We start from the raw sequence: 288,358 nt of genomic DNA, 5'->3' as shown, positions 1-288,358 counted from the left end.
GAAGTCAAAGTAAATGTCAGGATCACTGCTTTTTTCCATATCATCCCAACTTTTTCTGTTTGGGGTTTTATGAGCCAATGTTATTTTTTTGGATTGTTTTATATTTAGAAAGTGAAATGTTGCCTGTATATAATATATGGCGATGTGATCTGAACATTTCATCTCAACATCATCTTATTTTTGTCTTTGTCTCTGTCTGTCTGTGATACCACACTGAGACACACTGAGGAACGCTTCTCCTACACAGACCACCTCGTCAGCTCCATCTTGCTGCAGGGTGAACGGGTTTGTTGAGGACAACCTGGTGTTCCATGAGGATGCACTGAGCAGCATCTGGAAAGTGAAGCCGAAGCTCAGAGTTTAGTTTCATTCACAGCAAGGAAGACTTCAGATCTTGTGGTGGTGCTGTGGATCTGTTTCAGCTGTTCATGGACAAGAGACTGACACTCCTAAAGGTCTTCATCTCCACACTCATGAGGCCATGTGTGTGGTGATGAAGACCTTTAGGAGTGCCACAGTCTCTTGTCCAGACTCTGCAGAATCTCAGAGGAGCTTCTCAACATTAAAAGGATCCAAACATTTTGGAGAAACACTGTGACCCAGGAGAGGCTGAATGGACTAAAAGCTGCTGCTGACTTCAGTCAGAAAGTCAGTGAAAAGTTTTCCCAGACAAAAAGAAAGGAGAGCAAAGGTCCTGGATTTGTAGTGCAACCTTCCAGCAGCCAGTGAACAAATGTCCCAGTTGTGCTTATTTAAGATTTGTGTTGCCAGATGTTTCAGCAATATTAAAGTGTTCACATTGACTTTACATTTCTGTATGTGTGTGTGTGTGTGTGTGTGTGGCTTTTGTCCTTTGAAGTTCTTCAGATAGTTTGATTTGGTGCTCAAGCTGGAAAAAAGTGTCTGTACTATTTTGTGCTCTTGGCTGAAAGTGACGAATGTCTGTATTGTAATATGGATTATTGATGACAGAAGCATCATGGATCATCTCTTTTGAATGTGTATTTTAATGCGTTTTGTATCTCAGGTATCTTTATATCAAAGATTTTCTTCTTATTTGACTCAAAAGATGAGTTGGTGTGGCTCAGTGGGAGGGGCTTAGGTCCTCCGAAGGTTCCTGTCAAAGCTGAGTCGAGGTTCCTGCTGTGAAGGCTTCATGCTGTGAGACTGAGAGGCTGAAAATGTAAAGTCACACTGTTTTTCTGTTTGTTTTTTTACACTAATGGATCTGAACTGGCTGGTCATCTTTGCACAGTTTTAATCCACACACAGTCCAGTGTTTTTTCAGCTTTTTTACTCTGACTCAAGGACACAGTGTGACACTGACCCTCACATGACCAGACAATAACTCCACATGTTCCATCACAGTCAGTCTTGTTCCTTGATGATCTTGACTGCTTGGATCATTTCAGCTGTTTATCTTGTCTGTTCAAGAGTTTTAAGTTGACAGGAGGCAGACGATCTGGATCAGGGAGATAAGGCCATGAACCAGTCTCAAAAGCCCAGTGCCGCTTTGATCTGTGACAGAAGATCTCAATCCTTGAGACTGGGTGACCAGAAGATCGAAGCCTAACGTGGAAACTTTGATCCAGAGCCAGAGGTGTGCTTAATGGGTCCTACTCTAATATTGGCCTCACTAACCTGTGTCTGGATCTGTTATGCTAAACCTAAACACATGCTATTTATTTATTTGTTTTCTTAAGCTTTATGCAAGTTTAATGAACAGTCCGATCCAGCAGGTGGCAGTATACATTTTAAATCCTTCATGAATCCAAAGATACAGTGGCCTCTCTGGAAAATAAGTAAACTACACAATGACTGAGCAAACCGCTGATCCACAATGAACAAAACCATGCTGAGTGATTGTTTTCAGGTTTGTGTAAAAAAAGGAAAAAGTCATATTTTATTTAACTAATTCATTCTCTCACAACAGAGAACTTCATCTTTGAATTAAAAATCAAATTTTTCACTTGTGTCTTTGTTAATTATGATGTGAATTAACAAAAGCATCCAAGTCACTGGTTTCCACAATGAAACACCCAGTCTGTGTAAACATTGAACAGATGTACGCAGTGCCAAGAAATTCTTATTTCAATGTCTTCTTCACAGACAAGATGATTGACAAGCAGCACAGCATCACAATAAGGTCAATGAAATTCTGTCTGCTGGCATCAAAGTGACCACAAAGGAGAAAATGTGGAGTGCCACACTCTCATGCGCACCACTAGCTTAGCTTATGGAAAGCTAAAAGTGGGCGCTCTCGTTTTGGCCGATTGTCGAGCCAGTTTCTAGGTATTCTGTGTTAGTATGCGCCCACGGCTAATGTGCTTGATGAATTCCTGTGCAAAATGTAGTTCCCAGATAATTGTGATAATTCCTGTGAGATAATGAGTATATTTCATCTAAATTAATTCTAAACTTTACCAGTAATAAAATTACAAAGATAACTGAAGAGTAGCCATAATAAATATTTAAGAAACTTAAAGTTTATGAGCAACTTCGCCTGTTATCGCTCAAGCACACTGTAAACATTGACATGATGGAGTTTGATGCGGAAGAATTCAGAAAGATATGGTTGGAATGTTTTGATTACCATTTGTTGTCAATGAAAGAGTTGGGTGTTAAAGTCAGAACAAGAAGCTGCACTGAAAGAGATCTATCTGCAAAGAGACATTCTGTGTGTTGTTGCTCCATCGAGAGCGGCATGCTGAACAGTGTGGCAAAAGTAGCCCAGTGAGCTCAGTCTGTGGGTGAGCAGCTACCTCACAATGCCAAAATCGCAGCGATGTTGGTTCAATGAGAGCGGCACTCTGAGCAGGGTGGTGGAGTGCAGAGGGATTGTGCAGACTGCAGCAAGTTTGTTGTGTGTTGGTGGGGGTCGGGGGGGATTAAAAAAGCAATCAATCAATCAATCAATCAACTTTTTTCTTGTATAGCGCCAAATCACAACAAACAGTTGCCCCAAGGCGCTCCACATTGCAAGGCAAGGCCATACAATAATTATGAAACACAGTCTACGTCTAAAGCAACATAACCAAAGGATGGTCCAGGGTCACCCGATCCAGCCCTAACTATAAGCCTTAGCAAAAAGGAAAGTTTTAAGCCTAATCTTAAAAGTAGAGAGGGTATCTGTCTCCCTGATCTGAATTGGGAGCTGGTTCCACAGGAGAGGAGCCTGAAAGCTGAAGGCTCTGCCTCCCATTCTACTCTTACAAACCCTAGGAACTACAAGTAAGCCCGCAGTCTGAGAGCGAAGCGCTCTAATGGGGTAATATGGTACTACGAGGTCCCTAAGATAAGATGGGACCTGATTATTCAAAACCTTATAACTAAGAAGAAGAATTTTAAATTCTATTCTAGCATTAACAGGAAGCCAATGAAGGGAGGCCAACACGGGTGAGATATGCTCTCTCCTGCTAGTCCCCGTCAGTACTCTAGCTGCAGCATTCTGAACCAACTGAAGGCTTTTTAGGGAACTTTTAGGACAACCTGATAATAATGAATTACAATAGTCCAGCCTAGAGGAAACAAATGCATGAATTAGTTTTTCAGCATCACTCTGAGACAAGACCTTTCTGATTTTAGAGATATTGCGTAAATGCAAAAAGGCAGTCCTACATATTTGTTTAATATGCGCTTTGAATGACATATCCTGATCAAAAATAACTCCAAGATTTCTCACAGTATTACTAGAGATCAGGGAAATGCCATCCAGAGTAACGATCTGGTTAGACACCATGCTTCTAAGATTTGTGGGGCCAAGTACAATAACTTCAGTTTTATCTGAGTTTAAAAGCAGGAAATTAGAGGTCATCCATGTATTTATGTCTGTAAGACAATCCTGCAGTTTAGCTAATTGGTGCGTATCCTCTGGCTTCATGGATAGATAAAGCTGGGTATCATCTGCGTAACAATGAAAATTTAAGCAATACCGTCTAATAATACTGCCCAAGGGAAGCATGTATAAAGTGAATAAAATTGGTCCTAGCACAGAACCTTGTGGAACTCCATAATTAACTTTAGTCTGTGAAGAAGATTCCCCATTTACATGAACAAACTGTAATCTATTAGACAAATATGATTCAAACCACCGCAGCGCAATGCCTTTAATACCTATGACATGCTCTAATCTCTGTAATAAAATTTTATGGTCAACAGTATCAAAAGCAGCACTGAGGTCTAACAGAACAAGCACAGAGATAAGTCCACTGTCCGAAGCCATAAGAAGATCATTTGTAACCTTCACTAATGCTGTTTCTGTACTATGATGAATTCTAAAACCTGACTGAACTCTTCAAATAGACCATTCCTCTGCAGGTGATCAGTTAGCTGTTTTACAACTACCCTCTCAAGAATCTTTGAGAGAAAAGGAAGGTTGGAGATTGGCCTATAATTAGCTAAGATAGCTGGGTCAAGTGATGGCTTTTTAAGTAATGGTTTAATTACTGCCACCTTAAAGGCCTGTGGTACATAACCAACTAACAAAGATAGATTGATCATATTTAAGATTGAAGCATTAAATAATGGTAGGACTTCCTTGAGCAGCCTGGCAGGAATGGGGTCTAATAAGCATGTTGATGGTTTGGATGAAGTAACTAATGAAAATAACTCAGACAGAACAATCGGAGAGAAAGAGTCTAACCAAATACCGGCATCACTGAAAGCAGCCAAAGATAACGATACATCTTTGGGATGGTTATGAGTAATTTTTTCTCTAATAGTCAAAATTTTGTTAGCAAAGAAAGTCATGAAGTCATTACTAGTTAAAGTTAATGGAATACTCAGCTCAATAGAGCTCTGACTCTTTGTCAGCCTGGCTACAGTGCTGAAAAGAAACCTGGGGTTGTTCTTATTTTCTTCAATTAGTGATGAGTAGAAAGATGTCCTAGCTTCACGAAGGACTTTCTTATAGAGCAACAAACTCTTTTTCCAGGCTAAGTGAAGATCTTCTAAATTAGTGAGACGCCATTTCCTCTCCAACTTACGGGTTATCTGCTTTAAGCTACGAGTTTGTGAGTTATACCACGGAGTCAGACACTTCTGATTTAAAGCTCTCTTTTTCAGAGGAGCTACAGCATCCAAAGTTGTCTTCAATGAGGATGTAAAACTATTGACAAGATACTCTAACTCCCTTACAGAGTTTAGGTAGCTACTCTGCTCTGTGTTGGTATATGACATTAGAGAACATAAAGAAGGAATCATATCCTTAAACCTAGTTACAGCGCTTTCTGAAAGACTTCTAGTGTAATGAAACTTATTCCCCACTGCAGGGTAGTCCATCAGGGTAAATGTAAATGTTATTAAAAAATGATCAGACAAAAGGGAGTTTTCAGGGAATACTGTTAAGTCTTCTATTTCCATACCATAAGTCAGAACAAGATCTAAAATATGATTAAAGTGGTGGGTGGACTCATTTACTTTTTGAGCAAAGCCGATAGAGTCTAATAATAGATTAAATGCAGTGTTGAGGCTGTCATTCTCAGCATCTGTGTGGATGTTAAAATCACCCACTATAATTATCTTATCTGAGCTAAGCACTAAGTCAGACAAAAGGTCTGAAAATTCACAGAGAAACTCACAGTAACGACCAGGTGGACGATAGATAATAACAAATAAAACTGGTTTTTGGGACTTCCAATTTGGATGGACAAGACTAAGAGACAAGCTTTCAAATGAATTAAAGCTCTGTCTAGGTTTTGATTAATTAATAAGCTGGAATGGAAGATTGCTGCTAATCCTCCGCCCCGGCCCGTGCTACGCGCATTCTGACAGTTAGTGTGACTCGGGGGTGTTGACTCATTTAAACTAACATATTCATCCTGCTGTAACCAAGTTTCTGTTAGGCAGAATAAATCAATACGTTGATCAATTATTATATCATTTACCAACAGGGACTTAGAAGAAAGAGACCTAATGTTTAATAGACCACATTTAACTGTTTTAGTCTGTGGTGCAATTGAAGGTGCTATATTATTTTTTCTTTTTGAATTTTTATGCTTAAATAGATTTTTGCTAGTTATTGGTGGTCTGGGAGCAGGCACCGTCTCTACGGGGATGGGGTAATAGGGGGATGGCAGGGGGAGAGAAGCTGCAGAGAGGTGTATAAGACCACAGCTCTGCCTCCTGGTCCCAACGCTAGACAGTCACAGTTTGGAGGATCCCAAAAAATTGGCCAGATTTCTAGAAATGAGAGCTGCTCCCTCTAAAGTGGGATGGATGCCGTCTCTCCTAACAAGACCAGGTTTTCCCCAGAAGCTTTGCCAATTATCAATGAAGCCCACCTCATTTTTTGGACACCACTCAGACAGCCAGCAATTCAAGGAGAACATGCGGCTAAACATGTCACTCCCAATATTTCATGTAATTGTGTGAAATACATTGTACATTGCACTGGCTTTACTTCATTATCAAATATTTAATTTCTCAAAGCGATTCACAGACATGAACATTCTGCAGCTATTTTGTCATGAAAAAATCAGTGAAAGTTATTTCAGCACTTTTGATAATGTAAATGAAAATTTTGAGCAGTAATTTAATGTCCTATCAGAAAATATGGAAGGGATTATTTTGAGGAGCTGATGAATGATGTTGTTATTGTTATGGATGCAATCCCCAAGGTGTGTTGATGCTGTTTAAGGCTGCGTCAGTCACAGTCAGTCAGAGCTGCGTGTCGTCAGAGCGAGCTGCAAAAAGTTTGTACCTGAGTTTTCAGAGGTGGTGTTTGTAGTTGCCATCTGCCACGCCGGTGTTTGCCAACCCGGACAGTGGGAATACCACCTCAACCGGCAACTTAGCCCCGCGACTGGACAGCAACAACGTCCGAGGCCCGCCCAACGTGGTGAATTCACTGAGGCCGCGCGCTGCGTCATTAGAGCCGCTTCCCCGAGGCCTCGTGCAGCCTGTTCTCAAATGTTCTCAAAAACTAATCAAAAAACTGTGTTCATTTGTGGTGACTTAAATATTGATCTGCTCAATCCAAATAAGCATAAAATAACAGATGAATTTATCAGTATAATGTACAGTATGAGTTTATATCCAAAAATCACCAGGCCAAGCAGAATTACATCCCATAGTGCTACCTTAATTGATAATATATTCAGCAATGATATTGAGAATAACACTGTGAGTGGATTATTAATCAATGACATTAGTGATCATCTACCAGTTTTCATCGTTTATAATAGAAACCATCGGCGGAATCAGCCAGAGGAGAAAATAAAATACAGGCGAGTGCGGACAGAGGAAAACATGAACACACTAAAGAAGGATTTACAGGAGCAAAACTGGGAAAAGGTATACAGTGAAAGTGATGTTGATAGTGCATATGAAACTTTTTTACAAATATTTACATCATTATATGATAAAAATTGTCCAATTAAACAAGACTACAGAAAACAAAAAATCCAAGCTCGACCATGGATGACGAAAGGGTTACGAAATGCATGTAATAAGAAAAATACACTGTATAGAGAATTCATAAAACTAAAGACTAAAGAGGCAGAAAATAGATATAAGAAATACAAAAATAGATTAACTAATATTATACGGGTATGTAGGAAGGAATATTATAGTAACATATTATATAATAACAAAAACAATATTAAAGGAATATGGGATATATTAAATAGCATTATCAAAAATGGTAATAAAAAACAGAGTTACCCTCAGTATTTCATTGATAATAATGTCAAGAAGGAAAATAAGGATGAGGTAGTCAACGGTTTTAATAATTTTTTTGTAAATATTGGACCAAGCTTGGCAGAAAAAATTCCCGATTCCCAACCTGAGGATTGGGATAATAATCTCATAGAAAGAAATCCCTGTTCAATGTTCCTCACAGCAGTGGATGGAAATGAAATAATAGACATTGTGAATAAATGTAAATATAAAACATCTACCAATTTAAATGAAATTGATATGGTGGTGGTAAAACAGGTCATTGAATGGATTGTAGAACCATTAACATACATCTGTAACTTATCATTTCAAACCGGTAAATTTCCCAATCAAATGAAAATAGCTAAGGTTGTGCCGCTGTATAAGACTGGGGATAGACACCACTTCACAAATTATAGACCTGTTTCTTTGCTTCCACAATTTTCCAAATTATTAGAAAGTTATTCAATAATAGATTAGACAAATTCATAAATAAACATAAATTACTTACTGATAGTCAATATGGATTCAGAGCACATAGTTCAACATCACTTGCATTAATAGAATCAGTTGAGGAGATTACAAACGCCATAGACCACAAATTACATTCAGTTGGAATATTTATAGACCTTAAAAAGGCTTTTGATACAATTAATCATGACATATTAATCAATAAACTTGAACAGTATGGGATTAGGGGGTTGGTGTTGCACTGGGTGAGAAGCTACTTAAGTAACAGAAAACAGTTTGTGAAGTTGGGGGAATATACATCATCATGCTTGGACAATGCTTGTGGCGTCCCACAGGGGTCAGTATTGGGTCCAAAACTGTTTCTAATTTATATAAATGATATTGTCAATGTTTCCAAAATATTAAAATTAGTATTATTTGCAGATGACACAAGCATTTTTTGTTCAGGGGGGGATTTGCAGGAGTTACTGAGAAGGATCAGTATAGAAATGGGAAAATTGAAAATATGGTTTGACAGAAACAAATTATCATTAAACTTAAGTAAAACAAAATACATGTTATTTGGCTATTGTAATACAGACATACAGGTTCAGTTACAAGTCGAGGGGGTAGATATTGAAAGGGTACATGAAAATAAGTTTCTGGGGGTGATAATAGATGATAAGATAAACTGGAAGACTCATATAAAACATATACAAAGTAAACTGTCAAGAAGCATTTCAGTTCTAAACAAAGCAAAACATATTCTGGACCACAACTCACTCCGCATTCTTTACTGCTCACTGGTTTTACCATATTTACAGTACTGTGCAGAGGTATGGGGTAATACTTATAAAGGTACAACACAATCACTATCAGTAATGCAGAAAAGAGCTATAAGAATTATTCATAATACTGGCTATAGAGATCATACAAATCCACTATTTTTACAATCCAAATTCTTAAAATTCACAGACTTGGTTCATTTTCAAACAGTACAAATTGTGTATAAAGCAATAAACAATTTACTTCCAGCAAATATTAAAAATATGTTTTTTAACAGATCAGGGGATTACAGTCTGAGGGGGAAATTTAATTTAAAGCATCAGTGGGCACGAACAACATTAAAAGGTTTCTGTATTTCTGTCTGTGGGGTGAGGATGTGGAACAGATTGGGAGTGGGGCTCAAGCAATGTCCAAGCATGAACCAGTTCAAACAGCAGTACAAAAATATGGTTTTTGCTGGGTATAGGGAGGAGGAAGGGTAATGAGGGTTAGGGTGTTTTTGTTTTTTGCTTCGGCTTGTAAATATATAGTATTTTGTATGTAAGTAGGTATGTGTAGGTGTATATTTATGTTTGTGTATATATATGTGTATATATGTATATGTGTATATATGTGTATGTATATGTGTATGTATGTTGATGTGTGTATGTATATATATATGTATATGTATATATGTATATATATATATTGATATCGGTTTAGGTGTGTAGGAATCTATGTGTATGTGGCAAAGGGTATTACTGGTTGTGGGGAAGAAGGGGTAGGGATAAATAAGCTGATGCTTCACCCTACCCCTTTTTGGACATGTTGGGTACACAGTAGGAACTTTTTTGTTGTTGTCTTTACTGATCTATCTTGTAATTGTTGTTGTATCAAATGTTCGAAATAAACAGTTTTCATTCATTCATTCATTCATTCATTCATTCATTCATTCAAATGGAGTTCAGATTATAATGGATATATCTGAGATCTGTTTGACTTTATTTTGCAAAGTGTGTTTATAAAGCCTTCAATCTTTACTAAAGAACTCAGTTACATTTGTAAATATGAATGAATTTGACTTTAGGTTCGTTTCATATATATATATATATATATATATATATATATATATATATATATATATATATATATATATATATATATATATATATATATATATATACATATATATATATATATGTATATATATATATATATATATATATATATATGTATATTTGTGTGTGTTTCAACTGAACAGTATGGCGTCACAGCATGACCCACTTACCTTACCAATATGGCTGCCAATCTCGTGCTGGCTCGCTTGCGGTTCCTCGGGTCCCTTTCTTAAAAAAAAAAAAAAAAAAAGGTTTAGTGCTCTTACGTCATCACGTCGTATCATAGCAACAGCGCCACATCGTGTTTGGATCAAGGAGCTGCAGGAGACGTTAGTTGAAGGAAAGCTGGTCTTAAATTCAGTCTGAAATTGTTTTTCTCTGAGAAACAGAAAGCTTTATTTCCGGTAAGAACCATTTTTGTATGTTTTTATTTATTCATTTTTAGCTAACTGCTTTTTAAGCTAACACCACTTGTCAGTTAATCTTTAAAGTTCAGAAAACACAAAATATCTTGACTTCACTTTGTCCAGATCATGGTTTTGTTGAAGTAATAAATGTTTTTAAAGCAGTTTATTGTAGATCTACATGCTAAAGTCTGTGACAAACTGTTTTTTTTTTAACATGTGGACAATGTTGCCAGGCAGCTGCTTCTGAAAATACATTCATTCTGTGATTCGAGAGATTCCCAGAAATCAATCTGTTTATTTTATGATGCAAACCAAATCTCTGTCTGATTCTGTAAAATCAAGTCATCTAGCAAAGATTTTATTCACACTGTGACAGATGTCAGACAAATTCTACCACTGGAGAAATTCACAAAGGCCCAGGATTACAGCTATATTTGAAAGACAAAAAACTCTTAAGCAGCATGAAAATGCCTTCATCACAGACACACCACCACTTTAATTAAAGTGATAAAATGATCATTTCTGTAATTGCTTTTAATAATAAATAAAGAAACATTTTTGTTCACTGTTTTTTTAATTTCTGATATATGCAATTAATTTAGATTAATTAATTGCAATGCTTGTAATTGATTACAATAATTTTAAAATTATATAAATACCTGTGTAACTAATGATGCTGCTGTTAAGTCAGTGTTTGTGGAAATCATTTCACAGAATTAACTTTTATGCTGATGATAGCTGGGGGAGCTTATTATGTTATGTTCATGTTTTACATCGAACTGACCCACTGACAAATATCAACCCTAAATATGTTGAAACACTGTCTTTGTCTTTTTCAGCCTCCACAAACGACTGATCATCACAAGTTCCATGATGAGTTTCAGAAACTCTGCCAAAGACCATGCCTCCTCAGGCAGGAAGCGCCGAAACATGTAACTAATATTATTCATTTATTTGCTGTTGTTTCCTTTTTATTTATTTAACTTTGTCGGATCTTGATCAAAGTAAGCAGCCTGTATTTAAGCCAACTGGGTTTGTTGGCCATTGTATTGACTGGATGATGCGTTTAACTGTTAGCTGACTCAGTAACTAAATAAAACAACAAATATGTGAAGAGAATAAAGTTGTATGACATCAGCTTTAGCAAGAACTGACTGCAGTGCCCCAACCGAAGAGCTAAAGTCAACCGATGTGCTCGTTTCTTGTGCAGTCTCATCATATTCCTGGAACATATTTATGGTCAGAATGCCCTCAATCACTGGCAGGTCTTTTTTCTTCAAAGTTCAACTGCAGACACAGTGATAACCATGTCCACACAAAAGGAGGTGGGGAGAACTTGTGACTGGAGACTGAAGCAAATTCATGTCAGTTCTTATAAATTTGTTAAGAATCTCCCCATCAGATTCTAAATATGAGGATATTGATCAGTTTGTTGAACTCTGAGCAGAGACTTTAGTGTTTCTCAGTGACCATTCTGTGAGTGTTTTAATATTTGGATTTTCTGTGTTTGTTTCTTTTATTGATGTTCAGTGTCGACTCTTTAAAATGTGGAAAGTTTTCTTGATTTTTGTGTTTCAGTGATAAATAACCATGAAGCCTCCCGGTCATAAATTATTTCTTTGTTTTTGTCTGTTTCAGTGCAAACAGTGAAGCTGAGAAAATCCTGGAACCGCTCGGACCCTTTGAACCAGTACGGAACCAAACCCAGTCCCACCGCACCTTTTATCCTGCACCACTGCTTATTTGTTAGAATTAGAAGTTGAATATTTGTTTGTTATGAAGTGAACATTCATGTGTTCTCTTTCAGAAACTGACTGACGACATGACAGAGGAGGAAAAACTCGAAGCTGTTGTGTCTTATTCCTGCTACGGTTCCGCACAGTGAGTTACTTCTGTCAAGATTTCATGTCTCGTCCTTCATCCACAGCTGTGTGTCAGAACTCTGTCCCTGCTTTTTCACTTTCACACATCCTGTATATTCATCCTTTCATCTCAGCACCACCCTGGTGGACTAAACTTTAATTTAGTCTGAGTCTCGTGTCATATGTTCTTAGTTTTAGTCATATTTAATGATTCACATATGTTTTTATTCTGTTAGAAAACTGAATGTAATTTAGTCTCATTTCAATTGAGTCATTTTAGCGTTTTTGATCAAAAACACATGAGATTATTTCTGATTTCCATTTCAGTCAACACAGTGTTTCACACATCTGAAATACTGAATGTTATCATGACCTGACAAAACACACTTGTTGAATTATTGAAGGTTTGTGGTGTTCTTCCCTCATTTTAAATCCACAAGGCTTCCTGTCAAATACAATTAGAGCAGCGATCATCCTTGACCCAAAATCCATCAGTATACCAAACGGCAAATGTCAGCTCTCCGCGGTTTTGCCGTGATCAAAGCTGTACACACGCACACACACAGAGGCCACTTGGCTCTTATAATATAGATATGATGCACAGTTCATATTTCATCATTATTATTTTATATTTAATGTAATTTGTTATATATCAACATATATATTGTTATATGTCATTTGGGAGGTGATGATCTAAAGCCAGCCAGACCGGAAAATCATTAAGGACCCTTGGGTAAGGTTCTTAATCGCTTGTTGCTCCCGGTGTGTCGTGACCGCCTTGCATGACAACACCCTGACACCGGTGTTTGAGTGCGTTTGTGTGAATGGGTGAATGTGAGGCATCATTGTAAAAGCACTTTGAGCTTCTGATGTAGATGGAAAAGCGCTATATAAATGCAGTCCATTTTCCATATTAGTCATAATGTTAAAAACAAATTCATATTGGATGGATGTAGCATTTGCTGCTGTGTTCAAACATCTACCCACAGTAACTTTAATGTGAGCCTCAGAGAGCTGATCGGTTACTTTAACACTGTAACAGTGTAATTGTAAACTAACACACAGTAATTTTAATGTGAGCCTTCATAGAGCTGATCGGTTACTTTAACACTGTAACTGTAAACTAACACACAGCAACTTTAATCTGAGCCTCAGACAGCTGATCAGACATTTTAACATTATGAGTGTTAACGTAAACCCTTATTTCTTTGTTTGTCATTGGTGTTGGATTGATTTACTCTGCAGCATGTTTATTATTCATTTATTTATTTATTTATTTATTATTGACAAGTCGTGTCGTTTTCATTTCAGTTCTTATTTAATTTAAAAGTCTTGTCTTTTATCGTCAACAATAACGCTTGTTAACTTCATCTTTGTCATGAAAAAAAAAATGGTCGTTGACAAAGATATTTCGTCTCGTCTGACAAAATTAACACAATTTTGCTCTTTTCTTCACCTCCATAGTTTCCAGTTGGTCGATCATCATCTTCCAGACACCTACGTGTGTTTTCGTTGTGGGCACGGCGGTCACCACATCAGGGACTGTCCCACCCATCAGGTAAGAACAGAGTCAGTGTCTCTCACACAAATTCATCCTCAACTCCACCAAATGTGCAAGTTGTTTATCAGAGAAAAATCAGAAATTTCCAACAATATTCCACAGTAATTGTCATGCTGTTGTCATTCTGATAAGTGGCTCCAAAGTGCTGCTGTGGAGCGGCTCATCCAATAAACACACCGTAGATCGATGTTTCACACGTTCATGCTGAGCATTGAAGCCACGCCCTCTTTGTGTTCTCTTGGAGCAGGATGAAAGTTTTCAGCCACTGAAGAGGATGAAGAGGAGCTCAGGCATCCCTCGTTCCTTCATGATGGAGGTGGATGATCCCAGCGTGGAAGGAGCCATGGTGACCATCACGGGGGAACTCGTGGTTTCCGCCATACATGCGTGAGTGACAACAAAAGAGTCACGATGTGTGTTTGTGTGTGCAAATCACTGTTTCTTCTGTTTGATGGAAAACTTCTTGGAGCTGAAAGAATTTGTCAAACAACATCAAAACAATCACTGTCTGTTTTGTTAATTGATGAATTATTTATTCAGAAATAATTCAAAACGGTTAAATGTTCCTTCATGTGAACGTTTGTTCATTTGTGTTTGATTTGAACTGGTTGGAGCAGATTGAATCAGTTCACACTGAGGACAGACAGATTTAAACTTTAAAGCCCCTTTCACACTGGTGTAGTCGTAGAGCGAGTTGAGCAGCTCTGCGCCTACTTTTAGCAGCTCTATGTCGAGCTTTTGTTCCCTACGCAGCAGTATGTTGAGGGCTACACATGTAGGACGGAAGAAAAACGTGTAATTTTCTTCGGTGTAGAGCACTGGACACATAAAATACGCAGTTTTAAGCAGGTCTGTGCAGCACAGCATTACTGCATGCAAGTCTGTGCAATGCCGCGCTCCTGTACACATCCAAAAACTGAGTGCATGCATCCAGACTGAATCAGCTGGAGAACAGGATCACACAGCCCACAGTGCCTCTGTGTGCTCAGAACAGGGAATTGAACCTGAACTCATAAATCCAGAAACAGCAGTCTCTCTCTCTACCTGAATAAATGCTGAGTCTTTAAAACAAAAGCGCTGTTGCTGTGATCATCAGATGTCCTGATCGATAAGGTCTGATCAAATCAGCGGACCTGATCGGAGCAACTGGAGCTTTAAAAGTTTAACGAGTCACAGCGCTTCATTCACGGCAGCCTTTACCACAGCCAGACTAAGCAACATCTGTACACAATGAAAATTATCCACCAAGTCAAAAAAAAAAAGTTAACTGACTCCGTTTCTGAGCTGTACCACACCGTGTAGTAGAGAACAAACAAAGCGAACTTTCACAGAGGCAAAAAATAGCAGCTTTGGCTACATACATGGCAGTAATTCAGCTGCAAAAACCTTATGATACAGTCACTGTTTTCCAAGACCAGTGATGTGTTCTGCACAGCCGGCAGGAGTGAACTGGGTTTAAATAGCGGCAAGGTACATGCGACTGTGTGCACACATTAAAAAGCGAACACACGCAGCTGCAAGCATATCCAGGACACAGAAAAAGGCTGAGTACGCGCGCATTTCAGGCGTACTTAAATGAAACACAACGCCGCAATACGCAGCTCTACAAATACGCCAGTGTGAAAGGGGCATAAAGCAGCAACAGAATGTCTTCAAGGGGCTTTAATGTGCTCCTTTATCTGCTTTTTGGAGACAATCTTTGGCCCAAATGTTTTTCAGCAGTCAGTAGTTCTGCTCTGATTCTGATTAATGTGCCGGTATGCAGGCTGCCGAAACCAATTGCCCCTGGTGGGATGAATAAAGTTGTCTAAGTCTAAGTCTAAGTCTAAGTCACAAACACACAGACAGAAATCGTTGAGGTCGTCACATCAAATGTCACATGTTCGTTCATCATCACCTTCAGTAAAACCATCATTTGATGCTGTGAAAGTGGCTCTGATGACGAGTGTGTGTGTGTGTGTGTGTGTGTGTCTGCAGTGAGGCGTACCGCTGTAAGAAGAAGGAGAGGCCCCCGTTCCTTCCACAGGATCCGCCCACCCCCAAAAAGAAGGACGAGCCGATACCTGAGGTCGTCTGTTGTCCCATCTGTCATGAGCTGCTCCGAGAGGCTGTGATCACTCCGTGCTGTGGAAACAGCTTCTGTGACCAATGTAAGTGTGTGCAGCACAACACACACACACACACACACACACACACACCAACAAGGCTTCAATCCAAACACCAAAACAATCACTGTGTGGATCCACAAGGTCATTAGTTTGTTTCAAAACATTTGATTTGATTTTGTCTGCGCTTATCAGTGTTGTCTCCAACAATGTCATGGGGTCATGACCTTTTGGCTTTGGCCCTTTGACCTTGACATTTCAAAAGGTATGTTATTCTCAAGAAAATTCAAGTCACTTTAAAGTCATTTCATGGTCATAAACAATAAAATGCATTAAGTTTATGACATTTTGAACAAACAGTCCACCACTTGTGTTTTGGTAAATATCGTCACTTGTTCACTTTTGATTCAAGTGTGGACGTCATGTTGCCTGTTGCATGTTGGTCACATGATTCCTGCTGGAATAAATTTTATTCTGATCAGTCTCCAACTCTGCATGTAGTTTGCAGGATTTGCGACTTCACCTTGATTACAAGCAAATTTCTGCACAGTTGCCAAGATTGAAGTTTGAATTCAGCATATGTATCATCTGAAGTTAATCACCAGGAGACTCACTGATCAACCGTTTGTATGCATAGATTTGTGTGTAAACCATGCATGCTAACATTTCTATGCAAAGTGTGGATTTTACCAACCTGTATTAGTGTTGTGAGTAAATATACACACAGCTCTGACAGTGTACACGCACAGCATCTCGTGGTAGAACGGGGAAACTGCAACTAAAAGCACCGCCATCATCACAGTATGAAACCTCGTCCACGTATGTCCTTTATTTCCTCAATTGGGACAGAATTAGTAATGATGTCGTTAGAAACAGACCACTCAGCAACAAGCATCTCGATCTCCGCCTGTCACGACAAGACCCAAATCAAATAGTTTCCATCCAGCAAAAAATGGGCCCAAGTTATTTTTGCTGCTCCGATTTCATTAGGAGAGATTTTTTTGGAATTAAGACAGCAGCATGGTGACATCACAGGAGTACAGAGGATTCTGGGAGAATTGTAACAATAAATCATTGTCGACTCATTCTGTTAACTGGACAGTTTCACGCTGGTTCTTGTGGTGAATCTGTTCAGGCTAAAGCTTGTTCAGCTTACTGTATGTCCATAAGTGCACTGATATCTATGTTATGCTGCGTTTACACATAACCACGGCACGTCACGAATGCCATGAAGTATACATTCTTGGCCGCTGATCACGAATGTGATGATTCGGGGCAGAGGCGTCAGGTGTCCTCAAGAACTGCTGCAACCTGTTACCACATATTACGATTAATGGCACGTGTTGCTTGAGAATTATCAGGAACATTACCCATGGTCAAGAATAATGTTCCGCGTTGTTGCGTGCTGTCACGCTTAACAGCGCATCGTTAAGTTCTGTGACGTTGTGAATGAGGCGAATTGTCTCCACACACACACACACACACACACACACCCATATTCATCCATCAGCTGCTGAACAATTCAGATCACTCCAGTTTTTCCTCAACAGCCACAGCAGAAGAACTTTGTGATTGCATGCTTTGTTGGGCTCTGTGCCATGGAGTGGCACAGAGAGGAGGAGGAGACGGAGAGAGCCACGTGTGGCTTCACGTGGCTCTCGTCTCGCTCGTTTTCCCACACATCAGGCACACGCAGCAGGTGGAACACCTGCAGGGGCACGCTGAGGAGCATTTGAACAAGACTTTTAACTGACTCGGCATCACTGTCCTCCTTCAGCATACTGCAGCAATGAAATTGAATGCAGTGCAGCAGGGTTTAATTGTGCGCACGTCAGAGAAGAATACTGTCATGGTCTATTAAGGATCACCACTAAAGACGGGTCAGCACGCTCAGCTGCGACCTCCATGACATGAGGCGAAATAATGGTGGTGCGTGACATTCGTGGAAGATTTTTTGACAGCTAAACATGCTTCATGAAAATCACGAATATCACACACCAACACGTGGTATTAAGAAACATATTCAGATGCGTTAAGTCACATTAAGAATGTCAGGAATGTGCCAAGAATAACACAAATATGACATTCGTAACGCATCTTGCCTATGTGTAAACGCACCTTTAAGAAACAACATGTCACCATGAATGGATGGTTGGGTTAAAATCTGCTGGGGGACTCACTGTCACCACCTAGTGCTGCTACATCTCACTGCTGTGACCACAAACAAGCACCTCGATCTCTGTCTCATGAAAGTTGATTTCCTTCACTTTCTTTGCTGTTATTCCAGTGAACAACACAAAGTTTTCTTTGTGGAAATTACTTTCATAATGTACCATGTTAATGTTGTCTGTTTTTTGCATGAACCTCTGTCTCTGTGTGATCTGTTTGTTTTTTTTAACCCCTTTATTTGTGTTTTGGTCGTGAGGTTTTGTGTCTTGATTCCAGCACTGGAGCTCAAACACACACACACAACATATGATGTCATCATCATTTTCTGCTGAGTCATTGTTAATGTCACCAAACAAAAAACAGTTTGCATGAAAATAATGGAGCAGTAAAAGCTGCTGACGTCATGTGTGATGTGAAAATCAGCACATTGATGTGTGTTTCTGCAGACACTTTGATGGAACTTTCTTTTTTCTCCTTTGCAGGTATCAGTGACGTTCTTTTGGATTCGGAGCAGCAGGAGTGTCCAGTCTGTCACACGTCGGTCTCTCCCGTTGCTGTGGTGCCCAACGTGTGCGTGCGAAAGGTGAGTGTTAAATGTATCCACAGGCGCTTTCTGGCTGCGTTTACATGATGCTTTTAATGTGATTCTGACTCTGAAATCAGACTTTGGATTTCCCACAGTCACATCTGTTCTCTGTGTGCACGCGTATTAGTGTGATTTGATCTCATTTGGGATGTTTTTATTTCACATGATGTGAAAACAAAAAGAAGTTTACATTCTCAAGAATTAAAAGTGCTGTTTAGTAAAAATGTCCTTTGAATTTGTGTGAATTTTGTCTGAAAATACGTCCATGTGTTTGAGTCAAACATCAACATCTGATGTTTAACATTAATGATCTTAATTTATCTTGAATAAATGATAATGAGATGCAGGACTTTGCTGAATTGAGCTGCTCAGTCACACTGACAGAGATTCCAGTTTGTCAGCGTGCACACTGAGTCCCTTCATGCAACCTGAGCAGATCAGATGTAGTGTGGTGGAACCAGCGGCTGTCAGCGCTTTTTACCGCACCTGATTGTTCATGTGAAGCTTCATGTGTCTGATCAGTGTTTCAGCTTCGTTATAGAAATGCACTGACACGTTTCTCTTTGTGTCCTTCTGTCTCCTCACAGCTCGTGGACAGTTACATCAACAGCACGGGATATTTCAAATGCCACACCTCCACGAACCATCTCTGAACCATCAAAAAGAAAAAAAAAAATCTATATTTTTACAATTGTTTTTATATAAATAATATATGAATAAAATGTACATAAAAAGTACTTTTATAACTTTATTATGATGTGTTTCACTGTTGTTTTCAAATACATTTTAAGAAATAAATTAAAATGTGTTTGTTTTTCATCTGATTCAAATACATTCAGCTGCTCAGTGATTTTTTTCTCTTTTTTAAACATAATGCCACAGTGACCTTTGACCAGGGTTTAGATATTAGAATGACATCAGTAAAAAAATAAACAATTCTTAAAGAATGACCTTTAAACTCAGTGAAGACTCATCTGTACAACATGATGTAAATTAAATAAAAATATCAAAGCTAAAATGATGGATTGTATAAGTAATCACATGCTTTATTGTAAAAAAGAAAATCTTCACTTTGGCAGCCAGTTTTCTTCAGACAAGTGGGGATGGATACAAGAACCTTTCCAAGTCACTGAATGTGTCCTGAACTTCATTTCCATCAGTCATTCAGAAATACAAAGCGTTTTACTGGTAATTCTGTGTTAAGTAGGTAGTTCACAAAAACTGTCTGGAGATGAGTGAGGAAAGACACCCAGACAACCCTGAAGAAGTTCTGGGCTTCTGTTGCTGCGACTGGAAAAATTGTGCACAGTGCAAGGTTGCATTTTGCATCAGCTCCAGAGAAGGATTTTCATCCAACAGATCAAATTTGGGCTCACAGTTCCCATGTGCCTTCTGCCAAAGTATAGCTGAACTTTCAAGTCTTCTTTTGTTTCAAGAAAATCCTCAAAACTGCTTCATCATGACATATAACTAGTGGTGCAAAATGCAAGTTTATTTCTCTCAGCTGTGTTGTGATGCAGAAAACCATCATCATCCAGAGTAAGTCTCCCTCAGTCACATAACAGTCTGGTTTGCACACGAAATGATGGTAGCATCTGGTAGCGTCAGGGTTTGTCACCAGACACCAAAAATTCAGTCACAACACACTGATCCTCTCTTTGGACCAGACAGATCTCTTCAGGAGGGACGGGCTGATGTTCTGATTTAGTCACTGCATACTGGGTCAACAGAACCGTGGACCAGGTGATGTTGGCGTCCTGCACCTCCACAGACTGTACTGTAGCTCGCACTGATCCAGATGATAAAGTTCTTCTCTTCACTGCTTCATTATTGTCTCAATATCAGCAGGCAATTGCGAAAAGACTTCCAGTGTCCATGGTCTCTCTGCCTGGACGCTCCTTACAAAAGTGATGTGAAAATCTACCAGTTTGTTTTAACAGTACACAAGTGAGATGATTATTGTCCATGTTCATGCTGCAAGAAGAGCCAATCAGATAATCGACATTTTTCACACATCGGTTGCTTAAGAGTGAAGAATTCTTATTTCCCAGAATGAAAGTTGGAGTTTTACCAAGAAGATACAATGGTTATGTTTACATGCTGTTAATATTTGGGATAAGGTCAATATTCCGGTTTCTGAATCATTAGGAATAACCCGTTTACATGCTTAAGTAGACAGAGAGACATGGTCATTGGTATCATTTGGAATATCCCCATTTAAACAGTGACGCACATCTTCCACCGGTGCTTGATTTGGTCTGGCATTCGTGCAAATCCTGCTTCGCATAACTTTTTGGCCACCTTCTTGTAAATGTCGCTATCTTGGTACTTTCTACCATCAATAAAAGACATTATATTCATGTCTTTCACGATACTAATGAAGATTCCTCCTCGCTCCAAAAGTGTGGTGCAGTGCTGCCGTGTCTGGATTTCCCCGTGCTTGTTGACCTCTGCTTCTGTGGTGTTCGGTGGGTTGTGCACGCCGCATACAAGTAGTTGCCGTACTCAAAAGACCAAAATTCCTTGCGGATAGGACATGCGCAGAACACAAAATAATGTTCCATTCTATGGGGATATCCCGATGCGCATTTATATGACCTGATATTCAGGTTAGAAAAGGAGTAACCCAGGGGTCACATTCGGATTTTTAAAAACTGGAATATGAGCGTATTCGGGTTTTTGCAGGTGTTTACATGGCCGTGCGCAACCGGGTTATTGCTGATATTCCGGTTATGAAAGTGTTATTGGCTGCATGTAAACGTAATCACTGCCACTTTATTTTTTGAGTGAACTGCTGAAAAAAGTTATGATCTATGCTATAGCAGTGAACTGTAAAGTTCTGTTAAAAAAAAAGTGAACGTTGCTTCAAATGTACTAGAAGGCGGCTTGTTGGGTCAATATTTTAGTACAAATTTTCAGTTTCATTTGTTAAAGTACCTTGTGGGTCCAGGACCATACTGTGTTTGCTGACATTCTTCAACTTTTCTGACAAACTTAGAAATTGGTCAGAAACACAACAGAGTGAAGCGGGTCACAATCTTTAATGAAAATTCATTACAATCTAATGCTGAATCCTGGTTTCAGCATCCAGATGTACTTACACGGCTGGACACGGTTTTCTAATAGTGATGTTGCCAAGGAGATTGACCATGTCCTTGTGGAAAGATGGTGGACAATTCTGAAGAACTGTCGGGTCAACAGAAGTGCCTAGTTTGTGAATTCTTTACTGTTTCAAAAATGCAACCCAGACAAAGAGTAACAATTTTTTTTTAGAATGGCAGAGATGAATTTGGAAATGTACAACCCTGTGATAGTTGCCACTGAAGGAGGAAGAATTCAGCCAGAGCAGAGGAAATGTAACCATCCCCAAACCAGAAGATAGAAATTGACAAGATCCCTGAAACCAGAGCAGGACCAGGAGCCGATAGGAATACTAAAAACACAAGAAAAACAGTTAGTTCACCCAGAAAAAAAATGTAAAGAATGAACACAAGGAATACTGAGGCCATGTACAAGGAAAATAAAACCGAGTTTCTGGTGTCTGAGTGTAGGAAGAGGGCGGGAATATAAGCAGGTGATGATGATTGCAGACAGGTGGACCTAATCAGCTCTGTGGCACACCTGGAAGAAACAGGAAGGGAGGGGGAGCAGAGACAGCAAGGAAACACAACAGACATGGGAGGTGGACTCTCTAACCAGAAGTCTAAAACCCCCGGGCTCTGGTATTGTGGCCAGAGAATCCTTTTAGCTGTTGGGGAGTGAGGTTTACAAACTACAGGTCAACCCTGTTAACTTGTGTTCATGTAAGTCATGTTTCAGCTTTGTGGTTCCTGAAACTTCCGATAACTGTATAATAGTCCATTTTGATTTGACCTTTTTTGGGAGAGATCAGCAGTGCCGATGATTCTGGATGATGATTTCTTCATCTGGAGTGGGTTCAGGATCTTTTTCTTCCTCGTCAGGCTGCTGCACATCAGGGATGAGGGTTTCATCAATGCGGACAAGTCTTCTGTGAACTCTGACCTTGAGTTCTTTCTATAAACTTTCTACTGCATTCAAATCAGATGACTGGCTGGACCATTCTAGCAGCTTTATTTTCATTCTGTGAAACCAGTTGAGCATTTCCTTGGTTGTATGTTTGGAATCATTGTCTTGCTGAAATGTCCAACCTCACTTAATTTTCAATCAATCAATCAATTTTTTCATATAGCACCAAATCACAACAAACAGTTGCCCCAAGGCGCTTTATATTGTAAGGCAAGGCCATACAATAATTATGTAAAACCCCAACGGTCAAAACGACCCCCTGTGAGCAAGCACTTGGCTACAGTGGGAAGGAAAAACTCCCTTTTAACAGGAAGAAACCTCCAGCAGAACCAGGCTCAGGGAGGGGCAGTCTTCTGCTGGGACTGGTTGGGGCTGAGGGAGAGAACCAGGAAAAAGACATGCTGTGGAGGGGAGCAGAGATCGATCACTAATGATTAAATGCAGAGTGATGCATACAGAGCAAAAAGAGAAAGAAACAGTGCATCATGGGAACCCCCCAGCAGTCTACGTCTATAGCAGCATAACTAAGGGATGGTTCAGGGTCACCTGATCCAGCCCTAACTATAAGCTTTAGCAAAAAGGAAAGTTTTAAGCCTAATCTTAAAAGTAGAGAGGGTGTCTGTCTCCCTGATCTGAATTGGGAGCTGGTTCCACAGGAGAGGAGCCTGAAAGCTGAAGGCTCTGCCTCCCATTCTACTCTTACAAACCCTAGGAACTACAAGTAAGCCTGCAGTCTGAGAGCGAAGCGCTCTATTGGGGTGATATGGTACTACGAGGTCCCTAAGATAAGATGGGACCTGATTATTCAAAACCTTATAAGTAAGAAGAAGAATTTTAAATTCTATTCTAGAATTAACAGGAAGCCAATGAAGAGAGGCCAATATGGGTGAGATATGCTCTCTCCTTCTAGTCCCCGTCAGTACTCTAGCTGCAGCATTTTGAATTAACTGAAGGCTTTTTAGGGAACTTTTAGGACAACCTGATAATAATGAATTACAATAGTCCAGCCTAGAGGAAATAAATGCATGAATTAGTTTTTCAGCATCACTCTGAGACAAGACCTTTCTGATTTTAGAGATATTGCGTAAATGCAAAAAAGCAGTCCTACATATTTGTTTAATATGCACTTTGAATGACATATCCTGATCAAAAATGACTCCAAGATTTCTCACAGTATTACTAGAGGTCAGGGTAATGCCATCCAGAGTAAGGATCTGGTTAGACACCATGTTTCTAAGATTTCCATGTCTTTATGTCTGTAAGAAAATCCTGCAGTTTAGCTAATTGGTGTGTGTCCTCTGGCTTCATGGATAGATAAAGCTGGGTATCATCTGCGTAACAATGAAAATTTAAGCAATACGTCTAATAATACTGCCTAAGGGAAGCATGTATAAAGTGAATAAAATTGGTCCTAGCACAGAACCTTGTGGAACTCCATAATTAACTTTAGTCTGTGAAGAAGATTCCCCATTTACATGAACAAATTGTAATCTATTAGACAAATATGATTCAAACCACCGCAGCGCAGTGCCTTTAATACCTATGGCATGCTCTAATCTCTGTAATAAAATTTTATGGTCAACAGTATCAAAAGCAGCACTGAGGTCTAACAGAACAAGCACAGAGATGAGTCCACTGTCCGAGGCCATAAGAAGATCATTTGTAACCTTCACTAATGCTGTTTCTGTACTATGATGAATTCTAAAACCTGACTGAAACTAATAGACCATTCCTCTGCAGATGATCAGTTAGCTGTTTTACAACTACCCTTTCAAGAATTTTTGAGAGAAAAGGAAGGTTGGAGATTGGCCTATAATTAGCTAAGATAGCTGGGTCAAGTGATGGCTTTTTAAGTAATGGTTTAATTACTGCCACCTTAAAAGCCTGTGGTACATAGCCAACTAACAAAGATAGATTGATCATATTTAAGATCGAAGCATTAAATAATGGTAGGGCTTCCTTGAGCAGCCTGGTAGGAATGGGGTCTAATAAACATGTTGATGGTTTGGATGAAGTAACTAATGAAAATAACTCAGACAGAACAATCGGAGAGAAAGAGTCTAACCAAATACCGGCATCACTGAAAGCAGCCAAAGATAACGCAAAGAAAGTCATGTAGTCATTACTAGTTAAAATTAATGGAATACTCAGCTCAATAGAGCTCTGACTCTTTGTCAGCCTGGCTACAGTGCTGAAAAGAAACCTGGGGTTGTTCTTATTTTCTTCAATTAGTGATGAGTAGAAAGATGTCCTAGCTTTACGGAGGGCTTTTTTATAGAGCAACAGACTCTTTTTCCAGGCTAAGTGAAGATCTTCTAAATTAGTGAGACGCCATTTCCTCTCCAACTTACGGGTTATCTGCTTTAAGCTACGAGTTTGTGAGTTATACCACGGAGTCAGGCACTTCTGATTTAAAGCTCTCTTTTTTTAGAGGAGCTACAGCATCCAAAGTTGTCTTCAATGAGGATGTAAAACTATTGACGAGATACTCTATCTCACTTACAGAGTTTAGGTAGCTACTCTGCACTGTGTTGGTATATGGCATTAGAGAACATAAAGAAGGAATCATATCCTTAAACCTAGTTACAGCGCTTTCTGAAAGACTTCTAGTGTAATGAAACTTATTCCCCACTGCTGGGTAGTCCATCAGAGTAAATGTAAATGTTATTAAGAAATGATCAGACAGAAGGGAGTTTTCAGGGAATACTGTTAAGTCTTCAATTTCCATACCATAAGTCAGAACAAGATCTAAGATATGATTAAAGTGGTGGGTGGACTCATTTACTTTTTGAGCAAAGCCAATAGAGTCTAATAATAGATTAAATGCAGTGTTGAGGCTGTCATTCTCAGCATCTGTGTGGATGTTAAAATCGCCCACTATAATTATCTTATCTGAGCTAAGCACTAAGTCAGACAAAAGGTCTGAAAATTCACAGAGAAACTCACAGTAACGACCAGGTGGACGATAGATAATAACAAATAAAACTGGTTTTTGGGACTTCCAATTTGGATGGACAAGACTAAGAGTCAAGCTTTCAAATGAATTAAAGCTCTGTCTGGGTGTTGGGAAAGTGTAGTGACACGGACCCACAACAGGGGGCGTAAATGAACGGACAATGGAAGAAGTCAAATTATAACACTTTACTGGTGTGAATGTCACAACCAAACACAGCAGAATCAGAATGTGCAACAGTCAATTAATAAAGGTGTCGTGTGGGCAGGCTCGACGATAGGAGACGCCCGTCAGGAAACGAACCGGAACCACACGATTTCCACCGCCACCTGAACCCGAGGAATACTGGAGCCGCCAAGTCCCGGAGTCCCCAGGTGGCCACCTCTCCGGCGTGTCGGATCTGGTACTGCTGGCAGAAAGCAAAAGACAGTCAAAGGGTGGGTGTGTGAACACCCAGCAACAATGGTGGGAATGCCACCTCCACCTCTCACTCAACACGTTGCAGTGGTCTCAGAGGAAAAGGAGCGCCGTCATGCACAGCCTCCACCAAAACGACCGGTTCTCCTGCAAACACTCACAATCACAGATTTATAAATCTCAAAAAAAGGCTGAGAGTAGTACCTCCAAATGAAGATGATATCTCGGCAGTTTGGTGGAGGTGTCTTCCTGCTTTTATACCAGATGTATGGATTAGTGACAGCTGTCACAGATGATGGGTGACAGCTGTCACCACGGCTTGTTCCTGAGGCGGCAGCGCCCTCTCGTGCCTGAAGCCCGCACTTCAGGCAGGGCGCCTTCTGGTGGTGGGCCAGCAGTACCTCCTCTTCTGGCGGCCCACACAACACTGGGTTTTTGATTAATTAATAAGCTGGAATGGAAGATTGCTGCTAATCCTCCGCCCCGGCCCGTGCTACGAGCATTCTGACAGTTAGTGTGACTCGGGGGTGTTGACTCATTTAAACTAACATATTCATCCTGCTGTAACCAGGTTTCTGTAAGGCAGAATAAATCAATATGTTGATCAATTATTATATCATTTACCAACAGGGACTTAGAAGAGAGAGACCTAATGTTTAATAGACCACATTTAACTGTTTTAGTCTGTGGTGCAGTTGAAGGTGCTATATTATTTTTTCTTTTTGAATTTTTATGCTTAAATAGATTTTTGCTGGTTATTGGTAGTCTGGGAGCAGGCACCGTCTCTACGGGGATGGGGTAATGAGGGGATGGCAGGGGGAGAGAAGCTGCAGAGAGGTGTGTAAGACTACAACTCTGCTTCCTGGTCCCAACCCTGGATAGTCACGGTTTGGAGGATTTAAGAAAATTGGCCAGATTTCTAGAAATGAGAGCTGCTCCATCCAAAGTGGGATGGATGCCGTCTCTCCTAACAAGACCAGGTTTTCCCCAGAAGCTTTGCCAATTATCTATGAAGCCCACCTCATTTTTTGGACACCACTCAGACAGCCAGCAATTCAAGGAGAACATGCGGCTAAACATGTCACTCCCGGTCTGATTGGGGAGGGCCCAGAGAAAACTACAGAGTCCGACATTGTTTTTGCAAAGTTACACACCGATTTAATGTTAATTTTAGTGACCTCCGATTGGCGTAACCGGGTGTCATTACTGCCGACGTGAATTACAATCTTACCAAATTTACGCTTAGCCTTAGCCAGCAGTTTCAAATTTCCTTCAATGTCGCCTGCTCTGGCCCCTGGAAGACAATTGACTATGGTTGCTGGTGTCGCTAACTTCACATTTCGCAAAACAGAGTCGCCAATAACCAGAGTTTGATCCTCGGCGGGTGTGTCGCCGAGTGGGGAAAAACGGTTAGAGATGTGAACGGGTTGGCGGTGTACACGGGGCTTCTGTTTAGGGCTACGCTTCCTCCTCACAGTCACCCAGTCAGCCTGCTTTCCCGGCTGCTCGGGATCTGCCAGGGGGTAACTAACGGCGGCTAAGCTACCTTGGTCTGCACCGACTACAGGGGCCTGGCTAGCTGTAGAATTTTCCACGGTGCGGAGCCGAGTCTCCAATTCGCCCAGCCTGGCCTCCAAAGCTACGAATAAGCTACACTTATTACAAGTACCGATACTGCTAAAGGAGGCCGAGGAATAACTAAACATTTCACACCCAGAGCAGAAAAGTGCGTGAGAGACAGGAGAAGCCGCCATGCTAAATCGGCTAAGAGCTAGTAGCTACGCTAAGCTAGCGGATTCCTAAAAACACGCAAAGTGAATAATGTGTAAATAATTTAGAGGTGATTCAGCAGAAGGAGTGCTTTAGTTAAGGCACGTAAAGATTACACTGGGAAACAAATCGTAATCTAGATAACTAGATCAATCTAACTGTGCAGATTAAACAGCTAACAGATACAGAAAAACACCACTGTGCTCCGGAACAGGAAGTGATACAATACCGCAGTGAGAGCCAACCACCAGTAGAGGCAAGCAAGAGACCTTTTCCTGGTAGATTTTGATCAAGAATGTCTCAGTACATTTTTTTTCCATTCATCCCTCCTTCAGTTACATGAGCTTGCTTGCCAGTGTCATATCCTGAAAATCAGCCCCACACCTTGATGTTCCCACCTCCAAACTTCACTGTTGGTGTGGTGTTTTTGGTGTGATGTGCAGTGCCATTTATGCTGTGTGTAATGGCATCCAAAGAGTTCAGTTTTGCTCTCATCTGGCCAGACTATATTATCCACTATATTATTTGCAAATTTGTTAAAAAAAAAAAAGAACTCACATGTACATAAGTATTCACAGCCTTTGCCATGAAGCTCAAAATTGAGCACAGGTGAATCTTATTTCCATTGATTATCCTTGAGAAGTTTCTACAGCTTAATTGGAGTCCACCTGGCGTAAATTCAGTTGACTGGACATGATTTGGAAAGACACACACCTGTCTACATAAAAGGTCCCACAGCTGACATTACATATGAGAGCACAAAGCAAGCATGAAGTCAAAGGGATTGTCTGTCAACCTCCAAGACTGGACTGTCTTGAGGCACAAATCTGGGGAAGGGTACAGAATCATTTCTGGTTCTTTGAAGGTCCCAAAGAGCACAGTGGCCTCCATCATCTGTAACTGGAAAAAGTTTAGATCCAAGTGATCAGGGGAGCAGGGCCTTAGTCAAGGGCCTTGTTCAAATGTTTTTTATTAGAGTACTGGCAGGATTCAGTAAACAAAAAGGCAGTCAAAAAAAAATCATCAACCGTAACAGAAACATCAGACAGAAGTGTGGCCCAAAAAACAGACAAGCAGTTCAAAATACATGACAAGGCAAACAAGACAAAAACTCTGAAGAAGGGCTGGACGCGAAAGCAAAAGCACAATCATTTGGCAGATGAAGAGTGAGACAAGAGCAACTTAAATAATGAGTGAAATGAGGAGGTGATGAGAAACAGGTGTGAAGGAAAGAAAGCAGGAAAGCAGAAGGGAAACACCCACCACCAAGCACCCAAGTGACAGACAAGAGAAAGCAGTGAAAGGAAAACCAAGCAGAAAAATAATAGAAAAACAAAAAACACAGACAACAAAAGTCCCAATTCTGATATATATACATATACACACACACTATACAGCTACCCTGAAAAAAATTAGTCAAAATCTCATACATTTGAGACATGTTTGTCTCTCAGAATGCAAACAATAGAGAACTGTGCCCTACTTTTCTCGGTCAGGCTCAAAACTTCTCAACTGTCCCTTGTATATATACAGGGTGAGCACAAAAACACTCCTTGATTTCAAGTAGCTATAATATCAAAACTTATTGGAATATATTTGGAAATATGGTGACCGCAGATACATTAACTAGAAAACTTTGTGTTCTCTTCCACATAATGTCTGTGCACCCCTCAATCACACTGGATATGTGCTGCAGAGTCTGGACAGAACTACATTATCACATCAGTGTTTGCCGAGTATCTTTTACTATGAATTATAATCCTCATTCCATAGATTTCTTAGATCTCACTATTTATAAGGATGCTAACAATCTTTTTCAATCAACTATTTACCATAAACCTCTTAGCAGAAATACTTTATTGAGAGCAGATAGTAATCATCCGCCCCATTTAGTTCGTAACATACCAGTGGGTCAGTTTTTGCGAGTCAGAAGAAACTGTAGTTCTATTACTGATTTTATGTCAAAAGCAGCTCATTTAGCAACTCTGTTTGAACAACGTGGATATAGTAAAATTGATATTGATAAAGCATGGGACAGAGCTCCAAATACTGATTGTGCCTCTTTACTTAAGAAAAAATCTAAATCTTCTTCAATATCTAATTTTTTTTTTTTTTCTACCTGCTATACGCCATTGGCGGGAAGAAAAAAAAACATAATTTATGAATATTGGCACATTCTTAAGAGTGATCCCACACTCAAAGACATCTGTGCTGAACCACCTAAATTTATATTTCGGCGTACCCGAAATATTCGTGATAGACTTGTTCATTCAGATATGATTATTCCCGTCTCAACTGTCTGGCCTTCCAACCCACCAAAAGGTTTCTTTAGATGTGGCAATTGTGCACATTGTTCTAATTCCACTAATGTTTCGTTTTTTTTCTCTCATCCTTGTATTGGTAAGCAATATTCTATTTCTTCATTTAACAATTGTAATACTACACATGTAGTATATCTCTTAAAATGCCCTTGTGGATTGGCATATATAGGCCAAACAAAATGTCAACTTAAATTATGAATAGCTGAACATAAAACAGCAATCCGTACTCAGAACCTAACTTATGCCATGGCAAGGCATTATAAACAGGCCAGTCATGGCACCCCAGCGTCTTTAAAATTTTGGAGGATTGAGAGAATTACAGTTCCACCCAGAGGAGGTGATATCATTAAAAAACGTTTATGTAGAGAAGCATTTTGGATTTATACTTTAGGCACCTTGAAACCTTTTGGTTTGAATGAAGAACTAAAATTTACTTGTTTTCTCTAATATTAGTAATTGTTTTTTATTCTGGTTTCAGTTTTTTTGTTTTGGGACAGTGTGTCTCTAATCATGAACTGATTACTAATTGAATGAGTGCTGTGTTTGACGGATGGTCATGCCCCTTTGAAAGCATTAGGACACCTGGTTCTTATCAGTATTTAAGCTGTACCATCCTTGTCTTTGCAGGACTCTGATGAAGATGTGACTTTCACATTATTTTCACATTATTTTTGTATGTTTTCAGCACCTTATTAAATTTTCCAGCACCTATTTCTGTGTTGCACCAGTTATGTTTCTCTTTTACAAGATATTTAATGTTCAAACTGATAAACTTTATTGTTTTTGTGCAAATATTTACTCATTTTGAAATGGATACCTGCAACACGTTTCAAAAAAGCTGGGACAGTGGTATGTTTACCACTGTGTTACATCACCTTTTCTTCTAACAACACTCAATAAGTGTTTGGGAACTGAAGACACTAATTGTCAGTGTCATGATTGGGTATAAAAGGAGCATCCTCAAAAGTCTCAGCTGTTCACAAGCAAAGATGGGGCGAGGATCACCACTTTGAGAACAACTGCATGAAAAAAATAGTCCAACAGTATAGAACAATGTTTCTCAATGATCAATTGCAAGAAATTTAGGGATTCCATCATCTACAGTCGATAATATAATCAGAAGATTCAGAGAATCTGGAGAACTTTCTACACGTAAGCGACAATGCTGAAAACCATTGTCAGTTAACACAGCTTGTCACTACATCTACGTACAAGTGCAAGTTAAAACTCTACCATGCAAAGCGAAAGCTATACTGTACATCAACATCCAGAGACAATGCCAAGCCACATTCTGCACGTGTTACAACAGCGTGGCTTCATAGTAAAAGTATGCATGTACTAGACTGGCCTGCCTGCAGTCCAGACCTGTCAGCTATTGAAAATGTTTGGCGCGTTATGAAGCGCAAAATGTGACAACGGAGACCCCGGACAGTTGAACAACTGAAGTCATACATCAAGCAAGAATGGGAAAGAATTCCACCTATAAAGCTTCAACAATTAGTGTCCTCAGTTCCCAAACACTTATTGAGTGTTGTTAGAAGGAAAGGTGATGTTACACAGTGGTAAACATACCACTATCCCAGCTTTTTTGAAACGTGTTGGAGGCATCCATTTCAAAATGAGCAAATATGTGCACAAAAACAATAGTTTATCAGTTTGAACATTAAATATCTTGTCTTTGTGGTGCATTCAACTGAATACAGGTTGAAGAGGATTTGCAAATCATTTATTTCCATTTTACACAACATCCCAACCTCACTGGAATTGAGGTTGTATATTTATGATTCAATTTATTATTTATGTAGCGCCAAATCACAAAATAAGTCACCACGAGGTACGTAAACAAGGGAGTATGTACACACACACACACACACACACACACACACACACACACACACACACACACACACACACACACACACACACACACACACACACACACACACACACACACACACACATACATATATATAGTACATACAGTGAGGAAAATAAGTATTTGAACACCCTGCGATTTTGCAAGTTCTCCCACTTAGAAATCATGGAAGGGTCTGAAATTTTCATCTTAGGTGCATGTCCACTGTGAGAGACATAAACTAAAAAAAAAAAAAAAAAAATCCGGAAATCACAATTATGATTTTTTAATAATTTATTTGCATGTTACTGCTGCAAATAAGTATTTCAACACCTGCCAATCAGCAGAAATTCTGGCCCTCAAAGACCTGTTAGTCCGCCTCTAAAAAGTCCACCTCCACTCCACTTATTATTTCAAATTAGAAGCACCTATTTGGGGTCATTAGCTGCATAAAGACACCTGTCCACCCCACACAATCAGTAAGACTCCAACTACTAACATGGCTAAGACCAAAGAGCTGTCCAAAGACACCAGAGACAAAATTGTAGACCTCCACAAGGCTGGAAAGGGCTACGGGGCAATTGCCAAGCAGCTTGGTGAAAAAAGATCAACTGTTGGAGCAATTAGTAGAAAATGGAAGAAGCTAAACATGACTGTCAGTCTCCCTCGGACTGGGGCTCCATGCAAGAGCCTACCTCGTGGCGTATCCATGATCCTAAGAAAGGTGAGGAATCAGCCCAGAACTGCACAGGAGGAGCTGGTCCATGACCTGAAGAGAGCTGGCACCACTGTTTCCAAGGTTACTGTGGGTAATACACTAAGACGTCATGGGTTAAAATCATGCATGGCACGGAAGGTTCCCCTGCTTAAATCAGCACACGTCCAGGCCCGTGTTAAGTTTGCCCATGACCATTTGGATGATCCAGAGGAGTCATGGGAGAAAGTTATGTGGTCAGATGAGACCAAAATAGAACTTTTTGGACTTAATTCCACTCGCCGTGTTTGGAGGAAGAAGAATGCTGAGTACCATCCCAAAAACACAGTCCCTATTGTGAAGCATGGGGGTGGAAGCATCATGCTTTGGGGGCGTTTTTCTGCACATGGGACAGGACGACTGCACTGTATTAAGGAGAGGATGATAGGGGCCATGTATTGCAAGATTTTGGGGAACAACCTCCTTCCCTCAGTTAGAGCATTGAAGATGGGTTGTGGATGGGTCTTCCAACATGACAATGACCTGAAGCACACAGCCAGGATAACCAAGGAGTGGCTCTGTAAGAAGCATATCAAGGTTCTGGAGTGGCCTAGCCAGTCTCCAGACCTAAACTCAATAGAAAATCTTTGGAGGGAGCTCAAACTCCGTGTTTCTCAGTGACAGCCCAGTAACCTGACTGATCTAGAGAAGATCTGTGTGGAGGAATGGGCCAAAATCCCTGCTGCAGTGTGTGAAAACCTGGTGAAAAACTACAGGAAACATTTGACCTCTGTAATTGCAAACAAAGGCTACTGTACCAAATATTAACACTGATTTTCACAGGTGTTAAAATACTTATTTGCAGCAGTAACATACAAAAAAATTGTTAAAAAATCATACATTGTGAGTTCTGGATTTTTTTTGGGGGGGATTATGTCTCTCACAGTGGACATGTACCTAAGATGAATTTCAGACCCCTCCATGATTTCTAAGTGGGAGAACTTGCAAAATCGCAGGGTGTTCAAATACTTATTTTCCTCACTATATATATATAAACAAAATCTCCTTTTCATTGCCTCCCTTCAGGGGTATGTGCCTGAAGGGTTGCAGGTCAGCACCTTTCTGCCAGTAGATGTCACTGTGGTACAAGTATTAGAAAACATTTTGTCTGGCTGACCCTTTACAGTTGCAATAAACAGGCCTTATTTTTCATTAAGATTGGATTTATCACATGGCACTCCTGTTTTTTTTTTTTTCTGTTCCTTTCTTCAAAATGAACACATCAAAGGAAGCAGCCTGTCATTGTCTTTCAGTTTTTACTCTGCTAAGAGTTGTTTCACCATTGTGCTGATCCTTACATGTTGATCTCTCTGAGCTATCCGTGTGATAGGAGTTGGATGAGCAATATGAAGACTTGAGTTTCTTTCCAGATCACGCAGCTTGTCTTTGTCCTTGGGCAAGCAGCTTCATCTACATTGTCCCAGTTGAAACAGCTGGAAATGGTACCTAGTAAACTGTGATGGACAGGCATCCCATCTGAGTGGAGTTGTAAACTCTTAATCACTCCATGGTTCAGCATCTGGGGATGAGTCCTGGAAACAGTGAGCCTATGTAGGATGTACTCTCTGCCTGTTAGGTCTCAGGTGCAGCAGTAGCACTCTTGGGTTACATATGGAGTTCAGAGCTTGCCTGTGCCCCTTTATCCTGTACTGTACATCTGGAGTGGCTTTAGGATGGGTACCTGCTTTACAACATGTGTCCTATCAGCTAGCTTGCAGAGACATAATAATATATAAATAATAATTTATTAATTTATATCGCACCAAATCATGACTAATCGCCTCAAGGCACTTCACAAACATCATTTAAAAGCAGAATAAAATGAAATAAGATTAAAACACAATAAAAAAAATAACCATAAAAATGTAAAAGAAGTACAATAAAGAAAAGGAATAAAAAGACACACAATCATATAAAATACTAATGATAAAACAGGGAGAACAAATGTGTCTTCAGCCTGGCTTTAAAAGTCTGCACAGAGTCCGACTGTTGTATCTGCGCAGGCAGATCATTCCAGAGAGCTGGGGCGCGGTGATAGAAAGCTCTGTAACCCGCTGACTTCTTCACGCTCGGGACACACAATAGTCCTGCACCCTGTGAACGCAGAACCCGAACCGGCACATAGGACTCAACCAGGCTGACCAGATAGGGGGTGCCAGTCCGTGAACAATTTTATAGGCCAATAGTAATACTTTAAAATCCGATCTCAAAGAGACCAGAAGCCAGTGAAGGGATGCCAGAACCGGCGTAATATGATCAAACCTTCTGCTTCGTGTCAGAAGTCTGGCAACAGCATTTTGAACCAGTTGAAGACCCGTGATGCTGGACTGTGGTAAACCAGAAAACAAAGCATTACAGTAGTCCAATCTAGAAGAGACAAACACATGAATCAGAGTCTCAGCATCAGCCATAGACAGGATGGGACGAATCTTTGCTATGTTTCTTAGATGGAAGAAAGCAGTCCTCATACTGTCTCTAATGTGGAGGTCAAAGGACAGCGTAGGATCAAAAATTACCCCAAGGTTCTGCACTTTGTCAGTATGATGTATAACACATGGAATTAGGCTAAGCGCTAGCTGATCAACTTGATGCCAATGTCTTGCTGGACCAAGAACCATCATTTCAGTCTTATCAGAGTTCAAAAGTAGAAAGTTGCTAGACATCAAACTTCTCACTGCTGCGAGACAGTCCTGTAAAGATTTTATGTGGACAGGATTTCCAGCAGCTATCGGTATATACATAACAGTGTACCAGTCCAAGATATACGCCCGAATACCATTGGGCCTCATTCATGAACCATTATTAAGAAAAAATTGTTCTTAATTCCTGCTTACGAAGTTTTTACAAGGATTGTGGCAATCATGAACAATATTGTTCAAATCTGTTCAAAGATTATCAGAGTGAAACAAAGAGATTTAAACTCTTTCTGTAATCAACAGATCCTCTGGAAGGCTGAAAGCATCTTGTCTTTGTCAGGTCATGTTCTTTTAGAGAAGTTTTCTCTGTTGCCTTCATGATGCTGTTATGCTTCACCAGTTTGTAGAACCGACCATTTTTTAAAGTCATTTATCCCTTTGGCGATTCAACTTTTAAATGCTCCGTAGATCTGCTGTGTTTTTATTTATTTATTTATTCTTCTATCCATTTTAACTCCTTCCTAAAGTCTGTTTTATCTGTTCCTATTTGTTTTTATTAGTTTCATTGTTCTCATATGCTGTTATATGTTATTGTGGTTTTTATGAGCTGCTCCAATTTAATTGCCCCTTGTGGGATTAATAAAGTTGTTTGAACTGAATTGATCATGAATGTTCTCTTGTCCATTTGTTCTTACCTAAGAACAAACCCTACGAACACTCAGGAGTACTGTTATGCACATTTCAGTGACTACATGTTGTCACGTTGGTTGAATTGTATGCTTATGTTAAGGTCATTAAAGGAATGGAAAAGTTAACATAATTCATGATTGGGTTGGTAGATTATGATATTGAGAGCCCATATGAAAAAGTTGTAGGCATGTGTGATCACTTATGTTAAAGGTAAGAGCGTTTTTGTATGGCCGTCTGCTTTTCCAGCGTGGTGTGACTTCACATGGGCACAGAGGTTCAAAACTCTGCCAGTGTCACCCTCCAGTATAGAAGGGGCAATGATGTTAGACAGAAAGATTTTTTAACTTTTAATTAAATACGTACCATATGCTGTTTGTCTGATGCACACGTCATCCAGCGCATGCACTTGCAGCGTCTCCGCTCCACACGCTCCACACACTCCACACGCAGAACGTGTGCGTTCATTTTAAGTTTTTTTTTCCTTTGTGAATCATGAGATAATGTCATCGTGCAGCCAGGATCACCTGGTGTCTGTGGTAAATGAGATGTTAAGACCCTGTGACTTTGTCAACTTGTAGCACAAAGACAGACACACAGTGGGGATGGGGGAGGGGGAGCTGCTGGCTGATCTAATGGGAGGCATAACTGTAGCGCAAAGTGTCAGAGGGACTTTTCTTCATCCACGACAAGGATTTAACTGTTTTCAGATGTCGTTTTCTGCAGGACGTGTTGATGAATCCACTAAAACAAAGATGCTCAAGTTCGGTCCTCAAGAGCTACCTTCCTGATATTCTTAGTTGTCTCCCTGCATCCAATACACCTGAATCCAATGAAAGACTCGTTAGCAGGCTTTTAATGAGTCTTTCATTGGATTCAGGTGTGTTGGAGCAGGGAGACAACTAAGAATACCAGGAAGGTAGCTCTCGAGGACCGAACCTGAGCACCCCTGCACTAAAACTAACAGGTAAGACTTTATATTTATTGTGTGTGTGAATTTACACTGAGGACCGCAGGTTTCAACTGCGTAATGGACAGCATCAATTGCTGTATTTCGACTTAAGAGGAAGCCTGTAAAAATCCATAAATTAGCTGCATCATTATTTAAGCTGCAGTGTTCAAAGCATGTGAAAAAAGTAGCAGCTTATAGTCTGGAAATTTACATCAGCACGTGTTTGTCATGTGCATTTCTTCCCATCACAGCATTTCTGCAAGCAATCCGGGAGATATTTTCTGATTGGTTAAATTGTGTCAATGGCGCTATTTATGATATATGAATTCTGCTTAAATGCCGACTGTTGGAGGCCGATATTTCAGTTGTAACAGCTTCTTATTTTCATTGATACGCATCAATCGTTAGTTTGTAGCACAGTCTATCTTCCTAGCTGTATTTTACCAGTGAGTTTTCTCTGCCTTATAATAAACAGTAGTGTTCAGCATAATACTAGTGCTATGTGACTAAAAAGATTAATCCAGGTTTTGAGTATATTTCTTATTGTTACATGGGAAACAAGGTACCAGTAGATTCAGTAGATTCTCACAAATCCAGCAAGACCAAGCATTCATGATATGCACACTCTTAAGGCTATGAAATTGGGCTATTAGTAAAAAAAAGTACAAAAGGGGGTGTTCACAATAACTGTAGTGTTGCATTCAGTCAGTGAGTTTGTCAATTTTGTGGAACAAACAGGTGTGAATCAGGTGTCCCCTATTTAAGGAGGAAGCCAGCACCTGTTGAACATGCTTTTCTCTGAAAGCCTGAGGAAAATGGGACGTTCAAGACATTGTTCAGAAGAACAGCGTAGTTTGATTAAAAAGTTGATTGGAGAGCGGAAAACCTATAAGCAGGTGCAAAAAATTATAGGCTGTTCATCTACAATGATCTCCAATGCTTTAAAATGGACAAAAAAAAAAACAGAGACGCATGGAAGAAAACGGAAAACAACCATCAAAATGGATAGAAGAATAACCAGAATGGCAAAGGCTCACCCATTGATCAGCTCCAGGATGATCAAAGACAGTCTGGAGTTACCTGTTAAGTGCTGTGACAGTTCGAAGACACCTGTGTGAAGCTAATTTATTTACAAGAATCCCCCGCAAAGTCCCTCTGTTAAATAAAAGACGTGCAGAAGAGGTTACAATTTGCCAAAGAACACATCAACTGGCCTAAAGAGAAATGGAGGAATATTTTGTGGACTGATGAGAGTAAAACTGTTCTTTTTGGGTCCAAGGGCCGCAGACAGTTTGTGAGACGACCCCCAAACTCTGAATTCAAGCCACAGTTCACAGTGAAGACAGTGAAGCATGGTGGTGCAAGTATCATGATATGGGCATGTTTCTCCTACTATGGTGTTGGGCCTATATATCACATACCAGGTATCATGGATCAGTTTGGATATGTCCAAATACTTGAAGAGGTCATGTTGCCTTATGCTGAAGAGGACATGCCCTTGAAAAGGGTGTTTCAACAAGACAATGACCCCAAGCACAATAGTAAATGAGCAAAATCTTGGTTCCAAACCAACAAAATGAATGCCTCGCAGATGTGAAGAAATCATGAAAAACTGTGGTTATACAACTAAATACTAGTTTAGTGATTTACAGGATTGCTAAAAAAGCAGTTTCAACATAATAGTTTTGAGTTTGTAGCGTCAACAGCAGATGCTACTATTATTGTGAACACCCCCTTTTCTACTTTTTTTTTTTACTAATAGCCCAATTTTATAGCCTTAAGAGTGTGCATATCATGAATGCTTGGTCTTGTTGGATTTGTGAGAATCTACTGAATCTACTGGTACCTTGTTTCCCATGTAACAATAAGAAATATACTCAAAACCTGGATTAATCTTTTTAGTCACATAGCACTACTATTATTCTGAACACTACTGTAACATTGCAGTGAAATGTCCGTGATATCTCTCTTCATTATTATATGTTACGTTTTGGTAATTTACAGAGTACATATTTCTTAGATTAAAATAAATTAAATGTACACTGTAAAAGTGATAGCCCCATTAAGTTAAGTGAACTTACGTATGTCTTCTGACTTACTCCACTTGTAATTCGGTACTTTAACATTTCTCATAATCCCCCTAACACCTGAGCTTCCCAGAATGCAACGCAGAGTTCCGGCGTCTCACAGTACATGTAAACAATGGCCAGCGAGGATGTGGGTGGCGCTGATCGAGCGAGTTCACGGACGATTATGATGATGACACATTCTCCCAAGTTAAGAGGGTTATCTAGAGGAGGTGTAACACCTGTGGTGGACTTCTGCCGTGCCCCGATGTGGTCTTGTTGTCCATACTTCACGAGGTGTATTTACATTGTGCCCTGAACTGGAACTCTGCTGAAACTGACCTCTTGCGTGAGTCACAGACTGCAAGACAGCGTGAGATTCATAACTGCGAAACAGCGAATGGCAAGTTTAGGAAATTGGACTCAAGTTTACGTTTTCAATATCTGAACTTAAATGTATCCACTGTCTTTGCTAATTCTGAGTTGAAATGACGCTTATCTTTAAGGTGAATGAACCGATATTTAGATGAGTTAACTCACATTTTCAAGGCAGCTGATGAACTTCAGTGCTGTTTTTACCCCATTTACCCCTACCTGGGTATAGCTGCCAAACTGGGATGGCTGTCTTACATTTTTGTGTAGGCCATGGTACACTGAGGCTGGATAAGTGTTGTTTTGTCACCTTAAGTAGTAAGCTCATGGACTATGGGAACATATACTCAACAAAAATATAAACGCAACACTTTTGGTTTTGCTCCCATTTTGTATGAGATGAACTCAAAGATCTAAAACCTTTTCCACATACACAATATCACCATTTCCCTCAAATATTGTTCACAAACCAGTCGAAATCTGTGATAGTGAGCACTTCTCCTTTGCTGAGATAATCCATCCCACCTCACAGGTGTGCCATACCAAGATGCTGATTAGACACCATGATTAGTGCACAGGTGTGCCTTAGACTGCCCACAATAAAAGGCCACTCTGAAAGGTGCAGTTTTGTTTTATTGGGGGGGGATACCAGTCAGTATCTGGTGTGACCACCATTTGCCTCATGCAGTGCAACACATCTCCTTCGCATCATCCGTGAAGAGAACACCTCACCAACGTGCCAAACGGCAGCGAATGTGAGCATTTGCCCACTCAAATCGGTTACGACGACGAACTGGAGTCAGGTCGAGACCCCGATGAGGACGGCGAGCATGCAGATGAGCTTCCCTGAGACGGTTTCTGACAGTTTGTGCAGAAATTCTTTGGTTATTCAAACCGATTGTTTCAGCAGCTGTCCGAGTGGCTGGTCTCAGACGATCTTGGAGGTGAACATGCTGGATGTGGAGGTCCTGGGCTGGTGTGGTTACACGTGGTCTGCGGTTGTGAGGCTGGTTGGATGTAGTGCCAAATTCTCTGAAACGCCTTTGGAGACGGCTTATGGTAGAGAAATGAACATTCAATACACGAGCAACAGCTCTGGTTGACATTCCTGCTGTCAGCATGCCAATTGCACGCTCCTTCAAATCTTGCGACATCTGTGGCATTGTGCTGTGTGATAAAACTGCATCTTTCAGAGTGGCCTTTTATTGTGGACAGTCTAAGGCACACCTGTGCACTAATCATGGTGTCTAATCAGCATCTTGATATGGCACACCTGTGAGGTGGGATGGATTATCTCAGCAAAGGAGAAGTGCTCACTATCACAGATTTCGACTGGTTTGGGAACAATATTTGAGGGAAATGGTGATATTGTGTATGTGGAAAAAGTTTTAGATCTTTGAGTTCATCTCATACAAAATGGGAGCAAAACCAAAAGTGTTGCGTTTATATTTTTGTTGAGTATATAAAGCTGTGTATTAATCCGATGCTTGTTTCACAAATACATTAATACTAAAGTTGGCCGTACACTACACAATAATGCAATACAAGTGTGCATTATGCGAAGATCGTAGCGACACGTCTGCCAAAAAATCCGTCAAACATCCATAAATTATTTGTGTGAGGTGGAGATGCATGTTTCTGTTCTTGAAATCCCAAAAGAAACAACAAAGGTAAGCAACTTTCATGAACCGTATATGCATAGTGTAGGTGAGAGTGAAGTGCATTGTGTAGGTGTACACTCACAAAGCCCGAGTGGCCAGAGCAGGTGTGGCTGGTCACTAGAGGGTGCCAGAGAGCTGCTCACTCAAAATATTGAGAAAAGCTAATATTCTGCAAAATAATTAATAAATAAGTATGGTTTACTCAAAGTCAGTGTATGCGAGTGCCTGTCAGTGTCAGTGTGCATTTAAATGTGTTGGGTCACTTTCTGGTTGGGTTGCTGGTCATATGAAAATCTATGGAAGGTCAGAAACCTTAACCAACCATGACCTGAGATTGAGTTCTGATGTGTGCATCAAACTTTCCCTCATGGGTACAGCTCTGTGCATCCCTGACCAAATGGCACCATTTTTCACATATTTTTTCAATCTAATTTGACTGGACATTGAACACATCACTCTCACTCTGGCATCGTCTTATTTTGTCTGTGCGGTTTTTCATTCCTGACATAAAACACAATTTGAAGCAAAAATCAGTGCGAAGCACTCTTTGGAATCTTAAAGCGAGCTTTGAAGCTCTGGCTGAATTCAAAACTGAGCTATAATACCTTGTTATCATTTGATCATGTAAGCAACCAAAGCACTCTGGAGTATTCAAAGCTTTGAACTGGAGCGTTGAGTTGAAGCTTGTCTCACAGACAAAATCCAAAACAAGAACAGTTTCATTAACTTCAAGAGTTTCATCAAGCAGTGAGTTTCAAAGCATTTCAATGATTCAGATACATTAGACATGCTCCCATACAAACAAACAGAGTAATAACAATGTTCTGTGAAGGGCCGCCTGAACAGTTTAGAGAGATTCTGCGCTGATATTTAAATGTCTATATTGATTATCGCCATCCGATGGTGTGTGATACTCTGTATTGTGTAGGTTGTGTGTTTGAGAGAGAGAGAGAGAGAGAGAGAGAGAGAGAGAGAGAGAGAGCGAGAGAGAGAGAGAGAGATGGCAAGATTCCTATACACCCACACACTATAGGATTGCCTGACTTCAGTGAAAAACTGGATATCTAGCATCTTGTTACTTTTAAATTCTGACAAAACTGATGTAGCGGGATGACGGTCCCGGGTACTGATTGAAAAGATGTTCCTGCTAGCTCAGCTAATGGGGAAATTCCCCTTTGGCTGACCTGGTAGAGGAATGGTCTTTAGTGTGAGCCGTCTGGGGTTCGATCCCACCGCCGCCCCGGCCACAAAGGTTCTACGGTCACAATTGGCATTGTCAGAAGGATGTGGGTAGTCACAGAACATGCTTAAATGCACCTGTGACTTCGGGATGAAGTCCAAAATGGTGGGGAGATATGTAGCGGGATGCAGGTCCCGGGTCCTGATTGAAAAGATGTTCCCACTAGCTTGGCTAACGGGGGAATCCCCCTTTGGCTGACATGGTAGAGGAATGGTCTTTAGTGCAAGGCGTCTGGGGTTCGATCCCACCGCCGTCCCAGCCACAAAGGTCCTACTGTCACACTGAGATCGTGGTCATTGGTCCTGTGAGACAAAGGCATCAGTTTGACCTGGGCCCGGTTTCATAAAGCAACTAAGTGAATAAACACACTTAGTTCACTTATTTTTGATGTTAGTCATTGCACAAAGCGCTTAGTCAGCTAAAGTTTTGCGTTACCCGACTAAAGTTTTTAGCCTGGTAGAGTGGAGGCTAATCTTATTTTAGCTGACAAAACTTCAGTGTCTTACCATAAATAATGGCGGTTATCATGTACCAACCCCTATGTTGCGCGTATTCCTTCAGAAGGAATATGAGCCATGGTTGCAGCAGACGATGACTGTCATGATGTGTTTGTGACAGTTCTTACATTAGTCACCCGGCGTAGCTGTTACGCTGAGCACCGTTATGTGCACAAAAAGGCTTGACAAAAGTGTAGAGGAACTGCTAGGCTAAGTGCTAAACACGTCATTCTGCAGTTCGTGTCCGTAAATAAAGCCAGTTAATGAAACAAAGGCTGGATAGTTCATGACAACAACCAACCTGGAAGTAAACAAAACTCTCGCACATTGGAGCCGTCTCTTGGCAACGGCACGCGCCAGGCCGTTATGCCAGTGAAAACTGTCGACTAATGTAAGGTGGCCGATCTACAAGTTTAGCCATCGATGTGAAATGGTGATTAGATGGATAATGTTGGACGACTAACCATAATCAACAAAGTAAGTTTAATAGACTGAAAGATTAGATTGCTTTATGAAACCGGCCCAGGCAGTGGTAACCTTGTGTGTTATTCATCACACATCACATCATCTGTCCTTTGACCTACACATTCAAGAAATAACAAAGCCTGTCTTCTATCACCTCTGTGATATTACAAGGATTCAGCCTGTTCTGTCTAGGGTTGACACAGACACACTGATTCATGCCTTTCTCTCTTCTCAATTGGACAGCTGCAATGTCCTGCTTTCTTACCTCAGTCCAGCATTAGGGTGGCACAGTGGCTTAGTGGTTAGTACTGTCGCCTCACAGCACAAAGGTTGTAGGATTGTTTCTGACCTGGTCCTTTTTGTGTGGCATAGGTATGTTCTCCCTGCGTTTGCATGGGTCCCCTCCAGGTGCTCGGGCTTCCTCCCACTTCCAAAGACATGCAGGTTAGGTGAGATGGTGACTCTAAATTGACAATAGGTATGCATGTGAGTGTGAATGAGTCTGTTTGCCTATTAGTGGCCCTGCAGTAGACTGGTATCCTGTCCAGGGTGTACCCTGCCTTGCTATGACTGCTGGGATAGGCCCTGCACCCCTCCCCCAACCCTTGCCTGAAGTAAACGTATACAGAAAATGAATGAATGGGTCCACCATCAGAGGTCTCCAATTGGTTCAAAATGCTGCTGCTACAGTTCTGATTAGAAGAAGAAGGATTAACCATATTACCCTATTTTTGGCCTCCCTTTACTGTCTTCCTGTCTGTGTGAGGTCAGATTTTATGGTTTTGTTGCTAACATTCAAAACCCTCCACGGGCTAGCACCTCCCAATATGGCTGATCTAATTAAACCTTATGTGCCGGACAGTGTTCTATGTTTTCAGGATGCAGAATTACTGTGTGTTCCAAAAGTTAAAACGAAGTCAGCAGGTCACAGAGCTTTTTCTTATCATGCACCTGTTGTATGGAACAATCTGCTTGCTGAAATAAAACAGTTTGATTCTTTGGAGACATTGAAATCCAGATTCAAGACTCGTCTGTTCTCTCTTTCATGTGAGTAAGATATTAGTATTGTACTGAACTATATTTCCCCTCCATCTTAATAATGGAGCAGGTCTCATCATATCAAAATTCTGGGATTCTATTAAATTTGCTGCTGAGGAATAGTGCTCTGAGAGTTGTTAGTTGTGACTGAACCTTTCCTTTTCTGTTTGAGGTGAATTTATTGGATTTTTCTGCAGATTATCACAGAGGATTGGGCATCTTTTTTGGCTTTCCCCTGTCTGAAGATGCAGCCTGTCTGAGAAATATTTTGGATGACAACTGCTTAAGGACATGACTTTTTGTTTATCTTTTCTGTTCTTGTTTGCAAGTTTGAACATTCTTTGTTGTGTTTTGTTTATTTGATCTTTGTTATTTTTTGCATGGCCTCAGCAGTCGGTCACCCCATGAGTCTGGTCTGCTTGAGGTTTCTTCCTGAAAAATGCCTGTGGGAGTTTTTCTTTACCACTGTTGTCTATGTGCTTGCTCAGGGGCCTTGGTAGATTATACATTACCCTTGTGATGCACATTGGGGTGACGGATGTTGTGATTTGACACAATATCAATAAAATGAACTGAAATTGACTGGATTTGGCTACAAATATATACTCAGTTGCCAGTTTATTAGATAGACCTAGTGAAAAGTCATGTAGCCCTATAGCAAATTCCCCTTCATGAATAAGTGAAGATGCACCCTCCAGCCAGCCCTGGCCAGAGAGAGGACAATATATATATATATATATATATATATATATATATATATATATATATATATATATATATATATATATATATATATATATATATATATATATATATATATATATATATATATATATATATACATAAAATTGGTTTGTGAAAGAAATCCTATTCATAACAAATGTCGGGGGATGCATTCCGGCGCCACCGGGCCACTCCCCTGTTTGTTCGTCGTGCTGCCCGGTGGCTCTGGTGGCTGCCCTTCCTGGCCCCTGTGCCCTTCCACTGCCCTTTTTCTCCTGGTTTCTCCTGGGGCCCTGTCTCCTGGACCCACTTCCGTCATTGCTTGTGGTCAGCCGTATGGCCTCTGACGTGCTGGAGTGGTGCATGTCATATGGTAAGGTTCTGTAATTTTGTCTTGGCCCAACACACCATCCACAGTAGTGATTGGATATTTAGCTGTGATCTGGGTCTCTGTGTGTGGATGGTTGAGTGTTTGTGGCCGTCACCACAATTCAGTTTTGGGTGCTCACAAGGGGATCAAGACTCTGGTGTCCTAGATTAGGGTATGGATGCTCACTGATTAGACAACAGACTGTTGCTGTCACTGTTTGTTCATGTGTGGTTGTTTGTCCTGGTATGTCGTATGGTTGGGGCCCCGTCTCCTCAGTGTCTCACTTCAAATCAAATCAAAATCAATTTTATTTATATAGCGCCAAATCACAACAAACAGTTGCCCCAAGGCGCTTTATATTGTAAGGCAAGGCCATACAATAATTACGGAAAAACCCCAACGGTCAAAACGACCCCCTGTGAGCAAGCACTTGGCGACAGTGGGAAGGAAAAACTCCCTTTTAACAGGAAGAAACCTCCAGCAGAACCAGGCTCAGGGAGGGGCAGTCTTCTGCTGGGACTGGTTGGGGCTGAGGGAGACAACCAGGAAAAAGACATGCTGTGGAGGGGAGCAGAGATCAATCACTAATGATTAAATGCAGAGTGGTGCATACAGAGCAAAAAGAGAAAGAAACACTCAGTGCATCATGGGAACCCCCCAGCAGTCTAAGTCTATAGGAGCATAACTAAGGGATGGTTCAGCCCTAACTATAAGCTTTAGCAAAAAGGAAAGTTTTAAGCCTAATCTTAAAAGTAGAGAGGGTGTCTGTCTCCCTGATCTGAATTGGGAGCCGGTTCCACAGGAGAGGAGCCTGAAAGCTGAAGGCTCTGCCTCCCATTCTACTCTTACAAACCCTAGGAACTACAAGTAAGCCTGCAGTCTGAGAGCGAAGCACTCTACTGGGGTGATATGGTACTATGAGGTCCCTAAGATAAGATGGGACCTGATTATTCAAAACCTTATAAGTAAGAAGAAGAATTTTAAATTCTATTCTAGAATTAACAGGAAGCCAATGAAGAGAGGCCAATATGGGTGAGATATGCTCTCTCCTTCTAGTTCCTGTCAGTACTCTAGCTGCAGCATTTTGAATTAACTGAAGGCTTTTCAGGGAACTTTTAGGACAACCTGATAATAATGAATTACAATAGTCCAGCCTAGAGGAAATAAATGCATGAATTAGTTTTTCAACATCACTCTGAGACAAGACCTTTCTAATTTTAGAGATATTGCGCAAATGCAAAAAAGCAGTCCTACATATTTGTTTAATATGCGCATTGAATGATATATCCTGATCAAAAATGACTCCAAGATTTCTCACAGTATTACTAGAGGTCAGGGTAATGCCATCCAGAGTAAGGATCTGGTTAGACACCATGTTTCTAAGATTTGTGGGGCCAAGTACAATAACTTCAGTTTTATCTGAGTTTAAAAGCAGGAAATTAGAGGTCATCCATGTCTTTATGTCTGTAAGACAATCCTGCAGTTTAGCTAATTGGTGTGTGTCCTCTGGCTTCATGGATAGATAAAGCTGGGTATCATCTGCATAACAATGAAAATTTAAGCAATGCTGTCTAATAATACTGCTTAAGGGAAACATGTATAAAGTGAATAAAATTGGTCCTAGCACAGAACCTTGTGGAACTCCATAATTAACCTTAGTCTGTGAAGAAGATTCCCCATTTACATGAACAAATTGTAATCTATTAGATAAATATGATTCAAACCAACGCAGTGCAGTGCCTGTAATACCTATGGCATGCTCTAATCTCTGTAATAAAATTTTATGGTCAACAGTATCAAAAGCAGCACTGAGGTCTAACAGAACAAGCACAGAGATGAGTCCACTGTCTGAGGCCATAAGAAGATCATTTGTAACCTTCACTAATGCTGTTTCTGTACTATGATGAATTCTAAAACCTGACTGAAACTCTTCAAATAGACCATTCCTCTGCAGATGATCAGTTAGCTGTTTTACAACTACCCTTTCAAGAATTTTTGAGAGAAAAGGAAGGTTGGAGATTGGCCTATAATTAGCTAAGATAGCTGGGTCAAGTGATGGCTTTTTAAGTAATGGTTTAATTACTGCCACCTTAAAAGCCTGTGGTACATAGCCAACTAATAAAGATAGATTGATCATATTTAAGATCGAAGCATTAATTAATGGTAGGGCTTCCTTGAGCAGCCTGGTAGGAATGGGGTCTAATAGACATGTTGATGGTTTGGAGGAAGTAACTAATGAAAATAACTCAGACAGAACAATTGGAGAGAAAGAGTCTAACCAAATACCAGCATTACTGAAAGCAGCCAAAGATAACGATATGTCTTTGGGATGGTTATGAGTAATTTTTTCTCTAATAGTTAAAATTTTATTAACAAAGAAAGTCATGAAGTCATTACTAGTTAAAGTTAAAGGAATACTCAGCTTCAATTAGTGATGAGTAGAAAGATGTCCTAGCTTTACGGAGGGCTTTTTTTTATAGAGCAACAGACTCCTTTTCCAGGCTAAGTGAAGATCTTCTAAATTAGTGAGACGCCATTTCCTCTCCAACTTACGGGTTATCTGCTTTAAGCTGTGAGTTTGTGAGTTATACCACGGAGTCAGGCACTTCTGATTTAAGGCTCTCTTTTTCAGAGGAGCTACAGCATCCAAAGTTGTCTTCAATGAGGATGTAAAACTATTGACGAGATACTCTATCTCACTCACAGAGTTTAGGTAGCTACTCTGCACTGTGTTGGTATATGGCATTCGAGAACATAAAGAAGGAATCATATCCTTAAACCTAGTTACAGCGCTTTCTGAAAGACTTCTACTGTAATGAAACTTATTCCCCACTGCTGGGTAGTCCATCAGAGTAAATGTAAATGTTATTAAGAAATGATCAGACAGAAGGGAGTTTTCAGGGAATACTGTTAAGTCTTCAATTTCCATATCATAAGTCAGAACAAGATCTAAGATATGATTAAAGTGGTGGGTGGACTCATTTACATTTTGAGCAAAGCCAACTGAGTCTAATAATAGATTAAATGCAGTGTTGAGGCTGTCATTCTCAGCATCTATGTGGATGTTAAAATCGCCCACTATAATTATCTTATCTGAGCTAAGCACTAAGTCAGACAAAAGGTCTGAAAATTCACAGAGAAACTCACAGTAACGAGCAGGTGGACGATAGATAATAACAAATAAAACTGTTTTTTGGGACTTCCAATTTGGATGGACAAGACTAAGAGTCAAGCTTTCAAATGAATTAAAGCTCTGTCTGGGTTTTGGATTAATTAATAAGCTGGAATGGAAGATTGCTGCTAATCCTCCGCCTCGGCCCGTGCTATGAGCGTTCTGGCAGTTAGTGTGACTCGGGGGTGTTGACTCATTTAAACTAACATATTCATCCTGCTGTAACCAGGTTTCTGTAAGGCAGAATAAATCAATATTTTGATCAATTATTATATTATTTACTAACAGGGACTTAGAAGAGAGAGACCTAATGTTTAATAGACCACATTTAACTGTTTTAGTCTGTGGTGCAGTTGAAGGTGCTATATTATTTTTTTCTTTTTGAATTTTTATGCTTAAATAGATTTTTACTGGTTATTGGTGGTCTGGGAGCAGGCACTGTCTCTACGGGGATGGGGTAATGAGGAGATGGCAGGGGGAGAGAAGCTGCAGAGAGGTGTGTAAGACTACAACTCTGCTTCCTGGTCCCAACCCTGGATAATCACGGTTTGGAGGATTTAAGAAAATTGGCCAGATTTCTAGAAATGAGAGCTGCTCCATCCAAAGTGGGATGGATGCCGTCTCTCCTAACAAGACCAGACTTTCCCCAGAAGCTTTGCCAATTATCTATGAAGCCCACCTCATTTTTTGGACACCACTCAGACAGCCAGCAATTCAGGGAGAACATGCGGCTAAACATGTCACTCCTGGTCCGATTGGGGAGGGGCCCAGAGAAAACTACAGAGTCCGACATTGTTTTTGCAAAGTTACACACCGAATCAATGTTAATTTTAGTGACCTCCAATTGGCGTAACCGGGTGTCATTACTGCCGACGTGAATTACAATCTTACCAAATTTACGCTTAGCCTTAGCCAGCAGTTTCAAATTTCCTTCAATGTCGCCTGCTCTGGCCCCCGGAAGACAATTGACTATGGTTGCTGGTGTTGCTAACTTCACATTTCTCAAAACAGAGTCGCCAATAACCAGGGTTTGATCCTCGGCGGGTGTGTCGCCGAGTGGGGAAAAACGGTTAGAAATGTGAACAGGTTGGCGGTGTACACGGGGCTTCTGTTTAGGGCTACGCTTCCTCCTCACAGTCACCCAGTCGGCCTGCTTTCCCGGCTGCTCGGGATCTGCTGGAAGGGAACTAATGGCGGCTAAGCTACCTTGGTCCGCACCGACTACAGGGGCCTGGCTAGCTGTAGAATTTTCCACGGTGTGGAGCCGAGTCTCCAATTCGCCCAGCCTGGCCTCCAAAGCTACGAATAAGCTACTCTTATTACAAGTACCATTACTGCTAAAGGAGGCCAAGGAATAACTAAACATTTCACACCCAGAGCAGAAAAGTGCGGGAGAGACAGGAGAAGCTGCCATGCTAAACCAGCTAAGAGCTAGTAGCTGCGCTAAGCTAGCGGATTCCTAAAAACACACAAAGTGAATAATGTGTAAATAATTTAGAGGTGATTCAGCAGAGGGAGTGCTTTAGTTAAGGCACGTGAAGATTACACTGTGAAACAAATCGTTATCTAGTTATCTAGATCAATCTAACTGCGCAGATTAAACAGCTAACAGATACAGCAAAACACAGCGGTGCTCCGGAACAGGAAGTGATACAATACTGCAGTGAGAGCCAACCACCAGTAGAGGCAAGCCAAATTCCAACTTCACAGTTATTGTCTTCACCACTTGTCTCTCGTTGTTGTCTGTCTTTGAGTTGTTTTGGTGGTCGGCCCTTCCTGATAGAAGTTGTCAGTTGGCTTTGAGTAGGATGTTGTAGGCTGATCGGGAAGGGTGGAAAAAAGAGATATTTTTCTCTCATTAATGCAGACATTCCTTGTGAATGCTTGTGAATACTTATTGCAAAAAGAATTACTTTGTGAGGTTTTTCATTCCACTCTCATTCTGTGTAAGATTTCTCAAAGATTTTCTGTTATCTGCTCAGGTGAATGATCGGTCTGGGCTATGCAAGTCTTCTTTTGAGTCACCGTTGTCCGTTTCGGTGTCACCTATGAGGCTTGACCCTCACAGTACAGTGGCTTCCATTTGTTACAGATTAGCTCTCACTTACAATTTGACCACGAACTACGTGTGAAAGAAAGCAGAGGAGGAGTAAGTGTTATGGACCCTGAGGTCTGTCATAAAGGCCAAACTAAAGTTATAAAATCTGTCAGCGTGAATGATCTTGGCGCTTCAAGACCGTCCTTATACTCCAAAGAGTTACCACTCATTACTCTTGGAATACCGGGGTGTGGAGAACAACAGGCAACAAAGAAAGACTGGAAGGTGAAGGAGAGTTCTGTCCAGGAATTTATGACCAGGAAGAGCGATTTATGCATAATTTACATTGCATATTCTGTCAGTCACCCTGGACTCCCCAGAGGTAATGAAAAACGGCTGTTTTGTTGTTGGGCCTAGGCATGGCAGATGCCTCTCTTCTGGCTATGACACACCATTAGTTTTTATTTCTGTCTCTGCTTTTACAACCCCTGTCCAGACGCCAGTATTTGGACCGCAGTTGAGACCCTGACACCATCTATGTCCTTGATCTTGTAGCCCAAAAAAGAGCACACCATGATTGTTGATGGCTCTCAACGGGTGACAGATAACAAGCATTATATGCTCAACAGCATTTTTATTTGTCAAGCATTGAAAATGTTACAGTTGAGTTGATGTGAGCGCAAAAGACATGGATACACCAGCATTGCCCTTCTCTCTGACTCATGTTGATGTGTAATAAACTAATAATTACTGTTACAGTGACAAATTGGAGCACGGCTGATATATCTATTAGCCAGTATTATTGACCGATATGAGCCTCATATCGGTGTAAACATAATTTCTGCCAATATTAAAATTTTTAATTGACCAAATAAGCTTTTTGTCTGTTGGAAATGGTATCATTACATAGATTGTCCAGCAGAAGGCACTAACAGCATTGTTTACAAAGCTGTCAAGCATGACTGGGACCCCCATTTATGCAATAGCAGCAAGAGACAGAGGCAAAGCTATCAGCTATCATCTGTTTTCAATCAGAGTGGATGTGTTCCAGCAAAAAGAGATAAATGGTCACTATGACACCAGTTAGGTGGGGACAAAATAAATGAGAAGCCTATTTTTGCAAATGCTGAGCAATGCGATATGGAGGCTGCCAATCAGAGTGAAGGCAGTGTGGCTGGTTGGTGGTTTTATTTATCGTTTTTTACAATAAAGTTCATGTTTAAACTGCAAAATATCATGTGCCAATGATTTTTATTTGTCATAAGGGTTTGACAACAAAATGTTAGCAATCATTACCATTTTTATGCATATATCGGCAGATATATATCAAAAAAATTTTAATCCTCAATATTGATATCATATTCAACCCCCATAAAATACATTGGTTGGGGTCTAGTGACAACAGAGTGATATCTGCTTTATTATGTCAAGATGACAGTGAAATATTTGCAATTAGGGTAGGTGATGGTCTAGTGGTTAAGCACTGGGTTTGAGACCAGAGGATCCTCGGTTCAAATTGTAGCGGGATGAAGGTCCCGGGTCCTGATTCAAAAGACGTTTCCGCTAACTTGGCTAAGGGGGAATTCCCCTTTGGCTGACCTGGTAGAGGAATGGTCTTTAGTGCGAGCCATCCAGGTTCGAACCCACCGCCGTCCCGGCAACAACGGTCCTGCGGTCACAATCTGGCATCTTGAACAGGATGTGGGTAGTCACAGAACATGCTTAAATGCACCTGTGACTTTGGGACAAAGTCAAAAATGGTAGGGAGATATGTAGCGGGATGAAGGTCCCGGGTAATGATTGAAAAGACGTCCCACCACCGTCCCGGCCACAAAGGTCCTGCGGTCACAAAATCATAGTATGACTAGAAAATCACTAAAGCCTAGTTTACACATAGACGGTTTTGTCAGCGGGCAGTACGTAGACCGAAGTTCGCAGTAGTTCCGGCTGTTTTCGTGGTGGAAAGGGGCGTAGCATTTCGCCAGCGTTTTAGCCGCCGTACTATCCGCAAATACGCGGATAAAACGCCGCTAAATCCGTCAAATAAAGCGGCGTTTTGACGCTGTAGCATCCGGCACACGTCAGGTAATGGGGGTTAATACCCATTTCTATCCTTTACAATCGCAGGTTAAGACGCGCATGAGAACGGCGGTGTTCTGCTGCCGCCGATAATGCCCTGTATACCGCTGGATTTATCCAGGCAAATCCTGCGTTACTCCAGGAACTTTTGCATATAGGCACCGCCCCCAGAGTATAATAGGCTGAAGCAGCAGGAATACATGCCTCTGTCACTGCAGGGGGAGGGAGATCATACTTAGCCTTTTCTTCTCCTTTCCTTTTCCCCTCCTCAATGTGTTTCTCCGTCTCCACCACAGGGCTACCCTCTGCTTCTGAACCAGACCTCTTGGTAAGTCCTTGCCGCTGCCAATTTTCTTTTAGGAGGCATACTGGAGCTTCTCTGCAAAAATATCTGGAGCTGGCCACGAGTGAGAGGCCTGCATGCAGCATGCTAGCGTTTTTATATTGACCGCCGCCTATCGGACGTTTGGAACGCCGTTAACCAGGAGGTGGCGTTTAGAACGGCGTACTGTCCGCTAGCGCCGCCGTTTTGTCTGCCTCTGTCGCCGGTTAAAACGCCCTTGAGGACGCCGATGTGGGCTCTATCGCCGTTTTACACGCCGTTGATTAGGGATACAACGCCGGCTGCCAATTCCGGCGGTGTAAACTGCGGCACTACAGGAAGGGGCAGGATGAAACGGTGATTAAAAAGTATCAAACGCTGTTGTTCGCATTGTCTCCGTCGTCACGCGAATTCTCCGGGAGCGCTCCCGGAATTATTCAACATGTTGAATAATTTTTTCGATGATTCCCGGTAAAGCCGGAACTAAGCCATGCCCCCTAGTGCCGGCGTTAACAACGACATGTGATCCTTAAGACGGCCAAAAACTCTTCCGGGACGCTTCCGGGAGCTCTTACCGTCTATGTGTAAACGGGGCTTAAGGGCCCTTGGGCAAGGTCCTTAATCCTCTAGTTGCTCTCCTTAATCCTCTAGTTGGTGTGTAGTGAGTACCTTGTATGGCAGCACTCTCACATCAGGGTGAATGTGAGGCATTAGTGTGTAAAGCGCTTTGAATGGCTGATGCAGATGGAAAAGCGCTATATAAATGCAGTCCATTTACATTGTCATATTAAAAAAACAAACTCATTATTCAGTAGTAATTTCAGTGTCAGTTTTGAAGTTATGGTGTTGGAGTACGCTGTTAATGGCGGGCAATGCCACATTTGCACCTAATGCCTGAAACTCTTCAATCAGTTCTTTAATATGGCTCTGGGGTTCTTCACAGTTTATCATCCCCAGATGTAAATTTGGACCTCCTTCATGAAAGCCATAGCAACTGTATTGTTCCACAATTATTATATTTTCTTACATGCAGTATTTTCCTCTGGATACCTTCACTTTTGATTTTCCTATACTCATGAAAAAAATGGCAATGAATGTACATGTGGGCCTGTAAATACAGGCGCCCTGATTAAGCCAATCAGAAGCACTGGAAAGTAATTATATCTATTTCCACCACAATGAAGGCAAGTTAAAATTGATCATTGTAATGCAACAAGATAATGCACAGATAGTTATAGTCTATGGTGAATTAGATTTTGTGCTGGTCCCCATCATGGCAGAGAGTTGATCACAAATCCTGTCAATGGAATGGTAGGGGCAGAGCCTGCCCCCAGGCAGAAGACAAGGAACAACTGGTGGCGGTGGAGGAGGGAATGTCTTGACAGTGATCTGTAAACAAGAGGTGAGTGAAAGCAGTGATGTTTTAAGGAATGTGCATGGGTCCTGTTGGTTCAGAGCTGATGAATGATTGAAACAACTGCTTCATTTAGATATTAAAGATGATGGTAACTAACCCATTCTGAATGACTAATTAAAAATCTGCATCAAATCTGGTAGAACTTACACTGCATTGCATTTCTACCAGGAGGGCTCAGAAGGCAAGTTAAAGTTGATCATTTTACTGTAACACGATCAGGCACAGAAAGTTAAGTCTATGGTGAATTTGATTTAGCACTGGTCCCCATCATGGCAGAGAGCAGACTTGAGATGATCACAAATCCTGCTGATGGAATGACAAAAATTAAATAAATATACCCACCGTGACAGCTGTATAGGAACCAGACAGCTAAGGGTGACAGAAAATGTTGATAACTCTGAAAATGCTTTAACATGCCATATTTATCCCATAATGAAGCACACGGTAGCCAGATAGTAACCTAGGACCTATGAGGGACAAAAATGTTTATGAAACACAGACAACGCTTTCTTGTGCTATACTTAGTGTGCATCTAGAAAGTATTCATGCCGCTTCACTTTTCCATATTTTGTTCTGTTACAGCATTATTCTAAAATGGATGAAATTATGTTTTTCCCTCAAACTTCTACATGCAACACCCCATAATGACAAAGTGAAAAAGGTTTTTTTTGGAAATTTATTAAAAATAAAAAAAATCACATATATATACAGCCCAGTCTCGCGTTTTTTTTTCATGCTCCCGTGAGAAAATGAGTCAAATTTTTGTGACAGTTTTTTTTTTAACTCACTATTCCTAACCCTACTACTACCCCCAACCCTAACACCTTAACCATAACCTAATCTTACTCTTTCCCCCCACCCTAACCATAACCACCCCCCCCCCCCCTTCACTTTTAATTTCATGCAGCCATCATGGAATGAATTAGAAATAATCTGTGCTGCCGTGACAAAAATGAGGCGCTTTTTGTCACAATATCAGGAATCAATAGATTAATGTATATTTCATGCTGCTGAATCCTGACTTGCTGTGAGACCAGGTTGGTATCTAACTATTCACAGCCTTTGCCGTGAAGCTCAAAATTGAGCCCAGGTACATCCTGTTTCCACTGATCATCCTTGAGATGTTTCTACAGCTTAATTGGAGTCCATCTGCGGTAAATTTAGTTGATTGGACATGATTTGGAAAGGCACAAGCCTGTCTACATGTAAGCTCCCACAGTTGACAGTGCATGTTGGAGCACAAGCCAAGCATGAAGTCAAAGGTCTGTAGACCTTCGAGACAGGAATGTGTTGAGGCACAAATCTGGAGAAGGGTAGAGAAATATTTCTGCTGCTTTGAAGGTCCCAATGAGCACAGTGGCCTCCATCATCCCTAAATGGAAGAAGTTTGGATCCACCAGGACAAGAGATGGCTGCACATCTAAACTGAGTGATTGGGGGAGAAGGGCCTTAGTCAGGGAGGTGACCAAGAACCCTCAGAGTTCCAGCATTCCTCTGTGGGGAGAGGAGAACCTTTCAGAAGGACACCCACCTCTGCAGCAATCCACTAATCAGGTATGTATGGTATAGTAGCTAGATGGAAGCCACTCCTTAGCAAAAGGTATGTGGCAGCCTTGGGGAAAGATAGGTGTGCCAAGCTTGTGGCATCATACTCGAGAAGAGATGAGGCTGTAATTGCTGCCAAAGAGGCATCAACAATGTATTGAGCAAAGGGTGTGAATACCGACAGTAGTGTTCAGAATAATAGTAGTGCTATGTGACTAAAAAGATTAATCCAGGTTCTGAGTATATTTCTTATTGTTACATGGGAAACAAGGTACCAGTAGATTCAGTAGATTCTCACAAATCCAACAAGACCAAGCATTTACGATATGCACACTCTTAAGGCTATGAAACTGGACTATTAGTAAAGAAAAGTAGAAAAGGGGGTGTTCACAGTAATAGTAGCATCTGCTGTTGACACTACAAACTCAAAACTATTATGTTCAAACTGCTTTTTTTTTTAGCAATCCTGTGAATCACTAAACTAGTATTTAGTTGTATAACCACAGTTTTTCATGATTTCTTCACATCTGCGAGGCATTAATTTTGTTGGTTTGGAACCAAGATTTTGCTCATTTACTTGTGTGTTTGGGGTCATTGTCTTGTTGAAACACCCATTTCAAGGACATGTCCTCTTCAGCATAAGGCAACCTGACCTCTTCAAGTATTCTGACATATCCAAACTGATCCATGATACCTGGTATGTGATATAAGGCCCAACACCATAGTAGGAGAAACATGCCCATATCATGATGCTTGCCCCATCATGCTTCACTGTCTTCACTGTAAACTGTGGCTTGAATTCAGAGTTTGGGGGTCGTCTCACAAACTGTCTGTGGCCCTTGGACCCAAAAAGAACAATTTTACTCTCATCAGTCCACAAAATATTCCTCCATTTCTCTTTAGGCCAGTTGATGTGTTCTTTGGCAAATTGTAACCTCTTCTGCACGTCTTTTATTTAACAGAGGGACTTTGCAGGGGATTCTTGCAAATAAATTAGCTTCACACAGGCGTCTTCTAACTGTCACCATACTTACAGGTAACTCCAGACTGTCTTTGATCATCCTGGAGCTGATCAATGGGTGAGCCTTTGCCATTCTAGGAGCTCCAAAATCCAAAATCTTGTTAAAGAAAAGGACAAGATTATTATGAAACTTGAGCAACGGGTGGATGAACTTGAACAATATACTAGAAAAGATGATGTTATAATAACTGGTTTGGAAACAAAACATCGGTCGTACGCAAGGGTGGTGGATTCTGGTGGAGCCAGTGGGGAGGATGCACCACCTGAAGAATTACAAACATTAGAACAGCAAGTTACAAATTTTTTAAATCAAAACATCAACATCAAGACACTATTTCAGACTGTCACACAATTCCATCCAAAGACAGTAAAAATAAACTACCAAATATAAATACGATTTATAAGCAGAAAATACAAAAATGAATTATTAAGACAGGCAAAGAATCTGAAAGGAACAAATGTATATATAAATGAGCATCTAACGAAAAAAAAATGCAGATATTGCCAGGGAAGCAAGACTATTAAAAAAACAGAAACATATTGTTGCTACATGGGTCTGGAACTGTAGGGTTTGGATCAGAGTGAGAGAAGGGACAAAGGGTATACAAATCAGAGACATGGAGGACCGTACAAAGTACAGACCTGAGTAGACAAATGAATATGACGTCAGTTGGTAGTATGACCAACAAAAAATCAGATTAAACATGGAAACAGATGATAAAATATATGACATAGACACCAATATTGATGAAAGTATATTTGACTTGACTACAATTGGTTGTGAGTATTATACGGAAAAACAGTTAAATAGTGAAAAAATTACTGAAGATACCCTGTCACTCATACATATAAACATTCGAAGCTTGTACTATAAAATGTCAAAAATAAAAGATTATTTAAACCAGTTTAAAAATAGATTCAGCATTGTTGCAATCACAGAATCTTGGCTTAAAAATGACCTCATGGCTGATGTTCAAATGGAGGGATCTGAGTTATATTTTGTAAATAGAAGAGAAAAAAAGGTGGCGGTATTGCTTTGTACATAAAAACAGATCTGACGTAAAATTGTAGAAGAAATGACAGTTATAGATGATGTCATAGAAAATGTGACAGTGGAAATTGTACATGAAACATCTAAAAATATTCTAATCACTTGTGTATACAGAGAACCAGACTCTTGTGTTGTGAAATTTACAGATAAAATAATAGAATTATTCCATCAAATCAAAAACAAAACGCTCTTTATGTGTGGAGACTTTAATGTTAATGTGGAAAACTCCAGTTGCCATAGAGTAAGTGATTTTGTGAATTCAATGAATTGCTTGGGTTTATTCCCCTTGATAACAAAACCAACCAGAATTACATCGGAAAGTGCAACTGTAATTGACAATATATTCACAAATAGAACAGATGAAATTATTAAGAATGGGATATTGATGACAGATCTCAGTGATCATTTACCAGATTTTTAATATTTAAATATAAAAATAGGTACAAAAAAAACTGTTATAAACTTTAAAAGAGATAAGTCATTAAAAGCCTTAGAGGCATTAAATTATGATCTTAAAAATCAAAATTGGGAAGAGGTTTATGTCGGTGACGTTAATGTAGCATATAGTTCATTCATGAAAATACTAATGAAATCATATAATAAAAATTGTAAATTAATAAAAACTAGTAAGAAAAGAGTAAATAAACCATGGCTGACCAAGGGAATAAAAAACGCTTGTGTAAAGAAAAACTATTTATATAAGTGCTTTTAAAAAATGCAAACAAAGGAAACAGAACACAGATACAAAAAATATAAAAATAAACTATTGACAATAATTAGGAAACAACAACAAAAAAAATTATTATAGTGAACAATTGAATAAGAGTAAAGACAATATGAGGGCAACATGGGGAATTATAAAAAGTGTGATGGAAAGTGACGGAGTGAAATCAACTTTTCCGAATTACCTTGTAAAGGAAAATAAAGAGATAAATGATATAAAAGAAGTTCTAAATGAGTTTAATGATTATTTTTCAAACGTGGGATCAAATCTGGTGGGAAATAAACCAATAGTAGAAGATAAATTAAATACAATTGTAAATACGGTCAATAGTATTTTCCTTGACAATGTGGAAAAAGATGAAATAAGGAATATTGTAAAAAACTGTGTAAGCAAAAGATCAACTGACTATGAAGATTTAGACATGATGACTGTAAAAAGTATAATAGAAACTGTTATTGAACCATTCACTTACATTTGTAATCTGTCTCTGTGAACAGGAATTTTCCCAGACGAAATGAAAATTGCCAAGGTAGTCCCGTTATATAAAAATGGAGACAAACATAATGTTTCAAATTACAGGCCAGTGTCATTGCTTCCACAGTTTTCTAAAATTATGGGAAAGGTTTTTGTGACAAGGTTGGATAAATTCATTGAGAAACATCATATTTTAAATAATGCTCAGTATGGATTCAGAACAAAACATTCGGCAGCTATGGCAATTATGGAATTAACAGAGAAAATATCAACAGCAATAGATAATAAGGATTATATGGTAAGTGTTTTTATTGACTTGAAAAAAGCTTTTGATGTTATCGATCATTCAAGATTGCTTCACAAGTTACAACAATATGGAATAAGAGGGATTGCACATCAGTGGGTAAAAAGCTACTTAGAAAATAAAAAACAGTTTGTTCAGATAAATAATACTAAATCAGAATTGTGTAATATTATGTGTGGAGTACCACAAGGGTCGGTACTTGAACCCAAACTGTTTATTTTGTATATCAATGATTTTGTGAATATATCTAATGTACTTTGTAGCATTTTATTTGCTGATGACACAACATTATTTTACTCTGGATCAGATATACAGGAAGTAGCACAAGTGATAAGTACAGAGTTGGAAAAAGTGACATATTGGTTTGATATAAACAGATTGTCACTTAATCTTAATAAAACAAATTTCATATTGTTTAATGACAGAGTTAAAAAAATGATGTGTCATTAAAAATAGATGGAATGGACATTCAAAGGGTAAAATAAATGAAATTTTTAGGAGTTATGATTGATGAAGATTTTACATGGAAGTCACATAAATTACATAAAAGGAAAGATAGCGAAAGCCATTGCTGTTTTGCATAAAGTTAAATATTCATTAAACAGTTATGGATTATTAACATTGTACAATTCATTGATTGTTCCATATTTGACTGACTGTGTAGAAATCTGGGGATCAACATGTACAACTTATACACAACCTTTATTTATTTTGCAGAAAAGAGCTTTAAAAGTGATTGGCAACAGTCGATTTAGAGATCCATCTAATCCATTGTTTATTAAGTATAGGGTACTTAAATTTCATGATTTAGTTGATTTGAAATTACTACAAATAATGTACCAAGCGAATAACAATACCTTACCAATAAACATTCAAAATATGTTTGAAAAAAGAGTAAGTAGTTGTAATTTGAAGGGCATAGAAGTCTTTAAAAACCAAGATTCAGAACCAAGATAAAGGAATGGAGTATTGCAGTGAATGGTGTAAAATTATGGAACAACCTCAACAAAGAAATCAAAGAATCAAGGTCGCTTAAATGATTTAAAAATCGTATTAAACTTGATGTATTTCGTAAGTATGAAACTATGAAATAAGTCAGTGGGCTGTGACAAAGCCAAAAATGTAATCTGTTAATAATGTTTAGAATGTTTGAAGTTTAAAATGTAATCTATGTTGTGTGTTGGGGGGGCGTGGCTGGATGTTTTGGTGTTCTTTTCTTTTCTTTGCTCTCCAGGTGGCATGAGGGCTGATTTGTCTGTGAAGAAGGTGCTGGCTGAAGAGTCTTCACCCTCATTAACATCATGGAAAGCACCTGTGAGTGGTGCTCACTTGCAACCTGGGTGACTTGCAGCTGAAGCAGATAATTGGATGGCGTTCTGCATTTAAGTCATGTGTGATTCAAGCAGAACTGCCGGGAACTCGACCTTGTGACGTTCGTTTGTGAGACGCTGAGGACCGCGCCTGGGTTTTGACACATCGAGCCCGTGAAGCGGGGAGGGGTGAGGACACATGCTGTCAGCACACACGAAAGGTAATTGAGTGTTTGAGTAGTTGTTGATAGTGGCTTGGTGTTTTGTTGCACAGTATACTGGAATTGTGAAGAGAATTGTGCAGTTTGCTTCTCACTGCTGTGGCGTGAAGGATAAGTGATCCTCCACTTGTTGTGAGAAGCTGCTCATTTGCATAAAGTAAAAAAAAAGGACACTGACCTGAGTGTGTTGCTGATAGCGTGTGTTTATTGGAAGATATAGTTGTATCTGTTGACTTACCTCACCTTCTCTTTGCTTCACAGAGAATCAGTTTGTCGTGTCCACCTGGGGGGTGTTTGGCGGTGGTAGGAAGTCCAGGAGCGCCGGCTTTAATCCTTGCGGGCGCTGGAGAGCGAGCCACGAATCACTCCACCAGAGGGACGTTGTTTTTATGTTTTTACACTTTTAAGCACAGGTGAATAATAAATAGTTTGTTTGGAACCGCTCTCTGGTTATTTTTAGCGCTGGGTCCTGTCTGACGCAGGTCCGCTCCTCAACCCGCATCGACACATAACAATCTATTAGGGATGTAGTCTTTTAAATAATGGTTAAAATTAGGAAAGAAGTCGGTGGCATGTGACAAAGTCATAGAAATGCAATGATGTCGATTGATGTTATTTTGCAAGATTGTATTGTAAAAAAGGGACAGAATATATAAGACTTGTTCTTCCAAACTGCTCCTTTTCATTCAATGGTTTGTAATGTTTTGTTAATTTTGCTTTTGCTTTTCTGTTTTTTCTTTTAAATGAATGAAATAAATCCTCAATAATAATAATTCTGGTTATTCTTCTATTCATTTTGATGGTTGTTTTCCATTTTCTTCCACGTGTCTGTTTTTTTTTTTTTTTTTGTCCATTTTAAAGCATTGGAGATCATTGTAGATGAACAGCCTATAATTTTTTGCACCTGCATATAAGTTTTCCCCTCTCAATCAACTTTTTAATCAAACTACGCTGTTCTTCTGAACAATGTCTTGAACGTCCCATTTTCCTCAAGCTTTCAAAGAGAAAAGCATGTTCAACAGGTGCTGGCTTCATCCTTAAATAGGGGACACCTGATTCACACCTGTTTGTTCCACAAAATTGACGAACTCACTGACTGACTGCCACACTACTATTACTGTGAACACCCCCTTTTCTACTTTTTTTACTAATTGCCCAGTTTCATAGCCTTAAGAGTGTGCATATCATGAATGCTTGGTCTTGTTGGATTTGTGAGAATCTACTGAATCTACTGGTACCTTGTTTCCCATGTAACAATAAGAAATATACTCAAAACCTGGATTAATCTTTTTAGTCACATAGCACTACTATTATTCTGAACACTACTGTATGTACATGTGATTTCTTTTAAAAAATAATAATTTGCTAAAATAAAATAAAAAACTTTTTTCATGTTGTCATTATGGGGTGTTGCGAGTATAATTTTCAGGGAAATAAATTTATCCCATTTTGGAATAAGGCTGTAACATAAAGTATAAAAAGCGACGTGCTGTGAATACTTTTTGCACCGTATATTATGGAGCAAACAAGTTAATTGAATAGTCGGGGTGATTGTGGAATTATTGTCTTATGACAAAAGATAGTTTGAGACTGTTAAGAAAATTTAGAATTGCATTAATAGTACTTAGCAAGTGATGTACTTAGCAAGCTTGATTGTCTGACCCTGTGAAGGGTTCCATGATCGGCCCTTGTTTGCCAGGTGACAGTTGCGGGCTCGCAGAATGAAAAAAGAGAAGGACAAGGCAGAGAAATCAAGTTTGAAACAAAAGTCTGAGTTACTCTATACTTTTACAGCTTTAAAATGAGTCAGGAAACAGAAGAGGTGAAATTCGGCTGAGATATTGAAATTGTATGAAAGAGAACATGATGCACATGTTTGACGTACTGGTCTCAACCAATGGCTGGTGTGTAGGACTGTCTGGATGTTGTGAGTGTGATGGGAATCACCCATACAGTCCGTTGCAAGCTGGGACGTGGAAATGAAAGAGAGTGGGATGTGTTTGTAAACGTTTTCAGTCACCAGACTGGTGTCGACGAACCCGAGCACATGGTACTTGAAGAGACAAAGGGAGGACTAGTAGAATTTAAAACAATTTAACATGTCACCGTGTTGCTCTCTTACAACCCCTGGCAAAAATTATGGAATCACCGGCCTCGGAGGATGTTCATTCAGTTGTTTAATTTTGTAGAAAAAAGCAGATCACAGACATGAGACAAAACTAAAGCCATTTCAAATGACAACTTTCTGGCTTTAAGAAACACTATACGAAATCAAGAAAAAAAGATTGTGGCAGTCAGTAACGGTTATTTTTTTAGACCAAGCAGAGGAAAAAAATATGGAATCACTCAATTCTGAGGAAAAAATTATGGAATCACCCTGTAAATTTTCATCCCCCAAATTAACACCTGCATCAAATCAGATCTGCTCGTTGACATTGACCCTATGCCATGACATTGACCCTATGTGTCTTTTTGCAAGGAATGTTTTTGCAGTTTTTGCTCTATGGCAAGATGCATTATCATCTTGAAAAATAATTTCATCATCCCCAAACATCCTTTCAATTGTCCAAAATATCAACATAAACTTGTGCATTTATTGATGATGTAATGACAGCCATCTCCCCAGTGCCTTTACCTGACATGCAGCCCCATATCATCTATGACTGTGGAAATTTACATGTTCTCTTCAGGCAGTCATCTTTATACATCTCATTGGAAAGGCACCAAACAAAAGTTCCAGCATCAACATCTTGCCCAATGCAGATTCGAGATTCATCACTGAATATGACTTTCATCCAGTCATCCACAGTCCACAATTGCTTTTCCTTAGCCCATTGTAACCTTGTTTTTTTCTGTTTAGGTGTTAATGATGCCTTTCGTTTAGCTTTTCTGTATGTAAATCCCATTTCCTTTAGGCGGTTTCTTACAGTTCGGTCACAGACGTTGACTCCAGTTTCCTCCCATTCATTCTTCATTTGTTTTGTTGTACATTTTTTGATTTTTGAGACATATTGCTTTAAGTTTTCTTTCTTGACGCTTTGATGTCTTCCTTGGTCTACCAGTATGTTTGCTGTTAACAACCTTCCCATGTTGTTTGTATTTGGTCCAGAGTTTAGACACAGCTGACTGTGAACAACCAACATCTTTTGCAACATTGCAGTGATGATTTACTCTCTTTTAAGAGTTTGATAATCCTCTCCTTTGTTTCAATTGACATCTCTCGTGTTGGAGCCATGATTCATGTCAGTCCACTTGGTGCAACAGCTCTCCAAGGTGTGTTCACTCCTTTTTAGATGCAGACTAACGAGCAGATCTGATTTGATGCAGGTGTTAGTTTTGGGGATGAAAATTTACTGGGTGATTCCATAATTTTTTCCTCAGAATTGAGTGATTCCATATTTTTTTCCTCTGCTTGGTCTAAAAAAGTAACCGTTACTGACTGCCACAATCTTTTTTTCTTGATTTCTTATAGTGTTTCTTAAAGCCAGAAAGTTGCCATTTGAAATGACTTTAGTTTTGTGTCATGTCTGTGATCTGCTTTTTTTCTACAAAATTAAACAACTGAATGAACATCCTCCGAGGCCAGTGATTCCATAATTATTGCCAGGGGTTGTAGTCAGGAAGCTGACATCCATAGATGTCTGTACCTTAATGAGTTGGGGCAGCGGCCGAAGACACACACGCAGAGAAAGACAGCAGAGAGGAAAGTAAAAAGGTGAAAGAGAACTTAATGGGTCACGGCAATGCTCTCTTAGTTATGAAGCCGATGTCCAGAGATCAACCACCAGCCACTATCTAATATTCAGGAATGTGACGCACATCTGTGTGGACATGTTGAACACTGTACATCGTGTGACAACAGCAATGCCAGTGAGCGGCAGAGCAACAAACAGAGGCATGTGAGGGGACGTCATGAGCAGAATCATCACCCGGAGGTATAGCTGATTTTGCAGGCTTTTTCAGATGCTACTTGGCAACTTAAGCTTCGGTCCCACCGAAAAATAAGCCATGAATAATGAGCCATGCATGGGTGCATCAACGATTGAAGAATGATCCACGTTTTAAGCTATCCTGTATCTACTAGTAAGGCGCCTCTATGTGCCTCTCTGTACCTCACATGTGCCACGTATCAGCCTTGAGAGAGTCATTTCAGCCCTGTCCAGCCTTGAATGGCTCGTGGCACTGCATATGATCCACATCAAGCCACATATGATCCATGTAGCACCATGTAATGTGACGTTGGTGCACGTTTAGGCTTGGGTTTGGTCCAAATTGATCACTTCCCAGAAAAATAAACACAACACAAAACACATCCATAACCAGACTAGCTAGAACAGAACCACGGGTTCGTGGACAGTTGCCTCTGCGCCTCTTCTCGCTGGCTTTATTTCTTCCATGGCTTACAGTCATTTTGACACCGTGTTCCAGCTTTTAACTTTGTGTTTGTCCATTAATATCTGCAAAATTGCTCTTTTGCGAGCTGGTGTTCTGCGTAAATGCTCATCTTGACTGTGAGTCATTGTGTAAGCACGCACAGAGTGCATCTCATCTGATCCATTAAAACAAGATGTTAAATCTATCATAAACATACCTTTTCAGCTGCTTATAAAGAATGAACGAACATGCAACTGTTTTACCAAGCTATGACAATATAAACATTACAAATAATAACCTTTTAGTCTGTTCCAAATATGTTCTCCACCTCACCCCACGAGGGAGAGAGGGGAAAAAGCTCCAAATGAAACGTCTTCTGTCATTCCAGAAGCGATTAGAGGTGTTTTCAACATCTAAGCTCTGACAGAAAATGATTAATCCACTGCAAATTAATTATTTTATATACAGTGTCCAGCGCACAAAGCAGTTGGGATTGTAGTGCGTGAAAGGGTGGAGCCAAAATAGCCTGTCCTGTCCTCGTAACCACCAGGTCCTCTTTTAACAGCCTTGTCCTCACCACAAACTTGCCTCTAAAATCCTCGTTTGTCCTTGTAATGAGTGTGTGGTGAGGACCTTTGTTGCCTCGCCAACTTTAAACTGTTCAAAATTCAGGCGAGACACAATGCCTGCGACTCAAGCAAGGGGATAGCAAAACTTGCACAAAATATCACGAAATCCCTCACAAATGCCATTCCCAAGCTCTCTGAATCCAGTGAGATAGTAAAATTTATGTTACCTCTACAAACAGCCATCCACAAGCAAGAAAGCAGAGAGATGTTATTTCCTGGATTGATGTCAGACTGGGAGGAGAAACAGGAGTGGCAGTGAAGCTGCGACACACCCACTATGACAGCGTGGAGGCAACCTGAGGTAGATGAAGACACCTGGGCGGAAGGAGGAGCTGAAGCGTGTCCAGGGGAGGAGGTCAAGAGGAAGAGCAGCATCCCATCAGGGGGAGCAAGAACAGGAAAGTGGTGAAGCCGGGACTGGATCAGAATCAGAAAGAAAGGGGAGAGGGAGCAGCAGAGGGCGGAGGCCAGCAACATTTGAATGAGTCACTTGTCAAAGAGTGCAGTTAAGGAGACCGGTCAGAGGTGCCAGAGACAGTTGGGACAGATTAGGAACTATCACAGGGATGTTAGCTGCAGGGATGGAACATACTGTCAGTAACAACTGAGGTCAGTCGGTAAAAGAACCATGCATGTCAAAGGTGCAATGTAACGTGGACTTCCTATACAGATGGGAAGGAGTGAATACGTTGACTGGGACTCATGGAAATGAGCCAGATTGACACATTGGATGCTGCAGTTGAAGAACACATGTCTCAACAGTGATCTGTAAACAGTAAGTGAGAACACTGATGTTTTAAGGAATGTGCATGGTGGACTAATGGAAACACCTGCTTCCTTTAGAGATTAAGGCTGATCTTAATGAACTGATTCTGAGTCGCTACTTAAAAAATCGGAGTCCTCAATAGGTTAAATTAGCGACAGTGTCTGTAAAGGTTTCAGCAATGGAAGAATCCAACAAGCAGATGCTCAATAAACATGACTCAAATATCCACCTTATTCCTGAGGGTGCTTCTGTAGAAGCGATTATGGGTGCAACTTCCTGTTAGACACCAGAAGTAGCAGTGAGCCACTGTTTACTAGCCGTTTTCATTTCCTGGACCGGTTTATTTTAAAGTTTATTGTTTTATTTGATCAGCTCCCATAGCATTTAAAAATGTCTTTGCGCAACTCTGGAATATGTTGAGCTGTTCGCTTTTGTACAACCCCAATTCCAATGAAGTTGGGACGTTGTGTAAAATGTAAATAAAAACAGAATACAATGATTTGCAATCAAACCACAGCACACTTTTTCACTTTGAGTTTGACCATTTCACATGGGTTTGGGCCCAGAGAAGGTGGCAGCATTTCTGGATGTTTTTGATGTATGGCTTTCCCTTTCATGGTAAAGTTTTAACTTGCACTTGTAGATGTAGCAACAAACTGTGGTAACTGACAATGGTTTTCTGAAGTGTTCCTGAGCCCACGCAGTAAGATCCTTTACACAATGATGTTGGTTTTTAATGCAGTGCCGCCTGAGGGAATGAAGGTCACGGGCATTCAATGTTGGTTTTTGGCCTTGCCGCTTACGTGTAGAAAATTCTCCAGATTCTCTGGATCTTTTGATTATATTATGGACTGTAGATGATGGAATCACTAAATTCCTTGCAGTTGAATGTTGAGAAACATTGTTCTTAAACTGTTGGACCATTTTTTAACACACGTGTTCACAAAGTGGTGATCCTCACCCCATCTTTGCTTGTGAATGGCTGAGCCTTTTGGAGATGCTCCTTTTATACCCAATCATGACACTCACCTGTTTCCAATTAGGTATTCTTTGAGCATTCATCAACTTTCCCAGTCTTTTGTTGCCCCGTCCCAACTTTTTTGAAACGCGTTGCAGGCATCCATTTCAAAATGAGCAAATATTTGCACAAAAACAATAACGTTTATCAGGTTAACATTAAATATCTTGTCTTTGTGGTGTATTCAATTGAATATAGGTTGAAGAGGATTTTCAAATCATTGTATTCTGTTTTTATTTACATTTTACACAACGTCCCGACTTCACTGGAAATGGGGTTGTACTAACAACCAGACAAACTTAAATCTGCAGCTACAACATCAATGTTTTTAACATGTAGCCGGACTGAAAGCATTTCCACCGCCAATCGAGAGATGAGGAACCCAGAAGGATGTGGCTGAAAAAAACTCAACTTTAAAAGACCACCTAAAACGTGATACATGTGCCCTTTTCACTTTAACAAAAAGCCCAGAGAGGAACATCTTAGTTTGTGGCTGGGATATAACATACCACCAAAGAAGATAAAGATGATTGACAGCAGTGTCATGAGAATAACAGGTATGATTTCATGTTTGTGGAGAACAAATCACTGTAATATTAATCATGAGCAACAACATGTATTACCCTTTAATGAACAGTTAAAATGTGAAATGTGTTTGGGCTGCTGGTCAGTATGAACCTAAAAATGCCATAATTTGTGCTATAAAATGCAGTATTTTAATTTTAATCTGAATTTAATATTGTAGCTGTTATTATGTACCAGGTTTTCTCTTGGTTTCTGGTGCACAGATGTGATGGTCTTACCAGTGGGAAGTAGTGGGGTTGATGGAAGGTTAGTGGTGTAATTAAAGTGTTGTAATGAAAACCCTAATGCCTCACTTCTTGATAATCACATCCTGTATCACTGCCCTCAGATGAACAAGATGAGAATGATCAAGGTGAAAAAGTCATCATGTGATGCCCAGGGATGGAGGATTACACCTGTTCAAAGGGGCCCACCATCACGTATGAAACGCATCCACCACCATCAGGACCGCAACACCCTGTAGCTGACTGCATCTTAGAGAGTGATGCAGACTCATGTCTGTATGCAGGCATTCCACTCTGAGAATTTCAAACACTTCACCATCAATGCCGGTTGTGGCCCAAATTCTAATGACTTTGATGAAACTAAGACAAAACTTTGTCATGGCTGATTTGGCACACCGATTTAAAATATCACAAGATCAGGTCAGCAGGACAGTGGGACTGTGGGTAGACATTATGTGTGAACACATGAAGAATCTCACTGTGTGGTTGCATTGTGAAACAATCAAAGCAACATTGGCAAAAGCTTTAAAAGAGCGCATTGTTAACAACCTGTGTAACTGACTGCACACAGGCAGTTTTACAAAAAGCAAAAAACCTGGATTCAAGAAGTGAGTCATACAGTCACTATTATGCAAATAACAGTTCAGTATTTAGTGGCTGTTTCCCCCTCTGGAATAATCATGTTTATTTCTTATGCTTATGGTGGAAAATGTAGTAACATGAACTGAGCACAGATTTTTTATTTCTTTTGGAACATATATTGGAAATGTATTGAAAACACTGTTTTCCTTGTAACAAAAAATAAAAAAATGAAAGTCTCTTATTTCCATCCTTCTTTATTTTCCTTCACACAGTGCTCTTTTGTTTTCTGTAACACACATTACACCTGTTAAGTGATGACTGTATTTTTAAGAGATTCAGACATTCGGGGCAGATCAAAACCTTCTTTGCAACAAATTCATCCACTAATGTTGGAAGCATATGTGAAAAGTACAAATTCTGGTAGTGTTTCATGTTCAATTCAATTCAATTCAATTTTATTTATATAGCGCCAAATCACAACAAACAGTTGCCCCAAGGCGCTTTATATTGTAAGGCAAGGCCATACAATAATTACGTAAAAACCCCAAAGGTCAAAACGACCCCCTGTGAGCAAGCACTTGGCGACAGTGGGAAGGAAAAACTCCCTTTTAACAGGAAGAAACCTCCAGCAGAACCAGGCTCAGGGAGGGGCAGTCTTCTGCTGGGACTGGTTGGGGCTGAGGGAGAGAACCAGGAAAAAGACATGCTGTGGAGGGGAGCAGAGATCAATCACTAATGATTAAATGCAGAGTGGTGCATACAGAGCAAAAAGAGAAAGAAACACTCAGTGCATTATGGGAACCCCCCGTTGTGTGTGGGCCGCCAGAAGAGGAGGTACTGCTGGCCCACCACCAGTGGGCGCCCTGCCTGAAGTGCGGGCTTCAGGCACGAGAGGGCGCTGCCGCAACGGACACAGCCGGGGGTGACAGCTGTCACTCATTATCTCTTGACAGCTGTCACCCATCTACTCAACATCATCTCACTCCATAAAGACCAGACGTCATCTCCACCTCGTTGCCGAGATATCTTACTTCATTGGAGGTAATATCCTCAGCCATTTGTGTTACTTATAAGCTGTATATTGTGAGTGTTTGCAGGAGTACCGGTCCCTCTTCCTGTGGAGGCTGAGTGAGTGCAGGACGGCACTCTTTTCCTCTGAGGGATCACTGTAAATTCATCAGCGTATTGAGTGAGAGGTGGAGGTGGCATTCCCACTGTTGTTGTTACTGGGTGTGCACACACCTACACTTGACTGTCTTTGTTCTCGCCAGCAGTACCAGATCCGACAGTCGGGGACGGTGATCACCTGGGAATTCGGGACTTGGCGGCTCCAGTATTTACCAGGTTCGGTGGCGGCGGAAATCATGTGGTTCCGGCTCTTCTCAGGACAGACGTCTTCTATCCTCGAGCCTGCCCACACGTCACCTTTGTGATTTGACTGTAATTACAAGGTCTGTCCATAAAGTATAGGTCCTTTTTATTTTTTTCAAAAACTATATGGATTTCATTCATATGTTTTTACGTCAGTCATGCTTGAACCCTCGTGCGCATGCGTGAGTTTTTCCATGCCTGTCGGTGACGTCATTTGCCTGTGAGCACTCCTTGTGGGAGGAGTCGTCCAGCCCCTCGTCGGAATTCCTTTGAGAAGTTGCTGAGAGACTGGCGCTTTGTTTGATCAAATATTTTTCTAAACCTGTGAGACACATCGAAGTGGACATGGTTCGAAAAATTAAGCTGGTTTTCAGTGAAAATTTTAACGGCTGATGAGAGATTTTGAGGTGATACTGTCGCTTTAAGGACTTCCCACGGTGCGAGACGTCGCGCTGCGCTCTCAGGCGGCGTCATCAGCCTGTTTCAAGCTGAAAACCTCCACATTTCAGGCTCTATTGATCCAGAACGTCGTGGGAGAACAGAGAAGTTTCAGAAGAAGTCGGTTTCAGCATTTTATCCGGATATTCCACTGTTAAAGGAGATTTTTTAATGAAAGACGTGCGGACGGGTCCGCGCGTCGGCTCGCAGCCGCCGCGATGCTCCGCCACAGGAAAAACACCTCTGTTGGAAGCCTTAAGGACAAGTTGGACCATGTCCAGCTGTTAAACAATTTCTCATATACTCACTCCACTGAAAGCCATCAAAAGCCGCCTGGATTTTACAAATGGTTATCAACACGGAGGTGCTTTTCCTGTGCCGCCGCACCGCGCCGGCTGCGTCCCGACGCGTGGACCCGTCCGCACGTCTTTCATTAAAAAAATCTCCTTTAACAGTGGAATATCCGGATAAAATGCTGAAACCGACTTCTTCTGAAACTTCTCTGTTCTCCCACGATGTTCTGGATCAATAGAGCCTGAAATGTGGAGGTTTTCAGCTTGAAACAGGCTGATGACGCCGCCTGAGAGCGCAGCGCGACGTCTCGCACCGTGGGAAGTCCTTAAAGCGACAGTATCACCTCAAAATCTCTCATCAGCCGTTAAAATTTTCACTGAAAACCAGCTTAATTTTTCGAACCATGTCCACTTCGATGTGTCTCACAGGTTTAGAAAAATATTTGATCAAACAAAGCGCCAGTCTCTCAGCAACTTCTCAGACAAAGGAATTCCGACGAGGGGCTGGACGACTCCTCCCACAAGGAGTGCTCACAGGCGAATGACGTCACCGACAGGCATGGAAAAACTCACGCATGCGCACGAGGGTTCAAGCATAACTGACGTAAAAACATATGAATGAAATCCATATAGTTTTTGAAAAAAATAAAAAGGACCTATACTTTATGGACAGCCCTCATATATTCTGAGGTTGTCTGTATTTCGTTGTGCACATTTCACAACATTAAATTGTTACTTTTTGGCTCATCTATTGACCGTTCATTTGCGCCCCCTGTTGTGGGTCCGTGTCACTACACTTTCACAACACCCCCCAGCAGTCTAAGTCTATAGCAGCATAACTAAGGGATGGTTCAGGGTCACCTGATCCAGCCCTAACTATAAGCTTTAGCAAAAAGGAAAGTTTTAAGCCTAATCTTAAAAGTAGAGAGGGTGTCTGTCTCCCTGATCCGAATTGGGAGCTGGTTCCACAGGAGAGGAGCCTGAAAGCTGAAGGCTCTGCCTCCCATTCTACTCTTACAAACCCTAGGAACTACAAGTAAGCCTGCAGTCTGAGAGCGAAGCGCTCTATTGGGGTGATATGGTACTATGAGGTCCCTAAGATAAGAAGGGACCTGATTATTCAAAACCTTATAAGTAAGAAGAAGAATTTTAAATTCTATTCTAGAATTAACAGGAAGCCAATGAAGAGAGGCCAATATGGGTGAAATATGCTCTCTCCTTCTAGTCCCCATCAGTACTCATGTGTCTGTAAAGACTTTGTCAAATGAAATGTCCAACTCCAGGTGCTCAGTTGCTGTCCAGATAACCAGCTGCAGGCACATCACTGTCAAATGGACCTGGAAGGATGTAAAAATAAAGTGCAAAGAATGGGCCTAGAGTTTATTTTAATGAAGGCTCACATGTATTCTGTCACTTTAGTTCATACGAGGTCTGTCCGTAAAGTATAGGTCCTTTTTTCATAAACTATATGGATTTCATTCATATGTTTTTACGTCAGACATGCTTGAACCCTCGTGCGCATGCGTGAGTTTTTCCATGCCTGTCGGTGACGTCATTCGCCTGTGAGCACTCCTTGTGGGAGGAGTCGTCCAGCCCCTCGTCGGAATTCCTTTGTCTGAGAAGTTGCTGAGAGACTGGCGCTTTGTTGGATCAAAATTTTTTCTAAACCTGAGAGACACATCGAAGTGGACACGGTTCGAAAAATTAAGCTGGTTTTCAGTGAAAATTTTAACAGCTGATGAGAGATTTTGAGGTGATTCTGTCGCTTTAAGGACTTTTCACGGTGCGAGACGTCGCTCAGCGCTCTCAGGCAGCGTCATCAGCCTGTTTCAAGCTTAAAACCTCCACATTTCAGGCTCTATTGATCCAGGACGTCGTGAGAGAACAGAGACGTTTCAGAAGAAGTCGGTTTCAGCATTTTATCCGGATATTCCACTGTCAAAGGAGATTTTTTTAATGAAAGACGTGCGGACGGGTCCACGCAGCCGACGCGGTGCGGCGGCACAGGAAAAACACCTCCGTGTTGATAACCATTTGTTAAAATCCAGTTGGCTTTTGATGGCTTTCAGTGGAGTGAGTATATGAGAAATTGTTTATCAGCTGGAGATGTTCCAACTTGTCCTCAAGGCTTCCAACAGAGGTGTTTTTCCTGTGATGGAGCGTTGCGGCGGCTGCGAGCCGACGCTGCAATCCGCCCGCACGTCTTTCATTAAAAAAATCTCCTTTAACAGTGGAATATCCGGATAAAATGCTGAAACCGACTTCTTCTGAAACTTCTCTGTTCTCTCACGACGTCCTGGATCAATAGAGCCTGAAATGTGGAGGTTTTAAGCTTGAAACAGGCTGATGACGCCGTCTGAGAGCGCTGAGCGACGTCTCGCACTGTGAAAAGTCCTTAAAGCGACAGAATCACCTCAAAATCTCTCATCAGCTGTTAAAATTTTCACTGAAGACCAGCTTAATTTTTCGAACCATGTCCACTTCGATGTGTCTCACAGGTTTAGAAAAAATTTTGATCAAACAAAGCGCCAGTCTCTCAGCAACTTCTCAGACAAAGGAATTCCGACGAGGGGCTGGACGACTCCTCCCACAAGGAGTGCTCACAGGCGAATGACGTCACCGACAGGCGTGGAAAAACTCACGCATGCGCACGAGGGTTCAAGCATGTCTGACGTAAAAACATATGAATGAAATCCATATAGTTTTTGAAAAAAATAAAAAGGACCTATACTTTACGGACAGACCTCGTACATTATAATAAACCAAAGTTACCCACCTGGAGATCTGTCTTGACCTGCGATGCCTGAACACCCGCTGTTTGTATTTCACCTGATGCTGAAACTCAAACCCAGGCTCGGTGATCAGGGACTTTAAGGCATCTGCTGGCCTCTATGTCTGCCTTAAGGTAAGTAAGTTGTGTCCAAAGCCTCTTTTAGCAGAACAGGGCCGACCTTATCACTGTGCAGGTCCAAATACGCCTCAGAGTTTTTCAGATTGTTTATGTCCTCCCTGTGTGAAGCAAGAGCTAAGAAAGGAGCTAAAAATGCTATCATATGTTATTTTAAGCAACTTCTTCATTTCAACCTCCCACCTCTCTATATTGGTAGACAACGGGATTGTAATGTTGCCTCGTTTGAGCTGTGACAGCTGCTGTTTCTATCTCTAGGCCTCATAAAAAGTGGATTATCGCAAACAGTTAACATGTAAACAAACACCCGATCCAGTTCTTACCGGACGTCTCAGCCATAATTCACGCAAAGCCTCATAGGGGCTGGGAATAAGGTGGATACCATGCAGAAACTCCGATAAATGCCAGGATGAGCTGTGAAGAAATGGGTGGGCAATGGGAGTTGGTACCTCTAGATCAAAACACTGGAAATAGAACACGAGAAAGTTACTTACACAAATGACACCATCTGGCACTGGTGTGAGGGAATTGTGATGGTTAAACAGTGTATAATCCAAATAAGCATGAATGTGAACCCATAAACGTGAGTGCCCAGGAAACAAAGCCAAAGATGGGCAATGAGCAGGACTGTCAAAATAAAAGCACAAGGATATTAAAAACAAAGAGGCAATAGCAATAGCTAACAACACAGAGAAGATTACACTGGGCATAGAACCCACAGACAAACACAAGCAATGTACTGGGAAGGACATAACACAAGGAAGGACACCAAGGTAAAGATCACTAACACTAAAATGTGAACCATGACACCTGTGCTTTTCAAAGGCATCAAACTGAGCTTTCTTTGTAACAACCAACTCCACCAGGTGATTTCATTGATGATCTCATCCCATCTGCTCAAAGTGATGTTAATCAGTGAAATCACCTGATAGAGTTGGTGGTTACAAAGAATACCTGCACCCTCTTGGCTCTTTCTGGAATCAGTTTGACACCTATGCTTTAAGCCCATTTCACACCGGTGAACACATAATAACTCTGAAAATCATTGTCATTTAAAGATTAAAAAAAGACATCTTAAAGAAATTACATCAATTGGTGACACTCAAGTGACTATTAACTTGATTTAAATATTGACTCTACCTAAGTGAGCATTTTTTTTTGGGGGGGGGGGGGGGGGGGGGTTCCACGTTGGTCAAACCGTTCTTTTTAAAGTAAATGTCAAACACAGTAATTCCAAAATTAGTCTATGACTGCTGTTCCATCAGGTTCATCTGCACTTTATTTAGGCTTTTACAGAATGAGCTATACATGATGATAGTAATGCTTGATGCTAAACACGTTCACATATTCAGTATCACAATCTACAACATGAATGGATTATTTCTCTGCAAACTGCCATGTTTTATAAAGCAAATGGAGCCGGGATAATCTATGACTGTTTTGGATCTGGACTGAAGTATACATGTGTAAAATGCAGAAAGATGAGCAGCACAAAGCATCATTGTGCAAAATTTTCAGACCCTGTTGCAAACATACATGCTTATCAAGCAGCTGTTGATGGCTTACATAATTATAATAATTAGAATAATCAGTGGCTTGTAGTTACTGCATATGTAATATATTGCTGTGCATTTACGTTAATGTCTTTTGTTTTCCAGACCATCTGCCATCAATCTGAGACCAATGTTAACACATGCTGTATGTGCAAACATAAACACGAGTACAAATTACTGAAATCTGTCATCAAGGAATTTTGATCTGTGCAGAAATGCATAGAGTACAGAGGTACCCACAGACAATCACACTCATGCACACATACAGAAGTGCAGAATATTACATATGTACACCCATCATGGATATTAATGTCAAATTAGCATTAGGCTTGCAATGACACCCCCCCTCCCCCATGCCCCTACCCCACCTGGGCCAGAAGGATTGTACAACATGCATTTTTACTAGTAATACTAACAGTAATAATAATTATAATAATTTGATGGATACAATTAATGTTGGGTTTTCTGAAACCAACACATGGTCAAAGTTATACACAAAAGGTCCAGTTTATACACTTGGCTGAATCTCTCAAACAACATTTTGCTTTGATCAGACATCTTTGTTGTAGCCATCAACAAGCCACTCTTCTTGGCAGAATTAGTCGACTTCAATGAAATTTTCGGTTTCCTGGCAAAAATCCCACTTTTAAGCAGCCTAGACAGTTGAAATTGGGCTGAAGTCAGGACGTTGGGAAGGGTGTTCCTAAGGCTTAATAGTAGCCTGCTTGATCCATTACATAAGCAGCTTTGAAGTGTGTTTGTGGTCATTGCCCTGTTGGAAAATTCAGTTGTGTCCAAATTTCAACATCTAGCCCATGATTTGAGGTTGTGCTGCAATCTGTAGTAGCCATCCTCCTTCATTATTCTATCCACTTTGTTCAGTGCACTAGTTGTGCTGGATAGAAAACAGCCACAGACCATGATGCTACGACCACCGTGCTAAACAGTTGGTCATTGTTCTTTTGGTTGGGGTTTCCCCATCTCCAATCATTAAAACCATTCCTCTGTTCACTGGGGTCCAAAAAACACAATCTTTACCATATCTGACATAAGGCTTTCCTCCAGAGGTGTCGTCTCTGTCCATTTGTTCAGCTGCAATCTTGACATGCGCTTGAAGGAGTCAATTCTGAAGCAAGGGCTCATTTCATGGGGAGCAGTGCAAAATTTAGGCCTCGACCACACGGAAACAGAACTTTTCCTTTGTAGTTTTCAAAGAAGTGTTTTGTAAACACAGCACCATTTCAAATGTGGTGTTGTAACACTCCCACAAAAAAGGAAAAAAAAAAACACAAAACAACAAAGTCTTTTTCCATAAGTGACGACACTTCTGAACTAACTTGTATGTACTACCAGTTGTCTGAAGTGATTATCTTGAAATCTATACAGTTATTTAGAAATGGCTCCAAGAGACATTTGGAACGTGTGTAAATGTAAGATCCTCTTCCTGAGATCTGCACTGAGACCTTGAGGTTTCCCTATTGTACTCTGTGTTGAGTCCAGTGGATGCTGTCAAACAGAGACCTTCTGAACTGGACGTTGAGAGTCCCTGGCCTCAGCCACTTCAAAAGACATTATGGAAATTGTAGTGCCACTGAATTCATTATTTAATTGGGTGTATGTACATTTTTTAATCATGTGTTCAGTAAACCCAGTGGAAGTTAAAACTTGTGCAAAATTACAGTTATATGTTGTACAATCCTGCTACCCCTTTAAAAGAGGAGCTCAAAGATATACATAATCCCAATATGGCCTAGGCATTCTTGTCTATGATGCATGTATGTAAACTTCTGACCACATATATGTGTGCATAAAAAAATGCAGGCACATGCATTTTGTCTCCATACAAGCAGTCGTGTGGGTTTTACTCCTCGCTTTCTTTCTGAAACAGCAACTTTTAAAAGTCTTGTTGAGGATTTGAGATACTGTATGTCAACAGCAATCCTTCCGTTAGAGATTTGCTGTTTTTTTTATTTTTAAAATACAATAAAACAACATCTCTCCTCATCAACCACAAATAATTTCCAGTGCCTTTTCACTTTGTTTCATCTCACAATAGGTCCAAAGACTCAAGGTACAATGACTTAATACTCCTCATTTTCTTAACATGACATGACATGCTGTGACAAAATCCATCTTTCTCAATAACCAGTGAAAAACACATTAAATAACAGAATGATGATATCCTCATGTTGTGTCCACTTTGAATTCTGCAACTGAAAAACAACCAGGAGTGATGCAAACCAACTCTTCATTGTGTCATTCCTGTCCAACAGTGATCTGTCACAATGGAATGAAAATCAAAAAGAGTCTCAGAGTACCACCAAGCCAACAGGCTCTTGTACCCATTGTTGTCTCATAGAAAATAATAATAATAAAAAAAATACTGATAGGCTTGTTGTGGAGCAGCAATCCTCCAGTTCTCTTTGCACATCTTCTGAAATGCGTAGCAGCATTAATCCATTCTGTCACCACTTTATCGTGATTTTTCTGGTCCAGTCCTGCTGGATGAAGCGCTGTCTCCATTTGTCTCTCAGCCCCAACCAGCAGGTGTTGGGATTTTATGTCCCCAAACTAGTAGTCACAATGGGAGTAGCGGTGGTCATTTTCTGGCCTTTTTTGCCCTTGCTCCCACCTCTCCGATTGCGCTCGTCTTGTCGTTCCCTTTTATTCTTCCGGTCTGAAATGAAATTTCACAAGAAACAGGCAACAGGTTACACGGACATCTTTTCAACTGCTTCAGCTATCAACCAGATTTCGTAAGAAGAAGCGGCTCAACAACATGTGATGCAGTTGAAAGCATGGCTTCATGAGAACTAGTGGAGTGCCACTAGGAAGTTTGTATTCCTATAGAAAATTGGGAGTTTAAGTAGATTTTTCATGGATGGTCGTATGAGGCTGGGTTTGAAGGTGGGATGTACAAAGAGGTGTACTTACTCTTACATCGTTTTAAGAAAGTGTACATTTGTTAAGGCGTAGTTGATATTGAGATACAAAGAGACATGCAAATACAGTTATTTAAAAAAAAAGATTGCTATTCATCCAACATGGTCAGACATACACACACACACACACACACACACACACACACACACACACACACACACACACACACCACACACACACACACACACACACACACACACACACACACACACACACACACACACAGAGATATAGGAAGGAATAAATACAGTTGGTGTACATGTGGCATATGTACACTAACTGTACATGATATCTCAAGCATATCATCTTGAGATGTGTAAGAATATATGGTAAAATATTAATAAGATAGTCAACTGTCCACATTGGCATCTGGGGTGACGGAAACTGACATATTTTCACGCTTTTCAAAATTATCTTTTTTTTCCAACAACTATAAATTTTATTAAAACAACCTGGTGTATCATTTGAATGTGTAGCTATGTTCCATTATATCACAAACCATCATACAAAAGTTTCTATAGCCATAGCTGGTATATTTCTCACAGTATTACTAGAGGTCAGGGTAATGCCATCCAGAGTAGGGATCTGGTTAGACACCATGTTTCTAAGATTTGTGGGGCCAAGTACAATAACTTCAGTTTTATCTGAGTTTAAAAGCAGGAAATTAGAGGTCATCCATGTCTTTATGTCTGTAAGACAATCCTGCAGTTTAGCTAATTAGTGTGTGTCCTCTGGCTTCATGGATAGATAAAGCTGGGAATCATCTGCGTAACAGTGAAAATTTAAGCAATGCTGTCTAATAATACTGCCTAAGGGAAGCATGTATAAAGTGAATAAAATTGGTCCTAGCACAGAACCTTGTGGAACTCCATAATTAACCTTAGTCTCATTTGTAACCTTCACTAATGCTGTTTCTGTACTATGATGAATTCTAAACCCTGACTGAAACTCTTCAAATAGACCATTCCTCTGCAGATGATCAGTTAGCTGTTTTACAACTACCCTTTCAAGAATTTTTGAGAGAAAAGGAAGGTTGGAGATTGGCCTATAATTACACTCAACAAAAATATAAATGCAACACTTTTGGTTTTGCACCCATTTTGTATGAGATGAACTCAAAGAACACCATGATTAGTGCACAGGTGTGCTTTAGACTGCCCACAATAAAACGCCACTCTGAAAGGTGCAGTTTTATCACACGGCACAATGCCACAGATGTCGCAAGATTTGAGGGAGCGTGCAATTGGCATGCTGACAGCAGGAATGTCAACCAGAGCAGTTGCTCTTGTATTGAATGTTCATTTCTCTACCATAAGCCGTCTCCAAAGGAGTTTCAGAGAATTTGGCAGTACATCCAACCAGCCTCACAACCGCAGACCACGTGTAACCACATCAGCCCAGGACCTCCACATCTAGCATGTTCACCTCCAAGATCGTCTGAGACCAGCCACTCAGACAGCTGCTGAAACAATCGGTTTGCATAACCAAAGAATTTCTGCACAAACTGTCAGAAACCATCTCAGGGAAGCTCATCTGCATGCTCGTCATCCTCATCGGGATCTCGACCTGACTCCAGTTCGTCGTCATAACCGACTTGAGTCGGCAAATGCTCACATTCACTGGTGTTTGGCACATTGGAGAGGTGTTCTCTTCATGGATGAATCCCGGTTCACACTGTCCAGGGCAGATGGCAGACAGCTTGTGTGGCATCGTGTGGGTGAGCAGTTTTCTGATGTCAATGTTGTGGATCGAGTGGCCCATGGTGGCGGTAGGGTTATGGTATGGGCAGGCGTCTGTTATGGACGAAGAACACAGGTGCATTTTATTGATGGCATTTTGAATGCACAGAGATACTGTGATGAGATCCTGAGGCCCATTGTTGTGCCATACATCCAAGAACATCACCTCATGTTGCAGCAGGATAATGCACGGCCCCATGTTGCAAGGATCTGTACAGAATTCTTGGAAGCTGAAAATGTCCCAGTTCTTGCATGGCCGGAATACTCACCAGACATATCATCCATTGAGCATGTTTGGGATGCTCTGGACCGGCGTATACGACAGCGTGTACCAGTTCCTGCCAATATCCAGCAACTTCGCACAGCCATTGAAGAGGAGTGGACCAACATTCCACAGGCCACAACTGACAACCTGATCAACTCTATGCGAAGATGTGTTGCACTGCATGAGGCAAATGCTGGTCACACCAGATACTGACTGGTATCCCCCCCCCAATAAAACAAAACTGCACCTTTCAGAGTGGCCTTTTATTGTGGACAGTCTAAGGCACACCTGTGCACTAATCATGGTGTCTAATCAGCATCTTGATATGGCACACCTGTGAGGTGGGATGGATTATCTCAGCAAAGGAGAAGTGCTCACTATCACACATTTAGACTGGGTTGTGAACAATATTTGAGGGAAATGGTGATATTGTGTATGTGGAAAAAGTTTTAGATCTTTGAGTTCATCTCATACAAAATGGGAGCAAAACCAAAAGTGTTGCGTTTATATTTTTGCTGAGTGTAGCTAAGATAGCTGGGTCAAGTGATGGCTTTTTAAGTAATGGTTTAATTAATGCCACCTTAAAAGCCTGTGGTACATAGCCAACTAATAAAGATAGATTGATCATATTTAAGACCAAAGCATTAATTAATGGTAGGGCTTCCTTGAGCAGCCTGGTAGGAATGGGGTCTAATAGACATGTTGATGGTTTGGAGGAAGTAACTAATGAAAATAACTCAGACAGAACAATCGGAGAGAAAGAGTCTAACCAAATACCGGCATCACTGAAAGCAGTCAAAGAGAACGATATGTCTTTGGGATGGTTATGAGTAATTTTTTCTCTAATAGTTAAAATTTTATTAGCAAAGAAAGTCATGAAGTCATTACAAGTTAAAGTTAAAGGAATACTCGGCTCAATAGAGCTCTGACTCTTTGTCAGCCTGGCTACAGTGCTGAAAAGAAACCTGCGGTTGTTCTTATTTTCTTCAATTAGTGATGAGTATTAAGATGTTCTAGCTTTACGGAGGGCTTTTTTTTATAGCGCAACAGACTCTTTTTCCAGGCTAAGTGAAGATCTTCTAAATTAGTGAGACGCCATTTCCTCTCCAACTTACGGGTTATCTGCTTTAAGCTGCAGGTTTGTGAGTTATACCACGGAGTCAGGCACTTCTGATTTAAGGTTCTCTTTTTCAGAGGAGCTACAACATCCGAAGTTGTCCTCAAAGAGGATATAAAACTATTGATGAGATAATCTATCTTAGTCACAGAGTTTAGGTAGCTACTCTGCCCTGTGTTGGTATATGGCATTGGAGAACATAAAGAAGGAATCATATCCTTAAACCTAGTTACAGTGCTTTCTGAAAGACTTCTACTGTAATGAAACTTATTCCCCACTGCTGGGTAGTCCATCAGAGTAAATGTAAATGTTATTAAGAAATGATGAGACAGAAGGGAGTTTTCAGGGAATACTGTTAAGTCTTCAATTTCCATACCATAAGTCAGAACAAGATCTAAGATATGATTAAAGTGGTGGGTGGACTCATTTACATTTTGAGCAAAGCCAATTGAGTCTAATAACAGATTAAATGCAGTGTTGAGGGTGTCATTCTCAGCATCTGTGTGGATGTTAAAATCGCCCACTATAATTATCTTATCTGAGCTAAGCACTAAGTCAGACAAAAGGTCCGAAAATTCACAGAGAAACTCACAGTAACGACCAGGTGGATGATAGATAATAACAAATAAAACTGGCTTTTCGGACTTCCAATTTGGATGGACGAGACTAAGAGTCAAGCTTTCAAATGAATTAAAGCTCTGTCTGGGTTTTGGATTAATTAATAAGCTGGAATGGAAGATTGCTGCTAATCCTCCGCCTCGGCCCATGCTACGAGCGTTCTGGCAGTTAGTGTGACTCGGGGGTGTTGACTCATTTAAACTAACATATTCATCCTGCTGTAACCAGGTTTCTGTAAGGCAGAATAAATCAATATGTTGATCAATTATTATATCATTTACTAACAGGGACTTAGAAGAGAGAGATCTATTGTTTAATAGACCACATTTAACTGTTTTAGTCTGTGGTGGAGTTGAAGGTGCTATATTATTTTTTCTTTTTGAATTTTTATGCTTAAATAGATTTTTGCTGGTTATTGGTGGTCTGGGAGCAGGCACCATCTCTACGGGGATGGGGTAATGAGGGGATGGCAGGGGGAGAGAAGCTGCAGAGAGGTGTGTAAGACTACAACTCTGCTTCCTGGTCCCAAACCTGGATAGTCACAGTTTGGAGGATTTAAGAAAATTTGCCAGATTTCTAGAAATGAGAGCTGCTCCATCCAAAGTGGGATGGATTCCGTCTCTCCTAACAAGACCAGGTTTTCCCCAGAAGCTTTGCCAATTATCTATGAAGCCCACCTCATTTTTTGGACACCACTCAGACAGCCAGCAATTCAGGGAGAACATGCGGCTAAACATGTCACTCCCGGTCCGATTGGGGAGGGGCCCAGAGAAAACTACAGAGTCCGACATTGTTTTTGCAAAGTTACACACCGATTCAATGTTAATTTTAGTGACCTCCGATTGGCGTAACCGGGTGTCATTACTGCCGACGTGAATTACAATCTTACCAAATTTACGATTAGCCTTAGCCAGCAGTTTCAAATTTCCTTCAATGTCGCCTGCTCTGGCCCCCGGAAGACAATTGACTATGATTGCTGGTGTCACTAACTTCATATTTCTCAAAACAGAGTCGCCAATAACCAGAGTTTGTTCCTCGGCGGGTGTGTCGCAGAGTGGAGAAAAACGGTTAGAAATGTGAACGGGTTGGCGGTGTACACTGGGCTTCTGTTTAGAACTACGCTTCCTCCTCACAGTCACCCAGTCGGCCTGCTTTCCCGGCTGCTCGGGATCTGCCAGAGGGGAACTAACGGCGGCTAAGCTACCTTGGTCCGCGCCGACTACAGGGGCCTGGCTAGCTGTAGGATTTTCCAAGGTGCGGAGCCGAGTCTCCAATTCGCCCAGCCTGGCCTCCAAAGCTACGAATAAGCTACACTTATTACAAGTACCATTACTGCTAAAGGAGGCCGAGGAATAACTAAACATTTCACACCCAGAGCAGAAAAGTGTGGGAGAGACAGGAGGAGCCGCCATGCTAAACCGGCTAAGAGCCAGTAGCTGCGCTAAGGTAGTGGATTCCTAAAAACACACAAAGTAAATAATGTGTAAATAATTTAGAGGTAATTCAGCAGAGGGAGTGATTTAGTTAAGGCACGTGAAGATTACACTGTGAAACAAATCGTTATCTAGTTAACTAGATCAATCTAACTGCACAGATTAAACAGCTAACAGATACAACAAAACACCGCTGTGCTCTGGAACAGGAAGTGATACAATACCGCAGTGAGAGCCAACCACCAGTAGAGGCAAAGCAATAAAGAGCAGCAGAATGAGTCTCCCATCACCTTGCTGGGAGAAGCTTTTTTTCAGTGACTTCTCGGAGTGACGCTGAGCCAAGGAAGGACTGATCAGATGGTGGGATCGATCAGACCATGAGAGAGGGCAGAGCCACACAGAGTAGATGGGGTTCAGTCCACATTTCTGGGCAGAGTGAGACACCGCAGCCGAGGTGATGGAGCAGACCCACTCAATCCGAAATTCCTCACTTTTGGAAATATACAAACACTCAGTTTGACCAATGGAGCTTTGTTCTGCAAATGTGTGTCAGGTGAGAATAATTTAAAAAGAAAACGTGATGTTACTGACTGCTGAAGGTTTAATGCTTGACTAAAGTTCGCTTAGCTTTTTAGCCTTTAGCAGTAGAATCAGTCAATCAAGCTGAGTGAGCGTTTTAATTTGTAAATGATTCAATCTGTTTTTATTTTTACCAAATAAAGGTACAGTTTTTTAAATTGTTGCTTCTATCACTACACAAAACCTCAACTTTAAATAACTTAGATTTCGCTTCTAAATGAAACAAAGGCTCTTTAAACAGCAACTATTTTATTATTTTAAAAAGCTGGTTCATTTTATATTTTAACATTAAATGAATGAATCATTAAACATGTCCATGAAGTCAAAGTTCAATCAAAAAGACATTTGCACAGGTAGAAGAAGCCCCACCCCTATTGTGAAGAATTTTAAAACATTCACAATCACTAGTCCAATTCATATTTTAGAACTCTGCCCTAATCCCAACATTAAAAGCAATCACATATGCAAAGAAGAAGCAATTAAAAGTTGAAATGACGAAATAAAAAAGTTATTTCATCATGAGTTTTATGTCACATTGAGAAATCCTAATTAACCAGCACACTGCAGTCACTGTTAAATAATCTCCCATTGCATTTTGGTAGTCTGAGATGCAAACAAAACAGATCCCATTGCATTTATAATAATCGTTTGTATTCATTTATGGTGTCCACAGGGGTGGTGGCCAAGTGGTTAATGCTCCAAGGTTCCTTATAATGTTAATCAAGAAATCATCTCATCTGGAACAAGAGGTAAGTTATGGTTTTAATTTACAGATGAAGAAAGATTTGTAAAGAATCTTTACTTTTATTTTCTATGTTTTTTACTATTTTAAATAGTAAAAAGTTAATTACAAAGGTAGTTACATTAGTGTTCTAATGTAGTAACATTGCTTTTTTACAGTAATCAGATATTAATTTTGAGGTAAAAAAAAAAATGGCAAGGATTTTTTCAGAAAACTGCTGTCACACATTTCTGCACTATAGTGTTCCATGTTTTGGCCTGATGCATTTCTATTGGATAGCGTAAAGCTACGTCACAGCGCACAGCAGTAAAACTTAGATTGGGTTGAACTTTGACTGTGGCAGCACAACAACAAGCAGCAATGTGTGCTCCAAGCAGCGATTCACTGATTATCGCCTTGTTTCTGCTTAAAACTGCACTCCAGTCATCATCTATCTCAGAGAGATCTCTGAAGCTTTTGTACAACAATCATTTCCACATAAATTCAGCATTCTTTCATAATAAGAGACAGGGGACAGATCAGAGCATGACACTAGCAGGTCTGAGACTGATACCCGCGTTCAGGCTTGGGGAGTAACGGAATACATGTAACGGCGTTACGTAATTAGGATACAAAAAAAAATAACTGTATTCCGCTACAGTTACAGAAAAAAGACATATTCAGATTAAAGGTATATTTAGTAAAAGTGGGGATTAGTTCGCAGGATTACAGTTTTAATGCATTTTACGATATTATCTGTATATATTTTGTTTTCTTTGAAACGAAAACGTCCCTTCATGGACAGCGACATGACGTCTCCTGACCAGGCAAAATATTGATGAAGTACCCGAATGTTAATGCATTTTCAATGGAGATTCGCGACTGAACACACTCAGAAAAATGCTCGCAAAATACGTGTTAAAATGCCATTTTGACAGGAAAGTATTAAACTTACTCTGACACTCACACATTCCCAAATATTAGTGTTGAAAGTTATACAGATCTGCACTGTTCAAGCTGCTGAGCTGAGGCGTCCTGCAGCAGCTGCTGTGTTCAACGCAGCGCAGCTCCTAAAACCATTACTATATATATATATATATATATATATATATATATATATATATATATATATATATATATATATATATATATTTTTTTTTTTTTTTTTTACACAATTATCCTTTATTGACCGAGTTTCATTCATGAAGTCAGTGGTGTGTGTGCACATCTCTATGTGTGGGTGTGACTGTGCGCGGCACAGCGCGGGTCATTATAATCTCATTATGTTAAGGTGCAAATTTAAAAAAAAAATTCCCAGTCTTTTCGAACAATTTTAATCAGTAACGACAAGTATTTTAACTAGACATTGGTCTAGCAGTGGAAAATATCAACTAGACATAAATGAAGAGTTAATGGTCCGTGTCATCGGGCGACACAGGTACGGCAGGAAACATACAGCTGTTTATCATCCAAATATCACGGACAAAGAGACAAGAAGAACCAAAACCACTTACTTATGGAAGGAAATATTGTCTCCCTTGTTCCTCCGTTTGTGGCTTTGCCAACATGCGCAGCTTTCCGGCATATTCCACTTGTTTCTTCAACTTCTATGCACACAAATCACTAACTTGTCTGGAATTTAAATGCCGACCACGCCTCCTTACTGACAGAATTTACTTAATGGTTTTCATTATGCTGTTGTTCTTATTTTGAAAGTTCAATAAGTGTACTGATGTGTTAAACATGGTGCGAATGCCATGTGAAAGACTAAAGTAAGATCATTTTATGTTTACTGAACAAGTAGTAGACTTTTTTTGGTTTTGTATATTGTTCTGCAAGCCACTTTTAATTACAAATTCATCCGGACACCACCTGAGTTTTCATTATCCTTCATTTGTTTGGCATTTTTTGTTGAAAATTTAGCAGGTGAACGCTGGGTGTGTTTAAAACAATATTGTGGTTGCTCTTAATTCATAATGTGAAGTAAAACAGAGCATGCCATGTAAAAGAAACAGTTTTATTTTTGCTTAATAAACTGTACCATGTGGTCAAGACTATTTCTATTTAGTTTCTTTTGTCTGTATTAGCATATTTGATATTGGAGTAATCCAAAAGTAATTCAAAGTAATCAAATTACTTTACATTAATATTATGGTACTTGGATTACGTTACTGACTACATTTTTCAACAGGTAACTAGTAACTGTATCGGAATACATTTTTAAAGTAACTCTCCCAACCCTGCCTGTGTTACACATAGCCGGAATCATGCAGAGTGGCGTCAAATTTATGAATCAGTGCACATCCAAAAAGTGTCGGATTTCAGTTCCAAAACGTTCTGACAGCCATCTGTGAAGGTTCACACAGTTAGTGAAAATCGGCCGGTGGCCCCGAGTGTGATGCACATGTTCAAAACTCTCCAGGCGTGGTCCAGATGGGACACCTATCCGACGGCGGCCCATGTGTTATCTGAGGACCATCTGACCGCAATTTACATATTCCGATAGTGGCAAAATAGGATCCGAAACTATTTGAGCGCATATGAGGGAACCTCGAGATAGATCTGGCACCGCAAAGCCTGCCGGTATGACCTGTGCCACGTATAATAATGTCCACCAACCCCCCCTGACCCCCCCCCCGGCGTGCAAAGGAACTGTTGAAATGTATGTGGCACGCTTCATCATGATAATAATTATGAATTATTATCATGTACAGTGAATGTGAACAGCAGCGATCAAACCAAATGCTCTGTGCGCTACTGCACGCATGCCGCCGCAAATCTGAACAGGCTGTTATATCCACAATACACCTTACAGTACAGATATTTATCCATTCCTTCCCATGGGTGACTTAAATAATGTGAATTATTGTCTCCATTTTAACACGGGCAGCTGCCTCTCCGTGGTGCGCAGTAACATGTCATTGCACGCGTCAGGCATGGAGCTGAACGGATCTCACGTTGTAATAAATGATCACCTTCTAACTTTGTAGGAGATATAACATGGAACTTGTGCCAGGCCGTTACACCATTAATAAATATGAATCTCACCTCCAACAGCGGTCCAGGAGTGTTTCACAGCGCAAACGTGGACATGAAGCCTGGACAGGTGCCTTTGGTTAAAATCCTCTCATCCAAAAGAAAAAAAATAAGTTCATGTGATAATCCAACCATTGCGGTGTCCAGAGTTGCGTTGTGCTCCTGAAGTGGGCAAACAAGAAAAAAGAAAGTTCCCTGGAAAGGCGTCCCGTCTGAGGGACTGCATGGCCCAATTCCAGCAAACATTGAGTGAAACTGTCCAGTGGCAGGCACGTGCACATGCTTAGTGGCCCATGCAGCATTATGCACACACACACACACACGGGTGAGTGATAATTGCAGCCTCACACGTGCATGTGAGGAACACAGCGCAGTCTGTGTTTTCCATTCAGACATTTGGAGATCGGCAGTCTGCAGCACCTTTTATGGGCATCTGACAGCAGTGGACGAGGCAGTCTGTCTGCGCTCCGACAGTGATGGCCACACCTCTTTTCCTCCCAACTGTGTCGGATTATGGCAATATTTGCCGTGTCGTGCTTCCAGCAAATTCTTGCTAAGTGTGACGGGGGCATGACTCTCTGAGTTTGACTCTCTACACCCAAACCGATCCAAGGGAATAATGTGATTATTCAGCATCAGATGACAAACACCTCTTAAATGATTTTAAAGTAAGTTTTAAGCAGAAACGAAGGGATAATCTGTGATTCGCTGCTGGTGCTCCGAAATGACGCATGCGCAGTGAAGGCAGGGGGACCGTTCGGTCTGCGATCACGATTTCACTTTATATAGGCTTTGAAGGATTATGTCAAAAGTACTTCATGGATTCTCACTACATTTTCACACAAAAAAAAATCATCTTTGGAGTTCTTTAGAATACATAATTTAACAGATATCACCCTCGTTATCCTGCACTATTCTTTGAATACTTTTCACAGCTGTCATACCTAAAGTAAAGTACATAAAGTACATAAATCCTCTGTTAGAAACAGCGATCAAGGCGCTAACTTGTTTGGGATATGGAAGGCTTTAGTTTACATGATGATGTTTAGAAAACGCTTGAAGACTCTTAAAGGGTGCAAGAAAATCCAACTGATGTAAATGTGTGTCCTATAAATCATCTTAAAACTACTGCTGGCACATTTACCAAGACATTGTCAAGGGCCAAATAATGGCCTATAAGATGTGAAGAGTTGTCACAAAGTGAACATTGTGTCTGGTGTCAAATGGCCATTGTTAAGCCAGCACTCAAAACTGTCCCGTTTGGTGCACGAGGAGGGAGCTGTAACGTTTGTGTGTTGAGACTGTGCACATCTTGGAAACAGAGTGAACACGTGCCAAGGACTGGACAGTGTTCACTGCTCATTTGACAACAGCAGGGCTTACGGCGCCACCATGGTTTTCTACTGTTGTGCAGCAACAACTGTGAGTCTGTGTTTATTTCCTGGCCAGCATTTTTAGACCTACTGCACAAACAGTTGTCATTCCTCGGCTGAAGGCAATTCGAAAAGGTGTTGATTACACAACCAGTCAGAGTCATCACACAGTGTTTACAAGCTCGGTGTATTCAGATATAGACAAACACATCAGTGAAATGGCTGCAACCAAAAACCACACCGTTTATACGCTGTAGGGCCCACGCCAAGACAACTACTTTCTTCTTGATGGAACCCGAGAAGGCACAGTCGTTTATAGTAAGGCACAGTAACGTTGTTTAGAAAGTTGACTCATATATAAGATGGTTCTTATGACCAAAATAATCAACATTCTTGTGTGGAGTGAAAAATAGAATGACAATGTGAGCCTGCGAGCATAAGTGAGTCCAGGCAGCCAACTGGAGTCACGCTGCTACATTCATAATACTAGTGCAGTGCCCGTAGGACGTTTAGATTCCAATAGAAAATTGGGAGCTGAAGTAGATTTTAATTGGATGGTTGTATGAGCTTGTGTTTGAAGGTGGGATGTACAAAGAGGTGTACATATGTCATATTATATCATAATTTGAATATAGCGTTCCATATTATTTTAAAAAATCCGTTTTATTATCAATTATAAGAAAACAAAAGGATTCCTATTAAACAGGTTACTGGAAGAGAGTCAGACAAAATTAAACAGCAGTTAGAATACAGTAGTGTTCAGAATAATAGTAGTGCTATGTGACTAAAAAGATTAATCCAGGTTTTGAGTATATTTCTTCTTGTTACATGGGAAACAAGGTACCAGTAGATTCAGCAGATTCTCACAAATCCAACAAGACTAAGCATTCATGATATGCACACTCTTAAGGCTATGAAACTGGGCTATTAGTAAAAAAAAGTAGAAAAGGGGGTGTTCACAATAATAGTAGCATCTGCTGTTGACGCTACAAAGTCAAAACTATTATGTTCAAACTGCTTTTTTAGCAATCCTGTGAATCACAACTAGTATTTAGTTGTATAACCACAGTTTTTCATGATTTCTTCACATCTGCGAGGCATTAATTTTGTTGGTTTGGAACCAGGATTTGGCTTGTTTACTAGTGTGCTTGGGATCATTGTCTTGTTGAAACACCCATTTAAAGGGCATGTCCTCTTCAGCATAAGGCAACATGACCTCTTCAATTATTTGGACATATCCAAACTGATCCATGATACCTGGTATGCGATATATAGGCCCAACACCATAGTAGGAGAAACATGCCCATATCATGATGCTTGCACCACCATGCTTCACTGTCTTCACTGTGAACTGTGACTTGAATTCAGAGTTTGGGGGTCGTCTCACAAACTGTCTGTGGCCCTTGGACCCAAAAAGAACAATTTTACTCTCATCAGTCCACAAAATATTCCTCCATTTCTCTTTAGGCCAGTTGACATGTTCTTTGGCAAATTGTAACCTCTTCTACACGTATTTTATTTAACAGAGGACTTTGCGGGGGATTCTTGCAAATAAATTAGCTTCACACAGGCATCTTCTAACTGTCACAGCACTTACAGGTAACTCCAGACTATCTTTGATCATCCTGGAGTTGATCAATGGGTGAGCCTTTGCCATTCTGGTTATTCTTCTATCCATTTTGATGGTTGTTTTCCATTTTCTTCCACGCGTCTGTTTTTTTTTTTTTTTTTTTTTTGTCCATTTTAAAGCATTGGAGATCATTGTAGATGAACAGCCTATAATTTTTTGCACCTGCATATAGGTTTTCCCCTCTCCAATCAACTTTTTAATCAAACTACGCTGTTCTTCTGAACAATGTCTTGAACGTCCCATTTTCCTCAGGCTTTCAAAGAGAAAAGCATGTTCAACAGGTGCTGGCTTCATCATTAAATAGGGGACACCTGATTCACACCTGTTTGTTCCACAAAATTGACAAACTCACTGACTGAATGCCACACTACTATTATTGTGAACATCCCCTTTTCTACTGTTTTTTTACTAATAGCCCAATTTCATAGCCTTAAGAGTGTGCATATCATGAATGCTTGGTCTTGCTGGATTTGTGAGAATCTACTGAATCTACTGGTACCTTGTTTCCCATGTAACAATAAGAAATATACTCAAAACCTGGATTAATCTTTTTAGTCACATAGCACTACTATTATTCTGAACACTACTGTATGTAAAACAGCAAATCAGTAGCCCACCTCTTGAACACAGTTTACTTAAACTTGAACTCACAGCAAATATAAGATTTTATTCAGATTATATACTTAATGAAATGTTGTACAAAATGTGGGAAATTATAAGATTTTATTCAGCTTATGTACTTTCTGAAACATTGTACAAATAGTGGGAAATTTGTTGCTGTTAGCAAGAAATGGATTTTAGCTAATGTCTCCTCAGTGTTGTCAAGTTAAACTCAGTTGTAAGGAACATTGACAGCATGCCTTTCAAAGTAAAAGTATGTGCTGAGATGCTGGCATAAAATGTTTTATTGTGAAATGGTGCAAGCAAAACAAACTATCTGATGTTGTTTAACTTTGCTACCAGTAACATCAGTGAGCCACCGCATCTTGGAAGTAGGAATGTTGCAATGTTAAGCAAAATAAAGGTTTTGAAAATGAATCCCCAAAATTTTCACAATAAAGGATGCACATCATTGTACCATGTGCAAGCCATATCCGAAAGCTGAGGCCAATCTGACAAACAGAGAGATATGCGAGCCACATACTCACACTCACACGGATGTTTCTTGCTTACTCCACTCAGCAGGGCAGCAATGATGGATTGATGAAGTATGTTAATATACGAGGTCTGTTAGAAAAGTATCCGACCTTATTATTTTTTCAAAAACCATATGGATTTGAATCACGTGTGATTACATCAGACATGCTTGAACCCTCTTGGGCATGCAAGAGTTTTTTCACGCCTGTCGGTTACGTCATTCGCCTGTGGGCAGTCTGAGTGAGGAGTGGCCCACCCTCTCGTCGTTTTTTCATTGTTTAGGAATGGCTCAGAGACTGCTGCTTTGTTTGATAAAAATTTTTTCAAAAACTGTAAGGCACAACTGAGTGGACACCATTCGATAAATTCAGCTGGTTTTCGGTAAAAATTTTAACAGCTGATGAGAGATTTTGGTCTGGTAGTGTCGCTTTAAGCACGGCCCACGGCACCTGACGGCGATCTGCACTTCGAGGCGGCAGCGTCTCGCCGTTTCAAGTTGAAAACTTCCACATTTCAGGCTCTGCTGACCCAGTAAGTCGTCAGAGAACAGAGAACTTTCAGAAGAAGTCGGCAAGAGGAGTTTATTCGGACATTCCACTGTTAACGGACATTTTGTAATGAAAGAACGTGCGGGCAGAGTCGCATGTCGGGCCGGACCCGACCGCGGGGGGTCGCGACAGGAAAAACACCTCCGTTGGAAACCTTAACGGGCAAGTTGGAACATGCCCAAGCTGTTAAACAATTTCTCAGTTACTCACTTGTTGAAAGCCATCAAAAGCTGCCTGAATTTTACAAATGGTTTTTAACACGGAGGTGTTTTTCCTGTCGCGGCGCATGCAGATTCGCCGAGTTGTCACGGAAACGACTCGGCGAATTTGCGTGCACGTCTTTCATTACAAAATGTCCTTAAACAGTGGAATGTCCGCATAAAGTCCTCATGCCGGCCTCTTCTGAATCTTCTCTGTTCTCTCACGACATCCTGGGTGAATTAAGCCTTAAATTAGGATGTTTTCAGGTCGAAACAGGCCGACGATGGCGCCTGGAAGCGCTGCGTGACATCCTGCTACGTGGGACGTCCTTACAGCAACAGAAACACCCCATAATCTCTCATCAGCTGTTAAACTTTTCACCGAAAACCAGCTAAATTTCTCGAATAGTGTCCACTCGGATATTCCTCACAGGTCCAGAAAAATTTTTTGATAAAACAATGCGCGCCGTCTCGAGCAGCGTGTGAAACAAAGGAATTCAGCCGAGAGGGCTGAACCACATCTCACTCAAGGCCTGCCCACAGGGAAATGACGTCACCGACACGCGTGAAAAAACTCACGCATGCGCACGAGGGTTCAAGCATGATTGGTGTAATCGCACGTCATTCAAATCCATATATAGTTAAAAAAATAAATAAAAGTGTCGGTTTCTTATCTAATAGACCTCGTATACCATGTTTTCTCACACTATGATGTTTTTGGCCATCTGTCAGTCAGGCTTTTACAACAGAGCCGCTAGGCAGGTACTGGTGGTAAAGGAATTTGAGCTTTAGTAGAGGGCTGAGTGATGCAAACAAGAAATAGTTGGGCTCCAGAACCAAACTCCTGGACAGAGGCTGGACTTGCTCTTTCTATCCAGGGTTTTCATGTATCCCATAATCCCTTGTGCGCCAGAGAGTCGCTGCAGTCAAAACAACATAGTGAATCCACATGATGACAATTGTAAATGAATATTATACTTCAAAAATGTATTTTTTAATGCTTTTCATCACGTTAATAAGAGACTACATGCATGATACCCTGAAAACTTGCTAAAACAATTATAACGAATAATCCGTGTCTGCTACGTTTAATCTGCGTAGAATTTAATAAACGCAAACCGAATTTCAGACATATTATATATATTAGTCCGGAACAAAGAGGACAAACAGTGTTCTAAAGAACAATAATCAAGATGTTAAAGAGCAAACTTCACTCTCCCCCAGAACGACATGATCAGGAAGCGATCGCAGCTCACAGCAGCTCCCATTGAAAATAACGGAGAGTCAGCCTGTGATTCTCACAGGTTTACATAAAACAAACGCAATAACAATGTCTATAAACCCAGAGAATATATTCATGAGAGTTTTAGGCACAATATAAAAATAGATTTATGTTGCGATGTTAATGCTGTTGTCCGTGTGCAGCGGTTAAAGTGCAGCGTGATCAGAGCATCTCAGTGCAGTTCTCAATGTTACTGAGATCTCGCAACATGGCGACCTCTCTGAGGTTTTGCAGGATTTGAAACCTGAAAAGGGCGGATGGAGTTGACCAGGGTAAGAGGCGCCAGGCAGGTGTTTGGGATTCTCACAAGTCCTCATGTGAGTGCAGTTATTTTGGAATTTTCCCCAGTGAATGAGAGGTTTGGGTCAATGCCATCTTTATGTCACAGAGGGGAATCTGACTGTGGTTTGTGCATATGCACCAAATAGCATTTCAGAGTACCCAACCTTCTTGAAACGTCCTCATGGGGTACTGGAAAAGGTCCCAGCTGGTTATTCCTTAGTTCCACTGGGGGTAGGGTTGCCAACTCTCTGAAAAATAAATAAGGGACACCTCACCGCCAGGGCCGACCGGCCGACTGACCATTGCCTTCACCCTTCCCAGCGTCTGTGTGAAACGATTTTTAACCATTTGACTGTTGACTTGACCCTGAATTTAGGTAGATGCATACATGCATTTGTTCTGATATGAACACGTGGAAAACAAATTATTATTTAGCAATTTATTTTTAGTGCAAAATAAATTTTCACTCACAATTTCAATATGAGCATTCTGTCTTCTTTAAAAATAAATCTCTGTAGTGCTATTGCTTAACTTAAAATTGTATAAATTAACAAAAAAAAAAACAATAGAAAATTTGTATCATCCAAAACAATGTAACAGTGCAAAACAATGTAACAGTGCACATTTACACATTTAGTGTAATAAAAAGTGCAAAAAAATAAAGTCTGAAAAGTAAACAATACTGTTGTCGCGCACCTTTTCCACCCAGTCCTGTATTTTTGCATCCTTTTTTGTTTGTTTTTTTTTTTTAGGAGGAGTAACGACGTTACAGACATTGCTGTCCGTAGGCATATCTGCAGTGCCAGTGTCGGTGTCTGTATCGATATCAGCCATGCTGCTTTGTTATTGTCGTCCAGCGACTGTCGTCGGCTCATGACGTCGGTATCTTCTTGCGAGCAGATGTCCCTCGACCAATGAGATAAGAGTGATTCTGTATTGTCAACTCGTGTCTGTCAGCTCATTGGTGAAAAGCAGGAGAGAGGCTGGGATCAAATTTACCGTAAGTTTCCATATAAAGCGCCAGTCAATTCCATTGACATTTTACAGACTTTTTGATTCTCACAGAAATACGGGACAAACTGCGTCCCGTTTCAGGTCAATACGGAATGCACACTTTTATTTCCAAATAAGGGACGATTCCATTTTTCAAGGGACGGTTGGCAACCCTAACTGGGGGACATCAATGCTCATGGTGACAATGATGGAGAAACTTGGAGGGGAGTGAATGGGAGGAACAGCCCCCATGACCTAAACCTGAGTGGTGGATTGTTGCTGGACATCTGGGCTGGTCAAGGATAGTTCATAACAAACACTTTGTTTGAGTACAAGGTGTTCATAATCACACTTGGTACCAGTGCAAGAGGTCCCAGGCTGTTTACCACCTGCTCAGAGATAGGACCAATGCATAGATGGAGAGGCGAGGAGTGACTATGGGTCAAAAGGGCAACTTTTAAAGACCTTTATTTACTTACAATAACAATACATTATTATAAATTATAAACAAATAACATAATGCTAAAACACCCTCAGCCATATGGACATTGTCTTCTTTATAATCTGCAGTTGTTTAATTAATTGTTAAGATCCTATTGTCTTACGTACAATTTGTACATATACAATAAAGTCCCTATATCAATCAATCATAAACAATATTTACATTTTAATGGTGTCTGCAGGAGGCTTTACGTGTGTGTTTACATGAGCTTTTGACAAGAGCAGAAGTTGTGCAAATCAAAGAATATTTGTATCACCCTCTGTGCATTTGCAGGTCTTAATAAGAAAAATTTAACCCATAGCAAGTTAGCTTTGAGTTAGCGAACATTAGCATTAGCAGATGTTAGTGTGCATGCTAACATCTGCAAAATGTCATAAATCACACCCAGAGGTTCAGTGGCGGCTGGCCCATAGGGGCGCTGGGGCGCTGCCCTCCTAGATGTGGACGGGAAAAGTCATAATATATATATATATATATATATATATATATATATATATATATATATATTTAAAAAGTATTATCAATGTCAGTTTTACGTACTTGTATGTGCCTACATGTAATATGAATGATTAAAACAACACTTCCTCCAACTGACTCTCATTCAACAGTGCATTTCCACCGACAGAAGCAGAGAACGTATCATTCCTCGTCTTGGGCGATCATTCAAAGCGCCCTTGAAATGCAGCGAAATAACCAATTGTATGTAGTTGCTAGGGAAAATTAATAAATATTTGGCAAATCAACATTGCCAAAATTAATGGCTTTGGGGCGCCGGAATTTTAACCCTTGCTACAAAAATGCGGGAACGTTAAGATTGCTACAGTCAGTGATATACGTGACGCTGCAGCTGTCAGTCAGACAGACAGGAAGAGATGATGGTGACGACGACGTTTGGGTTATATTTATTATTTTTATTTTGTATCCGTGTGTTTTGCTGGAGTAAGTTGAAGAACTCTTCGGAGGTTTAAAACGGGACAAAACTAATCAAATCAATGACACCAAAGTTTGGCGGGGATCCTTTTGGAGGCGCATGGAGGTGCACACATCAGATCTTTCTTGTGGTTTAATGACAATTGCACATCCCGGTTGGAGGAGAGACGTTTGTCTGACTCGTTATAAACCGTGTCAGGCTTCATTCACACTGTCAGCGCGCACATGTCACGGAGGCTGCTGATCTGCGCTCTTTACTGCGGGGTGGAAAGGAGCGCATCCACCTCTGCCAGCTGCAGACTGACTCCTCTGGATCCAATTCAGCTCAGGTGAGCTGACGAGCTGCTCGGATTTATTCCCGAATGTTGCTCCTGGTGTGGAAACGAGGATGAAAATTTAAGATAAAACGAATGAGTGATGTTTTTTGTTTGTTTTAGGGGGTCAAAGCTGTGATCTTTATTGGGACAGCAGACCAGTTATAATGGTAATAGGGGAGGCCGGGGCTGTTTGTAACAGTGTTCAAAGCTGCAGCCACGCTGGTATTTTGATTTCACTTTACACGTTATGAGGATCAGTTCACAGAAGTGAAATATTCTTTGGAGTATTCCACACTCTAAAACAAATTATTTGCTCCGTTTAAAAACAAAACAAAACAAAACCCTGAAATAGCAATTTGCATGTTTTTTAAAGAAATTCTAACTCAGCCACTGAGTACACACAAGACACTTATAGTAAGACAAACCCAAATTTAGCAACGCATTTAATTAAGTGATTTTGTATACTTCATTTGCTTTGTCCTCTACACTGTTAATTAATTTTAACCAATTTAATTTAAATGTTTTGGTGTTATTAGTTAGTCAAGTTATTTAATTTAAGTTTTTCTAGCTTCTTTAGTTTGCCTCCATTCCACTCAGTAATGTTCATGCAAAATATTACCTTAATTTTCTCTTGCTCTCTCTCTCACACACACACACTCTCTCTCTCACACTCTCACTCTCACACACACTCTCTCTCTCTCTCTCTCTCTCACACACACACACTCTCTCTCTCCCTCTCACACACACACACACACACACACTCTCTCTCACACTCTCACTCTCACACACACACACTCTCACTCTCTCTCTCTCACACACACACTCTCTCACACTCTCACTCTCACACACACACGCTCTCTCTCTCTCTCTCTCTCTCACACACGAACACTTTCTCTCTCTCTCTCTCTCTCACACACACACACTCTCTCTCTCACACTCTCACTCTCACACACTCTCTCTCTCTCTCTCTCACACACGAACACTTTCTCTCACTCTCTCTCTCACACTCACACACTCTCTCTCTCACACTCTCACTCTCACACACACTCTCTCTCTCTCTCTCTCTCACACACACGCTCTCTCTCTCACACTCTCACTCTCACACACACACTCTCACTCTCTCACACACACACGCTCTCTCTCACACACGAACACTTTCTCTCTCTCTCTCTCTCTCTCTCTCACACACACACACACACACAAACATTCTCTCTCTCTCTCTGAAGGTGTGAACATTGTCGTATGTACATAATGTTCTTTTGTCAATTGAAGAATTTTTCCACGTTTTTAAAGAGTGTAAATTTGGTGATATTTTCTATTTTGTTAAGGTCGGTGTCATTGTGAACCCCAGGATCTGTTTGTCTGAAGATAAAGGCAGTTCAGTACAGTTTGGTGTACTATGTGTGTAATTGGTGTCAAATGGTGAAATGTTCTTTGCTCAAGAACTTGAGTGTTGTATTTGATACTGTTCCTTTCCAAAGTAGAAATGGGGCCTAATATAGCTGTAAATGGTTAACTTGATCTGTAAAACTGCTGATTTTGAGGAGGACATGAAATGATTATTGTGGAATTGTAGTAATTTTCCGACTGTTCACTTGAATGCCTGTACTGGACAAGGCAAGGGAATCTATTGGCACAGCAGCCCCACCAAGACTGTTTTTCACCAGCCGCCACTGCAGAGGTTATTAGGTTCCCCCCCAAAAAATGCATTTTCAGTTTTAGAAGTGTTTATTTCTCTCTAGCTTTTACATAATACAGTGAGGAAAATAAGTATTTGAACACCCTGCGATTTTGCAAGTTCTCCCACTTAGAAATCATGGAGGGGTCTGAAATTTTCATCTTAGGTGCATGTCCACTGTGAGAGACATAATCCCAAAAAAAATTATCCGGAAATCACAATGTATGATTTTTTTAATAATTTATTTGTATGTTACTGCTGCAAATACGTATTTCAACACCTGCCAATCAGCAGAAATTCTGGCCCTCAAAGACCTGTTAGTCCGCCTCTAAAAAGTCCACCTCCACTCCACTTATTATTCCAAATTAGAAGCACCTATTTGAGGTCGTTAGCTACATAAAGACACCTGTCCACCCCACATAATCAGTAAGACTCCAACTACTAACATGGCTAAGACCAAAGAGCTGTCCAAAGACACCAGAGACAAAATTGTAGCCCTCCACAAGGCTGGAAAGGGCTACGGGGCAGTTGCCAAGCAGCTTGGTGAAAAAAGATCAACTGTTGGCGCAATTATTAGAAAATGGAAGAAGCTAAACATGACTGTCAGTCTCCCTCAGACTGGGGCTCCATGCAAGATCCCACCTCGTGGCGTATCAATGATCCTAAGAAAAGTGAGGAATCAGCCCAGAACTGCACGGGAGGAGCTGGTCCATGACCTGAAGAGAGTTGGCACCACTGTTTCCAAGGTTATTGTGGGTAATACACTAAGACGTCATGGGTTAATATCATGCATGGCACAGACGTTTCCCCTGCTTAAATCAGCACACGTCCAGGCCCATCTTAAGTTTGCCCATGACCATTTGGATGATCCAGAGGAGTCATGGGAGAAAGTTATGAGGTCAGATGAGACCAAAATAGAAGTTTTTGGTCTTAATTCCACTCACCATGTTTGGAGGAAGAAGAATGCTGAGTACCATCCCAAAAACACAGTCCCTACTGTGAAGCATGGGGGTGGAAGCATCATGCTTTGGGGGTGTTTTTCTGCACATGGGACAGGACGACTGCACTGTATTAAGGAGAGGATGATTGGGGCCATGTATTGCGAGATTTTGGGGAACAACTTCCTTCCCTCAGTTAGAACATTGAAGATAATCAGGATAGCCAGGATAACCAAGGAGTGGCTCCATAAGAAGCATATCAAGGTTCTGGAGTGGCCTAGCCAGTCTCCAGACCTAAACCCAATAGAAAATCTTTGGAGGGAGCTCAAACTCCGTGTTTCTCAGCGACAGCCTAGTAACCTGGCTGATCTAGAGAAGATCTGTGTGGAGGAATTGGCCAAAATCCCTGTTGCAGTGTGTGAAAACCTGGTGAAAAAGTACAGGAAACATTTGACCTCTGTAACTGCAAACAAAGGCTACTGTACCACATATTAACATTGATGTTCACAGGTGTTAAAATACTTATTTGCAGCAGTAACATACAAATAAATGATTAAAAAAATCGTCCATTGTGATTTCCGGATTTTTTTTTTTTTTTTTTAGATTATGTCTCTCACAGTGGACATGCACCTAAGATGAAAATTTCAGACCTTTCCATGATTTCTAAGTGGGAGAACTTGCAAAATCGCAGGGTGTTCAAATACTGATTTTCCTCACTGTATATGACAACGTGGTTATATTTACACATAAATCAAAGTTTCCACCTAGATAGCCGTCTATGACGTCACCACACTAACGTCCACTAAATAGTTTGTAAATCCTTCCAGAGGCATTATCAGGTTCCAAAACCAGTCTTTTCAGTTTTAGAAGTGTTTATTTCTCACTAGCTTTTACATAATATGTAAGAAACATGCAACTCTTCACTCGGGGGGAGGAGGAGTAACAGGAAGACAGAGGTTTGGAATGAGAGGAACAGTAGTAGTCAGTAAACCAGTATTGATCATTATTATCACTTTACCGGGGCGTTGCTAGGCCGGTATCGTAGATTTATGTCGACAGTATCTGGCTATACCCGCCCACTGTGCGTAAAACAAATGACGTCATAGCGCACGCGCGCAGCCCAAGAACTGTCCGCAGAGGAAAAGATTAAAAGGCGAGAAGTGTGTTTTGGTCCCAATACGGATATTCCGGATGATTTTCTCATGGATAGGTCGACAATGAACAGCAGCAGCCAGCTTGATGAGGACGCACTGCTGAATTTCAATAGCAGCGCGCGCGCCAGGTGGCAGAAGTTAAGTGAGCCAACTTTTTATGTACGCGTTACGTGTTGTGTATCTCAGTAAAAAGTGATAATAATGCCTAACTCGGGCGAATAGCTGTCATTTTGGGCGACTGGGCGTGAACGTCGGGCCTCTGAAAATGCATACCGCCCTCCAAAAGCATGTTATTGTATTAGCATTTTGTTATTTATATTTATATTGTGGACAGAGACGAAAAGCCTTCGCAATACCCAAAGGCTATATTTGATGGCATCGTGTAAACATAATTATTATAATTAGGGTTATTGATACGATTTAGTTACTCATTTTCTTAAATTACTGCATCACTGCAACATATTTGAGAATGTTCTTAAACAGTAGCATTAATGTAACATATGAACTTATCTTTTCACACATACTGAATAACTTTCTTTTCTCACTATTTAGTGAATACTTCTTACTTCAAAGAAATAGATCATTCTAAATGTTTTCTGGTCCCACTCACTTTAAATAGATAGATAGGGTAACATTATTAAAATTATTCAGGTGGCAAAGCAGCACACAACTGAGGTAAAGTCCTTACAGTGACAGTCATAACGAGAGAAGGGCAACACTTATAACTTATGATGATGAATTCTGGCTGGAGGGCCCCCTGTGAATTTTTACCGAAGGCTCCAAAAGATTCCTGAACTGTCACTGGCTTGAGAGAAAAATTAAATATACATATTATATAGCAAAAAACACATCATCACACAGCATTTTTATACAAAGAGCAGGTCTAGACTGTACTCTGGGTTATATAACAAACTATAGATTGAACGACTGAGGTCATGATGAAAGCGGCAAAAATGAATTCCCCATGTAAGGTGGCTGAACACAACTTTCAACACAGGGTGAGGAGGAGTGCAAAGCAGAACCGTATGGGGGGCTTTTTTGGGGCATGTTTAGCTGTGAGGAGACCTTGGAGTAGCCTCAGCACATGTTGGAGGGATTACATATCCCATCTGGTCTTGGAGCGCCTGGGGATCCCCCTGGAGTTGCTGGGATGTGGCTTGGGAGAGGGACATCTGGGCTAACTTACACCAATTTGCAGCCACTGCAACCTGGCTCCAGATAAGCAGTGGAAAATGTAATTTGTAGATACTCAAAACTGTCGGCGTGGTGAAAGTAGGATTCCCACTCTTTTCAAGAAATCATTTACCAAGACCTTTTCAGGAATTTTCCAGGAGTTTTTCCTGACTGTTCAGGACAACAGTTGCTCACACAGTCATATAATTTAATGGCAGTGTTGATGACATATTGCACCCGTTTCTAATCCACTTTTTATAAGGACACAGGGCTGATCATAAACTATCTCAGGGTGATGACAGGCGGTGGCTCCACCCATCACTGCTAACTGTCCAATAAGGTCGCCTGCCATCTTTTTTGTTGTTTTAACAGCACTGATGTTTCTTTTTCTAATTTTTCTAAAGTGAATTGTATAATCTAATGAATATTATTAATTAATATACCCTGCACTGATAGGACTGTAGAAAGCAAAAATGTAGATAAATTGAATGACTACATCCCAGTGACAATAATTCAAAAATAATCAATGCTATCCAGGGCTCTCCCCTGAAATTTAGAGCATGATGGCACTAGAAGTCGTGTGTGTGTGTGTGTGTGTGTGGTACCCCCCATGTCAGGTAGAAGCTCTAGCAATTCAATTCAATTTAATGACAATTCAATTTATTTCATTTATATAGCACCAAATCACAACAAAGTTGCCTCAAGACACTTCACACAAGTAAGGTCTCACCTTATCAACCCCAAGAGCAAGCACACAGGCGACAGTGGTAAGGAAAAACTCCCTCTGATGATTTGAGGAAGAAACCTCAAGCAAGCCAGACTCAAAGAGATGACCCTCTGCTTTGGCCAGGCTACCAACACAATTTACAATACAAATATACAGGAAATTTTTGGAGTCCATGCTGGTGTACAGGACGGGAGGCCTGCAGAAGAAGACACCGAATCCCATCTCTGGATGGAGCTGCACCTCAAACAGAGAGAGAGGAAAAAAAAACAGAATTAGGCAGCAGAAACACAACAAATACAGTATAATTTGTCAGCATTAAGCAACAAGAAAAACAGAAGAAATAATAAGGTGATCTCTGGCACGAGCCCTAAGCTTCACTAATCTGAAAAAGGCAGAGTTATTGCATATTTAAAGCAAAGTATTGTGTTTGTGTAATTTTTTTTAAAAACACGTCACTGTGTTTTGGTCCACTGGCTGCTCTCCACCTTGTAGACGAAGTGAGAGGATGCACGCATTAAGTGAATTAAGTTTAGCTATTCAAAAAATGCCTTAATGATGCATTTACACATAATGACGGCAAGTCACGAATGCCACGAACTATACACTCTTGGCCGCTGATCACAAATGTGATGATTTGGGGCAGAGGTGTCAGGTGTCCTCAGGAACTGCTGTAACTTGTTACCACGCATTACGATTAATGGCACATGTTGCTGGTGAATTATCAGGAACCATTACGCACAGTCTGTTGTGTGTTGGGGGGGGGGGGGGGGGGTGTGGCTGGACATTTTGGTGTTCTTTTCTTTTCTTTGCTCTCCAGGTGGTATGAAAACTGATTTGTCTGTGGAGAAGGTGCTGACAGAAGAGTCCTTCACCCTCATCAACATTATGTGCAGCACCTGTGGATGGTGCTCACATGCAACCTTAAAGACTTTCAGCTGAAGCAGATAATTGGATGGCGTTCTGCATTTAAGCCATGTGTGATTCAAGCAGAATTGCCGGGAACTCGACCTTGTGATGTTTGTTTGTGAGACGCTGAGGACCACGCCTGGGTTTGACACATCGTGCCTGTGAAGCAAGAAGGGTGAGTGACACATGCTGTCAGCACACATCAGAGGTGATTAATTGTTTGACTACTTGTTGATAGTAACTTGGTATTTTGTTACGCAGTATATTTGAATTGTGATGAGAATTGTGCAGCTCGCTTCTCACTGCTGTGGCGTGCGGACAGCTGATCCTCCACCTGTTGTGAGAAGCTGCTCATTTACATAAAGCTTAAATACAGACCTGAATGTGTTGCTGATAGTGTGTGCCTTTTGAAGGATATTGCTTGTAACTGCTGACTTACCTCACCTCTTCTATCCTTCGCAGAGAGTCGGTTTGTCGTGTCCACCTGGGGGGTGTTTGGCGGTAAAGTGAGTCCAGAAGCGCCGGGCTTCGATCCTTTTAGGCGCTGGAGAGCGTGCCAGCCTTCACTCCACCAGACTGACGCATCTTTTGTTTATACACTTTGTTTTGCACCAGAGAATATTAAGAATGTCAGGAATGTGCCAAGAATGATGCAAATATGACATTTGTAACGTGTCCTGCCTATGTGTAAATGCACCATTACCTTGCTGACTCTTACCAGATTTGACCAGCGTTTTCATCTATTTGTCAACAGGGTGCACAGTGGATTTATCAATGTAGCTATTCCAATGCTTAGGGAGAGCCCAACTATCATCTTGTCACTTACACGCACACATAAGCAGGATGAAATGATGAGTGCTTTGTGAACTTTGACATACCAGATTTATATATATATAGGACCAGAGACAGTGAGTAAAAAAGTATTGAACACGCTTACTGAAACTTATTTAATTCTTCATACAAAAGCCTTTTTTTGTAATAACAGCTTCAAGACACCTCATGTATGGAGAAACTAGTCACACGCATTGCTCAAGTATGATTTTGACCCATTCTTCCACACAAACAGTCTTCAAATGAAAGTTCTATGGACCTTTTCTATGAACTCTGATCTTTTGTTCTTTCCAAGTCAGGTGATTGGCTGGACCATTCGAGCAGCTTTCTTTTTTATTCTCTGTATCCAGTTGAGAGTTTCCTTGGCTGTGTGTTTGGGATCATTGTGTTGCTGAAATGTCCACCCTCATTTATCTTCATCATCCTTTTAGATGGCAGCAGATTTTTATCAAGAATGTCTCGGTACATTTTTCCATTCATCCTTCCTTCAATTCTATGAAGTTTGACAGTGCCGTCTGTTGAAAACAGCTCCACACCGTGATGTTCCCACCTCCAAACGTCACTGCTGTTATGGTGTTTTTGAGATGAAATGCAGTGCCATTTGACCTCCAAACATGGTGTGTATTACGGCATCCATTTGCTTTGCTCTCATCTGACCAGACTATATTCTTCTATTTCACAGGCTTGTCTAAATGTTGTGCAGCAAACATTAAACAAGCTTCAACATGCTTATTCTTCAGCAATGGAGTGTTGTGTGGTGAACGTGCACACAGGCCAATGTGGTTGACTGTATTACTTATTTTCTTTGAAACAACTGTACCTGCTAATTCCAGGTGTTTCTGAAGCTCTCCACGAGTGGTCCTTGGCTCTTGAAAAACTCTTCTGATAATTCTTTTCACTCCTCTGTCAGTAATCTTGTGAGGAGCACCTGGTCGTGGCCAGTTTATGGTGAAATGATGTTCTTTCCGCTTCTATATTATGGCCTCAACAGTGCTCACTGGAACATTAAGAAGTTCAGAAATCCTTCTGTAACCAAAACCATCAGTATGTTTTGCAACAATAAGATTGCAAAGATCTTGAGATCTTTGCAATCAGTTGGGACTGAATGATATTAATTGATATTAATTTGCATTGAGAAAGAGCAGGTTTGCCTTGTAATTGCTGATAGATTTCAGCTGGTGTCTTGGCTTTCCATGAAAGAAGACCACAGTTGTGTTCAAGTGCGGCTTGGATTTTTCACAAGTGCCATATGTGTGAAGGGGCCTTTAAAGATGTTTGAACATGACTGAAGCTGTTAAGACTATGAACACCCGGACGTGACTGCGTAATGATGCCAATTTGGTGAATCGGGAGGAAATTTTTGAACAGCTCATTTCACCCCATTTTCAGAACTGGTGCTGATGATGGCCGTAACTACTGCGTATACCAAGTTTGTTCAAGATTCAAAAAAGATGGCTCAAGAAGTTACCGAGATACTACAAAACACACCCCAATTTGCTATTTGAGATGAAATGGAAAGGAACGGCACTCTGTGGAATGGGGTATAACTGGGTTTAGTACGGTGTGCTTACTGTACCATGCCAATCCTAACATTTGAGTGTGTCGAAGCAGCCAAACACAGGATCAACTGAACTGACTTTCAGTTAGGACAGTGATGAAGCTTGCTCTCCTTCGACCTCCTCGTGGCTGCCATCACCCGATCTGCCAGCAGCCCAAGACATATAGAAGTGGCCCAATCTGTCATGGAGTCACGTTCAGTTTTGTTAAAGTGACTGAATCCTCAATTCAAGCCACAAACTATCATCAAATTATCAAAGTTTAGTGAGTTTGATGGGGTTCTCCAGAGTATCAGAACATCTTTCACAAGTGCCTGCCTCCCACTGTTCCACTCCTATACACATGGGCCGAGTTGAAACTTATTACATCATTTGTGAGCTTTGCTTCCACCTCCTTGGTGGTGCATTCAAGCCCTCAGTAAAACAGAAAATCGCACAGCAGAGCCTCTCCATACATGAAAACCAGATCAGTATTTAGGAAAGGAACACAAAGGAACTCCCTCCAAATACGAAAGGGCCTTTTACACTGAGCGCACAAACGCGGCGTGCGCCGTGCTAAAACTCATTATTTTCAATGGGAAGCTTTGCACAAACATCACATCGCAGTGCAACACTCAAAAAGTGAGCTTGCGCGACACTCCACTGTGAGCGCGCACCATCGCTTGATGTCAAACTCACTGTTATCAGAGTTGAACTCAATCACAGCCTCAATCAAAACAAAATGCACAGCCCACCGCTGCTACACCATATAATGACAACCAGTGATGCTGGTAACGTGTTACTTAGTAATGCGTTACTCTAATCTGACCACTTTTTTAGTAACGAGTAATCTAACGCGTTAATCTTTCCAAATCAGTAATCAGATTAAAGTTATTTCTCCATGTCACTGTGCGTTACTATTATTTTTCATTGTGGGTCGATAGCAGCATTAAACTTGGTCTGTGGGCAGGAGGTCGGGGTTCGACTGAACTGCCCACTTTAAGCGAGCTGTGAGCTTTTCATCCGCGTTTTTTGTAGCTGTTCGACTCGTCCTCACCTCTTAAAGCGTGGTGATCAGCACACCTGCACTGAGCTTTACAAAGACATTTTTATACTTTCTTCCCTCCTTTATTTAGAATTCTGAGCTGAGCCGCTCTGTATCTGGTCATTAAAAACAGCTGATCCTCCGTGACGCGTCAACTAACACTATTTTCCACTCAAATGCACCTAAACTCTCTTTCTGAGGACCACATGATGTGAAAACGCAATAAAACTTTCTTACCTGTAAATCTGGTCATGTTTTCTGCATAAATAAATGTTATCCATTCCATCTGGCGAAACCAGATGGAATGGGGGCGTGGGGCAAGGATATGCCCCCCTCCCCCACAACACCCCTAGATTAAAGGTCCAGTTTTGAAGCCGTTTTTTACTACAACTACTAATATTGCTTAACATAATAATAATTTCGACAAGTAAAATGTTTACAGAGAATTTAAATGTTAGAATTTAATAGTTACATTTATAAACAATGTAGTTTTGAAATTGCAGGTTTTACTGTTACAGTGCTGTCAACAGTTAAATATGAGGTCAAGAAAGAGGTCTTTATTTTACTTTTTATAAAACAAGTATTTATTTTCATTGAAGTCAAGAAAGGGTGACTATAAAGTGAGTTTTGGCAAAACAGGTATCATTGTCATGTTGAGGTGGGTTGTTGTCAGCAGCTGGGGAAAGTAACTAAAAAAGTAACTAGTAATCTAACTTAGTTACTTTTACAATTGAGTAATCAGTAAAGTAACTAAGTTACTTTTTCAAGGAGTAATCAGTAATTGGATTACTTTTTCAAAGTAACTGGTAACACTGATGACGACATTCAACGGCATTCAAAATGCCTGTAAAGTCACACAGGTCCTTTAAGTGAATGCTTTCGGATGTCAAGGTCATTGCATTTATATAGCTCTTTACCATCCGTATCAGAAGCTCAAAGTGCTTAACAATTGAACCGAGGATCCTCTGGTCTGAAGCCCAATGCTTAACTGCTAGACCATCACCTCCCCACGAAATTTACAAAATTGATTGAAATAAATTGATTGAAATACATTTCAGTTATTTTGGTGATTGATCAAACTAATCCATTCAAAGGCACAATGAACTAAGGAGTCCTCACATAACCTCTGCGGTGGCTGATGTGCTTACTGTGTGTGTAATTAATTAATTTTCCAACAAATCACTAATGAAGCCAATAGATGGAGACTCCATCATGATTACGCCTCGTCTGCATCCAATCTAAACAACTTGACCTGACAAATGCAACAGCACGTCCGGAGAACTCTGTTTTTGCGTGAGACCCTTTTTTGTCAAGGTTTAGCGGGGGGGCTGTTGGAGCCAAATCAACACAAAACTGTGAAATCTGTAGACCACTAAATCCCTAATATTATACAGTGAAGCCAGCCTGACAGCCAAATCCCACAGATGAATCCACAGCTGTACTCTTTTTGCACGTAGTAACTCTAGCCGCGAAAACCTCTTCATCCGAGTCGTGATACCATCATATACAAGTTACCATCCAGACGAATGATCAGTGCTGCCAATCTCAGCTGTATTATGTTCCTCACTTTCACATGGACGTCTTCCACAGCGGAACGGGGAGAAATCAAGGATAATCTCCTCAAATTCAACAATCCACCATTTCACAATCAGCTATGACTCAGTCTCATCACTCGTCAGGTTACAACACACATCACTTGTTTTTCAGATATCACCTACATTTGATCCAAGCTTACAAATCTGGCAGTTCACCCAGCAGTTTTTATAGAGCTGTTTACAATATTTCACAGCTAATTATTCTTCTAAACCCAAAGCTGAAAGACTTTCCTGGACAAAGCCTTCATTTTTCAAACCGGGCTGTCACAGACTGTTCACTCCTCACTGAGCAATTACAAGCTGCACCAGCCTCGCGTCCTTGACGCATAACCGCAGACCCCTATGTAAGACGATGCCAGATCACGTTTTGCCTTCAGTCTCAGATCCTTAACGGAAATGTGTAACAGTACGGAATTGTAGAAGAATATGTCAACTTCTTTATATATCCAGACAGGTCATCGGTGGCATGTTGCAACACCTGTAAAAGCGCCAACAGTGTGCAAATGCTCTTATGTAATGTTGCAGCTCGGCACAAAGTCCCCTAAGCGTGCCTCCGTCCAATAACGATTCTGAATTGTGCTAGTTTGCAATTCTGTTTGTCCTGGAAAATAACTGTATGTGTCCACCTTTGGTTTAAATTTGGCACAGCGTGCAAAACAAATGAGCAAACTGGACAGTTTGGAGAGATTTTTGTAATGTACAAAGATAGAGTAAATTAAGAACACCTTCACTCCGAACTGTGTTTTCTTCTTCTCATCTCTCCGTCACCATTGTCGACCACTTTTTGTTGAGAGATTTGAAGGAAAAGACCTTTTGTTCCCACTTTTGTTCAGTAAACCCTTGAGCAATATACTGGAATTGAAATTCAGAGTGACTAATAATCAGTTATGAAGGTCGACTGTGGTCTGGCTGAGCAACACTGACATGATGCTGGAGATCAAGATGATGCCTAAGATAAGAGCCCAAATGTCATGGCTGCGTAAACCTCGCGCTTTAACGGGCTTCAGAAAAAATAGCTGTTTCCCGCTCTTGATCCTTGTCCAGTTCTCCAGAACGTCATGCCTGCCCTTCAGCTTGCTTGGCTCGTACACAGAGTTTATTGTTTACATGCTGAGAACTCCAGAGATTCTGGATCCTCCTGTAAGCTCAGCCTAATCAACGTGCTGCAGGCCACAGGCACACTGTTTACCGGCCTTCTGATACTGAGTAATAGTTCCATCATTCATAGCGTTGTGAAGGTAAGTTGGAAAGTTCTCACAATAAATAAATACATAAATAAGGACAAAAATAGTTCTTCAGCTGTTTTTCCAACATGGTCTTTTTAACTTTAAAGATTTCTCACCCCAGTGTTCTAGAATTACTATCCTGTTAGAACAGAAGCCTCCATTATTAGCCTCCAAATACAATTTAACACTCCAGATGACATCATGATCATTTTGAAATAGGTCACAGGCAGTGTTGCCACAGTTACCTTGAAATGTTACTTTATTAGTTACTTTATACAGTTACTTCATTAGCAGCTTTATGCAGTTACTTCATTAGCAGCTTTATGCAGTTACTTTATTAGGAGCTGCCGACAGCTTGTAACTAATAAGTAATGTAATCAATAAAGTAACTAGTAATCTAACTTGGTTACTCTTAAGATTGAGCAATCAGCAAAGTAACTAATAGTCACTTTGCTGAGTACTCAGTCTTAAAAATAACCAGGTTAGATTACTATTTACTCTATTAGTTACATTCAGCAGCTGCTGACAAATTGCCCGTAGCTGCTAATGAAGTAGCTGTAAGTAACTAATACCTTTTCAAAGTTACTGTGGCGACAATACTCAGAGGTCAGGTATGGAAGCATGTGCCACTGTTGCCCAACACCACATTGATTACACTATGGAACTGCCTTAGGTCCTGGATGGTTGGGTGAAAGGAGAGCATCAGGAATTGGCCTAAAGTCCAGACTCTACCAACCCCATACGCAACCATGTGTACAACAATGACAAGGAAAATCTCTGATTAATGTCGCGTTCACACCGGGCGCGACGCGAGAGACAGCAGCGACAGGTTGCCATGTAATCCCTATGGAAGGAAGCATTGAGGCGCCAAGCCACGCAACGCGACGTGATGGACACGAATGAAGCAATGCGAGTGAAGCGATTTTGAGCAATTGGCGCATTTGTGGCGCGATATTGCGTCGCGTCACGTCACGTTGCCCTCCTCCCCAAGTTGAAAAATTGGAACTTTTTTGTCTTGTCGCGCCGCGATGACCAATCAGGGACTGAATATGTAGTGACGTGGAGATGTCTGGAGTTTGACTGAGCTGGATGTGAACATGTCCTGTATCTGGCAGCCAGCCTGTGAGTAGGACTTATGTTCCTTTTGTCCTTTATTTCACAATTATGACAGGGTTTTTGGAGTGAGCTGCAGCCCCGCAGCAGGGGGAGCGGAGGTTTTTTTCTTTTTTTTACGTGAGCGCGCGAGCGAATCATCTGTGAAGATTATTTTATTAAATAACTACACAGATGTATAATAAAGCAAACGGTGACTGGTTTCTAAACACAATTACGAGTTTTTGGAGCGAGCAGCAGCCCCACAGCAGTGGGAGCGGAGGTTTTTTTTTTTTAAATTGTTTACATGTGCACGCATGAACGGGACAGGAGGTCCTCAAACTGGGTCCCGCAGAGGTGGAAGGACCGCTGAAAGCAGCCGTCACCCAGACGCAGCTCCTGCAGCAAATAATGATACTCCCCGAATTGGGAATGTCTCATGACGTTTGTCAGCTTTCCACAACAACTTGCTCCGTGTAATCAAGGTCCGTCATGTTAACGTGGAGGACAACCAGAGCCGGTGAGCGGAATGGAAGCTCCTCCTATTTGATGATGCACTGGGGCGAATTTTCACAGCGAAAGCAGAGCGACACAACGGCCGATGGTGGCGCGTCCGTCGCCACGCGACCGAAGCAAATTTGTGGCATCTGTTCGCACCCAGTGTGAACGTGGCATAAGAGGACAAAAACTTGGATAGACCAAACTTAGTGAGGTCGACATCTGCTAGGACCACTCTGTCAAGACAAAAGTACAAAAAGCACAAAGCAAGACTGATACAAACATACTTTAAAGGTGAATGCTGGGATTTTTCAAACTGAGCTGTATTTTTAGATGTTTTTGTCTCCAATGTTTTGCTCTGGATAAAAGCAATGATACTTGGTCCAGTTTGGAGTTAGAGCACTAACACAGTCAACTAAACAGCTATGCAATGGAAGCCTATGGGAAAACTAAAAAATTGTTTTGATACGACTGAATATGTGAAAATGTCATGTCATTCAGTGTCTGGTAGCATGGAGATGATCCCTCCAGAGGTACATGTGTGCACATTTACCTCAGTAAATACAGAGAATTCTTTTAAAGCTGCCAATTATACATGCAGTGACCCACCGTAGTCTTCTTCTGGTTTGACATCACCGCTCTCCACTAAGTCCATTCAACTAAATTGATGATGAGGGACTCATTCTTCTGTTTCATTATTACAGAACATGAATTTAGCGGAAAGTGGTATCACCAAGCAGTAACAGGAATAAACTAAGTCATAGCCTTGATAGTAATTTATAAGTTTCTTTCACTTCAATAAATGTGATTTTACAGTCCCAAATAACAAAATAAATCATCTCTAGGGTGCTACACATGAGCAAGGGCTAAATGGGATCCATCCCATAAACAAGCCCATTGTTGTTGCATGGTAAGAAAAAAAAAACTCCCTCAGGCTGTTTTGGATTACTGGAAGAAACCTCAAGTAAGCAGCATTCAGTGGGGGGGGGGGGGCATTTACCATGGGGAATCAAACAAAAAACAAAACAAAAGCACAACACAGAACACATGCAGTAACAAAAATGTTGCAGTTCATCATCCACATAGCATCCAGTGTTCATTCAGTGTGCCATTGAAAAGGTTCTTAGCTTCCCCCATAGGCTTCAATTGGAAACTGTTCAGCCCTTCATAGTGCTCGCATTTTAACTCACTACTGGACCAATTATCATTATTTTTTGTTCAAGTAAAATATGAACGCAAAAACGTGTAGAATTTAGAGTTGATGTTCTGTAAACTTAGATTTTTTGCACACCAAAACAGTTTATCACATACAATAGAATATGCTGCAAAAATGCAAAATCGTATCATGCTTGTTTAACATCTAGTTATAACATCTAACTGAATCACACTTGGAATCATCTGGTTCTGGTTCTGACTCGTTTCTGAGATGAAACTAATTTTTCTTTGACTAACTATAGGATTTTTAAGATGCTGTGTTGTTTGTAAAATATACAACACTTCAAAATACCTGTAAAATAAAGCACTTTTTTTTTCTCAACAAATTTCAAGAGATCTTAAGGGAACTTGTTACATTGTTAGGTGTGCAAATAGGATAGATAGATAGATACTTTCGGCCTTTATTACAGAGACAGTGAAATAGGGATAAGAAACAGGGATTCAAACACAGAGACAGACATGCAGTAGGTCATGCAGGATGGGATTCAAACTTAAGGACGCTGAAATCCCAGCTAGTCATTTCTGACTCTGTGTTTTCTGTATGTTATATGTAGAAAATGTTTACCTTTCGCACAGGGCACTTTGGTCACCACACATTTCCTTTTCTCTGTCTGTGGTCCACAGGTCTGTGACGTCGTAAAGGCTGGAGAGGTGTAAGGGCTGTGGACCTGCTGAAGAGGCGCGCGCACCCGAGACTGCGAGCCTTTCTTAAAACCACACGTTTTGTTCTTCTTCATACAGGAACTCCATTGGCTCCATTCACCGAGTTCACACTCTACAACAGGCTGACCTGGACAAAATCAAATTATGAAGAAAAAATGTAAAAATTGCAAACAGCCGACAGCTAAAACCAACAAAACAAAAAAAACAAATCACATTTGTAATGAAATCTGTTTTGTGTTGTTTTTTTAATTACAACTGAACTGCTTAACCCCTGCTGAAAAGTGTATTTTCCAAACCTGCAAACAGTTACATCTTTTTAAAACACTGTTTTCTAAAAGCAGGGGAGAATGGAGATTCTGCTATGAGCCTAAGGGCCCTGTCACATTTAGCAAGAATGAGCACAACTCAAGATAAATTAGGCGGAATTTCAAAAAAATCCATAATTTGTGCCACACCTAGGAGGGAATACGAATTTCGGCAGACATCCGCCTGACTACTGAGACTGTGCTGTGAACCATTAAGCACCTGAACGCGATACAAATGTTTGTGGAACACATTAGGATCACCCAGACAGCTGTCAGAACACAGTGCGAATATGACAAATGCACTTACATTGCTGTACGAGTGAGGTCCGATTGCAGGTGAAGGAAACATAATCTAGCAGCATTGAAGGTGTGCTCATGGTGCATTCAGGCACTGTTGGGACATTCGGTCAGTATCCGAAATGGCGGATCATTTCAAACCGCCCCTTCAACGCGATCAGAATGCTTCAAATTCCGTTTTCATGCCATATAAATATTTAGAATGCAGTCAGACTGCACTCCGACCGCTGTTCAATATTGTTCCTCCTCAGTTGTTTTGCACATGTGCAAAACATTCGGGGTGCCCACAGGAATCTGCCCGGCTGTTTAGACTGCTGTCAGGATGCTGTTCGATGTTCACGAATGCACCTCGACACTTCCGGAATGCGGGTCAAACTTTCATTTGGACGGCATTTCGCCTCTACTGTGATGGGTATAAAAGGAGTCAAAGTTATGTGGACATGTGCTGTGCTCAAGACAAAATTAAGACTTTAGAATCAGCCTCAAAGGAACTATTTTAGGAACTACAGAAGGAACCCATTCAGGATAACAGGATATCTTTCCCCATTTCTATCACAAAATAGCAAATATTTTCAATTCTGAACTGTGGTTCCTGAACATTTTTGTGTCTCCTCAAGGTGAGATCTTCATAGGATGTGAACTATGAGTCAGAACTCACTGAGCAGATGCTGGCTGGTTAGATACAAACCTCATCCAGCTGATGTGAATGACTGTAATCAACACCAGTTCAGCACAAAGCAAAACATTTAGACATTTAAAATGAAAGCTTTTGGCAGGAAATGAAAAGTACAGCAAGAAACTCTGAGGTGTAAGCCTTTCAGAGGGTTAGTCTACTTTCAGTGTTCTGTTAAATATGAGCATGGGACATCAGAAGACATGAATCAGTCCCAAGGATCAGGGGGAAGACAAAAAACAGGACCACGAGGAATTTTAAATTTGGCCAATTCGGGAACTTGTTTTCTTTATTCTGGAGCGGCTGTTTGCATGAAATAGCCATATTTTAAATGTCCAAGTGCAAATGTCAACACAAAGCTTTTGGTATTATGTACAGTAGTGTTCAGAATAATAGTAGTGCTATGTGACTAAAAAGATTAATCCAGGTTTTGAGTATATTTCTTATTGTTACATGGGAAACAAGGTACCAGTAGATTCAGTAGATTCTCACAAATCCAACAAAACCAAGCATTCATGATATGCACACTCTTAAGGCTATGAAATTGGGCTATTAGTAAAAAAAAAAAGAAAAGGGGGTGTTCACAATAATAGTAGTGTGGCATTCAGTCAGTGACTTCGTCAATTTTGTGGAACAAACAGGTGTGAATCAGGTGTCCCCTATTTAAGGATGAAGCCAGCACCTGTTGAACATGCTTTTCTCTTTGAAAGCCTGAGGAAAATGGGACGTTCAAGACATTGTTCAGAAGAACAGCGTAGTTTGATTAAAAGGTTGACTGGAGAGGGGAAAAATTATAGGCTGTTCATCTACAATGATCTCCAATGCTTTTAAAATGGACAAAAAAAAAAAAAACAGACGTGTGGAAGAAAGCGGAAAACAACCATCAAAATGGATAGAAGAATAACCAGAATGGCAAAGGCTGACCCATTGATCAGCTCCAGGATGATCAAAGACAGTCTGGAGTTACCTGTAAGTGCTGTGACAGTTAGAAGACACCTGAGTGAAGCTAATTTATGTGCAAGAATCCCCCGCAACGTCCCTCTGTTAAATAAAAGACGTGCAGAAGAGGTTACAATTTGCCAAAGAACACATCAACTGGCCTAAAGAGAAATGGAGGAATATTTTGTGGACTGATGAGAGTAAAATTGTACTTTTTGGGTCCAAGGGCCACAGACAGTTTGTGAGATGACCCCCAAACTCTGAATTCAAGCCACAGTTCACAGTGAAGACAGTGAAGTATGGTGGTGCAAGCATCATGATATGGGCATGTTTCTCCTACTATGGTGTTGGGCCTATATATCGCATACCAGGTATCATGGATCAGTTTGGATATGTCAAAATACTTGAAGAGGTCATGTTGCCTTATGCTGAAGAGGACAAGCCCTTGAAATGGGTGTTTCAACAAGACAATGACCCCAAGCACACTAGTAAACGAGCAAAATCTTGGTTCCAAACGAACAAAATTAATGCCTCGCAGATGTGAAGAAATCATGAAAAACTGTGGTTATACAACTAAATACTAGTTTAGTGATTCACAGGATTGCTAAAAAAGCAGTTTGAACATATACTCAACAAAAATATAAAGGCAACACTTTTGGTTTTGCTCCCATTTTGTATGAGATGAACTCAAAGATCTAAAACTTTTTCCACATACACAATATCACCATTTCCCTCAAATATTGTTCACAAACCAGTCGAAATCTGTGATAGTGAGCACTTCTCCTTTGCTGAGATAATCCATCCCACCTCACAGGTGTGCCATACCAAGATGCTGATTAGACACCATGATTAGTGCACAGGTGTGCCTTAGACTGCCCACAATAAAAGGCCGCTCTGAAAGGTGCAGTTTTGTTTTATTGGGGGGGATACCAGTCAGTATCTGGTGTGACCACCATTTGCCTCATGCAGTGCAACACATCTCCTTCGCGTCATCCGTGAAGAGAACACCTCTCCAACGTGCCAAACGCCAGCGAATGTGAGCATTTGCCCACTCAAGTCGGTTACGACAACAAACTGGAGTCAGGTCGAGATCCCGATGAGGACAACGAGCATGCAGATGAGCTTCCCTGAGACGGTTTCTGACAGTTTGTGCAGAAATTCTTTGGGTTATGCAAACCGATTGTTTCAGCAGCTGTCCGAGTGGCTGGTCTCAGACGATCTTGGAGGTGAACATGCTGGATGTGGAGGTCCTGGGCTGGTGTGGTTACACGTGGTCTGCGGTTGTGAGGCTGGTTGGATGTACTGCCAAATTCTCTGAAACGACGTTGTAGACGGCTTATGGTAGAGACATGAACATTCAATACACGAGCAACAGCTCTGGTTGACATTCCTGCTGTCAGCATGCCAATTGTACGCTCCCTCAAATCTTGCAACATCTGTGGCATTGTGCTGTGTGATAAAACTGCACCTTTCAGAGTGGCCTTTTATTGTGGGCAGTCTAAGGCACACCTGTGCACTAATCATGGTGTCTAATCAGCATCTTGGTATGGCACACCTGTGAGGTGGGATGGATTATCTCAGCAAAGGAGAAGTGCTCACTATCACAGATTTAGACTAGTTTGTGAACAATATTTGAGAGAAATGGTGATATTGTGTATGTGGAAAAAGATTTAGATCTTTGAGTTCATCTCATACAAAATGGGAGCAGTTTTGAGTTTGTAGCGTCTACTGGTACCTTGTTTCCCATGTAACAATAAGAAATATACTCAAAACCTGGATTAATCGTTTTAGTCACATAGCACTACTATTATTCTGAACACTACTGTATACAGACTGTGTAGGTGTTTCCCAGCACATCAGCCATTTTGGTTCACTGAAACATCAAATCTAGGCTTGCATCTCAGATGCAACTTCTGGCAAATTGTAGCTGAACTTTCAGGTCTTCTTTTTAAGCTAGTCCTGTTATGTGCTGACGTGGGTCAGAGAACCGAACCAGCATCTGACAATGGCCCAGCGCTAAATAACCAGAAAGCGGTTCCAAGAAACAAATTTATTCCCCCTCATGTGCAATAATCCATGTACAACATAAATAGTCAGCTGTCTTGGCAAGGTGAAGGACAGCGCGCTCTCCAGCGCCCAAATGGATCAAAGCCCGGCACTTCTGGACTCAGATTCACCGCCGAACACCCCCCAGGTGAATACAACAAACTGACTCTGTGAAGGACGGAAAAGGTGAGGTAAGTCAACAGAGCTACAACAAATATCCTTCAGAGGCACACACTATCAGCAACACATTCAGGTCTGAATTTAAGCCTTATGTAAATGAGCAGCTTCTCACAACAGGTGGAGGATCATCAATCCGTACGCCATGGCAGTGAGAAGCAAACTGCACAATTCTCATCAATGTTCAAATATACTGCGTAAAAAAACGCCAAATTACTATTAATGATTATTCAGACGATAATCACCTCTGATGTGTGCTGACAGCATGTGTCCCTCACCCGTCCTCCTTCACAGGCACGATGTGTCAAACCCTGGCGCGGTCCTCAGCGTCTCACAACCGAACGTCACAAGGTCGAGTTCCCGGCAATTCTGCTCAAATCACTCATGGCTTAAATGCAGAACGCCATCTCATTATCTGCTTCAGCTGAAAGTCTGCATGTGAACATCCTCCACAGGTGCAGCCAATAGTTCTAATGAGGGTGAAGGACTCTTCCGCCAGCACCTTCTCCACAGAAAAAAACAGTTTGCATACCACCTGGAGAGCAAAGAAAAGAAAACAGCACCCAAATGTCCAGCCAAACCCCCCAACACACAACAGTACCCCCCCATCAACGGGAAGCCTCCCGGCGACCGAACAGACCAGGCCCGAGAACAGCACCTCCCTCCGGGGTCCACGACAGGAAGCAGACGGTGTAATGCCCTCAAAGTCCACAGCAGACAGCAGGACAGGGCACCGCGGCTGGAAGGCCGGCTGGCATCAACAAAAACCCCAAAAGAGTCCCAAGTACAACCTAACATACAAGAAAAATACAAAACCCACCCAAACCCTCCCCAGGGGACCGTCCCATCCAACCCCGGGAAGAAAAGAAAAACTCCCAAATCCAATAACCCATCATAGCCCTGACAACACAATACAAACACAATTTCCCAAAGAAAAATAACAAACAACCCCTCCAGACGACGTGCAGAGCTCAACACCCCCCAGAAGACCTTTACCGCCAGTTCCAGGAGTAATAACCAAAGCCGGAATCCCACAGAGGTCCCCAGGTATACATGGAGCAACAGCGCCCCCCAGAGGACCGTACCATCAACCCCAGGAGGCACCCTCCCCACAACCCCGGAACCCCAGACCAGGCCACACTTGGCTAGTCGGCCCCACAATCAATTCCCCCAGAGGACCATCCCATCAACCCTGGAGGTGGAACCTGGAAGGAAACATAAAAAACACAAAAATCCAACCCCCGGCAGACTCCACTAAACCACCCCGGGGGCAAAGAAAACAACCGGAAACCCTGTTGCCCTCCCCAGCACCCCGAAAGACCCCAGATTACTCCCAGAGCCTATCGTCAGTACAATTTCGGCGAACGGCACAAAACTACCAAGCCGGGGAAGGAAACAGGAAAAACTAACCCAGTCCCATCCCCTAAGCGCAGCGGAAAACCGGAAATACGTCCGGTGCCCCTAAACCGACCATACCACCAGCCTATCGGGAGGGGTGGAACTACCGAAATTGCGAACGGCACAGATCGGCCCACCACTCCGACTGAGGTACGTTCCCGCTGCACTACACACCGGTAACGCCAGTGACGAACGGTCAAAGGCCCACCAGGGCTGGAGTGGAACCGGGTAACAACCAAACCCAAAAAAATGCCCCTGACAACCCCCCCCCCCCCCCCCCCCCAGGGCGCAGAGGTTTTCTGACAAGCGCTCAGCGTAACCAACCTGCACCACCCCACAACCCAAAAGACAAATGGTCTTAGAGTACGTGAGGTTGAGGTTAGGGAAACAGGGAAATAAAAAACAACAAAACAAAACGACCCAATCCACAAACAAAAATTACCTAAGTTCAAATAATGAAGACATACGATTACCTGAGTCCAGCCGAGCTCCGAACTGCCAGTCGTTCACCCAACCAGAACAGCCTCTAATTCCCTAAACACTTTATAACCCCTACATGAAAACAAAAACAAACCAAATAACTAAATAACCAGAGGTCTGCCCCCCTTTTTTTTTTAAATTTTTTTATATATATATATTATGCCTGTCCAAAAACACCTGGAGATACGTCATCGTTATCTTTCTTGACGCTTATGTGACCGGGGCAATATGGCTGTTTCAGCTCGTCCGAGCTGCATGGGCTCATCCGCAAGAGGAGCCAGAGGTCCCGTCGGAGGAGTCTCAGTGGGGCGAAGAAGAGGTGGCCCTGATCTGTGTCGGGGAAAGCCCCGAGATGGAAAGACCCGCTCAGATGTCCGCCCTCTCTCGCGTCCACGCTCCTTTATCCGATCATCTAGACGAATAACCAAAGATATTAGCTCATCTAAATCTTTTGGTTCATCACGGACTGCTAGCTCGTCTTTTAATAAATCGTTCAAACCATCCACAAACACTCCTCTCAAAGCTGCGGCATTCCAACCGGACTGAGCAGAAAAAATTCGGAAATCAACGGAATAATCCACCGCACTCCGCCTCCCCTGCCTGAGATTCAGCAACCGTTGGGCAATGGTATTTGTTTTCACCGGATGGTCAAAAACCAATCGGAACTCCCGGGAGAAATCCTTAAAGGATCCTAACAATGGAGAGTTATTGCTCCACAACGCAGTGACCCAAGCTAAGGCGTCACCTCGAAGCAAATTTGTCACATATGAGACACGGCTACCATCAGAAGAGAAGGAAGCCGGTCGCTGAGCAAAAACCAGAGAACATTGCATCAAAAACGGAGCACAGGCTTCAACGTTTCCCGCATAAGGTTCCGGATGACAAATAATTGGTTCGGAAGCCGACTCTCTGGGTGACGGAGTTATCTGCACCGGTATCGATGGTGCCGCAGCTGGAGCAGCAGGAAGCGGAACGGCTTGCGCTGCGAGCTCTGTAACGCGGGCATCTGTTTGTTTAATTTGGTTTGCGAGATGCTGTAATTGCTCCCATATCTTCTCCAAGTGTTCTTGAACTCTTTCCGCAAATGGAACCGCTTCTGCCGCTGGGTCCATTTAGTACTGGCTGGGAACTACTGTTATGTGCTGACGCGGGTCAGAGAACCGAACCAGCATCTGACAATGGCCCAGCGCTAAATAACCAGAAAGCGGTTCCAAGAAACAAATTTATTCCCCCTCATGTGCAATAATCCGTGTACAACATAAATAGTCAGCTGTCTTGGCAAGGTGAAGGACGGCACGCTCTCCAGCGCCCAAATGGATCAAAGCCCGGCACTTCTGGACTCAGATTCACCGCCGAACACCCCCCAGGTGAATACGACAAACTGACTCTGTGAAGGACGGAAAAGGTGAGGTAAGTCAACAGAGCTACAACAAATATCCTTCAGAAGCACACACTATCAGCAACACATTCAGGTCTGAATTTAAGCCTTATGTAAATGAGCAGCTTCTCACAACAGGTGGAGGATCATCAATCCGTACGCCACGGCAGTGAGAAGCAAACTGCACAATTCTCATCAATGTTCAAATATACTGCGTAACAAAACGCCAAATTACTATTAACGATTATTCAGACGATAATCACCTCTGATGTGTGCTGACAGCATGTGTCCCTCACCCGTCCTCCTTCACAGGCACGATGTGTCAAACCCTGGCGCGGTCCTCAGCGTCTCACAACCGAACGTCACAAGGTCGAGTTCCCGGCAATTCTGCTCAAATCACTCATGGCTTAAATGCAGAACGCCATCTCATTATCTGCTTCAGCTGAAAGTCTGCATGTGAACATCCTCCACAGGTGCAGCCAATAGTTCTAATGAGGGTGAAGGACTCTTCCGCCAGCACCTTCTCCACAGAAAAAAAACAGTTTGCATACCACCTGGAGAGCAAAGAAAAGAAAACAGCACCCAAATGTCCAGCCAAACCCCCCAACACACAACAGTACCCCCCCATCAACGGGAAGCCTCCCGGCGACCGAACAGACCAGGCCCGAGAACAGCACCTCCCTCCGGGGTCCACGACAGGAAGCAGACGGTGTAATGCCCTCAAAGTCCACAGCAGACAGCAGGACAGGGCACCGCGGCTGGAAGGCCGGCTGGCATCAACAAAAACCCCAAAAGAGTCCCAAGTACAACCTAACATACAAGAAAAATACAAAACCCACCCAAACCCTCCCCAGGGGACCGTCCCATCCAACCCCGGGAAGAAAAGAAAAACTCCCAAATCCAATAACCCATCATAGCCCTGACAACACAATACAAACACAATTTCCCAAAGAAAAATAACAAACAACCCCTCCAGACGACGTGCAGAGCTCAACACCCCCCAGAAGACCTTTACCGCCAGTTCCAGGAGTAATAACCAAAGCCGGAATCCCACAGAGGTCCCCAGGTATACATGGAGCAACAGCGCCCCCCAGAGGACCGTACCATCAACCCCAGGAGGCACCCTCCCCACAACCCCGGAACCCCAGACCAGGCCACACTTGGCTAGTCGGCCCCACAATCAATTCCCCCAGAGGACCATCCCATCAACCCTGGAGGTGGAACCTGGAAGGAAACATAAAAAACACAAAAATCCAACCCCCGGCAGACTCCACTAAACCACCCCGGGGGCAAAGAAAACAACCGGAAACCCTGTTGCCCTCCCCAGCACCCCGAAAGACCCCAGATTACTCCCAGAGCCTATCGTCAGTACAATTTCGGCGAACGGCACAAAACTACCAAGCCGGGGAAGGAAACAGGAAAAACTAACCCAGTCCCATCCCCTAAGCGCAGCGGAAAACCGGAAATACGTCCGGTGCCCCTAAACCGACCATACCACCAGCCTATCGGGAGGGGTGGAACTACCGAAATTGCGAACGGCACAGATCGGCCCACCACTCCGACTGAGGTACGTTCCCGCTGCACTACACACCGGTAACGCCAGTGACGAACGGTCAAAGGCCCACCAGGGGCTGGAGTGGAACCGGGTAACAACCAAACCCAAAAAAATGCCCCTGACAACCCCCCCCCCCCCCCCCCCCCAGGGCGCAGAGGTTTTCTGACAAGCGCTCAGCGTAACCAACCTGCACCACCCCACAACCCAAAAGACAAATGGTCTTAGAGTACGTGAGGTTGAGGTTAGGGAAACAGGGAAATAAAAAACAACAAAACAAAACGACCCAATCCACAAACAAAAATTACCTAAGTTCAAATAATGAAGACATACGATTACCTGAGTCCAGCCGAGCTCCGAACTGCCAGTCGTTCACCCAACCAGAACAGCCTCTAATTCCCTAAACACTTTATAACCCCTACATGAAAACAAAAACAAACCAAATAACTAAATAACCAGAGGTCTGCCCCCCTTTTTTTTTTAAATTTTTTTTATATATATATATTATGCCTGTCCAAAAACACCTGGAGATACGTCATCGTTATCTTTCTTGACGCTTATGTGACCGGGGCAATATGGCTGTTTCAGCTCGTCCGAGCTGCATGGGCTCATCCGCAAGAGGAGCCAGAGGTCCCGTCGGAGGAGTCTCAGTGGGGCGAAGAAGAGGTGGCCCTGATCTGTGTCGGGGAAAGCCCCGAGATGGAAAGACCCGCTCAGATGTCCGCCCTCTCTCGCGTCCACGCTCCTTTATCCGATCATCTAGACGAATAACCAAAGATATTAGCTCATCTAAATCTTTTGGTTCATCACGGACTGCTAGCTCGTCTTTTAATAAATCGTTCAAACCATCCACAAACACTCCTCTCAAAGCTGCGGCATTCCAACCGGACTGAGCAGAAAAAATTCGGAAATCAACGGAATAATCCACCGCACTCCGCCTCCCCTGCCTGAGATTCAGCAACCGTTGGGCAATGGTATTTGTTTTCACCGGATGGTCAAAAACCAATCGGAACTCCCGGGAGAAATCCTTAAAGGATCCTAACAATGGAGAGTTATTGCTCCACAACGCAGTGACCCAAGCTAAGGCGTCACCTCGAAGCAAATTTGTCACATATGAGACACGGCTACCATCAGAAGAGAAGGAAGCCGGTCGCTGAGCAAAAACCAGAGAACATTGCATCAAAAACGGAGCACAGGCTTCAACGTTTCCCGCATAAGGTTCCGGATGACAAATAATTGGTTCGGAAGCCGACTCTCTGGGTGACGGAGTTATCTGCACCGGTATCGATGGTGCCGCAGCTGGAGCAGCAGGAAGCGGAACGGCTTGCGCTGCGAGCTCTGTAACGCGGGCATCTGTTTGTTTAATTTGGTTTGCGAGATGCTGTAATTGCTCCCATATCTTCTCCAAGTGTTCTTGAACTCTTTCCGCAAATGGAACCGCTTCTGCCGCTGGGTCCATTTAGTACTGGCTGGGAACTACTGTTATGTGCTGACGCGGGTCAGAGAACCGAACCAGCATCTGACAATGGCCCAGCGCTAAATAACCAGAAAGCGGTTCCAAGAAACAAATTTATTCCCCCTCATGTGCAATAATCCGTGTACAACATAAATAGTCAGCTGTCTTGGCAAGGTGAAGGACGGCACGCTCTCCAGCGCCCAAATGGATCAAAGCCCGGCACTTCTGGACTCAGATTCACCGCCGAACACCCCCCAGGTGAATACGACAAACTGACTCTGTGAAGGACGGAAAAGGTGAGGTAAGTCAACAGAGCTACAACAAATATCCTTCAGAAGCACACACTATCAGCAACACATTCAGGTCTGAATTTAAGCCTTATGTAAATGAGCAGCTTCTCACAACAGGTGGAGGATCATCAATCCGTACGCCACGGCAGTGAGAAGCAAACTGCACAATTCTCATCAATGTTCAAATATACTGCGTAACAAAACGCCAAATTACTATTAACGATTATTCAGACGATAATCACCTCTGATGTGTGCTGACAGCATGTGTCCCTCACCCGTCCTCCTTCACAGACACAATGTGTCAAACCCTGGCGCGGTCCTCAGCGTCTCACAACCGAACGTCACAAGGTCGAGTTCCCGGCAATTCTGCTCAAATCACTCATGGCTTAAATGCAGAATGCCATCTCATTATCTGCTTCAGCTGAAAGTCTTTAAGTCTGCACGTGAACATCCTCCACAGGTGCAGCCAATAGTTCTGATGAGGGTGAAGGACTCTTCCGCCAGCACCTTCTCCACAGAAAAAAACAGTTTGCATACCACCTGGAGAGCAAAGAAAAGAAAACAGCACCCAAATGTCCAGCCAAACCCCCCAACACACAACAAATCCTCCTCTATACCTCTTCATCATGAAGCTGCATAAGTGAGGATACTAAATGCAAAACATGCACTGTGCACAATTTCTCCATTCACAGCCAGAGAAGCCTATAATTTCTTCTGGGTTGTCTGGGTGTCTTGGTGGCTTTCCTCACTCTTCTCCTTCTTGCACAGTCACTCATTTCTTGAGAACTATCCACTTCACACAGATTTACCTTAGAGTGCCATACTGTTTGCATTTCTTCATAACTGATGTAAAGTTCAAGACATTTTTAGTGACTTGGAAATGTTCATGTATCCATCCCCTGACTTGTCTGAAGAAAACTGGCAATAAATCTGATGATTTCCAGGTATTACACCAGAGTGTTCCATTACTTAAGCAGTCCATCATCTTGGCTTTTATAATTTTAATTAATTGATTAATTGAGATTTGCTTTCAATTTGAGTTTAAGGAAGATAATTTTAGCAATATTTATTTTTTTGTATTTGAAATGTCATAAGCAAATTAAAATATGTGAAATTCAAACTGTTCCAATACTTTTGGAGGGCACTGTATATATAATTTTACTATTATTTTATTTGCATTTACAGTTGCTTGGTAACATTAGGTTCACTGATGGTGCAACAGATGTGTAGCCAATATGGAGTTCATAGTCTGTCATACTCACGGAACTGAAATCCCACCCCTGCCACATTTCTCCATGTAATGTGGAGTTGCGTCAGGAAGGGCATCCGGCGTAAAACCTGTGCCAATTCAACATGCAGATCCACCTTGGATTTGCTGTGGCGACCCCGAGTGCAAACAAGGGAGCAGCTGAAGGGACTTACTTAGTCTGTCATACTCGCACTCAAGCCACCCATTATGAGAAATCCTGCCCAGTCTGCAAAAATGTGTAAATCAAACAACCAAATCAAAGTTAGCCTGCTATACTTGGCTTGTGTGGGAACACTTAGTGTGTTTGCAATCCATTTGTCTCACCCAGGTCATGCCAGTCTTGCCCATGTACCACCTTTTTACCCATTTCTACATTGGCTGGGAGCAAAGCCATGGGATTTAAATTGTGTGTTGATTCTTCATTTATTTTACCAAGTTTGACATGTATCACACCAAATTTGGTGACCCATCACATTAACACTGAAAACACATCTCATATGTGTCAGTTGTGGGGACTGAAATGACCCTTCAACGAACACCGGTGGGGCTGTGCATGCAAAATTAACATTAAAGGTTTGGATGAGCCTCGACGATTTGTTCATTTCAAAGTGGGCTGTGATATTCTTCAACTTGGGAATGACTGTGATGTTATATTAACTGTCTCAGAGCTTTATACAGCTGTGCCAATCACAGATGTGCATGAGGATCTTACCTCATCACATAGAAGAGTGCTTCTCCAGAAATAATACTGTTGCTTATATGGTGCAGAGAAATGAAAACAGCCAAAGGCTCATGGTGGATACGAATGTTGATGTAATGTTCACAGCAATATTAAAAGCTCGACCATTGCTTTGTTTTTTAATGAATGTTGCAAAGACATTGTGATGCTGTCTCTCGATAGACTACTACAAAAGTGAAAATAAGCAACAGGGAAAAAGAAAACTTTAAGTTAATTATATCCAGCACCATTTATGCTCTTATTTGGCTGTATCAGTTTTATCTAATTTCTGTATGCATTTAAAATAAAACGTGAAAAGCATTTTTTTTTTTTTTGAGAAAATTAGAAATGAGTTATAGTGTCACTATTAATAAGGTATACTTCATCCTGAATCTAGTTGGCTCAACGGTTCAGCAACCTTGGTGGTATGCAGAAAAATCGAGGGATATCAACCACCAGATGAGTTAGTTACCCTATCCATGCATGTCTCTCTCCAAGTCTGTTGCACTCCTGTGCACCACTTGAAACTGTGTCTGGAAGTCCAGAAAGGCTGTGTATAAGGTCATTGGCTTACAGCCATTTTTATACACAGGCCTTCCATTGTCAAAGGCTAGATTTAATTGGACAAGCTCAATATGCCTTTTATTTTACAGCCAGTTTTCTTTAGACAAGTCAATGGTTGCATGAGCATTTCCAAATCACTGAATATGTTTTGGACCTTCGCTACATTAATCACTGATGAATAAGAGACAGTATGGTATTATGCGGTAAATCTATCTCCATTATGCAGTTCATAAGCAAGTGACTATGCAAGGACATGAATGAGGAAACCCACCAACAAAGGCATGACAACTCTGAGGGCTCCATCACACTAGAGCATGAATGCCATACGAATCACATGAACTGGAAAAACAAACAGCATTCGAGCTGCATTCATACGGGACAGACATTTGGACAGCCGTGTATGAATGCTGTACGAACACCCAGAATGTGATATGAAACCGGAGTCGCAGATCGAACGCCCCCCCCCCCCCCCCCCCCTAAAAATTGGTCCACCCTGCCTTCACTGCGCATGCGTCATTTGGGACTGAGTCTGACTCTCTACTCCCAAAGCGATCAAATGGATTAATGGGATTATTAACCATCAGATGACAAGGTGAAACCTCTTAAATCATTAAGCAGAAACAAGGCCGTTTTAAACAGAAACAAGGCAATAATTGGTGAGTCGGTACTGACACTTTGAAATGACGGAGGCGCAGTGAAGGCAGCAGCTATCAGCTCATCTGGCTGTGGCACTCTGATTGCTCTCCTGTCTTTTATGATGAAATAATGCTGAGTTGATGTGGAAATTATTGTTGTACAAAAGATTCAGATATCTGTCACTGAGATCGATGATGACTGGAGTGCAGTTTTAAGCAGAAACAAAGTGATAATCCTTGAAACACAGCTGACGCACAGAAATTGTTTATCGTTTTCCTCCAGAAGAATCTCTACGGCCTTGGTGAACATTCGGCTGCCTCCTTATCTTCTCTAACTCCAGTACACAAGGACAGAAACTGACTCACACATGGACAAAGACTGAAAGCATGCTCCCCCCCCCACCTCTCCTCCTGCTCCCATCACACACCCCATCCCGGCCACTGCTCACGCCACTCGTTTTCCCCTCCGGGGGTGGCGCAGTTTTAGCTGCGGCAGGTCCCCATTCCCTCCAAGCTGGAGGCGTCTCAATTCAGAAAACGGACTGCTTCAAGTTTAGTGCACATAAACAATGTCAAATGTATATGTCTTGTCTTAATTCTGATGTGTGCCATTATTACGGTAAACAAGTAATAATTGTGGATTAATTGCTGTATCTTGTCTGTGGCAATTTGAGTGTGGACGTAATCTCGTTGTTATTGCACTTGTAATGACAATGACAATAAATCTCATCCATCCATCCAAATGACGCCTGCGCAGTAAAGGCAGGGTGGACCGATTTTGAGGGGGGACCGTTCAGTCGGCAACACAATTCAGAGTGTAACTGCTCCCGAATCCAGGTCGACTACCAAGAGTGCAGGTTGAATGCAGATATTCCCACAAAAAATAAAAACAGAATAAAATAAAAAGACAAAGAATAAAAACAACACAGCAAGGAAACCCACAATGCTGGCAGAATGCAGCAGGAATATGCAGAATGCCCCTCCAATGCTGTACGTACAAGGTCTGGGTGGAAAGCAAGTGTAGTGGGGGTGGGGGTGGCAGGGCTAGCACTGTGTTCCACTCTTTTGAAGACCTGCCATGTTACATTGCTGGGTGTTGAATGACATCCAACCCATGCACCGATTACATGTACGTAGATAGCTTCACAGTTGTGCCGGATTTAAGGAAAATTAAATAAAAAACAAAGAACTTTGCAAGCATCACCACGACCAACCACTGCTAAGCAACCAAACGTGGTGCTCTTTGCGCTCTTGAATCCAAAACACCTCACTGCTTTTACACAGCACTTCTCTGTGAAAACTTCAAATAAAAGCATCACAGTGACAGCCCATTCAGCCACCTGTAAGACGCACTGACTCACTTTGCAGCTCACTTGATCGGGCTGTTACAGGTACATGGTCATGCCCTCTCATGGGTTGCATGACGTACGTGTATTATGATTATCATAGCTGTAGCATCACGTGCAGCTGTTTGGCACCCTGCCCCATGGCGAGTCAAAGGCTCTGCGTGGTGCACCACTTATGCCCATAATGTGCATGATATTACAGATCCATTGTCAGTCCACCTCATGTGTCAGAGGATTTATGTGTATTATCATGGTTTCATGGCTGTTGGACCCCGTCCAGATGGCTGAAGTGTGCGTCAGGATGTGCGGTGCCTGTGATCACGGTGTAACGTCCAGAATGAACATGATATCACAGATCCATTGTCAGTCCACCTCTTGTGTCAGAGGATTTATCTGTATTGTCATGTTCACATGGCTGTTAGACCACATACAGATGGCGCCAGTGTGAGTCAGTGCGTCACAGAGACATGCTGACTTGCTGTGACACACTGTGTATTCGGTGTGATTACGCAATGTTCATGTCTCATGCACATAGTGATTACGTGCCACAGACTTTGGACATTACAACATTTCATTTTTTGCATCCTGAAAAGGATCCAAGGGGGGTGGGGTCCGGTCCCTCGGGGGAAGAATCGGGACATGCTGATGCAATCATACTGCTCCAAATGCTGGTATGTTGCCATTTCATATGCCAGTTTGAATGTCACTTGAGCTACTGAAACAGCAGTACAACTGGCGTACAAATATTCCCCAGATTGTGTGCCACACAAATGCAGTCTGAGGAATTTGAATGCAGCTCGAATTGCATGAATGACGTTCAAATGTCCATTCATACAGCAGTACGTATGTGGTACAAACTGCAACTCGACAGCCATTCAATGTCTTCCAGCACAAGCAAAACACAAATGTGCCGACTCCTGTAGGAATGCTGTACAAGGCGTTCCGAGGGCAGTTCGAATGCAGCACAAATTGCATGAATGTCGTTCGAATGTCAATTCGTATAGCATTCATGCAATTTGTGATCTAGTGTGGCAGGGGTATAAAGGATGCACACACTTCTGTGGCTGTGATTTTGGAATCTAGGGATTGTAAAACGTTTGCCTGTTGCATCATCAGTCACAGCTTCAAGGTGAAAAGGAAAAAAAAGATTTAATACAAGAAAAATGATCAGAGCTAGGCTTGAGTCTACCATTTGCCTGTTGGCAAATGATTTCTGAAATTTCATATCTTCCTTGAAAGAAAATCCTCTGTGTCACTCTATATAACTGGTGGGGCAACATTGTACTATACACAGTTTGTCTAATGACTACCAAATAAGTCAAATACTCAGTGAAACTTTTCTCTGAGGGACTCTCACTACCCCCTTTTGTGCATGTCCACTCAGTTTTTGGGAACTCCCTACTCCACACTCCATGTATACTTAAAAATGTTTTGCACATTCATTCATTCATCTTCTACCGCTTAGTCCAATTAAGGGTCGCGGGGGGCTGGAGCCTATCCCAGCAGTCATAGAGCGCGAGGCGGGGTACACCCAGGACAGGACGCCAGTCTGTCGCAGGGCCACAAATAGACAAACAAACACAGACACACCCACACACACACACCTATGGACAATTTTAAAGAGTCCAATCCACCTAACCAGCATGTCTTTGGATGTGGGAGGAAACCGGAGCACCCGGAGGAAACCCACTCAAACATGGGGAGAACATGCAAACTCCACACAGAAAGGCCATGGGAATTGAACCCACAACCTTCTTGCTGTGAGGCAACAGAGCTAACCACTAAGCCACCGTGCTGCCCATGTTTTGCACACTTAAACATAAAAGTCAACAGTTTTTACCTTATCGCTAACAGTGCTGCAAGTGACGCATGTCACCGAAGACTTGCCCTTCCTAATCTAATTCTATTAATACACAGTGGGTAGTGATCAATCTTTGCACACAGCAGTAGAGGCAACAAGGGCTTTTCTAACTGTCACACCAGTCAACTCACTTTGAGTGTTTTGTGTTACTTGTGTCACACCTTAGAGCTGTTTCATGAGTAAATGACATCATCAAAATTATGCCTTCTGAATCATTTAGGATACAGTTTTAGAGATATGAGGTTTGAAGTTAGTAAACAGTGGAAGGTTAAAGGTCACTCACCGACACACTCCATGGTCTCATTGGCAGTATGCAGGCCTGGAGGACAGCTGATGTAACATCGGCCTCTGTGCGAGTACAAGCCTTCCTTACATTTTGTGCAAAAATTTCGGTTGAAGCATGCTTCACAATTGTCTATTTTGCATTCTGAAAGACACAAAGTAAACAAAGAAAGATCAAGTCAAAGATATTAATAGTCGTTTGGTAGCACCTCTGCTGTCGCGGACACAGAGAAAGTGGACTAATCTGTGAATTTTTTGTTGAAGCTAGTGTCTGGAGACAGGACAAAGAGAACTTGAATTTTATTTCCCATGAGGGATTTATTAGCAATAAAACAACACGGGGTGTATTAACATATTTGATGGAAAACATGTTGGTTTTTGCATGTGTGGTGTGAACGAGCACAGCCAGCAGATTAGTTGTGTGGGTTCCTCCACACTTTTGGGCCATTACCACATCTGACCCCCCAACAAAACAAACCACTTATTTAACCTGGAATCAATATACATACATATATATATATATATATATATATATATATATATATATATATATATATATATATATATATATATATATATATATATATATATATATATATATATATATATATATATATACATACATACATACATACATATATATATATATATACATATATATATATATATATATATATATATATATATATACGAGGGCTGTCAATAAAGTTACGGTCCTTTTTATTTTTTTCAAAAACTATATGGATTTCATTCATATGTTTTTACGTCAGACATGCTTGAACCCTCATGCGCATGCGTGAGTTTTTCCACGCCTGTCGGTGACGTCATTCGCCTGTGAGCACTCCTTGTGGGAGGAGTCGTCCAGCCCCTCGTCGGAATTCCTTTGTCTGAGAAGTTGCTGAGAGACTGGCGCGTTGTTTGATCAAAATTTTTTCTAAACCTGTGAGACACATCGAAGTGGACACGGTTCGAAAAATTAAGCTGGTTTTCAGTGAAAATTTTAACGGCTGATGAGAGATTTTGAGGTGATTCTGTCGCTTTAAGGACTTTTCACGGTGCGAGACGTCGCGCAGCGCTCTCAGGCAGCGTCGTCAGCCTGTTCAAGCTGAAAACCTCCACATTTCAGGCTCTATTGATCCAAGACGTCGTGAGAGAACAGAGAAGTTTCAGAAGAAGTCGGTTTCAGCATTTTATCCGGATATTCCACTGTTAAAGGAGATTTTTTTAATGAAAGACGTGCGGACGGGTCCGCGCGTCGGGACGCAGCCGCCGCGACGCTCCGCCACAGGAAAAACACCTCTGTTGAAAGCCTTAAGGACAAGTTGGAACATGTCCTGCCTGTTAAACAATTTCTCATATACTCACTCCACTGAAAGCCATCAAAAGCCGCCTGGATTTTACAAATGGTTATCAACACGGAGGTGTTTTTCCTGTGCCGCCGCACCGCGTCGGCACAGAATAAGAGGGCTTCTTAAAGAAAAATTAACAGGTCTGTGTGAGACAGAATTCTTGCTGGTTGGTAGGTGTTCGAATACTTATTTGCAGCAGTAACATACAAAAAATTATAAAAAAAATGATACATTGTGATTTCCGGATTTTTTTTTTTTTTTTAGATTATGTCTCTCACAGTGGACATGCACCTAAAATGAAAATTTCAGACCCCTCCATGATTTCTAAGTGGAACAACTTGCAAAACCACAGGGTGTTCAAATACTTATTTTCCTCACTGTATATATATATATATATATATATATATATATATATATATACGAGGTCTATTAGAAAAGTATCCGACCTTATTATTTTTTTCAAAAACCATATGGATTTGAATCACGTGTGATTGCGTCAGACAAGCGTGAACCCTCGTGCGCATGCGTGAGTTTTTCCAGCCTGTCGGTTGCGTCATTCGCCTGTGAGCAGGCTTTGAGTGAGGAGTGGTCCACCCCCTCGTGATGAAGCCTCACGGGACATGTTCTGGCATGTCCAGGCACATCCACAATTTCTCGGATAATCACTCAATGGAAAAACCACCGACAGCTGTCTGAACGCCATCACAAAGCTGTCCTGTGAGACCAAAACGGAGGTGGTTTTGTCTCGCTCCAGTAGCGAATCCATCGTGACGCGCGAAGCCTCCGCTCGGCTTTCCATGACAAAATCTCTTGTTAAAAGTGAAATCTGTCGGAAAATGGTTGATGTCAAGCCCTTGTGATAACCAGAGAAATGGCACACGATGGTCACGGATCCAGACAGCCATCCGTTTAGAAATGAAATGGTCGTTCAGCCTGTCGATTGCGGCTTCGGAGTGCGGCGCGCCCCACAGCTGCTGGGGGCCATCCTTAAAGCGACAGTAACACTCCTTATTCTCTACCAAGCCCGTAACATTTTCACCGAAAGCCAGATAAATTTTTCTAATGGTTTCCAGCTGCCAGTCTCTAACAGTTTCTGAAAAAATTCTGATGGAAAAAAAGCCCAAATCATTCTGCCATTTCCTGGCAATGAAACAACGACGAGAGGACTGGACCACTCCTCACTCAAAGCCTGCTCACAGGCGAATGACGCAACCGACAGGCGTGGAAAAACTCACGCATGCGCACGAGGGTTCAAGCTTGTCTGACGCAATCACACGTGATTCAAATCCATGTGGTTTTTGAAAAAAATAATAAGGTCGGATACTTTTCTAATAGACCTCGTATATATATATATATATATATATATATATATATATATATGGGAAAAATTGATACATATTTTAAAATTTAGACATATTACTGTATGTTAAGAATACGGAAATGGCTTAATTTTTATGTTACATCTAAATTAACCTTTACCAGATGAAAGGAGTGCTGAATGAAAGATTTTGTACAGTTATAAGGATTTGGACAGTGACCATTTTTATAGTTGTGCCACTGTGCACCACCACAGTGTAGCTGAAATGAAGCATTCATGACATACTTGTAGCGTAGACTGTGACCCTCAATTCTGAAGGGGTTTAACAAAAATATCGCAATTTACAATTTGGGAATAACAGCCATTTATACACAAAGGACATTGAAGGGTTATTTTTATTATACATCTTCACTATTACAGCCAGTTTTCTTTAAAGATCTCAGAGGATGGACACATAAACATGTCTGAGTCACTGAATAGGTATTCAATTTCATTTACGATCATTAAAAAATATAGAGTTCTCAAAAAATCAGTGACCAAAAAAAGGAGATTAGTGAGAGAAGCCACCAAAATATCCAGACAAATCTGAAGGAGCTTATCTGTTGCACCACCATTCACAACATCATGGTGGAAGGGAACAGAGAAGGATTTCTGAACCTTTTTTTGAAGGATTTTTGAAGACTCTTTTGGCGCACTGTAGATGAGATTTGCCATCTTCTCTCTGCCATTCCACACTGAAGCTGTATAACTGGTGGGGGTACAGATAAAAGTTATAGCATGCAGTTCCTCAAATCACAGCCACAGAATCCAATAACTCTTTCAGGGTTGACAGGGTGTCTTGGTAGCTTCCCTCACCGGTCTCTTGCACAAACACTCCATTTTGGAGAAGAGCCTACTCTAGAAAAATCTACTATGGAGTACCATACTGTTTGTATTTCTTTATGATTGATGCAAATAAAGATCAAGACATATTCAGTGACTTGGAAATGTTCATGTATCCATCCCCTGACTTTGTTAAAGAAAGCTAGCTCTAAAAGTGATGAAAAGTAACTTGCATATTTGTTTGCTCAGTTACTTTTGGGCTCTAAAAATAGAGGTACTGTGTATACAAATGTTTAAAATTCCTAAATGTTAACACAATATTCTTGTTTAACCCCTTGAATTAAAGCATAAAATCTACACTATAAGCACAACTTGTTTGAATTCAACACTGGTGTCCAAAGGCAACATTCCACGAGTCACTGTCCTAATACTTATGGATCCAACTGTATGCTCAGGTTTCCACAGTTAAAATACATTCATATGTACTTTCACATGGATGTACATTTGAAACGGTCTGCCCTATTGCGGGACACATGCCAAAGTCTGAAATTATCCAACACTGAATCTCTCACTGGGGTATCATGTGCCTTGAACAACCGCTCACTTTTTTAAGACAATGACAGTGATATCCAACAACGCAGACATTTAGGGGTCCATAATGCAAGACAAATGTTGCTAACAAGACATTCTTGGATGATATATAAAGTCAGATGATTAGATAATAGCCTTAGATAGCTATCAAGGACCTCCAAAAAGAACTGGCCAAGGAAATTGATCTTCCTCTGCAACAAATCAGAACAATGAGAGAGCTCTATTCACATAACAAGAAAGCACCACATTCCATGAATTTTCTTGAAGTCATTTTCCACTCTTAAACTCTGTCGTATTTCGAAAATATCAAAAGCTAATTCAACTTGAAGGCATTCAGGGGGCAGCACAAAGGCCACATGTTGCTTGAAACTTCTTCCAAAACATGCTCAGATCAAATTCCAAATACAATTCCTTATTTTCTACAACACTCTTAATCTCCTCACCAAACGTCATCACAAATGTTGCGATTTGCCAAACATTCTTCTGGATCTCATTTCCACTATATTCCAGTTCACTTCCAAAATTTAATCATGCATTTGCCAGAACACCATCTGTTCATCAAATTTCATTGAATCCATGTCTGACTTTTGAACTTATCCTGCCAACAGTCAAGCAGACAAGCAGCGATGAAAGCATTACCTCCTCTGTGAAGGTAAATATATTTCAAATATTCACATCACACACCACCAGTAGCCTGAATTGCTGATACAAGGCAAGATGGATCTATACTTATGCAGAGTTGTGTCAGATTATTTTGAGATGTAATCAGTTACTGAATGCAAAATACATGGTTATTTGTGTAATTAATCACATAATCTACTGGATTACAAAATATAATGTGTTTTGTTTTTCAATGAACGGTGGAGCTGTTAAAGTGACAAGCATATACAATAGATAGACTTGAACATGTTGGGTTCTGCTCTGAGCAGATGTAATAGAGGGAAAACATGAGTATTGGATCAGGACTTAGTATTGCAGATACTCAATAATAAATGACTTATCAGGACTGGGGGCAGAAAAACCTGAATGGAACATCCCTATATACAGTGGGCAAAATAAGTATTTAGCACGTCACCATTTTAATCAGTATATATTTCTAAAGGTGCTACTGACTGAACTTTTCCCCAGATGTAGGTAACAACCCAAGTCATCCACACATAGCAAGAAACCAAAACACATTAAGTACAGAAAGAAGTTATGTGTAATAATGTGAAATAACACAGGAAAAAAACACTGAACACATAAGGGGGGGGGGGGGGGGGGTGTGTGAAAATGGTATGGAAAGGCAAGACACCAGCTGAAATCTATCAGTTATTACAAAGCAAGCCTGCCCCTTGTCAGTGCAAATTAATATCACCTGGTTCAGTCCCAACTGATTGCCTATAAAAAGGTGTCTTATTACCAAGGTGTCACACAAGAAACATCTCATCACTCATCTTCAGAAAGAAACAAATATCTAAATTTTGATCTTTGATCCCACTAACCTTGACATAATAATTCCCCCTTGGCAAATTGAACCTCGCCTGAGCAATTCCAGAACCCATCTCTATCTGTGTGTCACATTTGGTGGAAATCAGATTGAAAATCCTATATTTCTATTCCTATATTTTTTTTTACCTTTGACCCCTAATGACCTTGACTTATGTCAAAGCAAATGCTTTTAGAGTCGTTATAAGGTTGACTGTCATCCACATAATATCACATTTGATGAAAATTGGCCAAAGCACCTTGAGAAGTAGAGGAACAGACAGCTCAACCAAAGATTTGACCTTTGGCACTAAAGATTGTGACCGCTGCAAAAACAAACCCACTCATCTACATTTTTTTTTTTTTTTTTTGCCGTCCAAGCCCTATGCTGTTACCAATGTAGGGAATAGTTTGAGATGTTGGACAGTGTAGTCTAGGGACACCCTGATAGAGGAGAATAGTGCATTTTTCTTCCTATAGCAAAATAATCACTACAGGCTGCTGAATGTTGTGGTTGCCTTCTACAACTAAACAGACACACAAAACTATGTTGAACTTGTGAATCTCAGACGACATACGTATATTCAGAGATATCACTTCAATGCATTGCATTCAGTGTCACATCATAGTTGGGTGATTAAGAGCCAATTTCCCTCTGCAGATGTAAGCTTCCTACAGACTTGGGATAAGACACATGCTGTACACAGTAACACAAGGGTACATCAGAATAACATAAACCACAGCAAACATGGATCGTGGTCTGGTGTGCACCCTGCTCATGAAATCCCCCCCAAAAAAAACACAGACATCCTCTTGAAAACACACAAACAATAATGAATTTGAAATGGTTGGATTTTGTTTCAACCCTGCACGTAATGGAAAACGAGAAAACAGACGGATGTTCTGGCAGGCCTGGGCTTAAAGTACTGGTTTGGTGCCCCACTGCCACCACAACCTGCGCTGTAAGCATCGGGAGTGCCGCCATCCTTTAACCGAAAGTGCAAAGGAGCCAAAGCTACCCACAACCAGGCGAATGATGCCCAATCTAATTCAAAATTCTGACATTCTTCCAGTTCAGAAAGTACTTTGCTGGCTTGAGCATTTTGTATTCTTGTTCCTTTTTCCACAAGAATGAATAACAAAAAGGTTCAGATGTCGAATCTAATTGGCCAGTTGTTACTTTCTTCTTGTCAGTGTGCTGAATGGGGACAAGGATATTAAAGATTGGATCCTGTCCATATAAGTCAAAAACTATGGGACCTGTCTTGATGTTCTATAAAGCACAGTCCATAGGGGGAGGTGATGGTCTAGTGGTTAAAGCCTTGGGCTCGAGACCAAAGGATCTTTGGTTCAAATCCCAGCCTGACCAAAAAATCACTAAGGGCCCTTGGGCAAGGTCCTTAATCCCCTAGCTGCTCCCGGTGTGAGCGCATTGTACAGCAGAACCCTGACATTGGGGTGAATTTGAGGCATTATTGTAAAGCACTTTGAGCATTTGATGCAGATGGATAAGCACAAAATAAATGCAGTCACTGCATGTGCAAGTGGGATCTGGCCAACCCTACTTTAAGACACAGTAAGACACAGTGCAGTTATATTTAGTCAGTTGATTGCCGTATTTTCCAAACTATAAGGCACATTTTGTTTTTAAATGTATATCCCATAAGAAGCTTATAACTCTTTCAGAGTTGTCATGGATGTCTTGGTGGCTTCCCTCACTGTTCTCCTTGCAACGTCATTAAGTTTTCTGGGAAGTGTGGACTAATTTGAATGGCACAATTTAGAAAATTTTAACATCAAAAAGCCTGAATTCTATCTTAATGACACACCATGAAATATTTTAAGTGTCAAAGCTCAAGACGACAAACATTTTCACAGCGTTGTATATTGTTTAAGCATCTTCAACTGTTTGTTGTGATTTGGCGCTATATAAAAAAAAAAAGTTGATTGATTGATTGATGATGTGAGCAGGAACAGTTGTCCCATCGCAGGATGTGCAGTGTGAAGTCAAGCAAATTCAATCAGAAATGTTACCAGCCAAAGTTTTTGTTGCTACTTGCATGGTTCTGTTAGATATATTTGTGTATTATTTTGTTTTCTTTGCTATTTGTTTTGGTATTAAGTACAACCCCAATTCCAGTGAAGTTGGGATGTTGTGTAAAGTGTAAATAAAAACAGAATACAATGATTTGCAAATTCTCTTCAACCTATATTCAACTGAATACACCACAAAGACAAGATATTTAATGTTCAACCTGATAAACTTTATTGTTTTTGTGCAAATATTAGCTCATTTTGAAATATACTCAACAAAAATATAAACGCAACACTTTTGGTTTTGCTCCCATTTTGTATGACATGAACTCAAAGATCTAAAACTATTTCCACATACACAATATCACCATTTCCCTCAAATATTGTTCACAAACCAGTCTAAATCTGTGATAGTGAGCACTTCTCCTTTGCTGAGATAATCCATCCCACCTCACAGGTGTGCCATATCAAGATGCTGATTAGACACCATGATTAGTGCACAGGTGTGCCTTAGACTGCCCACAATAAAAGGCCACTCTGAAAGGTGCAGTTTTATCACACAGCACAATGCCACAGATGTCACAAGATTTGAGGGAGCGTGCAATTGGCATGTTGACAGCAGGAATGTCAACCAGAGCTGTTGCTCATGTATTGAATGTTCATTTCTCTACCATAAGCCGTCTCCAAAGGCGTTTCAAAGAATTTGGCAGTACATCCAACCAGCCTCACAACTGCAGACCACGTGTAACCACACCAGCCCAGGACCTCCACATCCAGCATGTTCACCTCCAAGATCGTCTGAGACCAGCCACTCGGACAGCTGCTGAAACAATCGGTTTGCATAACCAAAGAATTTCTGCACAAACTGTCAGAAACCGTCTCAGGGAAGCTCATCTGCATGCTCGTCATCGGGGTCTCAACCTGACTCCAGTTCGTTGTCGTAACCGACTTGAGTGGGCAAATGTTCACATTCGCTGGCATTTGGCACGTTGGAGAGGTGTTCTCTTCACGGATGATGCAAAGGAGATGTGTTGCACTGCATGAGGCAAATGTGGTCACACCAGATACTGACTGGTATCCCCCCCCCCATGAAACAAAACTGCACCTTTCAGAGTTTTAACTTGCACTTGTAGATGTAGCGACGAACTGTGTTAACTGACAATGGTTTTCTGAAGTGTTCCTGAGCCCACGTGGTAAGATCCTTTACACAATGATGTCGGTTTTTAATGCAGTGCCGCCTGAGGGAATGAAGGTCAACATTAGTTTTTGGCCTTGCTGCTTATGTGTAGGAAGTTCTCCAGATTCTCTGAATTTTCTGATTATATTGTGACCCTGAACCATCCCTTAGTTATGCTGCTATAGACTTAGACTGCTGGGAGGTTCCCATGATGCACTGAGTGTTTCTTTCTCTTTTTGCTCTGTATGCACCACTCTGCATTTAATTATTAGTGATTGATCTCTGCTCTCTTCCACAGCATGTCTTTTTCCTGGTTCTCTCCCTCAGCCCCAACCAGTCCCAGCAGAAGACTGCCCCTCCCTGAGCCTGGTTCTGCTGGAGGTTTCTTCCTGTTAAAAGGGAGTTTTTCCTTCCCACTGTCGCCAAGTGCTTGCTCACAGGGGGTCGTTTTGACCGTTGGGGTTCTTCCGTAATTATTGTATGGCCTTGCCTTAAAATATAAAGCGCCTTGGGGCAGCTGTTTGTTGTGATTTGGCGCTATATAAATAAAGTTGATTTGATTTGATTATGGATTGTAGATTATGGAATCCCTAAATTCCTTGCAATTAAATGTTGAGAAACATTGTTCTTAAATTGTTGGACTATTTTTTTCATGCAGTTGTTCACAAAGTGTGATCCTCGCCCCATCTTTGCTTGCTTGAGACTTTTGGGGATGCTCCTTTTATACCCAGTCATGAGTGTCCTCAGTTCCCAAATGCTTATTGTTGTTAGGAGGAAAAGTGATGTAACACAGTGGAAAACATACCACTGTCCCAACTTTTTTGAAACGTGTTGCAGGTATCCATTTCAAATATTTGCACAAAAACAATAAAGTTTACCAGTTTAAACATTAAATATCTTGTCTTTGTGGTGTATTCAGTTGAATATAGGTTGAAGAGGATTTGCAAATCATTACCTCCGCCAAGGAGGTTATGTTTTCGGTCGCGTTGGTTTGTTTGTCTGTCTGTTTGTCAGCAGGATAACTCAAAAAGTTTTGAACGGATTTTGATGAAATTTTGTGGAGTGGTTGGAAATGACAAGAGGATCAAGTTAATAAATTTTAGTGGTGATCCGGATCACAATCGGGGGAATTTTGACATTCTAGTTTCTAACTCCACAAAAACAAGGCAGAAAGGCTTGAAAAAAATTAGGGTGTAACATAGTCAAATGTTCTATGAAACAACAAAGTTTGGTGATGATCAGATCCAGATTCCGGATCTGGTGATCCAGAATATGCAAAAATATAGGGAAAATAGAAAATGTGTCAGTGTGAGGTGACAAATGAAGCTAGAGATGCACAACTAACACCAAATTGTAGCTGAATCTGTACTGATTCAGTAAGGTGTCATCAGATTTGATGTAGCTTCAAATGTTAAGGAGCTAGATCCAGAAGAAAACCGCCATTACCGAAAAATCGTTTTAATACAATAACTTTTGAACTAATAAAGACATAAAAGTGATTCCAAGTTCTAGTGGTATGTTTTCATGGTCAAGGATGTCAAATATAAAGGAAAGAAAAGTGTATGTATCATAGTTTTGGTTGTAACACTGAATTGTTGAATAGATCACTGTGCCAAGGAGGGAATCTCTTTAGGGTCAGTAACCCTATGGCCTTAGCGGAGGTTTGCACTCTCTGAGTGCTTCTAGTTGTATTCTGTTTTTATTTACATTTTACACAATGTCCCAACTTCATTGGAATTGGGGTTGTAATTACTGTACTTAAATGGTTAGATTCTTAGTTTGGTATACTTTTAATCTGTTATTTGTCTAAATGTGCATGTCAAACTGGATTGAACCGCTTTTACCACTTAGAACAAAGAGATTCAAGTTACAAAATGAATCGCAAGTTATGGACAAAGGCTGGACCTCCCTTTAATGCCCACGGGGACCAGTAAGGGAAGGATTTACCAAAATAAGGTGTACCTTTGTCACGCCCATGTTGTGATTTATAAAAACTGTTTTAGTCGTTTGTTCAAGATTCTGAATGAATGGATCTCCTGTGAGAGAGAAGGCCTGGTTTTCATTGTGACTTTGAATAAATTTAAATTGAGAAATAGTTTGACTTTGTACTTTGTAAGGGACAGTATTACAGTAAGAACTGGGTGAAAGTTCTCAACACCTGATATGACTTAATTACTCAAATTTGTTTTTTGTTTTTTTTCAGAATCAGAAAAACAATATTTATTGTCATTATATATAATATGCCCTACTAGAGATGCAATATAAGGTGACATAATAAAGCCTTTTACTTTCAATGATGATAGAGCTGAGTCCAAAGCATTAGGGGTCAACTGATTATAATCAGGCCAATAAATCTACATACATCATTGAGTCAAATAATTATCAGCACCGATCATTTGCTTGGCCAATTATCAGTGCAAATAATCAATCAACCCCAGACCGATAATAGGTCAAACACATGATATACCGTATTTTCCGGACTATAAGTCGCACCGGAGTATAAGTCGCACCAGCCACTTTATCCATTATAAAGAAAAATAAACCATAAATAAGTCGCACCGGAGTATAAGTCGCACCAGCCACTTTATCCATTATAAAGAAAAATAAACCATAAATAAGTTGCACTGGACTATAAGTCCCATGGACATACAGGTATGTTAACATGAAAAGTTCAGATGATAATATTGTGACGGCTACCGTTTTCGGATGCATATTTAACCAGTCTTAACTTGTAATCTGCAGAGTATGATTTTCTTTTTGGTGGCATTTTTTCGGGCCTTCTCCGTTGTCTTGTTAAGTTATCAATAACGTTGAAATTTTTATTTTTCTATGGTAGTCAGAAGTCGCAGAAACAGTCACACAAGCCTCGAGTGCCCTCTCGTGAGCTGCATTTTACCTACGGATATGTTTGTATTTTGCGGACCACATTGCGAGCCGAACCATGCAGCACCTACCTGCACAGCTCATGACCGCCCAGTGGTGTCGATCCAGCTCCTTCCAAGTGCAGACGCTAATCCTCCGCCGTCGCTCAGTGCTCCCATGCAGCTCTCGGCGTCAACTCTGCTCACACTGATATCCAAGGGTTGAAGCTGTTTTGTTAGCTGTCCCGGAATAAACACCATGTTCGTCTGCTTCAAAGGCTTTTCACAATCATCAACGCCAGCTCCTTCCAAGTGCACACGCTAATCCTCCACCGTCGCTCACCCAGTGCTCCCACGCAGCTCTCAGCGTCAACTTAAACACTCTGCTCACACTGATATCCAAGGGTTGAAGCTGTTTTGTTCGCCATGCTGGAATAACAGCAAGCACTGTGTTCGTCAGCTTCTCACGCTGTGGGTGAGGTGAGGAACACGCGTCCAACGTTCTGTTCTCTGATTGGTTATCGCGACCAGCATAACCTATAGGACGGCCGCCATACTACAGTGCCCATGATGCATTGCATTTCCTTTTCTGGTGGCCATTTTAAAACATAGATTGACTCCGTCACGTAAAATTGTTTTGTTACAGTAAATTCATTGAGATCCTACCGGTATATTTTTCATTTATAAGTCGCACCGGAGTATAGGTCGCACCCCCGGCCAAAACATGTAAAAAAGTGCACCTTATAGTCCGGAAAATACGGTACATAGAATGAATGAATGAATTAATTAATTTATTTATTCGGCACACACAGATCCAAACCAACAAAACATACAAAGAAAGAAAGAAAATAATCCAACAATGCACCCATGAGCCCAAAAGGGTGTAGGCAGAAGCAAAAGCTTGTAAACACCTACCCCTTTAGCCAAAAATAAAAATTTGACATATGTATATAAAATTATACATATACCTAATACAAGTATAAATTGATCCCACCAAAAACAAGACAAAATCAATAAACCCAATCTAACATACTATAGTGTAATCAAAGTTTTTGTAGAGCCTTTTAAAGCCGACTAGAGTACCAAGTGATTTTATGTTATCCGGGCTATTATTCCAAGTGTTAACACCTTCGTAGACACGCTGAGTTTGTTGCTTGTGAGTGACATGCAGCAACACATGAGCCTTTCCAATCTGACTTCAGTGCACACTACAGCACCGAGACAGCTCTCACTAAGATCACAAATGACCTCCTCATTCCTGCAGACCAGCATCCTCATTCTCCTGAATCTGGATAACAGGTCACATTATGTCACCTGTAGTGGCCCATGCTCCTCCCCTGCTCCAGTCAACCAAGGGGTCCCTCAAGGATTTGTGCTAGGACCTCCATTTTTTAATCATCTATGTACTCCTCCTTGGTCAGATCATTTGCCACCATGGTTACACAGCTGTATCTCAGCACCAAACCCTTAAAACAGCTCCACCCTCCTTCTTGTATCAACTGCCTGGAAAACATCAAAACCTAGATGTCATACATCCTTCTCAAACTCGGTGACATCACAACTGAGTTCTTGGTTGTGGCTCAAAAGGCTTTTCTCCAGTAGCTGGGTGATTTTCACCTTGTTGTTGATGGCTACTCCATCTCTCCATACCCGTAGATCTGCAAACTGGGTGTCATTGTAGATTCCACCCTCTCATTTCAGTCATGTATCAAACTTTTCTCTAAAATTGTCTTTTAACACCTCAAGAACACCTCCAAAGCCACACATCACTCTCCAACACCGCAGCTGAAACCCTCGTTCATGCCTTCATCATCTCTTGACTGGACTACTCTAATGTTGTTCTGTTTGTTTTTCCCAACAAAGCAGTAGTCAAGCATGCAGTACATGCAGAACTCAGCTGACAGATTTCTCACCCACAATAAGTCTTGGAAGCACACCGCCTCATGCACCTTCACTAGCTCCCGATTAATTACTGTATCTTCTTCAAATCCTCCTCCTCATCTATAAATCCTTCCATGCTCTTGCCCCCCCATTGGACCTTGTCCTCTATTACACCCAATTACAGACAGTGTGGGACACAGACATGGGTCTATTCACCATCCCCCAAGCCAGAATGTGGTCCTTTGGGGACAGAGCCTTCACAGCTGCATGCCCCAGCTCTCAAGAACATGCTCCCCTCTGAGATCTGCAACAAGCTGTGTCTCAGTATCTTTAAAGCACAGTTGAAATTTCACTTTTTCACCAAGACCTTTGGTTTTGGACTAGTGACCTTGGGTTCCTTGAAAGAAACTTTAGAAATTGAATTTATTATTATTAGGAGTATTATTATTAATAGTAGTTCTAATAATATATCTATAATATAATACCTAATAATATAACAATAATGCATCAGTCTCGCTACCCATCATTGGCCACATCTGTACCCACTTTCATTCACATGGTCGTCATGTTGCGCAGAAAGCACACTAAATACTTATGCTACTCAAATAAAGTCAAGGAGCATGCGCTAATGCTGCAAATTGTCATCTCCATATCATGTAGCCATGTTGGGTCCTCGATGTTAACCACCAAGCAGACAACCGGTCCGTCACCACCTCTCAAAGTTAAGCATCTATCTGTACAGCCAGGTGAAACACAGGCATCCCCTTTGCCTTCTCCAGCTACAGAAAAAAAATACAGCAGAGTTTTCTCACATTACAGTGAAACAGGAAATCTTGGCTCTGATGGCAGTTTAAAAATTAACTAAATATAAAACACAATCAGCCACCACTTACAGTATGGCTGTGAACATGGCAGCAGTGTACCACGACAGTTAAATATTAAAACTTTTTGCTGCTTACCGGCGTGACAACGACAAATCGGATGTTGTTTTAGCTTTAACGAGGATGAATAATAGATAGCAAGAGGTGGATTACTGAAGTGCAGAGAGTTGCCTGGTTTTAAACAGGTATATATGCATAATTTGTGTGATATTTCAGATTTATTAAATTAATTTAAATTAATTTACAATCTCACAAACAGTTAACTTCTGTGATCAAGGCCAGGGTTCCCTGTGTTAATATAACACTGCAAAATCCCAAAACTGTTGTAGCTTTCAATGAAGTCAATTATTGCCTGTGTTGTTATGGAAAAATGATGGTGCTTCACATCATCACCTGCAGTTGGCAGAAATTCTGCTATAGTGACCGCTGTGACAGTTTTTCTGATGCTGACATATTAACAAGCACAGGTGTGTGTGTGTGTGTGTGTGTGTGTGTGTGTGTGTGTGTGTGTGTGTGTGTGTGTGTGTGTGTGTGTGTGTGTGTGTGTGTGTGTGTGTGTGTGTGTGAGGTGAGATGGCATTGTAGAGCAAAAACATTGTTTGCTTTAGTGCTTTACTGTTCACCGCCACAGTGGAGATGAGGCTGTGGGCGCATGGACATAGTGAGGAAGTTTGACGTCATGATCCCAGAGCTAGCAACATCTGTGTTCAGACCTCGGTGACTCCCACTCTCCAGCTCAAAAACAATCTGGATTCATTCTGATTAAATCTGATTTGCGCAGCTCAGATTCAGGGGAAAAAAAATAAATAAAAAAATAAATATATATATATATATATATATATATATATATATATATATATATATATACACTCAACAAAAATAAAAACGCAACACTTTTGGTGAGCACTTCTCTTTTGCTGAGATAATCCATCCCACCTCACAGGTGTGCCATATCAAGATGCTGATTAGACACCATGATTAGTGCACAGGTGTGCCTTAGACTGCCCACAATAAAAGGCCACTCTGAAAGGTGCAGTTTTATCACACAGCACAATGCCACAGATGTCGCAAGATTTGAGGGAGCGTGCAATTGGCATGTTGACAGTAGGAATGTCAACCAGAGCTGTTGCTCGTGTACTGAATGTTCATTTCTCTACCATAAACGTCTCCAAAGGCATTTCAGAGAATTTGGCAGTACATCCAACCAGCCTCACAACCGCAGACCACATGTAACCACACCAGCCCAGGACCTCCACATCCAGCATGTTCACCTCCAAGATCGTCTGAGACCAGCCACTCGGACAGCTGCTGAAACAATCGGTTTGCATAACCAAAGACTTTCTGCACAAACTGTCAGAAACCGTCTCAGGGAAGCTCATCTGCATGCTCGTCGTCCTCATCGGGGTCTCGACCTGACTCCAGTTCGTCGTCGTAACCGACTTGAGTGGGCAAATGCTCACATTCACTGGCGTTTGGCACGTTGGAGAGGTGTTCTCTTCACGGATGAATCCCGGTTCACACTGTTCAGGGCAGATGGCAGACAGCGTGTGTGGCGTCGTGTGGGTGAGTTTTCTGATGTCAATGTTGTGGATCGAGTGGCCCATGGTGGCAGTGGGGTTATGGTATGGGCAGGCGTCTGTTATGGATGAAGAACACATGTGCATTTTATTGATGGCATTTTGAATGCACAGAGATACCGTGACGAGATACTGAGGCCCATTGTTGTGCCATACATCCTAGAACATCACCTCATGTTGCAGCAGGATAATGCACGGCCCCATGTTGCAAGGATTTGTACACAATTCTTGGAAGCTGAAAATGTCCCAGTTCTTGCATGGCCGGCATACTCACCGGACATGTCACCCATTGAGCATGTTTGGGATGCTCTGGACTGGCGTATACGACAGCGTGTACCAGTTTCTGCCAATATCCAGCAACTTCGCACAGCCATTGAAGAGGAGTGGACCAACATTCCACAGGCCACAATTGACAACCTGATCAACTCTATGCGAAGGAGATGTGTTGCACTGTATGAGGCAAATGGTGGTCACACCAGATACTGACTGGTATCCCCCCCCCAATAAAACAAAACTGCACCTTTCAGAGTGGCCTTTTATTGTAGGCAGTCAAAGGCACACCTGTGCACTAATCATGGTGTCTAATCAGCATCTTGGTATGGCACACCTGTGAGGTGGGATGGATTATCTCAGCAAAGGATAAGTGCTCACTATCACAGATTTAGGCTGGTTTGTGAACAATATTTAAGGGAAATGGTGATATTGTGTATGTGGAAAAAGTTTTAGATCTTTGAGTTCATCTCATACAAAATGGGAGCAAAACCAAAAGTGTTGCGTTTATATTTTTGTTGAGTGTATATATATGTCTATTGGGATTTGGTCCGAATCTCAATCAAGTCGGATTACAAACCCCAATCTGAACGAAGTCTTCATAACTGCTTGTTTGACACAACGTCCTCCCACCAGCACCAAAGGATTCTCTGAAGAGGTGTAGTGCCACAGACATCCGGTTGTTAGCTTTGGTCACTGGTTAACATCCCAGGCTTACAACCGTACAGTAAGACAGGAAGCACCAGGACTGTCACACACATGCAAAGATGTGATACTGATGGAAACATTTTTCTGCCTACCAACTCCAGATGACTGGATGAATCATTTCATGCAGTTGAGCAAATTCAACAAATGGTACCTCATTTTGTGTTATACTATCTCTGCATGTTACTCCAATTCCCTTTTGATTCCTTGAAAACAATGCGATTTAAATCTAACTATTGTCAAATTATCACCGACAGCATCACAAGCTTTCAGCTTTCATTGGCTTTCATGTCTAATATTCTGTGATATGTGTTTTCAATAACAAAAACTGTGTCAATGTCGAAATACATATGGACCAAACTGAGCTGTGAATAGTTCCAAGGTTCTGTATATCTACAGTTTTAGTGTGCTGAGCAATGTTAAACACTGGGGTTGAAATATAGCAAAGTAAAACTCACGGGTGCATCTGTTGGCTTCTGGGTTCCTCATGCCAAAGTATCCCGTGGGACAGGAGGCGAGGCATACGCCTATCTGACGGATGTCATTACGCTCCAGGAAGATGAAGAGCTTCGGCTTACATTTCACGCAGCCATTATACTCAGAGCAGCGGTCACAGCCTTTGGGGCAAGATGGTGGCCCCTCTGTACTAACTGTGGAAACATAAGGTAAACAGAAAGGAAGAGTCAGTTGGAGGTCAAGGACAAGAACAGTATGGAGCACCAGTACCTATAAACAAGAACTGTTTCCATGCAGATATGACTTTAATGAGCATATAAAACAGTTTGCCAGCATTCTGTAAAATCAGAACAACAACAGGGCTTTCATATTTTTCTGGCATCATCACCCAGACATAAATACACCAGTACTTCATCACTTCAGCAAGCAGGCTGTTAATGCCTGCTGGCTTCATCTAACTGGAGACCAGGCCAAACATCTTTGTTTGAACACTTAGTGTTTATTTCAATCTGCTTGCTGAAGATCTTTAGCAGATTTTCTTTTGGAGGAAACCAAGTAATTTGGCCCAACAGTCAACAGCCAGTCAAACCAGGCAACAGATATCACAGAAGACTTATGCAAAGATCAATCAGCGAGCCTTACAGTTCCTGTGGGAGCTACACACCTTTTTCAAAGTGCATGACCAAGATTAACTGGCTAATTGAGTGTGCAGATGTTTCAAGAACCAATGTGTGCAGAGTGCTCAAGTTGAGATACGCTCAAGGAGTTATTTTGTCTTGCAGGATGTAGTGGTGGATGGAGGAGAGTGCCATGCATGAGCATGAGAGTGTGACATGTTGAGTCTCATGCCGAATGTGTGAGACTTGACAGGTCTGTGTGTAAACATCATGGCATCAGGCAAATTAGAATAAGAACATTACTAATCCCAAAGAAAATTATTTTGCCAGAGTGCCGAAACAGCAAACATTGTTTTCTTTTTTTTTTTTTACAGTAAGAACAATGAGTGCAACATGTCTATGCAAAATGACTGAAAGACACTTGCAAAAGATGTTTGACAGTATTACACATAGCTCTGAGTAACTGAAGACTGATTGTTATGTATTCATCCTGCAGAAGGGGGAGGAGATATACAATCCAATTGCCACAGGTAGGAAGGACCTCCTGTGGAGTTCTGTGGTGCACCTCGGTGGCCTCAGTCTTTGGCCGAAGGTGCTCTGACAGGACCTCAGTGTGACATGCAGGGGGTGCGACGGGTTGTCCCCGATGGTGAGCAGTTTCCTCAACATCCTCCTCTCTGACATCTCCAACACAGACTCCGGTGCCACCTCCAGGACAAAGCCAGCCCTCATGATAAGCTTGTTGAGTCTTTTCCTGTCAGCTGCCTTCAGCCTGCTGCCCCAGCACACTACAGCGTACAAGATGACGCTGGAGACCAATGAGTGATAAAACATCTGCAACATACAGTTGTATGTATATGTTTGGGCACCCCTCATGATTTCCATGATTTTCCTTTATAAATTATTGTCTGTTTTGATCAGCAGTTTCAGTTAAATATATCGGATAGCAGACAAACACAGAGATATTTGAGAAGTGAAATGAAGTTTATAGGATTTACAGAAAGTGTGCAATAATACTTAAAAAAAAAATTCAGCAGGTGCATAAATTTGGGCACCCCAACAGAAAAAATACATCAATATTTAGTCGATCCTCCTTTTCAGAAATAACAACCTTTAAACGCTTCCTATAGCTTCTATTGAGGGTCTGGATTGTGGTTGAAGGTATTCTGGACCATTCTTCTTTACAAAACATCTCCAGTTCAGTCAGGTTTGTTGGTTTCCAAGCATGGACAGCCCACTTCAAATCACACCACAGATTTTCAATAATATTCAGGTCTGGGGATTGCGATGGCCATTCCAGAATGTTGTACTTGTTCCTCTGCATGAATGCCTTAGTAGATTTTGAGCAGTGTGTAGGGTCGTCTAGTTGAAAGATCCAGCTGCGGCGCAACTTCAACTTTGTCACTGATTCTTGAATATTGTTCTCAAGAATCTGCTGATATTGACTGGAATCTACGTGACCCTCAAGTTTAACAAGATTCCCAGTACCTGCACTGGCCACAGAGCCCCACAGCATGATGGAACCACCTTCAAATTTTACTGTAGGTAGCAAGTGTTTTTCTTGGAATGCTGTGATCTTTTTCCACCATGCATACCACCCCTTGTTATGTCCAAATAACTCAATCAGTCCACAGCACCAAAATGAAGCTGGCTTGTCCAAATGTGCTTTAGCATACCTCAGGTGACTCTGTGGCGTGTATGCAGAAAAGGCTTCCTCTGCATTGCAGCATCTCCTTGTGTAAAGTGCACTGTATAGTTGAACGATGCACAGAGACACTATCTACAGCAAGATCATGTTGTAGGTCTTTGGAGCAGGTCTGTGGGTTGACTATGACTGTTCTCACCATCCCTCGCTTCAGCTTGTATAAGACCTTTCTTGGCCTGCCACTTTGGGCTTTAACTAGTACTGTGCCTGTGGTCTTCCATTTTCTCACTATGTTCCTCACAGTGGAAACTGACAGGTGTAATCTCTGAGATAGCTTTTTGTGTCCTTCCCCTAAACCATGAAGTTGGATAATCTTTGTTTTCAGATCATTTGAGAGTCATTTAAAGGCTCCCATGTTGCCATTCATTAAAATAAATGCAAATAGGAGAAACATTTGCAAATGGCCACCTTAAATACCCTTTCTCATCATTGGATTCACCTCTGTAAGGGTCAATGAGCTTACCAAACCAATTTTGTGTTCCCATAATTAGTGCTAAATGTATTCAAATCAATAAAATGACAATGCACCTGTATAATTTTGTTTAAATAATTATTGCACACTTTTTGTAAATGCTAGAAACTTCATTTCATTTCTCAAATATAAGTGTGTTCACCTGCTATATGATATATTTAACTGAAATTTCTGATCCAGACAACCAATGATTTATAAAGGAAAATCATGGAAATTATCAGGGGTGCCCAAACATTTACATACTACTGTATTTCTGCAGACATTGAAAGATCTGAGCCTCCTGAGGAAGTACAGTTGGCTCTGACCTTTCTTATACACAGTATCTGTGTTTACAGTCCAGCTTGTTGTGTATGTGGACACCCAGATACCCAGGTTAAATCTACTTTTTACAGTTGCATGCAGTTGTGTTTTGTGCTAAACATCCTCAAAGTCCCACTATTGTATGACTGTGCAGGTAGAACTCCTCCTGCTACAGTAAGTGATGTTTAGGTCCATCAGCTCATTTTATGCTTTTATGACATGTAATGAAGATCCACATTTGAAATCCTGCTTGCTCTGTGATGCACGCCCATAGGATCACTGGGAGAAAAATGGAGATAACTTGACATGAGCAGGGCCCTGAATTTTAGCATCGGCCCACCCCCTTTTATTGAAGAAAATTGATTAAGCGCCCACCCAAAATTCAATATAATTACAAGGAACACATTTAATGGATGAACGCAAATGGTTGTTTTATTTGTGATATATTTTTTTATTTGTCGTGAAACTGACGGGCAAATACGCTATCAAATTGTACATAGAAAATGTTCTAATTGCTGTTGTACAAATAAAATTATGCGTGTAAGAACAAAATCAATCTGGATTTATCATATAGGCACATGCCAGTCGTACACACATCAGCACTGATCAGCTGCTGATGAATTGTACATGTTCTAAACCACCATGCTCGTGCCTGTTCATGAAAATTTGAATTCTGAAAAGCCTTCTGTTAACCATTAATGGTAACAAACATCCATTTGTTGCTTGTGTTCTTCACCAGAATAATGTCCAAGAGAGCGAAGAAACTTTGGTGAAAAGGAGTTTAAATACCAATACAACGAGTGGTTACACTAGGTGGTAACCACAAGTAGTTTTGAATGGAACCATTCCAAATGACCATTCTCTCATGGTGTCAGATGTTGCTTTTTAATATAGATATTACAATCACTTATGGACATAACTTTAACAAGCGCATCACAAGAACCAGCATAAAACTTTCCAGTTATATGACTAAGTAGGCAATTATTTATTGTAATGCTGGTCCCAGAATTCTTTGCACTCCTGTGGAGTATTTACATGTGTAACACAATTTCTTTTAAATGGCAGACTACCCATGAGAAGGGGAGGTGATGGTCTTGTGTTTAAAGCAGTGGGCTTGAAACCAGAGGATCCCAGGTTCAAACCCCCATCAGACCAGAAAATCATTCAGGGCCCTTGGGCATGGTCCTTATTAATCCCCAAGTTGCTCCCGGTGTGCAATGAGCGCCTTGCATGGCAGCACCCTGACGTCTGTAAAGTGATTTGAGCTTCTGATTCAGATGGAAAGCGCTATATAAAAGCAGTCCATTTACCATGACATGATAGTTTGAAGAAACCTAGTGTAACAATGTGAAAAGATATTTTCTTCAACTAAGAAACTGTACGGAATGTATGAGGAAGAGATTGTGCACTGTGATGCCAGCAATGCTTTCTGTTTGCATTTTCCCTGTTCTACAACTGCATATGCATGGTTAGAGCTGTGTGTATTGCACATTCCTACATATAAGTACAAGTTATATGTAGGGGGCTTCATTTTCCAGAAATAAAGCCCCCAGTGTTTATTAAAGACCCGGAAATGTCTGCATAAGGAATCACAACCCAATATCTATGCAGTAATTTTCGCTATACATTTTAATATCCATTTTTAAACACTTGGGGCCTCATGTACAAAGGCTGCGTACACACAAAAACATGGCGTACGAGGTCTGTGAGAAAAGTATCAGACCTTTTTATTTTTTGCAAAAACCCATACAGATTTGAATCACGTGTGATTGCATCAGCCAAGCTTGAACCTTCGTGCGCATGCGTGAGTTTTTTCACGCCTGTCGGTGGCGTCATTCGCCTGTGAGCAGGCTTTGTGTGAGCAGTGGTCCACCCCTCTCGTCGGATTTTTATTGCGAATAAAATGTCTGAACGATTTGGAGCTTTGCCTCATCAATTTTTTCCAGAAACTGTGAGAGACCTCCAGGAGGACACCATTCAGAAAATTCAGATGGTTTTCAGGGACGATTTTATGGGGATTACACAGATTAAGGAGTGCTCCAGCCGGTTTAAAGACCACCCACAGCTGCTCCGAGTGCCAATCGACAGGCTGAATCAACCAGATCATTTCCAACGTGAAGGCTTTGTTGATCCGGGACGTCGTCTGACTTACACAAAAATGGCAGAAGACGTGGACATCAGTACTTTTTCGGCACATTCCACTGTTACAGGAGTTTTTTTCATGGAAAGAGGAGAGGAGGAATGCGCCACTGTGCCGCTCATGGCGCGGCACAAAACCACCTCCGTGTTGGTCTCACAGGACGGCTTTCAGATGGCTTTCAGACAGCTTTCGGTGGCTTTTCAGTTGTGTGACTATCTGAGAAATTGTGGATGAGCCTGTACATGCCAGAACATGTCCTGTGAAGCTTCATCATGGCGTTGCTTTGCATCATGCGGCACTGCCGTGACGCGTGGAATTCCTCCGCACGTCTGTCTCAATGTGCCGAGAAAGTGCTGATGTCCACGTCTTCCGCAATTCCTGTGCTAATCAGACGACATCCCAGATCAACACAGTGTCCAGTTTGGAAATGAAAGGCACATTCCACTGTTACAGGAGTTTTGTCATGGAAAGAGGAGCAGAGGAATTCCGCGCGTCTCGGTGGTGCCGCATGGCGCAAAGCAATGCCGTGATGAAGCCTCACAGGACATGTTCGGCATGTCCAGCTCATACACAATTTCTCGGTTAGTCACACGACTGAAAATCCACCGAAAGCCGTCTGAAATCCACCTGAAAGCCGTCCTGTGAGACCAACATGGAGGTGGTTTTGTCCCGCGCCATGAAAGGCTCTGTGGCGCATCCCTCTGCTTCTCTTTCCATGAAAAAAACTCCTGTAACAGTGGAATGTGTCGAAAAAGTACTGATGTCCACGTCTTCTGCCATTTTTGTGTAAGTCAGACGGCGTCCCGGATCAACAAAGCCTTCACGTTGGAAATGATCTGGTTGATTCAGCCTGTCAATCGGCGCTTGGAGCGCAGCGCGCTCTCAGCAGCTGTGGGCGGTCTTTAAACCGGCTGGAGCACTCCTTAATCTGTGTAATCCCCATAAAATCGTCCCTGAAAGCCATCTGAATTTTCCAAATGGTGTCCACCTGGAGGTCTCTCACAGTTTCTGGAAAAAATTGATGCAGCAAAGCTCCGAATCGTTCAGATAAATAAAAATCAGACGAGAGGGGTGGACCACTGCTCACACAAAGCCTGCTCACAGGCGAATGACGCAACCGACAGGCGTGAAAAACTCATGCATGCGCACGAAAGTTTAAGCTTGACTGATGCAATCACACGTGATTGAAATCCATATGGTTTTTGAAAAAAATAAAAAGGTCCGATACTTTTCTCACAGACCTCGCATGTCCATCTCCATGCTAATGTTCAGATGTATCAAAAGTGAAATGACTGTGGAAATGTGTGGTGTGCCACGTGAACACCATGGCTGAGGTATGTACATTTCTACAACTATTGGTTCACATACATAGAGGTGATGCTGGGAACTGTTAATAATGTGAAAACGTGATGTCATCAGTGATGTACACACTAAAGACATATATGAACAATTAACACACCCACATGTTTGCAATTATATGAGTGGATATAAAAGCATGCACAAAGTGATGAGGAAAATGGCCTGAACTATGGCTGCATTAGCACTCTTAGAAGACTTTGCAAATGGTGCAATCGGGGGAGAGCAAGTATTCTGGGAACGTGAGGATGTACTTGTGAATGGAAATAAGTGGCTCATAAGCCGATTCCGATTACCAAGCCCACTGTTACTGGAGTTGCACGCAGAACTGTGGCCGGCCCAGAACGCAATACAGCGAGGAGCCAGGTGCACACACAGGTGCTGACCACGCTGGGCTTCCTGGCAACAAGAGCATTCCAGTGGGAGGTGGCCGATCGGTCAGGAGTGTGCCAGTCAACCTTGAACTGAGCCATGCCAGTTATGTGGAACACAATCATCTGAATACATATTGCTATAAAGGCACCATTACATGATGATTTTGTTTTTGTTAATAGGGAACAATTTCATTCCATCATCATACAAATCATATGTGATGCGCAAATGAATTGGGTTGGGTTGGGAAAAGGCCAGGGGCTGGCATGGTGTGTGATTGATGGCTGCTTGGTGGTTAAATACTTTGTGTAATTGTTCTGAACAAAAATCAGTGCGGGCACATTTGGGCATGTGCATATTCAAATATGTTTTTGTTATTATTATTAATGTGCTTTCTTTTTTATTGTGAAACTAGAGATTCTTACCAGGCCCTCGATTATCTCCTTGTGTTCAGTATTTGTCAATAAATGCATGTGTAATGTGAATGCCACACACTGTCAGCCATGGTGCACTTCACTGTTTTAACGTCAGTGTGTGTGCGTGCTGCTCTGAGCTCAAAGCTTTTACAGAAGTGGTGTCCAAAATATTCCAGAAAGGGCCAAGTGGGTGCAGATTTTCTTTGCAGCCACTGACTCCAGCAGGGGATTTCACTGATTAACATCACTTTGTGCAGATGGGATGACTTCATCAGTGAAATCACCTGCTGGAGTTTTTCCAGTTTCATGTTTATTCCATGTGACAGGGTACCAAATAAACTATCCCAGCATGTCTCCACGTCATTTCCATCATCTGTAGCTCACACTCAGTATAATTTCTTTTTTGTGCTCATGTTGACTAATCTGATGGAGGGGGATTCCCAGCTCCCAGGGCCTATTTAAAGGTATCTGCATATTTAAATAGGGGTGTGGAAAGGGTGGACCTTGGTATGTCTGGATGCCTGCTCAATTCCATCTTCAGTGAGATGTACAGACAGAATGTGTTTGGATCTATGCGTACGCACACTTTGATACATCTGGATATTACTGTGCTTATGCCAGTTTCTGGGTTTTAGCGTACGCCATGTTTCAGTAGGAAATCCACAACAAGTCTTTGTACGTGAGGCCCCTGGTGGCTTATATTAGCTTGCTGAAAAGGCAAGTAATACAATCGCTGTAACAACTGAGAAAATAACAGAAAAGTAAGTTCTTTAAACTTCTCTCTTTTTATGGTTGGGGGTCACCATAGCAGATCTGGCATGGATCTGCATGTTGATTTGGCACAAGTTTTATTCCAGATGCCCTTCCTGACACGGCTCCATATTACATGAAGTATGGGTGGTCTTGAATTGCACTGCCAAGAAGACAGGTCTGGACTCGAGATCAGTGTTGCACCACTCAGAACATTTGGCAAACTCAGAAATAGTCCAGCAAACCACCAAAAATATAACAAGAGCAAAGAATTCTCCCACTGAAGAAACACCCAACAAATTCACTTGGCCAAATCAAGAATACCCTGCAAGAGGTTTACATATCTGTGTCAAAGTCGACAATGAAAAATACAGGACAACAGTAAATACAGAGGGCTTACCATAAGAAGAAAATCATCCAAACAAGAAGATAAAACAATCCTTACTATGTATGGTGTTACGCATTACTGTATGTGGTAAAGTCACTGACTGGCAAGCAGAGCTTTTGAAAGGCGTGAGTTTGTGTCCAGTGGGTGGTGTGTTTTTCTCTTTTTTTTTATTCCACATAAGCGGCAAAATAAATGGACTGCATTTATATAGCGCTTTTCCATCTGCATCAGATGCTCAAAGCACTTTACAAATAATGCCTCACATTCACCCCCAGTGCCATACAAGGCACTACACTATACTACACACCGGGAGCAACTAGGGGATTAAGGACCTTGCCCAAGGGCTCTTAGTGATTTTCCATTCAGGCTGGGATTTGAACTGAGGATCTTCTGGTCTCAACCCCAATGCCTTAACCACTAGACCATCACCATCCCTACGATGTGGTTCCACAGGTACTGGCTGTTTTTTTTTTTAATACCACATAAGCGGCGCCATGTACTGTACCTGGCACTGTTCCTGCTCTGCTGGAAAGACACCGGTGCGTGCATGAACTCTTGCACTGTGTTCGTGCATGCCTGCCCATTGGCATGATGTTTCTTGTGCTAATTTCAAACTGTTTCGCGTTGTTTCATCCAAATGCCATCCAAATGTCGCACTATGTGTGAAGGGGCCATAAGGAAAAACGCCAGATGGAGTTTTTCAGGTAGGAACTGAATACCAAGACTTTGCATCCTGTATTAAACATCACCACATTAGATTGTCCAACTGCATTATATCCTATGAGAAACAGGTGGGTAAAACAAAGAAACATAACAATTAGGACCCTCCAAATAAAAGCTGATGATGTGTGTTTTGAGCTCATTCACAGCAAAATTGTCTCTATATATCAACTCTTTATGTGTTAAATTAATACTTTTGAAAGAGTTGTGTTTGCCTTTGCATATGTATTTGCAAATGCTTTCAGTGTAAAAACACACTTGGGGACTGAGATACATCTTCACATTATGGAAGGAAGACAAACAAGTGTGAAATGACACGTACACTCCACCCACAAGACTTAGACTTGTTTTTACTGTCATTCAGTAAAAAAAAAAAAAAAATCACAGACGCTGTCACAGAATGAAATATTTATGCACTGCACAAATAAATAAAAACACAATAAAAGTTCAAGGTGTGTGATAGTGATAGATTGGGTTTGAAAAAAAAACAATCTACCAATAACTGTATCTGTATATATGCAGCATACAATAAATAAATATAGGACACAGAATATTGCACATATGAAGATGCTACAAGGATGAAGTTGCTACCAGATGTGACAGTGTATTATATATCCTACATTCTATATTGCACAGTTCTTTCTATCGATTTCTATTTAACTGTCTTATGGTGGTTGGGTAAAAGCTGTCCCTGAATCTGTGTGTTTTGCACCTCAGGCTACAGTACCATCTACCTGAGGCCAGGAGGGAAAACAGTTTGTTAAAGGGATCTGAAGTGTCCCTGATTATCCTTCTTACCCTGGACAAGCAGCGCTGTTCTGTCAGTTCACTAATGGTTGGCAGCCTGGCCCTTCTTCTCTGCTTCCCTCACAACCCTCTCCATTACAAAGGTACCAGGTTGGGTTTGAATCTATAAACTTCTGACTATTGGGGGACTGTACACAGTCACTGGACCATTTGTTGAGTAACTTTAGGTAAGGTATGGCCCATGTGCTGGTGCTCCTCAATGCCGCATCCACCACACTAGGGAACCACATTGGGTCCGGGATGGCAACTCCGCAGACAAACAAGCAATCTGTCCCCGCCTCTCAAAAGTAACCACAAACAGGTGAAACATAGAAATACCCTTAGTCTTTTGCAGTTGCTGAGGTCTGTGTGCTGGGTCAAGCCCAGACAAAATAGCCTGCATGGCAAAAACCTCATATCTGATGTTCCCTCACAGTGCAAGAGATAATCTTCACCATATTCTCCTTAAGAAAACATTCATTTGATACAGTCATTCCAGCAGTACATAAGGATCCTCTGAAGGGACTTGGTACCAAAGACGACCAGTCGTTACCTTAGATCACTGGTTAGTGCCCAAGTCTCACAATCACAGTAAGACAGGAAGCACTAGTACCATAGGAAATATGACCTTGCCCCAAGTGAAGGAGTTCAAGTACCTTGGGGTCTTGTTCACAAGTGAGGGGACAATGGAGCGTGAGACTGGCCGGACATTCGGTGCAGCAGGGGCGGTATTGCATTCGCTCTACCATACTTTTGTGATGAAAAGGGAGCTGAGCCAAAAGGCAAAGCTCTCGATCTACTGGTCAATCTTCGTTCCTACTCTCACCTATGGTCATGGGGGTTGGGTCGTGATTGAAAGAACTAGATTTTGGGTACAAGTGGCCGAAATGGGCTGGTGTCTCCCTTAGAGATAGGGTGAGAGGCTCAGTCGTCCGTGGGGCGCTCAGAGTAGAGCCGCTGCTCCTTTGTGTTGAAAGGAGCCAGCTGAGGTGGTTCGGGCATCTAGCAAGGATGCCTCCTGGGCGCTTCCCTAGGGAGATGTTCCAGGCAAATCCATCTGGGAGGAGACCCCAGGGAAGACCCAGGACTAGGTGGAGAGATTATATCTCCACACTGGCCTGGGAACGCCTCAGGATCCCACAGTCAGAGGTGGCCACTGTGTCCCATAAAAGTCTTGGCTTCCCTGCTGGAGCTGTTGCCCCCGCAACCCGATCCAAGATAAGCAGTTGAAGATGAGATGTTCCCATTAAGCATATTTTCAATTCACTACTTAAAATTGTGTAATTTGGAGAATAACAGAAACCTCCTTGATACTGATAAATTTACTGTGTATTATTTCTTCTCTTCAAATTGCTGTGGTAAAACTACAGAACCTGGTCTGTCTGTAGAATGACAAGGTGCCTGTCCTTTTTCTAAGCACATACAGTAACAGTCCACAACAGAGTTCAATTTGTTTTATGAATACACTGTAGATGCTTTTAAACAATACCAGGCTCAGACATTAATCTAGTTTTCTCATCCTCCTAAAAGGCAAAAAAGGTTATACACACACACGTGTTCAGAATTGCTGGAAGTAAGTGTGTTATAGTTCACACCGATATCCTCGGAGCCACTTAGAGACAACACCACAGTCAGAGATGATTAACAGCTCTACATACATATAAACTCATGCAGAAATCCATCACATCTGCCTTCCTGCCTCTCAGAGATAAAATGGAAACTAAAAGCATTAATAGGTTATTTCAGGAGTACATTGTTCCAAGTGTGAGTCACAGTAACCTCAAACTCTGCAGTTGTAGCCAGTTGTTACATTGTTCACGAATAATTGTCTTGGAGAATAATGTTAACAACAACTCTACAAATCTAACAATGTGCTGATGTGAAAAGAGAAACTTTAACTTTAACCCAAAAGCCAGTAAAACAAACAGAACTGTTTCTGTGCACATAGCTGTACCATTGCAAAAGGACACCTTACATGTTGTTCTAATGAGTTTGAGCAAATTGTCTCAACCTGATGCCTCCAACCTACATCATCATCCTTTCACCATGAAGGCTAATCTGCACAAAAGCAATTTGCCAACTTGGTTTGATGAAGGAAAAGCAAGATCTGGATTTTAACACATATGTGACAATCCATCATCTTAAATTTGCAGTAACAGGACACTCAGAGTGTCCACAGTGGATCCATGTGCACCGGCAGTGCAGAAGGATATTGTACTCATTCCAACAGGAGAGAGGCAAGCCAAGGTAATCATTTTTCATTACGTGGTTTAAGATATGTCATGAAAATGTATTGCTATATTCTGAAAAACACATTTCCTGAATATCTGCATCCAACTGGGCTAAATTAACAATGTCTTGCGTTAACCCTGTTCAGATGAGACTAGTTTACATGGGTAGGTGGATTAATGTAATGGGCAATTAGCACGGGATGAGAAATCTCTGTATAAATGACAAAGATGAGAGGAGGCACTACATAAACAGGCCTGAAGCACTACCATCACTCCTGAAAAAAGAAACTGGGTAGGACTGTGCCGCCCACCTCCCCAACTCAGATGGCATGTGAGTGTGTTGTCCACCCCCCCATACACACACACCACAAGCCTATAGTTGAGGTGCGGCTGAGGTTGCAAAAACTCGAACAGTGGCTGCAATGCAGTGTGATTGCTGTCAGTGCAGCGCGCACACCTGGATGGCTGTCATGTCCATGATGGAACAGCTGACATCTGTGGAACACCATGGCATATCCCAATCCCACACCACCACAACAGAGATAAAAGTAAAAACCCAACCCAGCTGCGTGTCACAGCGTCAACGCGCCATCTGACCATACAGGCACATCACGTGACACGCGATCACAATGTCCACATGGTCCTTTCGTCATGTGACAACCTGAGTGACAGCCTCACAGAAAGATCAGCTTGAGCAGCTCAATTGCGCCACAGCCTGGAGCTGTGAGCCCATTTATGTAAGCACATTGCTGCACTGCAAAGGTGGGCATGTTGCTTGTCCATGATGTGATGTCCGTATTGATTGACATTATCACATGTGTACACACCCACTACAGTTATCTATTTGTCAGGGGACCGTGGCAGACATGTAATCATGAACTGGGTGTCATTTGAAATCAAGCAGGGAGGGAGCTGATCATGGCCCATGGCCAGTGAATGTGTTCCTCGTCTGTTTGCACCTCAAACTGACTGCCGTGTCAGCACAAGGCAATGCTGGGGAACACATATTGTCACATGTGCTCCAACCACCTATGCAGGGCACGGAGGTGTACGAGTGTGTGCAAATGATGGTGACATGGGGAAAAATAAAAGATCATGCCCAGCTCACAGTGATGAGCATGCAGTCAAAGCTGCACCTGATCTCTGTGTCATCGCTATGCACAGCTAGTGAACACATATCGTGCCATGCAAAATATCACCTCAAAACACACCACCGTGATGCGTGTGCATTGGAGGGCTCTCCTCACATGGTAATAAATAAAAAAAACATATAACCTTTGCGCCTCAGTGAGCACTGGACAGCTGGACACATGGAGCTGGCTGATGTGTTCATGATATGGCTTCATGGCGCATGGCTTCATTCATGTCAGTAAATTACTTCCTTGTTTACATCCGTGGCCATGGTTCATGTACATTTGGGAAGGCGGATAATTCTTGTATTGTTTGCTCTTTATAACAGGATTTAAATATTTTACTAGACAAAACAAAATCCACGTGTTCCGTCATTTCTAACACAGACCGTCAAGTCATCAGGCATCCATTACACATCATAAGAATAATAAGAAGTACTTTATTAATCCTGATGGAAATAGTTTTGCCAGAGTGCTGACAGAGTAACAGGAAACATTGCTTTTGTGTGTGTGTGTTTTTTTTTTCCAGTGAGAACATAATCATTACCAGTAACATGATTGTTTTACATTTAAACAGTACATTCATTGTTCTTATAATGTTCTGTGCTCTGTCATTATTTTGTCCTTACACATTTTCATTGATTTATGTACATTTGTAGATGTGATTGCTTCTGCTGCTGTATGAGCACGATGTGGTATCACACCTTTCATGTGCTTGCACTGTGTTCGTGCATGTGCACACTTGTGTGCACAAAACCGTCTCCGCAGGTTTGTTCATGCCTGTCTGACCATGTGTCCCTCCTGATGGTGGCTAGAATTTTTGATTGTTCCCCAATTTGTGTTTTGTCGCCCTTTTTCAGACGGTTTCTGCTTCTTTATCCCAACTTCGTGTTATTGTTTTATGTACTATTCTCATGACTCTTTTTTTTTTTTTAAGTGTGATCATTGAATTTGTATCTGCACTGACTCGGATCCACCCAGCTGTAAATGGGTACAGCTGGGAAGGTAGACTGCATTGAACTGGGATCCCATCCAGGGGCAGCCAGAGATTTTCATCCACTTCACACTACAGAACCCAGAGATGAGCAGAGGTGCCAACAGGCCTCTGAGCCTATATATGAGTTACAGTTACTACATATTGATAGTCCAGCTCCTATCTCACTGAGCTATTTGCTCCAAAAACAGTCGGTATGCTGTAAACAGGATGCAAACATACTTTCGTCCAACTCAAACGTTGTTTGAAAGGGTTCACCATTTTTTTATATTAACTTTTAGGAAACGGTTTCATGCCCAGTGACAGACTGCCCTGTCCTGGGTTCCCCTGCCTCTCCCCCACTGACCACTGAGATAGGCTCCAGCTCACCATGATCCTGAACTGCAGTAAGTGGGTATAGCAAATGAATAATTGGTTACATTTCTCATGCTGAGCATTTGTCTCCAAAACAAAACATTAGTTCCCAGTCTTAAGAGATAAAAGAGCAACCGATAAGCAGTACATGATCACAGTACATTTTAAATCTGTGTTTTTGAAAAAATATTAAGATACTCGGCTGTTTGTTTGCTGTTTGTTATTTGCACAGCAAAAGCAAATGAAACATCATACACAAAGAACAAATTTAAACATTCACAACAAATTCAGCTTGTGCATAAAAGCTATGAATAAAAAAAAAAACAGAACCAATTGTGACAAATTTTAGATGATAGAAAAAGGGTGTGTTTTAAGCTTGGATTTAAAACATTCAGCAAAAAATAGACTAGTCTAATATTGGCAGACAACCCATTCCACAACTCAGGAGCATGATAAGCAAAGGCTCGACATCCTGCCAACTCAGTCATCACCTTCGCTTCCCAGAGTAAATCTGAATCCTGAGAACCCAAGACACGTGATGGCACATAAGTGTAAACAAGTTCAGCAAGCCAAGTTGGGGAGCTCACTTTGAGCATTTTATGTGTCATCAGTAACACCTTAAAAACTGCACTGGCAAAAGACAATGTTAGATCACACAAAAATGTTTAACTCTGTTACTATGATGAATCACACAGTAACTCAGAGATAATGTTAATGGACTATAGACATGTCTTTGTCTGGCAAGGCCAATAATAATTATCTTCATCCTCTCAGAATTCAAAAATACAACATTCTAAGACATCTGTCCTTTCACCGCTAGCCAGACAAGCTTCCAGTTTTGCAAAGTGAGATGTAAAAGTGAGCAATACCTGTAAATACAAGTATGTAAAAGTGCATATCATCTGTGTAACAGTGAAAGTTAATCCATTGCTATAAATAACCTGACCAAGATGAGCTATATTAAGTGAGATCAGTAGTGGCCCAAGGACACAACCTTGTGGTACCACATACTTCAACATAGAGAATTCCAAAATAGTTGTTGTGAAAGTGTAGTGACAGGGACCCACAACAGGGGGCGCAAATGAACGGTCAATAGATGAGCCAAAAAAGTAACAATTTAATGTTGTGAAGGTGCACAACGAATATACAGACAATCTCAGAATCTGATAACAGTCAATCCACAAAGGTGACGTGTGGGCAGGCTCGAGGATAGAAGACGTCTGTCCTGAGAAGAGCCGGAACCACATGATTTCCGCCGACACCGAACCTGGTGAATACTGGAGCCGCCAAGTCCCGAATTCCCAGGTGATCACCGTCCCCGACTGTCGGATCTGGTACTGCTGGCGAAGAGCAAAGACAGTCAAGTGTGGGTGTGTGTACACCCCGTAACAACAATGGTGGGAATGCCACCTCCACCTCTAACACACACTCGTGCAGCGTCTGTGTAACCACTTATCTGACGTAGGACGAAACAGTCGCGACCCACGCCGGTCCTCTGGTTGACAGCTGCAACACAATAGCACTTGGAATCAATCAAAATAGGCAGAGAATGTTACCTCCATAGAAGTACGATATCTCGGCAACGAGGTGGAGATGACGTCTGGTCTTTATGGAGTGAGATGATGTAGAGTAGATGGGTGACAGCTGTCAAGAGATAATGAGTGACAGCTGTCACCCCCGGCTGTGTCCGTGGCGGCAGCGCCCTCTCGTGCCTGAAGCCCGCACTTCAGGCAGGGCGCCCTCTGGTGGTGGGCCAGCAGTACCTCCTCTTCTGGCAGCCCACACAACAATAGTGTTGTCATAGAAAACAGTGATTAATCTAACAAACAAGACTTCAGCTATAATCACACCTAAAGTGAGGGGGAAAAAAAAAATCTGGAAAAGAGCCTCAAACATTTCTTGTTCACAGGAACCATAAAACAGCAGGTCCCGAGGAACAAACTGTGGCAACATAGTGGAAGTCCACAGTAATAGAAGATATTTTTCTACCTCAGCCAGAAGAAAAATACAGATGTCACAACATGCAAGCAGTTGGAATCTCACAAGTTTGTGTTTGTTCAGTGTGTTTAAGTGTGTTCAGTGTTTCAGCCACACTCCAACGATGTGCTACTGATACTTTATCAGCAGTGCTTTCCTTTATGTCAAAGCAGGTGTCTGTTCCTGCTCCTGGTGCTGTACCTGTCTTGGATCATTTCTAGCACTCTCTGCTCCACTCACTAGTGATTAACTATTGTATGCTACGCCAATCAAGAGCTGGGAAATACCAAGTTTTAAAAAAATAAGGTCAATCAGACCATCCAATGTACCATAACCAGATAGTGCCCAAGGATTGTTGTACAAAATTTTACAAAAATTCTATTAACAAATTTTCTGCAATTAATCAAACAGTGTAAAAATGGTATTTTTGCCCTCTTGGGAGCCTTTAGAATGATTCAAGGCCAATATTTTTGTTTTCTGTCTGTAGGCAGCCTCTAAAATAATTTTTAAGCAAAATTACAGAAAAAGAAATTGAACAGTTTTGTTTTTTGAGTGGACAATTAATTCATAAGTATGAAAATTACCATTTTTTGCACTTCTGGGAGACCCTAAATACAAAATTCAGTGACCAAATAAGCCCTCACTACATTTCAGAAAATTTTACTGAACAGTTACTGACAAACTGTCCAGACCAGGGGTAGGCAGCAAGGGCCGAGACACTGCAGGTTTTCCTTGCAACCAATCACACCTGATTGTCAATGAAGTCACCTGCTAAGGTGATTAGCAGTAAGTAAGCAGTAAGTTTTAACTTTGCGCACATACAGTAGGACATTAAGGGCGTCTGGCCAGCTTTACTTAGATGTTCTAAGGTCAAGATATAAACGCTGGGGTGACCATGCTTTTGCGGTAGCTGGCCCCAGACTGTGGAACAAATGACCTCTTGAGTTATGTACTATTCCTGACCTAGCACTTTTAAATCTAAGTTAAAGACTTATTTATTTAAACTGGCTTTTAACACTTAGTGGGGAGGTGACATGTTCTGTTTTTATGTGCTGTTTTAAAATTTTATTCAATATGTGATTTATTTTTGTGAATTTGTGTTTTTAATGTTAAGCACTTTGGACACCAGTCGGTGCTGTAGAGCGCTTTATAAATAAATGTTGATTGATTGATTGATTGCAGTGTTTCAGCCCTTCATGGCACATGATTGCCTACCCCTGGTCCAGACGGTACACCACACAAGGCGCACCAAGGATGAATCTTGATGGCATTAGTCATTTCGGACCGAAGGTCCAAAGATCTAAAAGTCACGTGGACCGGTACATATAGAACATATGAAGAGCACGTGGTCTAGGGGAACAGGACTGGACATCCCAGTGTTAAAGTCATCTTGTGTTTCCTACATATTTTTTTGAATGAATATTTTACCCGAAAAATGTTTTGGCGATGTTGCACAAATGAGGTGGCGACTTAATATGTCAGCTGACAATCCTTGTTAGAAAATTAAATTAAGACACCACTGACAAATGAGGAAAACACTGACAAATATGAAAAGCACCTCCATCAATTCAACAGCAGATAACTGCATCAAAGGATACCTTGGAAACTGAGAAACATTCATAATCAGGTAGAATATAAACATAATTCACAGCACATGCAACAATTTAATTTGTCAATATCTGTTGCTATTTCAGACAACTCACACAAACATAAAAAGGCTTTGCAGTTTTACAACAGACTTTTAGTGACTTGTATTCTTCAGTGTATTGCAAATTATAAAAATGTTAATATGTAAGAATAAAATTAGGAATAACACTGAAAAATAAACTTACTCAGTTTGGGTAAGTAGGTGTTGATAAAGAGCAGAGCATCGTGATGCGCTGAACGGTCTGTCTATTAAAATCCAAAGGGCAGAAACTGCTGTTTGTGCTGAGTACTTCTGTTGTATTGTTACTACTTCCACTGCGTTGTGAAGCTTTGCAAAGTATTTCTATTCTTTGGTGCATTGTCTGAATTTGCAGCAGACACATTATCAAGTTGAACTGTTGTATGTGCAGCAGGTCACCATATTTTCCAGACTAAGTTGCACCAGAGTATTAGTTGCATCTGTCAAAAGATGCATGAATGAAGAGGAGAAAAAACATTTAATTTGCACTGAAGTATGAAATATATATTTCACAAGAATTAAGGAAAAATATTTTGGAACAATGTGGAAACTCAAACACAGGCCTAAAGATTGCAGGCAAAATTTTATATTACATTTCTCATTTTTGTTGCACTAAAAATGTACCAAACCATGATTTTATTTAACGTATAGAGCACTTCAGAATATACATTTCAGGACCTCCAAAATTAGTTAAAAAAGTAACATATAATCTGTAAAATATATCTGTTCTCTGTGTTTGCAGCATTTTTTTTTTTATTATTTGCAAAATGTTTTTGATGCATCTACCTGTTGTTGAATTTACACATTTTTGCACTGCAAAAACTGATGTATAAGTAAAAAAAAGACTTGTTTAAAGAAACAACTTCATTTTTGTTTAAATAGAAAAAACAATCACATCAAGCATTTTTAAATAAGAAAAAAAAAAAAAGTCTTATTTAGGGAAAATGTATCTAACTTTTTCCAGCTAATATCAAGCTGTATTTAACCAGTAATAAGGAATATTTTCCTTATTTGAAGACAGAGGCTAATCTTAAAATAAGAATTGTGTCTAGCTTTAAGGCACATTTTGATTATTCAGTGTCAAGACATTTTACTACTTTTGAGAATTCCACCAAGTAAATTTTTCTTAAACCATTGGCAGATTTTTTTTTTTTTTTTTTTTTGCTTAATACAAGACAGTTTGGCGAGATTTCAGATTATTTGTCTTATTTTGAGAGGAACAGTTTTTGCAGTGTGTGCATTTGTGTTTTCTGCTTTTCGTGGCATTGTCTTAATCTGACAGAGACGTGTTGGACAATGGACATGATAGAAAACAAACAAAATGTTGCCATTGCTTTGCTTGTTAAATATTTAAGACGTCTGCTGTGACTCAGACCCTAAAAATTAAAGACAGAAGGCTGAGGAGAAGGAAAACAGATCAAAAACAGAGAAAGAACTCACCCCGTCTCTGTCTCCTCACTTTGGACAGTTTAAGATCATCGCTGTGACCCATGGAGCTGAGGAAGACCATTGTCAGCACCACTAGTCCAAGCTGCATAGTCCCTGATGCCTCAGGTGGAGGGGTCCCCTTCCTCTGTGGGACAGGTGGATCCCTCTTCCACTGGGAGTGCTGAGTTCTCTTTGTTACTGTGAAATGCTGGTCCTCCTTTTCGGTTAACCCTCTCTGCCTGCCCTCTCCACCCCGGCGTGTCTTTTTGTTGTCTTTCAGTCTTGTCCCTGCTGCGTCAACGAGTCTGTGTGTTGAAGGGTGATACTGCAGGAAATAACTCCAGGCGAGCCCGAGGCACCACCAGCCATCACGCTGATTTTTGGAGAGGGAGCATGATTGGAGTGGTGGGGGTGGGGTGATGGTGATGGTGACCGAGGTCAGGTGTAGGGGGTGTCGAAAGGGCTGTGCTGAAGAAAATGTAGCTGTGTCTGGTGCTTCAATCCATACAGCTTAAGGCAGGTTTGCAGAGACACTGTGAGCCTGTTGATGGGACGATACCTGGGAGGGTTTGGTCAAAGTTTGGTCAGACCTCAGGGCTCATGAACATGTGTGGCTTATTAAGGATACCTTGTGGTGGAGCTCACGCGAGGAAAAAAAAAAAAGTGTGACAATACATCTGCTGCTGCCAGGACCTGCTGAGAGAGAGACAGAAAGAGAGACATAAAGATGATAAAGATATAGAAGAGGAATTGGAAGCAGGTTCAGTCAGTGCCAATGTACCATTTTGCATCATTCTTTCATTCATTCATGCAACCTTTATTTAATCTCGAAAAATCAGCCCTCATTTTTTCAATCATGTCGAAAGTACAGTTAAAGGGTAAACATATATATATATACACACACACACGGTGGGGAAAATAAGTATTTAATCTACTGTCAATGTTGCACATTTTCCCACCTACAAAGAATGGAGAGGTCTGTAATTTTTATCGTAGGTTCACTTCAACTGTGAGAGACAGAATCTAAAAAAACCAAACAAAACAAAACATCACATTATATGATTTTTAAATAATTAATTTGCATTTTATTGTATTAAATAAGTATTTGATACAATAGAAAAACAGACCTTAATATTTGGTACAGAAACCTTTGTTTGCAGTTCCAGAGGTCAGATGTTTCCTGTAGTTCTTGACCAAGTTTTCACACACTGCAGCAGGGATTTTGGTCCACTCATCCAGACAGATCTTCTCTAGATCTTTCAGGTTTGGAGTTTCAGCTCCCTTCAAAGATTTTCTATTGAGTTCAGGTCTGGAGACTGGCCAGGCCACTCCAGGACCTTGAACTGCTTCTTATGGAGCCCCTCCTTAGTTGCCCTGGCTGTGTGTTTGGGGTCATTGTCATGCTGGAAGACCCAGCCATGACCCATCTTCAATGCTCTTACTAAGGGAACGAGGTTGTTTGCCAAAATCTTGCAATACATGACCCCATCCATCCTCCCTTCAATACGGTGCAGTCGTCCTGTCCCCTTTGCAGAAAAGCTCCCCCAAAAATGATGTTTCCACCCCCATGCTTCACGGTTGGGATGGTTTTCTTGGTGTTGTTCTCATCCTCCAAACATGGCAAGTGGAGTTGATTCCAAAAAGCTCTATTTTGGTCTCATCTGACCACGTGACCTTCTCCCATGCTTCCTCTGGATCATCCAGATGGTCACTGGTGGACTTCAAATGGGCCTGGACATGTGCTGGCTTGAACAGGGGGATCTTGCTGCCCTGCAGGATTTTAAACCATGACAGCATCATGTGTTACTAATGTAATCTTTGTGACTGTGGTCCCACCTCTCTTCAGGTCATTGACCCGGTCCTCCTGTGTAGTTCTGAGCTTTCTCAGAATCATCCTTACCCCACAAAGTGAGATCTTGCATGGAATCCCAGACCGAGGTAGATTGACAGTCATCTTGTATTTCTTCCACTTTCTAATAAATAATCATAACAGTTGTTGTCTTCTCACCAAGCTGTTTGCCTGTTGTCCTGTAGTCCATCCCAGCCTTGTGCAGGTCTACAGTTTTGTCCCTGGTGTCCTTAGACAGCTCTTTGGTCTTGGCTATGATGGACAGGTTGGAGTGTGATTGATTGAGTGTGTGAACAGGTGTCTTTTATACAGGTAACGAGTTCAAACAGGTGCAATTAATACAGGTAAAGAGTGCAGAATAAGAGGGCTTCTTAAAGAAAAATGAACAGGTCTGTGTGAGCCAGAATTCTTGCTGGTTGGTAGGTGATCAAATACTTATTTCATGCAATAAAATACAACTTAATCATTTTAAAATCATACAATGTGATTTTCTGTATTTTTTTTTTTTTTCATTCTGTCTCTCACAGTTGAAGTGTACCTATAATTAAAAATTACAGACCTCTCCATTCTTTTTTGGTGAAAAACTTGCAAAATCCACAGTGGATCAATATATACACAAACACACACATGCATATACACATAATATACATATAGATGACATACATTCAGAAGTGCACCCACAAAGTCACACACAACATATAAATATATGCATAGACACACCTGAATATACACATACAAAGAAAGAATTGCTCACATTCAAAAGTATAGTGTCTCATTATAGTTTCAAAGTGACCAGTCGATATAAGTGCATGAAGTTTTTGTATGTGTTTTAAGGTGTTCCAAGTATATGCAGCACAGAAACTAAAAGCAGTCGGTATTTACACGAGGGAATTCCAGCATTCACCAATCACTGGAGCAAGTTCAATAACGATTGGAACAGTTTAATAAGGAGATGTATGAAGGTAAATTCCCATTTTAGGCTCTGTAGATAAATAGTATGCAAATAATGAATTCTTATGAGTGTAATGTAAAAAAAATATTTGCTTGAGTTGAAAGATGGAATGTACCTTTCAACAAATGAAAATATTCTTTCCATTTCACAAATGGAAAACAGTTGTGTTTTGTTTTATATGACACTGAAATAGATCTGAGTCATTTAATATTTTACTTAAAATTAGACAGGTGTTTCATCTCAGAGTAAGAAAATGAGAGCAGCGGGATCCAGTAGTTCACTGCGCCCTCCAGCTGACTGCACTGATGCACGGCTGCAAGGTGCCAAGTGAAAACCTTAGATGGCCTCAGGTGAAGCACCCCCCACCCCCAAACCACCACCACCACCCACCAATCTGAAAAAGGAAAAAAATTGCAGTTCCTTGACTGGCCACTTGAGGCTGGCTCAAAAGCAACCATTCAGTTCCTTGTTAAAATGTTCAACTTCAGAGCAGAAATAAACATGTTTACAGCCTGGAACAAAAAAATTGTTTTGGTCTCTATGGATAGTTCCCTCTCTGTGATAAAGGGGGTGACTTTTTTCCCCAACATCTTAGTTTAAGACATTACAAGCCATAAAGTTAAGTATAATTAGGGGCATGGTCGCCCCTAATATATCAAACTGAAATATATATTGGGTCGCGGGGGCAGCAGCTCGATGTTTCTACAGCTTAATTGGAGTCCACCTGGGATAAATTCAGCTGATTGGACATGATTTGGAAAGACACACACCTGTCTACATATAAGGTCCCACAACTGACAGTGCATGTCAGAGGACAAACCAAGCATGAAGTCAAAAGAATGGCTCCTTGAGACAGGATTATCTTGATTCACAAGTCTGGGGAAGGGTACAGAAAAATTTTGACTGCTTTGAAGGTCCCAATGAGCACAGTGACCTTCATCATCTGTATATAGAGGAAATTCGGATCCACCAGGACTCTTCCTAGAGCTGGCTGCCTGTTTAAACTGTGCAAATAGGGGAGAAGAGCCGAGTCAGGGAGGTGACCAAGAACCCAATGGTCACACTGTCAGAGCCACCAAGATTCCTCTGTGGAGAGAGGAGAACCTTCCAGAAGTACAGCCATCTCTGCAGCAATCCACCAAACAGGTCTGTAAGGTAAAGTGGCCAGACAGAAGCCACTCTTTACAAAGATAATGATTGAACTCTTTAGTATGAATTCCAGGCATCATGTTTGGAGAAAACCAGGCACCATCCTTACAGTGAAGCATGGTGGTAGCAGCATCATGCTGTGGGGATTTTTTTCAGCAGCAGGAACTGGGAGACTCGTCAGGATTCGGGATTGAGGGAAAGATGAATGCAGCAATGTACAGAGACATCCTGGATGAAAACTTGCTCCAGAGCGCTCTTGACCTCAGACTGGGGTGACGGTTCATCTTTCAGCAGGACAATGACCCTAAGCACACAACTTGTTTTCACACATAGGTGAAAAGCAGGTCATTCCCACGAAAATCACTGCACCTATGGAGAGACTGTGTGTTATGGACAGGCTTGGTCTGTCTGTGGTTCACCAAACTTTAAAGAGTGGCTTTGTGTGTCACTTTGGTGAAACTGCTCAAAACACCCACAATTCAAACATCAATTAACAACCCTTTAGCAGTCCCTTCTCTTTGCATTAAGCATGCAATCCTAAAAAAATATCTGATTACCTTAATTTTGATAGTTTTGAACTAAGACTGTCTACCAAGCCTTGTGTTTACCATTAAATTTGAGCCCAGAGTCCAAATCTATGCAAAACTATAAATTCTGTGTGTTTGCGAAGCAATTTGTTTTCTAAGGACCTGAAAATTAAAAGAAAAAAAAAAGAAAATAGAAGCTGGTGATGCCAAAACTTCAGTGGGCCATATTTCTGGTCATTCTGTTTGGAATTTTTGCAGAGGGTCGATTTCCCAACTTCCCAAAAATTGTTGTACTTGACATGGAATAACTCTGAACAAAACATCCCTGGGCATTTTCCAAAGAATGCATTACATTTTAAAAAGCCACAAGTCAAAAAGCTTAGAAAACACTGTGTTCTTATTTGTTGCTGCTGAACAAGTCAAAATCATTATAATGACACACAATCATGCATGCTCTGGCAATACCAAATACTGTTTTTTTTTTTACGTCCGCCAAGGACGTCATAAAATCATTGGCGTTTATTTATTTATTTGTCTGTCTGTTAGCAAGATTACATCAAAATTACTGCACTGATTTTGACAGATAGATATTAGGCCATGGAAGACTCCACTAAATTTTGGAGGTGATCCGGATTCTGGATCAAGAATTCCCTTTATATAGCCGTTGAAGGATTACATCCAAACTACTTCATGAATTCTCACCAAATTTGCACCACAGATGGATATTAGGGCATGGAAGACTCCACTGTTACACTGTTATAATAAAATCATCGCTGTTTATTTGCCTCTTAGCAGTATTACATCAAAAGTACCACATGGATTTTGATGACATTTTCACTACAGATACATACTAGGCCGTGGAAGAATCCATTAAAGTTTGGAGGGGATCCGGATCAAGTTCAACTTTATATAGGCTTTGAAGAATTACTGTTAGCCGGATTACATCAAAACTACTTCATGGATTTTGACTAACTTTTCACACTTCAATTAAGCCATGGAAGACGCCATCAAATTTTGGAGGGGATCCAAATCCTGATCCAGATTCTGGATCAAGTTTCACTTTATGTAGGCTTTGAAGGTTTACGTGAAAACGACATCACGGATTCTCACCAAAGTTTCACCACGGATGTATATTAGGCCTTGGAAGACTGCATTAAATTTTGGAGGTGATCCATATTCAGATTCTGGGTCAAGATTTCACTTTTTGTACACTTTGAAGGATTACGTCAAAACTACTTCACGGAGTCCCACCAAATTTGCACCACAGATAGATATTAGGGCATGGAAGACTCCGCTGAATTTTCAAGGTGATCGGGATCCGGATTGACAGATGTCAGAAATCTGTGACTGCACTTGTTTTTAATTGTCACATTTTATATTACCTAACCTACTTTAAGGCAACATATAATCTACCATAAATGTAAAAACAACTTCAACATGCTCTCCTTAATACTAGGACTAGGACTAGTGGACCCTAGGACTAGTGGGAAGTTGCCCCAACTTTTTCTGATTTGGGATTGTACATGAACAGGATTCTACCTTCTTCAGACTGAGAAACACTCAGGACCATCATTCCCACCGGTAAGTTTATTAATGATGTAACATTTAATGACCCACAATGTCAGTGACACCTCACTGTGAAAGTCATATTTACAGAGAAAGAGCCAAAATTGTGGCGCAGCCAGTGTTCTGCAGCACCTTTTTTGTTACTTGAAAGAGTGATGACAGAAGGTGTGCAAGTTCATTGATTGTGAGTGCAGCTTTTCCAGCACTGGCTCCAAGATATGTGCCAGAGCCTCTTTCACAATGCAACACTCCTACAACTCTGCAGGCTGCCAAAAGCTCACCTCAGCCCGCCCGCGTCTGCTCTCGCCCCGCACTTTAAAGACACAGTCAGGCTGTTGGCTTAAGGGGAGACGGGGACATTTGGCAAAAAGACAGTTCTTTAAACCAAGTCTGTCTACTTTGGAAAACACATTTCTCTTTAAAGTCAGATCACAATCACTAACAAAAGCTTACGGTGCTGCTATGTGACACCTGTGAACTTTGAGAGTTTTCCATTTGCGCTCCCTCATCCGTTTAACCAACACACACGGCGTGCGCATTCCCTCACCCTCAACCACATTCAGCTGAGGCCGATCAGCCTAAAGCCTGCTCATGAAATAATCAGGAGATTAAACTGCTTGCTTTGTAAGTCCTAAATTTGATCTATCAATTATTGAAAACACTGAAAAGGAAGCACCCGTGATGGGAATTCACTGAACCCTAGAAGGTGCCACAATGAGCTCAGCATTACAAATGTAACATCACATGTCAGTGAACTTTCTATCTACTGTTCTGGCACATACATGAGAACATGTATAAACTGCATGATGTGCACAAACCAAAAAGATAATTAAGCACAACACACGATAGTTTGTGCACGCACACTTCAGTGGAGAGTATCATATTTCAGGATCTGCTAGTCATACAGTCTTAAATGTAATACCTATATATTTGGAAATTATTAGCTCTTATGAACTGTTGCTGCAGAAACAACGAAAAACGATAAATCATCCGGTTCTCAGATTTTGTTAACCAGTGAGGCTAAACAGCAGATTTTGCTTACTTTGACCTTTTTCACAGAGGAGTGGTGGAAAAGTGGGTAGTCCGCTTGGTTTTTCAGGACAAAAGGTCCCAGGTTCAAACCCCACCCCTGCCACATTTTTCCATGTAATATGGAGATGAGTCAGGAAGGGCATCCAGCATTAAACCTGTGCCAAATCAACATGCAGATCCACCTCGGATCTGCTGTCATGAACCCGAGAGAAAACCAAAAGGGAGCCAAAGGGAAATGGTAAATGGTCTGCATTTATATAGTGCTTTTCCATCTGCATCAGACGCTCAAAGCGCTTTACAGTTATGCCTCACATTCACTCCGATGTCAGGGTGCTGCCATACAAGGCGCTCACTACACACCGGGAGCAATAGGGGATTAAAAACCTTGCCCAAGGGCCCTTAGTGATTTTCCAGTCAGGCGGGGATTTGAACCAAGGATCTTCTGGTCTCAAGTCCAACACCTTAACCACTAGACCATCACCTCCAAAGTCCTCCAAAGGGACTTACTTTTACCAGAAATATATTTTAACTCTTGATCCTTTGACAGTATTTCTGTTACAGCTGTACTAACAATTGTCAGAAGAAGCTAGTCCTATATAGGCCCTGAATCCCATTGGTGCCCGTGCCTATCCCCACAACAAGAAGAGAGAACCAGCTGAGGGTCGAAAGCTGCTCCTGGATGGGACACCGGTCCGACATAGGTTACATCCCCATCCAAGGCTGGTGCCCATTTACAGCTGGGTAAAATGAGTCAATACAGGTAAAGTAGCTTGTTCTAGAACACAGACACATAGTGTGTCCCAGGATCCAACCCAGGTCTACATATTAGTAGCCCAACACCTTATCCCACTGCTCTATCTATTCAGCAACACTTGTCAGCAATTCAGTTTATTTATTTTCACAAATACAATGACCTTCGATGTGCAGTGCAGTTTTTTTTTATGCCGCCGTGTGTTGGGGGGGCAGTGCTTTTAAGAAGTACATTCATCGACTGAACCGGCTCATTAAGAGGGCCGATTCTGTAGTGGGTCTGGGCTTGGACTCTGTGGAGACAGTGGTGGAGCAGGGAACACTCACAAAGACCCATGCCATCCTGTCTAATGAGAGTCACCCGCTGAACTCTGTCTTCTCCATCCAGAGAAGTTCAGTAAGCTCGAGATTTCGGTCATTGAGATGTTCTACAGAGAGACTGAGGAACTCATTTATTCTGCGTGCCATTAGGCTGCTTAATGAGGCCTCTGCTGGGAGGGGCAGGAGGGAGAATGTGTTTTAGCAGCTAGTTTTTAGTTATTATTTATTTATTTCTGTGGTGGGCTTTGTTCCTTCCATTTTATTGTATCTTTTAATTCTATTTATCCTTGGAGCACAGATAATGCTCAATTTCCCTTGGGATTAATAAAGTATTTGTCTGTCTGTCTGTCAGTGGGCAGGGTTGAGACCGAGCGTGAAGCAACTGGAAAGAGGATCAGCACCTCCAAATCTGAGCCTATGGCTGTCTGTCAGAAAAAGGTGGACTGTCCCCTCTGGATCAGGGCAAATTTTCTGCCCCAAGTAGAGGAGTTCAAGTATATCGTCTTCCAGTCGTGCTCATAAATGGGGGTAAGGTGAGTGTGAGATGAACAAACAGACTGGGGCGGTGTCCAAGGTCCTACAGAAGCTGTACTGGACTGGTGCATGAAGAAAGAGATGAGCCAGAAGGAGACACCCAATTTACTAAACGATTTATACTCCTATCCTCACCTATGGCCATGAGATTTGGGTAATAACTGAAGGAACAATGTCGCACATACTAGTGGTGGAAATAAGGTGTTGTGTGGGCTACCCGAAGAGGAGGTACTGCTGGCCCAACGCCAGAGGGCGCCCTGCCTGAAGGCGGGCTTCAGGCACCAGAGGGCGCAGTCGCCGCCAGGAACTGGAATTGACAGCTGTCACTCATCACCTTCATCACACCTCACCCATAAAGGCCGGGAGAAGACATCACATCTCTGCCGAGAAATCGTCTAAACCATTCAGGTAGACACTCAGCCGTAATTATTGACTCAGCTAAGTTAAGTTGTGACGTCTTTCACATCTGAGCTGGTAGCTATTGTACCTTTTGAGTTTGCAGCTTCTCCACTGACTGCTGAGTTGGAGGGAGTGGTAAGAGTTGGCGTTCTCCACTCTTCACTCTTACACTTGTTAAGTGGAGTCTGCACGGATAACCGGAGGAAGTAGTGAGATAAGGAGGTGGTGTTTTCTCCCTCCACCAGGAATAATCTGCTGACTGTTTTACTGGGTGTGTGCACACCCACCCACTCTTGACTGTTTCTGTTTCCTGCCAGCAGTACCCGATCTGACAGCTGGAGACGGTGGCCACCTGGGACTCAGGACTTGGCGGCTCCGGGGTGTTCCAGATCCGTTGGCGGTGGAAATCGTGTGGGTCCAGACTCTTCTCTGGATGGGCATCTCCTATCCTCGACCCTGCCCACACGACACCAACTTTATAATTGACTGTAGTATTGAATTGTATCTGTATCCGTTGTGCACATTTCACAACATTAAATTGTTACTTCGTATTTCCATTGACCATTCATTTACGCCCCCTGTTGTGGGTCCGTGTCATCACACTTTTCTCAACAGGATTTCTCGGCCAACATCATGGATCCCGAGGGGCGTCAACCATCAGGTGAACCACCAATGGAAACACAAGGTGCACAGTGGCCAGCAGGAGGCGTATTAGGTGAGCTACAGCAAATCTTAACCGTCTTCACTGCTCGGTTGGACTTGGTAACCGAGCAGAATGTTATACTCAATCGGAGGATGGAGGCTCTCATCGCTCAGGTGGAAGCGCACGCGCAGGACGCTGCTGCGGCACCTCCTCCTGCTGCCCGAGTGCCAGATACAGGTATTCCAGTGGCTGTTCAACGGCGCTCTGGGAGCAGAATTCACGGCTCCTAACAACATATACTGGGTTTGTGCGGGAATTCAAACAAATGTTTGATCACCCCAATAGAGGCGAGACTGCTTCGAATGTGCTGCTGTCGATGAGACAGGGGTGTCAGAGTGCAGCCGAATATGCAGTCGACTTCCGCATCGCGGCTGCGAGGTCCGGCTGGAATAATGCCGCCTTCGTAAATAGACTGTCTCCGGTCCTGAAGGAGCATCTGCTGGTGAAGGATGAACCATGGGATTTCGATGGGCTTGTTGATCTGGTTATATGGTTAGACAACCGATTGGAGGAACATCGTCGGGAACGAGGCAAAGGGCGTGGCCGGGCACGAGTCATCCCTCTCTCTTCTGGGTCCGAAAGGGTGCGGCCGTCCCCCTGCTCCACTGCCAGAGAGCTCTGTGTGGCAACAGCTCCCCCTGCTGATGAAGCTATGGACACGAGCAGGGCAAAAGTAAAATCAGAGAATAGACAACGGAGGCTGGCCCGTGGGGAATGCTTTTTCTGTGGCTCGAGTGAGCACATACAGAAGAATTGCTCCAAGCGGTTAAACTACAATGCCCGCCCTTAGAGACTGGGCTAAGGGTGGGCCATGACAATCACGAGGGGAAATCCCGAAAATCTGCACGCATCCCAGTGACGATCCTGAGTGGGGATCTCACCCTTCACGCCCCAGCACTGGTGGATACGGGGTCGGAGGGGAATCTGCTGGATAGCAGATGGGCAAGGGAGGTTGGGCTCCCTCTAGTGGCCTTACCGTCACCTTTGTCGGTACGGGCACTAGATGGCACCCTTCTCCCATTAATCACACACCAGACACAGCCAGTGACATTGGTCGTGTCTGGGAATCACAGGGAGGAGATTGTGTTTTTTGTAACACCGTCTACCTCCCGGGTGATTTTGGGTTATCCATGGATGTTAAAGCACAATCCCCGGATTGATTGGCCGTCTGGGGTTATAACGCAGTTTTGCAAATTTCTATCGGAGGTTCATTAAGGGCTACAGTCAGGTTGTTAGCCCCCTGACAGCCCTGACCTCCACTAAAGTCCCTTTCACCTGGCTGGATCGGTGCAAAGCCGCGTTTATGGAGTTAAAACGTAGGTTCTCGACTGCACCAGTTCTGGTGCAGCCTGACCCTGATCGCCAGTTTACAGTCGAAGTGGATGCCTCTGACTCAGGAGCCGTGCTGTCCCAGAGTGGGGACTCCGATAAGGTTCTCCATCCTTGTGCCTACTATTCCCGCAGGTTGATCCCGGCTGCACCTTCTCAGCCCTTTCTGGAATCAGTCTGACACCAATGTCGCAAAGATTATTCTGTGTAACAGTCCTGGAAATGTCCAACAGTTGGCAAACACACACACACACACACACACACGCACACACACACACTCATCTTCAACCGCTTAGTCCAATTAAGGGTCAACCTGTGCCAATTCAACATGCAGATCCACCTTGGATTTGCTGTGGCGACCCTGAGTGCAACAACAAGGGAACAGCCGAAGAGACTTACTTACAAGATTATAATTTTTATTTGTTATTTTTATTTTTCTGTTAAACTGGAGAGGTTTTGCAAATTTCTCTTCATTTTTATATATCTGCTATATTTTCCAGAGCACAAGTCGCATCTGTCTAAAACATATATAAGTGTAAGAACATATATAAGTTCTCCTAGAGTATACGTTGCACATTTTTTCAGTATTATTCACTCTTTCATTTGGGATTTTTATGCATTTTGGTAGTGTACTTTTTATTATTGGCAATTTTTTTTTAATCACTGGAGTTTATTTTATTTAGTGCTTTGATTCCTGGGAAAATCTCCCCCTCTGGCTGCCACCTTATCGTGGTGGGGGAGTTTGCGTACCCGGATGATCCTAGGAGATATGTTGTCGGGGGCTTTGTGCTCCCTGTAGGGTCTCCCAAGGCAAACAGGTCCTAGGTGACGGGTCAGACTAAGGGCAGCTCAGAACCTCCATGACCAGTGAAAGATCAAGGACCGAGACGTCGCCCGGTATGGCAGAGCCGGGGTCCCACCCTGGAGCCAGGCCTGGGGTTGGGGCTCGTGCGCGACACCTGGTGGTCGGGCCTTAGCCCATGGGGCCCGGCCGGGCTCAGCCTGAAGGAGCAACGTGGGCCCGCCCTCCTGTGGGTTCACCACCAGCAGAGGGGGCCATGGGGTCGGGTGCAGAGAGGATTGGGTGGCGGTCGAGGGCGGGTGGCCCGGCGGCCCGGTCCATGCTCACAGCCCCTGGTTGTTGGGATGTGGAATGTCACCTCGCTGGGGGGCAAGGAGCCTGAGCTTGTGCGGGAGGTTGAGAGATACCGACTAGAGATAGTCGGGCTCACCTCCACGCACAGCATGGGCTCTGGTACCCAACTCCTGGAGAGGGGCTGGACGCTTCATTTTTCTGGCGTTGCCCACGGGGAGAGGCGGAGAGCTGGGGTTGCATTGCTTATTGCTCCCCAGCTCAGTCGCCATGTGTTGGAGTTCACTCCGGTGAACGAGAGGGTTGCGTCCCTACGCCTTCGGGACGGGGACAGGTCTCTCACCGTTGTCTCGGCCTACGGGCCGAGCAGCAGTGCAGAGTACCCGACCTTCCTGGAGTCCCTGGGAGGGGTACTAGATAGCGCTCCCACTGGGGACTCCATTGTTCTCCTGGGGGATTTCAATGCCCACGTGGGCGGCGACAGTGAGACCTGGAGGGGGGTGATCGGGAAGCATGGCCTCCCCGATCTGAACCTGAGTGGTGTTCAGTTGTTGGACTTCTGTGCTAGTCACAGTTTGTCCACCACGAACACCATGTTCGAGCACAAGGGTGTCCATAAGTGCACGTGGCACCAGGACACCCTGAGCCGGATGTCAATGATCGACTTTGTAGTCGTATCATCTGACCTTCAGCCACGTGTCTCGGACACTCGAGTAAAGAGAGGGGCAGAGCTGTTGACCGATCACCACCTGGTGGTGAGTTGGATCCGCTGGGAGGGGAGGAAGCTGGTCAGACCTGGCAGGCCAAACGTATCGTGAGGGTCTGCTGAGAACGACTGGCGGAACCCTCTGTCAGGGAGGTCTTCAACTCCCACCTCCGGGAGAGCTTCTCCCAGATCCCTTGGGAGGTTGGAAACATGGAGTCTGAGTGGACCATGTTCTCCACCTCCATTGCTGATGCGGCTGCTCGTAGTTGTGGTCGCAAGGTCTCTGGTGCCTGTTGCGGCGGCAATCCCCGAACCCAGTGGTGGACACCGGAAGTAAGGGATGCCGTCAAGCTGAAGAAGGAGTCCTACTTATCTTTGTTGGTAGGTGGGACCCCAGAGGCAGCTGACAGGTACCGGCAGGCCAAGCATGCCGCAGCCCGTGCGGTCGCAGAGGCAAAAACTCGGGTCTGGGAGGAGTTCGGGGAGGCTATGGAGAAGGACTATTGGTCGGCCTCGAAGAGATTCTGGCAAACCGTCCGACGCCTCAGGAGGCAGAAGCAGCTCTCCACTGGCACTGTTTACGGTGCGGGTGGGGAGCTGTTGGCTCTGACTGGGGATGTTGTTGTGCGGTGGAAGGAGTACTTCGAGGATCTCCTCAATCCCATCATCACGTCTTCCGAAGAGGAGGAAGAGACTGGGGACCCAGAGGCGGACTCATCCATTACCCAGGCAGAAGTCACCGAGGTGGTTGGAAAGCTCCTCGGTGGCGAGGCTCCTGGAGTGGATGAAATCCGTCCTGAGTACCTTAAGTCTCTGGATGTTGTGGGACTGTCTTGGCTGACATGCCTCTGCAACATCGCGTGGCAATTGGGGACAGTGCCTCTGGATTGCCAGACCGAGGTGGTGGTCCCTCTGTTTAAGAAGGGGGACCGGACGGTGTGTTCCAACTATAGGGGATCACACTCCTCAGCCTCTCCGGTAAGGTCTATTCCAGAGTACTGGAGAGGAGAATTCGACTGATGGTTGAACCTCGGATTCAGGAGGAGCAGTGTGGTTTTCGTCCTGGTCGCAGCACACTGGACCAGCTCTACACGCTCCATCGGGTGCTCGAGGGTTCATGGGAGTTCGCCCAACCAGCCCACATGTGTTTTGTGGATCGGAGAAGGCGTTCGACCGTGTCCCTCGGGGCACCCTGTGGGGAGTGCTCCGGGAGTACGGGGTCCGGCGTCCTTTGCTAAGGGCTATCCGGTCCCTGTACGACCGCAGCAGAGCTTGGTTTGCATTGCCGGTAGTAAGTCAAACCTGTTTCCAGTGCATGTTGGCCTCCGCCAGGGCTGCCCTTTGTCACCGGTTCTGTTCATTATTTTTATGGACAGAATTTCTAGGTGCAGCCAGGGTGTAGAGGGGGTCTGGTTTGGGAACCACAGAATCTCGTCTCTGCTGTTTGCGGACGATGTGGTTCTGTTGGCTTCGTCAAATCAGGACCTTCAGCGTGCACTGGGGCGATTTGCAGCCGAGTGTGAGGCGTCCGGGATGAAAATCAGCACCTCCAAATCCGAGCCATGGTTCTCGACCGGAAAAAGGTGCTTTGCCCTCTTCAGGTCGGTGGAGTGTCCTTGCCTCAAGTGGAGGAGTTTAAGTATCTCGGGGTCTTATTCACGAGTGAGGGACGGATGGAGCGTGAGATCGATAGATGGATCGGTGCAGCATCTGCAGTGATGCGGTCGCTGTATTGGACCGTCGTGGTGAAGAGAGAGCTGAGTAGGGGGGCAAAGCTCTCGATTTACCGATCGATCTATGTTCCGATCCTCACCTATGGTCATGAGATTTGGCTCATGACCGAAAGAACCAGATCGCGGGTACAAGCGGCCGAGATGAGTTTCCTCCGCAGGGTGGCAGGGCGTTCCCTTACAGATAGGGTGAGGAGCTTGGTCACTCTGGAGGAGCTCGGAGTCGAGCCGCTGCTTTTCCATGTCGAAAGGAGTCAGTTGAGGTGGCTCGGGCATCTTTTCCGGATGCCCCCTGGACGCCTCGCTGGAGAGGTGTTCCGGGCACGTCCCATTGGGAGGAGGCCCCGGGGAAGACCCAGGACACGCTGGAAGGATTACATCTCTCGGCTGGCTTGGGAACGCCTTGGAGTTCCCCCGGAGAAGCTGGGGGAGGTGTGTGTGGATCGGGAGGTCTGGGCGGCTTTGCTTGAGCTGCTGCCCCCGCGACCCGACTCCGGATAAAGCGGAAGAAAATGGATGGATGGATGGATGATTCCTGGGAAAATCCTATATGAAAAATTATTATTATTATTATTATTATTAAGACTCATCTCACGGGTTGCTGGAGCCTGTCCCAACAGTCAGAGGACATGAAGTGGGGTTCACCCTGTACAGGACACCAGTCTGTCGCAGGGCCACATATAAACAAACAAACACATTCACACCTGCATGCACACCTACGGACAATTTAAAGTTTCCAATCCACCTAACCTGCATGTCTTTGGATGTGGGAGGAAGCAGGAACACCCGGGGGGAACCCACACAAACATGGGAAGAATTGTCCAGTGTGTCTGTGGGTTTGTATGTGTTTGTTTGTCTGTCTGTGGTCCTGTGACAGACAGGTGTCCTGTCCTGGGTGAACCCTGCCTCACGCTCTGTGACTGCTGGGATAGGTACCAGCCCCCGCAACCCTTACTTGGACTAAGCAGTTGAAGATGAGTGTGTGTGTGTGTGTGAAAGAGATTACATTAGACAGAACTTTATTGATCCCTTGGGAAGGCTCCCTCAGGGAAGCTGAGGTTCCAGCAGCATTGTATAGCAGCACACAGGGTAAGAAGTACACAGAGTATCAAAAGTGAAAATTAAAAAGACAAACAGTTTGCAAATATAAATATAAATACACAACATAAATACCAGACATACTGATCAATACTGGTTTACTGGCTACTACTGTTCCTCTCATTCCCAACCTCTGTCTTCCTGTTACTCCTCCTCCCCATGAGAGAGGAGTAGACTGAATAACAATGAATGCATCATTTTTCAGTATATAAGTCACACCAGACTATATGTCGTAGGACTTCCCAAACTAGTAAAAAAAAAAAAAAAAAAAAAAAAAAAGTGTGACATATACTCCAGAAAATTCACTCACTACAATTTACAGACTACAAGCCCAAGTTCTTCTAAAGTCTAGGAAAATGTATGGCATTTTCCTGCTCCGCCACACATGGTTCCATACTAACTGAAAAAAAAAGAAATCTTATTTTTAAAATGAAATTATCAAGTGGCATGTGCCACGTGGATACCAAACAGCTAGATTTTTAAAAATCTGTTTTGTGAATCAAACAGTGGGATTTACATTAAGGTAACAAGTGTTAACTTTTGATTTAGCTTTTTTCTAGATCCATGATTTCTGTGTCGGACTCATAAGTTATAGTTGTTGTCAGAAGCCAAAATGAAATACTGTCACAGAAGAAGTGCTGAGTTGGGCAAAAGAAGAGAAGTTCAGACTAACATATCCATGCTCTCAACACCTTTTACTCTAAACAGGCACATGACAAGTATATTACACAGATGACTGCTGAGAAACACCTGGTCCTACCAGCACCCACAGAAGTCAAAGGCATTGTGGTAATTACTGCCCCTACTTCGACACCTTAAAGTCATTATTACCTTTTCACTTATATTTACCACAGACACCGAGTTGATGGATTTGACAAAAACCCGTTTTTATACTAATAAGAAACAACTTGTTATTGTGTCAGTCATTTTAAATGAAACAGAGCTGCAAGGATCAACATACCGGTGTCACCGACCGAACAGTCCCCCTTAAAAAAGGGTCCCCCCTGCCTTCACTGCGCATGCGCCATTTTGGAGCGTCAGCAGTAATTCACCAATTATCACCTCGTTTCTGCTTAGAACTGACTTTAGAATGTAGAGAGTGAGACTCAGAGAGTCAGACTCAGACATGCTGCTGTCACTGCCCCCCATCTTTTATGATGAAATAATGCTGATTTATGTGGAATTGATTGTTGTACAAAAGCTTCAGATATCTGTCACTGAGATAGATGATGACTGGAGTGCAGTTTTACGCAAAAACAAGGTGTTAATAGGTGAATCACTGCCAACAGTCAGAAATGACCGATTCTTAGGGGGGCCGTTCGGTCTGCGACACTGGCATTCCGCCACTAGACCGATTATACACAACACCATCACAATTAAAGTTTCTGTCTAAAATGTTTTGCTGATATCCATTTACCATTCTATAACGTTCAACTAACATGGAACATGTAGAGCAGGGGTGGGCAACTTGTTCCAGAAAGGGGCAAGAGGATGCAGGTTTTCTTTGCAGCAACTGACTCCACCTGGTGATTTCACTGATTAATATCACTTTGAGCAGATGGGATCAGTCAATCAGTGGCTGCAAAGAATTATGTTCCTCTATATCTCTGCTATTCATGATAAAGATATCAGGAAGGCTTTTTGCCTCATTAACCCACAAGGAGGGTTAATGACGCAAAACACCTTCTTGAGGAACATAATAAAACAAGTTTCACTGAAATCCATGGGGGGCGCACAGAGATATGGCCAAATGAAAATCACCACATATCGCGTTCTTAACATAAAGAGTGCACCTATGCCAAAGCGCCCTAACTAAGCCACCGCCATTTATGCAAATTTGGAAAGAACTTGTCCTAGTGTATCCAAACATGCATAAATGAGCAAGGCTTATTCAGGGCGCAGGCCCTGGGAGTGTCCCAAATGTAGCCCAAATTCCAAAAGTTGTGACTTGAAGCGCCACCTACAGGCAGCACACCCTCAGTTAGCCTTGAAAAATATAACGCTAAACAGGAAAACTCCATCCATACATTCATATACCATAACATCAATGAGGCTTACTGAGGACACACAAAGATATTCAAAGGTCAAAATCCACATTTTGACTATGTCACTGTTTTAGCCCTTTAACCCCTACCCTAAAAAAGGGCCGTAATTTTATGCCCGAAGGGATCTTTGGATAAAAAACATAATTTTTGTCCATTTGAACAATATATCTTCCCCTACAAAAAACTTCAGTGGCCTACTGAAACGATACATCACCACTTTCTACAAACCATTCCACAGTTACAGACTATGGCAAACAACTGTACCTACACACAGAGGTAACATCCTCCCTCTCCCCTGTCTCTCTCTTTCTCCTCCTCTCTCTAAATGTGGAAAATGTTTCGGAAATCATTTTAAGTGCAATCAGAAAAACTACAATTCCGATCAAAACTTCAAAAGGTAAAGGTAAACGGTCCTCAACAGAAATAAATGAAGTATTTCAATGCCTTGATGCCAAATTATATTAATCGGAACAGGATTCAAACCTGGATGAGATTAACGCCTTTCTTAATGCCATTGATTTGCCAAAACCCACAGAAGACCAAGTTAATTTTGTTGATTTGCTCATAGCATCACATGAATCACTTACTGAACAAAATAACTTGCCAAAAAAAAAAAAAAAACAAAGTACCAGGACTGATTGGTTTCACTGCTAAGGTTCATAAACATTTCTGGATATTGTCTCACTATCCATCACAGTAAGCTCCAAAATTAAACACAAACTCAATATCTCAGACAGTATGATTTCTGCAAAAATCACAGTGTTATTGAAACCAAATAAAGACATCACTTTACTATCTAGCCACTTCCCCATCACTTATTATCACTCTTATAAAAAACATCAGTTAGAATCTGACTTCCAGAATAAAGCCGTTTATTATCCACCCTGATCAAACTGGTTTTACGGAGGGTAGACAGTCATCCAGTAACACAAGTAGACTGTTTAATGTCACATTACTTATCTATTCAGCAAGCAAAGTCAATTACTACATTCTCATGACATGCAGGAAAAGCATTTGTCAACGTTAAATGGGAATTTGTACTTGCCACACAAGAAAAATTAGGCTTGAGGAACTAGGCAAGGATGTCCAATCTGATCTTCCTTGTCTGCTATTTTTATTGAACCTCCAGCAGCAGCCATACAGTAGTCTGAATCATAACATTCAATAAGTCAAGACACCTGGCTATCATTGCAAAATACATCTTTATGCTGATGATATACAACCACAAATCAGAAAATGTTGGGACAGTATGGAAACACAAATTAAAAAAATTGCAGTGACTCTGATGGTTACTTTAACTTCTGTTTCATTGTAGACAGGATGGACCCAAGATATTGCATGTTTTATGTGGTCAATGTCATTTCATTTGTTAATATGAATCCATTCCTACAGTCCCAATTCCAAAATGCAAATAAAAACAGAATACAATGATCTGCAAATCCTCTTCAACCTATATTCAATTCAATACACCACAAAGACAAGATATTTAATGTTCAAACTGATAAACTTGATTGTTTTTGTGCAAATATTTGCTCATTTATAAATGGATGCCTGCAACACATTTCAAAAAATTGAGACGAGGCAGCAAAAGACTGCAAAAGTTGATAAATGCTCAAAGAACACCTAATTGGAAACAAGTGAGTGCCATGATTGGGTATAAAAGGAGAATCCCCAAAGGCTCAGCCGTTCATAAGCAAAGATGGGGCGAGGATCACTACTTTGTGAACAATGGCATGAAAAAATCCAGCAGTTTAAGAACAATGTTTTTCATTGTTCAATTGCAAGGAATTTAGGGATTCCATCATCTACAGTCCATATAATCAAAAGATTCAGAGAATCTGGAGACGTTTCTACACGTAAGCGGCAAGGCAGAAAACCAACACTGAATGCCCGTGACCTTCGATCCCTCAGGTGGCACTGCATTAAAAACCGACATCACTGTGTAAAGGATCTTACCGCGTGGGATCAGGAACACTTCAGAAACCATTGTGAGTTAACACAGTTCATCGCTACATCTACAACTGCAAGTTAAAGCTCTACCATGCAAAGCAAAAGCCATACATCAACAACATCCAGAAATGCCACCACCTTCTTTGGGCCCGAGCTCATTTGAAATGGACAGAGACAAAGTGGAAAAGTGTGCTGTGGTTTGATGAGTCCACATTTCAAAGTGTTTTTGGAAATCATGGACATCATGTCCTCTGGACAAAAGAGAAAAAAGACCATCCAGATTGTTAACATCGCAAAGTTCAAAAGCCAGCATCTGTGATGGTATGGGGGTGTGTTAGTGCCCATGGCATGAGCAACTTACACATCTGTGATGGCATCACAAATCTTGCAATACATGACCCCATCCATCCTCCCTTCAATACGGTGCAGTCGTCCTGTCCCCTTTGCAGAAAAGCTCCCCCAAAAATGATGTTTCCACCCCCATGCTTCACGGTTGGGATGGTTTCTTGGTGTGTTCTCATCCTCCAAACATGGCAAGTGGATTGATTCCAAAAGCTCTATTTTGGTCTCATCTGACCACGTGACCTTCTCCCATGCTTCCTCTGGATCATCCAGATGGTCACTGGTGACTTCAAATGGCCTGGACATGTGCTGGCTTGAACAGGGGTCTTGCTGCCCTGCAGGATTTTAAACCATGACAGCATCATGTTTTACTAATGTAATCTTTGTGACTGTGGTCCCACCCTCTTCAGGTCATTGACCCGGTCCTCCTGTGTAGTTCTGAGCTTTCTCAGAATCATCCTTACCCCACAAAGTGAGATCTTGCATGGAATCCCAGACCGAGGTAGATTGACAGTCATCTTGTATTTCTTCCACTTTCTAATAAATAATCATCAGTTGTTGTCTTCTCACCAAGCTGTTTGCCTGTTGTCCTGTAGTCCATCCCAGCCTTGTGCAGGTCTACAGTTTTGTCCCTGGTGTCCTTAGACAGCTCTTTGGTCTTGGCTATGATGGACAGGTTGGAGTGTGATTGATTGAGTGTGTGAACAGGTGTCTTTATACAGGTAACGAGTTCAAACAGGTGCAATTAATACAGGTAAAGAGTGCAGAATAAGGGGTCTTAAAGAAAAATGAACAGGTCTGTGTGAGCCAGAATTCTTGCTGGTTGGTAGGTGATCAAATACTTATTTCATGCAATAAAATACAACTTAATCATTTTAAAATCATACAATGTGATTTTCTGTATTTTTTTTTTTTTCATTCTGTCTCTCACAGTTGAAGTGTACCTATAATTAAAAATTACAGACCTCTCCATTCTTTTTTGGTGAAAAACTTGCAAAATCCACAGTGGATCAATATATACACAAACACACACGTGCATATACACATAATATACATATAGATGACGTACATTCAGAAGTGCACCCACAAAGTCACACACACAATAAATATATGCATAGACACACCTGAATATACACATACAAAGAAAGAATTGCTCACATTCAAAGTATAGTGTCTCATTATAGTTTCAAAGTGACCAGTCGATATAAGTGCATGAAGTTTTTGTATGTGTTTTAAGGTGTTCCAAGTATATGCAGCACAGAAACTAAAAGCAGTCGGTATTTACACGAGGGAATTCCAGCATTCACCAATCACTGGAGCAAGTTCAATAACGATTGGAACAGTTTAATAAGGAGATGTATGAAGGTAAATTCCCATTTTAGGCTCTGTAGATAAATAGTATGCAAATAATGAATTCTTATGAGTGTAATGTAAAAAAAATATTTGCTTGAGTTGAAAGATGGAATGTACCTTTCAACAAATGAAAATATTCTTTCCATTTCACAAATGGAAAACAGTTGTGTTTTGTTTTATATGACACTGAAATAGATCTGAGTCATTTAATATTTTACTTAAAATTAGACAGGTGTTTCATCTCAGAGTAAGAAAATGAGAGCAGCGGGATCCAGTAGTTCACTGCGCCCTCCAGCTGACTGCACTGATGCACGGCTGCAAGGTGCCAAGTGAAAACCTTAGATGGCCTCAGGTGAAGCACCCCCCACCCCCAAACCACCACCACCACCCACCAATCTGAAAAAGGAAAAAAATTGCAGTTCCTTGACTGGCCACTTGAGGCTGGCTCAAAAGCAACCATTCAGTTCCTTGTTAAAATGTTCAACTTTAGAGCAGAAATAAACATGTTTACAGCCTGGAACAAAAAAATTGTTTTGGTCTCTATGGATAGTTCCCTCTCTGTGATAAAGGGGGTGACTTTTTTCCCAACATCTTAGTTTAAGACATTACAAGCCATAAAGTTAAGTATAATTAGGGGCATGGTCGCCCCTAATATATCAAACTGAAATATATATTGGGTCGCGGGGGCAGCAGCTCGATGTTTCTACAGCTAATTGGAGTCCACCTGGGATAAATTTCAGCTGATTGGACATGATTTGGAAAGACACACACCTGTCTACATTAAGGTCCCCAACTGACAGTGCATGTCAGAGGACAAACCAAGCATGAAGTCAAAAGAATGGCCCTTGAGACAGGATTATCTTGATTCACAAGTCGGGGGAAGGGTTACAGAAAAATTTGACTGCTTTGAAGGTCCCAATGAGCACAGTGACCTTCATCATCTGTATATAGAGGAAATTCGGATCCACCAGGACTCTTCCTAGAGCTGGCTGCCTGTTAAACTGTGCAAATAGGGGAGAAGAGCCGAGTCAGGGAGGTGACCAAGAACCCAATGGTCACACTGTCAGAGCCACCAAGATTCCTCTGTGGAGAGAGGAGAACCTTCCAGAAGTACAGCCATCTCTGCAGCAATCCACCAAACAGGTCTGTAAGGTAAATTGGCCAGACAGAAGCCACTCTTTACAAAGATAATGATTGACTCTTTAGTATGGAATTCCAGGCATCATGTTTGGAGAAACAGGCACCATCCTTACAGTGAAGCATGGTGGTAGCAGCATCATGCTGTGGGGATTTTTTTCAGCAGCAGGAACTGGGGAGACTCGTCAGGATTCGGGATTGAGGGAAGATGAATGCAGCAATGTACAGAGACATCCTGGATGAAAACTTGCTCCAGAGCGCTCTTGACCTCAGACTGGGGTGACGGTTTCATCTTTCAGCAGGACAATGACCCTAAGCCACAACTTGTTTTCACACATAGGTGAAAGCAGGTCATTCCCACGAAAATCACTGCACCTATGGAGAGACTGTGTGTTATGGACAGGCTTGGTCTGTCTGTGGTTCACCAAACTTTAAGAGTGGCTTTGTGTGTCACGTTGGTGAAACTGCTCAAAACACCCCACAGTCAAACATCAATTAACAACCCTTTAGCAGTCCCTTCTCTTTGCATTAAGCATGCAATCCTAAAAAAATATCTGATACCTTAATTTTGATAGTTTTTGAAACTAAGACTGTCTACCAAGCCTTGTGTTTTACCATTAAATTTTGAGCCCAGAGTCCAAATCTATGCAAAACTATAATTCTGTGTGTTTGCGAAGACAATTTGTTTCTAAGGACCTGAAATTAAAAGAAAAAAAAAAGAAAATAGAAGCTGGTGATGCCAAAACTTCAGTGGGCCATATTTCTGGTCATTCTGTTTGGAATTTTTGCAGAGGTCGTTTCCCAACTTCCCAAAAATTGTTGTACTTGGACATGGAATAACTCTGAACAAAACATCCCTGGGCATTTCCAAGAATGCATTACATTTAAAACGCCACAAGTCAAAAAGCTTAGAAAACACTGTGTTCTTATTTGTTGCTGCTGAACAAGTCAAATCATTATAATGACACACAATCATGCATGCTCTGGCAATACCAAATACTGTTTTTTTTTTTACGTCGCCAAGGACGTCATAAAATCATTGGCGTTTATTTATTTATTTGTCTGTCCTGTTAGCAAGATTACATCAAATTACTGCACTGATTTTGACAGATAGATATTAGGCCATGGAAGACTCCACTAAATTTTGGAGGTGATCCGGATTCTGGATCAAGAATTCCCTTTATATAGCCGTTGAAGGATACATCCAAACTACTTCATGAATATCCTCACCAAATTTGCACACACAGATGGATATTAGGGATGGAAGACTCCACTGTTACACTGTTATAATAAAATCATCGCTGTTTATTTGCCTCTAGCGTATTACATCAAAAGTACCACATGGATTTTGATGACATTTTCACTACAGATACATACTAGGCCGTGGAAGAATCCATTAAAGTTTGGAGGGGATCCGGATCAAGTTCAACCTTTATATAGGCTTTGATAATTACTGTTAGCTCGGATACATCAAACTACTTCATGGATTTTGACTAACTTTTCACACTTCAATTAAGCCATGGAAGACGCCATCAAATTTTGGAGGGGATTCCAAATCTGATCCAGATTCTGGATCAAGTTTCACTTTATGTAGGCTTTGAAGGTTTACGTGAAACGACATCACGGATTCTCACCAAAGTTTCACCACGGATGTATATTAGGCCTTGGAAGACTGCATTAATTTGGAGGTGATCCATATCAGATTCTGGGTCAAGATTTCACTTTTTGTACACTTTGGAAGGATTACGTCAAAACTACTTCACGGAGTCCCACCAAATTTTGCACCACAGATAGATATTAGGGCATGGACGGACTCCGCTGAATTTTCAAGGTGGATCGGGATCCGGATTGACAGATGTCAGAAATCTGTGACTGCACTTGTTTTTAATTGTCACATTTTATATTACCTAACCTACTTTAAGGCAACATATAATCTACCATAAATGTAAAAAACAACTTCAACATGCTCTCCTTAATACTAGGACTAGGACTAGTGGACCCTATGGACTAGTGGGAAGTTGGCCCCAACTTTTTCTGATTTGGGATGTGTACATGAACAGGATTCTACCTTCTTCCTACTGAGAAACACTCAGGACCATCATTCCCACCGTAAGTTTATTAATGATGTAACATTTAATGACCCACAATGTCAGTGACACCTCACTGTGAAAGTCATATTTACAGAGAGAAGAGCCAAAATTGTGGCGCAGCCCAGGGTTCTGCAGCACCCTTTTTTGTTACTTGAAAGAGTGATGACAGAAGGTGTGCAAGTTTCATTGATTGTGAGTGCAGCTTTTCCAGCACTGGCTCCAAGATATGTGCCAGAGCCTCTTTCACAATGCAACACTCCTACAACTCTGCAGGCTGCCAAAAGCTCACCTCAGCCCGCCCGCGTCTGCTCTCGCCCCGCACTTTAAAGACACAGTCAGGCTGTTGGCTTAAGGGGAGACGGGGACATTTGGCAAAAAGACAGTTCTTTAAACCAAGTCTGTTCTACTTTGGAAAACACATTTCTCTTTAAAGTCAGATCACAATCACTAACAAAAGCTTACGGTGCTGCTATGTGACACCTGTGAACTTTGAGAGTTTCCATTTGCGCTCCCTCATCCGTTTAACCACACACACGGCGTGCGCATTCCCTCACCCTCAACCACATTCAGCTGAGGCCGATCAGCCTAAAGCCTGCCTCATGAAATAATCAGGAGATTAAACTGCTTGCTTTGTAAGTCCTAAATTTGATCTATCAATTATTGAAAACACTGAAAAGGAAGCACCCGTGATGGGAATTCACTGAACCCTAGAAGGTGCCACAATGAGCTCAGCATTACAAATGTAACATCCACATGTCAGTGAACTTTCTATCTACTGTTCTGGCACATACATGAGAACATGTATAAACTGCATGATGTGCACAAACCAAAAAGATAATTAAGCACAACCACACCGATAGTTTGTGCACGCACACTTCAGTGGAGAGTATCATATTTCAGGATCTGCTAGTCATACAGTCTTAAATGTAATACCTATATATTTGGAAATTATTAGCTCTTATGAACTGTTGCTGCAGAAACAACGAAAACGATAAATCATCCGGTTCTCAGATTTTGTTAACCAGTGAGGCTAAACAGCAGATTTTGCTTACTTTGACCTTTTTCACAGAGGAGTGGTGGAAAAGTGGGTAGTACCGCTTGGTTTTTCAGGACAAAAGGTCCCAGGTTCAAACCCCACCCCTGCCACATTTTTCCATGTAATATGGAGATGAGTCAGGAAGGGCATCCAGCATTAAACCTGTGCCAAATCAACATGCAGATCCACCTCGGATCTGCTGTCATGAACCCGAGAGAAAACCAAAAGGGAGCCAAAGGGAAATGGTAAATGGTCTGCATTTATATAGTGCTTTTCCATCTGCATCAGACGCTCAAAGCGCTTTACAGTTATGCCTCACATTCACTCCGATGTCAGGGTGCTGCCATACAAGGCGCTCACTACACACCGGGAGCAATAGGGGATTAAAAACCTTGCCCAAGGGCCCTTATGATTTTCCAGTCAGGCGGGGATTTGAACCAAGGATCTTCTGGTCTCAAGTCCAACACCTTAACCACTAGACCATCACCCTCCAAAGTCCTCCAAAGGGACTTACTTTTACCAGAAATATATTTTAACTCTTGATCCTTTGACAGTATTTCTGTTACAGCTGTACTAACAATTGTCGAAGAAGCTAGTCCTATATAGGCCCTGAATCCCATTGGTGCCGTGCCTATCCCCACAACAAGAAGAGAGAACCAGCTGAGGGTCGAAAGCTGCTCCTGGATGGGACACCGGTCCGACATAGGTTACATCCCATCCAAGGCTGGTGCCCATTTACAGCTGGGTAAAATGAGTCAATACAGGTAAAGTAGCTTGTTCTAGAACCACAGACACATAGTGTGTCCCCAGGATCCAACCCAGGTCTACATATTAGTAGCCCAAACACCTTATCCCACTGCTCTATCTATTCAGCACACTTGTCAGCAATTCAGTTTATTTATTTTCACAAATACAAGGACCTTCGATGTGCAGTGCAGTTTTTTTTTATGCCGCCGTGTGTTGGGGGGGCAGTGCTTTAAGAAGTACATTCTATCGACTGAACCGGCTCATTAAGAGGGCCGATTCTGTAGTGGGTCTGGGCTTGGAACTCTGTGGAGACAGTGGTGGAGCAGGGAACACTCACAAAGACCCATGCCATCCTGTCTAATGAGAGTCACCCGCTGAACTCTGTCTTCTCCATCCAGAGAAGTTCAGTAAGCTCGAGATTTTCCGGTCATTGAGATGTTCTACAGAGAGACTGAGGAACTCATTTATTCTGCGTGCCATTAGGCTGCTTAATGAGGCCTCTGCTGGGAGGGGCAGGAGGGAGAATGTGTTTAGCAGCTAGTTTTTAGTTATATTTATTTATTCTGTGGTGGGCTTGTTCCTTCCATTTTATTGTATCTTTTAATTCTATTTATCCTTGGAGCACAGATAATGCTCAATTTCCCTTGGGATTAATAAAGTATTTGTCTGTCTGTCTGTCAGTGGGCAGGGTTGAGACCGAGCGTGAAGCAACTGGAAAGAGGATCAGCACCTCCAAATCTGAGCCTATGGCTGTCTGTCAGAAAAAGGTGGACTGTCCCCTCTGGATCAGGGCAAATTTTCTGCCCCAAGTAGAGGAGTTCAAGTATATCGTCTTCCAGTCGTGCTCATAAATGGGGGTAAGGTGAGTGTGAGATGAACAAACAGACTGGGGCGGTGTCCAAGGTCCTACAGAAGCTGTACTGGACTGGTGCATGAAGAAAGAGATGAGCCAGAAGGAGACACCCAATTTACTAAACGATTTATACTCCTATCCTCACCTATGGCCATGAGATTTGGGTAATAACTGAAGGAACAATGTCGCACATACTAGTGGTGGAAATAAGGTGTTGTGTGGGCTACCCGAAGAGGAGGTACTGCTGGCCCAACGCCAGAGGGCGCCCTGCCTGAAGGCGGGCTTCAGGCACCAGAGGGCGCAGTCGCCGCCAGGAACTGGAATTGACAGCTGTCACTCATCACCTTCATCACACCTCACCCATAAAGGCCGGGAGAAGACATCACATCTCTGCCGAGAAATCGTCTAAACCATTCAGGTAGACACTCAGCCGTAATTATTGACTCAGCTAAGTTAAGTTGTGACGTCTTTCACATCTGAGCTGGTAGCTATTGTACCTTTTGAGTTTGCAGCTTCTCCACTGACTGCTGAGTTGGAGGGAGTGGTAAGAGTTGGCGTTCTCCACTCTTCACTCTTACACTTGTTAAGTGGAGTCTGCACGGATAACCGGAGGAAGTAGTGAGATAAGGAGGTGGTGTTTTCTCCCTCCACCAGGAATAATCTGCTGACTGTTTTACTGGGTGTGTGCACACCCACCCACTCTTGACTGTTTCTGTTTCCTGCCAGCAGTACCCGATCTGACAGCTGGAGACGGTGGCCACCTGGGGACTCAGGACTTGGCGGCTCCGGGGTGTTCCAGATCCGTTGGCGGTGGAAATCGTGTGGGTCCAGACTCTTCTCTGGATGGGCATCTCCTATCCTCGACCCTGCCCACACGACACCAACTTTATAATTGACTGTAGTATTGAATTGTATCTGTATCCGTTGTGCACATTTCACAACATTAAATTGTTACTTCGTATTTCCATTGACCATTCATTTACGCCCCCTGTTGTGGGTCCGTGTCATCACACTTTTCTCAACAGGATTTCTCGGCCAACATCATGGATCCCGAGGGGCGTCAACCATCAGGTGAACCACCAATGGAAACACAAGGTGCACAGTGGCCAGCAGGAGGCGTATTAGGTGAGCTACAGCAAATCTTAACCGTCTTCACTGCTCGGTTGGACTTGGTAACCGAGCAGAATGTTATACTCAATCGGAGGATGGAGGCTCTCATCGCTCAGGTGGAAGCGCACGCGCAGGACGCTGCTGCGGCACCTCCTCCTGCTGCCCGAGTGCCAGATACAGGTATTCCAGTGGCTGTTCAACGGCGCTCTGGGAGCAGAATTCACGGCTCCTAACAACATATACTGGGTTTGTGCGGGAATTCAAACAATGTTTGATCACCCCGATAGAGGCGAGACTGCTTCGAATGTGCTGCTGTCGATGAGACAGGGGTGTCAGAGTGCAGCCGAATATGCAGTCGACTTCCGCATCGCGGCTGCGAGGTCCGGCTGGAATAATGTTGCACTCCGTGCCGCCTTCGTAAATAGACTGTCTCCGGTCCTGAAGGAGCATCTGCTGGTGAAGGATGAACCATGGGATTTCGATGGGCTTGTTGATCTGGTTATATGGTTAGACAACCGATTGGAGGAACATCGTCGGGAACGAGGCAAAGGGCGTGGCCGGGCACGAGTCATCCCTCTCTCTTCTGGGTCCGAAAGGGTGCGGCCGTCCCCCTGCTCCACTGCCAGAGAGCTCTGTGTGGCAACAGCTCCCCCTGCTGATGAAGCTATGGACACGAGCAGGGCAAAAGTAAAATCAGAGAATAGACAACGGAGGCTGGCCCGTGGGGAATGCTTTTTCTGTGGCTCGAGTGAGCACATACAGAAGAATTGCTCCAAGCGGTTAAACTACAATGCCCGCCCTTAGAGACTGGGCTAAGGGTGGGCCATGACAATCACGAGGGGAAATCCCGAAAATCTGCACGCATCCCAGTGACGATCCTGAGTGGGGATCTCACCCTTCACGCCCCAGCACTGGTGGATACGGGGTCGGAGGGGAATCTGCTGGATAGCAGATGGGCAAGGGAGGTTGGGCTCCCTCTAGTGGCCTTACCGTCACCTTTGTCGGTACGGGCACTAGATGGCACCCTTCTCCCATTAATCACACACCAGACACAGCCAGTGACATTGGTCGTGTCTGGGAATCACAGGGAGGAGATTGTGTTTTTTGTAACACCGTCTACCTCCCGGGTGATTTTGGGTTATCCATGGATGTTAAAGCACAATCCCCGGATTGATTGGCCGTCTGGGGTTATAACGCAGTTTTGCAAATTTCTATCGGAGGTTCATTAAGGGCTACAGTCAGGTTGTTAGCCCCCTGACAGCCCTGACCTCCACTAAAGTCCCTTTCACCTGGCTGGATCGGTGCAAAGCCGCGTTTATGGAGTTAAAACGTAGGTTCTCGACTGCACCAGTTCTGGTGCAGCCTGACCCTGATCGCCAGTTTACAGTCGAAGTGGATGCCTCTGACTCAGGAGCCGTGCTGTCCCAGAGTGGGGACTCCGATAAGGTTCTCCATCCTTGTGCCTACTATTCCCGCAGGTTGATCCCGGCTGCACCTTCTCAGCCCTTTCTGGAATCAGTCTGACACCAATGTCGCAAAGATTATTCTGTGTAACAGTCCTGGAAATGTCCAACAGTTGGCAAACACACACACACACACACACACACGCACACACACACACTCATCTTCAACCGCTTAGTCCAATTAAGGGTCAACCTGTGCCAATTCAACATGCAGATCCACCTTGGATTTGCTGTGGCGACCCTGAGTGCAACAACAAGGGAACAGCCGAAGAGACTTACTTACAAGATTATAATTTTATTTGTTATTTTTATTTTTCTGTTAAACTGGAGAGGTTTTGCAAATTTCTCTTCATTTTATATATCTGCTATATTTTCCAGAGCACAAGTCGCATCTGTCTAAAACATATATAAGTGTAAGAACATATATAAGTTCTCCTAGAGTATACGTTGCACATTTTTTCAGTATTATTCACTCTTTCATTTGGGATTTTTATGCATTTTGGTAGTGTACTTTTTATTATTGGCAATTTTTTTTTAATCACTGGAGTTTATTTTATTTAGTGCTTTGATTCCTGGGAAAATCTCCCCCCTCTGGCTGCCACCTTATCGTGGTGGGGGAGTTTGCGTACCCGGATGATCCTAGGAGATATGTTGTCGGGGGCTTTGTGCTCCCTGTAGGGTCTCCCAAGGCAAACAGGTCCTAGGTGACGGGTCAGACTAAGGGCAGCTCAGAACCTCCATGACCAGTGAAAGATCAAGGACCGAGACGTCGCCCGGTATGGCAGAGCCGGGGTCCCACCCTGGAGCCAGGCCTGGGGTTGGGGCTCGTGCGCGACACCTGGTGGTCGGGCCTTAGCCCATGGGGCCCGGCCGGGCTCAGCCTGAAGGAGCAACGTGGGCCCGCCCTCCTGTGGGTTCACCACCAGCAGAGGGGGCCATGGGGTCGGGTGCAGAGAGGATTGGGTGGCGGTCGAGGGCGGGTGGCCCGGCGGCCCGGTCCATGCTCACAGCCCCTGGTTGTTGGGATGTGGAATGTCACCTCGCTGGGGGGCAAGGAGCCTGAGCTTGTGCGGGAGGTTGAGAGATACCGACTAGAGATAGTCGGGCTCACCTCCACGCACAGCATGGGCTCTGGTACCCAACTCCTGGAGAGGGGCTGGACGCTTCATTTTTCTGGCGTTGCCCACGGGGAGAGGCGGAGAGCTGGGGTTGCATTGCTTATTGCTCCCCAGCTCAGTCGCCATGTGTTGGAGTTCACTCCGGTGAACGAGAGGGTTGCGTCCCTACGCCTTCGGGACGGGGACAGGTCTCTCACCGCTGTCTCGGCCTACGGGCCGAGCAGCAGTGCAGAGTACCCGACCTTCCTGGAGTCCCTGGGAGGGGTACTAGATAGCGCTCCCACTGGGGACTCCATTGTTCTCCTGGGGGATTTCAATGCCCACGTGGGCGGCGACAGTGAGACCTGGAGGGGGGTGATCGGGAAGCATGGCCTCCCCGATCTGAACCTGAGTGGTGTTCAGTTGTTGGACTTCTGTGCTAGTCACAGTTTGTCCACCACGAACACCATGTTCGAGCACAAGGGTGTCCATAAGTGCACGTGGCACCAGGACACCCTGAGCCGGATGTCAATGATCGACTTTGTAGTCGTATCATCTGACCTTCAGCCACGTGTCTCGGACACTCGAGTAAAGAGAGGGGCAGAGCTGTTGACCGATCACCACCTGGTGGTGAGTTGGATCCGCTGGGAGGGGAGGAAGCTGGTCAGACCTGGCAGGCCCAAACGTATCGTGAGGGTCTGCTGAGAACGACTGGCGGAACCCTCTGTCAGGGAGGTCTTCAACTCCCACCTCCGGGAGAGCTTCTCCCAGATCCCTTGGGAGGTTGGAAACATGGAGTCTGAGTGGACCATGTTCTCCACCTCCATTGCTGATGCGGCTGCTCGTAGTTGTGGTCGCAAGGTCTCTGGTGCCTGTTGCGGCGGCAATCCCCGAACCCAGTGGTGGACACCGGAAGTAAGGGATGCCGTCAAGCTGAAGAAGGAGTCCTACTTATCTTTGTTGGTAGGTGGGACCCCAGAGGCAGCTGACAGGTACCGGCAGGCCAAGCATGCCGCAGCCCGTGCGGTCGCAGAGGCAAAAACTCGGGTCTGGGAGGAGTTCGGGGAGGCTATGGAGAAGGACTATTGGTCGGCCTCGAAGAGATTCTGGCAAACCGTCCGACGCCTCAGGAGGCAGAAGCAGCTCTCCACTGGCACTGTTTACGGTGCGGGTGGGGAGCTGTTGGCTCTGACTGGGGATGTTGTTGTGCGGTGGAAGGAGTACTTCGAGGATCTCCTCAATCCCATCATCACGTCTTCCGAAGAGGAGGAAGAGACTGGGGACCCAGAGGCGGACTCATCCATTACCCAGGCAGAAGTCACCGAGGTGGTTGGAAAGCTCCTCGGTGGCGAGGCTCCTGGAGTGGATGAAATCCGTCCTGAGTACCTTAAGTCTCTGGATGTTGTGGGACTGTCTTGGCTGACATGCCTCTGCAACATCGCGTGGCAATTGGGGACAGTGCCTCTGGATTGGCAGACCGAGGTGGTGGTCCCTCTGTTTAAGAAGGGGGACCGGACGGTGTGTTCCAACTATAGGGGGATCACACTCCTCAGCCTCTCCGGTAAGGTCTATTCCAGAGTACTGGAGAGGAGAATTCGACTGATGGTTGAACCTCGGATTCAGGAGGAGCAGTGTGGTTTTCGTCCTGGTCGCAGCACACTGGACCAGCTCTACACGCTCCATCGGGTGCTCGAGGGTTCATGGGAGTTCGCCCAACCAGCCCACATGTGTTTTGTGGATCTGGAGAAGGCGTTCGACCGTGTCCCTCGGGGCACCCTGTGGGGAGTGCTCCGGGAGTACGGGGTCCGGCGTCCTTTGCTAAGGGCTATCCGGTCCCTGTACGACCGCAGCAGGAGCTTGGTTTGCATTGCCGGTAGTAAGTCAAACCTGTTTCCAGTGCATGTTGGCCTCCGCCAGGGCTGCCCTTTGTCACCGGTTCTGTTCATTATTTTTATGGACAGAATTTCTAGGTGCAGCCAGGGTGTAGAGGGGGTCTGGTTTGGGAACCACAGAATCTCGTCTCTGCTGTTTGCGGACGATGTGGTTCTGTTGGCTTCGTCAAATCAGGACCTTCAGCGTGCACTGGGGCGATTTGCAGCCGAGTGTGAGGCGTCCGGGATGAAAATCAGCACCTCCAAATCCGAGCCATGGTTCTCGACCGGAAAAAGGTGCTTTGCCCTCTTCAGGTCGGTGGAGTGTCCTTGCCTCAAGTGGAGGAGTTTAAGTATCTCGGGGTCTTATTCACGAGTGAGGGACGGATGGAGCGTGAGATCGATAGATGGATCGGTGCAGCATCTGCAGTGATGCGGTCGCTGTATTGGACCGTCGTGGTGAAGAGAGAGCTGAGTAGGGGGGCAAAGCTCTCGATTTACCGATCGATCTACGTTCCGATCCTCACCTATGGTCATGAGATTTGGCTCATGACCGAAAGAACCAGATCGCGGGTACAAGCGGCCGAGATGAGTTTCCTCCGCAGGGTGGCAGGGCGTTCCCTTACAGATAGGGTGAGGAGCTTGGTCACTCTGGAGGAGCTCGGAGTCGAGCCGCTGCTTTTCCATGTCGAAAGGAGTCAGTTGAGGTGGCTCGGGCATCTTTTCCGGATGCCCCCTGGACGCCTCGCTGGAGAGGTGTTCCGGGCACGTCCCATTGGGAGGAGGCCCCGGGGAAGACCCAGGACACGCTGGAAGGATTACATCTCTCGGCTGGCTTGGGAACGCCTTGGAGTTCCCCCGGAGAAGCTGGGGGAGGTGTGTGTGGATCGGGAGGTCTGGGCGGCTTTGCTTGAGCTGCTGCCCCCGCGACCCGACTCCGGATAAAGCGGAAGAAAATGGATGGATGGATGGATGATTCCTGGGAAAATCCTATATGAAAAATTATTATTATTATTATTATTATTAAGACTCATCTCACGGGTTGCTGGAGCCTGTCCCAACAGTCAGAGGACATGAAGTGGGGTTCACCCTGTACAGGACACCAGTCTGTCGCAGGGCCACATATAAACAAACAAACACATTCACACCTGCATGCACACCTACGGACAATTTAAAGTTTCCAATCCACCTAACCTGCATGTCTTTGGATGTGGGAGGAAGCAGGAACACCCGGGGGGAACCCACACAAACATGGGAAGAATTGTCCAGTGTGTCTGTGGGTTTGTATGTGTTTGTTTGTCTGTCTGTGGTCCTGTGACAGACAGGTGTCCTGTCCTGGGTGAACCCTGCCTCACGCTCTGTGACTGCTGGGATAGGTACCAGCCCCCCGCAACCCTTACTTGGACTAAGCAGTTGAAGATGAGTGTGTGTGTGTGTGTGAAAGAGATTACATTAGACAGAACTTTATTGATCCCTTGGGAAGGCTCCCTCAGGGAAGCTGAGGTTCCAGCAGCATTGTATAGCAGCACACAGGGTAAGAAGTACACAGAGTATCAAAAGTGAAAATTAAAAAGACAAACAGTTGCAAATATAAATATAAATACACAACATAAATACCAGACATACTGATCAATACTGGTTTACTGGCTACTACTGTTCCTCTCATTCCCAACCTCTGTCTTCCTGTTACTCCTCCTCCCCATGAGAGAGGAGTAGACTGAATAACAATGAATGCATCATTTTTCAGTATATAAGTCACACCAGACTATATGTCGTAGGACTTCCCAAACTAGTAAAAAAAAAAAAAAAAAAAAAAAAAAAAAAAAAAGTGTGACATATACTCCAGAAAATTCACTCACTACAATTTACAGACTACAAGCCCAAGTTCTTCTAAAGTCTAGGAAAATGTATGGCATTTTCCTGCTCCGCCACACATGGTTCCATACTAACTGAAAAAAAAAAGAAATCTTATTTTTAAAATGAAATTATCAAGTGGCATGTGCCACGTGGATACCAAACAGCTAGATTTTTAAAAATCTGTTTTGTGAATCAAACAGTGGGATTTACATTAAGGTAACAAGTGTTAACTTTTATTTAGCTTTTTTCTAGATCCATGATTTCTGTGTCGGACTCATAAGTTATAGTTGTTGTCAGAAGCCAAAATGAAATACTGTCACAGAAGAAGTGCTGAGTTGGGCAAAAGAAGAGAAGTTCAGACTAACATATCCATGCTCTCAACACCTTTTACTCTAAACAGGCACATGACAAGTATATTACACAGATGACTGCTGAGAAACACCTGGTCCTACCAGCACCCACAGAAGTCAAAGGCATTGTGGTAATTACTGCCCCTACTTGACACCTTAAAGTCATTATTACCTTTTCACTTATATTTACCACAGACACCGAGTTGATGGATTTGACAAAAACCCGTTTTTATACTAATAAGAAACAACTTGTTATTGTGTCAGTCATTTTAAATGAAACAGAGCTGCAAGGATCAACATACCGGTGTCACCGACCGAACAGTCCCCCTTAAAAAAGGGTCCCCCCTGCCTTCACTGCGCATGCGCCATTTTGGAGCGTCAGCAGTAATTCACCAATTATCACCTCGTTTCTGCTTAGAACTGACTTTAGAATGTAGAGAGTGAGACTCAGAGAGTCAGACTCAGACATGCTGCTGTCACTGCCCCCCATCTTTTATGATGAAATAATGCTGAATTTATGTGGAATTGATTGTTGTACAAAAGCTTCAGATATCTGTCACTGAGATAGATGATGACTGGAGTGCAGTTTTACGCAAAAACAAGGTGTTAATAGGTGAATCACTGCCAACAGTCAGAAATGACCGATTCTTAGGGGGGCCGTTCGGTCTGCGACACTGGCATTCCGCCACTAGACCGATTATACACAACACCATCACAATTAAAGTTTCTGTCTAAAATGTTTTGCTGATATCCATTTACCCATTCTATAACGTTCAACTAACATGGAACATGTAGAGCAGGGGTGGGCAACTTGTTCCAGAAAGGGGCAAGAGGATGCAGGTTTTCTTTGCAGCAACTGACTCCACCTGGTGATTTCACTGATTAATATCACTTTGAGCAGATGGGATCAGTCAATCAGTGGCTGCAAAGAATTATGTTCCTCTATATCTCTGCTATTCATGATAAAGATATCAGGAAGGCTTTTTGCCTCATTAACCCACAAGGAGGGTTAATGACGCAAAACACCTTCTTGAGGAACATAATAAAACAAGTTTCACTGAAATCCATGGGGGGCGCACAGAGATATGGCCAAATGAAAATCACCACATATCGCGTTCTTAACATAAAGAGTGCACCTATGCCAAAGCGCCCTAACTAAGCCACCGCCATTTATGCAAATTTGGAAAGAACTTGTCCTAGTGTATCCAAACATGCATAAATGAGCAAGGCTTATTCAGGGCGCAGGCCCTGGGAGTGTCCCAAATGTAGCCCAAAATTCCAAAAGTTGTGACTTGAAGCGCCACCTACAGGCAGCACCCTCAGTTAGCCTTGAAAAATATAACGCTAAACAGGAAAACTCCATCCATACATTCATATACCATAACATCAATGAGGCTTACTGAGGACACACAAAGATATTCAAAGGTCAAAATCCACATTTTGACTATGTCACTGTTTTAGCCCCTTTAACCCCTACCCTAAAAAAGGGCCGTAATTTTATGCCCGAAGGGATCTTTGGATAAAAAACATAATTTTTGTCCATTTGAACAATATATCTTCCCCTACAAAAAACTTCAGTGGCCTACTGAAACATGATACATCACCACTTTCTACAAACCATTCCACAGTTACAGACTATGGCAAACAACTGTACCTACACACAGAGGTAACATCCTCCCTCTCCCTCTGTCTCTCTCTTTCTCCCTCTCTCTAAATGTGGAAAATGTTTCGGAAATCATTTTAAGTGCAATCAGAAAAACTACAATTCCGATCAAAACTTCAAAAGGTAAAGGTAAACGGTCCTCAACAGAAATAAATGAAGTATTTCAATGCCTTGATGCCAAATTATATTAATCGGAACAGGATTCAAACCTGGATGAGATTAACGCCTTTCTTAATGCCATTGATTTGCCAAAACCCACAGAAGACCAAGTTAATTTTGTTGATTTGCTCATAGCATCACATGAATCACTTACTGAACAAAATAACTTGCCAAAAAAAAAAAAAAACAAAGTACCAGGACTGATTGGTTTCACTGCTAAGGTTCATAAACATTTCTGGATATTGTCTCACTATCCATCACAGTAAGCTCCAAAATTAAACACAAACTCAATATCTCAGACAGTATGATTTCTGCAAAAATCACAGTGTTATTGAAACCAAATAAAGACATCACTTTACTATCTAGCCACTTCCCCATCACTTATTATCACTCTTATAAAAAACATCAGTTAGAATCTGACTTCCAGAATAAAGCCGTTTATTATCCACCCTGATCAAACTGGTTTTACGGAGGGTAGACAGTCATCCAGTAACACAAGTAGACTGTTTAATGTCACATTACTTATCTATTCAGCAAGCAAAGTCAATTACTACATTCTCATGACATGCAGGAAAAGCATTTGTCAACGTTAAATGGGAATTTGTACTTGCCACACAAGAAAAATTAGGCTTGAGGAACTAGGCAAGGATGTCCAATCTGATCTTCCTTGTCTGCTATTTTTATTGAACCTCCAGCAGCAGCCATACAGTATGTCTGAATCATAACATTCAATAAGTCAAGACACCTGGCTATCATTGCAAAATACATCTTTATGCTGATGATATACAACCACAAATCAGAAAATGTTGGGACAGTATGGAAACACAAATTAAAAAAATTGCAGTGACTCTGATGGTTACTTTAACTTCTGTTTCATTGTAGACAGGATGGACCCAAGATATTGCATGTTTTATGTGGTCAATGTCATTTCATTTGTTAATATGAATCCATTCCTACAGTCCCAATTCCAAAATGCAAATAAAAACAGAATACAATGATCTGCAAATCCTCTTCAACCTATATTCAATTCAATACACCACAAAGACAAGATATTTAATGTTCAAACTGATAAACTTGATTGTTTTTGTGCAAATATTTGCTCATTTATAAATGGATGCCTGCAACACATTTCAAAAAATTGAGACGAGGCAGCAAAAGACTGCAAAAGTTGATAAATGCTCAAAGAACACCTAATTGGAAACAAGTGAGTGCCATGATTGGGTATAAAAGGAGAATCCCCAAAAGGCTCAGCCGTTCATAAGCAAAGATGGGGCGAGGATCACTACTTTGTGAACAATGGCATGAAAAAATAGTCCAGCAGTTTAAGAACAATGTTTTTCATTGTTCAATTGCAAGGAATTTAGGGATTCCATCATCTACAGTCCATAGTATAATCAAAAGATTCAGAGAATCTGGAGACGTTTCTACATGTAAGCGGCAAGGCAGAAAACCAACACTGAATGCCCGTGACCTTCGATCCCTCAGGTGGCACTGCATTAAAAACCGACATCACTGTGTAAAGGATCTTACCGCGTGGGATCAGGAACACTTCAGAAAACCATTGTGAGTTAACACAGTTCATCGCTACATCTACAACTGCAAGTTAAAGCTCTACCATGCAAAGCAAAAGCCATACATCAACAACATCCAGAAATGCCACCACCTTCTTTGGGCCCGAGCTCATTTGAAATGGACAGAGACAAAGTGGAAAAGTGTGCTGTGGTTTGATGAGTCCACATTTCAAAGTGTTTTTGGAAATCATGGACATCATGTCCTCTGGACAAAAGAGAAAAAAGACCATCCAGATTGTTAACATCGCAAAGTTCAAAAGCCAGCATCTGTGATGGTATGGGGGTGTGTTAGTGCCCATGGCATGAGCAACTTACACATCTGTGATGGCATCATCAATGCTGAAAGGTACATCCAGGTTTGGAGCAAAACATGCTGCCATCCAAGCAACATCTTTTTCAGGGATGTCCCTGCTTATTTCAACAAGACAATGCCAAGAAACATTCTGCACATTACAACAGTGTGGCTTCACTGTAAAAGAGTGCAGGTACTAGACTGGCCTGCCTACAGTCCAGACCTGTCACCCATTGAAAATGTGTGGCGCATTATGAAGTGCAAAATACAAAAATGGAGACCCCGGACTGTTGAACAACATCAAGCAAGCATAGGAAAGAATTCCACCTACAAAGTTTCAACAATTAGTGTCCTCAGTTCCCAAATGCTTATTGAGTGTTGTTAGAAAGAAAGGTGATGTAACACAGTGGTAAACATACCACTGTCCCAGCTTTTTTGAAATGTGTTGCAGGCATCCATTTCAAAATGAACAAATATTTGCACAAAAACAATAAAGTTTATCAGTTTGAACATTAAATATCTTGTCTTTGTGGTTTATTCAATTGAATACAGGTTGAAGAAGATTTGCAAATCATTGTATTCTTTATTTATTTACATTTTACACAACATCCCAACTTCATTGGAATTGGGCTTGTACATTTTAGATCTTCTTTCTGTAATACTGTCCCTCACAAAGTATAAAGTCAAACTATTTCACACTTAAATTTATTCAAAGTCACAGTGGAAAACATGCCTGGATTCTGAAGAACTTCTCTCACACAGGAGCTCCATCCATTCAGAACCCCGAACAATGGACACAAACAGTTTTTATAAAGCACAACATGGGTGTAACAAAGGCAGACCTTATTTCGCAAAATCCTTCCCTTATTGGTCCTCGTGGGCATTCAGGGGAGGTCCCGCCCCCCCGCCCATAACCCGCGTGATAACGGGACATATGATTTATATTGTAAGCTGAATCTCTTTGTCCTAAGAGGTAAAACTGGTTCCACCCAGTTCGACATGCACATTCAAACAAGTAACAGAGTAAAAGTATATCAAACTAAGAATATAATCATTTAAGTAAAGTGATAAGACCAAAACAAATAGCAAAGAAAACAAAATAACAAAATAATAGATAAACACAGGAATATATTTAACATAGCACATTCCAAAAAAAGTTGGGCCGGGGGGCAATTCAGGTCTAGTAATAATAATAATAATAATAATAATAATAATAATAATAATAATAATAATAATATTCAAAGAGGGGACGAATCAGGATTGGTACAAAAGTATCAACACAAAGCTGAGTCTCAAAATTAAAGAAATGCTTACAAACAGTGCTCCTTAAAGAAAGATTGCAATGCGTTTATATATTTCTCCCTCTGCTGTGCATACTATCATTAATGGTTAAAGGAATTTAGAGGAATTTTAGTGGAGAAAGGGCAAGGGTTCAAGCCTAAGCTGAATACCTGGGATCTCTGATACCATCAATGGCACTTCATAAAAAATAATAAAAATCATTCGTCAGTAGCTAACATGACAACACAGGCAAGGGAAACATTTGTCAAGCACTACAACATGGAGTTACGTTCACAAATGGCACCTAAAACTTTACTGTGCTGACCTTGTCCAGAAGCAGTGGTGACTTCTCTGGGCTCTGAGTTATCTGGGTTGCACTATCACGCAGTGGAAACATGTACTGTGCTCAGACAAATCAGTATTCAAGATCTTTTTGGAAGAAATGGATGCAGTGTGCTCTGGATCAATGACAAAGTTAACTACCCAGACTGTTATCAGCTCCAGCCTGGGAGATGCAGAGGTGCTTCACAATATCCAGAACACCACAGAACTGCCTTGTCTCCTGGATGGCAAACATACAGACAGACAACCACTTCAATCCCACATCTCTAAAATCACCATCTACCTACCACCTTACCATCTATCTGCCAAAGCAAGGTGGCAGATAGATGGTGTCGCCATCCCAGTCTTAAGCTTTGTTTTTTCGTGGTCCCGTCACAAAATGAATCACATTTTCGTGATGTGTTTTTTTTGTTAATTTTATTATTTCTAACCCTAACCCTTCCCCTTACCATGACCTAACCCTCTTCCTTCCCATAATTCCCACAGGCCCTGCCCGCCCCACATCACTTCGCATTCCGTGCTTCCATCACGAAATGAATTTGTGTTTCCGTCACAAAAAGTGCCACATTTTTGTGACGGAATCATGAACCATAGATTAATGTACTTTTCTTGATGTCATCACAAATTGGTATGAAATTGGCCTACGTGAAGAATAGAAAAACACATCACATGGTCAAAAATGTTGAAGCTGATGCTCCCTAACAATGCAACTGATACTCCTCATCTTAGTTTCCCTAAGAAACCGCTAGTTTAATACAAAGCCATGTGGCATCCAAGGATCGTCCAAAGAGACCTGGTACCAAAGACATCCAATCTTCGCCTGAGACCACTGGTTAGTGTTTAAGTCTTAGAGCTATACAGTAAGACAGCACCAGGACCATAAAGACTTGAACCTTTGTTGTCCTGCAAAGATATCTGCATCACCAAAAATCTCTGCCCAGTGACCTCAACACTCCATAAGCTCTACCTAGGCACATCTCAATCTCAAAGGAGAGGATTTAGAGACATGTATTCACCCTATTGACGTAGCCCATAATCCCTTGCACGCCAGAGAGTTGCTGCAGTCAAACAACATACAGAATCCACATGATGACAATTGTAAATGAATATTATACTACAAAAATGTTATTTTTTTTATACTTTTCATCACATTAATAAGAGACTGCTATATATATTACAATACTTTCGTGACATGAAGTCTTTGGCAAACCCATTTCTAACACCTAAACAGGTCGGCCAGATGAATTAAAACCCGTATTCACTAAAGATCTGAACAATTTCTAAGGCAATTATGTCTCACATTCAGAAATCTGAGATTCCTCTGAACATTTTGATATTCAACACATAGGCAATGTTGTGGCTGGCGTGCCTGGCTGGCTTTTGTTTGTCTTCTGTTTCTGTCTTTTGGTTTTCCTTCCAGGTGGTGCGCATTTGGGACTGAGTGGCTGTGTGGCTGAGTTACCAGGACCTCACCCTGATCACCTGAGGCTCATCAGGTGCAGCTCGTTCAGGACTCACAGCTGTGGTGCATCTACACGGATTGGAACATGGTGGCATTTAAGCCTGGAGTACACAGTGTGTTTTGCCAGAGACTCGACCTTGTGACCAGATGGGTGAGATCGTCGTCTCGAGAGCCATCTCATCATCAGTGGATGCAGAGACTGTACCAGGTTTGACACCATGGTCTGTGAAAGAGGAGGGGGTGAGGTCTCACGCTCGTCAGCACACTTCCTGAGGTACGTTAGGTTTTGTGACTAACATTAGTACAGTCATATATGTGGTGTCCCTCACACCTTATTGTATTGAAGCTGTTATGTTAGTCGTTTAATCAGCTTCCACTGCAGTTTGAGTATGTGAACAGGGTGTTCCATGCCTGCAGGGTGGGAAGCTGATTAGTAATTAAGCCAGGAAGTGTTTGCTGTTTATGTACACCTTTGAGTGGTCTCTCTGTGTGTGGAGTGTGGACTCACATGATGGTTTCTTCTTTCACAGACTCGGTTTGTCGCGGCCACCTGGGGGGTGTCGGCGGGGTCCTTGGGTCCGAACTGTTTCTGGCTCCGGACCGTTTGTGCAGCTGGGAGCGCACCGTATCACCACCTCGCCAGTCCGCGCACTCATTTGTTTGTACTTAGCACATCACTGTTATGTTTATTAAATTTTGTTATCCTTTGTACCATGCTCTGCTTATTTCATACTGCGTCCTTCAAACGCTGGTCGGTTCTCCGGGCTGCGTCCGACACATAACAGGCAAACCATTGGCATTATATGAAAAGAAAGTATCTTAAAAGCGAAATTAGTGAAAGTATGGTAAAAAAAAAAAATTGAGGAAAAATAAACCCTTAGAGCCCAGATGATTACCATTAGTCAAATATATTTATTTACTCAATCTGCAGATGGATGGAATGAATCAGCCTCTCACACCCTACTCACTTGCATACTGTAAAGATAACATATTTAGGGATTTACATCTCTACACATATGCTTGAGCTGGTCCCTATGCTCAAAATAAGACAAGCTTCAAGCATTGAGTTACATTTTACTGACATGGGCGTGAAAAAATCTCAGGAAACCAATTTTGAGATATCTGTTTCATTTTTGTGGCATTATTAGCAGAAAATAGTTGGCTTTCGATCTATAACCTTTCTGTAGTCATGAAAATATGTTATTAAAAAGTACTGATATATGGTGAAAATTGCATGAAATTGCTGTTTTTTTTAGTTTTGCCCTGTTATACATTTTCTATTTATATAGGCACCCAAAACGTTTGCATGGAACTCACAAACCATATTTGAAATTTCAAATATGGTTTTTATCTATTGGTAAATACAGCGTGCTTATATCACAAAGTAGACAGCCAGCCATATCAGAAGTTGAATGCGTGAAAAAAAATACTGCCCTGTGTAAAAAAAATAATAATCTCAAAAGATTTTCATCCTAGCTCAATGAAAAACATATCTTTCTATTGCCAAATATATGTCAATTAATGAGATGTATTTAGATTTCTGCATCTCCTGTATTTTTGTGATTTTTTTATATATATATACAAAGACCTTCACCGTGGTGCTGTAGAGGTATTTTTGAAAACATGGTGTATGTCATGAGAGTTTAGATCTATTTCTGAAACAGATATATCTATCACCAGGAATGACGTTCCTGCTCACTACAGAAAAAGCACACTGCTCAGGTCAACCAACGATACTGTCATTGTGCAGTGGTATGGAAATGAAACCTTCAGCAGGATTAGGTCTTCAAATGTTGATCTCCTAGCTGAGAATAGAGTTGATGCAAGCAGGGCTTCTCGTAATGAAAATACATTGCACCTCTACCATATGGTCTGAGCAGAGACAAGACTAAAATGTTAAGAATATTGTAGAATTTCAAGAAAATAAGTTCATATGTTTTGATGAATTTCGTTTAAGTAACCTATGGCGAGACCGCTGTCTCATAGGTCTGTAAAAACGTAGTTACTGCCAAGGTTAGATATAGCTCGGTTAAGTTCACATAACTTTTTTTTTCTTTTTCTTTTTTGGATAAAGATTTTGTACTAATTCTTTCGATTATATATTGATAAGTATTTTGTTAGCTAGAAACAGTATTTTATTGTGTTATAAGAAGTTTATTTTTTGGCTTCTATGTCAGTAAAATGTAACTCAGTACTTGAACCATGTCACAATCGCTGATGACTTAATTGTTCTGAATGAATCTACCACAATCTATGATTGGAAGAATGGGAAAAGGTACAATACAACTGAAAAGAAATTATTTATTGTCTGTGATTCCAATCAACCATTGCGTACTTGGTTAAGATCATTCAACTCTGATTACAAAATTAATTACAAAAACAAAACAAAAGAAACAAAGGATCAAAAATTTGTCTAGTACACCACTCCAGAAATCTAAATCTCAGTGAGGACTTGAGGCTCCAAACATCTTCCATTATGTTATCACAAACAAAGTAGAATAAATATGCAGATAAAGTCATCCTAAATAGTAAGACAACATCTGGATGATGTGTGAGAAAATTTTGATCATGGATTCACCATTTATCAGAGAATTCATTAAATACAGACCCTTTTTCAAAATCACAACTATGTCATCAACATACGATACTAAGGATGTTCTGATCAGGTTATTTTGCTCCCGACCCTGATTTGAGTCATTTGATATTAAGTATCTGTGGATACAGAGTCCTGATCCGATATTTGTATTTCCTCGATATTTTACTTGTAGACAGCAGAATACAAGCACATTAAAGTCAATTCATTATATATGCCTGTTACTTTAACTTGTCCCTACCAGGCATTATGAAAAATAACTTAGTTGAAAACAACTTAAAATATCCTTACAATTGGTAAAACCTGAATGAATTAAGTTGTTTGAACTTAAGTTTGTAAGTTAGACTTGGTTCTTTTTTCAGTGTATATTCATAATATATATATATATATATTCATAATATATATATATATATATATATATTCATAATATATATATATATATATATTCATAATATATATATATATATATATATATATATATATATTCATAATATATATATATATATATATATATATATATATTCATAATATATATATATATATATATATATATTAGGGTGTCCCAAAAATTGCCAACTTTAAAAAAGTTTGAGTTTCACCCAACAAAAAGTTTCCTTTTGGTGAGTCATTCTCACATGTAAAATTGTTTGCCAATCAGAAATTATTTAGAGGTGGCTCAAGGTCACCAAACATTGAAAATCTACCTGCGACAATCGGCATTGGTGCAGTATTTGAAATGTCATATCTCTGCCACTGTTAGTACTATTAGATCACTACTTTTCATTTGTGTACAATTTCCTTTGGTAATTTAGAAACTGATGGGTCATGCCATTCTCCTACAAAAATAGCAAAGAAATGTTAAAACCTGGTTTGCCAGTTTTTTGCAGATCTGAAACCTGGAAGACTGGGAAGTGAAAGAAAATGATAGGACTGTATGGACAGTAAACACTAGAAACATTGATATATTCCATATGAAAGCATCACAGTAACATATTACATACCTTTAACCAGCAGCTGATTTTCAGTATTCATATAAGTATTTTCATTGCACTAATTATACAGAAATGCTAAAAACGGCCCTAACACAGTGGGGTTTTTTTTCAACATTTATGATTAATCTGTAAGCACTTGCAGAATGCAGACAGTTATCAACAAAGTACCAAAAATATTACACAAAGCCATAAAGGCAAAACAATAAGTAAATAAACACAGTATTGTAAATATAACATGTAAATAAATTGTCTAACTGACCAATATCATAGGCTGACTACGAAGCCCAGCTTCTGTACAAATTGGGTTTGGAGCCAAGTTTGGACCTGAATAGTCACTGCAGTAAACATCTAGCACCCAATCTGCCGCTATAATTTCTAAATTACCAAAATAAACTGTACACATCTGAAAAGTAGTGATCTAATAGTTCTAAAACTGGCAAAGATATGACATTCCAATTATTGCACCAATGCTGATTGTCGCAGGTAGATTTTTAATGTTTGGTGACCTTAAGCCACCTCTAAATAATTTCTGATTGGCAAACAATTTTACATGTGAGAAAAAAAGAAACTTTTTGGTGGGTGAAACCCGAAATTTTTTAAAGTTGGCATTTTTTGGGACACCCTAATATATATATATATATATATATATATATATATATATATATATATATATATATATATATATATATATATTGTGTGTGTCTCATTAATTCCACTTAGTGCGAAATTGTTATGGTAAAACTGGGACACTGGGTTCTTAGTAACGGTGACATTTTAGTTGTTAAAAATACATTCATTCTTATTGTTGCCATTATTGTCAATGTTGTTATTGCTGTAGTATGAAAAAAAAAAAACATCTTTAAAATATCATCAAAAGTAGACCATTACTCTAAAGGGGTGGGGGGAGGGGCGGTAGCAGCCGCCATGACTGTTCGGTCCACTAGCTTTGCACTAAAGTGAAGCGAAGACAACATGCACACAGTTATACTGGATGACTGGTTAATTTCAATGAAACTAACCATTCAAAAAAATGCCTTTATCAGGCTGATTTTGATTAGATCACATTGGGGAACCCTTAATTTATACAGTCTTGTGGAAATTTCATTTGACTACACACTGTATCACCCTCAGACATCACACCAATTTGAAACAATCCTCACTTCTTCGCAAAAAAGACCCCTTTGTCTTCAATCTTGGATTAATAAAGGGGTAACAAATTGGAAATGTGCTTTGGAACAGTATTTCCCTCCGGGAACAATACACTACCTAACTAACATCTTCAACATATATTGGATGACAAACACTTTTGTCTCTCATCCCCACTTGCATCAAAAACTTCCTCCTGGAATGTTTACATCTTAAATCAGACATCAAATCAAAAATCAGTTTAAATGTTTGTGTTCTCAGATCTGGGCGGCATGGTGGCTTAGTGGTTAGCAGTGTTGCCTCACAGCAAGAAGGTCCCAGGATCACTTCCGTCCTGGTTCTATCTGTGTTGAGTTTGCATGTTCTCCCTGTGTTTGTGTGGGTTCCGTCTGGATGCTCTGACTACTCTCACTTCTAAAGACATGCAGATTAGGTCAGTAGGAGAGTTTAAAATGATGTCTGAGAGACTGTATGAATGCGTTTGCCTGTCTATATGTGTCGCCCATGTGATACAATGGCAGTGGTGGCCTGTTCAGCGTGTACCCCACCGCTCACTCAATGACCGCTGGTAGCCTATTCCAGTCTGGTTCAGGCATTGGACAGGGCCTGATCACCTGCAGTGGGTGGACCTATGTCCCACTGGGCAGCCAAGAGAAGGGGTGGGGTTAGGTCTATTCTGTGGAGGGGGTTTGGTGCTCAGACTGTTGGAGACAGGCATTATGCAAGGGTTGGGGCTACTCCTGCATTCCTGGCCTCAACATGCCCCCCCCAACCCAGTATCTTTGTTCTCTTCCATACTACCAAAACCACCATGTCATAATCATACATGTAGGGCTTCTAAAATTGTTCATCTCTGGGATCATTGGGCTGCCTGGGTGAGGTCAGGCCCCTGGCTCATTTCCAACTGGCTTGCATTTTAATTGCATGTTGGACATATAGAGCTTGGGGTGCATGTGGGGGGGGGGGCATGTTAGAGACTAGGAGACCTTAAAGTTGTCTGGTATCCTACTTCCCTACATCAGGATGCTGATGCACCCACCCCGTCACAATTTTAACTGCAGCACCCTTGACAAACACCCTATGTATGTCTTAACATTTGTAGTCTCACATCAACTCCTTACTGTATACTCTTTGGGCTGTGGTAGTCAAGCATGGGGTAATGTGGGGGGGATGGAGGAGGTCTTGCTGTGGCTTCAACTCACCAGTTCTTGCCCTGCATGAATGTACTTCACTGACACTGACACTCAACATATCCAACAAAACTATGCTCAATATCCCATGCTACGGGATGTGGGCTGTGGTGGGCAGCGCGGGCTTCACATAAACAGATGGTCGGGGGTGCCTAGGGGCCAACAGTATCTGGCTGTGGCCCTCTGATGCCTCACTGTGCTACTGTGCAGTGGTTCAGTGAGGGTTTTGAAGGGGGCGTCGTATGGTGGTCCGACTATTGCCCTGTGGGTCAATAGTTTGGGGGAGAGTTCCAGCCTATTGTTGGTTGGGGTGGTGGCTGAGGTGAGATGAGCGGAAGGCTGTCAGGAGAGTAGGTGGCCAGGTGCCAATCCAAAGTTTGTTTCAGTAACAATACTACAGAACAATTCAGGCAAAAGGAGATTGCAGAGCCTCACAAAGCAAACAGTAGTTGTCTTACAAATGACACCCATCCAGAAAAAATGTACCTTCATCCCAGTTCACCCAGCTGTAAATGGTTGCCAGCCCTGTGACAGTGACAAAAGTAACATTTTCTTGGCTGTGTGTCCTTCATGAGTCTGATGCAATAGTTTCAATATGGACTTCCATGACATGTCATGCAAATGTAAAGTAATCTGTTTTTCTACTAAATTTTGCCAGTAGCAGGGGATTTTTGACATGCACAAGACTGTTGAACTTGAAGAATGCTTAAAATGAAACCCTAAATATAGTTTCTAAAAAGGTTTTTTAAAAAAAGGAAAATTTGTTTTGCAGAGTATGACACCTTTTAAAGCGGCACAGCACTTTAGACAGATCATCTCTGAGCTCCACAGGTCCTGTTTAGAGTCTCTTTAGGGGCTCAGCCACTATTCCATCTGGATTACAGCTGTTTGCACTGATGCTCTGCAGAGAACTAAAGCAAGCCCAAAGGCAACCTGACCCTGGTCCTGCTTGTCTCCTGCCCTCACTCCACTGTGATAAGTCCCTTACTCCCCATCACTTTGAAACATAAATCCATGCAGCTTACTCCAAAGGATGTTGAGGAGATGTGTGGAAACACACACTCTCCTGTAGGTGCTGTGTACTACCTATAGATCTTAACTCTCACCACACATAATAAGGCCCTTCAGCTTCTCCCTTTTTTCACTCAGGGTCACCACAGCAGATCAGAGATGGATCTACAAGTTGATTCTGCACAAGTTTTAGGCTGCATGCCCTTCCTGACAAAACCCCACATTATATGAACAGGCAAGGGTGGTCTTAACCAACGAACCTTCCACTCTGGCAGCAAGCACACCAACTCCCCTGCCCCAATACTCATGATGCATATAAGGCATCAAAATTAATTTTCAAAGTTCAGGGCGTGAAATGGGTGTGCTTTTAAAAATGTAACCTCAAAAAACATGGTGGGCAAATATGAGTCTAAATATGTTATACTGCCACTTGCACCACTGTATTATACTGTTATATTGTATTACACGTTATCCATCATATTTAATGTCATACTGTTTACAATAGTACACTTTTGCCATTTGGCATTTGCACAACAGCATCATACTGTTATACTTACACGACCTACACTGTTTATACTGTTTTATATTATTTTTTTTATTTTTATTTTGTAAATCTGTAATATTTAAGGTCATTTTTTTACTTAGCTTAGTAGTAGTTTTTATTCTGTACTCTGCTCCGTGGGTCTGAGGACTGAAATTTCATCTGTGCTGTATGTTGAGCATGTATAGCATATTTGACAATAAAGCTGACTTTGACTTTCGACTTTGATAAGTTCTTCATCAATTTGGATTTATTCAACAGAATTAAATAAAAATCAACAATTGCAATAATAATGGAATGAATATTATTATAATTGTTGATTACTGTGATGATCATTTTTTTTGTGATTCATCACTGAAATTTAATAAAAAAATGAAAAGTATTAAAAAATAAAAAACCTCACCACACAAACTTAAGGGGACGTTTTCAAATGACTTTGTTGATCTGTCCAACAGTCTAAAGATATCTGATTTACACCAGTACAATCATACATGTCCAAGTCATCATATGGACGCAATTAGCCAAAGATTTACATAAAAATTATTCAGCAAAATAATATCATAATATCAAAATTTTCACTGGGTGAGGATTTAATAATAATAATAATAATAATAATAATAGTCACTGAAGGTACATTTTTATGTTTGATTATTTTACAATAAAGTGTAACTTTTAACTAAATTTAAATGAATTTAAGTTGTATTCTAAAGTTTGGATAATCCACTAGACGGTGACGTCAGCGCACAAAAAGTTTAGAACAAACAAACAAACCCACCTGGTTACTGGATCCCCGCTCTTGTTAGTGTTCGATCCTTGTATTTCCTTTTTTTATATATATATATAAGGCAAAATCCGTAATTAGTTTGCTCACGAAGAACTCCTCCTTCAAGGAGGCACCGATCAAAGATCCTGTCATCACTCAAAAACACATTAGTTTCAATCGTCATTTCAACGCAACGTTAAGATCATAAAGGGGGAAAGTGTGCAGTGGATTAAATTAATCCCTCAGGGAAATATCAGATTTTACAAAATGAAGCACATTCCCGATTAAATTGGTTTTACTTTTTTTTTTTTTTTGCCGCTTGTATCGTCGAACTGCATCAAAGTAAGACGACTGGAGACACTAAAAGACGTGATGTTTGCAACCCAGCAGGCACTGCAAGTCACGCCCCCTCACACCCGAACACACTGAAAAAAACCTAAGGTGGAGAGAGAGAGAGAGAGAGAGAGAAATACAAATTTTTTCTAGATAGATGTTATTTAAGGCATTACATTTGGGACTTCAAATTTGATCACACAAAAAATAATCAAAAAAAAAAAAAAAATCAAACTTAAAGTCCAAGTTTTGAAACTGAAAAAAAAGTTAAAATCAATATTTGAGTTAAAGTATTAATCCTATAGTTATTAGAAAACTTTTATGAATAATCTTGCTGGCACTCATAATTTTTGAAGCTCTTATAGTCTCTGATACAATGACGTATAGTCAGTTTTTATTATTGGCATAATTTATGTATGTTGAAGTATTATTAGTGAGTATTTTAGTTGAATATATCATTGTACATGTATTTTTCTGTTTGCTCACAATGATGTAACTGAGAATTCAGCCTCAAGGTCATAAAAGTGGTTGGTATTGTCCAAACACCTTGAGCAGACACTGGTCGTTCCTCACCTCACTGGTTCTCTCAGCCAGAGTCCCATCTGACTTGAGATTACTGGGAATCAAGAACTTGCATTTGCTTTAGGAATAAATGCTACAAGCAACAGCAACTGGTTTATCTAAGCACTATGTGTTGCGAGAGGACCTGGAACTGAAACGGACTCAAGTGCAATGAGGCAGGAAACAATAAAAAACAGTTTATTGTAATAGCGCTGCTGATATGATGTGGTGGAGACCAGAAGGTGAAGACACTGGAGGACGGGTTGCAGGTGCGGGAAGCCAGGTGGGCCAGTGGAGCTGGTGGTGGCTGTGGAAGGCACACAAAACAAAAACACAAAAATTAGAGTAACCAAATAAATTCAAGCAGGGGGAAAACACAGACAAGGAGCAAGAAGGTTAAATATGATTAAACTTGAGGCCAGTATTACCACGCCGAAGATAGAAAGATCTATAGCGACGTCCTCCTGTTCAGCTGAGACCTGTGTAGGATGCCGCTGAGACCAGATCACTTGTCTGGTTTCAACTCAGCTCAACTTGAAAATTGAGTTATAAAGTAGAGTTCAACATCCAAAACTTGTAAAAGCTCATGTTAAAGAGAGGTAGCAAGTGGACATAACTAAACACAGCTGCAATGTTTTAGAGTGCATGACCAGAATAAAGTGTTGTGTCAATTCACCCCCAGTGCGAGGGGATGCCAGTCTACTGCTCAAGTTCTACCAAACTGTTGCTTAAAGAGGACTGTCCACTTCATGCAAATCCATGCAGTCTTTGCTCCTTGGTAATGTTAAGACCAGGAAATAGTCACTGATCACTCATAGGCTTTAACCTCTGGGTCCGAGGGCATTTTTTGGACAGTTCACTCGCCTGGCATAAATGATTTATTATTGCTGTTAACAGCTCTCCCTGCATCCCACAATCGAGTTTTATGTCTCTTTTTTTCAGGACAACCTGTGCTTTCAGAATATATATGTTTTTGTTGTGTTTTATAAGTGTAATAAAGGTTTACAATCAAAAATAGGCAAGGAAAAAATAAAGCGAAAAATAATTTTCCTCACACATTTATTCAAAACACACAGAAAACTATAATAAACAACTGTTTTGACACTTTATAAAGGTAATTTGAGGTCTTGTGGGAAAGACTGAACAACAAAAAAGTTCAAACAATAAACACAAATCCACATTTTAAACAATATATACAAAATGGTCTATGCGTTTTGTTGTCCATTGATATGGTAAACAGTGCTTTACACAGAGAAAGCAACAGAGTTATTCAGTAACATTCACATGCAAACTAGTGGAGCAATCCTGATAGTTACACACCCTTTGTTTGAGCATATGAGATTGTCATCAGAGGCTCTCCTTCTGCTCCTGCTTTAACTGATTGCTGTGCGTAATGGCGCAGGGCACACTGAGTATGTATGGAGCACCCAGGGGGCTATTCAAACGGGCCAACTAGTAACACATCACTCCTAAAAACAATCTTTGGCTTTTCACGTGAGGTAAATCTGCCCTACGATTGGATTTTGGAAAACCATGTGACGGTGAACCAATTCCGACTGGAGACTCACATTGCGTACGTCATCACGCAGCTTCTATGAGGAGTACAAAGATGGCCGATGGCTGGCTCTAAAGTCTGCGGAGTTAACTTTTCAGCAAAAACAAAAGTATGTTTCTATCTCATATCATTAAAAAGTTATTTACAATTTAGTAAAGCTTGGTCTTAGCCGTCACATACGACGGCGTTGACCCCCAGAGTGTTAATTCCCCCATCATTTTGACAGCTCTACACCCAGACATCGCCATCACTTGGTGTAATTTCCATCGGGTGCATCTAGGGGTGTTGAGTGTGTTGTGAGAAGATAACTTAATATATGCCCATGAACACAGACGTACCCAATTCAAGGATCTCCATGCAGTAAAGCAGGAGTTGGGGATGCAACATTTTGTCCATTGAAAATGGCTGCTGTGGCTTTATCACCAAGCCTAACACATCCTTGTTGCCAGCATTGGAATGTCAAAGAAACAACAAGATAAATTCACTTTATTTAAACAGTGGCAAATTATAACATAAGTCATCTCATGGTGGTACATGAGTAATGTTTAAATATTACCCACCCCATGAACAAGCACATAGCAGAAAAGAAAACTTCCTCAGGCATTTTGAAAATATAGGAATAAACTTCCTATAGCCCATAGTCAGTGGAGTGGCCATCTACTAACAAAGTAAAACAAAAACACACAAAGAAATGTCATAAAATATTCTGCAGCAAGTTCTGGAGTTCAAATCTTCCCATCTGGAATGGACATATTTTAATGCAGAAAAGTCACTTTCCAACATGCTGGAACATAAATTCATCCCATATCTGTTCACATTCTCTTCCTTCAGTGCTGACATGCATTCACGTGACCTGCCAATCCTGCTCAGACTGGGCACAAATCAATTCACAGCCCTAGGCTCATGATTGCTGTCATCTTCCTCTGTTAGCCACATTCATCACCCAAGACTATCCTATCTGTTCCCCCACTGACAGTTCACTCAACGCCATCCAGACTCTGCTGGCAGAATCTTGGACAGAGAGCAAAACAAAAAGCAATCAATCACAATGACTTATGCACCATAACATAAGCTTCGACAGCCAATGAACTGAGAAAATTCCAGCATGCTCGTTGGCTGTAGGATCCTAATCTAAAATTCCCCAGGAATTTGGTTTTGATGAGACTGATTCCATCCCTATTGGTAATGGGACTAATAGAAGTATAAGAGAAGCCAATAATTGAGTACAACTAAGTATACACTGCTGCTACTACTACTACTACTAAATATAAGGTAGAGCACACAAGTCTTTGGTTTGGATTTAAATAACTCTACAGAATCAGACTCTTATTCACAGAAAGCCCACACAATAAGAAAAAGCTCTGTACCCTACTGATGTTTTCATTACCTTCACAACACACAGTAATCCTACATTCTGAGAACACAAAGCACAGTTAGCATTCCACTATCTGTTGAAGAAGCACTATAGCAGAAAGTATGAAAAACAAAGGGCCCAATACAGAACCCTATGGTACCCTATATTTTAATTGCAGAAGGTCTAGAACTCATGATGGTATACAAGACAGAGTATGATTAGTTAATTCAAACATTGTCTCAACAAAAAGAGAACTAAACCTGAGCAGAAATGTTAAAACTACATTTAAATCCAGCAGCAGCACTGTGGCTCTATATGAATCTATAGCAAACAGACAATCATGCGCCACTTTACTACGATTTCCGTGGAGTGACAAGTCTTAAATGCTCCCTGTAATGGTTCAAAGACATTACTATCAACCAGATTTAACCACAATTTGCTGTGAAACCTTTTTTAAAGATTTCTGTAAAGACAGCTAAGGTGAATAATGGCATATATTTAGCCTGTAAAATGGGATCAAAGTTGGATTTTTTAAGAAGTGGTTGAATCACTCCAGATTTAAAACATGCAGGAACAAGGGAAGTTGTAAGCAACAGATTAATCATATTCAGCATAATGGGCCCAGAAATACTGAAACAATTTAACTGAAAGAGGATCAGAAACAGAAACTGCATTTTTCCATTATCCAGTATGTAATCTGATGTGATGTGTTTCTGTGAGGGCAGTCATTTTTCTAAAATGATTCTAAAGACTAAAACTTATAGCTACTAGTAGAATTTTTGACATTTGAAATCCAATTTCTGCTCAAGGGCAGAATTAAAATTTTTGTAAATAATATAAAATATTATGTACTGGACATGAAGACATTTAATTGTCAGCTGATAATTATAGTTGGTTAAGCAGCCAACACCCTTCACTTAATTGTGATTACACCCTTCTTCAGACTTGTCCCGGTAGCGTCACTCGGCTTAGCCATCAGTTTAGCTCAGCTTAGCCAATAATACAAAACGTCTGGAGGCTGATCACCGTTCTGCTATTAACAGCAATCACTAGTTGTAAGACTGTCCGACTCGTGATCACAAAAGATGGTTCCTCAGCAAGATGCGTCAGCGTCCCGCATGTAGCATCTTGGCAAAATTTAGCTTAGCTAACACCGTAACACAAACCACAAACACGGCCGATTCCATGATTTCGGGAGAGGAAACACGATGTGTTAGTGTTCACAAAAGGAAAGGATAAAATCTGTGGTTAGATCTGTTTTTTGAAGACTATTCTCATGCTGTGGTCACTTCTGCTCTGTCCCAGAGGGACTCCTTACCAAAAAAAAAACTCTCACTTTCCTCCTCAAAATGTTATTTTTGGAAAATCTGTCCACCTAATGAGCAACAATAGTTGTGTGAAAAATACACACTTTAATGATTTTGATATATTCACCGTCAAAGTATACACACACACACACACACACACACACACACACACACACAAACCCCCCCACTAATTTCACACTGTAAAATAAGATTCCCTTTTCCCTTATTCATTTTAGGTGCGTGACCTGAGATGATGTCACCAAAATTTATAATCCTCACAGCTTGAGGTTTCAGCATTTATCAGAGGCAGGTGAAATCAAGCTAATTTCTAAAGACTAAAAATGTACCTGGAATTATAGCTACTAGTAGAATTTTTGACATTTGAAATCCAATTTGTCTGCCTTGCAGCTTACATGTAGAAGGTTCTCCAGATTCTCTGAATTTTCTGATTATATTATGGACTGTGGATGATGGAATCCCTAAATTCCTTGCAACTGAATGTTGAGAAACATTGTCCTTAAACTGTTGGACTATTTTTTTTTCATGCAGTTGTTCACAAAGTGGTGATCCTCACCCCATCTTTGCTTGTGAACGGCTGAGCCCAGGGTCGGACTGGGAACAAATTTCGGCCCTGGCATTTTTCCTCTGGACCAGCCCACTATTGGCCCGACGAATCCACCCCCAAACACGCACACCCACCCGTCCATACTGAACCCCCAATGAACAAACACTATACACCTAAACACCATGAACACACACCTAAACACACACTTTCACTGTCATTTCACCTTGATCATAGTACAAAACGCGGACCCGGCGCCACGAGGGGGCGTCCTGATAACATTAAAGGCAATTACATATTTTGACGAAATTACAAGTTTATATATATATATATATATATAACATTATGAGGTTTATGTCACAGAAATCCTACTTTACAATCACACTGCAGTCATTGTTAAATTATTTCCTTTTGCATTTATAATAAACATTTGTATTTATTTAGTGTTTGTTTTTCTGGTTGAAATAAGATATAAATAATCTACCAGACTTCAAAAAATATACAAGTTTCCATGTTATTTTGTCTAAAAATAAATGTCTGAGGTTCCTTATGTTAAACAAGAAATTATCTAATCTGAAATAACAGGTGGTTTTAATACAGATGAAAGGTTTCTAAAGAACCATTTATTGGTTTATTTACCTGTTTTAATTACAAGTGTTCTAAACTTTTTTTAACAGTAATCAGAAATTTTGAGGTAACAACAACAAAAAAACATTTCCAATGATTTTTCTTCAGAAAACTGCTCTATAAATGAGCAGTCCTGTCACACGTTAATGTTTTGTACAGATCAGTGGTTTCTGCACCAATCGGATTGGTCCAATCCATTTTGTAGAGATCAGTGGTTTCTGCCACGAGTCTTCTGTGTTTTGGCCCGACGTGTCATTCCTATTGGACAATGCGAAGGTACATCACAGCTCAGAGTGTCGAAAGTTGGCGCATCTCATCTCGACAGAACACCGGCTCTGTGTGGTATGCAGGAGATCACTTGATCGAGGGTCTATACGTTCAAATAATAATAAGAAAAAATACTGTCATCACTCTTCACTCTTAGTCAGTCTCTTACAACGGTGCAGCGTAAATACACAAGCTTTCCAGGAGCGCACGTCTCCTCCGGTGTGCACTTTTTTTGGGGGGGCGACCCCGCCCCCTGTGATTTTTTTTTTCTGGCACCGGGTCTGACAAAACGGAAGCAAAAGCACACAAGCAGAAAAAAAAGGTTTGTGTCTCCAAAGTGAGTGAGTGAGTGAGAGAGAGAGAGAGAGAGAGAGAGAGAGAGAGAGAGGGGTAATGTGTAACCACTGCTAGGATTCACACAGCAGCAAATTAAGGAGCTGAAGTCCGTAGCTGTTGCATTTAAAGATTAACAAAAGTAAAGCACAGTTAATTAAGATAAAAGAAACGATTCCAACCTTGTATCAGTAGAAGAGCAGAGCGAAGTCCAGGCGCCGAGGACTCAATCCATTCACAGGGGCGGGAGCGGCTGCCTGCTCTTCCTGCAATCTGATTGGCCACCCTGTATGCTCTCCATTGTTATTGGCTGTTGGTCATGTCAATCATTGTACTCGATGTAAGTCTCCATTGTGTGATCAAATGGAAACAAAACTGAAACCTAGAATAAGACTGCGCCGTGTATGAAACACTACAGAACTTTTATTTTGACACAAATTCAGGAAGTGGCTCTGCAGCTGCGCCAATTAAATGCTGTAGCTTCACCGATCACGGACTTTCCTCGTGTTGACAGCAGCGCGCAGTTCGAGAACACTGTATATTTCCATAATCTCTATAAATATGGGACGGCCGGCCCACGCACGTCTAAACGTGCAGCAGCCCACCGGGCAAATGCCTAAAATCACAGATTACCAGTCCGAGCCTGGCTGAGCCTTTTGGGGATTCTCCTTTTATACACTCATGATACTCACAATTAGTGTCCTCAGTTCTCAAACGCTTATTGAGTGTTGTTAGAAGGAAAGGTGATGTAACACAGTGGTAAACATCCCACTGTACCAGCTTTTTTGAAATGTGTTGGAGGCATCCATTTCAAAATGAGTAAATATTTAAGGTTAGACCTCATGCTTATGACTTCATTTTCGTGAGCATATGGCACCATAAATAAAAAGAAATAATCTTTTCATTATTCTTTGTTTATTTATAATAGTCAGCTCATTTGACATTTTATAGTGATATGCACTTTAAGGTCAAATTTATTTATTTTTTTCTACTCCAAATTGCTACAGCAGACAGATCAAATTAATTAGAGAAAGCAACATTGTCATTTCTAAATATTTATGGACCTGAAAGTATTGTATTAGACTTATTTCACTTTTCAATTTATGAACTGATTAATTTATTTATTCATTTTCTATACCTGCTTACTCCAGTTAAGGGTCACGTGGGAGCTGGAGCCAATCCCAACAGTCACTGGGCGAGAGGCAGGATACACCCTGAACAGGACTCCAAACTATCTCATTTTCAATTTATTTAATTATTTATTGTGATGTGCATACAAAAGTATCTTTGGATACTATCTTTGTGGTTTTCATGAGCCTCACCTGTGACTTCCATACTTTCAATTCTTTTTCAACTTTACAATCCATGTGCAAAAAAAAAAAAAAAAAAAAATGGTATCATTTCTGGCCCATCAACAAAGCAGAAAATAGCTGATAGAAGTTAAAGAAAAGCTGCTGCTCTGCAAACATAAAAGCACAGCATATAAACTAAAAATTTAGCAAATCATGAAATAAAACATATTGCGGAGAGCAGAAAAAGACAATGACTTCACGCAGAGCACATTGACAGTTCATTATAATGCAAGTTCCAGGGCAGTTTAGCCACAAATAAAAGAGATAAGTCATTTTTTGAACACATGATTGTTCAATGCATGAACAGTAGATTGGATAAGTCTGCAAAGTTGGTTTCCTTGTTATCCAACAAGGGGCCATAAACAACCATTCCTGGAGATCATGCAGACCAGCATTGCTTGTTTTGGGACTGTGACTTTTATCAACACTGCTGTTGCAATGAGAAGAACTACTGGATAAACACTGACCACATTCGGCTACACTCACCCCGCTGAAGGATTTATCCTGAGAATGAAGCTTTTGCCCAGCTTCCTTGTTTTTCTGTCTGGCTGCCAAGAAATAAACACAGCCAGAATCCTGAAAACAACTCGTCTCCACTCCATCATTATGATATTGTCTACTCTAAAAGGAAAACAGAAAATACTACAGTTTAGCTCTGTGATTTATGTTTTATGTATGGAGGTTCGGACACTGGGTTGAGATGGTATTAATTAAAAATGCATTTGCTTTGACTTTGATTTCATTGTAGAGAGTTTGAACCCAATATAGTTCATGTTTTTTTGTAGTCAAGTTCCTTTCATTTGTTAATATACTCGTACATCCATTCTTGCATTTCAGGCCTGCAGGTCAACTGGGAAGGGGCAAGTAATGGCTAGTAATGTAGTAAAAATAAAAGTATAATAATAACAATAATAATAACAACAACAACAATGCTTTTCAAACATGTGATGTCAACAGGTGATTTTAATCATGATGTGGTACAAAAGCAACATCCACAAATGGTTGAGTCTTTGATGGGCAAAGATGAGAACAGGATTTCTATTTTATTTACAAGTGCATGAGAAAATTGCTCAAATGTTTAAAAGCATTGTTCCTCAAAGAAATATTGTAAGGGATTTGCATATGTCTGCCTATTCAGTGGATAATGTCATTGCAGAGGCAGGTCCTGCTACCTAGCTGACCTAATTAAACCCTACGTACCGGCCCGGGCTTTGCGTTCTCAGGGTGCAGGACTACTTTGTGTCCCTAGGGTGAATAAGAAGTCTTCAGGTCACAGAGCTTTCTCTTATCGTGCCCCTGTTCTGTGGAATGATCTCCCTGTGTCAATAAAACAGTCAGATTCTGTGGAGACTTTCAAGTCCACACTTAAGACACACTTATTTTCCCTTTTGTATGGCTAGCATACTGGCATAGTAGTATAGTTCTATACTTTTTACTCTTTAAATTCATTTTATTAAGAAACGGAGCAGGCCGCGGCCTCAACTTTACTTAAATTCTGGGTCTTTTAGTGAAGCTTAGGGCTAGTGGCTGGCGATCACCTTAGTATTTTCTGTTTTTCTTGTTCTTTAATGCTGGCAAATTATACTGTATTTCTTGTCTTTCTGATGCCTGATTCTGCTTTTTCCCTCTCTGTTTAAGGTGCAGCTCCATCCAGAGATGGGTGTGGTATTTGTGCTGGAGACCCTCCTGTCCTGTGCACCAACTGCATTTCCTGTATATTAGTTTTGTGAATTGTTCTGTAATTTATGTCTGTAGCAGAGGGTCACCCGTTTGAGTCTGGTCTGCTTGAGGTTTCTTCCTCAGAGGGAGTTTTCCCTTACCACTGCTGCTCTGGGGGTTGGTAAGGTTAGACCTTACTTGCGTGAAGCGCCTTGAGGCAACTCTGTTGTGATTTGGCGCTATATGAATGAAAATAAATTGAAATTAATTTGAAATTGCAGCCAGTTTGTTCTGTGTATGCCTGATCCTGTCAGATCGTAGAAGCTAAGCGGAGTGAACCGGATGGACTGCATTTAGTGCAATTTCCATCGGAACCAGAAGATCAAACGCTTTACAATGATGCTTCACATTCACCCATTCCCACACACACTCTCATAGACTGATGTCAGGATGCTGCCATGCAAGGTATTTACGACACACTGGTAGCAGCTTGAGGAATAAGAACTTTTCCCAAGGACCTCACTGATTTTCCTGCCAGATGGGGGTTTGAACTGAGGATCGTCTGGTCTCAAGCCCTCTGCTTAAGCACTTGACCAGGGTTCAGCAACCCGCTGTTCTTTTAGCCCGCCGCAGCCCCGAGTGACGCTGTGGCGTACTGTAACTATAGCACATTTGCAGACAATCAGTCACGCTGAGTATCTTCATGAAGGTGAGAACTTTGTTTTTGGACTCACACCCTACATTCTGCTGAGTGAGGGTGAGTCATCAGTGCCTGTGAGACCGTGGAAAGGGGGGATTTTAGCATGATATTGGATCAACATGTTAAGAAAAAAAAAACAATCTGTGGAGTCATTTCTTGCTCCACTTCACTACAGGTGCATTAATGATGGTACCGTCCTGTTCACACCATGCGCGCATGTCAGGGATGATTATACTGAATTTCAAAATCACACATATATGCTTAAAAAAAAACTCTACAGTGATGTTCAGAAGCAGAAATCACATTAAGCAGGTGAGAACACTCAAATAATAAGGTGTTATTTTCCAAAGGTATTTATAGTCCTCAGGCCAACATGAGGATACATAAACTCTCCCCCCACCCCCACAACTCTATGAACCTATATTTTCCTGAATCCTTAGAGTGTCCCATTAATAAAATCAAAGGTTAACATTGAAAATTTTGGGATGCACTACCTGTTTTGTGTGAAAATAGGCAGTGCATCCCAAAATTTTATACCCATTTTGGCCCGCTAACTATTATTTTACATCTTGAGCTGATGTAGTTGTGTTTTATGTTCAAGCTCAAAATGTGACTGAGGAGGGAGAGAAAAAAAACAGGATGACTTCAGCTAACGTAAAATGAACTCGAGTCAGAATAAAAAAAATCTGGAAAGTATTCACAGTGCTTGAAATTTATTGAAAATAAAAAACTAAGAAATCGCAGTTACATAAGTATTCACACCCTTTGTTCAATACTTTGTTGAAGCACCTTTGGCAGCAATTACAGTGTCAAGTCTTCTTGAATATGATGACACAAGCTTGGTGCACCTATCTTTGGGCAGTTTTGCCCATTACTCTTAGCAGCACTTCTCAAGCTCCATCAGGTTGGATGTGGAGCGTCGGTGCACAGCTATTTTCAGATCTCTCCAGAGATGTTCAATCGGGTTAACTTCTGGGCTCTGGCTGGGTCACTCAGGGACATTCACAGCGTTCTCCTGAAGCCACATGTCTCTGTACATTGCTGCAGTCAGCTTCCCTCAATCCTCACTAGTCTCCCAGTTCCTGCTGCTGAAAAACATCCCCACAGAATGATGCTGCCACCACCATGCTTCACTGTAGACATGGTTCCCAGTTTCTTCCAAACATGATGCCTGGCATTCACACCTAAAAGTTCAATCTTTGTCTCATCAGACCAGAGAATTTTGTTTCTCATGGTCTGAGAGTTCTTCAGGTGCCTTTTGGCAAACTCCAGTGGAGCTGCCATGTGCCTTTTACTAAGCAGTGGCTTCTGTCTGACCACTCTAAAATGTAGGCCTGATTGCTGGATTGGTGCAGAGATGGTTGTCCTTCTGGAAGGTTCTCCTCTCTCCACAGAGGACTGCTGGAGCTCTGACAGAGTGACCATCTGGACTGGGGCTGTGTCTTCCTGTCATCTTTGTTTCCACACCTTGCTGTTGTTATTCCTTTTCACCTGTTGCTCATTTATGCTAATTACCACTTGCACTTAAGCCTCTTGTTTCTCTCCAGTCTCTGCCAGATCATTTGTACTCCATGCCAGCATTTATAGCCTTAATTCACAGTGTCCAAGTTTTCTTGCTTATGTCCTACCATGCTTCATTTTTCTGCTTGCTTTTTGACCTCACCTATCACCTTATGTTTTGGACACCTTTGCTAATCACCATTTGCTGTCCTGTGTACCAAACCCTGCCTGGTGAATGAGTAAAGCCTTTTGAATGTACCTTTTTGTGTCAGAGCCCTGCTTTTGTGTCCAGCCAGTTTTTGTCTGAAACCCTGACACCATCGGGTTCTGGGTAACTTCCCTAACTAAGGCCCTTCTTTCCTGATCACTCAGTTTAGACGGGTGGCCAGTAATTTGAAGAGTCCTGGTGGATCCGAACTTCTTCTGTTTATGGATGATGGAGACCATTTGTGCTCATTGGGACTTACAAAGCAGGAGAAATATTTTTGTACCCTTCCCCAGATCTGTGCCTCGAGACAATCTGGTCTTAGACGTCTACAGACAACTCCTTTGACTTCATGCTTGGTTAATTGTCTGACATGCACTGTCAACTGTTCTGCTTGAGGTTTCTTCCTCATTATCACCAGATGGAGTTTTTCCTGACCACTGCCACCTGTGTGCTTGCTCAGAGGGGGTTGGTAAGGTTAGACCTTACTTGTGTGAAGTGCCTTGAGGCTTCTTTGTTGTGATTTGGCACTATACAAATAAAATTAATGGAATTGAAATGCAGGCAGCACGGTGTCTTAGTGGTTAGCACTGTTGCCTCACAGCGAGAAGGTCATGGGTTTGATTTCCACCTGTGGCCTTTGTGTGTGGAGTTTGCATGTTCCCCCCATGTTTGCGTGGGTTCTCTCTGTGTGCTCTGGCTTCCTCCCACATCCAAAGACATGTCAGTTAGGTGGATAGGAAACTTTAAATTGTCCGTAGATGTGTTTGTTTGTCTATATGTGGCCCTGTGACAGACTGACGTCCTGTCCAGAGTGTACTCACGCTCTATGACTGCTGGGATAGGCTCCAGCCCCCCGCGACCCTTAATTGGAGTAAGCAGTTGAAGATGAGTGAGTGAGTGAATTGAATTGCACTACGGAAGCAGAGGGCACGGGTACTGGACCGGCCAGAAAAGCAGGGATGGATTTAGATTTACAAATTAAATAACGTTAGCCTGACAAAACATGCAGTCTGAAATTAAACAAAAGTCAAAGTAAATGTGAGAGTCACTGCTCACTTTTTTCCATCAAGGCTCAACATTTTCTGATCTGGGGTTGTATTTTGAGGCAGTGAACAAATATATTGTGCATACACAGTTTTACAATTAAACACTAACCCTATGACTACTGAAAGTGCTCCGTGGAGAATTCAACATTCGTAAGCTAGGAGAAGATGCAACATCCAGGCTTGGATGATACAATTTCTGCAAAGAAACAGCATTGGAATGAATGAAAAGCCCTGCAAAAGAAGAAGCACCATCATGCTGCCAAGGCCAGTGCTACCTTTTCAAACAATAGGCACATGGAGTCAGAGAGTACATGGAATCCCTTAATGCAGAAACCAGAACATTCCAAATGGTGACCATCAACTAATGACTCTCTTTTCTTCAAATATGATCAGGAATTAAGTCATTTGTTAGCAAAAACTGTATTTCCCGAACTTCAATTTGTTGTCAGGTTAGACCTGTTGACCACATGTTTTAAACAATTTGATTTGACTTGTTGATGGAAAATGATTTAATATTGCCTCATAACGTATGTAGACATGATCTGTTTATGTGAGACATGACTAAAGATTAGAGAATTTTATTAATCCCTTGGGAAGACATCCTCAGAGAAATTGAGGTTCCAGTAGCATTGTATAGCAGCACACAAGGTAACAGGCACACAGAGTAACAAAAGTGAAAGTAAAAAACAATTTGCAAATATAAATACACAGATATAAATACCAGAAATACTGCTCACTACTGGTTTACTGGCTACTGTTCCTCTCATTCCTGACTTCTGTCTTCCTGTTACTCCTCCTCCCCCTGAGTGAGGAGTTGTACAGTCTGATGGTCTGAGGGACAAAGGAGTTTTTCAGTCTGTTGGTCCTGCAATTGGGAAGGAGCAGTCTGTGACTGAAGAGGCTCCTCTGGTTGCTGATCATGGTATGCATACATGTCAACCTATACGGATTGTCCGTAAATTATACAGATTTTTCAGAGTTTCAGAGTCATACGGACGTACACATAAAGTCTTATGGATATTCAGAGTTTGGTCTGCACTGGCTCTGTAATCAACCGTTTCTGCAGCGCGACTCCACTTTGATGCATGAGCCATTGAAGCAATGCTTCGATCCACTGGCTCGTGGTTCTTTGATTCGCTGCTCTTCAGAAATGGCGAGTTCGCTTCTTAACTCCCTTCAAAGCCATTAAAATATTGTGAGTCGCTTTTGTGTGGATTAAAGTCACTAACTGAGACTCTTGTCATGTTGTAGTCAAGAAACAAGAATTGTCCTCCGTTCCGTTGACACAAAATTGCCGCTTTAAATAAAATGACACTTCTTTCCAAATGCTGTAATACAGAAAATAAACTACAGTCGACTAAAACGTTTTTTTTTTCTTCCCAAAATGAGACGTCCTGTGTTCTTTATGAATTAAACTGATGCTGACATACATCACAGCCAGCTGTAAGAGCTCAGCTCAGATGTATGGAAAGACATTCATGCCAAAATGTCTGAAAGGAAATGCTTATGACAAAAACTACAGATTTTGTTTATTTCTATTTATGTCCAGAGATCAAGGATCCATCATGTAGAGTTTATTATGTCCAAAGTTTAAGGAACCAGTGACCAATTTCATATTTATTTACTTTAAGACTCAATAAAATGTTGTTCAATTCAATTTCAATTTAATCGGCTTATAAAGCGCCAAAAAGCCATCTCGAGGCACCTCACAGTTCAACATAAAAAATTAAAATAAATAAATAAAAATTTTTAAAATTCAAATACATAATTAAAAACAGATGTAAAAAGAATAAAACAGATAAAAATAAAAAATATTCATAAGAAAGAGAATAAAAATAGGCTTTAAGGCTTGACTTACAAATGTCCACAGACTCCAACTGCCTCACGGTCACAGGAAGACCTTTCCACAGAGTGGGTGCACGATAAGAAAAAGCTCTTTGACCCGCTGACATAGAAAACCTGTAAAGCCTACTTTTAGTACACAAAAAAAAAAAAATCACAAGAGGTAACGATAAGGAATCGGATCGATAAGCGGAATTGATAATGGTATCGATAAAATCTTATCGATAACCATCCCTAATAAACACACATGCCCGTCTGCAACATCGGCACTGGCGAGGTGATTTTTGATACACTTGATGAAGTTCTGAGGTATGTTTTATTTTGTTCATTATATTCGATTTATTTTTCCACTAGTGACACAGTTCGTTTCTGTAAAAAATAACAAAATTTGACACGTTCAGTTCTATAAAATTCAGCTTGATGTATGAATACTAGATCTCTATTGTTTGAAATTCATGTGGAGGAAAAACTAATGATCCTGACGTTAATGTCATTGTGGCAACTCATAATACGAGGTCTGTTAGAAAAGTATCCGACCTTTTTATTTTTTTTCAAAAACCATATGGATTTGAATCACGTGTGATTGCATCAGCCAAGCTTGAACCTTCGTGCGCATGCGTGAGTTTTTTCACGCCTGTCGGTTGCGTCATTCGCCTGTAAGCAGGCTTTGTGTGAGCACTGGTCCACCCTCTCGACGTTTTTTTTTATTGCGAATAAATGTCTGAATGATTTGGAGCTTTGCTGCATCAATTTTTTTCCAGAAACTGTTGGAGACCTCCAGGTGGACACCGTTCGGAAAACTAATATGGCTTTCAGGGACGATTTTATGGGGATTACACAGATTAAGGAGTGATCCAGATGGTTTAAGACCACCCACAACTGCTGAGAGCGCGGTGCGCTCCCAGCCCCCATCGACAGGCTGACACTGCGCTGGAACAACCAGATCATTTCCAACGTGAAAGCTTTGTTGATCCGGGACCTCGTCTGACTTTCACAAAAAGGCTGAAGATGTGGACATCAGCACTTTTTCGGTACATTCCACCATTACAGGAGTTTTTTTCATGGAAAGAAAAGCGGAGGGACGCGCCACGTTGCTGTTCATTACGCGGGACTAAACCACCTCGGTGTTGGTCTCACAGGACGGCATAAAGGTGGACTTCAGATGGATTCCGGTTGCTTTTCAGTCGTGTGACTATCCGATTGTGATTGTGCATGAGTTGGACCTGCCCCAACATGTCCTGGAAGGCTTCATCACAGCCTTGCTTTGCGCCATGCAGCTCCACCGCGACGCGCGGTGGAGCTCCTCTTTCCATGACAAAAACTCATGTAACAGTGGAATGTGCCGTTAATTTCTAAACTGGACGCTGTCTTGATCCGGTATGTCGTCTGACTAGCACAGGAATTGTGAAAAGAGTGTACATCAGCATTTTTCGGCACATTGAGACAGATGTGCGGAGGAATTCCGCGCCCGTCCTGTGAGACCAACACCGAGGTGGTTTTGTCCCGCGTAATGAACAGTGATGCCGGTAACGCGTTACTTAGTAAGGCGTTACTCTAATCTGACCACTTTTTTTAGTAACGAGTAATCTAACGCGTTAATCTTTCCAAATCAGTAATCAGATTAAAGTTACTTCTCCATGTCACTGTGCGTTACTATTATTTTTCATTGTGGGTCGACAGCAGCATTAAACTTGGTCCGTGGGCAGGAGGTCGGGGTTCGACTGAACTGCCCACTTTAAGCGAGCTGTGAGCTTTTCATCCGCGGTTTTTGCAGCTGCTCGACTCGTCCTCTCCTCTTAAAGCGCGGTGATCAGCACACCTGCACTGAGCTTTACAAAGACATTTTTATACTTTTTTTCCTCCTTTATTTAGAGCTGAGCTGAGCCGCTCTGTATCGTCTCGTTAAAAACAGCTGATCCTCCGCGACGCGTCAACAACTAACACTATTTTCCACTCAAATGCACCTAAACACTCTTTCTGAGGACCACATGATGTGAAAACGCAATAAAACTTTCTTACCTGTAAATCTGGTCATGTTTTCTGCATAAATAAATGTTATCCATTCTTTGTGCTCAAACGCCAAAGCAGGGGCGAATCCAGATGGAATGGGGGCGTGGGGCAGGGATGTGCCCCCCTCCTCACAACACCCCTAGATTAAAGGTCCAGTTTTGAAGCCGTTTTTTACTACAACTACTAATATTGCTTAAAATAATAATTTCGACAAGTAAAATGTTTAGAGAGAATTTAAATGTGAGAAAAATGTTAGAATTTAATAGTTACATTTATAAACAATGTAGGTTCAAAATTGCAAGTTTTACTGTTACAGTGCTGTCAACAGTTAAATATGAGGTCAAGAAAGAGGTCTTTATTTTACTTTTTATAAAACAAGTATTTATTTTCATTGAAGTCAAGAAAGGGTGACTATAAAGTGAGTTTTGGCAAAACAGGTATCATTGTCATGTTGAGGTGGCAGAGGGTTGTTGTCGGCAGCTGGGAAAAGTAACTAAAAAAGTAACTAGTAATCTAACTTAGTTACTTTTACAATTGAGTAATCAGTAAAGTAACTAAGTTACTTTTTCAAGGAGTAATCAGTAATTGGATTACTTTTTCAAAGTAACTGTGGCAACACTGGTAATGAACAGCTCCGTGGCGCGTCCCTCCGCTTTTCTTTCCATGAAAAAAACCCCTGTAATGGTGGAATGTACCGAAAAAGTGCTGATGTCCACATCTTCAGCTTTTTTGTGAAAGTCAGACGAGGTCCCGGATCAACAAAGCCTTCACGTTGGAAATGATCTGGTTGTTCCAGCGGGGTGTCAGCCTGTCAATGGGGGCTAGGAGCGCATCGCACTCTCTGCAGTTGTGGGCGGTCTTTAAACCGTCTGGATCACTCCTTAATCTGTGTAATCCTCATAAAATCGTCCCTGAAAGCCATATTAATTTTCCGAACGGTGTCCACCTGGAGGTCTCTCACAGTTTCTGGAAAAAAAATGATGCAGCAAAGCTCCAAATCGTTCAGACATTTATTCGCAATAAAAAAACGACGAGAGGGGTGGACCAGTGCTCACACAAAGCCTGTTCACAGGCGAATGACACAACCGACAGGCGTGAAAAAACTCACACATGCGCACAAAGGTTCAAGCTTGGCTGATGCAATCACACGTGATTCAAATCCATATGGTTTTTGAAAAAAATAAAAAGGTTGGATACTTTTCTACCAGACCTCGTATGTGGACAAAAACCCAGTTATGTGATACCGCTATGCACTTGTGTGTACTGTAATAAAACTGATTTTGGTGCGATTTGGAGGTTATAAGGATTTTGTACTGATTTTGTGGATTTTCTCACTTGGTTATACAGGTGGATGCTCAAAGGGGTTGACATGTATGGGTATGCAGAGGGTGACAAATGATAAAAAGACAAATATTTACCACCACCAGTGTTTGACAATGTCGATGTTGTTCATGAGTCAGAGCAAGGTGGTGGGGTAGCATTAATCTATGTTTAAGCAGGTCTTCAAATTTAGTTTTTTATCTCTGGTCATATTCCTTATAAATGAGGCCATGCTTTGATTCCTTCATGCCCTTTTGCCTTGTTGTTTTGTACAGTCCTTGTGAACTCTATGCAAGAATTCAAGATTTGAATTTATCTCTGACCTGATAACATCACATTATAAATCACCAGTCTGTCAGACCCGTGCATGATGCCAAGTGTCTGGATAGCGCTTCCTTGGGATGGTGGTGGGTGTGTAAATATATGCACAGTGCAAGCAGCACAGTTACACAGAAACCAGTGGGATGTGGTGGGGAGTGGGGGCAAGGAAGAAGCAGGCCCTGATTGGTAAAGCCCCTTTCACACCGGGCCAACACAGAGTTGGGTCATGCGGTGTCATGACAATGCAGAGTTTTGCAGCCTTACGCCACAATACACTGAGGGACACAAAGGGTGACGCGAAACAGACACAACAAATTTCACGTTTAATGTTTAAAAATTAAACGTTATTTTTTTTTTTTTTTTTTGCAGATTTTTGGAGTAGAGCACTGGATGCAGAAAGGAAGTAGGTTTCATGCAAGTTGAGGCAACGTTACAGTACTTAACGTGACTTGATGCCACACCCACAAAATATAACGCTACCCGACACCAATTTATGATTGCTGCTGTGCTCCACGCAGCCTGGCTGCAGCTCCTCGGCGTTCTCACTTCCTCATGAGTTCTCTCTTGATTGTGTTAACTAAAGTCCATCAACTCCTGCTCACAGACCGAAAGCCAGGTAGAGGACATGTCCACATCCAGTGTCCTCACGGAGGACATCTCCACATCTACAGTCTGGCTGCAGCTCCTCAGCGTTCTCACCTCGCCAGCTTGTCCCCCCCACAATTGACATTATTAAATACGCAGCATATGTAACTGTATGCAGGCCCGGTGTGAAAGGGGATTAAAAGAATATCAATAGACCGATATTATATTGTTTGCTGCATGCACACTGAGTACGCCGCAAGTTGCTCATGTAGAACGCCATGAAATGCAGAGCCTTTTAATGCAGGCATGCAACCTCTGTGTAACTACACTGACATGACTGAATCTATGGATAACACTGTGACAAATGCTTGTAACTTACCAAAAAATGGTGGACAAAGTCCCTTGAATGTGACCCAGATGTGACAATCAGAAAAATAAGACAATATTTTGTAGATAACATTGGAGCCGTCAAATGTAACTCTGTACTCACTGCGCACGTTTTTATCACAGCTTTATTTGTGAAAATCATTCAGTATTACAACAGCAAAAAAAAGCTTGTGTGAAACTACATTTAATGTCTTGATTCAAATGTGCTTTGCACAAATGATAGCTGTGTTTGGGAAGAAAGCTGTAAAAACAGCAGACTTTTCCATCACAAAGTGTTGTCAGGGAGATTGCAGAATGCTAGAAAAACGCAACGATCCATTCATTTATCATTAACAAACATTAACGTGTACTGCTCCAGTCGTCATGGAAAGAAAACACCAAATCAATATTTTTAGTGTTTAGAAACAGTATAAGGTGTTAACAGCTGAACCTCTGGCCAAGGGTGCAGTTCTTTACTTTCATTTTCTGGCGGTTTACCAGGTCTGCACTTTATAAACCAGGCTGTTAGGAGGCAAGCTGGATTGAGCCATTTGATCCTGTTTTTTGCCCTTTTTAAGCTCGTGGGTGATCGTACTAGAACAGCACCCCGTGGAACAAGCTGTGAGAGCTGGTCCTTGTACATGTTTTGGAAGAATAGGCACTTAATGCTTACCAGTGTTGCCACAGTTACTTTGAAAAAGTAATCCAATTACTGATTACTGATTACTCCTTGAAAAAGTAACTTAGTTACTTTGTTGATTACTTAATTGTAAAAGTAACTAAGTTAGATTACTAGTTACTTTTTTAGTTACTTTTCCCAGCTGCTGACAACAACCCCCTGCCACCTCAACATGACAATATCTGTTTTGCCAAAACTCACTTTATAGTCACCCTTTCTTGACTTCAATGAAAATAAATACTTGTTTTATAAAAAGTAAAATAAAGACCTCTTTCTTGACCTCATATTTAACTGTTGACAGCGCTGTAACAGTAAAACTTGCAATTTTGAACCTACATTGTTTATAAATGTAACTATTAAATTCTAACATTTTTCTAACTTAAATTCTCTCTAAACATTTTACTTGTCGAAATTATTATTATTTTAAGCAATATTAGTAGTTGTAGTAAAAAACGGCTTCAATACTGGACCTTTAATCTAGGGGTGTTGTGAGGGGGGCACATCCCTGCCCCACGCCCCCATTCCATCTGGATTCGCCCCTGCTTTGGCGTTTGAGAACAAAGAATGGATAACATTTATTTATGCAGAAAACAGGACCAGATTTACAGGTAAGAAAGTTTTATTGTGTTTTCATATCATGTGGTCCTCAGAAAGAGAGTTTAGGTGCATTTGAGTGGAAAACAGTGTTCTTTGTTGACGCGTCGCGGAGGATCAGCTGTTTTTAACGAGACGATACAGAGCGGCTCAGCTCAATTCTAAATAAAGGAGGAAAAAAGTATAAAAGTGTCTTTGTAAAGCTCAGTGCAGGTGTGCTGATCACCGCGCTTTAAGAGGTGAGGACGAGTCGTAGCTGATGAAAAGCTCACAGCTCGCTGAAAGTGGGCAGTTCAGTCGAACCCGACCCCCTGCCCACGGACCAAGTTTAATGCTGCTTGACCCACAATGAAAAATAATAGTAACGCACAGTGACATGGAGAAGTAACTTTAATCTGATTACTGATTTGGAAAGATTAACGCGTTAGATTACTCGTTACAAAAAAAAGTGGTCAGATTAGAGTGACGCGTTACCGGCATCACTGATGCGTACCCATGCTGACAGCGGACTGGAAGCTCACACTTAAGCCTGGTTCACATGGCAGGATTTTAAAATTATCTGTAGGTTTCCAAAACCTGAGAGACCACACACATGGATATAAAAATCGTAGACCTAACAGGTTTGGTTGTACAGTATGTGGTGTTCAGCCACACAGTGAAGTCAACACACCACACACAAACAGATTTCACACACGAACATTCCCAGGTCAGACAGGAAATCTCACGAAATCTGTCAAGATTAAACGTGACTTCAGAGTAAACAAACAGAGATACTTTGTGGACTATTTAAAACATAGGGAAAAAAAACGACACCAAAAGAAAAAGAAAAGGTGTTCTTTAAAGGAGTGGAGACAGCGTGACCACCGGACTTTCTGGTGCGCCATAACAGCTCTTTTGATTTTATTTTCCGCTCCGTGCATCCGTCACCTTACTTTCTGATTGGCCACACGTCACATTCAGCAGGCTGCATGCTTGTTTGTGGTCGGAGGACACCACACACACTGCGATATCAGGCCAAAACAATCCAACATGTTGAATATCCCCGATTTGTGATCGGAGCACCCCTGACATCCTTCTGAGCAGGTCAGAGCGCTCTTAACCCTCTGGGGTCTGAGGGCATTTTTTTGGACAGTTCACTCGCCTGGCATAAATGTTTTATTATTGCTGTTAACAGCTCTCCCTGCATCCCACAATCAAGTTTTATGTCTCTTTTTTTCAGGACAACCTGCACTTTCAGAATATATATGCTATAGTTGTGTTTTATATGTGTAATAAAGGTTTACAATCAGAAATAAGAAAGGAAAAAGTAAAGCAGAAAATAATTTTCCACACACATTTATTCAAAACACACAGTAAACTATAATAAACAACTGTTTTGACACTTTATAAAGGTAATTTGGGCTCTTGTGTGAAAGACTGTACAAAATAAAGGTTCAAACAATAAACACAAATGCATATTTTGAACAATATATACAAAATGGTCTATGCGTTTCGTTTGTCTTCATCTCAAAGCAATTTCTGTCTGCTATTACACAAAGGTCACATCACAAACTTCTACTTCTACTGTGTTTTGGAGTGTTCTGTCCTGCTCTGAATGCAGCTTTCACAGTTCGAGGCCCATTTACATTCTGAAGAGTGGCCCCTCCCCCCTCGCTCCATTGATATGGTAAACAGTGCTTTACGCCGAGCGAGAGAGCTTGCCACAGGCTTATTCAATAACATTTACAGGTAATGAGGAATGGAACATCTTTAAAACTCACACACTCTAAAACTCTCAGCACGTGAGATTGTCATCAGAGGCCCTCCATCTGCTCCGTCTGCTCACTTTCACTGATCGCTGTATGTAATGGTGCAGGGCGCATTGGAGCAAGCAGCCAGATGGCTATTCAAATGGGCCAACTAGTAACACATCACTCCTAAAAACGATCTTTGGTTTATCACGTGAGGTAAATCTGCCCTACGATTGGATTTTGGAAAACCATGTGACAGTGAACCAATTCTGATTGGACCCTCACATTGCGCACATCATCACACAGCTTCTATGAGGAGTACAAAGATGGGCGATGGCTGGCTCGAAAGTCTGTGGAGTTAACATTTCAGCAAAAAAAAAGTAAGTTTCCATCTCATATTATTAAAAATTATTTATAATTTATTAAAACTTGGTCTCAGCCATCGTATACAACGGCGTCGGCCCCAAAGGGTTAAGATTGTCGGAAGGGGAGGATCGGGTCCGATAGCCTAATTATCTTGCTGTGTGAACCAGGCATTAGTCATGCATTGAGCATGTAACAGCAGTCTGTTGCATCAGTGCTGCTTTGCCACCGCATTGCAAGCTGGCCTCTTAGCCACACAAAGAACTTCTACTCATGGTAGCCCCCAAAGAAGAGGACATGTTGGACACACAGGTGGCTGGAGGGTCAGCACTTTGCACTGCTAGGAGGCTTGGGGTACCCTCAGGAGACCCAGACCACCTACACAATGGAAAGGCACACCAAACCATCCCTTGTGCAAGTGTCAGCCAAACCTGTGAACACAGGAGTGTCCTTTCTCTGCTGATGCAAAATTCACACCCCTTGCCAGAGATTTGGTCAAGTAGAAGCCCAGTTTGAAGCATCAGACAGCTACAGGATATGCATGCATGAGTATCGTAAAAGTATAAAACACATAGAAGACAATATGTTAAACAAAGGTGCAGCCACCAGGAAGGATCTCTGCCTGATGTCCACTCAAAGCTATCAGCATGCACAAAACTTTCTGACCAACTCAGTGGTCAGAAAGTGAATGAAAAAAAGCACTTTTGCAAGACAAAAATGAACACATACAGAAATCCAAAATTTGTATCAGGTTCTCATACTTTTCCTTGATCTGTCATGATGTGACAGGCGCTTTAAGATAACATAAATTTTAAGATAAGCTAAATTTTAGTCCATTTTCTGAGCCAGTTTTAGGAAGAAATTATAAACATAAGGAGGCTTCCAGTTAAACCAAGTATTTAAGTAACAAATGACCTGATGAATACATATCCACTATTTGAAAGTAACAGTTTGAACCACTGCAGAATTTAAGACAAAAGAAAACAAAAATGCTAGGAATCCTCACATTGGCAGTAAAAATGAGGGAAAGACTCTCGGCATTAAACAGCTAATTCCCAACAGTCACTGTTTTATTTCCCAGCACGATACACTGAACAACATTCAACATGAGAATTGTGCCGTCTGTGGGGAGAAAACAACAACAGCAAGCAGGCACAACTGTGAAGTGTGACTGTTGGAGCTGGAATTAATCTGGTATCAATTTCAGTCTGTGAAACAAAATCTGAAGTTAGCGCAATGTTTGATGTAGACTGTAGAGTAATGTCACTGCACAAATAATATATACATACATATATATATATATATATATAAAAAGACAGAGAGAGAGTGGGGCAGGGGGACAACATTTGTTTCACTCTCATTACAGCGTGGTGGATTAGTGGTTAGCACTGTTGCCTATAAGCTATAAGGTCATGGGTTTAATACCCACCTGTGGTCTTTCTGTGTGGAGCTTCCATGTTCTCCCCATGTTTGTGTGGGTTTCCTCCCACATTTCAAAGACACGCAGGTTAGGTGAATTGGCAGAAGAGGTCTAACCTGGTTATACGAGGGCTGTCAATAAAGTATAGGTCCTTTTTATTTTTTTCAAAAACTATATGGATTTCATTCATATGTTTTTACGTCAGACATGCTTGAACCCTCGTGCGCATGCGTGAGTTTTTCCACGCCTGTCGGTGACGTCATTCGCCTGTGAGCACTCCTTGTGGGAGGAGTCGTCCAGCCCCTCGTCGGAATTCCTTTGTCTGAGAAGTTGCTGAGAGACTGGCGCTTTGTTTGATCAAAATTTTTTCTAAACCTGTGAGGCACATCGAAGTGGACACGGTTCGAAAAATTAAGCTGGTTTTCAGTGAAAATTTTAACGGCTGATGAGAGATTTTGAGGTGATACTGTCGCTTTAAGGACTTCCCACGGTGCGAGACGTCGCGCAGCACTCTCAGGCGCCGTCGTCAGCCTGTTTCAAGCTGAAAACCTCCACATTTGAGGCTCTATTGATCCAGGACGTCGTGAGAGAACAGAGAAGTTTCAGAAGAAGTCGGTTTCAGCATTTTATCCAGATATTCCACTGTTAAAGGAGATTTTTTTAATGAAAGATGTGCGGACGGGTCCGCGCGTCGGGACGCAGCCGACGCGGTGCGGCGACACAGGAAAAACACCTCCGTGTTGATAACCATTTGTAAAATCCAGGCGGCTTTTGATGGCTTTCAGTGGAGTGAGTATATGAGAAATTGTTTAACAGCAGGACATGTTCCAACTTGTCCTTAAGGCTTCCAACAGAGGTGTTTTTCCTGTGGCGGAGCGTTGCGGCGGCTGCGAGCCGACGCTGCAATCCAGCCGCACGTCTTTCATTAAAAAAATCTCCTTTAACAGTGGAATATCTGGATAAAATGCTGAAACCGACTTCTTTTGAAACTTCTCTGTTCTCTCATGACATCCTGGATCAATAGAGCCTGAAATGTGGAGGTTTTCAGCTTGAAACAGGCCGACGATGGCACCTGGGAGTGCTGCACGACGTCTCGCACCGTGGGAAGTCCTTAAAGCGACAGTATCACCTCAAAATCTCTCATCAGCCGTTAAAATTTTCACTGAAAACCATCTTAATTTTTCGAACCGTGTCCACTTCGATGTGTCTTACAGGTTTAGAAAAAATTTTGATCAAACAAAGCGCCAGTCTCTCAGCAACTTCTCAGACAAAGGAATTCCGACAAGGGGCTGGATGACTCCTCCCACAAGGAGTGCTCACAGGCGAATGACGTCACCGACAGGCGTGGAAAAACTCACGCATGCGCACGAGGGTTCAAGCATGTCTGACGTAAAAACATATGAATGAAATCCATATAGTTTTTGAAAAAATAAAAAGGACCTATACTTTATTGACAGACCTCGTATAAAGGGTAAATTAAATTACCAAGAGTAAAGTGCCCTTGAGCAAGGTCCTTAATACCCAAATTGTTTCCTTTGTGCAGTTAAGTGCTTTGCATAGCAGCACACTGACATCAGTGTGTGTGTGAGAGAGACAACATCATGCTTTGTGGATGAAATGTAAAAAAGCTCTTTCAGTGCATTCCGTTTACCATTTATATTTTTCTGTCAGGGTTGTGCAAACCCTGGCGAAATGCTGGTAATCTGTAAATGATCATTAAAACAGACTACATAAATTCTCATATGATAGTTTGCACGGATCTGTCTCATTAGCCCAAATCGATCTAATTAAAAACACTGAAGTTATGCACTTTATAAAAAGAATCATAAAATGCTTGAGTGCCATAAATCTGCTCAATAAATTAAAGCTTTATGTGCCTTCCTGTGGTACCTTCCTGTGTTTTCAAAAACATTCTTCCAGTGCTGAAAAAGAAGTTAGCAGGCTTCTGGAGTTTGTTTTTCCTTTTGTGCTCCTTTTCTGTAGAACAACATGCAGACAAATAAAAGCCCAAAACTACAGTGTCTTTTAAATCCAGCCGGAAAACACTTTTGTTCCATTTATTCTAGCTGTGTTGTGCAATTTAAGTAGTTTAGGATGCTGTCTCTATTTTGGACGATGTATATTATATGTATATGATATTAGTAATTATATTTTAGCATAATACAACTTTTTTAAACCAGCTGTGTCCTTCCCAAAACTGTTTATTCACTCCCCTTCACACCAACTCCCTCTTCCATCTGCTCTTTCTGATTAAACAGTCACATCTGTTCAGAGAACATCACTGATACTCCTCTCCTCTCCTTGACATTGTTCCATTCCACAACATGTGAACACTGAGCTGGTCTTTTTCTTTCTTTTTCCTTTTTGCATTTGGTTCAGTGGGTGATTGCTTCATTTCTTTTGTATTGTTAACCTTTATAAAAACAGCATGTTTTAAAGAGACATAAATCAATATACAGTGGGGGAAATAAGTATTTGATCCACTGTCAGTTTTGCAGGTTTTTCCACCCACAAAGAATGGAGAGGTCTGTATATTTTTTTTTATCATAGGTACACTTCATTTGTGAGAGACAGAAACTAAAAAAAAAAAAAAAAAATCCAGAAAATCACATTGTATGATTGTTAAATAATTAATTTGCATTTTGTTGCATGAAACAAGTATTTGATCCCCTTGAAGAACAGACCTTAACAATTGGTACAGAAGCATTTGTCTGCCATTACAAAGGTCAGACGCTTCCTGTAGTTCTTGACCAAGTTTTCACACACTGCAACGGGGATTTTGGTCCACTCCTTCATACAGATCTTCTCCAAATCTTTCAGGTTTGGAGTTTCAACTCCCTCCAAAGATCTTCTATTGAGTTCATGTCTGGAGACTGGCCAGGCCACTCCAGGACCTTGAAATGCTTCTTGCGGAGCCACTCCTTAGTTGCCCTGGCTGTGTGTTTCGGGTCATAGTCATGCTGGAAGACCCAGCCATGACCCATCTTCAATGCTCTTACTGTGGGAAGGAGGTTGTTTGCCAAAATCTCGCAATACATGACCCCATCCATCCTCCCTTTAATACGGTGCAATCGTCCTGTCCCCTTTGCAGAAGAGCACCCCCAGAGTATGATGTTTCCAGCCCCATGCTTCATGGTTGGGATGATGTTCTTGGGGTTGTTCTCATCCTCTAAACATGGTAAGTGGAGTTGATTCCAAAAAGCTCTATTTTGGTCTCATCTGACCACATGACCTTCTCCCATGCCTCCTCTGGATCATCCAGATGGTCACTGATGAACTTCAAATGGGCCTGGACATGTGCTGGCTTGAGCAGGGGGACCTTGCTACCCTGCAGGATTTTAAACCATGACAGCATCATGTGTTACTAATGTAATCTTTGTGACTGTGGTCCCAGCTCTCTTCAGGTCATTGACCAGCTACTCCTGTGTAGTTCTGAGCTTTCTCAGAATCATCCTTACCCAGTGAGGTGAGATCTTGCATAGAATCCCAGACTGAGGGAGACTGACAGTCATCTTATGTTTCTTCCACTTTCTAATAAATAATCATGACAGTTGTTGTCTTCTCACCAAGCTGCTTGCCTGTTGTCCTGTAGTCCATCCCAGCCTGGTGCAGGTCTACAGTTTTGTCCCTGGTGTCCTTAGACAGCTCTTTGGTCTTGGCCATGGTGGACAGGTTGGAGTGTGATTGACTGAGTGTGTGAACAGTTTTTATACAGGTAACAAGTTCAAACAGGTGCAACCAATACAGGTAAAGAGTGCAGAATAAGAGGGCTTCTTAAAGAAAAATTAACAGGTCTGTTTGGTAGGGATCAAATACTTATTTCATGCAATAAAATGCAAATAATTATTTAAAAATCATACAATGTGATTTTCTGGATTTTTTTTTTTTTTTTTTTTAGATTCTGTCTCTCGAAGTTGAAGTGTACCTACGATAAAAATACAGACCTCTCCATTCTTTGTAGGTGGAAAAACCTGCAAAATTGACAGTGGATCAAATACTTCTTTCCACCACTGTATGTGACTTTTTAATATGCACGTGAGTCATCAGAAATAAGAGAACAAATTAAGTCATAAAAATGGAGCTGATGAAAAAATGTATGCAAAACAAAATGTAGAGTGATAAATTTTATTAACTTGATTAAAGGTGATTTAATTAAAACAGTCATGATATGATGAACAGAACCATGTTTCCTCATTTTCTGTGACTCACATTTGTCATTCACAACAACCACAACAACAAAAATGTTATTTGTCATTTCAGAAAAGTGTCCTCAAGGGTAGGAGAAGAAAAACAAAATAATTGACAAAACATGAATTTGTATGTGAACTGGGGAAAAAGCAATAAAAATAAATGTGGCAAGAAAAATGGAATGATAAATGCTGACTACAAATCATCATCCACAGTGACCTAACTAGCATTTATCATTTACAAAAAGCCATTTTTATCTCCCTTTGGCATCGAACCCCTGAAGGGGAACTGCACTCTGTCTGTGCATGCATGCAGTTGTGCATTTCCTTACTTTCTTGTGCAAATGATAACTTGAAGAATAACTTTAGAATAGCTGAATAACTGAATAACTGTAGATCCTAAATGAGTGCATCTCACAGATGTTCAAACCAATGCTATAAAGAAGGCAGTGGATTCACAATGTGAAGACCACATGGAGATGTGAGCATAAAAAATTAAAATAAAAGAATGGAAGAAAGACACCAGAGGGCTGCTGCATACTGGGCACGCGCTACACTCTACGTTAGAAGTGCACAATAAATACACATATGTCGGTAATGTTTTTTCATCTATATGTGACTTTTGTGTGATTTTATTTTGATGTCAGTCATACCAGCCAATCACAAACATTTTGTTGATCAATATGCACTTTACATCATCCATCCAGGTACAAAAGGTGTTTTTGTACCAAGTTATCCTTGACCTTGAACTTTGCCCAAATGACCCAAAAATCGAATTACCTCCAGATATGTATCCACGTAATAGTACCATGTAGTTTGATCCATCTAGACTTCTTGATTGTCGAGCTATACAATAATAAGGTGTTTTTGGGTGTTTTGTTTCCTTTCTCCTTTGATTGAGCTCCTCCAAAATCTAATTACCTCTAGATATCAATCCACCTACTTTGAAGGAAATCTGTCCAGCTCTTTTTGATTTATCTTGTCCACAGACACATGCCAGTGAAAACAATACCCTGCAAGGTAAAAATTTAAGTCTTTGTAAAAGTTTTGTAAAAACTTGAGGCAGACACGGAGTCGTTTGGTTGCTGGACGTGAGGCAGAGCAGACTGGAACAGAGGCGACACAAAGCGTAATTCACTGATTGAACAGAGTTTCTAAAGGAAAAACCAGTATTTGAGTTACATTTAGGAGCACAAGGAAATTCAGTATTAGTTCTGGACGGAACATGCAAGGAAATAAACAGACCTACAGGAACTGGGTTCAGTACCACACAAGTTGACTGAGAAACTGGTGATGAGTGGATGAAAGACTGTTAAATATACAGCCGAATGATTAATAGATGGAAGGCAGGTATGATGGGTGAACACAACCACTGTGGGAAAGTCATCACACACACGTTTCAACACACACACAGATCACAAAAATACATACCACAAACACACACTCACCTTCAACCAATTATCCAAAATCAGGTCACCGGGGGCTGGAGCTGATTCCAGCAGACATCAGGCGTGAGGCAGAGTACAGAGTACACCATGGACAGGATGCCAGTCTATAGACTACATATAGACAGACAAACAGATTCACACCCAGACACACACCTACGGCCAAATTAACCTGCATGTTTTTGGTTGTGGGAGGAAGCCGAAGAGAACCCACACAAACATGTGGAGAACATGCAAACTCCACAGAAAAAGGCCACAGGTCAGAATCAAACCCATGACCATCTTGCTGTGAGGTAGCAGTGCTAACCACTAATCTACCGTGTTGCCCATACCACAAACAATTCAGCTATAACAATACTCACCTCAGTGGGAGCCATCAGGCAACTCACCAGGCTCATACTTATGGGCAGAATCAAAGGCTAAACCAGGAAGGGATCTAGGGGCAGTCCTCAGGGATGAAATCCTCCCAGTCAACATGGTAATGGCGAGGCCTACCCCAGCACTGCACATCTGAGAGCTGGCATACAATAAAAGCCTGGTGGCCACCCATGACCCAGGTGGACATAAAAGGATTGGTCCAACGGCAAAAAAGACTCTCGTGAACAGGTTTGAGCTGTAAAACATGGAAGGACAGATGAATAAGCAGGTGCTGGGAAGTTTGAGTCAGACCAGTGAGGGGTTAATGCTGTTAGCAACCTTGTAAGGCTGCAGATAGTGGTGAGAGATCTTACAACAGGCTGTCTCTAGAAAAGAAAAGTCTTTGAAGGAGAGCCAGATTCGTGGTAGTCAGGTGCATGGGTTCTAAAACGGGCTGGCTAGGTGACGATTGTTGTCAGAGAAGTGAAATCGAGTAGTCCAGACATAAAGAGAAATGGTGGATAGCTAAAGAAACACTTTAATGTGGTCAAATCAATGGAAGCACTGGACTGTGATTTATGGGTTTTTCCATCCAGGCCTGGTGACTAATGGACCGTAAGGCTGCTGACAGATCCTGGCTTGCTTATTCCCTCTGTCTGTTTGTTTGTCAATGGTTGATGTAACAGAGGCTGGATGACACGCCCAAAGCTTGGCAGAATGCTGTCCAGACTTGTGAAATTAACTAGAGACCAGATCTCACATGAAATCCAGAGAGATTCCATGCAAATTGAAAACATGTTTGACCAATAAATCTGCTGTCTCACAGGCAGAGGAATCTTTGGGTAGCACGATGAACTGCATTTATGAACAGACTGACTATGGTGAGAATGGTGGTGGTGCCTGGAGAGGCCAGTAGTCCAGTAATAAAAATAAGGGCAATGTAAAACCAGGGCAAGCTGGGTATAGGTAGTGGACAGTGGTGAGCAGCTGGTGGAGGGATGGAGAGTCCTCCATCAGGTGCATACTGTGATAAAAAAAAAACTTGAACACCATTGTCCATAGTGAGCCACCAGAAGGGTCTGTGTAGCAGATTCAAACAGAATGACAAGCAAACTTAGAGAAATGTCCCCACTCCAGGACTTGAGAATGGATGGTGTCCAGTACAAACTGGCAACCTGAAGGACCTCAGAGCTGCTCTGGTGGGCCTCACGGACCAAGGTATTGATATCCCATGTGAGACTCCCAGACACATATGAGGTGGGAAGAATAGTATGTGGGGATGTGGAAGTGTCTGAGAAGAACAAGTAGGAGACAGCATCATTTCACATTTTACATTTTTAGATCTAGGGCAAAAATTACAGCATAAAAAAACAGAACGCAACAGGTGTGTCTATAGTTTAGCTGTGTAGCATTCTGAATGCAGGATAGGTTCTTGTGGCCAGTCCATACAATGGACACCTGTTTGGCTGTCTTGAGCCAGGGCCTCCACTCCTCCCAAGACTAGCCTCACTGCAAGCAACTCCCCATTGCCGACATCATATTTTTCCCATAAGGGAGATGCATTAATAAAATTTCTGGCATTTATGTTTAGGAAAGAATGACTCCAACTCCACTGTTTGAAACGTGTGGTTCTGTAGCAAACTGACGTGTGGTGTTGAGCCCTGGATTCCAACAGAAACGGTGTAGTCCCACTGTGACAGATTAGATAAACTGATTAGGGCCCGGTCCCATTGGCGTTTAGGAAGATTTGTGTATGAATTGCGCACAAAATTGGTTCATATTCGCTTAACATCCGCAGTATGCGTGAAACATGCTTGTATGAGTCTGCCGACACCCGCACACGTCCATAATTATCTGCAGAGGCACATTTTTGCGTTGCCAGGATTTTTGACCTGCACAAAATTTTGGCTGCGGATGACATACGCTTTACATACTCAATACATACACAATACATACTCAATCTATGCTCTGTATATTCGCCGTCATCTGCTGATATCCGCAACTGACAGGGATTTGCGGCTTGGCAGCAGACTGGGACAGTGTGTAAAACAGATATTTTGCATGCCCATCATGTCCACATCACAAACTAAAATAAGTTGTAGCGACTACAGATTGGCCACGAATAAAGTGTTTTTATTACATCTGCTTTGCATCTGATTTGCGGCGGATGCAAATCAGATGTGCTGTGTTCACAGCTGGACGCCGTTCTTTGTTCTACTGGCTGCAACGCGCTCTGTGCTGGATGCTGCATGTATAAAATTATTTTGTGGCGGATTAATCAATTTATTGTGCAAATTAGCTGTTGAAAACGGCTCTTATCACCTTCTGAATCACAGAGGAAGCTGCAGCTGAGCTGTTTGTGCGTGCACACGCGCGCAAATGGCTAACAAGCTGCAGAAAGCATTTTGAGCCATCTAAAAAGGTAATTATTTGAACTGTTTACATTGTCCGGGCTTGATAAAACAGTTGCATGTTTTTTCCTTCTTGTCTGCAGCTGTTACAGTATTTATTCCTATGTTTATAAGAGATTTAACTTCTTGTTATAATTGTTCAGATGAGGTGCACTCTGTATTGTTGGTGTGAATAGTGATGCCGACGGCCCGAGTGCGCTTCTTTTATGACCGCAATGCAGATGTTGTGCACGCGCAACACGTGCGTGATGCATTCATAATACACCCGTAATATTGCCATGATCATCGCAATGCGTCGGTTCCGTTTCCTCACTACATGTGTTATACAACCATGATTGTTCATCATATATTTACTATACATTATTAATATATCCATAATTCATACTGGGACATTTGTCATTTTTGGCCATTTTTATTGTGTACTCAATTCATGCGCAATTAATCCTCTCCCCAGTGGGACCAGGCCCTTAGTAACAGATTGAAATAATTTGTCTGGTGGCAAAAATCATGTAATTTGTCACTGTGTGGTGGATTTGGGGATGTGAATGAATGGACAATCACCAAATGTGGCTGCACAGTGCTTCCATATGCTAACAGAAGGTGAACAGTCAATGCAGGGATTAACGTAATGTCGACAGGACGTCCACTGGCAAGCTAGCGAACAGGTATAGGACAAAATGCTAACCATATCAGGCCCCATGTCTATGTAGCACTTCTTTTAGTGCCAGTGACTTTTTTCAATTGCTCCAAATGACAACAGGCCATATGTGGATGCATGTGGACACCAGCAGAAGAAGCGCTGCAACCACCATATTTAAAGTGTTATGCTTTGTGTGTGTGTGTGTGTGTGTGTGTGTGTGTGTGTGTGTGTGTGTGTGTGTGTGTGTGTGTGTGTGTGTGTGTGTGTGTGTGTGTGTGTGTGTGTGTGTGTGTGTGCGTGTGTGTGTGTGCGCGCACGATCACTCACTCATCTTCAATCTTTTACTCCAATTAAGGGTCATGAGGGAGCTGGAGTCTATCCCAGCAGTCATAGGGCATGAGGCGTGGTACACCCTGGACAGGATGCCAGTTTGTCACCTTGCCACATATAGACAAACCAACACATTCACACCCGTACATACACCTACGAACAATTTAAAGTGTCCAGTTCACCTAACTTGCATGTCTTTGTATGTGTGAGGAAGCCGGAGCACCTGGAGGGAACCCATGCAAACACGGGGAGAACATGTAAACTCCACACAGAAAGGCCACAGGTGGGAATCAATCCCATGACCTTCTTGCTGTGAGGCAACAGTGCTAACCACAAAGCCACCATGCTGTAATGAGAGTGAAAGAAGTGTTGTTCCCCCGACCCGCTCTTTCTCTGTCTATATATATATATATATATATATATATATATATATATATATATATATATATATATATATATATATATATATATATATATATATATATATATATATACGAGGTCTGTCCATAAAGTATAGGTTCTTTTTATTTTTTTCAAAAACTATATGGATTTCATTCATATGTTTTTACGTCAGACATGCTTGAACCCTCGTGCGCATGCGTGAGTTTTTCCATGCCTGTCGGTGACGTCATTCGCCTGTGAGCACTCCTTGTGGGAGGAGTCGTCCAGCCCCTCGTCGGAATTCCTTTGTCTGAGAAGTTGCTGAGAGACTGGCGCTTTGTTTGATCAAAATTTTTTCTAAACCTGTGAGACACATCGAAGTGGACACGGTTCGAAAAATTAAGCTGGTTTTCGGTAAATATTTTAACAGCTGATGAGAGATTTTGAGGTGATACTGTCGCTTTAAGGACTTCCCACGGTGCGAGACGTCGCGCAACGCTCTCAGGCACCGTCGTCAGCCTGTTTCAAGCTGAAAACCTCCACATTTGAGGCTCTATTGATCCAGGACGTCGTGAGAGAACAGAGAAGTTTCAGAAGTCAGTTTCAGCATTTTATCCGGATATTCCACTGTTAAAGGAGATTTTTTTAATGAAAGACGTTCGGGCGGATTGCAGCGTCGGCTCGCAGCCGCCGCGACGCTCCGCCACAGGAAAAACACCTCCGTTGGAAGCCTTAAGGACAAGTTGGAACATGTCCAGCTGTTAAACAATTTCTCATATACTCACTCCACTGAAAGCTATCAAAAGCCGCCTGGATTTTACAAATGGTTATCAACACGGAGGTGTTTTTCCTGTGCCGCCGCACCGCGCCGGCTGCGTCCCGTCCGTACATCTTTCATTAAAAAAATCTCCTTTAACAGTGGAATATCCAGATAAAATGCTGAAACCGACTTCTTCTGAAACTTCTCTGTTCTCTCACGACGTTCTGGATCAATAGAGCCTCAAATGTGGAGGTTTTCAGCTTGAAACAGGCTGACGACGGCGCCTGAGAGCGTTGCGCGACGTCTCGCACCGTGGGAAGTCCTTAAAGCGACAGTATCACCTCAAAATCTCTCATCAGCTGTTAAAATTTTTACCGAAAACCAGCTTAATTTTTCGAACCGTGTCCACTTCGATGTGTCTCACAGGTTTAGAAAAAATTTTGATCAAACAAAGCGCCAGTCTCTCAGCAACTTCTCAGACAAAGGAATTCCGACGAGGGGCTGGACGACTCCTCCCACAAGGAGTGCTCACAGGCGAATGACGTCACCGACAGGCGTGGAAAAACTCACGCATGCGCACGAGGGTTCAAGCATGTCTGACGTAAAAACATATGAATGAAATCCATATAGTTTTTGAAAAAATAAAAAGGACCTATACTTTATGGACAGACCTCGTATATATATATATATATATATATATATATATTTGAGCAGTGACATTACTCCACTGTCTACATCAAAAATTGCAACTTCAGATTTTATTTCTGTTGTATTCCACAAAGAAAGATGGTCTTCAACAACAGATGCTTTATTAACAACTCCTTAGCTATTTACAAGAAAGGTTCAAATTACAAGTGCTGGGACAAACATTGCCAGAGGCCTGGTGTCTGCCTTATATACGGCTGAAGTTGTTTACTTAGACTACCATAGAATATTCTATAACTTTGTAGAAAAGCACAGTACTAAGTGCATCATTAAAGAACATGCAGGAAAGCTCCAGAAAGCCACAGAACAGTCTAGACTAATCAAGAAATAAGCATGTTTTAGCTTATCTGTAAACAGATGAATCATTCTAGACTGTTCCACAACACCTCACCACTGAGCCTGAAGGTGTCCCCTGAAGGCTGATGATCTAGACTCTAGACTCTAGATTCTAGAGTGACATCTTCTTGGGCTTTGGTCTCTGCTTGGAACAGTGTGGGTTGTGTGGTCTGTACTCTGGTGCTGGAATCTTGAACCATGGTGCTGGTGGAGCTTGCTCATGCAGGTGTATCCCCATCTTTAATGGATGATCTGGAGGTGGAATCACAATCTCCACTTCTCTGTTGATGCTTCTGTCAGCAGAGGAGTCCTCTGGTGGGTTGACATCATCCTCACTGATGTATCTGGGATGTAGCTGCTCCCAGTGACATCTCCAGGTGGGTCCTCGAGGAATGACCTTCACATTGACTGATCTGGTACCCAGTCATTTTGTGATGATGGCAGGAACCCATCTCGGCTGTTGGTCACGACGAAGTCCAAAGTACTCTGTGTAGACTGGGTCACCAACTTGGTAGTTTCTTTTGAGCTTGTCCACTGGTATGGGTAATTCCTGCACCTGTAATTTGCTTGCATGCCATATCTGCTTTCCTTGAGTGATGTGCACAGGTGACGGCAGCAGAGTGTCGATCCATGCTCTGAGTTGGTGACCGTTGAAGAGTTCACTTGGCGAGTATCCACATGATGTCGGCATATGGCGGTACTGTAGCAGGAACTCCTAAAGTGCTCTCCTTAGTGGTAGAGATGACTTACGCAGTGCCTGTTTGAAGCTTTGAGGCTTTGCACTAGGCATTCTGCAGATCCGTTGGTAGCAAGATGATAGGGTGCTCCTGTGAGGTGTGTGATTCCTCGTTCCTTGCACCAGTTCTGGAACTCTTCTGAGGCGAACGTTGTAGCATTGTCACTCACCAGAGTGTGTTGGTAGCCGAAATTAGCAAAGTGCTCCTCCAGAAGATCGATTGTTGCTCTCGACCCAACTGATGTGGTGGGATGAATACACGGATACTTTTGCGTCCATGACTAACAACCAGTTAGAGCCCATGAAGTTGATGGCGTGATTGACATGGATCTGGCTCCATGGTTTTTCTGGTAGCATCCCGGGATGAACAGTGGGCTGTGGCGGCTTGTTCTGATGTTCTGTGCACGACTGGCAATGTCAGCTCGCTCCTTCAATGGCATCACCAATGCCTGGCCAGTACACAGCAGTTCTTGCAAGCTGTTTCATCTTCTCCATTCTGAAGTGTCCGAGATGTAGGAGTTCTAGGCCTTGTGGTCTCAGGTACTCTGGAATCACCACTCTGGATCCGTGCAGTAAACATCCATTGCAGATGTTGAGAGATCCCAACAATTTTCTGAACTTTTCTACCTCATCAGGATCGTCTTTCTGTGACTTTCTGGCTTCACGTACATTGCGCGTGACCATGGTCATGACTGGATCTTTCTGCGACTCTTTGACTAGGAGATTGTTGTAAAGTGGTCTGATTTGCAGACTCAGTGTTCTGATTGTGCACACCATGTCGGTGTCATCATCACTCTCTTCCCCATCAAAGATCTTGTCATCACCTGCAGGCAGATGACTGAGTGGATCAGCATTTCCATGGGCTGACGTCTGGCGATACTGGATAGTGTAGTCGAACTGGTGTAGCCAGAGAGCCCATCTTGAGAAACGACTGGCTGCCAGCAATGGTGGACCTTTCTTTGGTCCAAACAGTGTGATGAGAGGCCTGTGATCCGTAACAAGCATGAAGTGTTGACCGTAAAAGTACTGATAGAATTTGTGCAAGCCAAACATGATAGACAAAGTTTCCTTGTGGATTTGACCATAGTTCCTCTGGGACTTGGACAGTGTCTTGGATTTGTTGGTGATTGGGCACCCGCTCCTGTTGGGGAACCTGTGCCGTAGTACTGCTCCAATCCTGACGTCTGATGCATCGCAGGACAGTCTGAGAGGTTTGTCTGGATCGAAGTAAACTAGAACGTGGTCCAACAATAGGACGTCTTTGAGCTCCTGGAATGCCCCTTGTTCTTCTGTAGTCCATTTGCAGGTTGATCCTTTCTTGGTTAAGTGGTTCAGCGGCTCGACCAGTGTTGAAAGGTTGGGCATGAATTTTCCTTAGAAAGGTACTGACCCCAAGAAAGATCTAAGGGTGGAGACATCTGTTGGTTGCATCTTGTGGACGGCATCTATTTTGGGGCCTTTTGAAATCCTATCCCGTGACAAGATATGCCCCAGGTATTCAACACTGGGTTGAGCAAAGTTGCATTTCTCTTGCCAACAGCATAGACCCCTGTTGTTGAGCAGCGCAGGTAAACCACAGAGGTTGTTGAGCTGATCAACTACGTCTTTTCCACTCACCAGTGTGTTATCCAGATAGACTGCAATGCCTGGCAGATCTAGTGTGAGTTTCTCGATGATCTCCTGGAAGTAACCAGGTGCTGACTTAATACGGAACGGGAGTCTTTGCTGCAGTAGTACTCCATGGTGTGTACTGAGAGCTAGTCTTCTTTGATTCTGGGGTGTCAGCTTGATCTGGTTGTAAGCATCCGCTAGGTCTGTCTTTGTGTAGCCATATCCTTCTGCATGAGAACCTCTGGGAGAGGATTAGGTTGCCGATGCATTTCTAACTGGTCATTGACGCCAGTAGAGCAGTCCCCACAGACTCAAATCTTAGGCTTTGGCTGGCCTGGTAGACTTGCCTTGCGATGTGGAACCACAGGTGTGCCGTAGTCGTTGAACTATATCAGCTTCCAGACTCCTTTGGCAATGCCTTCATCGTAGGCCTTGGATAGGTCATCTCTGATTGCAAATGAAACTGGGCGTGGTTTGCAAAAGATTGGTGTTGCATAAGGCTTGAATTTCACATCCAGTTTGAAATCCTTGAGGTTTCCCAGTTCTGGTTTGAAGAGATCTGGAAATTCATCTCTCATCTCTCATCTTTCTGGCACTCCTGTTGAAGTGCCGTGTCTGAATCAGCAGATGAGAGCTGCAACATCTCTGGAACTTGCGACATTCCCCAAACTGGCTTCAATTTGACAGATTTAATAGCCAGGGCTGATTGCAGAGCTGAATCCAGACTGATTCCCAGCATATAGATGGCATGTTTTCCCAGAATGTTGAGATCTGACATCTTGGTAACTGTATAATTGATGTCTGTGGTGATTCCGGTTACTGGATTTTTTGTAACTGCAGTGAACGTCCCAGTCACTGGTAGCTCATGATTGGTTGCTGACTTGTAGCAGTATGTAACATCAGTCAGTTTTGGCTTTCCAAGTTGCTGCCAGACTGGCACAGAGATGAAATTCCCTGGACTGCCAGCGTTGAGTTCCATATTGAACTACTGCTTCTGGATAGTGATGGGCACTTCTAACTTGGATGTAACCAAATGGATCTTAAGTTCTGGGTTGATTGTCACTGGTCAGATGATCTTGGTGCTTGCTGTCTTCTTGTTGTGGTAAAGCTTCTTGCAACAGACACTCTCAAAATGTATGATGATACTGCAAAAATTGCACTTAGTGCCTTTGTGTAGACACTTGTGATCCTTGCCACAGCGATAGAACGTTGGCCTTGTTGGTGGATCTGGACTGGACTTTTTGAATGTGTCTGGAGGCTTCCTAGATGATCCTTTGGATGAGTCCTTCCTGATTTTGTGGACTGGTTTGGACTTTGTCCCTTAGACAGTCTCTCTGGCCACTTAAGATGCATCTTCTGTCTCGACAGCGACCTCGACAGCCTTGGTGAAGGTGAGCTCATTATCCTTGATCTTGAACAAGGCTTTGAGCACTGCTTCATTGTTCATGGAGCAAATGAAGCGTTGACGTAGAGCTTCATCCAGTGGATCTTTGATGCTTGCGAAATCACAGGTAGCTGCATCATGGCGAATGCGGGCCTCTAATTCGTGTAGCGTTTCTCCTGGTTTTTGCTGCATGTCACTCCAGAATTTGAACCTTTCTCGCACGGTGAACCTTGTTGGATCATACTCCATGAACTTCTCGATTTGATACATGGTTAGTTCGTTGATCTTCCTGGTCATCTTCATCTGCTCAGCGAGGTTCGAGAGCTGCTTGTATAAGGCAGGGGATTGGTTGGTCAGGAAGACTTGGGCTTTGACATCAACAGCGATGGAATTAGCGGCGCAGAATGTACCAGATCTTGCGTAGTAGCCTTTCCACAATTCTGTTGTGTGATGTGATCGAATCCAGCAAACGACAGTGTTGCTTTGGCCCCGGTGACTCCTCTGATGACTGCCATTTTTAGAACGTCCAGTTCATCCTTATGCTGCCTTGCCTGAAGCTCAGCTGTCGATTTGCTTCCTTCTGCTGATTTTCCATCTCCTCCTTGTGCTGTTCACACTGCATTTGCAACTGCTCCTGTAGCACCTTAATTAGATCAGTATAGCTGTCTCCATTATGGTGCATCTAAAGTCACTATATCCTCAAATGAAAATAGAGATCGTGCCACAGCGCCAGAAATTCTCTGTTGTATTCCACAGAGAAAGATGGTCCTTCAACAACAAATGCTTTATTAACAAATCCTTAGCTATTTACAAGAAAGGTTCAAATTACAAGTGCTGGACAAACATTGCCAGAGGTCTGGCTGTCTGCCTTATATACTGCTGAAGTTGTTTACTTAGAATACCATGGAATATTCTATAACTTTGTGGAAAAGCCCAGTACTAAGTGCAAGATTTCAGAACATGCAGGAAAGCTCCAGAGGCCACAGAACAGTCTAGACTAATCAAGAAATAAGCATGTTTTAGCTTATCTGTAAACAGATGAATCATTCTAGGCTGTTCCACAACAGTTTTAAAGACTGAAATTGATACTAATTCCAGCTCCAACAGTCATGTTGTGCCTGTTCACAGTTGTGCCTGCATGCTATTGTTGTTTTCTCCCCACAGAAGGCACAATTCTCATGTTGAATGTTGTTCAGACTATCGTGCTGGGAAATAAAACAGTGACTGTTGGGAAATAGCTGTTTAATAAATTAGCATCAGGTAGCGTTATATTGTGTGGGTGTGGCATCCAGTCACGGTTAAGTACCATAATGTTGCCTCAACTTGCGTGAAAACTACTACTACTACTACTTACTTTCTGCATCCAGTGTTCTATGCTGAAAATCCGTGAATCCGAACAACTGGCACAACAGCAGGAGACACTCTCCAAACTGTGTACCGGTCTTGGTGAGTTGGCCACACGTCAGACACCATGATGTCCTCCCTGAGCTCTCAAGTTGAACAGCTGTTATGCAGGCTTGATCAGCAAACACCACCTGCTGCCACTGGCCCACCTCCCAGCCCCATCAGCAGCCCCCGCTGGTGCCTGTCATGAACTTTGATTTTGCAATCAACTCTACCGCCCCAAGCGTTTCTCTGGAGAATCTGGTGATGTCACACCTTTCATCACCCAGTGTAAGTTACATTTTGAGATGATGTCATAAATGTTTCCATCAGACAAGACAAAAATAGCTTTATGATATCTCACCTCATGGGGCGCGCAGCTTCCTGGGCCATGGCCGAATGGAGCAGGCACCAGAGTCCTGTCGCTCTCTCAGTCACTTCACCACTGCATTATGGCACGTATTCCAACACCTGGTCGTGAGGCAGCCCGGACCCTCATGCAGCTGAGGCAGGGCGCTTGGAAGGTGTCAGATTATGCCATAGACTTCTGCATTCTGGCTGTCAAAAGCAAGTGGAATCCGGCGGCGCTTACTGATGCATTTTTCCAAGGTCTCGCCGATTATGTCAAGGACCAGTTGGTAGCTATTGACCTCCCTGAAGACCTGGATTCGCTGATTGCGCTGGCCATCCATGTGGATCGTTGCATGACGCATCGCCCTCGGAGGGACCACACACACACGTAGCAGCAGATCATCGAGCGTGGTCTCCGCCCCGCTGGTTCCTCCCGAATCGGTTCCAGCCTGCCCCAGTGGACGGCAATGAACCCATGCAGCTAGACACACCACCTCACCACGGAAGAGCGGTTCCAGCGTCAAGAAGAAGGACATTGTTTTTACTGTGGACCAATTGGGTCATCTCATTTCAAGTGCCAGGTCTGGGGTGCACCTAAGCAAAATACCGCCAGTCCGGGTGAGTCGAATACTATTTTTCCTCAGAACCTCAAAACACAATCAAAGCTAAGTTATCTTCTGATCATTCCTCTGTGACAATTCCTGTGTTTGTAGATTCTGGTTCTGATGCTAATCTTCTGCATTCCTCGCAGTGCCAGGACCCTGCACCTTAACTTGCACCATCTCTGCCGCCCTCTGGTGGTAAATGCCATAGATGGCAGGCCACTTGGTCAGATTTCCCATCGAACTCAATTGGTCACACTCACAGTAACTAATGATCACTCAGAAAGTATCAGTTTTCACATTTTTTTATAGTATGACTCACCTGGCCATTTTAGGGCACCCCTGGTTAAAGCAGCATAATCCTAATTTTGACTGGGCGAGTGGTCAGATAAATTCATGGGCTCCACACTGCTATAATGCCTATTTAGCCAAGACCCAGTAAAACCTGTAACTGCTCCGCAGGACCTTACTGGTGTCCCGGAGTGCTATCATGATCTCTCTCAAGTTTTTAGCAAAACTAAAGCTAAATCCTTACCACCACACTGTAGCCACGATTGTGCTATAGACTTACTCCCTGGAACTATTGTATTCTCTGTCAGCTCCTGAATGCCAGGCCATGAAGGAGTACATTGAGGAGTCCCTCCCTGCCAGACTCATCCACCCGTCTTCCTCACCCACTGGTGCTGGGTTTTTCTTTGTAGAAAAGAAAGACAAGTCACTTCGGCCATGTATCAATTAATGGGGTCTTATAACAGTTAAGAATCGATACCCGTTCCACTCATGGCCACTGCCTTTGAAAGTTTGGACGGAGCTAAGGTTTTCACCAAATTAGACCTGCGCAATGCATATCACTTGGTAAGAATCAGAGAGGGGATGAGTGGAAAATGGCTTTTTACACCCCCACAGGGCATTATGAGTACGTGGTTATGCCATTTGGATTAACTAACGCACCTGCCATTTTCCAAAATTTAGTCAATGATGTGCTCCGTGATTTTCTTAATAAATTTGTTTTTGTTTATTTGGATGATATTTTGATTTTCTCCACTGATGAGGAGTCACACTCACACCATGTCAGAGCCGTACTTCAGAGGTTACTTCAGAACCAATTGTATGTCAAGGCTGAGAAATGTGAGTTTCACAGGTCCACAGTGTCTTTCCTGGTATTTGTGCTGACTGAAGGGGAGACAAGAATGGATCCTGCAAAAGTTATGGCGGTGGCAGATTGGGCCATGCCCGTACTCACAAGTGAGTTCAAAGATTTTTAGGATTTGCCAACTTCTACAGAAAATTTATCAGGAATTTTAGTTCCATCGCTGTGTCGTTACACAACCTCACCTCCACCCGTTCGCCTTTCATATGGTCTCCAGAATGTGACAATGCATTTCAGGTGCTAAAGGATCACTTTACAGCCGTCCCCATGCTACTCCTCCCAGATCCTGTACGGCAGTTTGTGGTTGAGGTGGATGCCTTGGACCTTGGTGTAGGTGCCCTTCTGTCCCAGATTTGTCCAGTGGACAACAAATTGCACCCTTGTGCTTTCCTGTCCAAAAGATTGCTCCCCGCTGAGCGAAACTATGACATTGGTGACCGCAAACTGCTGGCGGTTAAGGTAGCCTTGGAGGAGTGGCGCCACTGGCTGGAAGGGGCACAGATCCCATTCCTTATTTGGACAGATCACAAGAACCTAGAATATCTTCGCCATGCCAAACGGCTAAATGCCAGACAGGCCAGATGGGCCATCTTTTTTAGCTGGTTCAATTTCATGTTGTCGTACCGACCCGGTTCAAAGAATGGTAAACCAGACGCCTTATCCTGCAAATTCAATCCTGAGAATCAGGCCACGGGCCCCACCACAATTCTGCCTGCTTCTTGCTTCGTTTCTGCACTAATCTGGGACATAGAAACCTAGGTCAAGGCAGCCTCCAAGGGTCTTGCCATACCCCCGGAGTGTCCATTCAGTAGGGTTATGGTTCCTCAGTCCCTTAGAGGGGACATGATCAAGTGGGCACATGACAGCAATTTTTCATGTCATCTTGGGATAAAGAAGAGCAATTTTGTTATTCAACAGAGGTTTTGGTGGCCACGCATACTATCCGACATTGCAGCTACGTTAATGCGTGCCGATTATGTGCCATGCAAAAATCCTCCACAAGAAAGCCACAGGGAAAATTGTGTACATTAGAAATTCCCAAACATCCGTGGTCTCACCTCAAGCTACACTTTGTTACCGGTCTAAAGCATATTCAGTTGTACTCACAGTGGTGGATCGATTTTCTAAGATGTGTCATTTTATTCTTTTGCCCAAACTTCCCTTGGCGAAAGAAACAGCTAAGGCTATGCTCTCCAATGTTTTCAAGCTCTATGGTTTCTGTTTCTCATGGTCTGAGAGTTCTTCAGGTGCCTTTTGGCAAACTCCAGTGGAGCTGCCATGTGCCTTTTACTAAGCAGTGGCTTCTGTCTGACCACTCTAAAATGTAGGCCTGATTGCTGGATTGGTGCAGAGATGGTTGTCCTTCTGGAAGGTTCTCCTCTCTCCACAGAGGACTGCTGGAGCTCTGACAGAGTGACCATCTGGACTGGGGCTGTGTCTTCCTGTCATCTTTGTTTCCACACCTTGCTGTTGTTATTCCTTTTCACCTGTTGCTCATTTATGCTAATTACCACTTGCACTTAAGCCTCTTGTTTCTCTCCAGTCTCTGCCAGATCATTTGTACTCCATGCCATTTTATAGCCTTAATTCACAGTGTCCAAGTTTTCTTGCTTATGTCCTACCATGCTTCATTTTTCTGCTTGCTTTTTGACCTCACCTATCACCTTATGTTTTGGACACCTTTGCTAATCACCATTTGCTGTCCTGTGTACCAAACCCTGCCTGGTGAATGAGTAAAGCCTTTTGAATGTACCTTTTTGTGTCAGAGCCCTGCTTTTGTGTCCAGCCAGTTTTTGTCTGAAACCCTGACACCATCGGGTTCTGGGTAACTTCCCTAACTAAGGCCCTTCTTTCCTGATCACTCAGTTTAGACGGGTGGCCAGTAATTTGAAGAGTCCTGGTGGATCCGAACTTCTTCTGTTTATGGATGATGGAGACCATTTGTGCTCATTGGGACTTACAAAGCAGGAGAATATTTTTGTACCCTTCCCCAGATCTGTGCCTCGAGACAATCTGGTCTTAGACGTCTACAGACAACTCCTTTGACTTCATGCTTGGTTAATTGTCTGACATGCACTGTCAACTGTTCTGCTTGAGGTTTCTTCCTCATTATCACCAGATGGAGTTTTTCCTGACCACTGCCACCTGTGTGCTTGCTCAGAGGGGGTTGGTAAGGTTAGACCTTACTTGTGTGAAGTGCCTTGAGGCTTCTTTGTTGTGATTTGGCACTATACAAATAAAATTAATGGAATTGAAATGCAGGCAGCACGGTGTCTTAGTGGTTAGCACTGTTGCCTCACAGCGAGAAGGTCATGGGTTTGATTTCCACCTGTGGCCTTTGTGTGTGGAGTTTGCATGTTCCCCCATGTTTGCGTGGGTTCTCTCTGTGTGCTCTGGCTTCCTCCCACATCCAAAGACATGTCAGTTAGGTGGATAGGAAACTTTAAATTGTCCGTAGATGTGTTTGTTTGTCTATATGTGGCCCTGTGACAGACTGACGTCCTGTCCAGAGTGTACTCACGCTCTATGACTGCTGGGATAGGCTCCAGCCCCCCGCGACCCTTAATTGGAGTAAGCAGTTGAAGATGAGTGAGTGAGTGAATTGAATTGCACTACGGAAGCAGAGGGCACGGGTACTGGACCGGCCAGAAAAGCAGGGATGGATTTAGATTTACAAATTAAATAACGTTAGCCTGACAAAACATGCAGTCTGAAATTAAACAAAAGTCAAAGTAAATGTGAGAGTCACTGCTCACTTTTTTCCATCAAGGCTCAACATTTTCTGATCTGGGGTTGTATTTTGAGGCAGTGAACAATATATGTGCATACACAGTTTTACAATTAAACACTAACCCTATGACTACTGAAAGTGCTCCGTGGAGAATTCAACATTCGTAAGCTAGGAGAAGATGCAACATCCAGGCTTGGATGATACAACTTCTGCAAAGAAACAGCATTGGAATGAATGAAAAGCCCGGCAAAAGAAGAAGCACCATCATGCTGCCAAGGCCAGTGCTACCTTTTCAAACAATAGGCACATGGAGTCAGAGAGTACATGGAATCCCTTAATGCAGAAACCAGAACATTCCAAATGGTGACCATCAACTAATGACTCTCTTTTCTTCAAATATGATCAGGAATTAAGTCATTTGTTAGCAAAAACTGTATTTCCCGAACTTCAATTTGTTGTCAGGTTAGACCTGTTGACCACATGTTTTAAACAATTTGATTTGACTTGTTGATGGAAAATGATTTAATATTGCCTCATAACGTATGTAGACATGATCTGTTTATGTGAGACATGACTAAAGATTAGAGAATTTTATTAATCCCTTGGGAAGACATCCTCAGAGAAATTGAGGTTCCAGTAGCATTGTATAGCAGCACACAAGGTAACAGGCACACAGAGTAACAAAGTGAAAGTAAAAAAAATTTGCAAATATAAATACACAGATATAAATACCAGAAATACTGCTCACTACTGGTTTACTGGCTACTGTTCCTCTCATTCCTGACTTCTGTCTTCCTGTTACTCCTCCTCCCCCTGAGTGAGGAGTTGTACAGTCTGATGGTCTGAGGGACAAAGGAGTTTTTCAGTCTGTTGGTCCTGCAATTGGGAAGGAGCAGTCTGTGACTGAAGAGGCTCCTCTGGTTGCTGATCATGGTATGCATACATGTCAACCTATACGGATTGTCCGTAAATTATACAGATTTTTCAGAGTTTCAGAGTCATACGGACGTACACATAAAGTCTTATGGATATTCAGAGTTTGGTCTGCACTGGCTCTGTAATCAACCGTTTCTGCAGCGCGACTCCACTTTGATGCATGAGCCATTGAAGCAATGCTTCGATCCACTGGCTCGTGGTTCTTTGATTCGCTGCTCTTCAGAAATGGCGAGTTCGCTTCTTAACTCCCTTCAAAGCCATTAAAATATTGTGAGTCGCTTTTGTGTGGATTAAAGTCACTAACTGAGACTCTTGTCATGTTGTAGTCAAGAAACAAGAATCGTCCTCCGTTCCGTTGACACAAAATTGCCGCTTTAAATAAAATGACACTTCTTTCCAAATGCTGTAATACAGAAAATAAACTACAGTCGACTAAAACGTTTTTTTTTCTTCCCAAAATGAGACGTCCTGTGTTCTTTATGAATTAAACTGATGCTGACATACATCACAGCCAGCTGTAAGAGCTCAGCTCAGATGTATGGAAAGACATTCATGCCAAAATGTCTGAAAGGAAATGCTTATGACAAAAACTACAGATTTTGTTTATTTCTATTTATGTCCAGAGATCAAGGATCCATCATGTAGAGTTTATTATGTCCAAAGTTTAAGGAACCAGTGACCAATTTCATATTTTTACTTTAAGACTCAATAAAATGTTGTTCAATTCAATTTCAATTTAATCGGCTTATAAAGCGCCAAAAAGCCATCTCGAGGCACCTCACAGTTCAACATAAAAAATTAAAATAAATAAATAAAAATTTTTAAAATTCAAATACATAATTAAAAACAGATGTAAAAAGAAAACAGATAAAAATAAAAATATTCATAAGAAAGAGAATAAAAATAGGCTTTAAGGCTTGACTTACAAATGTCCACAGACTCCAACTGCCTCACGGTCACAGGAAGACCTTTCCAGAGAGTGGGTGCACGATAAGAAAAAGCTCTTTGACCCGCTGACATAGAAAACCTGTAAAGCCTACTTTTAGTACACAAAAAAAAAAAATCACAAGAGGTAACGATAAGGAATCGGATCGATAAGCGGAATTGATAATGGTATCGATAAAATCTTATCGATAACCATCCCTAATAAACACACATGCCCGTCTGCAACATCGGCACTGGCGAGGTGATTTTTGATACACTTGATGAAGTTCTGAGGTATGTTTATTTTGTTCATTTATTCGATTTATTTTTCCACTAGTGACACAGTTCGTTTCTGTAAAAAATAACAAAATTTGACACGTTCAGTTCTATAAAATTCAGCTTGATGTATGAATACTAGATCTCTATTGTTTGAAATTCATGTGGAGGAAAAACTAATGATCCTGACGTTAATGTCATTGTGGCAACTCATAATACGAGGTCTGTTAGAAAAGTATCCGACCTTTTTATTTTTTTCAAAAACCATATGGATTTGAATCACGTGTGATTGCATCAGCCAAGCTTGAACCTTCGTGCGCATGCGTGAGTTTTTTCACGCCTGTCGGTTGCGTCATTCGCCTGTAAGCAGGCTTTGTGTGAGCACTGGTCCACCCTCTCGACGTTTTTTTTATTGCGAATAAATGTCTGAATGATTTGGAGCTTTGCTGCATCAATTTTTTTCCAGAAACTGTTGGAGACCTCCAGGTGGACACCGTTCGGAAAACTAATATGGCTTTCAGGGACGATTTTATGGGGATTACACAGATTAAGGAGTGATCCAGATGGTTTAAAGACCACCCACAACTGCTGAGAGCGCGGTGCGCTCCCAGCCCCCATCGACAGGCTGACACTGCGCTGGAACAACCAGATCATTTCCAACGTGAAAGCTTTGTTGATCCGGGACCTCGTCTGACTTTCACAAAAAGGCTGAAGATGTGGACATCAGCACTTTTTCGGTACATTCCACCATTACAGGAGTTTTTTTCATGGAAAGAAAAGCGGAGGGACGCGCCACGTTGCTGTTCATTACGCGGGACTAAACCACCTCGGTGTTGGTCTCACAGGACGGCATAAAGGTGGACTTCAGATGGATTCCGGTTGCTTTTCAGTCGTGTGACTATCCGATTGTGATTGTGCATGAGTTGGACCTGCCCCAACATGTCCTGGAAGGCTTCATCACGGCCTTGCTTTGCGCCATGCAGCTCCACCGCGACGCGCGGTGGAGCTCCTCTTTCCATGACAAAAACTCATGTAACAGTGGAATGTGCCGTTAATTTCTAAACTGGACGCTGTCTTGATCCGGTATGTCGTCTGACTAGCACAGGAATTGTGAAAAGAGTGGACATCAGCATTTTTCGGCACATTGAGACAGATGTGCGGAGGAATTCCGCGCCCGTCCTGTGAGACCAACACCGAGGTGGTTTTGTCCCGCGTAATGAACAGTGATGCCGGTAACGCCTTACTAAGTAACGCGTTACCCTAATCTGACCATTTTTTAGTAACGAGTAATCTAACGCGTTAATCTTTCCAAATCAGTAATCAGATTAAAGTTACTTCTCCATGTCACTGTGCGTTACTATTATTTTTCATTGTGGGTCGACAGCAGCATTAAACTTGGTCTGTGGGCAGGAGGTCGGGGTTCGACTGAACTGCCCACTTTAAGCGAGCTGTGAGCTTTTCATCCGCGGTTTTTGCAGCTGCTCGACTCGTCCTCTCCTCTTAAAGCGCGGTGATCAGCACACCTGCACTGAGCTTTACAAAGACATTTTTATACTTTTTTTCCTCCTTTATTTAGCTGAGCTGAGCCGCTCTGTATCGTCGTTAAAAACAGCTGATCCTCCGCGACGCGTCAACAACTAACACTATTTTCCACTCAAATGCACCTAAACACTCTTTCTGAGGACCACATGATGTGAAAACGCAATAAAACTTTCTTACCTGTAAATCTGGTCATGTTTTCTGCATAAATAAATGTTATCCATTCTTTGTGCTCAAACGCCAAAGCAGGGGCGAATCCAGATGGAATGGGGGCGTGGGGCAGGGATGTGCCCCCCTCACAACACCCCTAGATTAAAGGTCCAGTTTTGAAGCCGTTTTTTACTACAACTACTAATATTGCTTAAAATAATAATTTCGACAAGTAAAATGTTTAGAGAGAATTTAAATGTTAGAAAAATGTTAGAATTTAATAGTTACATTTATAAACAATGTAGGTTCAAAATTGCAAGTTTTACTGTTACAGTGCTGTCAACAGTTAAATATGAGGTCAAGATAGAGGTCTTTATTTTACTTTTTATAAAACAAGTATTTATTTTCATTGAAGTCAAGAAAGGGTGACTATAAAGTGAGTTTTGGCAAAACAGGTATCATTGTCATGTTGAGGTGGCAGAGGGTTGTTGTCGGCAGCTGGGAAAAGTAACTAAAAAAGTAACTAGTAATCTAACTTAGTTACTTTTACAATTGAGTAATCAGTAAAGTAACTAAGTTACTTTTTCAAGGAGTAATCAGTAATTGGATTACTTTTTCAAAGTAACTGTGGCAACACTGGTAATGAACAGCTCCGTGGCGCGTCCCTCCGCTTTTCTTTCCATGAAAAAAACCCCTGTAATGGTGGAATGTACCGAAAAAGTGCTGATGTCCACATCTTCAGCTTTTTTGTGAAAGTCAGACGAGGTCCCGGATCAACAAAGCCTTCACGTTGGAATGATCTGGTTGTTCCAGCGGGGTGTCAGCCTGTCAATGGGGGCTAGGAGCGCATCGCACTCTCTGCAGTTGTGGGCGGTCTTTAAACCGTCTGGATCACTCCTTAATCTGTGTAATCCTCATAAAATCGTCCCTGAAAGCCATATTAATTTTCCGAACGGTGTCCACCTGGAGGTCTCTCACAGTTTCTGGAAAAAAAATGATGCAGCAAAGCTCCAAATCGTTCAGACATTTATTCGCAATAAAAAAACGACGAGAGGGGTGGACCAGTGCTCACACAAAGCCTGTTCACAGGCGAATGACACAACCGACAGGCGTGAAAAAACTCACGCATGCGCACAAAGGTTCAAGCTTGGCTGATGCAATCACACGTGATTCAAATCCATATGGTTTTTGAAAAAAATAAAAAGGTTGGATACTTTTCTACCAGACCTCGTATGTGGACAAAAACCCAGTTATGTGATACCGCTATGCACTTGTGTGTACTGTAATAAAACTGATTTTGGTGCGATTTGGAGGTTATAAGGATTTTGTACTGATTTTGTGGATTTTCTCACTTGGTTATACAGGTGGATGCTCAAAGGGGTTGACATGTATGGGTATGCAGAGGGTGACAAATGATAAAAAGACAAATATTTACCACCAGTGTTTGACAATGTCGATGTTGTTCATGAGTCAGAGCAAGGTGGTGGGGTAGCATTAATCTATGTTTAAGCAGGTCTTCAAATTTAGTTTTTTATCTCTGGTCATATTCCTTATAAATGAGGCCATGCTTTGATTCCTTCATGCCCTTTTGCCTTGTTGTTTTGTACAGTCCTTGTGAACTCTATGCAAGAATTCAAGATTTGAATTTATCTCTGACCTGATAACATCACATTATAAATCACCAGTCTGTCAGACCCGTGCATGATGCCAAGTGTCTGGATAGCGCTTCCTTGGGATGGTGGTGGGTGTGTAAATATATGCACAGTGCAAGCAGCACAGTTACACAGAAACCAGTGGGATGTGGTGGGGAGTGGGGGCAAGGAAGAAGCAGGCCCTGATTGGTAAAGCCCCTTTCACACCGGGCCAACACAGAGTTGGGTCATGCGGTGTCATGACAATGCAGAGTTTTGCAGCCTTACGCCACAATACACTGAGGGACACAAAGGGTGACGCGAAACAGACACAACAAATTTCACGTTTAATGTTTAAAAATTAAACGTTATTTTTTTTTTTTTTTTTGCAGATTTTTGGAGTAGAGCACTGGATGCAGAAAGGAAGTAGGTTTCATGCAAGTTGAGGCAACGTTACAGTACTTAACGTGACTTGATGCCACACCCACAAATATAACGCTACCCGACACCAATTTATGATTGCTGCTGTGCTCCACGCAGCCTGGCTGCAGCTCCTCGGCGTTCTCACTTCCTCATGAGTTCTCTCTTGATTGTGTTAACTAAAGTCCATCAACTCCTGCTCACAGACCGAAAGCCAGGTAGAGGACATGTCCACATCCAGTGTCCTCACGGAGGACATCTCCACATCTACAGTCTGGCTGCAGCTCCTCAGCGTTCTCACCTCGCCAGCTTGTCCCCCCCACAATTGACATTATTAAATACGCAGCATATGTAACTGTATGCAGGCCCGGTGTGAAAGGGGATTAAAAGAATATCAATAGACCGATATTATATGTTTGCTGCATGCACACTGAGTACGCCGCAAGTTGCTCATGTAGAACGCCATGAAATGCAGAGCCTTTTAATGCAGGCATGCAACCTCTGTGTAACTACACTGACATGACTGAATCTATGGATAACACTGTGACAAATGCTTGTAACTTACCAAAAAATGGTGGACAAAGTCCCTTGAATGTGACCCAGATGTGACAATCAGAAAAATAAGACAATATTTTGTAGATAACATTGGAGCCGTCAAATGTAACTCTGTACTCACTGCGCACGTTTTTATCACAGCTTATTTGTGAAAATCATTCAGTATTACAACAGCAAAAAAAAGCTTGTGTGAAACTACATTTAATGTCTTGATTCAAATGTGCTTTGCACAAATGATAGCTGTGTTTGGGAAGAAAGCTGTAAAAACAGCAGACTTTTCCATCACAAAGTGTTGTCAGGGAGATTGCAGAATGCTAGAAAAACGCAACGATCCATTCATTATCATTAACAAACATTAACGTGTACTGCTCCAGTCGTCATGGAAAGAAAACACCAAATCAATATTTTTAGTGTTTAGAAACAGTATAAGGTGTTAACAGCTGAACCTCTGGCCAAGGGTGCAGTTCTTTACTTTCATTTTCTGGCGGTTTACCAGGTCTGCACTTTATAAACCAGGCTGTTAGGAGGCAAGCTGGATTGAGCCATTTGATCCTGTTTTTTGCCCTTTTTAAGCTCGTGGGTGATCGTACTAGAACAGCACCCCGTGGAACAAGCTGTGAGAGCTGGTCCTTGTACATGTTTTGGAAGAATAGGCACTTAATGCTTACCAGTGTTGCCACAGTTACTTTGAAAAAGTAATCCAATTACTGATTACTGATTACTCCTTGAAAAAGTAACTTAGTTACTTTGTTGATTACTTAATTGTAAAAGTAACTAAGTTAGATTACTAGTTACTTTTTTAGTTACTTTTCCCAGCTGCTGACAACAACCCCCTGCCACCTCAACATGACAATATCTGTTTTGCCAAAACTCACTTTATAGTCACCCTTTCTTGACTTCAATGAAAATAAATACTTGTTTTATAAAAAGTAAAATAAAGACCTCTTTCTTGACCTCTATTTAACTGTTGACAGCGCTGTAACAGTAAAACTTGCAATTTCGAACCTACATTGTTTATAAATGTAACTATTAAATTCTAACATTTTTCTAACTTAAATTCTCTCTAAACATTTTACTTGTCGAAATTATTATTATTTTAAGCAATATTAGTAGTTGTAGTAAAAAACGGCTTCAATACTGGACCTTTAATCTAGGGGTGTTGTGAGGGGGGCACATCCCTGCCCCACGCCCCCATTCCATCTGGATTCGCCCCTGCTTTGGCGTTTGAGAACAAAGAATGGATAACATTTATTTATGCAGAAAACAGGACCAGATTTACAGGTAAGAAAGTTTTATTGTGTTTCATATCATGTGGTCCTCAGAAAGAGAGTTTAGGTGCATTTGAGTGGAAAACAGTGTTCTTTGTTGACGCGTCGCGGAGGATCAGCTGTTTTTAACGAGACGATACAGAGCGGCTCAGCTCAATTCTAAATAAAGGAGGAAAAAAGTATAAAAGTGTCTTTGTAAAGCTCAGTGCAGGTGTGCTGATCACCGCGCTTTAAGAGGTGAGGACGAGTCGTAGCTGATGAAAAGCTCACAGCTCGCTGAAAGTGGGCAGTTCAGTCGAACCCGACCCCCTGCCCACGGACCAAGTTTAATGCTGCTTGACCCACAATGAAAAATAATAGTAACGCACAGTGACATGGAGAAGTAACTTTAATCTGATTACTGATTTGGAAAGATTAACGCGTTAGATTACTCGTTACAAAAAAAAGTGGTCAGATTAGAGTGACGCGTTACCGGCATCACTGATGCGTACCCATGCTGCCAGCGGACTGGAAGCTCACACTTAAGCCTGGTTCACATGGCAGGATTTTAAAATTATCTGTAGGTTTCCAAAACCTGAGAGACCACACACATGGATATAAAAATCGTAGACCTAACAGGTTTGGTTGTACAGTATGTGGTGTTCAGCCACACAGTGAAGTCAACACACCACACACAAACAGATTTCACACACGAACATTCCCAGGTCAGACAGGAAATCTCACGAAATCTGTCAAGATTAAACGTGACTTCAGAGTAAACAAACAGAGATACTTTGTGGACTATTTAAAACATAGGGAAAAAAAACGACACCAAAAGAAAGAAAAGGTGTTCTTTAAAGGAGTGGAGACAGCGTGACCACCGGACTTTCTGGTGCGCCATAACAGCTCTTTTGATTTTATTTTCCGCTCCATGCATCCGTCACCTTACTTTCTGATTGGCCACACGTCACATTCAGCAGGCTGCATGCTTGTTTGTGGTCGGAGGACACCACACACACTGCGATATCAGGCCAAAACAATCCAACATGTTGAATATCCCCGATTTGTGATCGGAGCACCCCTGACATCCTTCTGAGCAGGTCAGAGCGCTCTTAACCCTCTGGGGTCTGAGGGCATTTTTTTGGACAGTTCACTCGCCTGGCATAAATGTTTTATTATTGCTGTTAACAGCTCTCCCTGCATCCCACAATCAAGTTTTATGTCTCTTTTTTTCAGGACAACCTGCACTTTCAGAATATATGCTATAGTTGTGTTTTATATGTGTAATAAAGGTTTACAATCAGAAATAAGAAAGGAAAAAGTAAAGCAGAAAATAATTTTCCACACACATTTATTCAAAACACACAGTAAACTATAATAAACAACTGTTTTGACACTTTATAAAGGTAATTTGGGCTCTTGTGTGAAAGACTGTACAAAATAAAGGTTCAAACAATAAACACAAATGCATATTTTGAACAATATATACAAAATGGTCTATGCGTTTCGTTTGTCTTCATCTCAAAGCAATTTCTGTCTGCTATTACACAAAGGTCACATCACAAACTTCTACTTCTACTGTGTTTTGGAGTGTTCTGTCCTGCTCTGAATGCAGCTTTCACAGTTCGAGGCCCATTTACATTCTGAAGAGTGGCCCCTCCCCCCTCGCTCCATTGATATGGTAAACAGTGCTTTACGCCGAGCGAGAGAGCTTGCCACAGGCTTATTCAATAACATTTACAGGTAATGAGGAATGGAACATCTTTAAAACTCACACACTCTAAAACTCTCAGCACGTGAGATTGTCATCAGAGGCCCTCCATCTGCTCCGTCTGCTCACTTTCACTGATCGCTGTATGTAATGGTGCAGGGCGCATTGGAGCAAGCAGCCAGATGGCTATTCAAATGGGCCAACTAGTAACACATCACTCCTAAAAACGATCTTTGGTTTATCACGTGAGGTAAATCTGCCCTACGATTGGATTTTGGAAAACCATGTGACAGTGAACCAATTCTGATTGGACCCTCACATTGCGCACATCATCACACAGCTTCTATGAGGAGTACAAAGATGGGCGATGGCTGGCTCGAAAGTCTGTGGAGTTAACATTTCAGCAAAAAAAAAGTAAGTTTCCATCATATTATTAAAAATTATTTATAATTTATTAAAACTTGGTCTCAGCCATCGTATACAACGGCGTCGGCCCCAAAGGGTTAAGATTGTCGGAAGGGGAGGATCGGGTCCGATAGCCTAATTATCTTGCTGTGTGAACCAGGCATTAGTCATGCATTGAGCATGTAACAGCAGTCTGTTGCATCAGTGCTGCTTTGCCACCGCATTGCAAGCTGGCCTCTTAGCCACACAAAGAACTTCTACTCATGGTAGCCCCCAAAGAAGAGGACATGTTGGACACACGGTGGCTGGAGGGTCAGCACTTTGCACTGCTAGGAGGCTTGGGGTACCCTCAGGAGACCCAGACCACCTACACAATGGAAAGGCACACCAAACCATCCCTTGTGCAAGTGTCAGCCAAACCTGTGAACACAGGAGTGTCCTTTCTCTGCTGATGCAAAATTCACCCCTTGCCAGAGATTTGGTCAAGTAGAAGCCCAGTTTGAAGCATCAGACAGCTACAGGATATGCATGCATGAGTATCGTAAAAGTATAAAACACATAGAAGACAATATGTTAAACAAAGGTGCAGCCACCAGGAAGGATCTCTGCCTGATGTCCACTCAAAGCTATCAGCATGCACAAAACTTTCTGACCAACTCAGTGGTCAGAAAGTGAATGAAAAAAAGCACTTTTGCAAGACAAAAATGAACACATACAGAAATCCAAAATTTGTATCAGGTTCTCATACTTTTCCTTGATCTGTCATGATGTGACAGGCGCTTTAAGATAACATAAATTTTAAGATAAGCTAAATTTTAGTCCATTTTCTGAGCCAGTTTTAGGAAGAAATTATAAACATAAGGAGGCTTCCAGTTAAACCAAGTATTTAAGTAACAATGACCTGATGAATACATATCCACTATTTGAAAGTAACAGTTTGAACCACTGCAGAATTTAAGACAAAAGAAAACAAAAATGCTAGGAATCCTCACATTGGCAGTAAAAATGAGGGAAAGACTCTCGGCATTAAACAGCTAATTCCCAACAGTCACTGTTTTATTTCCCAGCACGATACACTGAACAACATTCAACATGAGAATTGTGCCGTCTGTGGGGAGAAAACAACAACAGCAAGCAGGCACAACTGTGAAGTGTGACTGTTGGAGCTGGAATTAATCTGGTATCAATTTCAGTCTGTGAAACAAAATCTGAAGTTAGCGCAATGTTTGATGTAGACTGTAGAGTAATGTCACTGCACAAATATATAACATAATATATATATATATATATAAAAAAGACAGAGAAGAGTGGGGCAGGGGGACAACATTTGTTTCACTCTCATTACAGCGTGGTGGATTAGTGGTTAGCACTGTTGCCTATAAGCTATAAGGTCATGGGTTTAATACCCACCTGTGGTCTTTCTGTGTGGAGCTTCCATGTTCTCCCCATGTTTGTGTGGGTTTCCTCCCACATTTCAAAGACACGCAGGTTAGGTGAATTGGCAGAAGAGGTCTAACCTGGTTATACGAGGGCTGTCAATAAAGTATAGGTCCTTTTTATTTTTTTCAAAAACTATATGGATTTCATTCATATGTTTTTACGTCAGACATGCTTGAACCCTCGTGCGCATGCGTGAGTTTTTCCACGCCTGTCGGTGACGTCATTCGCCTGTGAGCACTCCTTGTGGGAGGAGTCGTCCAGCCCCTCGTCGGAATTCCTTTGTCTGAGAAGTTGCTGAGAGACTGGCGCTTTGTTTGATCAAAATTTTTTCTAAACCTGTGAGGCACATCGAAGTGGACACGGTTCGAAAAATTAAGCTGGTTTTCAGTGAAAATTTTAACGGCTGATGAGAGATTTTGAGGTGATACTGTCGCTTTAAGGACTTCCCACGGTGCGAGACGTCGCGCAGCACTCTCAGGCGCCGTCGTCAGCCTGTTTCAAGCTGAAAACCTCCACATTTGAGGCTCTATTGATCCAGGACGTCGTGAGAGAACAGAGAAGTTTCAGAAGAAGTCGGTTTCAGCATTTTATCCAGATATTCCACTGTTAAAGGAGATTTTTTTAATGAAAGATGTGCGGACGGGTCCGCGCGTCGGGACGCAGCCGACGCGGTGCGGCGACACAGGAAAAACACCTCCGTGTTGATAACCATTTGTAAAATCCAGGCGGCTTTTGATGGCTTTCAGTGGAGTGAGTATATGAGAAATTGTTTAACAGCAGGACATGTTCCAACTTGTCCTTAAGGCTTCCAACAGAGGTGTTTTCCTGTGGCGGAGCGTTGCGGCGGCTGCGAGCCGACGCTGCAATCCGCACGTCTTTCATTAAAAAATCTCCTTTAACAGTGGAATATCTGGATAAAATGCTGAAACCGACTTCTTTTGAAACTTCTCTGTTCTCTCATGACATCCTGGATCAATAGAGCCTGAAATGTGGAGGTTTTCAGCTTGAAACAGGCCGACGATGGCACCTGGGAGTGCTGCACGACGTCTCGCACCGTGGGAAGTCCTTAAAGCGACAGTATCACCTCAAAATCTCTCATCAGCCGTTAAAATTTTCACTGAAAACCAGCTTAATTTTTCGAACCGTGTCCACTTCGATGTGTCTTACAGGTTTAGAAAAATTTTGATCAAACAAAGCGCCAGTCTCTCAGCAACTTCTCAGACAAAGGAATTCCGACAAGGGGCTGGATGACTCCTCCCACAAGGAGTGCTCACAGGCGAATGACGTCACCGACAGGCGTGGAAAAACTCACGCATGCGCACGAGGGTTCAAGCATGTCTGACGTAAAAACATATGAATGAAATCCATATAGTTTTTGAAAAAAAAAAGGACCTATACTTTATTGACAGACCTCGTATAAAGGGTAAATTAAATTACCAAGAGTAAAGTGCCCTTGAGCAAGGTCCTTAATACCCAAATTGTTTCCTTTGTGCAGTTAAGTGCTTTGCATAGCAGCACACTGACATCAGTGTGTGTGTGAGAGAGACAACATCATGCTTTGTGGATGAAATGTAAAAAAGCTCTTTCAGTGCATTCCGTTTACCATTTATATTTTTCTGTCAGGGTTGTGCAAACCCTGGCGAAATGCTGGTAATCTGTAAATGATCATTAAAACAGACTACATAAATTCTCATATGATAGTTTGCACGGATCTGTCTCATTAGCCCAAATCGATCTAATTAAAAACACTGAAGTTATGCACTTTATAAAAAGAATCATAAAATGCTTGAGTGCCATAAATCTGCTCAATAAATTAAAGCTTTATGTGCCTTCCTGTGGTACCTTCCTGTGTTTTCAAAAACATTCTTCCAGTGCTGAAAAAGAAGTTAGCAGGCTTCTGGAGTTTGTTTTTCCTTTGTGCTCCTTTTCTGTAGAACAACATGCAGACAAATAAAAGCCCAAAACTACAGTGTCTTTTAAATCCAGCCGGAAAACACTTTTGTTCCATTTATTCTAGCTGTGTTGTGCAATTTAAGTAGTTTAGGATGCTGTCTCTATTTTGGACGATGTATATTATATGTATATGATATTAGTAATTATATTTTAGCATAATACAACTTTTTTAAACCAGCTGTGTCCTTCCCAAAACTGTTTATTCACTCCCCTTCACACCAACTCCCTCTTCCATCTGCTCTTTCTGATTAAACAGTCACATCTGTTCAGAGAACATCACTGATACTCCTCTCCTCTCCTTGACATTGTTCCATTCCACAACATGTGAACACTGAGCTGGTCTTTTTCTTTCTTTTTCCTTTTTGCATTTGGTTCAGTGGGTGGTTCATTTCTTTTGTATTGTTAACCTTTATAAAAACAGCATGTTTTAAAGAGACATAAATCAATATACAGTGGGGGAAATAAGTATTTCCACTGTCAGTTTTGCAGGTTTTTCCACCCACAAAGAATGGAGAGGTCTGTATATTTTTTTTTATCATAGGTACACTTCATTTGTGAGAGACAGAAACTAAAAAAAAAAAAAAAAAATCCAGAAAATCACATTGTATGATTGTTAAATAATTAATTTGCATTTTGTTGCATGAAACAAGTATTTGATCCCCTTGAAGAACAGACCTTAACAATTGGTACAGAAGCATTTGTCTGCCATTACAAAGGTCAGACGCTTCCTGTAGTTCTTGACCAAGTTTTCACACACTGCAACGGGGATTTTGGTCCACTCCTTCATACAGATCTTCTCCAAATCTTTCAGGTTTGGAGTTTCAACTCCCTCCAAAGATCTTCTATTGAGTTCATGTCTGGAGACTGGCCAGGCCACTCCAGGACCTTGAAATGCTTCTTGCGGAGCCACTCCTTAGTTGCCCTGGCTGTGTGTTTCGGGTCATAGTCATGCTGGAAGACCCAGCCATGACCCATCTTCAATGCTCTTACTGTGGGAAGGAGGTTGTTTGCCAAAATCTCGCAATACATGACCCCATCCATCCTCCCTTTAATACGGTGCAATCGTCCTGTCCCCTTTGCAGAAGAGCACCCCCAGAGTATGATGTTTCCAGCCCCATGCTTCATGGTTGGGATGATGTTCTTGGGGTTGTTCTCATCCTCTAAACATGGTAAGTGGAGTTGATTCCAAAAAGCTCTATTTTGGTCTCATCTGACCACATGACCTTCTCCCATGCCTCCTCTGGATCATCCAGATGGTCACTGATGAACTTCAAATGGGCCTGGACATGTGCTGGCTTGAGCAGGGGGACCTTGCTACCCTGCAGGATTTTAAACCATGACAGCATCATGTGTTACTAATGTAATCTTTGTGACTGTGGTCCCAGCTCTCTTCAGGTCATTGACCAGCTACTCCTGTGTAGTTCTGAGCTTTCTCAGAATCATCCTTACCCAGTGAGGTGAGATCTTGCATAGAATCCCAGACTGAGGGAGACTGACAGTCATCTTATGTTTCTTCCACTTTCTAATAAATAATCATGACAGTTGTTGTCTTCTCACCAAGCTGCTTGCCTGTTGTCCTGTAGTCCATCCCAGCCTGGTGCAGGTCTACAGTTTTGTCCCTGGTGTCCTTAGACAGCTCTTTGGTCTTGGCCATGGTGGACAGGTTGGAGTGTGATTGACTGAGTGTGTGAACAGTTTTTATACAGGTAACAAGTTCAAACAGGTGCAACCAATACAGGTAAAGAGTGCAGAATAAGCTTCTTAAAGAAAAATTAACAGGTCTGTTTGGTAGGGATCAAATACTTATTTCATGCAATAAAATGCAAATAATTATTTAAAAATCATACAATGTGATTTTCTGGATTTTTTTTTTTTTTTTTTTTAGATTCTGTCTCTCGAAGTTGAAGTGTACCTACGATAAAAATACAGACCTCTCCATTCTTTGTAGGTGGAAAAACCTGCAAAATTGACAGTGGATCAAATACTTCTTTCCACCACTGTATGTGACTTTTTTAATATGCACGTGAGTCATCAGAAATAAGAGAACAAATTAAGTCATAAAAATGGAGCTGATGAAAAAATGTATGCAAAACAAAATGTAGAGTGATAAATTTTATTAACTTGATTAAAGGTGATTTAATTAAAACAGTCATGATATGATGAACAGAACCATGTTTCCTCATTTTCTGTGACTCACATTTGTCATTCACAACAACCACAACAACAAAAATGTTATTTGTCATTTCAGAAAAGTGTCCTCAAGGGTAGGAGAAGAAAAACAAAATAATTGACAAAACATGAATTTGTATGTGAACTGGGGAAAAAGCAATAAAAATAAATGTGGCAAGAAAAATGGAATGATAAATGCTGACTACAAATCATCATCCACAGTGACCTAACTAGCATTTATCATTTACAAAAAGCCATTTTTATCTCCCTTTGGCATCGAACCCCTGAAGGGGAACTGCACTCTGTCTGTGCATGCATGCAGTTGTGCATTTCCTTACTTTCTTGTGCAAATGATAACTTGAAGAATAACTTTAGAATAACTGAACTGAATAACTGTAGATCCTAAATGAGTGCATCTCACAGATGTTCAAACCAATGCTATAAAGAAGGCAGTGGATTCACAATGTGAAGACCACATGGAGATGTGAGCATAAAAAATTAAAATAAAAGAATGGAAGAAAGACACCAGAGGGCTGCTGCATACTGGGCACGCGCTACACTCTACGTTAGAAGTGCACAATAAATACACATATGTCGGTAATGTTTTTCATCTATATGTGACTTTTGTGTGATTTTATTTTGATGTCAGTCATACCAGCCAATCACAAACATTTTGTTGATCAATATGCACTTTACATCATCCATCCAGGTACAAAAGGTGTTTTTGTACCAAGTTATCCTTGACCTTGAACTTTGCCCAAATGACCCAAAAATCGAATTACCTCCAGATATGTATCCACGTAATAGTACCATGTAGTTTGATCCATCTAGACTTCTTGATTGTCGAGCTATACAATAATAAGGTGTTTTGGGGTGTTTTGTTTCCTTTCTCCTTTGATTGAGCTCCTCCAAAATCTAATTACCTCTAGATATCAATCCACCTACTTTGAAGGAAATCTGTCCAGCTCTTTTTGATTTATCTTGTCCACAGGACACATGCCAGTGAAAACAATACCCTGCAAGGTAAAAATTTAAGTCTTTGTAAAAGTTTTGTAAAAACTTGAGGCAGACACGGAGTCGTTTGGTTGCTGGACGTGAGGCAGAGCAGACTGGAACAGAGGCGACACAAAGCGTAATTCACTGATTGAACAGAGTTTCTAAAGGAAAAACCAGTATTTGAGTTACATTTAGGAGCACAAGGAAATTCAGTATTAGTTCTGGACGGAACATGCAAGGAAATAAACAGACCTACAGAACTGGGTTCAGTACCACACAAGTTGACTGAGAACTGGTGATGAGTGGATGAAAGACTGTTAAATATACAGCCGAATGATTAATAGATGGAAGGCAGGTATGATGGGTGAACACAACCACTGTGGGAAAGTCATCACACACACGTTTCAACACACACACAGATCACAATAATACATACCACAAACACACACTCACCTTCAACCCATTATCCAAAATCAGGTCACCGGGGGCTGGAGCTGATTCCAGCAGACATCAGGCGTGAGGCAGAGTACAGAGTACACCATGGACAGGATGCAGTCTATAGACTACATATAGACAGACAAACAGATTCACACCCAGACCACACACCTACGGCCAAATTAACCTGCATGTTTTTGGTTGTGGGAGGAAGCCGAAGAGAACCCACACAAACATGTGGAGAACATGCAAACTCCACAGAAAAAGGCCACAGGTCAGAATCAAACCCATGACCATCTTGCTGTGAGGTAGCAGTGCTAACCACTAATCTACCGTGTTGCCCATACCACAAACAATTCAGCTATAACAATACTCACCTCAGTGGGAGCCATCAGGCAACTCACCAGGCTCATACTTATGGGCAGAATCAAAGGCTAAACCAGGAAGGGATCTAGGGGCAGTCCTCAGGGATGAAATCCTCCCAGTCAACATTGGTAATGGCGAGGGCCTACCCCAGCACTGCACATCTGAGAGCTGGCATACAATAAAAGCCTGGTGGCCACCCATGACCCAGGTGGACATAAAAGGATTGGTCCAACGGCAAAAAAGACTCTCGTGAACAGGTTTGAGCTGTAAAAACATGGAAGGACAGATGAATACGCAGGTGCTGGGAAGTTTGAGTCAGACCAGTGAGGGGTTATGCTGTTAGCAACCTTGTAAGGCTGCAGATAGTGGTGAGAGATCTTACAACAGGCTGTCTCTAGAAAGAAAAGTCTTTGAAGGAGAGCCAGATTCGTGGTAGTCAGGTGCATGGGTTCTAAAACGGGCTGGCTAGGTGACGATTGTTGTCAGAGAAGTGAAATCGAGTAGTCCAGACATAAAGAGAAATGGTGGATAGCTAAAGAAACACTTTAATGTGGTCAAATCAATGGAAGCACTGGACTGTGATTTATGGTTTTTCCATCCAGGCCTGGTGACTAATGGACCGTAAGGCTGCTGACAGATCCTGGCTTGCTTATTCCCTCTGTCTGTTTGTTTGTCAATGGTTGATGTAACAGAGGCTGGATGACACGCCCAAAGCTTGGCAGAATGCTGTCCAGACTTGTGAAATTAACTAGAGACCAGATCTCACATGAAATCCAGAGAGATTCCATGCAAATTGAAAACATGTTTGACCAATAAATCTGCTGTCTCACAGGCAGAGGAATCTTTGGGTAGCACGATGAACTGCATTTATGAACAGACTGACTATGGTGAGAATGGTGGTGGTGCCTGGAGAGGCCAGTAGTCCAGTAATAAAATAAGGGCAATGTAAACCAGGGCAAGCTGGGTATAGGTAGTGGACAGTGGTGAGCAGCTGGTGGAGGGATGGAGAGTCCTCCATCAGGTGCATACTGTGATAAAAAAAAACTTGAACACCATTGTCCATAGTGAGCCACCAGAAGGGTCTGTGTAGCAGATTCAAACAGAATGACAAGCAAACTTAGAGAAATGTCCCCACTCCAGGACTTGAGAATGGATGGTGTCCAGTACAAACTGGCAACCTGAAGGACCTCAGAGCTGCTCTGGTGGGCCTCACGGACCAAGGTATTGATATCCCATGTGAGACTCCCAGACACATATGAGGTGGGAAGAATAGTATGTGGGGATGTGGAAGTGTCTGAGAAGAACAAGTAGGAGACAGCATCATTTCACATTTTACATTTTTAGATCTAGGGCAAAAATTACAGCATAAAAAACAGAACGCAACAGGTGTGTCTATAGTTTAGCTGTGTAGCATTCTGAATGCAGGATAGGTTCTTGTGGCCAGTCCATACAATGGACACCTGTTTGGCTGTCTTGAGCCAGGGCCTCCACTCCTCCCAAGACTAGCCTCACTGCAAGCAACTCCCCATTGCCGACATCATATTTTTCCCATAAGGGAGATGCATTAATAAAATTCTGGCATTTATGTTTAGGAAAGAATGACTCCAACTCCACTGTTTGAAACGTGTGGTTCTGTAGCAAACTGACGTGTGGTGTTGAGCCCTGGATTCCAACAGAAACGGTGTAGTCCCACTGTGACAGATTAGATAAACTGATTAGGGCCCGGTCCCATTGGCGTTTTAGGAAGATTTGTGTATGAATTGCGCACAAAATTGGTTCATATTCGCTTAACATCCGCAGTATGCGTGAAACATGCTTGTATGAGTCTGCCGACACCCGCACACGTCCATAATTATCTGCAGAGGCACATTTTTGCGTTGCCAGGATTTTTGACCTGCACAAAATTTTGGCTGCGGATGACATACGCTTTACATACTCAATACATACACAATACATACTCAATCTAGCTCTGTATATTCGCCGTCATCTGCTGATATCCGCAACTGACAGGGATTTGCGGCTTGGCAGCAGGACTGGGACAGTGTGTAAAACAGATATTTTGCATGCCCATCATGTCCACATCACAACTAAAATAAGTTGTAGCGACTACAGATTGGCCACGAATAAAGTGTTTTTATTACATCTGCTTTGCATCTGATTTGCGGCGGATGCAAATCAGATGTGCTGTGTTCACAGCTGGACGCCGTTCTTTGTTCTACTGGCTGCAACGCGCTCTGTGCTGGATGCTGCATGTATAAAATTATTTTGTGGCGGATTAATCAATTATTGTGCAAATTAGCTGTTGAAAACGGCTCTTATCACCTTCTGAATCACAGAGGAAGCTGCAGCTGAGCTGTTTGTGCGTGCACACGCGCGCAAATGGCTAACAAGCTGCAGAAAGCATTTTGAGCCATCTAAAAAGGTAATTATTTGAACTGTTTACATTGTCCGGGCTTGATAAAACAGTTGCATGTTTTTTCCTTCTTGTCTGCAGCTGTTACAGTATTTATTCCTATGTTTATAAGAGATTTAACTTCTTGTTATAATTGTTCAGATGAGGTGCACTCTGTATTGTGGTGTGAATAGTGATGCCGACGGCCCGAGTGCGCTTCTTTTATGACCGCAATGCAGATGTTGTGCACGCGCAAACACGTGCGTGATGCATTCATAATACACCCGTAATATTGCCATGATCATCGCAATGCGGTCGGTTCCGTTTCCTCACTACATGTGTATACAACCATGATTGTTCATCATATATTTACTATACATTATTAATATATCCATAATTCATACTGGGACATTTGTCATTTTTGGCCATTTTTATTGTGTACTCAATTCATGCGCAATTAATCCTCTCCCCAGTGGGACCAGGCCCTTAGTAACAGATTGAAATAATTTGTCTGGTGGCAAAAATCATGTAATTTGTCACTGTGTGGTGGATTTGGGGATGTGAATGAATGGACAATCACCAAATGTGGCTGCACAGTGCTTCCATATGCTAACAGAAGGTGAACAGTCAATGCAGGGATTAACGTAATGTCGACAGGACGTCCACTGGCAAGCTAGCGAACAGGTATAGGACAAAATGCTAACCATATCAGGCCCCATGTCTATGTAGCACTTCTTTTAGTGCCAGTGACTTTTTTCAATTGCTCCAAATGACAACAGGCCATATGTGGATGCATGTGGACACCAGCAGAAGAAGCGCTGCAACCACCATATTTAAAGTGTTATGCTTTGTGTGTGTGTGTGTGGTGTGTGTGTGTGTGTGTGTGTGTGTGTGTGTGTGTGTGTGTGTGTGTGTGTGTGGTGTGTGTGTGTGTGTGTGTGTGTGTGTGTGTGTGTGCGCGCACGATCACTCACTCATCTTCAATCTTTTACTCCAATTAAGGGTCATGAGGGAGCTGGAGTCTATCCCAGCAGTCATAGGGCATGAGGCGTGGTACACCCTGGACAGGATGCCAGTTTGTCACCTTGCCACATATAGACAAACCAACACATTCACACCCGTACATACACCTACGAACAATTTAAAGTGTCCAGTTCACCTAACTTGCATGTCTTTGTATGTGTGAGGAAGCCGGAGCACCTGGAGGGAACCCATGCAAACACGGGGAGAACATGTAAACTCCACACAGAAAGGCCACAGGTGGGAATCAATCCCATGCCTTCTTGCTGTGAGGCAACAGTGCTAACCACAAAGCCACCATGCTGTAATGAGAGTGAAAGAAGTGTTTGTTCCCCCGACCCGCTCTTTCTCTGTCTATATATATATATATATATATATATATATATATATATATATATATATATATATATATATATATATATATATATATATATATATATATACGAGGTCTGTCCATAAAGTATAGGTTCTTTTTATTTTTTTCAAAAACTATATGGATTTCATTCATATGTTTTTACGTCAGACATGCTTGAACCCTCGTGCGCATGCGTGAGTTTTTCCATGCCTGTCGGTGACGTCATTCGCCTGTGAGCACTCCTTGTGGGAGGAGTCGTCCAGCCCCTCGTCGGAATTCCTTTGTCTGAGAAGTTGCTGAGAGACTGGCGCTTTGTTTGATCAAAATTTTTTCTAAACCTGTGAGACACATCGAAGTGGACACGGTTCGAAAAATTAAGCTGGTTTTCGGTAAATATTTTAACAGCTGATGAGAGATTTTGAGGTGATACTGTCGCTTTAAGGACTTCCCACGGTGCGAGACGTCGCGCAACGCTCTCAGGCACCGTCGTCAGCCTGTTTCAAGCTGAAAACCTCCACATTTGAGGCTCTATTGATCCAGGACGTCGTGAGAGAACAGAGAAGTTTCAGAAGTCAGTTTCAGCATTTTATCCGGATATTCCACTGTTAAAGGAGATTTTTTTAATGAAAGACGTTCGGGCGGATTGCAGCGTCGGCTCGCAGCCGCCGCGACGCTCCGCCACAGGAAAAACACCTCCGTTGGAAGCCTTAAGGACAAGTTGGAACATGTCCAGCTGTTAAACAATTTCTCATATACTCACTCCACTGAAAGCTATCAAAAGCCGCCTGGATTTTACAAATGGTTATCAACACGGAGGTGTTTTTCCTGTGCCGCCGCACCGCGCCGGCTGCGTCCCGTCCGTACGTCTTTCATTAAAAAAATCTCCTTTAACAGTGGAATATCCAGATAAAATGCTGAAACCGACTTCTTCTGAAACTTCTCTGTTCTCTCACGACGTTCTGGATCAATAGAGCCTCAAATGTGGAGGTTTTCAGCTTGAAACAGGCTGACGACGGCGCCTGAGAGCGTTGCGCGACGTCTCGCACCGTGGGAAGTCCTTAAAGCGACAGTATCACCTCAAAAATCTCTCATCAGCTGTTAAAATTTTTACCGAAAACCAGCTTAATTTTTCGAACCGTGTCCACTTCGATGTGTCTCACAGGTTTAGAAAAAATTTTGATCAAACAAAGCGCCAGTCTCTCAGCAACTTCTCAGACAAAGGAATTCCGACGAGGGGCTGGACGACTCCTCCCACAAGGAGTGCTCACAGGCGAATGACGTCACCGACAGGCGTGGAAAAACTCACGCATGCGCACGAGGGTTCAAGCATGTCTGACGTAAAAACATATGAATGAAATCCATATAGTTTTTGAAAAATAAAAAGGACCTATACTTTATGGACAGACCTCGTATATATATATATATATATATATATATATATATTTGAGCAGTGACATTACTCCACTGTCTACATCAAAAATTGCAACTTCAGATTTTATTTCTGTTGTATTCCACAAAGAAAGATGGTCTTCAACAACAGATGCTTTATTAACAACTCCTTAGCTATTTACAAGAAAGGTTCAAATTACAAGTGCTGGGACAAACATTGCCAGAGGCCTGGTGTCTGCCTTATATACGGCTGAAGTTGTTTACTTAGACTACCATAGAATATTCTATAACTTTGTAGAAAAGCACAGTACTAAGTGCATCATTAAAGAACATGCAGGAAAGCTCCAGAAAGCCACAGAACAGTCTAGACTAATCAAGAAATAAGCATGTTTTAGCTTATCTGTAAACAGATGAATCATTCTAGACTGTTCCACAACACCTCACCACTGAGCCTGAAGGTGTCCCCTGAAGGCTGATGATCTAGACTCTAGACTCTAGATTCTAGAGTGACATCTTCTTGGGCTTTGGTCTCTGCTTGGAACAGTGTGGGTTGTGTGGTCTGTACTCTGGTGCTGGAATCTTGAACCATGGTGCTGGTGGAGCTTGCTCATGCAGGTGTATCCCCATCTTTAATGGATGATCTGGAGGTGGAATCACAATCTCCACTTCTCTGTTGATGCTTCTGTCAGCAGAGGAGTCCTCTGGTGGGTTGACATCATCCTCACTGATGTATCTGGGATGTAGCTGCTCCCAGTGACATCTCCAGGTGGGTCCTCGAGGAATGACCTTCACATTGACTGATCTGGTACCCAGTCATTTTGTGATGATGGCAGGAACCCATCTCGGCTGTTGGTCACGACGAAGTCCAAAGTACTCTGTGTAGACTGGGTCACCAACTTGGTAGTTTCTTTTGAGCTTGTCCACTGGTATGGGTAATTCCTGCACCTGTAATTTGCTTGCATGCCATATCTGCTTTCCTTGAGTGATGTGCACAGGTGACGGCAGCAGAGTGTCGATCCATGCTCTGAGTTGGTGACCGTTGAAGAGTTCACTTGGCGAGTATCCACATGATGTCGGCATATGGCGGTACTGTAGCAGGAACTCCTAAAGTGCTCTCCTTAGTGGTAGAGATGACTTACGCAGTGCCTGTTTGAAGCTTTGAGGCTTTGCACTAGGCATTCTGCAGATCCGTTGGTAGCAAGATGATAGGGTGCTCCTGTGAGGTGTGTG

General features: G+C 42.0%; 2 protein-coding genes and 2 long non-coding RNA genes across 6 annotated transcripts; 3 read left to right on the top strand and 1 right to left on the bottom strand.

Moving 5' to 3' along the window:
• Nucleotides 1–13,204: 13,204 nt before the first annotated feature.
• Nucleotides 13,205–18,755, top strand: LOC117513436 (E3 ubiquitin-protein ligase RBBP6-like). Its single transcript, XM_034173619.1, has 5 exons — nt 13,205–13,257; nt 13,723–13,816; nt 14,067–14,206; nt 15,797–15,969; nt 18,576–18,755. Exons 1-5 carry the CDS (start codon nt 13,205–13,207, stop codon nt 18,722–18,724), a joined length of 609 nt encoding a protein of 202 aa, XP_034029510.1. The 3' UTR covers nt 18,725–18,755.
• A 50,147-nt stretch (nt 18,756–68,902) lies between these two features.
• Nucleotides 68,903–84,819, top strand: LOC117513853. Its single transcript, XR_004561732.1, has 3 exons — nt 68,903–68,913; nt 80,298–80,300; nt 84,303–84,819. It is a non-coding gene; the product is annotated as an uncharacterized LOC117513853 (long non-coding RNA).
• On the bottom strand, nt 77,805–218,996 carry rspo1 (R-spondin 1). 3 transcript variants are annotated; one of them, XM_034174096.1, is made up of 6 exons: nt 218,738–218,996; nt 168,693–169,376; nt 148,881–149,072; nt 131,491–131,634; nt 113,746–113,970; nt 77,805–78,599 (listed from the first exon to the last, which is right to left on the bottom strand). In XM_034174096.1, the coding sequence occupies exons 2-6, from the start codon at nt 168,787–168,789 to the stop codon at nt 78,481–78,483; spliced, it is 777 nt and encodes a 258-aa protein (XP_034029987.1). In that variant the 5' UTR covers nt 168,790–169,376; nt 218,738–218,996; the 3' UTR covers nt 77,805–78,480. The 3 variants fall into 3 exon arrangements, with proteins under 3 accessions (XP_034029987.1, XP_034029989.1, XP_034029988.1); XM_034174098.1 differs by having other exon boundaries at nt 168,693–169,373; XM_034174097.1 differs by lacking the exon at nt 218,738–218,996 and having other exon boundaries at nt 168,693–169,385.
• A 4,610-nt stretch (nt 218,997–223,606) lies between these two features.
• LOC117513278 lies at nt 223,607–243,420 on the top strand. Its single transcript, XR_004561534.1, has 3 exons — nt 223,607–223,616; nt 231,605–231,651; nt 243,309–243,420. It is a non-coding gene; the product is annotated as an uncharacterized LOC117513278 (long non-coding RNA).
• The last annotated feature ends 44,938 nt before the right edge of the window (nt 243,421–288,358 follow it).

Source organism: Thalassophryne amazonica, chromosome 7 (assembly GCF_902500255.1).
Source record: "Thalassophryne amazonica chromosome 7, fThaAma1.1, whole genome shotgun sequence".
NCBI classification, from domain to species: Eukaryota; Metazoa; Chordata; class Actinopteri; order Batrachoidiformes; family Batrachoididae; genus Thalassophryne; species Thalassophryne amazonica.
This window is presented reverse-complemented; position numbering and strand designations above follow the sequence as displayed.

Bases quoted from the DNA above. Each gene is read 5' to 3' on its own strand.
- LOC117513436 (XM_034173619.1), top strand. From the start codon at position 13,205: ATGGATGTAGCATTTGCTGCTGTGTTCAAACATCTACCCACAGTAACT. The intron at 13,258-13,722 runs GTGAGCCTCAGA...TCACCTCCATAG, and splicing joins CTACCCACAGTAACTTTAAT to TTTCCAGTTGGTCGATCATC. The intron at 14,207-15,796 runs GTGAGTGACAAC...GTGTGTCTGCAG, and splicing joins GTGGTTTCCGCCATACATGC to TGAGGCGTACCGCTGTAAGA.
- rspo1 (XM_034174096.1), bottom strand. From the start codon at position 168,789: ATGCAGCTTGGACTAGTGGTGCTGACAATGGTCTTCCTCAGCTCCATG. The intron at 149,073-168,692 runs GTGAGTTCTTTC...ATGTTTCCACAG, and splicing joins AGTGAGGAGACAGAGACGGG to TTAGTACAGAGGGGCCACCA. The intron at 131,635-148,880 runs GTGAGTTTTACT...TGTGTCTTTCAG, and splicing joins AGAAGCCAACAGATGCACCC to AATGCAAAATAGACAATTGT.